This window comes from Oryctolagus cuniculus, chromosome 7 (assembly GCF_051225735.1).
Source record: "Oryctolagus cuniculus isolate XC-2025 breed Fujian yellow rabbit chromosome 7, ASM5122573v1, whole genome shotgun sequence".
Lineage (NCBI taxonomy): Eukaryota > Metazoa > Chordata > Mammalia > Lagomorpha > Leporidae > Oryctolagus > Oryctolagus cuniculus.
The window spans coordinates 105,292,976-105,579,166 of NC_142873.1; the positions used below are offsets into that span (position 1 = coordinate 105,292,976).

Genomic DNA, 286,191 nt, shown 5'->3' on the forward strand with positions numbered 1-286,191 from the left:
TTGGACCATCTTCTACTGCTTTCCCAGATGCATTATCAGGGTGCTGGATCAGAAGTGGAGCAGCCAGTACGATTGCTTATGTGGGATGCCAGTGTCACTGTACCATGATGCCAACCCATTAACAGAATATTTAAGGAGACTAACGAGTATCCCAAAAAGTACTTGTAGGGAAATGAGACCTTGTTCTTCTGTGCCAAGATGTATTTCATGATGGCAAGGCTTTGCTCATCTTATTTATTATTGAATCATAAATGCTTTGAACAGACCTGCTGTGGAGAAGGCACTCAATAAAAGAGGGCCCTGGATGAATCTGGTTATGTCTTCTATGTGATGCCTCCAAGTCTGACTTTCATGAGGAATTACAACAGCTATGCTCTCCAAAGAGAAATTCAGACTGATGTGTTACACTGTGCTTAGTAAACTTTGAGAAAACTGTCCATCTTCCGTGGAGGCCCTGAGCCATATGCTAAAGGGAAAACTTGACCATGTCACGCTTTTTTTTTCTATTTACTTTTTTTTTTTGTTTGAAAACCAGAGTTACATTAGCAGGTAGCTGGATTGGAAGTGAAACAGCCAGGTCTTGAACTGGCACCCATGTGGAATGCAGGTGCTGTAGTCATCAGCTTAACCCACTACAGCACAACACCAGCCCTGACCATGTCACTCTTACACCTAACACCTCCTAATGCCTCCTTTGGGCCTATACAGTCCAAACTGCAGAGAGTGACTACAGTGGGTTTCAAAATCTGGCCCTCACCCCTCCAACATCACTGGCCTCACCCCAACACCCACTTATGCTCCAGAAAAATGACTGACAAAATTCTAATTAGAAAAGGGCAATTTACTCCTCTGGAACTTTGCAAATGCTGTTCTTGTGCCTGGAATGCCATTTGCCCTTCCCTTTAGCCATTTGAGAAACTTATCTTTCATAATTCAGCTTAGGAGTCGGCATTGTGGAGCAGCAGGTTAAACCATTGCCTGTGATATCAGCATTCCATACGGGCATGGGTTCAAGTCCCAGCTGCTCCACTTCTTATCCAGCTCCCCCCAGTGTGCCTAAGGGAAGCAGCAGAAGATGGCCCAAGTACCTGAGCTACTACCACTCATATAGGAGACTAGAATGGAGTTCTAGGCTCCTGTCTTTGAAGTGCCCCCAGCCTGCCCATTACAGCCACTTGAGAAGTAAACCAACTAAAGGATAGAAGACTCTCTCTCTCTCTCTCTCTCTCTCTCTGCCATTAAATAAAATAAAATACATCTTTATTAAAAATCCAGCTTAACAACTCCACTGTGAAGTTTTCCAAGATTTCACCAAACTACCAGTCCAACCCTCTAAACAATCTCTCCTCTGAACTGCACACATTTGTGATCTGTTGCATTCATCACATGATATTGTTCTAGGTGCTTGCTTGTCTTCCCTTTTAGCCTGTAAACCTTTGGACTAAAGGTCATGCTGGTTTGCATGAGTAATTACAGTACCTTGTATCTTGTATCACTTGTATCCAATCAGGAAGAGAAAAATCCCTCCAGGCTTTCTAACAAGGGGAATATAATGCCAGGACTTGGCTACACAGGTGATAGAAGAGGCTGAGAAGCCAGTCAGGGGCAGTGGATGTCTTAGTTTGAATTCCTAAGAAGCAGCCTCAGAGACCAGGATGGAATTGCAAGCAATTAATTGGGGAAAGCAAGGGGTGAATCTCTGCCCCACTCCAGTCAAGACACAAATCTGAGGGAGAAAGTATCTGATCAGCCCAGATTGGACCTCATATTTATACCATGGCTGGGGTAGGGCAAGATACCATGATTGACAGCCCAAGCAAGAGGATTAGTCCCCAGAACAAAATTAAAGTGGTGTTCCCAGATCCGAATAGATGGAGGGAAGATAAGTAGGGGTATGTTATCAAGTGAGATTAAAAACTAGGCAGTTGGGGGGCCAGCGCTGTGGTGCAGTGGGTTAAAGCCCTGGCCTGAAGCGCCAGCATCCCATATGGGCTCCAGTTCTAGTCCCAGCTGCTCCTCTTCGATCCAGCTCTCTGCCGTGGCCTGGGAAAGCAGTAGAAGATGGTCCAAGTCCTTGGGCCCCTGCACCGGTGTGGGAAACCTGGAGGAAGCTCCTGGCTCCTGGCTTCAGATCGGTGCAGCTCTGGCCATTGCGGCCAATTGGGAAGTGAACCAACGGAAGGAGGGAAGACCTTTCTCTCTCTGTGTCTTTACCTCTCTCTGTAACTCTTTCAAATAAATAAAATAAATCTTAAAAAAAAAAAAAACTAGGCAGTTAGAACTTAATCCTGCATGGATACCCTGGAAAATAGTGCCAAGTACACATTTCAAAATTGTCCTGATCAAGGAGTGATGGAGGTGGAGAATTTGTACATTAATTTAAGGCTATCCCCAAAGAGAATAATAATTCTTAGGCACCCTCAGCTGGCTGTACACAAAAAGTGGGTTCGAGGATCAAGGGGTAACCCTCTAATAAAGATACAAGACTTTATAAAGTTCATAGGAATTGGAATTAAAAGATAGGTTTATTTTGGCATAAAAAATTGAAATCCATACAACCTTGCTACGTATTTATTTGCAATAGCTGTCTCTCCCACTAGACTCCAAGTTCCTTGAAACAAAGGTTGTTGTTGTTGTTGTTGTTTTGTTGTTTTATAATTAAGCTTTGCATGCCCAACATAAAACATGACCAGTTAGAGAATCTAAAGCTGCCCCTTAGCCAGTGACACCTCTGAAGGGGGCATGGCTCTTCCAGGCACAAGGCAGCTCAGAATGTTGCTGAAGGATTTTTTTTTTTTAATTTCCAAAACTCTTCCAGGCTTTCCACTAAATTGGCTTTCATAATTTTTTTCTCTTGCTTTTGAGCACTTGTGTGGCTAAGTTGTTCGATGATGTATTACATGTCACACATTTTGTTTATTTCAGAATAATTGAGCAGTTTTATCAAAGCAATTGCATTACTCAATTTTATTAAGAAAAATCCCCCATTTTTTAAGACAGTGATATATTCAAATTTAAAAAATATTCCAAGGCATGAATCAAAACAAACACTCAAAAGTGCAACTCTATAATAAGAAAAAGATTAACTGTGTTCTAAAATGAGATGAACAAAAATGATTTATCAATTATACTGCTTCAAGGAGGTGGACTAGAGAATTTTATCTAAAAACTTCACTTACCATAAGAACTCACATGGAGACATTTATTCATCAGAAAATAAAATAGCAACAGAAAACTGTGTATAAAATAGGAAGCCTAGTAGTTCCAGAGCTAGAACCATTTGGGAGACAGTTCTCAGAAATTAATTAGAGGCTACACTGAAGTCAATCCAGGACTCATCATAAAACAGCTACGTGATCTTGAGCAAATTACAAGTGGTGTGTACCTTTATCTTGTTGCTAAAATAGAAACAATAATACCTACTTCAGGCGGCTGGCTAACCAGTGCACTCTTCAACTATTAGCTGCTGTCTTACCATTTATAAAGTTTGGAGCTAAATAAAAACATCATTCCCAACACACACACATACAACAGGCTTCTGGCTGTACAGCATATCTAATGAAGTGGGCACGTGACAGTGAAGGGCGCAGATCTGAGTCCACCATGGAGGGACACCAACTAAGGGGCAGTGAGGGAAATTATTCCCAGATCAAGCAAGTCAGGGTGTCATTTGTGTGTATCAGCCTCTGGTAGGTGGTGAAAGGGTCATGGTGAAAGCCAGGGCCTTTTCAGTTACCCTGGGTCGTGCGCCGCTTCCATCACTCACCAGCTAGCTCTGTTACCCACCCTGTCTGTGCTTCAGTTTCATCACGTTTAAAAGTTGGTTAATAATGCCCAGCTCCAGGCAGGCTCTGTGGTGGAGAGGATGAAGCCGCAGCTTATAACACCAGCCTCCCATGTGGGTGTCGGTTCGAGTCCTTGCTGCTCCACTTCCAACCCAGTTCCCTGCTAATGGGCCTGAGAAAGCAGAGGAAGATGGCCTAAGTCCCTGGGCCCCTGCACTCATGTGGAGACCCAGACGAAGCTCCTGGCTCCTGGCTTTGGCCTGGCCCATCCCCAGTCATTGCAGCCATTTAGGGAGTAAACCAGCAGATGGAAGATCTCTCTCTCTCCCTCCCTCTCTCTAACTCTGCCTTTCAAATAAATAAATCTTTAAAAAAAAATGCCTAACTCACCGATTGCTGTCTGAATTAAGTGTGGTCATGTGTATGGTATATTTACCACAGTACCTGGCACATAATCAGTGCTCGGCCATTGCTAGCTGGTAGTTCTATTACTAGAAGTAACAGCAGCATTAGTCATCATAACACAATCTCTGTCATCATAATACAATCCCTGTTGCCAGACTTTGGTTCAGGAATGAAATGCCTGCCCCAACATGACTAAGGATTGAAAAGGAAAAATTAGTAACAGCTCTGGTTTAACAAGGCAGGCACTCAGCACAGTGAGAAAGAGACACACCGACAGGCAGAGGGTACCTGTGGGAGACAGAAATCGCAGCAGCCGGCATGGAATGCTGGCACCACAATTGGGGCAAAGAATCAGGTTTTTAACCAGCAGTGAGCATGACACAATGGAGTTGGGTCAAAGCTCCTGATGGAGTTCAAGAGGACTCGGCTGTTGGTGGAGAGAAGGCAGGTACCTCAGAGAGACCCACAGAATAAAGTTTAGGGACCCCTATGTACCGGACATCCTGTCCTCAGACACTTTCACAAGGACAGTGAACTAGGAAGGCTTCTTAGCAACACTTGCCAGAAAGCCCGTGAAACAGAACGCTTACCTTTTACTCACAAAAAAGGCTTCACTCCTCCATTCAGCTCCTGTTCACTCTATAACTTTAACAAATATTTGTACTTCATTTCCTAGCCCATGAGACGTTTCATGAGAAAGGGGAAATAGTCACTGGTAGGAATACTGTTTTTAAAAGGCAGATTTGTTTTATTTTATTTCTTTGAGAGAGTTACAAAGAGGTAGAGACAGAGAGAGAGGTCTTCCATCTGCTGGTTCACTCCCCAACTGGCTGCAACGGCCGGAGCTGTGCCAATCCGAAGCCAGGAGCCAGGATCTTCTGCCAGGTCTCCCACGTGGGTGCAGGAACCCAAGGACTTGAGCCATCTTCTACTGCTTTCCCAGGCCACAGCAGAGAGCTGGATCGGAAGTGGAGCAGCCAGGGCTAGAACCGGCACCTACATGGGATACTAGCACTACAGGCTTGGGCTTTAACCCACTATGCCATAGCACCGGCCCTGGCAGTATAAAATTATTAATAAAAGGTTTTTAATATGAAATTATTTTTATTTATTTGAGAGGCAGAGTGACAGAGAGAGAGAAAAAGAGATTTTCCATCTGCTGGTTCACTCTTCCAGATGACTATAACTGGTCGAAGGTGGGAGCCAGGAACTCCACCTGGAATTCCCACATCAGTGGCAGGAGCCCAAGCAGCTGGGCCATCTTTGACTGCTTGCCCAGGTGCATTAGCAGGAAGCTATGGAAGTGGAGCAGCCACAACTCAAACAGGTGCTTCAAGATATGGGATGCCAGCATCACAGGTGGTGACTTAACCTGCTGTACCACAATGCCAGTCCTGAAACAGATGTTTAAAAGCATAGCTGTTCTGTGCCATTTCATGCAAGAATAAATTGCCCTGGACACTTCATAAGCCAAAGATGCACATGAGAGTACTAGATGTGTGCAACAATCACTTTAAGTCTCCTCATCTTAACAAACAGTAGCAAACCACTGAGTGGATCAAGCCAACAAGAAAGAAGTCACTCTCTTCGCCTTCTCCCACTTATCCAGTCCATAGGCAAGCCTCAGCAGTCACAAATGCAAAAGGTATTCTGGATTTGTCCACACCCATCTCCTTACCTCCTAGTCTGAATCACCGCATCTCAGCAGTGAGATGACAGCAGTGGGCTCCTCACTGGCCTCCACAGATCCATTCACCTTACAGATGTCAAAGTGAGCACTAGGCTACATTGGGGTGTGGACGCTGAGCCTACTGTTTAAAATGCCTGTATGTGACGTCGGAGTGCCTGAGTTTACCAAGCTCCAGGCCTTGACTTCAGCTTCCTGCCGGTGTAGACCCTGGAAGGCAGCAGGTGATGGTTCAAGTTGTCGTGTCCCTGCCACCCATGTGAGAGACCTGCACTGAGTCTCCAGCTCCTGGCTTCAGCCACCACCCAGCCCCAGCGGCTGCAGGCATTTGAGGAGTGAACAAGTGAACAGGAACACTCTTTGTATCTGTCTTTGGAAAAAAAAAAAAAAAGTTTTGTCAATTGTCTCATTTAGACCTCTAGAAGTTTTCTGTCACCTTAAAAGAAAAAAAAAATCAAAACTCTGCATTCTGCTCCTGAGTTCTGTAAGCTCTGATTGCTACTTTCCTGGTCCACTAAGTCAGGCTTGAATACAGAGGCATAGATTCATAAATGGATATGACACAGTGCTCCCTTTAAATTTGATCTCCATACATGATCATCGTGAGAATCCTACCTTCTTTTTTAAAAAACATTTATTTGTATTTATTTGAAAGGCACAGTTACAGAGCAGAGAGATGACAGAGACAGAGAGCTCTTCCATCCGCTGGAGGCGCTTCTTCCAAGTCTCTTACATGGGTGCAGGGGCCCAAGCACTTGCCTCACCCTCCACTGCTTCTCTCAAGTGCTTTAGCAGAGAGCTGGATGGGAAGCCCAGCAGCTGGGACTCAAACTGGTGCCCATATTGGATGCCAGTGTCGCAGGTGGAAGCTTTACCTGCCATGCCACTAGGTTGGCCCCTCCTGCCCCTTTTTTTCAAAAGACTGGCAGGCCTTACTTGACATCAATAAACATATCAACTAAAAGCATTTAAATAATTATAGCTACATACTATGTGAACACAATTATTTTGAAAGAATCCAATTAAAAATAACAGTTGAGTCTTTTTAATCTTTTTGACACTTTGATGCTTAGACTGAATTTTTCACTATACCGAATGCACTTGGTACGATGCATCAGTTTTCTATTGCTGCAGCAACAAATTATTCCAAGCTTAGCAGCTTTAACACTGCCCATAGGTGAGAAGCTTGGCACAGGTCTCACGGGGCTAACATTGAGGTGTAGGCAAAACTACTTTTCTTCCTGGAGTTCTCAGGAAGAATTCATGCCCTGGCCTTTGCCAGGTTCTGGAGACCACTTACATCCCATGTCCCCTCCTCCATCTGCAAGGCCAGAAACTTCACACCCCTCTAACTCACCTAAGGACCCTTAGAATTAATAGATTGGGCCCACAAGCTCCCATTTCAAGGTCTCTAACTTGATCATTCCATCAAAATACCTTTTGCCACCCAAGGTAGCACATTCCTAGGTTCTGGGCATGGGAGCATGGACAAGTTTGGAAAGGCACTATTCTACCTTCCACATGTGGCATCGTATAGTTTTTGCTTTTACCCATAAGAATTTTTTTTAATTGCCTTTCCCTTGGCTGTATATGATCGATCCTCCTAGTGATTCCTTACACTCATGGGAAGAAGAAGCAAATAAAAAATCTGACATGGTCAATTTCATTCACAATATTTTTGGAAAGGTATTTTATTTCATTTTTATAGACAGCGCCTGTCCTAGGGGAACATTTAAGGATTCTTAATGATCCTTCAGAAGACGACAAGGATGATGTGTCAGGCAGTGGAATGGCAGCCTTCTTCCTGTCTTTTCCTTGATCCAGTAGAGCAATGACTCAGAGCCCCAGGCTCCGGGGCTGCACTGTGCAGGAACGGGACTCAACTCTGGCTCTGTTTCCTCCTAGCCATGTCTGCACACATTACCCGACTCCTCCGTCACTCAGCCACCTCATTCATAAAATGGGAGTTCATCCATTCAACCATATTATCATTGAGCTCTTACTATATGCGAGCTTAATGGTGGTACTGGGGATTCAGTGAGGATACACAAGGACAGCATCACTGGTCAAAGAAACTCCCCATCCTCACCCTCAACTTCACAACTTTGCCCTACAACTCTCGGCACGTCCCACAGTCTAGCAACTAAGGGATAAAGCCTGACCAGTGCAGGAACTCTCCGGAAGCTTACTATACTGCACTTATCTGCACCTGCAGCTGTTTGTGAATAGCAGGTATTCAGTGTGACCCCTGCATACAGCAGTGACAAAGAAACAGGCAAAAATCCCTTTGGATCCTGAACAAGAAACAATGAACAATAAGTGGTTTAATTAGGACTACGGTGAGAAATCAAGCTGGGAGGGGGGAAGAGAGACTGTCAAATTTAAATCCAGTAGCCAAAGAAGGCTCACTGAGGGGGAAACATTGGAGACAAGACATGAAGAAGGTGAGGGATGTGCCCTGAGAACACCTGGCGAGGCAAAGACCTTGAGGGGGAGGGGGCCTGGGCTGCCTGGGAACCCCAAGGAGCACGGTGAGCCTAGAAGCAGGGAAAGCACAGACAGGACAGACAAGGACCTGCTCCACAGGACACTGGTGAGGGTCAATGACATGTGATTAAGTGAATTGCACTGACCCAAATACTTAGCATGATGTCTGACACAAGTTTAACAAAAAAAGGGGGGGCTGGCGCTGTGGTATAGTGGGTAGAGCCGCTGCCTGTAGTGCCAGCATCCCACATAGGCACCAGTTCAAGTCCTGGCTGCTCCTCTTCCAATCCAGCTCTCTGCTGTGGCCTGGGAAAGCAGTGGAGGATGGCCCAAGTGCTTGGGCCCCTGAACCCACATGGGAGACCTGGAGGAGGCTCCTGGAACCTGGCTTCAATCAACGCTGCTCTGGCCATTGTGGTCATCTGGGGAGTGAACCACCAGGTAGAGGACCTCTCTCTCTCTCTCTCTCTCTCTCTCTCTCTCTATCTCTATCTCTATCTCTGCCTCTGCCTCTCTGTGACTCTGCCTTTGAAATAAAATAAATAAATCTTTTAAAAAATCAAAACAAAAATTCTTAATATAGGAGTATACTCCCTTGAGCAAACTTCAAATGTTTTCCTTCCAGGGTTATTTTGCTCCTTAAACACCATCTTGAAGTGACAGCACATCCTGGGTTCTACCGTGACCTGACAAGCATTCTCCCACCCTTAGACATGCATTAGACCACTTTTCTGGGGGTTTCTGGGACAACTGGGGTCCTTTGCCACCCTAGGACTCTAGAACATCAGCTGCTGCTGCCCCTCCTCCAAGGAAAAAGTTTGTATTGGACATTCAGAGCTTGAGTCAGGTTCCGTACTAGTCACTTTCTATATATATTACTTTGGAAATCGACAATCAAGTAACATCTTGTACCACTCCAACTCTTCTGCTCTTGTCTTCTCTCCTAAATACCCTGCCAGCCACCCTGTACCTGCCCAGAGGTGTTAAACCCTTTCCTAGGACTTTTTCTAGCTTGCACTCAGCATAGCTTCCTGGCAACCTCCCAATCAGCAGTGACTTTTCTATGAAAAAGAGGTGCCTTTAGCTCAATGACAAAGGGAATCCCATTCGAAGGTGATCAGTCTGTGATGCAGACATCTTGGTGCCCAAAATCCCATTTGAGCCTCTACTCATACACACATACAGTAACCAATAGGTCCTGTCCCACAAAATCAGAATACAGATATGGGTGTATCTCCTTTATTCTTGCTTGAATACTCAATATCCTCTTGCTTTGTTACCAAAAAGCATTATTTTGGATTATCGTCAACTTTAGTTAGTCCAGGATTCTCCCCAGAGCTGACAGTACAACAGTGTTTAGCCTGTTGCTCTGCACTCAGCTCAAAGCGAAGCGGTTCAGAGGATCCAGGGCTGCCATGATTTCTACCCAGTTGTCACCGTGGGGAGCTGGTTCTGCCTGGTCCTTCCCATGCTGGCCTCTGCGCTTGGAATCTCCAGCCTTCCTAGTGAGCCCCTCTATCTCAGAAAGTCTCTTCATTCTTTTCACTGTACCAGGGTAGCTGGTCCAGGAGAGCTACCGGAATGAGTGATGCACTGGGTAGGGGACAGCCCCCCTTCATAGACTTCCAGGTCTTCATGCCTGGTCATCAGCTTAAACAGCCTTGGCCATAAGGTTGCTTTTAGTGTAGGAACTTCAGGACCTATTGCTGCCCTGCGTGAAGAGGAATCCTTCTACCCTTCCCCAGCAGCCTGCCCTAGCCAGACCAGAGTTTGGAATATTGGCCCAAGAATCTTCCAAAATGCCTTGGATCCATATGCAAATCCATTGTCAACTTCCCCCAAAATCAGTTTCCTCAAGTAGCAGCCTTGCCTGATTGGCAAAATCCAGATACACCCTAAGTGCAGAATAATTCCTGTTAGCTCCACACTGAACTCCCAAAGTGCTGCTTAAGCTACGGCACAGCGGAGAGGAGAAGAATTTCTCTTAATAGCACTTAGAAGGATAGTTCAACAAGTTTGGGAAAAGATGGAATTAAAAAATGAGTTTGTTTAGTACTAGAAAATTCTGAAATCCATGCGTGGTTTTTCATAATGCACATTTTCCATGAAAACTTTCTGAACACCCCTCAGCTCTCTAGACATTTCATGTCAAAAAGCAAAGCCTGTGGACAAAAGCAGATAATGTGGTGTGAGCTATTTCTATCTGAAAACACGTTTATTTCATCTGCCTAAATTTTATTCAGTTCCTCTTTGATTTAAGTGATCCCTGGAAGACTTGATTAATTAAGATGTACAGACAGTAGTACGGATAGTGTAATTCCTCTGAAATATGTCAGTGGTTCCAAGTCATTGTCATGGTATAGTGGATAAGGCTGCTGCCTGAGATGCCAGCATCTCATATGGGCACTGGTTTGTGTCCCAGATGCTCCACTTCCCAACAAGCTCCCTGCTAGTGGCCTGGGAAAAGCAGTAGAAGATGGCCCAAGGACTATACCCACATGAGAGACCCGGAAGGAGCCCCTGGCTTCTGGCTTCAGCCTGGCCCAGCCCTGGCTGTTGCAGGCATCTGGAGAGTGAACCAGTGGGTGGAATATTCTCTCTCTCTCTATCTCTGTCTCTCTGTCTCTCTCTCTGTAACTTTGAAATAAATAATCTTTCTTTTTAAATGTTGGTTGCTAACAGAGCTCATAGGACGACACTGTGATAAAGAAATTACATTCTCTCCTCCATTAAAGATGTTTATTAAAGAGCAAACTTCTAGCAGATGGGAGCCATAAAAATCTCCAAGCAAAAGGCCAGTGTTGCTGCTGTGGATAAGCAATGCACACAGTCCAAAGAAGTGCACCTGTCTCCTCCCTTGTGTTGGAAAGCAGACACGGCAGACAGCACCATTTATTCTTAATTGTGCATTATAACATAGACACATAACGCCTTAAGACACATGGTTTAAATAAACTGGGAGAAACACATTCTGCTCACTAGAATTAAGTGGTTTATGGAACAACACTGTGGAGAGAGGCTTATCCCTGGCCAACAATATCTGTGGCCATCTCAATCTCCAGATCATTCCTTGTGGGTTCTGTTTCACCTGGACCTTATTAAAAATCTTCCATTTCCTCTCAGAGGGAAAACTGAGTAGGAGTCGGCTCGCTCGGTCTCTGTACAGTGTCTGCCTCAGCCAGGGACAGCAAACAGATTTTCATCTCAAGCCCAGCTCTGGGGCACAGGGGTTTAATACAGCAGTTAAGTTGCTGCTTGGGACACCCACCTTCCATGTTGCTGTGCCTGGTTCAAGTCTTGGCTGCTCTGCTTCTGATTCAGCTTTCTGCTAATGCACACTCTGAGAGGCAGCAGGTCACGGCTCAAGCACCTGGGTCCCTGCCACCCACCTGGGGAGACTCCAATTGAGCTCAAGGCTCCTGGCTTTGGCCTGGCCCAGCCCTGGCTATTGCAGACATTTGGGGAGGTAACCAGCAGATGGAAGATCTGTCTGTCTCTGTTGTTTTGAGTTTCAAATAAAGTAAAAATAAGTAAACAATTTTTTTTTTCATTTTAAAAAGAAGATAAAGGGTTAACCCTGACCAGTAACAGATTCTGCATCTACAGGCAGCTGGAAGCCAGGAGGAACACATGCAGGAACACCTTCCTGAGCATGCAAGGAGCGTAACAGGCAGAGGCACTGGCTTAATCACCTCCATATTCCCAGTGCTCTGACCAGTCCCAGCTCACAGAGAGCATTCGCTATAAAAGCATGTTGAAGGAGGGGAGAATGACTGAATTAATTCATCTATCACCTCCAGCTGAGATCTTTGCAACAGTGTAGGAGCATAGAAATCACACTAAAATCTACAAGAGTATAGTTCCAGGGCTACCAACTACCTGGTTTAGTCTCTTCACCAGTCTCAATGGCTCTGTCTGCAAAGTGCATATGCGGCATCCACCCTGACTGGAGCAGTTGAAATAATGCACTATATTGAAAAACAACCCAGCACTGTGTATTCGTCCATCAGTTTACCAGTTTGCCATCAGCCTCTCAGAAAAAAACGACCTGTACCTCTCTGCCTGTCTGACTTTCTGGAACTTTCTACAGACAGGCCTGATTATTTTTCCTGGATAGCCCCATGCTGGAAACCAGCCCGGAAAGGTAGGGAAAGGGGTATGATCAGAGTATCAGAAAAAGGAGCTGGCAGTGAATAGACTTCTCAGTGAGGAAACTGTTAACCGCTGAGCAAAATTTACCTTACAATAAATAATAAAAGGAGAACATGAACAATCTAGGTGCTACATGGTGACATTTAAATACAAAAGGAGAGGTTTCCAGAGGGATCTCCTTGACAACCAGAGGCAGAGTGGAGGGAGCGTAACCTTCTATAGCCTGTTTCTGTCAGAACAAACTATCACTTCATTACATCTGCTCCAAGGGGGAGGGTGCCTCTCTGTGTTACACACACACACACATACACACACACACGCTTTATTTATTAGAGTAGATTTCCTATTCAGTTTAAAGGATTGAGAAACAAAAATTCGGGGACATTCCATCGATTTCGGGCGTAATTCCAGCTCCTCAATGACCAGCCCCATCTACCTCCCTTCCCTCTTGCTCACTCAGGTCTCTCCTGAGGCTCCCCATCCACTTGGAACAGAATTCCCAAACCCTTATAGTGCTGACAAGAGCGGCACATGCTGGCCCAGCAAACCATCCTGCTACATACACACCTGCTGCTGGCCTTCCCCGCCCACCCTGCCCATCAGCCCTGTGAGCCCCTTCCTGACTTTCACAAGCTGTGCCCTTCCCGTGGAACACTTTTGCACCTAAAGATTCACAACAATTTACCTGCCATTTCTTTCCGATTCCCACTGACATATTAATCACCACAGAGGACTTTCCTGGCCATTCTCTTTGAATTGGAAGCTTCTACTCCAACACTCTCAGTTCTCTGACTCTTTGAATATTTTTCTTTTTTAAGATTTATTTATTTATTTGAAAATCAGAGTTACACAGAGAGAGAAAAAGAGGCAGAGAAAGAGAGAGAGAGAGGTCTTCCATTCGCTGGTTCACTCCCCATCTGGCCACAACGGCCGGAGCTGCGCCGATCTGAAGCCAGGAGCCAGGATCTTCTTCCAGGTCTCCCATGAGGGTGCAGGAGCCCAAGCACTTGGGCCATCTTCTGCTTTCTCAGATCATATAGGACGGCTGGATCAGAAGTGGAGCAGACAGGACTTGAACCGGCACCCACGTGGGATGCCAGCACTTTAGGCAGTGGCTTTACCCACTACGCCACAGCACCGGCCCCCTGAATATTTTTCTTCTTTGCTCTTATATCATCTGACATCTTCCTCCAGGGCTGTGTGTACCTATCTATTTAAATACTTGTTAATTCACTTGTAGCTTACCTCCCTTATTAGAATATAAGCCTCTGATGGTAGGCAGGCTGTTTTTTTTATTTCATTGCTATAGCCCAGTGGCTGGAGTGGTACCTAGCATGCTTAGCCAGTCCTCAAAAGACAGATACCGTAAGTTTTCCCTGATCCGAAGAAACTAATAGAGTACCTAAGGTGTAATGTATTGGAGTGAAATGGACATTTTGAGATTCGATGGTTGTTTATGGCCCTTGTCTCTCCTGTCGAGGAACAGTGGTTTTTTTCTCTTTCATCCTACTACCTGTTGAACTCTTTTACTTAGTGTAGAGTTAACTTTGTGACCATTAAGTAAACTGAAAGTAGATCTTGTAAAAATTAAGAGTGGGAATGGGAGAGGGAGGAGGAAAACAGGTGGGAGTGTGGGCAGGAGGCAGGGTAGGGTGGGAAGTATCACTATGTTCCTAAATATGTACACATGAAATATATGAAACCTCTATAACTTAAGTAAAATTTGTTTAAAAAGTGTGTTGAATGAACACACAGACCCTTCTGTCTTGCCCACCCTCTCCTTTCCACACACATGTCTCACATCACATCTCCATCCTCCTTGTTGTTCCTCCAGCTGGAATACGATTCCCACGGTTCCCAGTTCCCAGAGGGGTCTCTGTCTACCGAACACAGACTTCCATATTTCATTGACTCCAAGCTAATGTAAACACAGTATCACTGTCTATACCACTAAACACAGCAAATAGCTGCCAATCAACTCCAATAAAATGGTCATAAATGCATCTTCATTTCAGAGATCTGATCATTTAAAAAGGATAAGTGAGGCAGTGACGAACCATGGAAGGTGTGTGACTTACCACAGTGGCTAAGACTTTCTGAACTTCACATTTTCTGTTTCTGAAACGAAAACCATAATTTTTAGTTCATTCAGCAAATATTTACTGGTTGTGTTTCTGTTTTCAGTTGAAAGGAACTGGAACTGGCTCTGGTTCACTTAAGCAAGGGGGAGAACACTGGGGACTCAGAGAAATCAGGAGAGGTTTGCAGAAGTGGGCTTAGCAAAAGCAGAAACCAGAGGAGCACCAGAGCTGGACTCAGGAGCCATGGCCACAGCCTTTCACCGTGTCAGGACAGACCAGGGGGCACTCAAACCCCTCCTCCTGCCAGGAGCTGACTCAGAGCCTCTGATAGGTGAAGCCTGCCCCCTGGTGTAGGGCTCTGGGGCAACGTCTGCCCCCTTTTGCTTCCATAGTCAGAGGCAGATGCTGAATTTGCCTTCCCACCAAGACCACAAACAGGAGAAGGGTGATTCCCTCAAAGTGCTTCAGGAAACCATTGGAAAGGTGAAGAAGAGGAAATGCATGCCACTTGGCCAAATAAACAGTCAAAATAAGGACAGGGCACTTAGCTTAGAAGACAAGACACCCATATGCCACATCAGAGTGCCTGAGTTCGTGCCTCCAGCTTCCTGCTAACGTAGACTTTGTAAGGCAGAAGTGTTGGCTCCATTTATTGGGTTCCTGCCACCAATGAGGGACACCTGGATTGATTTTCCAGCTTCCAGTCCTGGCCATTGCAGGCCTTTGGTGAGTGAACCCACAGATGGGAGCTCTCTTTTTGTCTCTGTGTCTCTTTGTGTCTCTCTGAGAAGGTGAATCCCACAGCAGCTTCTCAATACATGCCAGGCATTATGTTTCTAAAGAGTCATGGCCCCTGCTCCCAGGGGTTACTGTCCAGAGAAGGCAGATACTACTGAGAAGAAGGAGGAGAAATATTTCAGACTGTTATGGAAAAAAATTAACTGGAAAGACTACTGCTTGACTAAATTCAATAGCTCATGTTCCGTCTCCGTTCTACATTAGGTGTGGATAGCGTTTGACACAGCTGATCACGCCCCCTCCATGAACACTTTTTTCACTTTGCTTTGAGGAAATCGCGCCCTTTTGTTTGCCTCCTCCTCCACTAGCTGTTCCTTTCCCTTTTACAGAGCCCCCCATGTGTCCAACTCTTAAACACTAGAGAACCCAGGGCTCGGCTGTCAGACCTCTTACCTGTCTACTTTCATGCCCTTGATAAATTCACCCAGTCTCAAGGTTTTCAATAATATTGACACACTCAAGACTGAAAAATTTATTTATCTAGCCAGGCCCTCCATCATAAACCCCCAGGCTCATATGTCCACCTAAAGTCTCAGCATCTTTACTGAGATGTCTGATTTGAGGTTCATGTTTAATTGTCTATATCTAATGCCTGTTTTCCATCTGCCCAGCCTGCCCTACCCACAGCCTCCTCATTCCAGGAAATGACAACTCCATCCTTCCACAAACCTTGATGTCACTTCTAGCTCCTGCCTTGTCTTCCCACCCCACAGCTAACTGACCAGCGAATCTTTGTTGGCTCCAGATCTGACTGCTTCTTTCAACTCTGCTATCACCTCCCTGGTCCTAGACAACTTCATCTTTCCTGGGCTATTGTAAGAGCCTGCAGATTGGTCTCCCTGCTTCCATCCTCCCGCCCCCATACATACACGCACATTCTAGCTTCAACACAACATTTAAATGAAGAAAATCTGGTGTATTTATCTATCTATCTACCTATATATATATATCAATCTATATAAAACAGGGTATCATCTAGCTATAAAAATGAATAAAATTATACTATTTGCAGCAAAATGGTTGGAACTGGAAAATATTATGCTGAGTGAATAACCCACACAGAAAGACAAATACCACATGTTTTCTCTTATATGTGTGAACTAGAAATTTTTTAAATGCCTATGTGTATCAGCTTTGCTGCAGATACAGTGTTTTGTCAAACTTTGCTTTGAATCTTTGTGAAATAAATGTATCAGAATCATATACTACTATAGTTTTAATGATTTATGATTTACATGAGTGGAGTTGAACATCTTTTCATTTGATTCTTGTTTACAGCCTTTGCCTATCTATCTGGACTATAGTCTCTTTACTTTTTATTTGTTGAGCTTTTTATATAATGGAGCCATTAAGCCTTTGACTATAATGTAAATTAAAAATATATTACCTTAAAGAAATGATAAAATGTTAAGTTGAGACAGAACTCTAAACTGGGTCATGCTCCCCCTTCAATGCTTGTAATGGTCCCCGAGTCCTCATACTGTCTTCCTTCTAACCTCTCCAACCTTCCCTCTTGCTCTCGCTCCCATCCATTCTGCTCAGCATGTTTCTTGCACCAAGGGTTTGAGACTGCTCTTGCCTCTTCCCACTCCAGGTATACTTGGCTCCCTCCCTCACGTTCTTCAGGGTCTTTACCAAAACGTCAGCATCTCCATTAGGTATCTCCATTGAGTATTGCACAACACCACCCCAAGCACAAATTCTCATCCAGTCCTCTTCCTGATTCCACATTTTATTTTCTCCATGCCACTATTCACTCTCTGGCTTGCTACCTATCTGATCTACGTATGTGTTCCCCGCTAGGGCACAAACTCCGTGAGGGCAGGGCTTTCCTTCCGTGCCTACCACATTTCCTGGCACATTGTATGTTCTCAGTAAATATTTGCCAAACAAACCAAGTTGCCTAATCTTTCTGAATATCTGTTGAGGAAAATGTGGGCAATAACCCTGCCTACAATGTCAGATCCACATAAAAGGCAGTGCAACCCTGTGCCATGTACACTGAGCTGCACTGCGCCCATGTGAGAAGGAATGAGAACCTGCTCTCCACGTGACCACGTTTCCACAACCTGTGGGACTGGCGATCTTTCACATGGACTTAAAACATGAACATTTGTTTTGCTACCTGCAATACAATAAAAGACCAAAAAGAAAACCCCTTCCTTCCATAACAAACGTTCATTTCCTATCTGCTTCTTATGCCCTCATTGCCTCCCTCCCCCCAACAAGCTCCCACATGAATTAAAAAAAAATGCTGCAAAGAAGTCTTACTGGATAATAGCACTGGTAACATTTCTGAGAACATAAAAAGCACTCAACTATTTCAGACTGGAATATTGAACAAAGAGGTGAGTGGCACAGTGGCTAAGATACTGCTTGAGACACCCCTATCCCATATAGGAATGCCTGGGTGTGACTTCTAGCTCTGATTCCAATTCCAGCTTCCCGGTGAGGTGCATCCTGGGAGGCAGCAGGTGATGGTTCAAGCACTTGGGTCCCCACCACCCATGTGAAAGACCCAGATTAAGTGCCTGCTTCCTGGCTTCTGCCTGGCCCAGCCCTAGCCATTGTGGGCATTTGGAGAGAGAGCTAGAAGATAAGAGATCTCTTTTCGCTTGCTCACTCTCTCTCTGCTCTCAAATAAATAAAAGAAAATTCAAGCATATTATTTTAAAAAATAACGAAAGAATTCAAATATTTTAAGCTTCTTCAAAGAAAATGAAGCATCTGGTGGCCAGAGCAAGTAGGGAAAGGAAAAGATTAATATGCTGAGGGTAGCTGGCTGACCTTGCTGTACAAATAATCCCTACAGCCGACTCACAGATACTAACATCCAGCTGACTTCCCCCAAAGACAAGTCTCGGCTGTAATTTTTCTGTGGCAAGCTCCAAACGAAATGAGCACTTGGACCTGCCGCACCTTGAGGCTAGGAATATATGATCATCAGAGATAGCATTCGAACGCCTGTTTCAGGAGATTAGCAAAGGCAACGGGACAGAGTAATGTGATTCCTCGCAGTATTTGGGAAGATGCAGAATATTCCTGCATTTGCTTTCCATTCAAGAGCTTCCTCCCTCTCCACCTTCAACGCCTGCCTCTCCAATCCGACAAGCTGGCTGCAGAAGGACTCCATCTTGTATAAATGCACTTGGGAGGCAGGACCCTCAAGGGGAGCACCTGCCAAGAGATGTGGCTTAAGAGAACCCGAAAGGGTTGGCCATCTTGCCATGATTCGTACACTTCACATATGAGATCATGTCTGGAAGGCTGCCCGTGACAGAGGCTGGCAAAGAGGCAGGTCTGGGGGCAGGGAGAGTGGTAGTTATAACATGAAAAAGAGGGCTACCTTGTATTAAATGCTTACTTTGTTTCAGGGCTGTGCTAGGCACATTACAGGCATGCACTGTCCAACATCACTCCCACACTCACCACACGAGGTTGGTACCAATATACACACAACAATCCACAGGTGAAGAACGAGGCTCTGGTTAGCTGAGGCTTCCAGGGGCTCGCAGGTGTTAACATTTAGAGCCCTGAGGAGGAAGGGGCTTTTCATGATAGGAAGCACACAGCGTCGGATCGTGCTTTCCGCGGACCCGTGGACACACACAAGTCTCCTCGTCCGAGCCCGCAGAAGGCTCACAATGCCGCCTCCAGCTGTGTACCCTGCTGGAAGAACTTGGCAGGCCGGACTGCGCTTGCAACAAATTTGGCTAGACTGGCTGGGTGCCCTTCAAGAGTCCACCTTGAAGTAGCTGAGAAGGTGTGGCTTCTAAATCAGGGCTTTTCTAAAGAAATGTTGCCATCTGGTGGACACCTGTACACACTTTTTTTGAATATCTGAGAAAAATGTTTAAAACAGGGGAGGGGTGATATATTTTGAATTTGTGGGATTCTCTTCTACCCTCAACTACTTCTGCCTCAGTTGTAGGACACTCCTTTTTGTCCTGTGCATTAAATGGAGCTTACTCTTTGTAGACACACATAGGCTTTAGAATTTACATTTTTTGTAAGATTTACTCATTTATTCAAAAGTCAGCATTACAGCGAGAGAAGGAAACAGCAAGGGAGACATCTTCCATTCAGTGGTTCACTCCCTAGATGGCTCTAACAAGCAGGGTTGGGCCAGGCCAAAGCCAGAAGCCAGGAACCAGGAACTCCATCCGGGTCTCCCACATGGGTGCAGGGGCCCAAGTACTTGGCCCATCTTCTACTGCTTTCCCAGGTGCATTAGCAGGGAGCTGGATCAGAAGTGCTGCAGCTGGGACTTGAATGGGCGGCCATATGGGATGGCCTCTTCTGGAGACTAACACAGCTGCTCTCCACTGTCTATCACTCCCTGTCTAAATCAAGTTCGCCTTTCCTTTCCTCCTCCTTGGTAAGGTCATGTCCCTGGACCAGGTTGTTCAGTCAGGAAGCCTGAAAGCAATTCTTCACATCTTTATTTTCCTCTCCCTCCTAACCCCATGGAGTCCCTCACCATGTCCTGTCAAATCTCTCTCTAAAATATAACTCAGACACACTCACTTCTAGAGCAGGTGTTGTGGTACAGCAGGTTAAACTGGCACATGGGACATCCACATCCCATAATGGAGTGCCTGGGATCAAGTTCCACCTCGGCTTCCAATCCAGTTTCCTGCTAAAGCACACCCTGGGAGGCAGCAGACGATGACTCAAGTACTTGGATCCCTGCCCCTACATGGAGGACCAAGATGGAGATCCTGACTCCTGGCTTTGGCCTGGCCCCACCCTATCTGTTGTAAGAATTTGGAGAGTGAACCAGTAAATGGAAGATCTCTCCCCACCACCACCACCCTTTCAAACAAATAAAAATAAATAAGTAAACTTAAAAAAAAAAATAGTTCCACATCTCTCCCCATTCCCTTGGCTACAAAGCTTGGTTCAAACCTCTGCTTCCTGCTTGGGTTAATATTCTCTCTGCATCTTGTTGGGGCCCTGCCCATATTGCTAAACACATCTCATGTTGCCTGTCCACTGCTGTTGTACATTGCAGCTACACGAGCTTGGGTTTATGCAGCGGCATCCTAAGCCCTTCCTGCCTCAGGCCCCTCACACAAGATGCGTTCATGGGCTGAGTTGCTCTTTGCCCAATTCTACTGAAATATTACCTTCTCATTTTTCAGGAACAATTTGAAATTGTTTGACTCTCAATGTAAATTGAATCTCCATTCTTTTTTATATCTGGAAGTTTTTTGTTTTTTAAGGAAATTTTTTAAAAGATTTGTTTATTTATTTGAAAGCAGAATTAAAGAGAGAGAGAGAGAGAAAGTCAGAGACAGAGAGAAAAGGATCTCCCAAGCACTTGTTCACTCCCCAAGTAGCTGCAACACAGCCAGGAGCCAGGAACTCCATCTGGGTCTCCTGCATGGATGGCAGGGGCCCAAGTACTCGGGCCACCTTCCACTGTCTTCCCAGGTACATGAGCAGAGGGCTGGATCAGAAGCGGTGCAGTCAGGACTTTGAACCAGGGCTCATATGGGATGCCTGTAGCAGGCAGTGACTTAACCCACTGCGCCACAGCACTAACCCAGGACATTCTTTGTGTTAAATATGTTTGAATGCTTTTCGAAATGTTTTCCATTTCATCACCCACTTCAAAATGATAAATTCCTTGAGAGAAAGAGTCATGTCTGTTTGCTTTACCCCTTGTATCTTAACATAGGATATGTATATTTTAAAAAGAAAGCTTGCTATTATAATCAATATAACTATGGCTAAACCTCTACATTTCTTTAGTACATGGTTTATTAAAAATGCTTGTTGGGGGATGGCACTAAGGCACAGCAGGTTGAAGTCCTGGCCTGAAGCGCTGGCATCCCATAAGGGCGCCAGTTCTAGTCCCAGCTGTTCCTCTTCTGCTCCAGCTCTCTGCTATGGCCTGGGAAAGCAGTAGAAGATGGCCCAAGTGCTTGGGCCCCTGCACCCACGTGGGAGACCCAAAAGAAGCTCTTGGCTCCTGACTTCGGATCGACGCAGATCCGGCCATTGTGGCCATCTAGGGAGTGAACCAGCAGATGGAAGACCTCTGTCTCTGAGTCTCTACCTCTCTCTGTAACTCTGTATTTCAAATAAATAAAATAAATCTTTTTTAAAAAGTTTGTTGTCATTTCACCAAAGAGAACATACAATTGGCAATAAACACCTGAGAAGATGTTTAACATTATTAGCCATTAGAAAATACAATAAAATACAATAAAAAATTAAAACTTAGTAAGATATTACTACACTCCAGTCAATATGGCTAAACTAAAAAATAGTGACAACATCAATTGCTGATGAGGATGCAGAATAACATCCTCACCACTGGCATTCCTGATGGGATTGTAAAACGGTATAGCTAGTCTGGAAAACATTTGCAGTTTCTTCAAAATTCAACGTGCGACGACCATAGCCAGGAATGCACTCCTGGGCATTTATTCCAGGGAAATGTAGACTTAACGTTCATACCAAAACCTGCACACCAGTGTTTACAGCAGCTTTATTGGTAACAGTCAAAAAATGGAAACAGTCCATATTTCCTTCAGCTGAATAGCTAAACAGACTGCAGAAGAGTCATACCATGGAACACTGCTCAGCAATAAAAAAAAAAAAAAGTGAACTATTGATACACATGACAACTTGGACGAATCTCCAGAGAAGTATGTTGAGTGGAAAAAAATCCAATTCCAAGAGATGACATAATTTATTACTGCATTTATATAATAACTTTTGAAATGACAAAATTGAAGAAATGGAAAACAGATTAGTGGCTGCCAGGAGTTCCGGACATTGAGTGGGTGGAAGGAGGAGGTTCTAAAAGGACAACACGACAAATCCCAGTGATGATGTTAATGTTCTGTATCTTGACTGTATCCATGCCAGTATCCCTGCCAGCATTCTACTATAGTTTTGCAGAATGTTACTATTGAGGGAAACCAGGAAAACAGTACATGATATCTTTCAGCATTATTTCTTACAATGTCATCTTACAAGAATAAAATTTTTTATCTCAATGAAGAATTCAATTTAAAAAAAACCAAGGAGGTTCCTACACATTGGGCCCTGTCTTAGTGGGATGATGTGCCAGTTGCAGCAACCTGTCTTGCAGAGGAGAGGTATTCCAGCATGCTCCAGCTTCTAGAAATTTCACTCCAATGTCAGGCTCCTGCAGTTTCACAAAGTCTATTTCCCACCTGTGGCACTCTGTCGTACCAGGGAGCCTAATTTATTTGCACTTTCTGTAGAAAGTCCATTGCTTTAATGCCAAACTCTCTTCGCTGACCCGAGTGCTTCTGTCACTGCAGTCTCCACGTGCTACAACAGCGCCTGTCTCCAACAGCAGCCACGACGCAAGCTGCACACCCCAGAGCATCCAGACATGTTTGCCTTCTGTACTGAGAACCTAGCGCAGGGGTGTGGAGAAACATCTCTGAGGCTCATGAGTAGTGTTCGGCCTGAGAGCACCTGGTGGTGAATACAGGCTACACTGCGCCAAGACCGAGCCATGGAGTCCAGTGAACGAGGCCCTGGAATGCTCTGTAAGATGTTTCCAATGGGTTTATCCATTCATTCATTCATCTGTAGGATGTTGGCCCCATTAGAGAACCATGAGAGAGACCTCCTTCCCGGTCAGTACTATCTGGCAGGAAACTGACAATTAATTTGGTGAAAGTGTAATGGTGGCTGTTTACAACTGTGTGAAGACTGTTGAGAGAAATCAGTCTGTGATAATGTGGTCCCCGGAGGCTAGCAATGCCTGGGAAGCATTACCACCCCAAGCCTGAAGAGCTGAGGGGTAGCAATAGGTTGCTGCAAGAAGACAGTGTAGCGGGGTGAGAATGACAGCAGGAGACAACAGCTGTGGCCTCAGGGGCTACTGGACACCCAGCAGGAAGGGAATTGGAGGTGAAATATTCCTATCTCATACTCTTTCTTTGGTTCCCTTCTGTTGGTCAAATGCTACAAGAAGCGAGAGCATTAGAGAGCCCACTGAGGCAACCTAGTCTTGTCAGTCTCCTAGGGCCCAGAGGAGTATCCATGGGGGAAGCAAAACATAGGGCACAAGCAACTTCTTTGAAATCTACAAAAAAAAAAAATGAGGAGACTAACAAGTCCCTAAGCCTAAGTAACTGCATGAAATCCAATCACCTCTCCAAAGTGCTGAGCATTCCTGAAGAACAGGCAGGCTTCCTGGTAAAGATATACATCTTTGGATTTTTTTTTTTTTTTTTTTTTGACAGGCAGAGTGGACAGTGAGAGAGAGAGAGAGAGAGAAAGGTCTTCCTTTTGCCATTGGGTCACCCTCCAATGGCCGCCACAGCCCGTGCGCTGCAGCTGGCGCACCGCGCTGATCCGATGCCAGGAGCCAGGTACTTATCCTGGTCTCCCATGGGGTGCAGGGCCCAAGCACCTGGGCCATCCTCCACTGCACTCCCTGGCCACAGCAGAGAGCTGGCCTGGAAGAGGGGCAACCGGGACAGAATCTGGCGCCCCGACCGGGACTATAACCCGGTGTGCCGGCGCCGCAAGGCAGAGGATTAGCCCAGTGAGCCGTGGCGCCAGCCCATCTTTGGATCTTTGGTTAGTCCCCGGCACCTGGCACCTCTCATTCAAGACAGCTGCTCCATCCTGGCCTGTGGTCTCTTCTTATCATTTCATAACTGCTTCCTCAGATCTCTGTATGGGTTTGCCTCAACCCTGGATACAACCTTGCCTTTCCTTCCCTAAGTCACTGGCCGGATGCTGAACCACAGTGATGAAACAACCTCAGTGAAGACTTAAGGAATCATGACCAGGGCGGGACGACTGCTAGTAACTTGGACCAATCCCCAGTCATGGTCAAGGCTGCCTGTTCTCTCACTGTGTAGGACTCAGGTCCTGGAAACCACTCCCACTCATATGAAAGAATTCCCTGCTGTGCCCCCTCCTCAGGGTCTCTGCCCCTGAAAGTCAGAGTTGCACAGAGAGAAAGAGAGAGAAAGAGAGAGAAAGAGAGAGAGAGAGAGAGATCTTCCTTCTGCTAGTTCACTCCCCAATTGGCAGCAACAGCCAGAGCTGCACTGATCCGAAACCAGGAGCCAGGAGCTTCTGGGTCTCCCACATGGGTGCAGGGGCCCAAGCACTTGGGCCATCTTCTACTGTTTTCCCAGGCCATAGCAGAGAGCTGGATTGGAAGTGGAGTAGCCGGGTCTTGAACCGGCACCCATATAGGTTGCCGGCACTGCAGGTGGCAGCTTTACCCACTACGCCACAGCACTGGCACCAGGCCCCCTCTCTTTACATCTTAAGTGTCACCATCACCTTCCCTGTGGTCAGGAAAACAAAAATCAATTAATTTCAGAATAATCTCTCTACCCAGGTAGAATATTTTATAATTGCATTATCCTTTGCATTTTTACTAAACTGTTTGACTTTGTCTCCGCCATTCCTGTCCAATCTAGTCCATGTTTCATAGATAACCAAGAAACCACTGAAGTGTTCCACAAACAAAAGCAGTTCCTACCTCCTAAATTGTGTCAACAAACCTCCTAGACCAATGTTTTCCAAGTTGAAGGCCTGACCCATTAGTGGGTCAAAAAACCTATCGAGTGGTTTGTAACCAGCACTGATTTAAAAGATAGAACAGGAAGAAACAATATCAGAGTACATCACAAATAGGGGAAAATTCATTATGTACATTACTGCGAATCATAGTCAAAAAGATTGTTTTGAATTCAGAATACAGAATCAGTCACAAGTAATGATTAAAATATTAGCATTTCCACCTCTACTCAACAGAAATGTTGACATGGCAACCTAATTTTTCCTCTCATGTTTCCATCCCAGGACACAAAAAAGACAGCACCTCCACCAGGAGAGAGAACATTGCCACCCACATTTCTCCAAGCCCCTTCACGGTTGCTGCAGGCAGGGAATAAGCCTGATTCCTGTCGGGCTCTCCTTACTGCTGCTTAGTCTGTTACCTGTACCCTTTTCTGTCTCATGTTCCCGTGCACTGACAGCCCATCTCTCCTTCCTGTCCACGTAATGGGGGTAAGGAACGTCCAGCCCACAGGCCACATAAGGCCCCTGAAATCATTTGGTCTGGCCCTGCCAAGGCAACTGCAGATGGGGCTCAAAATTCAAGGTATTTATAGCAGGTTCATTTTTAAGTGGATAATTTTGTATGGCCCATGAATGATATTGTAAGTATGCAAATGGCCCTTGGCAGAAAAAAGACTCCCCACCCCCGCAAGGAAATCACACCCTGGGCACACTCTGTCTCTTTGAGGGAGGCCTAGCAATGCCTGCTCTCCGTCCAGCTGCCTCTGTCCAGCTGCGGGTGAAGCCAGCCAGCCTCTCCTCACGGACTGGGCTGAGCATTGGAACCTGCTGCACAGGGCCTGCTCTCTCAATTCAGCTAGTCTCTCCTGGAGGCAATAGAAAATTCCAAATTGGCTTTCAGACCTCCCCCTCCAGCACAGCTAACCAGACAATCTCTGCAATTCTAGCAAGTTAATCTGGCTCTTTGTTTTCTAACTGCATATTGATTCTTAGACATGGCACTCACTTAGGAGGAAGCCTTGGAGGTTTAGAGCACCAAATTCTGCTCCAAACTTTAACAAGGAATGCACATGACTCTGACAATAAATAAGTGAGATTCATTTCATGGATACAGCCAGCCTGCTCTGCATCCACAGGTTCTGCATCTGTGGATGTAACCACCCGCGAAGCAAAAATATTGGGAAAAAATTCAGCTTCACTGAACATGTCCAGCTTTTTTTCTTGTCATGACTCCATAAATAACCCAAAATAATAACAATTTACTTAGCATTTACATTGTCTTAGATGTTCTAAGTAATCAAGAGATGATTTGAAGTATATAGCAGGATGTGTATAGTGTGCAACTCCTACCCCATTTTCTATAAAGGGACTTGAGCATTCTGTAAATTTTGACTTCCACAGTGGTACTGGAACCAATCCCTTGCAGATACCGAGGGACAGTTGTATTTTATAAATTCACCTATTTTCTGTAAGATTTCAGACACATTTTTACTGTTTTAGTCTTTCATTTATCCAAAAAAAAAAATCAGTAGGCTGTGACATCTTCCCATAAAATAGTTAATACCCAGTTCCTAGGCTGGCAGCCGAGAGTTTGTAGGGCAATGTGTATAAAGCTCTGAGGACAGCGCCTTACTCACACCAAGTGTTAATGAATGTCAGCAGCTAGTGTTCCTATTATTTTCTTCCAGTTCTTTAAAAACCAGTGCCTGGGGCTAGCACTGTGGCACAGTGGGTAAAAGCCCCAGCCTGCAGTGCCAGCACCCCATATGGGTGCCAGTTCGAGTCCCAGCTGCTCCTCTTCCGGTCCAGCTCTCTGCTATGGCCTGGGAAAGCAGCAGAAGGTGGCCCAAGTCCTTGGGCCCCTGCACCTGCATGGGAGATGTGGAGGAAGCTCCTGGCTCCTGGCTTTGGATCAGCTCAGGTATGGCCACTGCAGTCATTTGGGGAATGAACCAGAGGAATGGAAGACCTCTCTCTATAACCCTTTCAAAGAAATAAAAAATAATTCTTCAAAAAAAAAAAAAAAAACAACAACAGTGCATGCAAAGCATCTTCAGAAAGTTTGTGGAAATGAGTATTAAGAAAAAACTATGCATGGATTCCAAAATTTTTTTATACGAAAATAAGCTTACCTTTCCATTCCATTTTTCCATGAACTTTTTGAAGTCCCTTGGTATGTAGTGACTAGCAATTTAGTACAAGATATCACCTTCTCATGGATTTCAAAGAAGAGAAAACATGAAGATCAATACCAAAAGTAAAATAAAGAAAAAAGAGAAAGGAGACTGAGAGAGAGAAAGGAAGAAAATGGGTCATGATCAAGGGAGGCTGGGAAACGCGGAATTCCTGTACCTTCGTGTGATCTCCTGAATTCAAGCAGAGATGCTTCACCGAGATGTGACCACCCTAACACCCCACCATCCACCCAGTTGACACCATCTTCACCTGTCAGGCAAGCAACTTTGTGTACAGAGAGTTGGTGGTGTGTGATTAACTACAGATGATTGACCTCAGGATTACCTCTATGCATTCCTCAAATCACACTAAACACATTAAATGAAAAAACGAAAGTCTAAGTCTATAAGAATAAGGATACTGGAAGAAGACTAAAACAGATGGGATTATATTCAAGGTGTAAAAACTGACCTAGAACATAGAAAGCTGAAATCCAAGTGCTGATGAAGGGTCCGGAATGCTGGGGAAAGCAAGCTGGTTCATCCCACTGAAACTGAGAAAGGCTTGGAAATTAGGGACACCACGCACTTTTGAAGATAGGGAAGTGGGTGAAGCTCAAAATAGGAGGCTTGGTTGAGAGTCTTTATAAGGTGCCCTTTGACCTACAGCTCCTTGCCATTTCTGTTTGCATTCAGCCAACACACACACACACACACACACACACACACACCACTGGCAGAATGCTGGAAACGTGTTTCTACTAGAACATAAGTGCAGGAGTGTTGGACTTCTTATCTGTTTTTATTGCTGGAGGTGCCCAAGCACCTAGAACTGTGCCTGGGAGAAAATGCTAAGGGGGTATTTGATACATATTTGTTGGATGAATGAATGAATGAATGAATGATTAAGCATTCCGAGAGGTTGAGAATAGACTAGTACAGTGAAAACAAGGAGATTAAGTGAAATTCTAGATTAAAAACAAAATACAAGACCCCGTGATGAGGGGGAAGGTGTTTGGCATAGCGGCAAAGACACCATTTGGGGACCCACATCCCACACCAGAATGCCTGGGCTTTGAGTCCCATCTCCCCTTTCAGTCCAGCTTCCTGATAGTGCGCTATGCAAATGTGAGGGCCAGCGGTTGTGGACTGAATATCTCATCTACTTAGAAAAGCTCCCTTCTTTTCTACTTCAGCTTGCTGTAAAGGTTGTTTTCTTATCATGAAACCTCAGAAGGTTTTGAGGTTTTGTTTGCTTTGGAAAAGAGGTACAGTTAGAGGTATCTTAAAGGAAGAATAAACTGGCCTCATAGAAAGATTTTTGTTTTTAGTTTTAAAGATTTATTTATTTATTTGAAAGTCAAAGTTACAGAGAGAGAGGTCTTCCATCCTCTGGTTCACTCCCCAGATGGCCACAATGACCAGTGCTGGGCCAAACCTGAGCCAGGTGCCAGGAGCTTCTTCTGGGTCTCCCACATGGGTACAAGGGCCCAAGCACTTGGGCTGTCTTCCACTGTTTTCCCAGGCACATTAGCAAGGAGCTGGATGGAAAGTGGAGCAGCTAGGTCTCAAACAAGTGCCCATATGGGATGCTGGCAAGGCAGGTGGTGGCATAACCCATTATGTCATAGCACTGGCCCCCACAGAGAGTTTTTTTTTTTTAAGGTTTATTTATCTATCTGAAAGGCAGAGCTACAAGGAAGCAGAGGGAGAGAGAAAGAAAGAGAGAAAGAGGTCTTCCATCTGCTGGTTCACTCCACAGATGGCCGCAACAACCGGAGCTGCATGATCTGATGTCAAGAGCTAGGAGCCTCTTCCAGGTCTCCCACACAGGACCCAAGGACTTGGGCCATCCTCCACTGTCTTCCCAGGCTATAGCAGAGAGCTGGATGGGAAATGGAGCAGCAGAGACTCGAACCAGAGCCCACATGGGATGCCAACACTACAGGCAGCAGCCTAACCTGCTATGCCACAGCATCGGCCCCCCACAGAGAGATTTCTGAGTGAGTTGTTCAAGGGCCAAGTATTGTAGCACAGCAGGTGAAGCCATTGTCTGTATTGCCAGCATCTAATCCGAGCACCACTTTCAGTCCTTCTGTTCCACTGCTGATCCAGCTCCCAGCTAATGTCCTGGGAAAGCAGCAGAAGATGGCCCAGGTACTTGGGCCTCCACCACCAATGTAGGAGACCACAGTGGAGTTCCAGGCTTCTGGCTTTAGCCTGGGCCAGCCTTGGCTGTTCCAGCCATTTGGGGAGTGAACCAGCAGATGGGAAATCTCTCTCTCTCTCTCTTCCACTTTGTGTCTCTCCCTCTCTCTGCCACTCTACCTTTCAAATAAATAAAATAAATCTAAAAAAGAAACTTGTTCAATTGTCAAGTCCACCTAAGGACAGTGACTAAATAACTTAAGGATGTTGGTAGAGACCATTCCCACCTTTCTCTTAGGAAGGAGAAGCAGGCATGCTGTGTACACAGCGGGAATGCTAACGACTGCTTCCAGTGTTACCAATCCAAGAGGTCTGAGAGGCAACTCCACTGGGAGATGTAATTAATATTGCAAAGAGCTTAGAGCCAATCAGATTAAGAGGCAGGGTCAAAAGCAAGATTCATTATTGCTGCCAGGTTCCTTAATTCCGAACAGATTCCAAAAATGTGACCTCATCTGCCTAAAACTCTGGCAGATTTACAGATACACAGAGGAGCTTGAGTAAAGTCACCAGGGTGGCACCCCCTAAGGCCTTCACACCCCACATGAACGGAAATTGACCTACATCCCTCTGGTTTCAGAGTAGGAGCCTCTGCTCTCAGCCAAGTCTGCTCAGTTTCCTTGCTTAGCAGTCAAGGCCTGCCATGATCTGGTCCTACTCTAGCTTTCACTCATTCATTCAATATTTAGTGAGCACTACTATGTGTGTAAGGAAGTACACTGTGTCAGGAAGCGGTATATGTGCTGAGGAGACGACAAAACACAGCAGCCACCCTACCTGTCCTCATGGAACTTACAGTCCAATGGGGGAGGCAGGCAATATTATCAGATATTGCATAAGGATATGTGGAAAGGAAGAATAATGTGTGTGGTTCATAGTGATGGGGGTGGGAGTTTCTGCTTTGAGTCTAAGCAGAACAAAGAAACTGGTTTAGGCCTCCTATCTCAAATAACCAGAAAATAGGCAAAACATATGAAAATAATAGTTGTTTGCAAAATACTGTACATCACGGCCAGCGCCGAGGCTCCCTAGGCTAATCCTCCACCTGCGGTGCCGGCACACCGGGTTCTAGTCCCGGTGGGGGCGCTGGATTCTGTCCTGGTTGCTCCTCTTCCAGTCCAGCTCTCTGCTGTGGCCAGGGAGTGCAGTGGAGGATGGCCCAGGTCCTTGGGCCCTGCACCCGCAGGGAGACCAGGAGGAAGCACCTGGCTCCTGGCTTCAGATCAGTGCAGCGCACCAGCCGCAACGCGCCAGCCCTAGCAGCCACTTGAGGGGGTGAACCAACAGTAAAAGGAAGACCTTTGTCTCTGTCTCTCTCTCTCACTGTCTAACTCTGCCTGTCAAAAAAAAAAAAAATACTGTACATCAGGTGACAAAAGGATAGTGATCCCTGAGAGACTGACAACACATGAGGTAAGTCATACAATTCCCCCAGGGTAGTCCCTAGAGGGCATTTCCAGGCCACAGCATGGCTGGGGAATTCAGAAGGAGCAGGGTGGAGTCTTTAAATAGAGGAGATGCAGATGAGAGTGGAGATGAAGGCAACCAGACAGAAAACCAGACAGAAAGAGCTGTGGAGAAAGAGAACCCAGAGAGCAGCCAAAGGTCTGATGATGAGTGATGATGAAGGAAATAGAGACCAGGGACAGAATTATGCACAAGGACTAGAGGGGACAGTGCCTAGTACTCACCAGGGCCAGGTTTAGTGCCTCTTCTCGCCAGCCAGTCTGGAAAATATCACAATTCACGGAACATGGCTAGACACACAGGTCTTGCTTCAGGAGAAGGAAAGTTAGCACTAGAGTGATAACAGCCCCAATCCTGAATAAATCTTAAGCAAGAACTGAAAGGATAAATCTGTTTCCAATGACTTAACTGTGTTCCAGAACGAAGCCCAAGGCTACTTATAGGAACACCAAAATATCCATGGCAATGCAGCAGAGACTTCTGGAAGTAGATCCATGCCCAAATTGGTACTGGGGCCACAGATGACTAATAAATACAAGAAAAGATGTTCCACTTCTCTTGTAATCCAGGAAATAAGAAATAAAACAACAAAGAAACACTTGGAGTTTATGCAGGAGAGGATTGTGGTCAGAATACTCTTTAAACTAATGTACTTTGATTACTTTCAAAAGCTTAATGTGGTACAGTATAGAATTATCAGGGTAGTCTCAAACAGAAAAATGGTCAAAATTTCTCTTTAAAAAAAATACTGATGTAACTGAATAATATCAACAATGCCAGGATTTCAGTACTCTAAAATATCATGTACTACTAGAATATGAAAAGAAAATAGTGCTTTGGTCACGTGTTCTGAGATTCCCCCATACTTTGAAAAATCTGTTTTAGAATTTTGGGAACCGTATAAATTGGAGCCACAGAGGTTACAGACTGGGTACTTTCCATTCTCACCAGCGTCCAAAGCTAAATGAAATTAACAGATCTGTTATCAGAGTGCCAGAGAAAATATTTTCCATCCCCATCTCCATGTAGCTCAAGATCCACGCAGTAGACTGTGCATGAGTCCAAAGCCCACAGCATAGGCAATGGCTGGACTGATTAGCTAATCACCCCACAGGCAGCTTCCACTTCTGACACTGCAGGAGCCTCTGTTTCCTTCAGGTGAGGTCTGTGGGGAGTGGTTGACAAAGAGAATGATTCTGTTGAATCATTAAACTACTTAGCATCTGAGGAGCTTCCATATCAGGGCCAATATCCAGCTCTCCTGTCTGAGCTCTGGAAATGAGCAGGGCCTGGCATCGCTCAGACTGGCATTAGTTACCCTTTGCTCTCGTGCTTTCTGCAAGAGAGGACTTTGATGCTGGGTGTCTGTACTGCAAAGGAGACAAGCTGTAAAACTCTTTGCTTGTCCGGAGACTAAGTGGGCGGCATGGGAAGGGTGTGATGGAGGCATGGGAGAAGAGCGATATGCTCCAGCCTTTCCTCTGGGGCCTGGCTCTCGCCCCCCCCCCCCCCAACTCCCCTCCCTCAGCTTCCTGGTCTTTTTCCTTTCCAGATCTGGGCTGTTCTTTAGCACCTCACCCTTCTTTCGCAGGATACTTACTGTTGCCCGGGTATCTTCAATCATTCTATCTTGAAGACACCCAAAGCAGCAGCAGAAGGAAACTCAGCTGTGCCCGGGGACCTTTGTGAAGCAGAGCAGCATCTGAGGGCCACTGGTAGCACAAGGTGGTGAGCTCATCCCATCAGAAGAACGAGAGGACGAGGAGAAGGAGGGGGAGGAGAAGGAGAGGGAGGAAGGGGAGGGAGGAAGGAGAGAGGAAGGAAAATATAAACATCTTCACTACCCAAACGCTGGTGTCAGCCTTCTGTTATTATAATCACTACTTAGGAGGTACTTGAAAATACACAGGCCATATTCTTTAAAAATACAAATTCAGACACAGAAGAATTGGTAAAACTTAGTTGCAACTAGTCAACTGAGAAAGTTTTCCAGGCCGTTTGTTGACACCAGATTGCCACACTTTTCCCCTAAAGGGGCAGATAAACATTTTAGGCTGTGTAAGCCACAAGCTCTCTGTCACAACCATTCAGTTCTACCATTGTAAAACAAATGTGGCCATAAACAAGAGGTAAATGGATGGGTGTGGTTGTGTTCCAATAAAACTTTATTTACAAAAACGGTGGTCTTCTGGCCCTCTTGCTCATAGTTCCCCAACTCCTGCTCTTTAAATGATTCTTTTCTTCATTGTGTAACATGAAAAAGACACGTAACTCATATAAAAACTACTTGCTCATTGTAAAAAAATTAATATAGTATTTTCTGAGATGTATTTATTTGAGTGGTAGAGTTACAGAGAGAGGGAGAGACAGAGAAAAAGGTCTTCCATTTGCTGGTTTACTCCCCAAATGGCTGGAACTGGGCCCATCTGAAGCCAGGAGCCAGGAGCTTGCTCCAGGTGTCCTGCCCAGATACAGGGGCCCAAGCACTTGGGCCATCTTCTACTGCTTTCCCATGTCATAGCAGAGTTGGATTGGAAAAGGAGCAGCCAGAACACAAATTAGTGCCCATATGGGATGCCAGTGGCTGCAGGTAGAGGCTTAGCCTACTATGCCATAGTGCCGGCCCCTAATACAGTAATTCCAAAATCAGGTTACCTGAAATCTCAGTAGCCTAAGAAGGTCACTGCTAACAGTTTGCCAAGCATCACCGTAGTTCTACTCACACAGATTCATGTGTGGCATGTGTGTGTGTGCTTTTTAAAATACAAGCAAGAAGTCCTATACCTGCTGTTCTACAACCTGCTTTCTGTGCTCAAAGATACATGCAGGGCATCCTTTCATGAGACTATATTTAGATCTCTATTTTTTCCCCTCGGGGTATTTTGGATGGAGGTGCCATATCTCCCCTGATGCACATCTGGGTTCCTCCCCTGAAACCCTCTACAACTCCATTTCCTTGTTGATCACTGGTTGAACTCCTTGATGATGGGAGAGTCACTAACTTTTGAGCTAATTATCTTCAATCACGTTGAGGGAGCTCCACTGTGCAGAGCTAGGAGACCCAGTTGGGTAATAAGGCAGAAAGCTCAAATTGAGATCATAATCAAATAGAGCCAATGCTTCCATTTGGGCCCTCCCACTCGGGCCTCTGAAGGCTTCCTTCCACTTGAGGATGGCACTGTATTAGATTGCCTTCTGCTCTGTAGCCAGTTTTGGCTATAGTACCTGCCTGTGGCAATACATGTTTCCACAGTTTACTTGGGGATTTCTAACACTGTGAGTGCTTCTCCCTGACCAATTACATAGCAATATGGCACCTCTGACGGAGCAGAAGAACCAGTTTGTGAGACACTTCCCCAGATAACCTCAAAAGGCTATAGCTCCCCATAACTTCTGGGCAGGTTCAGACAGAATGTGGCCTTGCACAGCAGGACAAATAAAATCCATAGGGAGCAAAGCTGATATCCACAAAAATTGTTCTGAAACCTATGGACACCTGGTCACCCAGAGACCAACTGATGTGCCTCATTATTTTTTTTTTTTAATATTTATTTGAAAGTCAGAGTTACACAGAGAAGGAGAGGCAGAGAAAGAGAGAGAGAGAATCTTCCATCTGCTGGTTCACCCCCTCAATTGGCCGTACGACCAGAGCTGTGCCGATCCAAAGCCAGGAGCCAGAAGCTTCTTCTGGGTTACCCACACATGTGCAGGGGCTCAAGGTCTTGGGCCATCTACTACTGCTTTCCCAGGCCATAGCAGAGACCTGGATCGGAAGTGGAGAAGCCGGGTCTCAAACCTTATGGGATGCCGGCACTGCAGGCAGCAGCTTTACCCGCTACGCCACTGCACCAGCTCCATTCCTCATTATTTTCACATTCTTCCCCATCTCTTTCTGATTCATCAACCACTTTTTAGTTAGGGTGTTGTTATATTGTACATTGAACGGAAGTTCTCAGTAGATTCATATATAAATTAATTTTAAAGCTTAGCTATTATAAAACCATTTCTCTTGCCTACTTCATGAGGGGTTATAGAGGTTTATAAAATTTAATTTCCAGGGGCAGCACCATGGTGTAGTAGGTCAGGCCTCCACCGGTGGCACTGGCATCCCATATGGGCACTGGTTTGTGTCTCAGCTACAGTGGAAGATGGCCCAAGCTCTTGGGTCTGTGCACATGGGAGACCTGGAAGAAGCTCCTGGCTCCTGGCTTAGGATTGGCCCAGTTCTGGCCATTGCAGCCATCTGGGAAGTGAACCAGTGGATGGAAGACCTCTCTCTGTGTGTCTTCCTCTCTCTGTCTGTGACTCTGCCTCTAGAATAAATAAATGAATCTTTAAAAAAATTTAATTTCCATAGACTTGACACTTCATAAACGGTTCCCTTACAATCCCTCTGTGTTAAAGATAAACAGAAACTTAACAAAGTTAATGATTGTCTCAAATTCACACAGCTTGTGAGTGGCAAAGCCAGGATTTAACCCAAAGACCTCATCTCATGCATAAATGTCTGTCCACTGCCACTGTTCCGTAGGCAACCTCTTGGTTTGTTTGTTTTGAATGCCTTTATGTCAAAAGAGATTTTTTAAGGTCTGGAGTGATCCAGTGCTTCACACCCTCTTTCCACTTTGGGCCCTGACTCCTGCAAGGAAGGGTAGAGAGTAGGGCCGTTCTGCCATCAATGAATCAGGGAGCCAACACTGCACAGGCAACATTCAAGCATTAAAACCAGGCCCAACACAGCTGTCTGGGCCAAAGGAATAATGAATGCCCCATATCACACCCATGTGAGATTGAAGGGAACATGTAATGAGGAAGAAGATTCACTAAACAGGCACCAGACTTTGATTACCTTTGCAATTTCATCACTTTAAAAAATTCTACAGTCAACATGGATAAATGCTAACTGCTGATTGTCAAATAGATATAAAATTGGCAAAAAAAAAAAAAGTCTAGAGAAAGAAAATTATAGGAAATTAGAGTAGGAGCTGTGGCCCAGAGGGTTAAAAGCTGTGCTTGGGATGTCCACATCCCATGCAGGGGTGCCTTTTCTAGTGCCAGCTACCCTGGCCCCCATCCAGCTTCATGTTCATGTGCCTGGGAAGGTGGCAGTTCATGGCCCAAATATTTGGGCTTCTGGCACCCATGTGGGAAACCTGCATGGAGTTCTGGGCTCTTGGCTTCAGCCTGGCCCAGCCCTGGCTGTTGTGAGCATTTGGGCAGTAAACCAGCAGACAGAAGATCTCTCTCTCTCTCTCTCTGCCTCTCAAATAAATAAATAAATATTTTTAAAAATAGGAAGTTAGATAGGCACATGGTATCAGGAGGCAAAGTACAGCCCATAATTGCCCCAGTGCCACATGGAAGCCCAAGGTTATGTCCTCCTGGGTTGGGCTGTGCATGCCTCTTAGGACTGACTGTAAGGGAAGGGAGATCTCAAAGATAATCTGTCTTTAATGAATGTTGTGTAGCTTCTTCCAAATGCTCCACGCAGGGCTGACACACCTATTCCTTAGCTGCTGGGAATAATGGTTCCCAAACACTCACAGCTGTGTCCATCTGGGCACTGCCCCAGGGAATGGCTTTGCAGAGTTGTACCTTTTCCCAGTCAGGTAGGATACAGAGATATAAAGCCCAACAGCCTGAACTCCAGGCCCATCCAAGTCCTTGCTGAACCCCCATTGAGAGGCAGCTTCTGCCTCTGCCTAATTCTGCCACCCTCAGTTCATTATAGGTCTAACTTTAACTGCTCACCAATCAACCTTCTTCATGAATGATATGCTTCCAGGGGACTCAATCTAAGATAACATCCAAATTTGTGCATATCACTCAGAGCCAGAATCAGAACTTAAAAGCTAGGTTTCCTCACTCATCATCTCAACCTAAACCATTCTCAACTAATATAGCTCCCTCCCTGGCCACAACTGTTTACATACAACTCAGTGGAGCAGCTACAAGGTGGGCCTCCCAAGCTGTGGAATGCTGACCAGCAGTGTGTCACACCGTTGGTTTCCATAGTACCTGGATAAGTTTTTGCTTTAACAATTATTTCACCTTGGGATTCTTCAAAGGAATCCAGTGAACAAGATTTCCAGTGAACAAGATTTATTAGACTCCAGCTTCATCAATAGGTGATCTATACAGAAACACACCTGGCACCTATAACCTATGCTGGCTTTAATACTCTGCTATTGCCATTTTGAAATTCTTAATCACTTCCGAAGATTTTTTCATTCTGTTTTGGGCTCTGCAGATCCTGTTGTGGGTCTTAATTCCCAGGAGGGGGAGGGGAACCTAGTAGTAGGTGCTGACAGGTGGGAATAAAAGCACACTGGAATCAGAGGGCCCATGGCCAAGCACTGACAAAAACTGCTGGAGTCAGGCACATACCTTCACGTGAATTAAGGTAAGAGACTGAAGCTTGCTTATGAAATCCATGACTTCATGAATGGACTCACTAACTACAAGCAAAATGTATATAAGAAGTGAGTCAATCAAGACTATAATAAAAATAGGAGGTTGAGTGATATGAAGATGGAATGTGAGTCACTGAAGATTGGGAATTATCATCAGAGTGGAAAGAACACTGGTTTCAAGGTCACGGGTAGACCCCCTGGGTTTGCAGCCCAGCTCAGCCTTTTCCAGATTAACAACCTTCTATGCCTGGTAGGAGGATTAGAAGAGTGAACTATGTAAAGCACTTAAAGCAACATATGCCATGTAGGAAGTGTTGGTTCAGGGTTGGCTCTGGTTATTCCTGCCTTGCTACTAACTTGATCAGTGCTTCTCAAACTATGTATGGTATTTTATTTTCAACCCTTGCAAGCTGATGCCTTGTAAAACCTGATAAAGTCGATAACAAGGAAAACAAAATAAAAAACACATATACAAAATGCAAGGCACATTTCTAATCACTGGATTCGACAGGCATAAAATGACTCTGTCAGAGTGCAATAAAAGTCTCTACATCATCATTTGCCATTTTTTCCGCTCATCTGGCCGCAAGTGGGAAGAGAACACACCTTGAACAGCACTGAACCTGAAAGCCTGTAACAGCTACTTTACGTTTTGAGTGCCTCGGTTCCCAGGTTTCTGCAAGAGATGAATGAGAAGAAAAGAGTGAGTACATCAAAGCATCTAATAAACTATAAAGTGCCCCAGAAAGGGAAATCAGTGGTAGGGTTGTAGGAGTCAAACTTATAAGGTCTGGGGCCAAAAGGTGCAAACCCTGTGCAACAAGTCCTTGTTGGTTTCAGGCTATAATGGTTATGATGTATCCTTTGAATCTTGTCTGAATCAGTCGGATGTTTCCTAATGCTATACAGAGCAGGAAGTCAAGGGCTTCTCTGGCAGGCTGTGGCTTGCGCGCCAGCAACCACTGCCATCCACAGGTTGCTAAGACCACACCACCAAGGGCAAGGCACCCAAACACACACTCCCTGCATCTGGGACACCCCCTTGTGCACCCTGCCCAAACGATTTCACTAAGACTGATACTGAGTAATGGGCAGGATTGGAAGGATGTCTGTGACCCACTTCTGAGCAGCTGGTAAAACTCAACACACAAGACTCCACCTCAAGCATGGCCTCTGCCCCCAGTGGTTCCAAGTACCCAACTTGGGCCTCATCTTCTCTTTCATCTCCACCCAGTCAAGCAAGAATGCAGATACCTGGGGATACTCTGTAAGTCTGTTAGCCAGCAAGACCTTCTGTAGCTTTTCTGGCTTCGACACTTTTTGAGGGCAAGCCCCCTGATTTGTGTCCCCATCTTTCGCTTTAGCACCTCGCTTGGCATATAGCCTGTGCTCAGTGTTTGCTGGGTGGCTGGATGAAGTCCAGGTTAGCAAAAGCGGCTCTTCAACTACCTGACCCCGAATCTATCCAGAAAAGCTCAACCAAACCCAATTAATTCATTGCTCAGGGCTTTGCCAAGTTCTGGACATCAGGAAACACACATTTCATGGGGGTGGGGAGTGGACAGGAGGCAAGCTCAGGATGGGTGGACGCGCCATCAAGTGCAAAGATTCGCTTTTACCTCCATTCTCTGGGGAGCAAAAATCTCTCCGTGGCCCCAAGGCGCTTTAAATGGTACTGAGCCTGTTTCCCTCAGAAATTTCTGGAGCCCAGCCTAACTTTTGTGCAGGGGTTTGGCAGCGCTCATCTTCGGGGGCCCAGGGGACCGATGGCACCAGGCTGCCAAGGCGCTCGCACGCGAAGGGAACTCGCGCGGCCCTGGCGCGGCCCGGCTGAGAGGCGGGTGGGGTTGGGCCGGGGGGGGGCCCTCGAGTCCCTGGAACTCCAGCACGCCATGAGAATTCGGGGAACGGACGACGGCCCAGGGCGGCCAGACCCTTCGCTGAGCCCCGCCGGCTCCCGACCCGGGCCCCGCGGCCGCCGGGTACAGCGGCTGGGGCGTCTGGGCCGGAGGTGGGGGGGCCCACGGCGGAGGAAGGAGACCGGGCGGCCGCCGCCCCGCCCGTCGGGCCGCCCGCCCCGCCCACCCGAGCGAGGCGGAGCCGGCGCCCGAGGAGCGGGAGGAGGTGGAGGAGGAGGAGGAGAGGTCGGAGCCGTCTCCAGGAGCCCTTGGAGACCGAGTCCCCGGTGGCGGCAGCGGCGGTGGGGGCAGCGCAGCGGCAAGCGAGTGAGCTCCGGGCGGCGGGCGCGCGCGCTCGGGGAGCCGGGGCCCCGCGGGCCCAGGGGCGCAGCGCGGGGCGGCGGCCGCCTCCGAGCCCCGGGTGCTGGGAAGCGAGATGGAGGGAGGGAAGAGAGGAAGGAAGGAGGGAGGAGGGAGGAAGAGTGTCCCGGAGGGCGGGGACTGTCGGGGCACTGGGCGCCGCAGAAGGGGGTGGAGGACGGAGGTCGAGGGACGCCGAGACCTGGAGACCGAGACGGCGCGCGCGCGCCCTGGACGGGCGGCGACCGGAGGGCGCGGGAAGCCGGGGCCGAGGGCTGGGGCGAGGGACGCGGCCCCCGGTGGAGAGTAGAGGCTGGAGGCGAGGCTTCCCCGCGCGCCTGCTCCCTCGCCGGCCCTCGGCCGCGAGCCCCGCGCCCGGGTGGGAGGTCCCCAGTGTTCCCAACCCTTCTTGGCTGAGGTGCCCGGCTTTGGAGGAGGGCCGGCGGGCGGCCGGGGGCGCCACGCCCCTCTTCCCTACTTTTCTGCGCTCTCTGGGGACCAGAGCCTCGCGGCGCCGGGAGCCTAGCGGGGAAGTAGCGGGTCGCGCGGGGGAGAGCCGCGGGGACACCCCGGGCGCAGCCCCGGAGCCTGCCCCTCCGCAGCCTGTGCTTGCAGGTGGTAAGGAGGAGGTCAGGGCTCCGCTGGGGTCTGGCGTGATTTTTTTTTTTAAGGTGTTACCCGGACACTAGTACCGCGGATCGGGTTGACTTTTTTTGGTTTTAATCGGGGCCTGTCGATTAAAGATCATTTGAAAACGCTGCCACCAAGTGTCTCCTAAGACTCGCCGCTCGGCTTCTCGGAATCTTAACGAACTTGACTTCAACCATTCATAACTTGGGAAAGGGAAGCCGTGGTTCTCGTTCACCTTCCCGCGTGTTGTGGGGAGAAACTTTGGACGGCTAGAAATCTGGGGAAGGGGCCCGGCGAGGCCTGGCACGTCGCGGTCACCCTCAAACCCGTGGCTAGACCAGGGCAGAGCCGACCCAAGCCCGGGGGCGGACGAAGGTCCCCTGCGCCCACGCGCCGGGGCGCGCTGGCCGGCTGCTCCGAGTGGGAAGCCGCCGGGGGCTTACTGGACCCTGTGGAGTTGGACCGACTTCACAGGATTAGCTTCCTCCCCGTCGGTTATTTCCTCTCCCCCTGCTGCCTCCGCGGACACTGTTTATATTTCCTGGGGCGGTTGTAGCCTCGCCTGAATAGATTGTCTATAATGAATCTTGGGACGTCTGTGTCTCTGTGTTGTCGGTTTTAAACGAGGAGTTTGGCTTTGCTATTAAAGTGGTAGTCCCCAAACGCTGCACTGCCGAGCAGCAGGAGGGGGCCCTCACCCAGGAGAACCGTGCAGGTAGCGCCCCCATGACGGATCGCGTTTGACTATTGCCAAAATAATCCATTCAAGTAAGCTAGGTTTTTTGTTTTTTGGTTTTTTTTTCTAAACCAGATGGTATGTATTAGCAGCCCCCCTTTCCAATAAACAAAACGTGTGATCCACACACATAATTTTTTAAAGTAATCAAACATTTTCCGGAGACTTAAGTGATAAAAGGACTTTCTGGATCAAATGTTAAATTCCTTTACCATCTCTAACAGTTAACCAGCGCCATAAAACCCTGGGTTGAGTCCAGAAACTGCTGACCAGTCTTTTGGGTGTTTAGACTTTATCCTTTATGCTGTTGTTACTTAGCCCGGGTCATTTAGTAGCCAGCCCTAGGGCATAAAATGCTTTAGATTTGGGTAGAAATAAGTAAAAATGGGAGGTGTTAAACAAGAGATTGAAAAATGGGAGTACAAACGTTTCCTATGAAGAAGCTCCTATCTTGTCTGAAAGACTAGCTCTCTAACAATTGCGTTTGTGTTGTAGGGTTTGTGTTGTTACTTGTTAGACAACAGGGGTGGTTCCTCAGTGTGCCAGAGCACAGGGCTTCAGAGTCAGGAGGCTTGAGGAAATAGTTAGCTAATACCAAATTAGTTTTTTTTTTTTTAATTTTTGTATTTGAATGTTGATTCCCGCTCTCTCTAGCAAGAAAAGGACTTCTAATTTAGAATTACGTCATTCACTGTTGGGTTTTTATTAGGTGACTTTCTTGTTGTTGGTTTTGGCTTGGCTTTTTTTTTTTTTTTTTAAAGTTTTATGTCAGCTTAAACTTAACCTAGGAAGGTTAGCCTAGTTGTGGAAGTCAGGCATGTTTTTCTGATCCCTAACTTGGAAAAGCAGCAGTTTAACAGCCGTTTCAGTGTGGGTTCGGTGTTTGTCAGACCTGGGTGAGAATTCTAGTCATTTAACCTTTTTTCAGTTTGGTTTATAACATTGGATTTTTAGTGGTCTCTGTCTCTTGAGTGTTTATGAAAGTGTATGAAACAATCCTTGGAAGACACTTGGACTGAACCTCACCCACAGTGAAGGCTCAGAATTATTATATGTTTTACTTACCTTGCTTGTTCAAGCAGCAGGCTTTGGATAAACTTTTAAGATCTTGAACTTTCTGGAAATGCGTAGAGCAGTTTTAAATGGCAAGGAGAGTACCAAGTTTGTCTGTGAGTGATGTCCCCACTGCAGCAGTAAGGATGAGCGTGATTAAAGGACTGAGGAGTAACGTGCCTTTCGCGCTGAAGTTATGGTTGCGTGGTGTTTTTAAAGCCAGGCAGTCGGAAACGTTGCATTAATTATCTTTTAAATTTGAAGAGAACTTATATTCCATGTCATTGGGTTTGTAGTTCTTGGATAGGAAATTAAGCTGGGAACAGAGTATTTGTCTTTAACCAACTATGATTTTTAATTAAAGCATGAAAAAGTGTAACCCAAGGGTATCTGGTTACTTACTTTTACATGTATTGATGTCGAAGGCCAACTTAGAAACCATAAGATGTGTTAGGACCGATTGTAATTTTTTTTTTAATTTTTGTAGGAATGAGTGTTGAGTTAATTTGAGGAATTTACTCCTCATACCATTGAAGCATTTACTAAAATTTGAAAAATGTTTAAAAATGCTTCCATCTTTGAAACAAACCCTTTAAAATTTCTGTTGAATTTTTCTTTCCTTAATGTACATCAGGTGCACAGAATTGGACAGAGCCAGAATCTTAGCTCATGCTGCAGATGACTTATAATTTTACTAATTGTCCCACAGGGACACAGAGAGGATGGTTTGTAATAATTTTCTGTGAGTATAAAGGGTGCAGTTTTATTAGGAATTGTTTCTTGCCTATGACATTATGCTCTGAAGCAGTGGAGGAGTTGGCTGAATAAATTATTGATTCCTTTTACTCCTGGAACACCACAGCATAATGATGGATTCTTGGCTCCTACTTGAAGGTGTGTAGACTATGGGTGAGTTACTTCATCTCTCTCTCTCTCTCTCTGCTTCAGTGCGGTGTTGTGAGGAATAAATGAGTTAATCTATATAGAGCATTTAGAATAGGGCCTGGCACATAGTCCATACACAATAAATATCAACATTGAATTATTACTGACATTTTCTCTTTCTAAATGTTATATATGAATGTGTATTATTTTTGTAACAGAACAGCCATATGAAATTTTAATGTTTCCCTCAAATCTAAAAATGTTCAGTAATATACAAAGTCCTGCCAAATAGTACCTACCAAGTAAGAGAATATAATTAGGCAATCATCATTGCAGTTTTGAGTGTGAAATGGATTGCGATATTAATTTGTTCAGCAAATTAATTTTCCTAGAACTCAATTCCATTTTCTTTCGTATTAGAAGTTTTAAGTAAATCAGTAACACATGAAGTCTCCTACAGGTGCAGTAGGAGAAAGGCAGTATACACAGATGCAGTGCACTGTTACGATTACAATTAGCTGTAAAATTTTCTTACATGATGAAGATTTGAGGAAATAGATGTGTTTCCCCTGATCTAAACATTATAGAGTATATATGTGTATTGCATCATTACATGGTACCCCATAAATATGTAGAATTTTTATATATCAGTTAAAGGTTTTTTAAATTTTAAAATATTGAATGTACAGAAACGTTTTAAACTCTACCTAAAGCACAGCTAGAATACAGGAAAATGGGTGATGGGATTCTGATGCTCATTCCATCCCTCCTGTGTTCTCCAGTGAACATGTATATATGATAAAAACCAAGTTATTTATATAGTAGTTACTCAGAAACAGGTCTGGTTTTTAAACCACAACTAGCAGAATTTTGTTGTTGTGTCAGGAAAAAAAAAAAAACTTTGGTGGCAGTTGAAAGTCCTTAAGTTACATATCAAGACCTTTGCGGCGTGAAATGTTTGCCTGTAGTTAGGAGGTTGTTTTAGGAGTTTGTGGTTTGTCTTCCTAAGAGATGTTTGAGAAGTCCGCCAGCGGCTCCTACGGCTCTCTCTGTAGAGCAAGTCCACTGACCGCGACAGGATGGAAGCTGACACTTGCAGATCCAGGCCTGCGCTGACCGACTGCGTCGGCACAGCACCTGCAATACGCACGTGGTTTAACCAGAAGGTCTGACAGAGAACGGATACATTCACACAGTGCTGTGATCCTATCTACTGAGCTGTTCCATGTCTGGGGCCCTTTCTACGCCCTCTGCAAATGCCATCTTGATCATTTCTCACCACAGCCCAGAAGTAGCTGAGGTCTCTAAGGGGAATGTGGCCCAGAGGGGTGCTGACCCCCGTCTCATGCCTGAGTGAGCTCAGAGCTGTGGTGGCCGTGCACCCAGCTGCAGGTAGGAGGTAGGAGGGCTCTGTGGGGCCTGGTCATTGAAGGTCTGAAAGTCTGTTTCACATCAAGGGAAACGGGAGGGCAGGGTTCCCTTGGGCATTGAGACATGCATCTGTGATTTCTCGGGCCTCTAACGGGCTCCTGGTCTTGAGCTGTAGCTGTCAGAGCTTCCAAAATGATCACAAGACCCTGCAGGCCTGGCATGAGCACCAAGGACCAGCCCCTGCCATTCCTGCACTCCCAGATGGACCTTGAGAATACAGGTGAAAGCACTGGCTAAATCCTGTTCTAGAACCAGCTCGTACCGGTAGATCCTGACCTCCCACTTTCCTCTGTGGGGCAGCAAGTCAGGAATGAACAGGTAGGGTGGATCTAGGCGCAGTGCAGGTGATGTGACTGAAGGTAACTTCTAGCTGGATTATTCCATTTATTGCCCCGTCTCTCTTGAAAAAATCATGTGTGGTGTCACTTAAATGTTTACTTTACCATGTCAGGTTTTATTGGGTATTGTAAAAGTGCTTAGCTGTGAGCGTCTGGTTGCCATCCCGTGGCAAGGAGAGTTTTTGTCTTCTTTTAATGGGTCTGCATTTCAGAGATTGCTGTTTAATAAAAACCAGAGGGTTGTAGCCAGTTCAGGATGTTGATACCTTTAGCTCTGCTGGAGAATGAGTAGCTAAAATAACTGCTTTGGGATCTGTTGGAGTGAATCAGCTACTAAGAATCTTCTGTAGTTTTCACATTCATTGGTTGCAAGTGGGTGAATTTTGGGGTCAGAGGGCCAGACAACTTTACAAAGTGTGTGCTTTCTAGGCTCCCATCCGGCTTGCAGGCAAGGTCCCATCATTGACTTAGGATGCCCCCTGTTTTGAGAAGCGAGAAGCACAAACACTGGTTGAACTCGAGCTGCTGTGATCACAGGTGCTCCCTGGAGCAGGGTCGGAATCAGTTGTCCTCTTTGCACTTGCATTCTGTGTGGAGAATTGCCTTCATTCAGAGTGGCTGTGTGTGAGCTCACGGGAGCCCCAGGGGGTGGAGTCTTCGCTTCACTGCTGTAGAATAATCAGGCCTTTACTTAGCTGCAGATGCTGCCAGCCAAGATGGCCCTGACCAAGGAATGTGAAACTCTTAGCCTCCCCTGGGACCCTTAGACTCAGACCCCAAGCTTGCAGTGACCTCAGATTTTGTGAGCTTTTCAGGGACCCATTATTGCAGAAGAGAAACAGGTGACCTCTCTGAGGAAGACTCAGAGTGAAATTCATTGAATCCTAGCCTGAGCTAAATGTAAGGCTGGAAACCGGAAGCAAAACCCACAAGCTGCTTGGACTTCATTGCGGCTCACTGAAGACGTTGTTGAGGTAAAACCAACATACCAGGTTTCTTCAACTGGAATCCCAGGCAAATTAGCAAGGTGTCAAAACCTAGAGATGAGCTGCTGAGGCTGTACCTAGATTTAGGAAACCTCCTTATTTATTTTTTTAAGATTTATTTTATTTATTTTGATAGGCAGAGTTACAGAGAGAAGGGAAGAGACAGAGAAAGCTACCTCTTCCATTCACTGGTTCACTTCCCAAATGGCCACAAAGGCTGGGGCTGGGCCAGGCCAAAGCCAGGAGCAAGGAACTTCTTCTGGGCCTCTCTGTGGGTGCCAAGGCCCAAGCACTTCAGCCATCTTCCCTTGCTTTCCCAGGCCATAGCAGGGAGCTGGATTGGAAGTGGAACAGCTGGAACTGGAACCAGTGCCGATATGGACTGCCAGAGCTGCCGGTGGCAGCTTTACCTGCTGTGTCACAGCGCCGGCCCCTAAGAACCCTTCTGAATTACTAGACTGTGGCCTGCATGTTAGATCAGAGGGCTCCCATAGCCATACAAGGTCATGCTAGGCTAGTCAGACAAGTTGTCAAGGGGGTTGGGGATATATTGGACGTCTGGCCATGAAGCAGAAGGATTGGGTTGTGACTGCTTGGCAACGGTGACCAGCATCATGGTGCACCAGGTTGCCACCACTGCTGGGGACCCGACTGTCCCCTGTCAGAGTGCTGCTTTGAGTCCTGGCGGCTCTGCTTCTCTTCCAGCTGCCTGCTAGTGTGCCTGGGAAGGCAGCGGATGATAGCCCAAATACTTGGGCCCCTGCCACTGGTGTGGGAAACGTGGATGGAATTCCTACCTCCTGGCCTTAGCCTGGGCCAGCCTTGTTTGTTATGATCGTTTGGAGGAATGAAATAGCAGTTGGAAGATCTCTCTATCCCTCCCTGTTGCTGTGCCTTTAAAATAATTAATAAATCTTAAACAATACTAGCCAGTGGTTGCACAGGTTGTTCACTGCATGTGAGTGCCCAGCCAACAGAAGCAAATGGAGGGTGTAGATCTGCTCAAAATCGGTATATTGGGATGGGGGTAGGGGTAGGGGTGGTAGGTCTGCCTGTGCCAGATGAGAGGGGCATTTCTTTCTGATGCTGTCCAGCCTGCACAGCCAGTTCTGCTTGGAGGGGTTGTCTTTTCTCACTCACACAAAAGCACAAGGTGAGTGACAGCAGCTGGCTTTCAGAGCCCTTTCTGCCCCAGTAGCCTTTTAGATGCCACGAGCTGGCAGAGTGTGGCACAGAGTAGGTGCTTAACAACTATCAGTGGAAAAGGGAAATAATGCCGCGTTCTCTGCAGAGCGTTCCAGTAAGCTACATGAGCCCCTGTTCTTTTTAAATCAAAGCAAACTGGAGCAGATTTGCTAGGAAACACGTTCAGTGGAGCACCTGCCCGCTGCTGGGGTTCTTTCTCATCAGTTCATCATTTCCTGCGGGTCAGGTAAAGACAGACCAGCCCTTGGGGTATTGTTGACATTGTTTGTGTTAGTTGGACACCAGCAGCATGCTCAGTGTTGCCTAGTGCATGCCTGTGCAGTCTCCCTTCTGCCTGGATGGGAGTTGTGGAAAGGGATCCATGTTATGTGTTGACCTACACTGGGCCCTCCCCTTAGGGGTTGCAAGTGGTGCAGCAGCTTTTGGTATTTGCCTAAGAGCAGCTACTTCTTTTGGGAAAAGACTCTTCTAGTGTGGAGTCAGAAATGGGCAGCCTTGTGGCCAAAGCTACCAGGACTAAGAAAGGTGAATCTGTGTAGTTGGAGCCTCTGTCGGGCTTCCTCTTTTAGGATGCTGCCTTAGAAAGTCAGCTCTGGGAGTTAAACTCACCCCTTCCAGCTCCACTCCTGGGAGGCATTGGCACAACAGGGTCGGCCAGGTTCGTGGGCCAGTGGTTCTGAGGAGAAAGGTGCTGCTGTGTACTTCGGACCTTGGCCAGCTGAGGTTTTATGAGAGTCGGCACTATGCAGGACAGCCAGCAGGCATCGAAATGTGCAGGCCTTCCATGTGGGAGCCGGTGAAGCGCAGCCGTCTTCAGACACACTCAGATTCCAAAGCAGAAATGGCAGGAGGTGTCAATTCCTGACACGAAATCCGTGGACATCCCCGTGGATGTCGTTAGCACACGCCCCTGTTGCTTTTACAGTAGGAATAGATGCTACAACATTCCAAGAGGTTCCACTTTTTAGGAATCTCCCTCTTGCATTAGGCAGAATATTCTGGTACATGCTTTGCCCTCTTTTTAAATTTTTTTTAACCATCCATATTTGATGTACAGCAAGCTGTATGAATCAGGAGAGCAAATAACTGCTCCTGGCCGGCTGCCTGGGAAGTGATCCTAGTGTGTCTGTGTTTGCCCCTGCTCACCTGCGTTTCTCTGACCTCCCTCCTGCCATGATGAGCATCAGGGGCCTCCAGGCCACTCGCACTTGGCAGGTGATGGAAAACAGGGCAGAAATCACACTCTCTGTTCACCTCTGAACTCTGCCCTGAGGTTTCTCTAATTCACTGACTTCTACCTGGGTACGCACCTGCCTCAACCCAGGTCTTCCACACCTCTTCCCCTGGGCTTTGTTTAATTCCAAGCTGGCCTTGTCCTGTTCCACAGACTCCTGGGAAGCATGGCTTATACTTCAGTAGGTAATCTATTCATATGTTCCCTCAAGATGTGGCAACCGAATAAAACGGTAAACACTAAATCTTGCTTCCATCCCCATCCAACCTTTTCCCCTACTCTCCACAAGTAGCGACTTGTAAATATAAGCAGATAAGGATGCATATTTTTATTCTCCTTTTCGTGAAGGTGGCACATTGCACATATTTGTGTCTGACTTGCGTTTGAAAGGTAGCTCTGTGACTTGGGGCTCTGTCTTCCTGGCACGGTTGTTTGGTCGTGTGGCAGCGCTGTGGTGTATTTGATCAGTCCCTGCTGTTGGACTGTTGCATTCCGTACAGTCTTTGGCCAAGACCAGCAGTGCGCTGGTGATGAAGGTGTAACAAGTCGCCGTGCTTTTGGGCAGGTGTAGCTGCGGTTGGATTCCCAGAAGCAGCACTGCTGAATCACAGAGATCTGTCATCCCCTCCAGGAGTGGTGAATCATTTTGGGCAGTGTCCTGGCTGCCTGCTTCCCCACGGCCCCGCCGGCAGAGGAATGTCTTTCTATTTTTGCTAATCTGGTTGGTGAGAAGCGGTCATCGAAAGTGGTTTACACTTGTCTGATTTTGAGTGAAGCAGAGGTGTGGGGTCACTGGACGCCGTTTCTTACGCCTTGCCTGGGCTGGCGGATCCTTCTGCGAGCACTTCTTGACCTTTCTGCCTGCATATGTCTCTGTCAGAGTCTCTTAAATACAGACTTCGGAATGCAATGGCTCCTTTGGGCCTCAGGGTAGAGTGGGCTGCCAAATTGTCAGTGCAAAATCAAGAGAAGTGGAAAGTAGGATTTTATGCCAGTAGCTAATGTCTGAATTATAAATAGTTGTCGGCTAATGGTATTATTAAGCTGGGGCTTCTCCAAAACTGTAATGAAGATGACATTCTGGTCTAGAATTTCTCCCTCACAAACAAAAACAAGCGCAAGAGAATGAGAATACGTCCATGCTAGTGGCATTTCCGGCAAAGTCTTTGAAGAATTCTAGAGTTCTCCATGTGTATTTACCTCCTGGAAGAAGGTTATACACGTGACACTTGGGTTGTTCACCCCATGAATCGGGCTCCTGTTCCCCACTTTGATTTCAACCCGAGTGAGCCATCTAGTCTGTTTCCAAGGGGAGAGAGAAGATGAAAGTCACAGAGTAAGGTCAGAGCCTGGGAAGCTATTTTAGTGTAGCATTCATTTTCATCTGAATTTCATAGAAAGAGGGAACGGATGGTTGTGGTTTTGTTTTTAGAAATTTGAAAGAGGCAATCCTTTGTAGAGCTAGCCTATATCTCCATCAAGAAAAAAAAAATGCAAAAAGCAAGCCCAAAGACCCGTAACAGCAAAGAACATTGTCTCTTGGAGTTCCCACACTCCCAAGTGGCCCATGAAAGAGATCCGAAAGAGAGGATCTTATCTCCCAAGTCCAGTGCTCTGCTCCTTTTCAGCTGCTGAATACGCAGGATCTTTCTTGTGTGGAGGTCAGTTCAAGTTCTCTGCATGCTTTGTTTCTCTTCTAGCACTGACCTCACTCTGTCGCTGTAGTGTTGCTGTCTCCCACCATGATGGCAGCTGCTGGAGAACAGGCGCTTGGTCTGTTGTTTATCTCCATACCTAGAAGGGTCCCCAGCTCCTCAGATGCTGGACCGGCTACTTTAAAAATTTGTGGAAAAGATACGTTGATTTCGATCCAGGAAATGTTGAACTCTACGCATGGTTTTTTCCAAGTATGCATTTTCCTCAAACTTCCTGAAGTAGCCTCCTGCCTTCTGGACCCCGCTGGGTCTCTGGGGTCCACAGCATCAGGGATCCCGTGTCCAGCGCAGGCCTGGGCAGGTCGTGTTAGCTGCTGCTTTGCTTTCCAGCAGGCCACCCTCAACCCTGCAAGCATGCGTGGGATTGAGAGCCCCAGCTGGGAAGTCCAGGTTACCTGGGTGAGTCTCCTGACCTCTCAGATCCTCTGTGGCTTTGCAAAACAGAGATAATAACACGACATTTCAGCAAATCTAAGATGCCATCGATTATGAGATGAGCTGTTCTCCTGGAGGGCACTGCAAAGGGCAAAGTGGTGCTCACTAGACTATAGCACACGTCAGCCATGAGACTGTATTGCTCTCTATGGCTGTCGTCGTCACAGATGACCGTAGATCTGTCTGCTTTGCATAACGCGGATGTGTGCTCTCAGTTCTGCAGGTCAGATGCGAGGGTAGGCTCGGGTGGCCTCTCTGCGCTGGGATTTTCAAGGCCAAAACCAAGGTATTGACCAGCTGGTGAGTACTGGGAAACTCTGAGAGGAATCTGTTACCAGGCTCTTGTGGCCGGAAGAATCCTGTTCCTTCTAGTGGTGGGACTGAAGGTTTCTTTTTGTTGGGTCGTGGCTGGGGGCCACCCTCAGTTCTTAGAACTGGCTCTCCAGTCCTTATGCTTGGGCCATAACTCTCAGGGGCAGCAGTCTAGCAAATTCTTCTCCTGCTATGAGTCTCTCTGATATCCTTTCTGCTCCGTCTCTGCCTTTCACCAGGGAAAAATTGATCAAGTTAATAAAATGGGGCCCATTTTGGGCAGGTGTGATGTGGCCCAGCAGGTTAAACCAGCACCTGCAACGCCCACATCACATATTGGAGTGCCTGGTTTGAGTCCAGCCTCCGAGCTTTCAGTCCAGCTCCCGGCAAATGCACCTGGGGTAAATGCGTGATGACCCAAGTACCTGGGCTCCTGCCACCAACATGAGAGACCCAGATAGACTTCCATCTGGCCCAGCCATGGCTGTTGTGGGCATTTGGGGAGTGAACCAGCAGGTGGAGGAGCTCTGTCTCTTTGTCACTCTGCCTTTCAAATCAAAGAAATAAAAATTTTTTTAAAAAAATATTGATCCCATTTATAGGACATTAATCTATGAAGGTAGGTAACTTTAATTACTCAATATGTAGTTCCTTTTGCCATGTAACATACATCTTCGTAAGTTCCACAAATAAGGATATGGCCATGGGGTGAGTGCCTATCATGAAGTTGTCCCAACAATAGGAATGTTAGGGTGTGCTTCTTAGAAGTGATGAAAGGCTACTTTTGACTTGTAAAGGAGCTACTCGTGCATATAAAGCCTTCAGAGCAGTAATACTAAATGCTCAGATCTTTTTTTTTTTTTTTAATTTTATTTGAAAGAGTTACAGAGAGAGGTAGAGACAGAGAGTGAGCTCTTCCATCTGCTGGTTCACTCCCCAGATGGCCACAACGCCGGAGCTGCACCGATCCAAAACCAGGAGCTTCTTCCGGGTCTCCCATGCAGGCACAGGGGCCCAAGGACTTGGGCCATCTTCTGCTGCTATCCCGGCCATAGCAGAGAGCTGGGTCAGAAGAGGAGCAGCCAGGACTAAAACCCATGTCCATTGGGATGCCGGTGCTTCAGGCCAGGGCTTTAACCTGCTGTGCCACAGCGCCAGCTCTATCTCAGATCTTAAATATTGTTATAACTCGGGGCCGGCGCTGTGGCTCACTTGGCTAATCCTCCGCCTGCGGCGCCGAGATACCAAATGGGCGCTGGGTTCTAGTCCTGGTAGCTCCTCTTCCAGTTCAGCTCTCTGCTGTGGCCCGGGAGGGCAGTGGAGGATGGCCTGAGTGCTTGGGCTCCTGCACTGCATGGGAGACCAGGAAGAAGCACCTGGCTCCTGTCTTTGGATCGGTGCAGCGCCGGCCATCGCGGCCATTTAGGGAGTGAACCAATGGAAGGAAGACCTTTCTCTCTCTCTCTCTCACTGTCTATAACTCTACCTGTCAAATAAAAAAAATATTGTTACAACTGACATTATTATCACAGTGGTCACATAATACCATTGCCTTTAATCTCATTTGAAGTTATTCAATTTGAAGTTATTCAAACAATTAAATGCATGTGGCAGGTGCTAATTGAAGGAGTATAGTGCACCCATGTGACAGTAAATGCGATGACGATGATGATGGTTACTCCTTGAGTGCCAGCCGTGTGGGAGCTTGTGCTGGGAGCTTTCTGTATGCTTTGTCACTCTGGTGGTAGAATTGAGGTGAGGAATATGAGGAGGAAGGGACCAGTAGTACACAGTAGTGACATTACATTTTCAATCCAGGTTTGTCTGGCTGTGAAGTCAGTGCCCCTTTCCCAGCGCCGTGTTGCCTGCCCCACCCTCCCTGGTGGTCCTGTGTGAAAAGTACAGCAGGCAAGGTGTCCACCTGTTGGGCTGGAGGGCACGGGAGGGGACACGGGGAAGGTGAGGTTGCCCTGGATTGTCTTTCTCTTGCACTTGCGTGCTTCGTTGCTGTTGGACGTTTGGCTTCCTAGGGACAAAGCCCCTGTCTCTTCATCTGAGTCTCAGTTTTTAATAAGCCCAAATGCCTTTTTTCATGCCACAGATAGTTATCAGTGGCCTGCTGTGTGGGGATATAGCCATGAACACAGAGTTCACTGAATAAAAGCCACTTGAACAAGGTCAGTTCAGACAGGGAGAAGAATTGTCAAGACAGCAAAGCAGGGACTGGGGCAGTGAGAGACGGGTCTCAGGGGTGGTGTTTGGCTGCCAAGGTGGCAGTTGAGCTGAGACCTGCATGAGAGGGAGGCAGGCGGGGGAAATGCGCTCAGGTGTCTGGAGAAGCAGGTCGCAGCCATAAGACACGGGCCTGTGTGGGCCATTGTAGAGTCTGGATTTATTGGAAACGCAAACAAGACTGTACAGAGAAATCCACCTTGTGTTCACAGATAAGCTACAGGGGGCAGGGAGTGAGCGCCTTGAGTGTGCCCGGTGGTGTTGTGCAAGGAAGAAAGTGTAAGGCAGGGGAACGCCTGCTTTTCCCAGCGCGAAGGGGGAAGGAGCAGAGGAGGAAAGTATAATAGAGTGAGGGGGAAACAGGAGCTACCTGCATTCAACACTGGAAGAGCACAGTCCCTAGGCATCTCGCCCCACACAACGGCAGGTTGTCCATCTTGGGCTTTTCAGGCCCAGGTAGATGTTGTTTGAAACTGTTCTCTTCCTCTCCTCCCAAGCCTGTTCCTCTTCCTGCTTTCCCTACATCTCTGGTGCAAGATGTCTCCCGCCACCAGGTTGCTGGGCTCTGCACCCCAGTCACCAGGGACTCCTCCCTCCCCTGCACCTCCTCCCAGCTCAGCACCCCGCCCCTGCTTCCTGACTGCTCTTCCCTCCCCCGCACCTTTTACCTGCATTGTAGCAGGGCTTGCCTGACTCCCTCTGCCTGTCACCCTGCCATCCGGGTGATTTCTCTAAAACTGAATGGCTCCAAATGGCCACTTCCTGGCTGAAAGCCCGTCTGTTGGTTCTCCAGAGGCATCCTGTTGTAGTGAACAGTGCACACTGGTTCAAGATTCAAGGCCTGGGAATGTTTTTAACTGCTGTGTATCTCAGTTTCCCCATCTGTAAAATGGGGGTGCAAATAACACCGAGCGACTAGATGTGACGCTCTGGGAGCAGCACCTGGCGCACAGAATGCCCCACTGAGCATCACTTCAAGCAGGACCCCAGCTCCTTTTTGGTGCTCCCCGCCCTTGCCCTCCGGGGGCCTGCCAGAGGCGTCTGCACACCGAACTCTGTCTCCGAGAACAGTCTGTGGCGAGAGTGAGTGAGTGTGAACAGCCTGGCACACAGTGACTCCTCCTTCCTCTCTGCTCTCTGCCCGCCCCCTCTCTGGACATACCTGCCTTTTCTCTCGCCTGGGTTCCCTGCTCTTCACCCAGCACACAGGTGTCCAGAGCACTGCACGAGTCACTTTTTGTCGTAGCTGGACAATCACTTTATACCCGTACCTGTGGGATCTCATAAAAAGCACTTTACATTTTGTCTGATTTTTAGCTGTTCATTGTTAGCACTTTCGATAAAAAGAGTCAGCCTGCGATGAGTTGGAAACAAAAAACTGTCTTTGCCGGCTTTGAGAAGCACTTCCGTGTTCCCACACACCCTCTCTTTGTGATTCACGCTGGCCCGGTTACCTGGCACCTCAGATAAGTACAAGACTCTGGGGCCTTAGGGATGAATAAGGCACTACTTTTTCTTTTAAGAAGGTTTCCTGCAAACTACGCAGTGAATCTCTGCCTCTCTTGAAACCTAACATAATTTCATTATTTCTTCCATCCATTGGGACGGCATGTATTAAACACCAGCTGTTTACATGCACTGACTACCTTCCGTTCCTGCCCTAACAGGGACCTCTAAGCAACTGGGGGAGGCAGGCGTAAGCACCAACAAAGAGGCAGGAATGTTGAGTGGCATTGTGAACAGCAGTGTGGAAGTGCAGAGGAGGGACTTGGCCGGCCCGGCCTTGGCCTGCCCCGGGGTGGGGAGACTGGACTGGCGGTGCTGTTCAGGTAGAGTGGTGTCTGCAAAGATGAAGGTGCAGGTCTTGGGTCCCCAGCCCGGCTCTGCCACTCACTAGCCGCGTGCCTTGGAGCCTCTGGCAGCTGGAGGCTGCGGATGGCAGTCGTCCTGTCTCACTGGTGGTCTTGGGCTCACGCGAGATTGTGCAGATCAGGGGCTTAGACAGCAGACGTTAGGCAGCAGAGTTACTCCTGCTGCCTTCCTTTTGCTCTCTCCTTTGCCCCCTCTCTGGATTACTTGCATTTTCCCTTTCTGGGTTCCCAGTGGCATGCTAGGCAGCCAGGATGCTCAGGATTATGCTGGTGACATAGTTTCCCCTCCCCTACTTCTGTGTCCCTGCTAGAATGTATCATACCTCTTGGATTTGGTGGCCTTTTTTCATATTTTTATATTTTTAATATTGCCAGCAACAGGCAGTGTTCAGGGCATGGAAGACTTAAAACATGTTTAGGGAATTTGTATTGTGTTAAAATAAGTTTTAAGTACTTTGTACCTCTAAAAAAGCTTTGTGAGGGGTCCATTCTACAGGTGGAGAAACTGAGGCTTTCTAAACAGCTTCTGTTACTTGCCCAAGGTCATGGAGTCAGTAGATGGCGGAGGTAGAATCCACATGCCTCTTGATTTCCTGTTTTTGTGCTGCCTTGTCAAATCTGCCCTCTCAGCTGAGGGACTCTGGGTGTTGGCCAAACTCTGAACCTTTCATCGCCCAACCCTGCCTGTCCCAGGACAGCCGAGTGGGCAGGAGCCTGACTGACCAGGAGGGAGCCCCAGACACACCCTCTGTTCCCTCGTGCACCCCCCTCCACCGGCACCCAGGTATTTATGGGTCATGCCCTGAGTGGCCCACCGGGAAACGTGGAGCGGGGCTGGTGGGGCAGAGGCTGGAGGACCTTTGCCTAAGACTGAGTAATTTGTAACCCAGACTGGAGTGGGAGTGAGTCAGATCTGAGCAGCTGCGGAAGCCCTGGTGGGTGAGGATGTCCAGAGGGCAGTGGCTGAGCCCACACTTCTTTGGCCCCTCGGCTCCTTGCTCAGGAATGGGTTCTGTGCCCTAACCATGCCAAGTGGGCTGTCATCATTCTTGTGGGCGCACGGCCAGGGGTGAATTTACAGGAAGAATCTGGACCTTGAACTTTGCCTACTGGAGAAAAGTTTCAGATTTATGACTGTACACGTTATCTCTTTTGGCCTTTGATTAGAAGGGAAAGAGCATTCTCAAAGGGAATAGGATGTGGCAGCTCCTGTTCAAGGCTGCCTCACTCTGGAGGCAGACACGAGCGGAGCAGTGGGTGGGTCGCTGTGCTGCGGGGCCCAGAGGGCAGGGTCCCCCGGAAAGCCACCCGCCCATCCCCGGGATCCTAGTGCTCTGCCCTGCAGGGGGACCTTTTACTCAGGGGCTCTGCAGTCCTGGAAGTGGCCCCAGGGAAGTCGGGGGTTGGCTGCTGAGAAGTCTTAGGGATTCTCATCATTGTCCTCACCCTATCCAGGGGTCTGGGAATGGCCTTTAAGCCTCCCTCTCCCCCTTCTCCTGCTCCTTCCTCCTTTCCCTCTCCTACTCTCCCCATCCCCCCAATCTTTTATTTGTTTATTCTTTCATTCCTTTACTTGAAAAGGAAAGAGTGAGAGAGTTCTTTAATCTGCTGGTTCTCTCCCGAGTTGCCTACAATGGCCGGGCTGGGCTGTGCAGAAGCCAGAAGCCCAGAATTCAGTCTGGATCTCTCATGTCGGTGACAGGGACCCAAGTATTTGAGCCATAACCTATTGCCTCCCAGGGTGCACGTTAGCAGGAAGCTGGAATTAAGAGCAGTGCCAGGGCTCGAACCCAGGCACTCTGAGATAGATGCCAGAATTCCAAGCCACGCGTAACCACTGTGCCACAACAACCACACTGAAACACGCCGAGCGCAACCCTATTAGAAAATTCTAATCCATTTGTTTAACACACACACACACAGCTCTCTTCTTCCCTGCAAACAAATTATTGGTGTATCCTGTTGGGTGAAAACAAAGACTGTCCTTGAAGGGAGAACCTCACCTCTCCCCTGTGACACAGTAATCTGTGGCATAACGGCCAGCTCTCAGGCCCGCGCATAGGAGGGATCTTGGCTGAGACTCCCATCTCTGTGGCAGGTCACCAGTCTGGTAACTTGTTGCCACGTGTGTTGTATGGAATGGGGGTGCAAATGATTCTATTTAAGGAAGCATATATAAGTCCTGAATTTTAAAAAGACATGGCTTTAATGGTCAGCATTAATTTTCTGTCCAGTAGTTTATTTTCTTTTGATTGGGGATTAGTGAAGGGAAAATTGCTAGGAGGGTGACTTAGAGCATTCACATTTATAGAAGCGATTTGTTGCTTTGTTTTACTGGACATAAATGCAGATTTGGGGGACGGAGGAGGCTTCTTTTGCTTGATTTTAGAGAGGTTTTGTCCGGATTAATGCTCTGTTCTACCTTGTGACCTGGTGCATTTTCTATGATAACAGTTTCCAGAAGCACTGGGAAGTAGGTTCCCTCCTCTGGAACTTTTGTTCACAAACTGAATGAAAATGAATGGTGAAATCTCAGGAGTGCAACTTGGTTTTGAAACTTTATACAGCTTTGATTATAGGAAGGAGCGGGAAGTAATGCTTTTGTGTGCTTACTCTTTTTTTTAAGATTTATTTATTTATTAAAGATTTATTTACTTATTTGAAAGGCAAAATAAGAGAGGGAAAGACAGAGAGAGATCTTCCAACTGCTGGTTTGCTCTTGGAAGCCAAGAACCTGGAACTCCTTCCTTGGGATAGCAGGGGCCCAAACACTTTGGCCATCCTCTGCTGACTTCCCAGGTGCATTAGCAGAGAGCTGGATTGGAAGTGGAGCAGTGCAGACTATAACTCATAGGGGATGCTGGTATTGCAGGCGGTCGGTTAATCCACTGTGCCATAATGCCTCCTCTCTTCTCTTCCCAATTTTTCTTCCTTTTTTTTTTTATTTTTTTTGAAAGGCAGACAGAGATGAGATCTTTCACCCATTGGTCTACTCCCCAAAAGCCTGCAACAACTAAGGTGCTAGAGCAGGCTGAAGCCAGGAGCCAGGAACTACATTCAGGTATCCCCTGTGGGTGGCAGGGACTCAAGTACTTGGACCATCACTGTTACCTCCTGGGAGCACACATTAGCAGGAAGCTAGATTGGTAGAAGCAAGGACTAAGGACGTGGACCTCCCAAGTGGTGACTTAACACTGCTCCAAGCGCCCATCCTGTATGCCAACTCTTTTTTTTTTTTTTTTTTGGGGGGGGGGGCAGTTTGAGAGAGAGAAACAGAGAGAAAGGTCTTCCTTCCATTGGTTCACCCCCCAAATGGCCACGAAGGCTGGCGCGCTGCACCGATCCGAAGCCAGGAGCCAGGTGCTTCTTCCTGGTCTCCCTTGGGGTGCAGGGCCCAAGCACTTGGGCCATCCTCCACTGCACTCCCGGGCCACAGCAGAGAGCTGGACTGGAAGAGGAGCAACTGGGACAGAATCCGGCACCCCAGCTGGGACTAGAACCCAGGATGCCAGCGCCGCAGGCCGAGGATTAGCCTAGTGAGCCGCAGTGCTGGCCTCCGTGTGCCAACTCTTGACCAGGCATTATAACCCGATAAGGATAGTATAATTAGCTTATTGTACAGAGGAGGAGATTGTAGTTTAGAGAGGTTCAGTAACTGGCCCAAGGTTGCACAGCTTGTGGGGAGCAAAGCCAGAACTCAAACCTGTACCCAGTTGACTATACCATGTTCTAGGACTGAAACAAACCGCACAGTGCTATTTTTCTCATACCTTTACGAGGCTTATTTTGTTTTATTGTCCACAGAAGATTGTCCTGATAAAAGCATATAAAACATAAAAGCATCTAAAGCTTTGTAAAGCTCCAGGCTTAACAGCCAGCTTCAGTGTGGAGGACACAAGGTCCAGGGAAGAGAAAGTGGAACTGTTTGCTGGCAGGTACCGTGTTTATCAAGAACCCAGCAATCACTCATGCAAATTCATGTTCCTACTGACTCATAACAGCTGCAAGGACTGGAATTATCAGTTTCCCAGCTCAATTGTCATTTTACCATATGTGAGCCGCCCTAGTTAAACATGGAGTTGTGATAGATAGGAACCCTTCCTTCTGCTGATCCTTCATATGTTACGCCGAGTGCTGGCTTTTGTATTATCTCACCAGAAAACAATGCCAAGGAAGTTTAGAGTAAGTGTTGGAAAAGTGACAGAATTAAAGGGTTGGCGTTCTCCAAAGTTTCTAAACAGGAAGGGCCCAGGGCTGGCAGTGTGAAAGGGTGCTGGGGAACAAATCTGGACGCTGTTTGCTAAGCAAGCACACTTTTTTTTTTTTTTTTAACTTTGCCTGCGTGTTTCACTCATGTTTCCTAACAGTGTTTTAAATTTATACTTTATGAGAAGATGTTCATTGTCAGTGTTAAAAAGAGAGCTCATACAATGGCAGAGAGCAGGAGTTAGACTGTCAGGGTCTACATCCCTGCTCTGCCACATGCTGCCCACGCAGCCTTGGGCAGGTTACTTCCTCATCAGGGCCTCAGTGTCCCCTCCTGGAAGATGGAAACGACCAGCCTTCCTCGGGGGTCACAGAAGGTGAGGTGTGAACGCATACGTGTAAAGTGCTTACAGCTGTGCCTGACACGGAGCAGGCGGCTCAAGTGCTTGTCGTCGTTGTTGTAATTAATTGAGGCTTAATTAGTTTAATTGAAGGAGCTGATGTCAATAATGGAGGGGAGGGGATGCTAGAGTTGCCGCACACCAGCCTTCAGCTAATTCTTCCAGGATAAATAATAATTCTGTTCAGCTCAGTGATTTAGGTTCATGTTTTTTATCCTCACAGTTCAAATTCGTACTTCTACATAGTGGCATCATGGGAAGATCCCTGAACTACTGAAGTTTTGAAATTTGGTCTTTTAGCCCTGCTTGCAAGCCTTAGATGTGGGCTCTGCTGAAGAGGAGGGGAAGCTACAGCCCAGGAGGGGCAGGTGCTCTGTGCTGGAGGGTGCAGGGCCCCAGGGGTGTGGAAAAGGGCCTCCTAGGCTCAGGCCCTAACTGGTGCCTGGAAGTCCTAGTAAGCTCTGGGGTTTTCCTTGTGTGTACCAGTTCTTCAGCAGAGATGCCGGTGGGACTTTGGGCGATTCTTTGGTCTCTTCAGCAGTCCTTCCAGTTAGAGTTCTTGTGTCTATTTCTTTTTTTCTTTTTTAAGATTTCTTTATTTGAAAGGCAGAATTACAGAGACAGGGAGGGAAAGAAAGAGTTCCTCCATCCACTGGTTCACTCTCCAAATGGCCCCATGAGCAGAGGCTGGGCCAGGCTGAAGCCAGGAGCTTCATCTGGGCCACCTACATGGGTGCAGAGGCCCCAGCACTTGGGCCATCTTGAGCTGCTTTCCCAAGGAGCTGGAACAGAAGAGAAACAACAGGACTTGAACCAGCATCCATGTGGGTTGCCAGCATTGCAGGCAGCAGTTTCACCTAACCTTACGCCACAATGCCGGCCACTTGTGAACTCTTGAAATAGGGGCAGTTGACTTGATGCCAAAGCTGGGCACGTCACCGCCCGCTGAAAGGCGGCTCCTCTATAAAATGAGAGGGATGGATCGGATTTCTCCCTGGGCCGCCTCCACCTTTGAAGCTTCGTGACTGTGGCCTCAGCTCTCCAGTCTTCAGCAGGACACATAGCCTGCCCGTGCGTCAGTCTCCTCATCCTTCAGCAGAAGTTAACACCTGTGATGTGCCTCTCTCAGTCATGTGGGATAAGGCTGAAACCAGGAAATCTGGAGAGGAATACTCCCTGCATACTCTTTGGTGTCTGGAAACTTGGGTTTGTATGTGTGTGTGTGTGTTTAAGGTTTATTTTATTTATTTGAAAGGCATAGAGAACTTTTCCATCTGCTAATCCCCTCCCCCAAATGGCTACCATAAGCAGAGCTGGGCCAGTCCACAGTCAGGAGCCAGGAACTCCATTCCAGTGTCCCATGTGAATGGCAGGGACCCAGGTACTTAGGCCATCATCCACTGCCTTCCCAGGTGCATTGGTAAGAAACTGGATCAGAAGTGGGGCAGCTAGGACTTGAACTGGCACTCTGATGCAGGGATCCTGCTGTCGCAAGTTGTGGGTGGGTTTTCTTTCCTCCGAGATGCTGCGGTCAGGTGAACTTGTGTCCAGGTGAGTGGGGAATAGTAGCTCAGCCAACACGCAGCTGGCAGTGGGAGATGTGGGGCTGATCCAAGAGGACTACTCTGATCAGTGGGTTTCGTGATAATCTGGCTTACCCAGGCAGTCGCTAGCCCAGCGCTCCACGGTCAGCTCTTCCATGTGAGAAACCGAAGGGGATCCCCTCTATTGAAGGCCGTGGCTCTCCACTTTTGTTTTCTTCTTTTTGCTGCTTTACTCATTGTCAGCCTGCGTAAGCCCCATTTTGAATATGCACTAGTGTGTGTACTCGGTAAACAAGCCAGAACCCCTCTTGTAACTGTGTCTGTGGTTTCAGTCTCTGTGTCATTGGTTTCCAGACTTCTCAACTGGAGAGCGATTCTTCACTAGTTGATCCCTGGCTCTCCAGGGGGCTTCAGCGCCCTTCAGGAATGTGCCACCACATTTTGCTACCATGGAGTAGGTGGGCCTTTGGACTTGATGAGAGCGAGGTGCCACTTGTGTGGAAAGCAGGCGGCGTAACATTAAGCTGGGGCCAAAGAGCTAGAATGGCACTTCTAAGGAGTTTGCCCCAAGCCGTAGCCAGGAGGGCCAGCACTGTGACAATGCTGGAGGTGACCTCTGCCAAGTGGCTGAGCTGTGGATACCTCTGGGAGCCCCAGGAAGTATTATTTTCCTGCAGCAGAGTTTGCCCTGGAATTATGGTTGAGTGATTGAGGTTGCATTGAGTCTTTAGATTCTTTCAGTAGTGCAGCCAAGAACTGCAGTATCGTAACTGCCAAAGACAGCCCCATCCGCTGCCCCAGAGGTCCCTCAGGGTTCAACGTGGGACCCTGGAGGCGCGTGGCCAGTTCTCCTCCTCCAGTTCCATCACAGCTGTCTCAAATTTACAGATGAGCCTTCTGCACGAAGTCCCTTTTGTTTTTCTTTATTTTTCTATTTATTTGAAAGAGAAAGAGGGAGAGACAGAGAGTTTTTCCATCTGCTGATCAAATGGCCACAACAGCCAGGGCTGTGCCAAGCTGAAGCCAGGAGCCTGGAGCTTCTGCCAGGTTTCCCACATGTGTGCAGGGGCTCAAACATTTGGGCCATCCTCCTCTGCCCTCCCAGGCACCGCAGCAGGGAGCTGGATCAGAAGTGGAGGAGCCGAGACCGGTGCCTGTGTGCAGGAGGCAGCCTTACCTGCTACACTACAACACTGGCCCATGAGATCCTTTTGAAGTAAGTTTCCTCCATTTGTAAGGGGAAGAAAAAAGCTGACAAGAACTGCTGTAGAGCATGGTTCTCAAATGTTAGAGAGCATCAGAGTCACAGGAGGGCTTGTGAAGACCCAGATGGCTGGGCTCCCCAGGGGTGCCCAGTGCCTGTGTCACAGCTTGAAAGTTTGCATGTCTCGCCAGTTCCCTGCTGGGCTGGGCCTGGGCCCATCTCCTGAAAACCCAGCCACTGGTTCTAGGGAACTGCAATCACCATCTTTGCTGCCTGTTGTAAGCCAGCTGTTGGGTTAGGAAAACTCAGTCTCATTTGTAGATGAAACCTGTGAAGTATTTCTAATCTGTTGTACAAAGAGAAACTGAAGCCTTCAGAGTTGCAGTAGCTCACCTGTCTATCTTCCTGATCATCTCGGTGCTGGGATATGAACCAGGCCTTGTAAGGCCAGATTCCGTCCATATTTAGAGTGTCCCTTGTCTTTCTTGCAGACCAGTGGTTCCCAACCTGTGGCCCAAAGTGGGGAAGGTGTATGGATTTATAGCAAGAGGTTCGAGACTCAAGAAACATAGTCAAGGCATTGCCTGCAGTCTGGGTGTCTCATGGGTCATTGTCTCTTTCTCTCGTTGTTTAATTATTAAACTTTATATTCTAGAGCAGTTTTAGATTCACAGAAACATTGATCAGAAAGTACAGAATTCCTGCCTGTCCATCGTCTACACATCTTATTATTATCTCCTCCACTATCACCATCCAACACCAGAGACAATTGTCTGGTTTGAATTGATGAACTTCGGTAGACGTGTGCTTATCACCCAGAATTCATGCTTGATGTTGTGAATTCCATGGGTCTTGACAAATCTGTAAACATACTCATGGCTACAGTACCCTGGACAGTAGTTTCACTGCCCTTTAGGTCCCCTGGGCTCTGCCTGTCCATCTCCCTGAACTCCCCGCCCCTGGCAACTTCTGAGAGTTTTCCTGTTTCCATAGTTTCTGCTTTCACAGAACATTCATTAGTTGGAATCATGAAGTGTATAGGCTTTTAAAATTGGGTTCTTTACTTCCATATAAGTTTCTTTTTTTTTTTTGACAGGCAGAGTGGACAGTGAGAGAGAGAGACAGAGAGAAAGGTCTTCCTTTTCCATTGGTTCACCCCCCAATGGCCGCTGCGGCTGGTGCACCGCGCTGATGTGAAGCCAGGAGCCAGGTGCCTCTCCTGGTCTTCCATGGGATGCAGGGCCCAAGCACTTGGGCCATCCTCCACCGTACTCCTGGGCCACAGCAGAGAGCTCGACAGGAGGAGGAGAGACCGGGACAGAATCCGGTGCCCCAACCGGGACTAGAACCCGGTGTGCTGGCGCCACAGGTGGAGGATTAGCCTATTGAGCCATGGCGCCGGCCTCTTTCTTTTTTTTTTTTTTTTTTAAAGATTTATTTATTTATTTGAAAGTCAGAGAGAGAAGGAGAGGCAGAGAGAGAGAGAGAGAGAGAGAGAGAGAGAGAGAGAGGTCTTCCGTCTGCTAGTTGATTTCCCAGATGGCCACAACAGCTGCGCCAATCTCAAGCCAGGAGCCAGGAGTTTCTTCCAGGTCTCCTATGAGGGTGCAGGGGCACAAGGACTTGGGCCATGTTCTACGGCTTTCCCAGGCCATAGCAGAGAGCTGGATTGGAGGAGGAGCAGCCGGGACTTGAACCAGCGCAGTGTAGGATGCTGGCACTGCAGGTGGCGCCTTTACCTGCTACACTACAGCGCTGGACCCCCATATAAGTTTCTTGCATGTCTTTTCATGTCTTAATAGCTACTATTTAGCACTGAATAACATTCTATTGTCTGGATGTATCTTAGTTTGTCCACTTACTTTCTGAAAGGGCATTTTGGTTGCATTCAGGTTTTGCCAGTTATGAATAAATCTATGGTAAACATCTATGTGAAAGTTTTTGTGTGGACATAAGTGTACAATTCATTTAGGGAAATACAATAATTACTGGATTGTATGATAAAAGTTTAATTTCCTAAGAAACTGCAAAATTGTCTTCCAAAGTAAATGTATCCCTTTTCATTCCCATCAGCAATGAATCAGAGTTCCTGCTGCTCTGTATCCTTGCCAACACTTGGTGTTGTCAGTATTTTGGGTTTTGGCTATTTTGGTAACGTGTGTGGTGGTATTTCTTTTTTTAATCTGTAATTCTCTAATGACATATGATGTTGAACAGCTTTCAGCTGGCTATTTGCCATCTTTGGTGAGGTATCTGTTCAGATCTTTTTTCCCCTCTTTCAACGATTGTTTTCTTTTTGTTGAGTTTCACGAGTTTTTTATTTTTGATAGCAGTTCTTTATCAGAAGTGTCTTTTTCAAATATTTTCTCCCAATCTGTAGCCTGTCTTCTCATTTTCTCGAAGTTGTCTTTGGCAAAACAGAAACTTGTCAATTTGACGAAGTCCGGGTTTATCAGTTCTCTCTCTCATGGGTCCTGCCCTTGATGCTGTGTCTGACGCGTCACTGCTATGCCCATCATCTACATTTTCTCGTATGCCATCCTCTGGGGTTGCATTTTACATTTATGCCTGTCATCAATTTTGATTAAGTGCTTGTGAAGGTTTTAAGGTCTGTGTCTGCCTCCATTTTATTTTTCCATGTGGATGTCCAATTCTGGCACTATTTGTTGAAAAGACTTTTTTGTTAAAGATCAACAGACTATATTTATGCAGGTCTATTTCTGGGCTCTCTCTTCTGATCTGTTCTTTTGCCAGTATCGTACTGCTTGATTGCTACAGCTTTATATTAATTCTTGAAGTTGGATTATGTTGGTCCAGTTTGTTCTTCAATGTTGAATTGACTATTCTGGGTCTTTTGCTTCTGCATATAACATTAGAGTCAGTTTGCCAATATCCATAAAATAATTTGCTTGGATTTTTTATTATATATCATATCTATAAATCAAGTAGGAAAAACTGGACATCTTGATGATACTAAATTTCCTTGTCCACGAGCGTAGAATATCTCCATTTATTTAGTCTTTTGATGTATTTCATCAGAATTTTGTAGTTTTGGGACAGGTGTTCAGTGCAGCGGTCAAGATGCCACTTAGAATGCCTGCATCCCATGTTGGAGAGCTGGCTCAAGTCCTGGCTCCTCCACTTCCCACCCGCTTTCTGCTACTATGCAACATGGGAGGCAGCAGATGATGGCCGAAGTACTTGTGTTCCTGCCACCCACTTGGCAACCTGGAGGAGGTCTGGGCTCTTGGCTTTTACCCAGCCCAGCTCTGGCTGTTATAGGTATTTGGGGAGTGAAACAACAGATAGAAAGTCTTTGTCTCTGTCTCTCTGCCTTTCAAATGAAGTGAAAACAAAGAAAAATTTGAAAATAAGTTTGTGGTTTTTCCTCATACAGGTCTTGTACATATTATATTTTTCCCTTAGTATTAGTATTAGTGTTTTTCCTTTATTTTTCCCAAGGATTTGGGCCATCTTCTGCTGCTTTCCCAGGCCATAGCAGAGAGCTGGATCAGAAGTGGAGTAGCGGGACTTGAACCGGCACCAATATGGGATGCTGGCACTGCAAGTGGCAGCTTTACCCGCTATACCACAGCACCAGCCCTGGGATTGATCTTCCATCTGCTGGTGCACTCCCCAAACGACTGCAACAGCTGGGTCTGGGCCAGGCTGAAGCCAGGAGCCAGGAACTCCATCTGCATTTCCCACATGGGTGCAGGGGCCCAAGCACTTGGGCCATCTTCACCTCCTTTCCCAGGTGCACTAGCAGGGAGCTGAATCAGAAGCAGAGCAGCTGGGACTTGAACCTACATCCAACACAGGCTGCTGGCATTGTAGGCAGTGGGTTAACTCACTGTGCCACAACACCAGCCCTGACTTCTCTTTTTTTTTTTTTTTTTTTTTAATTTTTTTGACAGAGTGGACAGTGAGAGAGAGAGACAGAGAGAAAGGTCTTCCTTTTGCCGTTGGTTCACCCTCCAATGGCCGCCGCGGCCGGCGCGCTGCCGCCGGAGCACCGCGCTGATCCGATGGCAGGAGCCAGATACTTCTCCTGGTCTCCCATGGGGTGCAGGGCCCAAGGACTTGGGCCATCCTCCACTGTACTCCCAGGCCATAGCAGAGAGCTGGCCTGGAAGAGGGGCAACCGGGACAGAATCCAGCGCCCCGACCGGGACTAGAACCCGGTGTGCCGGCGCCGCAACAGCCCTGACTTCTTAATATTTTCCTTACTCTAATTGCTTACTAGTTCTAAGAGATCTTTTTGTCCCATTTTTACATAAACAATTATGAATCTGTGAACAAAGTCAGTTTATTTTTCCTTATCTGTGTGTCTTTTATTTCCTTACTGCATTAGCGAGGATTGCCAAGAACAAGGCTGAAAAGCAGTGGTAAGAGGGGACATCCCGACCTTGTTCCTTATATTAGCAACGTATCTTCAATTACTCACCCACGAATGCCATGTTGGCTGTGCGATTTGGGTAGACATTCTTTAACAGATTGATGAAATCTCTTCTATTTTTAGTTGAGGTCTTATTATTATTATTATTATTATTATGAATGAGTGTTGGGTTTTAACAAGTGCTTTTTCTTCATCTATTGATTTGATCATGTAATTTTACCATTAGCCTGTTGATGTGATGGATTATGTTGATTGATTTTCAAATGTTGAACCAGCCATTCTTACCTGAGATAAATCCCACTTGGTTACAATGTATAATTGTTTTTTTACATTGCTAGATTCAATTTGCTGATTTTTATGTCTGTTCATAAGAAATATTAATCTGAATTTGTTCTTTTTCTACTTTCTAAGGTGGAAGCATAAATTATTAGATTTTAGAAATTTATTGTTTTCTAACATGTGTTCACTGCCATAAATTTTGCTTTCGGGGTTGGCGTTGTGGCACAGGAGGTTAACTGCTTCCCACCATACTGGCATCCCATATGAGTTCCTGTTCAAGCCCTGGCGGCTTCAATTCCTAAACAGCTCCTGTGCTAATGGGCCTAGGAAGGCAATGGAAGGTGGCCCAAGTGCCTGGGACCCTGCCACCCACATGAGAGACATGGATTGAGTTCCCAACGCTGGCTTCAGTCTGGCCCAGCCCTGGCTTTTAGGGACATTTGGGTAGTGAACCCGCAGATGGAAGATGTCTGTCTCTCTGTCTCTTCCTCTCTCTCTCTAACTCTGCCTTGTAAATAAATAAATAAATATTGTTTAAAAATTAAAAATAGAAGCACTGCATTTGCTGCATTTCACAAATTTCAATGTTGTGTTTTCATTTTCATTTAAAGATATTTTTAAATTTCTCTTGAGATTTCTTTGACCTGTGTATTTTTTTTAAAGATTTATTTTATTTATTTGAAAGAGTTACAGAGAGAGGCAGAGACAGAGAGGTCTTCCATCTGCTGGTTCACTCCCCAGATGGCCGCAACAGCCAGAGCTGTGCTGATCCGGAGCCAGGGGCCAGGAGCTTCTTCTGGGTCTCCCACGTGGGTACAGGGGCCCAAAGCCATCTTCTACTGCTTTCCCAGGCCATAGCAGAGAGCTGGATTGGAAGAGGAGCAGCTGGGACTAGAACTGGAGCCCATATGGGATTCTGGCACTTCAGGCCGGGGCATTAACTCACTGTGACACAGCGCCAGCCCCGACCTATGTATTGTTTAAAACTATGTTTAATCTCCAAGTATTTTGAAATTTTCTAGCTATCATTGTTATGAACTTCTCATTTACTTGCATTGTGATCCTAGAGCAGACATCGTGTGATTTCTGTTCTGTTAGATTGGTTATTGTGCTTTTAATGGCCCAGTATGAGGTCTCTCACTGGGAGTGTTCCATATGCGATGGGAAAGAATGTGTGATCTGCTGTATTGCATGAAGTAGTCTGAGATGCCAGTTACCCAGTCGGTTGGTGCTTACTACTGATTTCCGTGTCCTTCCTGATTTTCTGCCTGCTGGATGTGTCCATTTCTTACAGAGGGGCCTAGGATCTCGAGCTGTAGGAATGGAGTCATTTAGTCAGATCGGTTCTGTCCGTTTTTGCCTCGGGCATCTTGTTACTCTCTTGGTAGGTACCTGCACTTTAGGATGACTCTGGCTTCTTGGAGAATGGACTGCTTTATCACTAGGTCATGCCCCTATTCGTGCCTCATAGCATTCCTTGTTCTGAAGCCTGCCCTGTCTAGTTAATACAGCTCTGCGGCTTTCTTTTGATTACCTTTAGCATGGTATATCTTTCTCCATCCCTTTACTTTTAATCTGTATGTGTGTTTATATTTAAAGTGAGTTTCTTGGCCGGCGCCGCGGCTCACTAGGCTAATCCTCTGCCTAGCGGCGCCGGCACACCGGGTTCTAGTCCCGGTCGGGGCGCCGGATTCTGTCCCGGTTGCCCCTCTTCCAGGCCAGCTCTCTGCTGTGGCCAGGGAGTGCAGTGGAGGATGGCCCAGGTGCTTGGGCCCTGCACCCCATGGGAGACCAGGAAAAGCACCTGGCTCCTGGCTCCTGCCATCGGATCAGCGCGGTGCGCCGGCCGCAGCGCGCCGGCCGCGGCGGCCATTGGAGGGTGAACCAACGGCAAAAGGAAGACCTTTCTCTCTGTCTCTCTCTCTCACTGTCCACTCTGCCTGTCAAAAATTTAAAAAAAAAAAAAAAAAGTGAGTTTCTTATAAGCTACATTTTGTTGGAGATGGTTTTGTAATCCATTCTGACAATCTCTTTCTTTCAGTTGCTATATTTAAGTTCATGGTTGTGGTACGATTGTAGTCATGCATTGCCTAACGACAGATACATGTTCTGAGAATTGTGCCATTCGGCAGTCTCTTCACTGGGCTAGCCTACTGTACACGTAGGCTGCAAACCTGCACAGCCTGTTATTGTACTGAATACTGTTGGCAATTGCAACACAGTGGGAATTATTTGTAAATCTAACTAAACATAGAAAAGGGAAGGTAAATCATTGTATAAAAAATACAAAATGGTACCTGCATGGGGCATCTACTGTGAGTGGAAGTGGCTCTGGGTGAGTCAGTGTGTGAGTTGTAAGTAATGTGAAGGCCTGGGGCTTTACCACACGCTGGGCTATACTACATTTACTTTTTAAAAAATTCCTTTAATTAACCTGAATGTACTATAACTTTTTACTTTAAGAACTTTTTTAAGAACTTTTGTGGCCAGTGCTGTTGCGCAGTGGGTTAAAGCCCTGGCCTGAAGCGCCAGCATCTCATAAGGGCGCTGGTTCTAGTCCTGGCTGCTCTTCTTCTGATCCAGCTCTCTGCTATCGCCTGGGATAGCAGTAGAAGACAGCCCAAGTCCTTGGGCCCCTGCACCCGTGTGGGAGACTTGGAAGGAGTTCTTGGCTCTTGGCTTCAGATCAGCACAGCTCTGGCCATTGCAGCCATCTGGGGAGTGAACCAGCAGATGGAAGACCTCTCTCTCTGTCTCTTCCTCTCTCTGTAACTCTCTTTCAAATAAATAAAATGAATCTTTAAAAAAAAGAGAGAACTCTTTGACTCTTCTGGTATGCTGGTTAGCTTTACAAACAAATACCGGGTACATTTGTAGAGAAATATTTTCTTTCTTTATATCTTTATATTCTGTAAGCTGTTTTCTTAAAAATTTTTTACTTTTGAAACTTCTCTTGGGGCCAGCGTTGTGGCACAATGTTAAGCTGCCACATGTTACTCCAGCATCCCTTAGGGGTTTTAGTCCTGGCTGCTCCTCTTCTGATCCAGCTCCCTGCTATGGCCTGGGAAAGCAGTAGAAGATGGCCCAAGTCTTTGGGCCCCTGCACCCATGTGGAAGACCTGGAAGAAGCTCCTGGCTTCAGCCTGGCCCAGCTCTGATCATTGTAGCCATATGGGGAATGAACCAGCAGATGGAAGATCTCTCTCTCTCTCTCCCTCCCTCCCTCCCTCCCTCCCTCCCTTCCTCTCTGTCTCTGTTATCCCTCTCTCTAATTCTTTCTAAATAAATAAATAAAATCTTAAAAAAAAAAGTGTGCTGAAAGCTAAGTCACACAGACATTGACCGAGGCCTGCCAGGGGCAGGGTCCTCACGTGTCCTGTGTTCTCCTGCACATTTTGTCCCACTGGAAGCTCTCCTGGGGCAGCAGCCCTCATGGAGCTGTCATGGCCTAGGTCAACCATGCCTTCTTCCGTAATACCTCCTGAGGAGCCTGCTCCGGCGACTTTACAGCTAACTGTGGTCCTTTTTTAAAATTTTTTTATTAATACAAAGAGAACAGATTCCATGTATTACTTACGTACAGTTCTAAGAAAACCATATTTCTCTCCCTTCCTCAATCCCCCCTTCCTTCCTTCTTTTTCTTTATTTTTCGCAAATATATTTTCGAAAAAAAATTTTATTTATTTGAAAGGCAAGAGCAAGTGATGAGAGAGAAAGAGAGATCTTCCATCTGCTCGTCTCCCACGTGGGTACAGGGGTCCAAGAACGTGAACCATCTTCCTCTGCTTTCCCAGGCACATGAGCAGGGAGCTGGATTGGAAGTGGAGCAGCCAAGACACAAACCGACGCTCATATAGGATCCTGGCACTGCAGGCAGTGGCTTAACCCACTGTGCCACAATGCCTGCAAAGACAAGATTTTAATCCACTGTGTAATCCCAGGCTTAATTCTCCACTAACCATAATATGTACCAAGTAAAAAGTAGGGAGGAAGACCACAGAGCTGTAGAGTATAGACAAGGGCTGAAGTTGACAGTCGTTTCACAAGATGCCCGTTTCATTCCGAGACGCTCTCAAATAGCAGTTAAGGTATAGGCATTTATCATCATCATCAAGTATTGTGCACTATTCTTAAGTGTTCAGTACTTTATATGACTGGCAAGGCAGCAGATGGGCTTACGCCAGCATCACCACAAACATGTGAGTGATGTGTTGCCCTGCAGTGTGACAGCTGTGATGTCACTGGGCAATAGGACTTTTTCAGCTCCCTTATAATCATAAAGGATCACTGTTGAGTGTGCGGTCCATCATGGCCTGAAGTGTTATTCTGTGGCCTGAGACTGCGGTTAGACTAGTATCTATTATATCTCTTACTATTTTGCTTTTGTTGTCCTTGTTCTTTGTTCCTATTTTTGTTTCTCATACTTTATCTATTTTCTGTGGTTATATATGAAAATTCTGTATGATTGTATTGTATTTCCTTTTTTTTTAACTTTTATTTAATGAATATAAATTTCCAAAGTACGACTTATGGATTACAATGGCTTCCCCCCATACCGTCCCTCCCACCCACAACCCTCCGCTTTCCCACTCCCTCTCCCCTTCCATTCACATCAAGATTCATTTTCGATTATCTTAATATACAGAAGATCAGCTTAGTATACATTAAGTAAGGATTTCAACAGTTTGCTCCCACACAGAAACATAAAGTGAAAAATAATAGATGATTTTTTTTTAAATGATGATGAAATCAGATCAGACCTATTGTCATGTTTAATCCCAGTGAGAGTCAAGTTGGGAATTGATAATTTCTTTTCTTTTTTTTTTTTTTTTGTATTTCCTTTCCTAGCATGTCAGTTATACTTTTTAAAAAGTGTTTCCCCTGGGATTTAAAGTATATAACACAAAATACCTCTAAGTCTTTTTTCTTCTTTTTTTTTACTTTTTAACAAAGGTTTTTTTGTTTATTTGAAAGAGTGACAGAGAGGGAGAGACAGAAATCTTCCATCTGTTGGTTCACTCCCCAAATGGCCACAATGTTTAGGGCTGAGCCAGGCCAAAACCAGGAGCCAGGAGCTTCATCTGAGTCTCCCATGTGGGTAACAGGGTCCCAAGCACTTGGGCCGTCTTCTGCTGCCTTTCCAGGCACATTAGCTGGGCGGTGGATAGGAAGTGGGATAGCCAGAACTGGAACAGGAGCTCATGTAGGTGGCAGCTCAGCCAGCTGTGCCACAGTGCCAGTCCCCTGGTCACTTGTGTAGGGATCTGCTGACATAGCTGAAGCCATCTTGGTGGTGACCTCCATCTTTCCCTTTAGGGCACCCTGACAGTCACCCCAAATCCTGTGGCCTAAACAGAGTGCTCTGATCTGCTGCCTGGAATGTTCATATTTCATGAGAAAGTTCGATGCATTCCAGTTACCCACAGGCCACCTTTGTCATGTACCCTTTTTCTCCCACCTCATCTAGTAGGGATCCATCTTTCTTTTTCTTTTTTTTTTTTTACAGTATTTTTTTAATAAAAATTATTTATTTATTTGTTTGAAGGAGTTACAGAGAGAGAAGAGAAGGAGAGACAGAGATTTTGCATCTGCTGGTTCACTCCTAAATGGCAATAACAGCCAAAGTTGGAGTAGGTTGAAGCCAAGAGCTAAGAACTCCTTCTGAGTCTCCCACACGGATTCAGGGACCCAAGCACTTGGGCCATCTTCCGCTGCTTTCCCAGGCACATTAGTAAGGAGCTGGATTGGAAATGAAGCAACCAGGACTCAAACTGGCACTCATATGGGAGGCTGGCATTGCAGGTGGCATGCATGTGGTGGCTTAACTTGCTGTTCCACAGCGCTGGTCCCCAAATGTAATTTTTTTTAAAAAAAGATTTATTTACCTACTTGAGAGGTAGAGTTAAAGGCAGAAAGAGGGAAGAGATGGAGAGAGGTCTTCCATCCACTGGTTCATTCCCCAAATGGCCACAGTGACCAGAGCTAGACCATTCTGGAGCCAGGAGCTTCTTCCAGGTCTCCCACATGGGTGCAGGGGCCAAAGCACTTGAGCCATCCTCTGCTGCTTTCCTAGGCCATCAGCAGGGAGCTGGATTGGAAGTGGAGCAGCTGAGACTGGAACCGGTGCCCATATGGGATGCCAGCACTGCAGGCGGATGTTTAATCCACTATGCCACTATGCCAGCGCTTCCAAATGTAATTTTATCTTTGATTCTCTGTAGGTAAGGTGTTTTTTCCTTTAACTTTATTCTGGAATTTGAATACAATGTGCCTGGGTAGCATTACTTTTTTTGACAGTTATCCTTAGCATTCTCTGAGCTTCCTGCACCTATGGTTTGGTGTTTGGCATTAATATGGGCTTTAAGTCCTAAAGCCTCAAAGGTATGTCTGTCCCTTTCTCTTGTTCTTCTGGTATTCCCATTATATGTATGCTGCACTTGGTGTGCTGGTCCCACAGTTCGTGAATATTCTGTTTGTGTTGTCTCTGCCCTCCAGAGTTGGAGTTTCCACTATGATGTCCTCCAGCTCAAAGAACCTTCCCTTAGCAGCATCCAGTCTACTAAGGAGTCCATCAAAGACATTCTCCATTTCTCGTTGCTTAAACACTTTGTTTAGAGTGCCCATGTTTCTGCTTGTGTCTGTTCTTGCATGCTGTCTACTTTTTTCATGAGAGGCTTTAGCCTATTAATCTCAGGTTTTTTAAATTCCTAGGCTGGTAATTCCAAAATGCCTACTGTATCTGGCTCTGGTTCTGTTGCTTGTGCAGTCTCCTCCGACTATGTTTTCTGTCTCTGAGTGTGCCTGTAATCTTTTGTTTGAGAGGCAGCCATGCTGTTCTGGGTAAAAGGAGCTGTGGTAAGTGGGCTATTCATGATGTAGTGACAAGGTGTGGGGGCAGGGGGCATGGTCTGTAGTCCCATGATTAGGTCTTAGTTTTTTGTCAGTTTTTTAATTTTAATTTATTTTCATCTTATTTGAAAGGCTGCTTTCAAAGGAAAGCAGAGGAAAAAAAAAAGAAAAAAAACAACAGAGACAGAGATCTTCCATTTCTCTCGTTCATTCCCCCAAATGCCCACAATAGCAGGAACTGGGCCAGGCTACAGCCAGGAACCCAGAACTCAATCTAAGTCTCCCACATGGGTGGCAGGGAGCCATGTGCTAGAGCCACCACCTGCTGTGCGCATTTTCAGGAAGCTGCAGTCAGGCAAGGATCTGGGAGCTGGGACTTGGACAGTTTGGGATCGGGCATCCATCCAAGCGACATCTTAACCACTGCACCGAACGCCTGCCCCATCTCCGTCTTTGTCCTGTGGTCTGGATTGCTTCTCTGGACCTTTTCCCCTGTAGGAAGGACTGGATGGCTGGGGGGTGGGGGGAGGGGCTGGAGTTGGATATGTCCTTCCCTAACTAGGTGAGGCTCTGATAAAACCCAGCAGTTAGGTCCTGGGAAAATGGTTTTTCTTTTGGAGAGTTTTTCATTAAGAAGAACAGTGCATTGGTGTATTTCACAGTGGTTCCTCTTCCCCTTCTGTTAGAAGCATAAAGGGATTTTCTTCCCTATTCACTGTGAGGATCTGGTAGAGTTCCTGGACTCCCCGGGCCCCCTGGAGATTTTAACTCAGCATTGCCCACACTGAGCCTCCAGCAGTTCGACCCTCACTGGTTCTGGTTCTCAGGGAGGTTTCTGTGTGTGGTGATTCTCCTAATCAGCCTGTCCGTCTTTCCAGTTCGGGGGCAGCATTTTGACCACACTCCCCTGATGGGTCTAAGAAAAGTTGTTGGCTTCTCAGTCTGTTCAGCTTTTTACTTACAGTCAGGGGAGTGTGATTGATGGCTTCTAAGCTCCTTGCATGCCCTGCTGGCTGATCGTCTGTTTTTCTTTTTCTTTCATTTTTATAGAAGTGCCAGTCCCACTAGAAGTTTACAGTTCTTTCCCCTCCTCCCCCTTAACATACATACATTTATTTATTTATTTATTTATTTATTTGAAATGCAGTGTTAGAGAGATCTTCCAGATGCCGGTGCACTCCCCAGATGCTCACAACGGCCAAAGCTGAGCTGATCCAAAGCCAGGAACCAGAAGCCAGGAGCTTCTTCTGGGTCTCCCACGTGGGTGCAGGGGCCCAAGCACTTGGAGCATCTTCCACTGCTTTCCCAGGCCATAGCAGAGAGCTGGGTCAGAAGTGGAGCAGCTGGGACTCAAACTGGTGCCCATATGGGATGCTGGTGCAGCAACAGCTTTACCTACTATGCCACAGCACTGGCCCTGTGTTGTCTGTTTTTCAAATGTGTTTTTATTGGTAAACACACTATGGGGGGGCGGGTGCTGTGGTGTACCAGGTAAAGCCACCCCCTGCAGTGCCAGCATCCCATATGGGCGACTGTTCAAGTACCGGCTGCTCCACTTCCAATCCAGCTCTCTGCTGTGGCCTGGGAAAGCAGTTGAAGATGGCCCAAGTGCTTGGGCCCCTGCACCCACGTGAGAGACCCAGAAGAAGCTCCTGGCTCCTGGCTTCGGATCGATGCAGATCCGGCCGTTGCGGCCATCTGGGAAGTGAACCAGTGGATGGAAGACCTCTCTCTGTCTGTCTGTCTGTCTCTCTCTCTCTGCCTCTGCCTCTCTGTAATTCTGCCTTTCGAATTAATAAATAAATCTTTAAAAAAAAAACCACTGTGGAGTCATGTTGGGTGTCTTAGGTAGACTAAGTTAACATGAGTCTCACATTTTCTCGATGGATAATAAAAATACAGCTGCCGTTACTGAGTGCCCACAAGTTGTTTTAGATTTTTGTAATTAGCCGGAAGTCATCTTTGTGCTAGAAAAGATTGGGAATTGTTTCACTGAGGCGCTTCTTTGGCTGCCTCTCTAAGTTTGAGGGCGGTGAGGAGGTGTCATTGTGATTAGCTGGTTGTTATTCGGGAAGGAGAAAACAATGCTGTCCTGTTGACTGATTCCACCAGGAGTGCCTGCTCTCTGCCTTCTGCCTTCAGCTCTGGGCCCCAGGGACAGCAGGATTTCTCCCTCTCCTCCTCTCTCCCAAGGCCCTGCCCCCTCACCTGTCGACAACCCTTAACTAGCTTCTTCCTGTCCCCCTGTTCTTCCTGTGTTGCTTGCCAAGATCAGCCCTTCGGCCTGGACTGCGTCCCATCCTGTCACCGGGATCCTTTTTTTTTTTTTTTTTTGACAGGCAGAGTGGACAGTGAGAGAGAGAGAGAGAGAGAAAGGTCTTCCTTTGCCATTGGTTCACCCTCCAATGGCCGCCGCGGCCAGCGTGCTGCATCTGGCGCATTACGCTGATCCGATGGCAGGAGCCAGGTGCTTCTCCTGGTCTCCCATGGGGTGCAGGGCCCAAGCACTTGGGCCATCCTCCACTGCACTCCCTGGCCACAGCAGAGAGCTGGCCTGGAAGAGGGGCAACCGGGACAGAATCCAGCGCCCCGACCGGGACTAGAACCCGGTGTGCTGGCGCCGCAGGCGGAGGCTTAGCCTAGTGAGCCGTGGCGCCGGCCTGACCGGGATCCTTACCCATCAGTTGGCTCCTCTCCTGCTTGCCCCCCCCCCCTTTTCTGTCTCATTGAAATAACATTTTTTGATGCACTCACCAATGACAGAAATTTCTTCTTTTCTTGCAACAGACGTGTCCAGGCTTACCAGCCCTGCTCATTGTTAACAATTAATCAGACCCCTGCCTGTATGTGATCTGTGCTTAGTACTCATCCTGCATCATTTACCACAAGCCAGGCATGATGCTTGAATGAGTCACCTGCTGTCTCCGAGCATCCGTAAAAAGGGATCATAAGGCTGCTGTGAGGATAAGAGTCAGGTACTGCCTGTAGAACGCACCATGCAGGCGTGCCACAGAGCAGGTGCTTGGTGTAGTTAGAGTGCCGGAGGCATAGCTGTGCAGGGAAGGAGGAGGAAGTCGTGTCCCCCATACTTCCTCCCCTTCTCCATCCTTCCAGGCTGCTGCTCTGTCACGCCTTTGACCAAGTCACCTTCTTCCACACCAGTGCTCTTCAGCCATTTTTCATTCTTACCACATAGGGAGAAGAACTAAAATAGATTCAGCTTAATTCAATCACTTCGAAGATTTTTCTCCTTAATGAGATAAATGTTGAAGAATAAGATATTGTCGGGTAGAGTTGACCACTGTGTCTTTTTTTAAAAAGCATTTATTTGGGAGGTAGAGTTACAGACAGTGAGAGGGAGAGGCAGAGAGAGAGAGGTCTTCCATCCGATGGTTCACTCCCCAGATGGCCGCAACCTCCAGAGCTGTGCTGATCCGAAGCCAGGAGCCAGGAGCTTCTTCCCAGTCTCCCATATGGGTGCAGGGGCCCAAGCACTTGGGCCATCTATTGCTTTCCCAGGCCATAGCAGAGAGCTGGATTGGAAGAGGAGCAGCCGGGACTAGAACTGGTGCCCATATGGGATGCCAGTGCCACAGGCAGAGGGTTAACCCACTGCGCCACGGGGCCAGCCCCAGACCATTGTATCTTAAGAATGTTTTTAGGGCTGGCATTGTAGCATAGTGGGTTAAGCTGCCTCCTGAAGCACTGACATCCCACGTGGGCACTGATCCCTGCTGCTCTGCTTCTCGTCCTGCTGCCTGCTCATGTGCCTGGGAAAGCAGCAGAAGAAAACCCAAGTGCTTGGGCCCCGCACCCGCATGGGAGACCTGGAAGAAGCTCCTGGCTCCTGGCTTCAGATCGTCCCAGGTCCAGTCATTGCAGTCATTTGGGGAGTGAGCCAGTGGATGGAAGACCTCTCTATCTCTCCCTCTCTCTTTCTCTTTTTTTCATTTGAATAAAATAAATCTTTTTTTTTAAAAAGTTTTTAGTCCCACCCCTAAGAGCCAGTTTCTGCCCCCTGGTGGCAGCAGTATCACATCTCTGATGTCTGCTGGCTGGTGGATCTCATCATCCTTGGGCTCCTAGCTCTTGGGCCAGCTGTGTGCCTGCTGCTTCCATTCTTGCTTCTCTCCATCTTTTGGCCTGGCCCACTCAACAGGGACTGAGTGTCCGCCCTGGGCAGGGGTCTCAAAAGCAGAGGCTCATATTCAGCGAGAGACGCACACCCACGCCACTACTGCAGGAAGCAGATCAGGGCGTGCTGGGCAGAGGGACAGAGTCCAGGGGAAGCCCTGGGAAAAGAGTGAGTGAGGCTGCCTAGAAGGGAGTCAGGGTCAAGGAGGGGTCATGGGTGTGCAGCAGGCAGGGCAAGGAGAGTCCCTCAGAGGTAGCCCTGGGATGCTGCTCTCTCTAGCCTTGTTTTGTGCTGCCATAGTCTCATCATGCGACCTTAAACATCAGAAGTCACACTGAGAAGCTTCAGGGGAAGAGGCAGAACAGAGTGTGCACAGGTCTGGTGCTGTGGGAGCGTCAGATCTCACATTTTGGCTGTAGGGGTGCAGCAGAAGGGGCTGTGTAGAGATAGGAGGTACAGCCCATACGTGTGTTGCTGGAAAACAATTGGAAGTCGTGAGTGGTTTGGAGCAGCTTCATCCTTCCTGCCTCTGATCCAGTTCTCCCTGCTTTACCTGTTTGCCACATGTCCCAGAGACATGGATTGATCCTCTGTGCCCCTCCCTGCCCTGACCCTTCCTTCTCTGCAGAGGACTTCCGTGTCTTTGTCAGAAGCCTGGCCTCTTGGGCAGCCACAGTGCCAGCCTGCTTGGCACCTCTGGATGTCCTGAGGGCACCTGCCTATCAGCTCATTCTTCTGGTCCCAGGACTAAAGCCTTGGAGTGATCTCATGCTGCCCGTGATCCCTAGTCAGGAAGTCACAGGCGTGGGCTCTGGGTTTGCTCTCCTCTGCAGGGCCCAGGTCCACCCAGGTGGTCCACAAAGATTCCCTCCCCTCCCTTCCCCTCCCTGTTTGCTCCCTCACCTCTATCCTTTCTTCTCCCCTGCGCTTTCTCCCTCCCTCTCACCTTTCCTTCCTTTTCTTTTCTTTTTTTTTTTTATTAGATTTATTTCTTTACTTATCTATTTGAAAGGCAGAGTTACAGAGAGAGCTCTTCCATCTGCTGATTCACTCCCTATATGGCCGCCATGGCCTGGCCTGGGCAGACCAAATCTAGGAGCCTGGAAATCCATCTGGGTCTCCCACATGGGTGGCAGTGACCCAGGCACCCGGGCCATCTTCTGTGGCCTTCCCAGGAGCATTAGCAGGGAGCTGGATGGAAAGTGGGTCACCCACATACAGGATACTGGTGTTGCAGGTGGCAGATTAATCTGCTGCACCATAATCCCAGCCCCCTTTTGTAATCTTGTAGATAATAATTTATTGAGCTAAGTTGCATGCTTTTATCTAACCCTCACAATAACTTCACAAAATTGTGTTGTTATTGTCCCATTCTGCAGACAAGGAAAGTAAAGATCAAACAGGAAGAGTATTTTGTCCAAATTCTCAGTTAAGTTGTTAGAATTAGGGGAAACCGAGTTCTGTCTTATGACCCCCTCCCCATCAAGCTTTTTACCTCAGCCACTGAAATTGGACCCAAATTGATCTCTCCTTCTCCTGTCTGTCTCTACTCCATGTCATCCCAGATCCAGCCAGGTTTAACCTTTCTATAGTGCAAATATTGTTAGGTCACTCCCTCAGTCCCTAGACTACCTGTCCTGACATCTGAGTGCCCGAAGTCTGGCCTTGGTGGACTTTGAAGATGTCAGCATGTGGGGAGCTTGAACTTTGGTGCCTGAAGACCTGGTCCAATCCTGGAGCCACTGCTTTCTGACTGTGACCTTGAGCAGATCACGAATATCTCTGAGTCTCCTTTGTGTGTTCATTCAGTGACTATGATGGTCACTCAGCATCTGTGGGGAATGGGATCCAGGGCCTCCATGGATACCAGTGTCCATGAATGGCCCGGGTCCTGTACTTGCACATATCTGGAAGTCACCTGCATGGCCTCTGGGTTTGCCACTGTGAACTACAGTGTTTCTAGCTTAATATATAAAGCTTCATACAGTATAAATAATTGTTATACTCTACTGTTTAGGGGATAATGGCAGGGAGCAAAAAGTCTACATGTTCAGTACAGATGCAAACTTTTCCCCTAGTGTTTTCTTTCTTTTTTTTTTTTTTTTTTGAAAATTTTTAATTAATTTACTTAGAGGCAGAGAGACAGAGAGAGAGAGAGAGAAAGAGAAAGAGAGAAAGAGGTCTTCCATCTGCTGGTTCACTCTCCAGATGGCTGCAATGGCCGGAACTGTGCCGATCCCAAGCCAGGAGCTTCTTCCAGGTCTCCCACGCGGGTGCAGGGGCTCAAGGACTTGGACCATCCTCTACTGCTTTCCCAGGCAGAGAGCTCGATCTGAAGTGCAGCAGCCAGGACTCCAACCAGCGCCCATATGGAATGCCAGCACTGCAGGTGGCAGCTTTACCCACTACGCCACAGCGCCAGCCCCTCCCCTAGTGTTTTCAGGCATGGTGGGTTGAATCCACAGAGGCACAACCTGTGGGTACAGAGGACTGTTTGTTGTGCTCTCTCTGCGGGTTACTAGGAGGGGTTTGAATATTCATTAGTGAGGAGAAGCGATGTGGCACCTGCCTTCCAAGAGCTCCCAGACTGATCTTCATCAGGGAGGGTGCTGACACCTGTGTCGCTGGATGGCGGTGGGGTGGGGTGTTGAGCCAGGTGCTGTGCCGAGGTTGCACCTTCCTCTGCCTCTGCTCGAGCAGTGTTCCCGTCCATTTCTGGCTCTCTGGCGTGGGCTCCTCTCGGCCTCCTCCACTTTAAACATCCTGTGTGGTCTTGATGATTCAGTTGAAAAGGTCTCGTATGCACTCAATCTTTCTGGAACCGCTCTGCTTAGTATAAAATCTCATGCATTTATTGAGGGATTCAAGAATATTTATGGAGACTTTTTAAAACAATGTTTTTTATAGACTCTGAAGGTCACGAAGATCCTTCCAGGGAGTCCACAAGGTCACATTTGCTTCTGTACTCACGTTAAGATGGTATTTAATGTTTTCGTGATGACGGTTGGCAGAGAAGGCAGTGGTGGGAAAACTGCTGGTCCCTCATCATTAATCAAGGGAATATCTGTACTTGTTGCCACCAGGCACTCAAGAACAAAACAAACGTAACTTTTACTTGAGAATGTCCTTGAGGGGCCAGTGGGCCAGTGCAGTGGGTTAAGCCGCCGCCTGCAACACTCACATTCCGTATCAGAGCACTGGTTCAAGTGCTGGCTGCTCTGCTTCTGATCCAGCTCCCTGCTGATGTACTTGGGAAAGCAGTGGAAGATGATCCAAGTACTTAGGCATCTGTCACCCCCATGAGAGACCCCGATGGAGTTCCTGGGTCTTGGCTTTGACCTGGCCCAGCCCTGGCCATTAGGGAGTGAACCAGATGAAGATACTCTCTCCCTCTCCCCACCCCCATCTCTCCGTGTCAATCTGCTTTCAAGTAAATTTTTTTAAAAATTTAAGGAAGAGATTAAACAACGTCCTTGGAACAGTAAAAATTATTTATGTCCCCTAAGTATAAGAAAACACGTCATCTTAATCTGTGTAATACAATAGAGAAAATCAAGTGGCATAGTTATCCCAAGGAAAAACACTTGTGTGATAATTTCAGTTGCAAGCTGAACTAGCCACTGTTTTCACTGAATACCATTTCTGCATGGAAGAAGGTCTAACAGACAAGCTATGATTATTCAGACTTGGATATTTGGCAGACATTGTCTCCAAAAGGAACAGAATCAATCATTTCAAGAAAAACAACTGTCAGTATTTATTGCCAGTAATAACAGTCTAGCCCTCAGGGCAAAAACAAGAATTTAGGGAAACTTGTGTCTGCTGTCAAAAGCTCAGCTACTTCCTAATATGTCAAGACTCTCCTAGTGATGGTAGCAAGTACGATTTTTTTGATGTATGTAACTCAGAGGGTCAGCATTTGGAAAGCCTATGTAACTTGGTGAACCAGTATTTTTCAGCAAGCAACGTGTGATGTTGCAGACCCTGCCCTGGGAAAGGGCTATTTCAGTGCAAGGTAGACTAATCAGAGTATAAAAAATTTACTCAGGGGGTTTCAGCTAGCCTGTGAGAAACCTCCACTGGTCAGGTTGTACCTGTAGGATCAAAGAATATCCACAGTGGCCACATCTGTGTGAAGCCAAACTCTTCATGTGCTACAGCCAAAACTGCTGCTTCAGCCTCCTACCTCCCGGATCAGAGTGCCTGGGCATCAAGTCCTGCCTCTACTTCTGACCCAGTTGCCTGCTGGTTCTCATCCTGGGGACAGCAGATGACAACTCTAGTACTTGGATCCCTGTCACCCATGTGGGAGACCCAGATGGAGTTCTGGGCTCCTGGCTTGGGCCTGACCCAGACAGGGCCAACTGTAGGCATTTGGGGGGTGAACCAGTAGATGGATGATCTGTATCTCTGTCTCTGCATTTCAAATAAATGAAGATTAAATGAGAACATGGAATTTAGAGGAAGCAATGAGAATATAGCTGTCTCCTACTAAAAAGATTTGAAAGAAACTTGATGCTAAAGAGCTTTACAAAAGAATACTACAATTTTTTTTTTTTTTTTTTGACAGGCAGAGTGGACAGTGAGAGAGAGAGACAGAGAGAAAGGTCTTCCTTTGCCATTGGTTCTCCCTTCAATGGCCGCTGCGGCTGGCGCGCTGTAGCCGGCGCACCGCACTGATCCGAAGGCAGGAGCCAGGTGCTTCTTCTGGTCTCCCATGGGGTGCAGGGCCCAAGCACTTGGGCCATCCTCCACTGCACTCCCTGGCCACAGCAGAGAGCTGGCCTGGAAGAGGGGCAACTGGGACAGAATCCGGCGCCCCGACCGGGACTAGAACCCCGGGTGCCGGTGCCACAGGCGGAGGATTAACCTATTGAGCCACGGCGCCGGCTTGCAATTCTTACTAATTCTTTTGTTTTAGAAAATAGTAAAATATTTTTGTTTAGAGCTAATGGGTTTGCCCTGATTTTTGATGCACTAATAAATATTTTTTAGATTTCTCAACATCAGTTTCTAAATAGTATAATTAAAATCAATTCATTAAACCAAAAGCCATTTGGAGCTCTCAGTTTTTAAGAGTATCACAGGATCTGGACACCAAGAATTTTGAGAATTGCTGTATTAGAACAATGTGTAAACAGCTATAGTCACTGGCATAGCTCAGTGAACCTTGCTCTTATAATGAGTTATCTATGAACACTGCTGTGGTCTAGGCCCAGTGGCACTGTCTAACTAGGTGCAGAGTCAGGCCAGAGTGGCATAGAGGATTCTAGAATAGCACACAGAGCTGTGCCGCAGAAGGGAAGGATGCATTTGTGTGTGAGTGATGTGAGGAAGGGCAATTCTCAAAAGAGACTGAGGGACACGTCTGCCCTGTGATACCGTGACATTTGTACTTGGTTGTTAGCCCGTTTCTTCTCCTACAACTCCTGGAGTCCTTCAGAGCTGCCGAGTGATGTGTCTTTTGCGTACTGGTGAGTTAGTTGACAGGTGGCTGGCAGCCCCTAGGCAGCTTCAGGCTGGGAGCAGGTGGTTCCAGGAAGGAGCAAGGCAGAGAGGGCTGGGACTCTTCAGCTCCGCCTCCAACTTCCAGGGAGGGGCGAGGGGTTAAAGGGTAAGTTGGCCAGTAATGTGATCAGTGATGCCTTTGTAATGAGGCCTCCATGGGAATCCAAAAGGACAGGGTTCGGAGAGCTTCTGGACCGCTGGACAGCACACGGAGGCTCCTGGAGGAGGGCACACCTGGGGAGAGCGTGGGGCTGCCTTATCCGCTCCCCTGTAATCCCCATATGCGTTTATCTGGAATTCATTGCTGTTCCTTGTAATATCCTTTTTAATGAACCGATAAATGCAAGTGTTTCCGTGAGGTCTGAGAGCTACTGTAGCACATTAATCAAAAACCCAAGGAGGGGGTTGGGAACCCTCACTCACAGCTGCCTGGTCAGAAGCACAGATGGGACAGTGTGGGACTTGGGTCTGCTGTGCATGGTGGGGGTGGGGAGTGTCTTGGGGACTGAGCCCTGCACCCGTGGAAACTGCTGCTGCTACCTTGGTCAGAGTTGAGCTGCACCAGAAGACACCCAGCTGTGTCTGCTGCAGAATGGCTGGCTGGCTTGGTGTGTGTCTTCTGCTTTGTTTGGTGAGTGAGAGTATAGGAAAGATGGAGTCTGGTTTTTTGCTGTATTTCAGAAGCCCCTTCTAAAAGGGCCCACTTTCTGCTGAGGGAAGTGGCCCTGGGCGATTTGGGAAATGTGGGTCGATGCACTCCCAACGAGTGGGAGCTCCTCTCCCTCAGCCACAGCTGGTTGAGTCAGGAAGAGCCTTGGACTGGAGGCAGAGGTGGCCGTAAGCTGACAGCAACCTGATCTGCCATGAAAAACTCAGCCCAGTGTACAGCACTGGTGCTGTGGACCCAATGGGATTCTTAATGGGATGAGAACCTTTTTTTTCCCCCAGGGCAATTGGCTATTTATAACATCATCCATGGGCCATACAAAATGATCAACTTAAAGATTAGCCTGCCTGTGATTGCCTTGGCAGGGCCAGACCAAAGGATTTTGTGGACCTTGCGTGGACCGGTCCGTAGGCCAGATGTTCTCCACCTCTACTTCTATATGAATGTGCATGAAAGACACTCAGGCTGGGAGACTTGGTGGGTGGCGTCTTAGGCAGTGGCTGGCGAAATAGTCATGGAGGCGCCAGGAGTCTGAGGGAGCAGTGCAGAGGGAAGGAGCCCGAGATGAGTGGCAACAGCGTAAAGAGCAGAGAGTAAAGGCTGGCAAATCGTCAGGGCTGGCAGCCGCGCACCTGCTGCTGCCCAGAGGCAGAGTCCAGTCCTGGCTCCGCTCAGTTCTCCAGCTGCCTGTGTGGTCTCAGTGAGGCTGGGCTCCATGGCTGTCATTAGCACGTGCGCCCTTGCGATGAGCCTAATGTTGGAGGTCACCCACGGAGGTCTGTCCCTTTCCAGGACAGTCCCTGACAGGACTTGAGTGCACAGAGCTGTGCGGGGGAGGGGACATCATCCAAGCAGGCAGGGAGGAGGTCGGCTGGCTCCAGAGCCCTCCTGTTGGAAACAAGCCCTGTGGGTGGCTGAACAGCGGGCTGAAGATGGAGTGCTTCGGAGCTGTTCTGGGAATGCCCTGGAGGTGACCAGCCCTCCTGGCCATACAGCTTGGCAGGCGCGGAGTGCTCAGCCACCGAGGAGGTCTTGGATATGGCGGGCTGCTTTTCTCATTCAGTGGCACCGCACGGGACGGTGCCTGGCACCACAGGCGTCGCTCTCGCTTCCGTTTCCCATCCCCGTTTTCTAGGTCAGAACCTCTTCAGGCAAAGTATGGAAAAAGTGTAGCTGGGAACCGTTTGAATATGATCATTTGGGGGAGTTCCCGAAGTCAGAGCCGCCAGAGTGCGTGCAGCCCCGTTCCCTTAGCCGCGCGGCCCCGCCCCGGCGGCTCCCGCTCTCCCGTGGGGAATGTGCACTAGTTCCCTCTCCGTGCTGTTTTCACAGTTGATTTAATTTATGGTTTTGTGCTGCCTGGCCCCATTACGCTGATGAGCTTCAGCGCTCAACAAGCAACAGGACAGCCTCCCTGTGCACGCTGCCGGCTTGTCCTTGGTGAGATAGTTTGGGAGAGCATTTCTCCTCCCAGCCAAGTATAAAGGGCTGAAGGTCTCTGCTATTTAAGGGCCCACATCTTCATGGCAGGGCCAGTGAGGTACGAGCAGGAAAATGATTTTCAAACTTACTCCGGAGAGCATGACTTGTGCTTGATCAGTTAATTTTTAGCTCATGAAGGTGTAACAGGCCAGATGAGAACAAGCCGGTGAGAGAAATGCAGTGGATTGAAATAGAAGCTTCCTAACCCATGGCCCTTGACCTTAGCCAGTAAGCAGTTGACTCTACCTCTCTGTGCCCCATCTATAAAAGTGTCTGTAATTTTTTTTTATTTTTTTATTATTATTTTTTTTTTATTTTTGATAGGCAGAGTGGACAGTGAGAGAGAGAGACAGAGAGAGAAAGGTCTTCCTTTGCCGTTGGTTCACCCTCCAATGGCCGCCGCTGCAGCCGGCGCACCGCGCTGATCCGATGGCAGGAGCCAGGATCCAGGTGCTTTTCCTGGTCTCCCATGGGGTGCAGGGCCCAAGCACCTGGGCCATCCTCCACTGCACTCCCTGGCCATAGCAGAGAGCTGGCCTGGAAGAGGGGCAACCGGGACAGAATCCGGCGCCCCGACCGGGACTAGAACCCGGTGTGCCGGCGCCGCAAGGTGGAGGATTAGCCTATTGAGCCACGGCGCCGCCTAAAAGTGTCTGTAATTTTAATCCCTCCTTCATACTGTGCACATGGCCGCTCTCTGAGCTGCACTGTAACTTGAGTGGCAAACGTGTATTTATTGTCTACTCTACTGAGTATACTGTGTTTGGGGTCACCCCAGAAAAACAGGATTGCAGTAGAGCTCACAGGAAAGTGCTTACAAAGGTGATGCGTTCAGTACGTGGACTGATGGCTGGCTATTCGGGAGAGGTACCCAAGTGTAGAAATTCTTGACCAAGTCAGAGTTACAGTTAGGGAAAGCTGCAGAGCTGTAAGCCTCCGGCAAGACATCCGGATGTGCCGGTGTCAGCCAGGAACGCTTGTCCCTGTGGAGCCAGGACCGGTTTCTCTGGGTGTGTGGTGGGGGAAGAGTTGTGTATTGGGCTACACACACACACACACACACACACACAGAGCATTCACTGGCAGGTGGCCTGTGGAACAATGTATATGTTTAGCTTGGCAAATAAATGGATGTCTTTTGTCCACAGGGCATTCATTTTCATCATAGGCATGTTTTTCAAAATTAGTCATGTTAAATTGTGCAGATGCATTTTTTAAGAATTCTGTAATATGGATCATAAGAAAGGCTCTGGTGACAAAATAGGAGAAAGAAGAGCCAGCTGTCAGCGACTGTCTCCGACTCTGAACTTTTATCATTCCCTTAAGAAAAACTCTGAGTCCAGATTCACGTTCCCCTGCTGGTTTCCCTGGGTGTGGTTCTCATTGCTGGAGGCAGTGCGTTTCTTCTCTTTGTGGGTCTGCCTTCACAGCCACCTTGGTTTGTGTCACCCCTTTCCTGTGTCCTCACACTCCACATCCTTCTCCTTGTGATGGCAATAAAATAAAGCCCTGCCCCGAGAAGCAGCCGTGGTTAAACTTCTCATCAAGATACTGGAATTCTGAGTTGTTCCCAGCCTTTCACGGCTAGGACCATGTTTGCTCTAAACATCATGTACAGAGCGCTTGCTCAGCAGCTTAGTGAACACCTTGTGGAATGAGCCTTCTTGCCAAGGTCTTTGAAGTGATGCCAACTCATTACATTAAGAGTCTTAAGAACTGGCGTTCAGGATTCCAGAGGCAGCACCTTGTTCTTCATACATTTCCTCAGCAGATACTTAGGGGAGGATCCATAGTGTGCCACGGAGTGTGCCCGGAGTGTGCCAGGGACGGCGTGCAGGCAAGGTGGAAAAGGCACCTGACTCAAGTGCATATAGCAGCCAGTATGTGTGAGATGTGCAGATGACATCCTGACGATGCAGGGTCCAGGCAGGATCCAGTGACAGGGTGTCAGTCAGACTTGCAGGTGACGAGTGTACCTTTGGTGTGGCTGTGTCAGATGTCTGAGATGTACAGTGCTTCTGTTCTGGTGGATGGAAGGACTGGGGGCAGTCAGGATGGTGGAATATTAAAAAGCCACAGTTTTTAGTTCTCAGTTTGACCAACAAAGTGCTGGCTGGTGTTTGAAGCTGTATGATGTAGTAAAAAGCATGAGGCCTATGAAGTCACTTGTTCTTGGATTTGAAGACTAACACTGCTGCTTGTGGACTTTGGGTTTTGGGGGCATCATTTAAAACCTCTGTGCCTTGGTGTCCTTATCTCTAAAATGGGTACAGGGTTTTATGTCCTTGGGCTATTTGTATCCCCAGTGCCTAAACAGTGCCTTAGCATAGGAGGCTCAGCAGTTGGTTGTGGATAGCAAAAAATAAAAATGGCTTGATGGAAGGATGATTGGGTGGGTAGCTGGCGGGATGGAAGGATGGAGTATACTCTGTGGGCTGAGAAAGACTCTGATCCTGTGTACTAAACTGCAGAAACCCATCTAGAGGAAGTCATGGTTTCCCTACAAGTTGAATGTTTGCAAAGTCCAGTGTCTCACTTCTAAGTTAGAGGAGACCGCATTAAGCATGCGCTTCTCTTTTGTCGTATCAAGACTCTTGTGAGTAACAAGAGCAAAGCTGAGCAACTGTGGCCCTAGCAAGTAGGGGTTGTGCCTCCATGTCTTGAGAAAGTTGGGAAGAGGCAGCTGGTTCTGCCGTTCCAAAGTAAAGACCTATGCTCTGCTCTCTTCATTCTGTTGATCCACCCTCTTGTCTGTGTTAAATTTTTAAAACTTAGACATGCTTTCTCCTGGTCACCAATGACTGCCATGGTCGTGTGCCTCTTGACCACTTTTTTTTTTTTTTTTTTTGACAGAGTGGACAGAGAGAGACAGAGAGAAAGGTCTTCCTTTGCTGTTGGTTCACCCTCCAATGGCTGCCGCGGCCGGCGCACTGCGGCCAGCGCACCGCGCTGATCTGATGGCAGGAGCCAGGTACTTCTCCTGGTCTCCCATGGGGTGCAGGGCCCAAGGACTTGGGCCATGCTCCACTGCACTCCCTGGCCACAGCAGAGAGCTGGCCTGGAAGAGGGGCAACTGGGACAGAATCCGGCGCCCCGACCGGGACTAGAACCCGGTGTGCCAGCGCCGCAAGGTGGAGGATTAGCCTACTGAGCCACAGTGCCGGCCTGACCACTTTCAAAGTTGAGAGCCCAGGAGGAGCCTGCTGTGTCACTTCTGTCTGATCAGCAAGCAGAACCCTTTCCCAGCATGCTTGCCACATCTACCCACATGCCCTGGGGGCTCAGGACTCCACCTTTCTGAGCTCCAGTGTTGCCCCAGTAACAGACCTGGGTCCCATTTTAATAGCAGGGAAATGTTGAATGCTGCCTGGCAGATGGACAACCATGCTGTTAGCCAGATTTTCACAGAAGAAAATGAGAAAAACAAAAACAAAAACCCAGAGGGCAAAAGTTAGAGTGTAGTGGGTATGATTTACTTGTAAGACTCTGTTACAGGGGCTGGCGCCATGGCACAGTGGGTTAAAGCCCTGGCCTGCGGCACTGGCATCCCATATAGGCGCTGGTTTTGAGTCCCAGCTGCCCCATTTCCAATCCAGCTCCCTGGGAAGGCAGCGGAGGATGGCCCAAGTCCTTGGGCCTCTGCACTCACGTGGAAGACCTGGAAGAAGCTCCTGGCTTCTGGCTTTGGCCTGGCCCAGCCCCGGTCATTGCAGCCATTTGGGGAGTGAACCAGCGGATGGAAGACCTCTCTCTCTGTCTCTACCTCTCTCTGTAACTTTACCTTTCAAATAAGTAAAATAAATCTTTTTTTTTTTTTTTAAACAAAAAGGGGGACTCTGTTATGTGTGTTAAAGGATGCAGTATTTGCAGGTGCCCAGTTGGGATTTTAAGATTCTTTTGTCTTAATCTGAGTCAGAAATTATTTTGTCCCTCTGTGTCTCTTTGTTGTACATGGACAGGTTTGTTGATTCTACCCACCTTGGTTTTTTTCCTTTTTAGGATGGCAGACAAAAAGAGTTCGATAGGGAAGTCTTTTCTCCAGTTAGTGGTAGACCTCTGAAATGCTGCAGCGCTGACTAATGCCAGATTTCTTATGCTGAAACCGGCCAAAGGACCATTAACAGAATACTTCCCAACCAAGGTGTGGGAGGAGTGGGCAGGCAGCGGAAGGGTTGGCACTGCACTTTGTAGAGTACAGGGATTTGTGGGTCCTACAGAATGTCACCAGCAGATGCTTTGTGTTGGCAGTGCCCAGGATGAAGAGTGGAATTAAGTCAGTAAGTCCAGAGTTAAGTTAGACATGTACACACACACACACACACAGATTCTAAGAATCCATATTTGTGGTTGATTATAAAAAAGTGTTTTTGTGGGAGCTTTTGACTGGTATAACAAGTGCTTCATAATCGATACCTACTGTTTTCCTCTTTCAGACAAACTGCCCAACAACGTAAATCCCTCCCATGATTAAATCGAATTTCCATGTCACATAACTTATAAGCTTTACAGAAATATTTGCACATGTGAGTCAGTTCACCAAGACTCACATATGATGTATTCCATTTTGTGTATTGATGAGGTGGAAGGGCAAGACTGCTAACTCCTCAGTGTTTTCTATTTATGTCAATGCGAGTGTTAGAATTGGGCCAGATCCTTGAACTGTGCTTTGTCTGACTCATTCCTTGAGTGATTAACAGTTGCAAATATCTTGTTTTTATGCGAGAATTCCAAAGTCTTGCATATAAAGGCTCCAGAAAGATGATGCATTGAGAAAAAAAGAGAGAGGACACAGGAGACAATGGCCAGTTGACTGAGCCCCTGCAGTGTGGGTATGCTAAGAGGCCAAGTAAAGGAAAGGTGGAATTTACAAGGAGAGGTGGTGGTCTCTGGCGTGGCATCCACTGCCCTCCTGGGAGAATGGCTGTCCCTGGCAGCTGACTCTGCTCACTTAGGGCATCCTGATAAATGGGGCTCGTTCGTGAAGGAAACCACTGCTCTTCTGAATAGCATACGTATAGACCAAGCAATCAGAAAACTCCAATGTATTGGAGACTCCAGGCCACAGGGACCCATGTGCCCTTCTGGGTCGGCTCTTAGGAGTTTTCTCAACATTCCACGGCATCCTCTGTGGCTGCTGGGCCCACACTGCATGGAACCATGCAACAAATATAGTGTAACAAAAATACTCTGCGTTCAAATCTGAGCCAGCATTTCCAGACATAACGGAAAGAAACACCGCCACTACCACAGATAAGGCAGACGGCATCTGCTAGCTGAATTCCCGGAGCTGCTGTCAGAGGTAACAAAGCTTTGAGGCTCTAGTAAGAAGTGAAAGTTGTGATGCTTGATGTAGAAATGAATTTTTACACATTTACCTCAAGCATCACACCACTGATTTTCAGGGCAATGGGGCTCCCTAGCCCACCCCACATGGGATGTTTCAGTGAGGACAGATGTCAGGATCTAAAGGGGTGAACGTATGTAGCTTAAACACCATGCACTGCCTTATGATGTACTTGGAGAGAGGGGAAGCCCTTGTCTTTCATTGCAAACATCAGAAAATCAAGTTTAAGCAGAGTGTTTCTAGCCAGCTGAGACTGCAATGCTTGAGTGACAGAGAATTTTACAGAAAGCCTTGTGTGCGTCAAGCTTGCTGCAGACTGGGTGGACAGCAGTGAACCCACAGTGTCCGCCGCTCGTGGAGTTCCCGTTCTGGGTCAGGAAAAGACAGTGCCGGGAAGCAGAGGAGCACAGCAGGGTCAGGGAAGGCGGGATAGAGCATTTCCAAGGAGACGACCCTCCACCCAGAGACCCAGAGGAAGCGAGGCGGTGGGCTCTGCAGGCTGGGAGTCAGGGAGAAGACTCCGGATGGAGGCCCTGAGGCACGGGATTGTTGGCGTGTTTGAGGAGAAGCGGAGGCAGTGTGGCTGGACAAAGTGAGTCAGGGCCGTTCGCACAGGGCCTGGTGGATCAAGTGGTGCTGGGACATTCTCCCTGCTAGCTAGAGCCCTCGTGGGGTGCAAGGGGCAAGAATCTGGGGCACAGGGGTGTCGGTGCAGTTACCCAGGTGAGAGCTGCTGCCGGCTGGGACCGGGCCAGGTGGAGGAGAGGCGGAGAGGTATTTTGCTGGTGGCAGTACTGACAGGAACTGCCCGTGCAGTGACTGGCTGTGGAGTTGGTGGGAACGGAGCCAAAGTGGAAGGAGGCTTCAGTGCCCCAGGGGGGAGCAGCTTGGAGCCGTGATTCAGAGTTGGGCTGCGGCCACTGAGTTTGAAATGCCTGATGAAGCAGCCCAGGCAGGACGCTGAGTAGCTGGGCAGATCCGTGAGCCTGGGGTTCAAGAAGGCTGGACTAGAGAGAGAGATTTGAGAGTCCTAGGTTTGGAATTCAGCAGAGGTAACTGAGACTGCCTTTCACAGTTTCCCAACATGTGGGGAAGGACACATGGCAGCCAGGTTAGGGAGGGTCAGATTTTCATGGATATTGGAAATGGACGTTGGGCCGGTGTTGCTTAGCGGGTGATGCCCCTATCCCACGTGGGTGCCAATTCAAGTCCCAGTTGCTCCGTTCTGATCCAGTCCCTGCTAATGTGCCTGGGAAAGCAGCAGAGGATGGCCTGAGCACTTGGGCCCCTGCACTCACATGGGAGACCTGGAAGAAGCTCCAGGCTCCTGGCTTTGGCCTGGCACAGCACCAGCCATTTTGGCCATCTGGGGAGTGAACCAGTGGATGGAGGATCTTTTTTTCTTGCTCTCGCCCTTGTTCTTGCTCTCTCTCTCCCTTTCAAGTAAAAATAAGTAAATAAATCTTGAAAGAAAGAAAAAAAGAAACAGCTGAAATCTTAAAAGGTTAAGAAATGTTGTCATTGATGATTAGTAGCCACAGCTATTCCCTGGAGTTCTTAGGAGAGACATGTTCACAGGAACAAAAGCTAACTTCAGTTAGATACCAAATTTTCTGAATAGTTATTCCAGTACCCACACCCAAAACCACTACAGATACAGATAATCAGGTAGCAGTGTGTACATCCAGAGCTCCCCCTCTCCTCCCTGTTTGTTGAAACCTTCGGATGTTTGAAGTAAAGAGCTGATTCTTGGGGCCAGCATTGTGGTGCAGCAGGCCAAGCCCTGCTTACAACATGGGCATTACATATCAGAGCAACGGTTAGAATGCCGGCTGCTCCACTTCTGATCCAGCTCCCTGCTAATGCACCTGGGAGGGCAGTGGAAGATGGCCCAACTGCTTTGGTTCCTGTCACCCACAAGGGAGACCCAGATGGAGTTGCTGGCTGCTAGTTTCTGCTTTGCCCAGCCCAGGCTACTGTGGCTATTTGGGGAGTGAACTGGCAGATGAAAAATACCCCCAACGCTGTCTCTGTCACTCTGCCTTTCAAATAAATAAATAAATAAAGTCTTAAAAAAAAAAAAAAAAAAACACTGTTGTGGAAAGGAAAACAAAATATGGCCCATGCAGTCCAAGGGCTGTACAGTGAGAGTGTCTATGCAGAAAATGAACATGAAAAACAGGAGATCCCAAGGAGGAAGGTTGAGCTTGGAAGTAGCAGCTCCACAGTGAAGACCAGTGGATGCCCTGAGCTATCCTTAACCCCGTCCCGTGGCCCAGTGGGTGACAGGATGTTTTCCTTGGCTCTAGGCTGTTCTCTGCTATAGTAAGTGGTCAGCAGACTGTGGAGTCTAGAATTATATAAAATGGCAAGTCTATAAGAATGAAGGGTGACGGGGGCACGGGTGTGCAAACGAATATTACAGGCACATAGCCTAAGTGACATTACCCAGGATGTGGCGAGGGGACTTAAGAACAGGTAGGCTGTGTTAGGTTTCTCAGGATTGTCTAGCTGTTTAATTGTGGCTTTGAGTCAATCATATTGAACACAGTTTTTTGTTTTAATGAGTTATTCATCTTTTTAAAATAAATTTATTTTCACTTTATTTGAAAGGCAGATGGACACAGAGAGATCACCCACTTACTTGTTCACTCCCCAAAGGCCTTCAAGAGTCCAGGAGTCCAGGACTCAACCAGGGTCTTCCACATGGGTGGCAGGGGCCCAGGTACCTGAGCCGTCACCTGCTGCCTCCTGGGATGCATGTTAGTAGAAAGCTGGACTGGAAGCAGAGGAGTTGGAACTCAAACCCCTGCACTTTGATTTGGGATGTTGGTGTCCCATGCAGCAACTTAATCACTGGGCCTCAACACTCAGCACACAGTTCTTAGGATACACAAAACAATAACAAGCCCTCGGGATCTGTTTAGTTTACCTACTCCTTTGGTTTTCTTTTCTTTATTTTTTTTAAAGATTTATTTATTTATTTGAGTTAGAGGAGAGGCAGGGAGGGAGGGAGAGGGACAGAGAGAGAGAGAGAGGGAGGGAGGGAGGTCTTCCATCTGCTTCACTCCCCAATTTGCTTCACTGGCCAAAGAAAGAGAGAGGGAGAGGGAGAGGGAGAGGGAGAGGGAGGTCTTCCATCCACTTCACTCCTCAATTTGCCTCACTGGCCAGAGCTGAAGCCAGGAGCCAGGAGCCAGGAGCTTCTGGCAGGTCTCCCACGTGGGTGCAGGGGCCCAAGGTCTTGGGTCATCTTCTGCTTTCCCAGGCCATAGCAGAGAGCTAGACTGGAAGTGGAGCAGCCAGGACTTGAACCGGCACCCATATGGGATGCCGGCACTGTAGGCGACAGCTTTACCAGTTATGCCACAGCATCGGCCCACTCCTTTGGTTTTCAACAATAAAAAGCCTCAGCCCACAGCCATGTTTTGGTGGCTGCAGTTTAAGGCTAACCTGTTCTGTGGCCAAAGCCTGCAGACAACAGTAGGGGGCCTCATGGTGCACCTGCTCCCTGTGTCTACCAGTGCATGGGGCTTGAGGGCACTGCTCACAGCCTCCTGGAAGGAGCAATTCTTGTTTCCTCTTTATTTCCAAGTCCAAGGCCTGGGAAGTCTGCTCTTCCACACTGGCAGAGAGAAAACGCAGCCTCCCGTGTCTTGTTTTTCTGACCCAGGCTCAGGGCAGTGCCCTTTGCTACATCCTGCTCTGATTGTGCCGCCTGACACGGTGCAGCGGACATAAGCTGAATATTTCTGCAATGATGCTGTTTGCCTCAGTGTGTGATGGAAAGTGTATCATCAGAATCAGTGGCAGGCTTATAGAAGGCAAAATGGTTATTTCCAAAATGGTTACCTAGAATACTCCAGGAAAACAAGTTTTTAGAGGGAAGCACAGTTACAGCATACATTACTAATGAATAATTCTGCTAATAATAATAATTCTGCAATAATAATAATTATTGCAAATAATTTGTAATTTTTTTCTTTATGAAGCTAATAGAAATACAACCCTACAGAAAAAAAATTTTTTTTTTAGATTATTTATTTGACAGGCAAGGAGAGAGACAGAGAGAGAGAGATCTTCCATCCACTATTTCATTCCCTCAAATGGCCACAACAGCCAGGTCTAGTTGAAGCCAAAGCCAAGAGTGAGCCCAGAACTCTGTCCTGGTCTCCTACATGGGAGGCAGGGATCCATACATTTAGACCATCATCTAGTGCTTTCTGTGGTACATTAGCAGGGAGCTGGATGGAAAGCAGAGCAACTGGGACTTGAACTGGTGCTCATGGGATGCCGGCATCACAGGAAGTGATTTTAACATGCTGGCCCCCAAAAGCTCTTCCTTAAATAGCTTTATTCTAGCTTGGTTAGACTTTGAAATATTTTTGTCATTGAAAACTAATCAAAAATATCTTAGGATTTGTTTTCTTTTTTTTGTATGACAAAGGCTGTAAGCTTCATCCTTTTATCAGTTCCTGTGTCAGGATCTCAGCAGATAGCCTGGTGGGGAGGGCTCCCAGTGCACTTCCAGGAGGGTGTCATTTGAATCAGGACTTCGTGGTGGGCCCTGGACACTTAACAGCTCGACCGATGCCTTCCTGCATCTTCTGCTGCCGTAAGACGCACGGCCTGTCCCACTCATTATCCTGTTGTAAGGCTAAGAGTGCTTTTCAATAGCTCTGACCTCCTTTGACCAGACAGGAACTGTGTTCTTCCGAGACCCCTAGGCCTCAGTCCATAGCACTCTAGCCTAAGTTCACGTGCAGCTTCCATCTCATCCACAGTGACCAGCGTTTTCTTTTTTATTGTTTTGCATGACCCAGTTTTTCACTGTCATCCATTCTATAAGGATTTCTCAGCCACCTCCCTATGTTTGTCAGACATTGTCCTGGAGCTACCCTGTTGTAACTGTATTGGCACCCGTGTTACTGAGGCTGTCCTGGAAACTGTCATGTGTTCCTGTAGTGCTCCAATCCTTGATTCTGCTACTCTCGCACTTCTTATGGGAGCCATTGCAATGGGTGAGGCATCAGAATCCCTAGTTAATAAAGATAGGTGAAAATCCCTTTACTACTATGTCCGTGGTAAGTAGATTTAGAAAGATCCTCAAAGTTAGAAGTTAACTCTCAGTCAACAATGACAGCAGCAGCAAAATTAGAGTCAGCCCACTCTTCTGGCCTACTGTGGTTTTCTGTAGGTATTCAGTTTGCAGTGTTTTCTCTTCAGCGTGACAGACAGTAATTACTAGGCCCTCGACCAGTCTTTTGCTTTGCGAGTATTACTCAGTATGCAGTATTGCAAATGATGGGAGCCCCAGAGATGCCCCCAAGCTAGCCTGGAGGATCCCTTAGCTCAGAGGATCTAGGTCAGCTTAGGGGAGTAGACTGCATTTAACTTTGCACCACTTTTCCTGCAAAAACCTGGAACATAAACCCTATTGCCCACTTCATGCACCTGACAAACGGAGTAGGGTCAGCAAGCATCTTGGCCTATGTGGCACCAAAGAGATTGTTGGGCCATGAGGCTTTCAGTGCTAAGTCCCAAGCAAATGAAGATGACTTGGTTTCCCTAGTCAGAGCAGGATCACTTAGTAGCAGAAAATATCAACCAACAGCCTACTTGTAAAGGAACTGATACGACCTCCTCACTACTTGGATCCGTTGGTATGAGTTCGGTATGAGTGGCTGGCCGTTGGGTTTTCCTTGCAATAGGGACCAGGATTGTCTGTGTGTTAGCCCGGTTCCTGTTACTACAGTGAAATACCCGAGGCAGGCTCACTTGATAAAGGAAAGGGTTTATTTAGCTCACAGTTCTGAAGGTCAGGGACGTGGTGCCAGCTTCAGCTCTGCTCTGGTGGAGACCTCATAGCAGGAGCGCTGGCGGGAGCCAGAGAGCAACTTGGGGCTGCGGGGAAGTGAGGGAGGCTAACCCCCCCCAGATGTATTTGTTTATTTTCCTTTTTTTTAAAGATTTATTTATTTATTTGAAAGTAAGAATTACACACAGAGGAGAGGCAGAGAGAGAGAAATCTTCCATCCACTGGTTCACTCCCCAGTTGGCCACAGCAGCCAGAGCTGCGCCAATCCGGAGCCAGGAGCTTCTTCCAGGTCTCCCACGTGGGTGCAGGGGCCCAAGGACTTGGGTTATCTTCTGCTATCCCAGGCCACAGCAGAGAGCTGGATGGGAAGAGGAGCAGCTGGGACTAGAACCGGCACCCATATGGGATGCCAGCGCTTCAGGCCAGGGCTTTAACCCGCTGTACCACAGCGCTGGTCCCTTTTTGTTTATTTTCAAGTCAGAGTTACATAGAGAGGAGAGGCAGAGAGAGAGAGAGGTCTTCCATCCACTGGTTCACTCCTCAAATGGCCGCAATGGCCAGAGCTGCGCCTATCTGAAGCCAGGAGTCAGGAGCTTCTTCCAGGTCTCCTACATGTGTGCAGGGGGCCCAAGGAATTGGGCCATCTTCTACTGCTTTCCCAGGCCATAGCAGAGAGCTGGATGGGAACAGGAGCAGCTGGGACTAGAACCGGTACCCATACGGGATGCTGGCCCTTCAGGCCAGGGCTTTAACCCGCTGTGCCACAGCGCTGGCCCTGAGGCTCACTCTTAAAACCAGTTGCTCTCTTAAGACCTAACCCTGGGTTCCAAGAGAGCCACCTCCATCTCTCCTGAGAGCATGTCCCCAGTGAGAAGGACCTCCCCCTTGGCCTCACCTCCTGAAGGCCCCACCTCCTCCCTGAGGACCCAACTTCCAGCACACAGACCCGTGAAGGACGTGCTGAGAGCATGGCCGAAGCACAGCAGTCTGGTGAGGTTGCGGTGTGGGCAGTCCTGGCCTTGCACTCCAGAGGCCTGTCAGCCACACGGGTGAGGGGTTCCTTATGTCTGGGGTTGGTCTTGCTGATGAGAGGATGCCGGGGAGACTGCAGCCTTGCCATTGGCCCCATGCTTCATTGTACTGACCCAGGTTGGGTTTCGCCTGACTTCACTAGTAAGGTGTCTCTCCAGTCTGGTCTCTGCACCAGCACGGTCAGCTCCCGGGAGGCCCTCCAGGGCCCCTCGAGGCTCCCTTCCTCTCCGGCCTTTGCACAGGCTGTTCCCTGTGCCTTGTTTAGGCCTCCTTCGGTTCCTCTTCTGGTTCACTCACACTATAGCTTCCTCCTGGAAGCCTCCGTGATCATCCCAGGCTGTCACAGGTAACCCTCCTCTGTGTCTGCAGAGTTCCTTGTACTCACTACAGTGGTACAATATGCGGCCAGACCTGTAGCTCCCTGGTGAGTTCTGAAGATTATTGTGGGCTCCCCTCCTGTAGCCCTAGCACCTACCACATTGCCAGGCATGTAGCAGGTGCCAGAGAAGCTGATGGGGAGCAGGATGGTAGAAGAACCAGCCAGCACAGACCTGTCACCGACAGCTCGCTCTGGCCTTGCTTTGTGGCTGTCAGTCACTGTGTTTCCACTTCTGCTTGGAGGCGCAGTCTCACCAGACTTTTCTGAGAAGGTCCAGTCCTCTCATCCAGGGACCATCATGCAGTTCAGAGAGGTCTCAGGTTGTCCTGTAAGGAACTGGGCACACTGAAAACACATGGAAAAGCCAGTCCCCACTGCCCTGGGCATCCTAGATGTCAGTGGGAAACAGAAGGCCTGAGTGTGTGCTTCAGGATGGGGGCCCGCAGTGTTATTTGTATACATGCAGAATACAAATCTTTCCACCCTGTCGAAGGTTGCAGTCAGATGTGAAACCTTTCCGCTCATTTCTGAGGATCTCAGGACTCACAGGCTGTACTACATTAGAGTGTAAACCTTGGATGTTTTCATTTTGTAATTTGATCCAGGTTATTTTTCTTCCTTTTTCTCCCTAGTTAACATTAATTGTTTTCCTGTGAACCTCCCTGATATTAGGAAACAGATGTTCCATATTTTTGTGAGTTTTTCCCAAATGCTGAGCAAGACTTCAGTGCATGCTTGTCTGCATAGTGCATTTTTGAGGGAAGAATTAAAAGCGTAACAGATATATCTACAAAATATACAGCCTGGTTTAAGGTTTGCGACGGTTTTGGACAGTCTGTTTAATGTAGTTTCTTACTGTTTAGCTGTGCAGACTTCTGGCCTATGGATGCATTGGAATTGTATGACAAGCACCTGCTTCCAAAACAAGGTGTGACACAGAAAAGAACGCAGAGTTATACAACCTGTACTTCAGTGTTTTTGTTTCAATCAAATTACTTCTTATTTATTATCTATTCATTTATCCTAAAGAGTTATTTCTTGGAAGGACACAGTTACAGCGGGAGAGGAGCTGGTACAGCAGGTTAAACTGCCTCTTGCAACAACCACATCCAGTATCAGAGAGCCAGTTTGAGTCATGGCTGCTCCACTTCTGATCCAGCTCCCTGCTAATGCATCTGGAAAGGCAGGGGGTGATGGCCCAAGTGATTGGACCCCCGGCACCTGTGTTGGAGACCTAGCTGGAGTTCTCAGCTCCTAGCTTTGGCCTGGGCCAGCCCCAACTGCCGTGGGCATTTGGGGAGTGAACTAACGGGTGGAAGCTCTCTCTCTGTCTGTCTCTCTCTCCCCCTCTCTGTTACTGCCTTTCAAGTAAGTGACTAAGTTCATCCTTACTGAGTGAAGATCATCCATTGTGTAAGACATAGATTTGGTGGATTCGCTAAAATACATTTCTTAAGAGCCTCTTGTGTGGCAGACAACAGTTCTCTGGTGCTTTGTGTAAATGGTTTCTAGTAGGAAATGGTACAGATTTGCTGCTTTGAATAATACTTTTTTTTTTTTTCACAAAATACATGTCTTCATTTTGTTTTACAAGCTCTTTTTATAAAGAGGGAGTCAGAGGCTGGTCTTGGCCAACTCCAGGGTTCAGTGGCCTGTCTCCTGGCCTGTCAAGACCTGCTTTCTCTGCTGTGCAGTGGGAATGTTCCTCTTCCCAGCTTCCTCACAGGGATGGGTGTAAGTGCATTTGGAAAAGCAATCAAAAGCCAAACATTTTGCCAAGAAGCAATGTCATAGCTCATGTGGTTTATATAAAATATGGCTGGTGCATGGTATTTATTAAATACTATATAAATGAAAACATGCTTATAAAATCATGAAAGTTTTATAGCAAACATCTATTTTTTATTATCATACACGGTACAGTACTCATAAGAAAAACATCAAGGTCTAGTACATAAACAAGCAAAGAATATAAACTTACTGTTTTTCAAGGTGATGAACCATTGGTTAACAAACATGAAAACAAGTTCATCCTTATGAATTATTTTAGCAATGTAAAAAGTAACAGCTTTAAGAATATCATTTATGGGGCCAGTGCAGTGGCTCATCAGGTTAAAACCCTGGCCTGCAGTACTGGCATCCCATATGGGTGCCAGTTCGAGTCTCAGCTGCTCTACTTCCAATCCAGCTCTCTGCTATGGCCTGGGAAAGCAGTAGAAGATGGTACTTGGGCCACTGCACCCACATGGGAGACCTGGAAGAAGCTTCTGGCTTCTGGTGTGAATCAGCTCAGTTTTGGCTATTGCGGCCATTTGGGGAGTGAACCAGAGGATGGAAGACCTCTCTCTCTCTCTCTGACTCTATCTCTCTCTGTAACTCTTTCAAAGAAATAAAATCTTTCTAAAAAGTATAATTTATGAGGCCAGCGCTGTGATGTACTGGGTAATTGCATCTCATATGGGCACCAGTTCAAGTCCCAGCTGCTCCACTTCTAATCCAGCTCTCTGTGGATGCACCTGGGAAAGCAGCAGCAGATGGTCCGAGTTCTTGGACTCCTGCACCCCCTGGGAGACCCTGAAGAAGCTCCTGGCTCCTGGCTCCTGGCTTCAGATCGGCCCGGCTCTAGCTGTTGTGCCCATTTGAAGAGTGAACCAGCAGATGGAAGAGTTCTCTCTCTCTACCTTTGCCTTTCCTCCCTGTATTCTGCTTTCAAAAAAGAAATGTATCATTTATATATAAAATATCTAGATCTCAGAAACTATCCACTGTTTGGTTGGTATGATACTTTTTTTTTTTTAAGATTTATTTATTTATTTGAAAGTCAGTTACACAGAGGAAAGGCAGTGAAAGAGAGAGAGGTCTTCCATCCGATGGTTCACTCCCCAATTGGCCACAAGGCTGGAGCTGTGCCAATCTGAAGCCAGGAGCCTCTTCCAGGTCTCCCATGCAGGTGCAGGGGCCCCAGGACTTGAGCCATCTTCTACTGCTTTCCCAGGCCATAGCAGAGAGCTGGCTAGGAAGTGAAGCAACTGGATCTCAAACTGGTGCTCATATGGGATGCCGGCACCTAAGGCCAGGGTGTTAACCCACTGCACCACATCACTGGCCCCTATACTTTTTGTTTTTTGAAGATTCACTAATTTATTTGAAAAGCAGAATTATGGGGGTTGGGTTTGGTGGGGAGACAGAGCTTCCATCTACTGGTTCACTCCCCAAATGGCTGCAATGACCTGAGCTAGACCAGGTCAAAGCCAAGAGCCAGGAGCTTCTCCCGGGTTTCCTACATGGGTGGCAAGGGACCAGGGAATTGGGCCATCTTCCACTGTTTTCCCAAGTTTATTAGTAGGGAGCTGGATTGGAAGTAGAACAGCTGGGACTTGAACCGTCCCCCATATGGGATGCTGGTGCCATAGGCTGTGGCTTAACTCCTGAATCACAGTGCTGGCCACAGTAAAAACTTCTTTCAGAGTGAAAAAATTGGTGCTTTTGTTAGGAGTTTAAGGAAGCTAGAGAAATAAAAGAATGAAAACACTAAAAGGTAATGATGTCTGATATAATTGTATTTTAATAGTAAAAAATGGCAGTGATTTAAATATCTAGCATTAGTAGCAGATTTAGTAAATTATAGCTTTTCAATGTGAAGGACTTAGGAATGTGTATGGAAATACAAAAATTTTTCAATTGTAAAGTGAAATTAAAGAAAAACCATCATTCATGGAGTTTTTCCTAGGCCACTAAAATTCTCTTTTTGTTATTATAACAGCTATATGAAAAGCTATTATTAGTCCCATTTTACATGAGAAAACTGGGGTTTAGGGATAAATTGTTGAAGTACTTGCAACTCATAGGTTGAGAATCCAACATTCAAACTTAGATCTGGGGCCAGTGCCTTGGCTCACTTGGTTAATCCTCCGCCTGCGGTGTTGGCATCATATGGGCACTGGGTTCCAGTCCCAGTTGCTCCTCTTCCAGTCTAGCTCTCTGCTGTGGCCCAGGAAGGCAGTGGAGGATGGCCCAAGTGCTTGGGCCCTGCACCTGCATGGGAGACCAGGAGGAAGCACCTGGCTCCTGGCTTCGGATCAGCATAGCTCTGGCCATAGTGGCCATTTATGGGGTGAACCATCAGAGGGAATACCTTTCTCTCTCTCTCTGTCTCTCTCTCTCTCTCTCACTGTCTATCTGTCAAAAACAAACAAACAAACAAAAAAAAAACAAACAAACAAACAAAAAAAAACCTTAGATCTGTCCAGAGTCCTACCTGTGGCATATACACTGCAGCCACAGTCACATAAAACCATGCATGTTTATCCAGGGTAGTAGGCAAAATAGGGAGCAATACAGCGTTGGTGGCAATATGTGTTAAGTTCCCAAAGAAGGTTGCTATCCCTTAAAAATGGCCATTGCACTTTTGGTAGGAAAATTGGGGGGGGGGGTGATATGCTGATTCTAATATTTCCATTTTTTTCACTCTGACTTTTTAATATATTCTCTCAAACAGTGAGAAAGGAATCTGTATATATTTTTAAAACATTTTACCTGTATATTCAGAATCACAAACAAGTTACCTTTACAGTTCAATATACTATATAGAAATCATTTGGGTCTTACACGTTCAGTTAAGTCTTGAACTGAGAGTATAATATTGTAAAAAAATTAGATTCATAAACTGTTTTAGCATACCAAATTGAAATACAAGGTTCAAACTTCCAGATTTGTGGCAAAGTCTTTAAAAGATAAGACATTTCTTTAAGTTACCATATCATTCACATGTGACATTGGCAACTCTGAGCTATTTCATGTAAAACAGCTCTCTGACAGATACAGCAAAACTGGTACGCCATGGTGCTCATACCTGTACAGTCAAGAACGCAAAAGCTGTGCCACCTTTTAAGAGGTTTGGCATTTCTAGAGCACAACAATGCATATGTAAAGGAAGTAGGGAACACTTCCTTCTCCTTCCGTGTGTATTTTTAAAACTTCACGCTGTGTTTGGCAATATGAGAATACTTTCCTCCTGACTTATCCAAAAATTAGTAGAGGACATAGCCCACCAGCTTCTCAGTTAAAGCAGAATGTTAGCTTGTGGATTAAGGTTGGTGACTCGGTAGAACAGTTTCTCCTGATAAACAGCCCTGACCAGCTCTTCCAGGTGGGGGCAAGTCCCAAGGCGGAGGTAGTGGGGTGGTACCATTTCTCTAAAGTAGGCCAGTTTACCCTCTTGGGGTGTGCCATCCCTGGGACAGACGCCATCGCACAGTGGGGCAGAATGTCAGTGTTTTGCTTCCTGTTGTCTTTTACTATGGGAGCTGAAGACTCTCTTGTGATTCTTTGACACACTTAGCATTACTTTCTGAAGTTGGGAGCCCTGCCAATATCTGATAATAGATTCGTTCTGTGTAAAGCACACAGTATGTTTCTTTCAGCTTCACCTCACCTCGTGAAGCACACGCCTTTTATTCCTACAGTAGGGTCCTTTAGTTGTGTCCCAAACCCTTTCACGTTCACTTTACCCTTGGAGAGAACAGCATATCAGAGATTGCAGGTGAAAGTGCAGTAGAGCACAGGAGACATGTCTCAGAGCTGGGAACATTGTCCCGCCTGCTGCTCCACATAGGCCGTTCAGGGCCACTCCCCATTTTCTAGCCGGGGGATGGAGACACACCTAATATAGTGAGTAGCTGAAAATCCCTGGTGGGGAGGGCAGAACCAGAAGCCACGCCTGATCAATCCAGTGCCAGTTTTTCCATGCTGTCTGTAGTTTTGTTGTTTTCTAGGGAATTAAAGTGAGACTAGAAACAAATATGATCAGACACAGAGCGCAGTTGCCATTCAAAACTAAGGATCTCAAGGGCCATCATTGTGTAAATTTTAGTAACGGAAGGAATCCACTGCAGGTGTTCTAGGCAAGCCCTGGGGACAGCAGCCACTCCTGTGTCTGCCTGACCACTTGAAATGCAGCTCATGTGACCAAGGAAGTGAATTTGTTGTTGGATTTAATTTGAATCCAAACATTCACATGTGCAAGTGGCTGCCGTACTGGACAGCACAGTTCTAAACTACATAATGCTTTCTTGACATCTCCCTTTGGGTGTCTGAGCGGTAGCCAGATCCAATCAGAGTTCTTGATTTTCTTCCTCTCTCTCCCTGCTTCTCCCCCTGAGTAAATAAAGTCATCATGGATCCAGTTGCCTGTGCAAAAACCCAGGTTACATCCCCACCTCTGTTGCATCATGAGTCCTTATTGTCTACCTGCAGAACCTACACAGAACCCAACCAGTTCTCTCCATCTCTGCTGGCACCAGCCGAGGCCAGGACACCATCAGAGCTCACTTGAACGATCCAACGGCTCCGAACTGGGCACCATATGACTTCTGTTGCCTCTTCAGACCATGCAGCCTGGCATTTCTTCAGTATGACTCCCTGCTTAGAGAAAACTTGCAAGGTTTATCACTGTTAGAAGTGATCTCACTCACTTTGTGTATGTGCTATTATAGTAGGAAGGCCTCAGATCAGGACCAGTGTTTCCCTTGTGTGCTGCTGTATCTCCTGCACCTACAACCATGTCCAGCATGTAATTTGCATGCAGTCAGCCCTTCAGCAGTAATCAGCATTATTACTTATTATTGTTATGGAAAGAGGTCAGGTAGCAAGGGTCAAATGCAGATTTGAAGCTGGTGATGAGATGGTGCTGACATGTATGTCCATGGGAAGTTAGTGGTTTCCTTTCCATTCTGGAGGCAGTAGGAAGGGTGGAGGTTATGGCTAACTGCATTCACGTGCAAGTGGGTGGGCAGGGCTTCAGTCCTGATGCAATCTCTGACATGAGCTGAAAAGAGCTTTATACTCCCTAAAGGTCTCTGTATGTCCCAGATCTTAAAACTTTTGTTTTTTTCCACTATTAAAGATAACAGAAGGGGGCAGCGTTGTGGTGTAGCAGATGAAGCCACTGCCTACAATACTGGCATCCCAAATGGGTGCCAGTTTGAGACCCAGCTGCTCCGCATCGATCCCACTTCCTGCTAATGCTCCTGCTCCTGGAAAAGCAGCAGAGGATGGCCCAAGTGCTTGGGCCTCTACATCCATGTGGGAGACTGGGAAGAGCTCTTGGCTTCAGCCTGGCCCAGACCCACCTGTTGCAGTCATCTGGGAGTGAACCAGCAGATTTGCTCTCTGTAACTCTGCCTTTCAAATAAATAAATCTTTTTTTATTTTTGAAGACAACAGGAAGTGTCCTCCCACAAGATCGTTTTATAACCACCCAAGGGGAGTTCAAATAGAAATATGTTACAGAGCTTCAGGGTACACAATGTCCAGTCCGTGTCTGGGCAGCCAGAGGAGATTTTTCAGCATGGGTCTGTTCTGGCATTCCTTTGCCATGACTCTTGGTGTGTTCCTTTTTAGGCAAATTATAATTTCAGTCCCCATGCAAAGTAAAAATGAAGCTGATGAACTTGTCAACGATGGATAGGGACTGCCAAGCTCTGAGTTGCTTCTGTCCCTTCTGGTGCTAGACAGACATAGAAAATGGCTGCCTCCTTAGTACTGGCTGGGCTTAAAGATGTAGGAAGGGGTGGTGTTGGGTACAGGGGTTAAGTTGCTGTTCGGGATGCCCACATCCCATATTGGAGTGCCTGGTCAAGTCCCAGCTCCATTGCTTCTGATCCAGCTTTCTGCTAATGTACACCCTGGGAGGCAGCAGATGGTGGCTCAAGTACTAGGATCTCTGTCACTCATGTGGGAAACCTTGATAGTTCCAGGAGTTCCAGGCTCCTGGCTTTGGCCTGGCCCAGCACTGGCTGTTGCAGGCATTTGTGGAGTGAACCAGCACGTGATAGGTCTCTCTCCATCTGTCTGGCTCTCTTTCTCTGCTTCCCTGCTTTTCAAATAAAATGAAAATAAACAAGTTTTATAAAAATGAAGTTAAAGCTTGTTTTGTTAAAATACAATTTGGATATTGTTTATCCTGGTGGTTTTCTTTTTTTAGATTTATTTATTTAAAGGCAGAATTATAAGGGGGAGGAGGAGAGAAATCTTCCTATCTTCCATCCACTGGTTCACTCCCCAAATGGCTGCAATGGTCAGAGCTGGGCCATATTGAAGCCAAGAGCGTGGAGCTTCCTCTGGGTCCCCCACTTGGATGCAGGGGTTTGGGCACTTGGACCCTCTTCTGCTGCTTTCCCAGATGCATCCGCAGGGAGCTGGATTGGAAGTGGAGCAGCTGGGAACTCAAATTGCTGCCTGTATGGGATGCTGGCATCGCAGGTGGTGGCTTTTCCTGCTATGCCACAGTGCCAGACCCTATCTAGGTGTGTTTTTATTAGGCTCAGACTTATAGTCCTGAATCCCATCTTCCTAAAGCTGTTGCAGTGTTACCTTGTGTGTGCCTTTATTGTGCATCTGCTGTATGCAGGACACCTTTGTGGTCCTGTAGAGACAAAGATGTGTTAGACACATCTCAACCCTCAGGGATTCTGCAGACAAGTGGGCGGAGAGATCAGTAAGAGAAAAACTGAAATGTAGGCACTACTTAGAATAATAGAAGGAAATGCAAGGGTAATAAGAGTAGCAGGTATGTTGTAGCCGTTAAAAGTGCAGGCTCTGGAACCAAGCTGACTGGGTTCACAGTCTGGCTCTGCCACTTAGGGTCTGTGTAACCTTAGGCTGCTGACTTCATCTCCCTAGGCCCCTCAGTTTGCTCACCTACTAAATGGGTTAATAAAAGAATCCACCACAGAGGATTACTAAGGGAATTAAAGGAGCATGCAAAACACCTGCGCAGTGCCTGGCACATGGCTCCCTAACAGCCTTTTTTCTTTTTAATTTTTTATTTGAGAGACAAAGTACATACATGTTCCCATCCACCGATTCCTTCCCCAAATGCCCTCAACAGCCCGGGTTAGGCCAGGATGAGATCAGGAACTGGAAACTCATTCCCAGTCTCCCACATGAGCCATTGCCGCTGCCTCTCAGGATCTGCATTTGCACAAAGCTGGAGTCAGGAGCCAGAGCTGGAATTCAAACCCTGCACTCCCATATGGGACACAGGTGCTTGGGGCCCATGGAGTAATAAAGTGACAAGCTAAACACCTGCCCTAAGACTGTTTAATATGAGTATTAGCAGCAGTAGTAGTGCAGTCAGCTCCTTATAGCCACGCATTCTGCATACACAGATTCAAGCAGCTGTGGAGCAGAAATACTTTGGGGGAAAAATTGCATCTGTATTGAACATGTACTTTTTTTTCCTCATTGTTTCCTAAATAGCATAACATTACAAATATTTGCATAGTGTTTACATTGTATAAGGTGTTATAAATAATCTAGAGATGACTTAAAGTATATGAGATGGTATTTATTGGTTATACGCAAATACTATGTGATTTTGTACAGGTTGAGCATCCCTAATATGAAAATCTGAACTCTAAAATGCCCCCAAACTCAAAACTTTTTGCCGCCAATATGATGCTACAAATGGAAAATTCCATGCCTAATTTAAGTGTCAAGTCACAGAACACAGACATACTAAAAATATTATACAAAATTACCTGCAGGCTGTGTGTCTAAGATATACGTGACATCTGAATGCATTTCCTGCTTAGACTTGAGTCTCATCCTGATATTATCTCATTATGTGCATGCAAACATTTCAAAATTTGAAAAAACGTCACAAATCTGAAACACTTCTGCTTGGAGACATTCCAATTAGGATTCCCGACACTCCTCACGGGAGTTGAGCATCGGCAGCTCCTGGGATCCATGGGGGTCCTGGATCCCGAGGGACTGCGTGCCGTAATTGTTGGCTGAAACTGGATGAACGCCAGACCGTTGTCACTGCAGACCTTGTCCCTCCGCCAAGCGGGGAGTTCACAGCAGCTTCCCAGAGAGGCGACTTTTGAACTGAGACGTGAAGACTGGCTCGTCCTGTGGGGAGAGGACACATTTGGCAGAAAGAACGGAATCTGCAGGAGCACAAAGGCGTGAGAGAGTCCGGGGGTGGAGTGGGAGCAGTTAGGGGCCTGTAAATAGGTCTCTGTGGTTGAAGGACAAGATCCTGGGAGTCAAGGGGTGTGCCCGGAGCTGGGACGGGCATGAGGTCATGGGCGCTTTTTGGACTGGGTTGAGAAGTTTGGACTTGATCCTTAACCTTGTTAGGGGAAGCCACGGGAGGCCTTGTGACATGGGGGGGTGGGGGGGGGCGACGTCACAGAGCAGCTTCAGCCCACAGCCTGCAGATTCCAGATGGTGTCGCGGACCAGCCTCCTTCCCCGTGATGTGGGCAGGGAGCTCACAGCAGAGATCTAGGTTTGCTCACTGGGTGTGATTTCTTGGGGCCCATGGAGTAGTAAAGTGACAAGGATGTGTTTTCAGTTCCTTTCTCCTGGATTCTCCCTAACTCCATACACCTGCCAACACAGACGCTGAGATGAGGGGTTTTACTGACCCCTCAGAGAATCTGATCAAAGTGGCAGCCCTCCCCTCTGAAAAGTCACAGAGGCAGGATTGTCCACAGGCCCCACGTTATCCCCCGGTCATTCAGACCGACCCACAGACCCAGGGCCGTCTGCTGACCACAGGTCTGCCTGTGGCTTTCGCGCTTCCACCCACATCATTGATAATCTGATTGGCTGGTGCTTCCAGTACCCCTCCGGTCTGCTGTCACTGCTATTATCTGACCACATTGTCAGGAGAGCAGACTTGGATCAGTTGGTGGTTGTAATTAAAACTGAAAGTGATTCTCTTATTTTCAGCTGTTCACATTGAATGGAGAGTAGAGCAGCTAAGAGCACGGGCTGTGGAAGCAGACTGCTTGGCTTAGTACGCCAGCCTTACAACCTTGGGACAGTGACGTCACCTCCCTGTGCCTCAGTTTCCTTATTACACAATGGCTATAAGAGTGTACTTACCTCATGAAGCCATTGTGAGTGTTAATTGAAGTAACATTTGAATGTGCCAAGAACAGCCGTTGGCTCACAGAAAGTGCTACGGGAAGTATTTGCCAGCTTTATAATTTCGGTCACAATGATGTCATGAAGATTGCTAGGAGAAAGAAAATAGGTGAACAAAGGCTCCATGTGCCGTGAGCTCACGTTGGAGTCTTGCACGTATCTGGAGGCCAAGAACAGATTCCCTAGGCCTTTGCTATCTAGTAGGGTGGCCACTAGCCACATGTGCCCACTGACTGCTTGAAATGTGGCTTGCTCCAGTTGAAATACACAATTACTGGATCTTGCAGATTTCGTATGGGAAAGAAGTGGAGGAGAGGAAGGATATAAAATCCAAGAGGTGTGGGAGGAGTAAGTGTAGAGATTCAATGTGCATCACACAGACCACAAAGTGTGTTGTTGGGAGTTTTTGTTAAATAAGTAGATCTTGTCTGTGCTTGGCACTGATGAAAAGTGACCATTTGAGATGATAGGTCCGTTTGCTTCACTGTTGCAACACTTTTGTTCTCTATGTATGCTCGTAACGTTGTGTCATAAACTCAAATACATACATTTATTTAAAAAGGATATAAAATATCTCATTAATAGTTTTTATATTGAGTACATATTGAAATAATATCTTGTATAAATTGGGTTCAGTTATAAGCATGTTGTTAAAATTGATTTAATTTGGGGGCTGGCGCTGTGACACAGCAGGTTAATGCCCTGGCCTGAAGCACTGGCATCCCATATGGGTGCCAGTTCGAGTCCCGACTGCTCCACTTCCAATCCAGCTCTCTGCTATGGCCTGGGAAAGCAGTAGGGGATGGCCCAAGTCCTTGGGCCCCTGCACCCATGTGGGAGACCCGGAAGAAGCTCCTGGCTTCTGGCTTTGGAGGATCGGCTCAGCTCTAGCCATTGAAGCCAATCGAGGAGTGAACCATCGAATGAAAGACATATCTCTCTCTCTCTCTCTCTCTCTCTCTCTCTGCCTCTCCTCTCTGTGTAACTTTGACTTTCAAATAAATAAATCAATCTCTTAAAAAATTGATTTAATCTGTTTCTTTTTCCTTTTCTAATGTGGCTATAAGGGCATTTCATATCAAGTATGTGGCTTGTGTAGTATTTCTACTGAGCGCCAGCATTGTGGGACAGGCTAAGCCACAGTGTGTGACACTGACATCCCATACTGGAGCACTGGTTCGAGTTCCAGCTCTGCTTCCCATCCAGCTCCCTGCTGCTAATGCACCTGGGAAGTTAGAGGATGATGGCCCAAGTGCTTGGGTTCCTGCCACCCACATGAGAGAGCCATGTGGGGTTCTGGACTCTTGGCTTCAGCCTGGCCTGGTCCCGGCTGTTGTGCTCATTTGGGGAGTAAACCAGCAGCTGGAAGATCTCTCTGTGTCTCTTTCTCTGTCATACTGGCTTTCAAATAAATAAATATGTCTTAAATATTTCTACCTTAGGAGGACCTTAGGGTCACCGTCATCAGTAAGAAGAAGATGAGTGGTTATTTTTGTGATCAGGTACCTGCCCTTAGAAAACCTGTTTGCCCCTCCCATTGTCCTCCAGGAGCTGCTGGGCCCCTTGTTTTTGTTTTTTAAGATTTATTTTATTTATTTGCAAGGGTTGGGGAAAGAGGGAGTAATAGATATTTTCCATCTGCTGGTTCATTCCCTAAATGGCCACAATGGCTAGGGCTGGGCCAGACTGAAGCCAGGAGCCAGGAGTTTCTTCCAGGTCTCCACGTGGGTACAGAGGGCCAAGCTCTTGGGCCATCCTCTGCTGCTTTCTTAGATGCGTTGGTAGGGAGCTGGGTTGGAAGTGGAGCAGCTGGGACACGAACTGGTGCCCATATGGATGCCAGTGTCACAGGTGGCTTTACCTGCTACCTCACAATGCTGGTCCCAGAACCCAGTTTTTAATTAGTTTCATAACGCAGACCACAGCTTGGACTTAGCAGAAGGCAATTAAAGGACTAAGGGAAGAGCCTCAACTGGGGTGGCTTCTGTTGACTTGAGGGGTTTGGACGAAAGCACCGCCGTTTATACTGATTTGGCCCTTGGCTTTCGGTGCTCCCTGAAGGAAACGGGAGCAGGCTCTTGATTCAGGAAGTTGAATCATGTAGGTGCAGCTTGCTCCCGGCTCCATCAGGAGCCAGAACAGGCTTTGCTCATCTTTAACTTACAGCATAAATACTCAGTATCATGGCAGTCACTGGGATGGAGAGCACACCGTTTCCAAACGTGATTCACTTATGGGATGTCTGTTTAATTCTATTTCAGGTTCATTTGACCACTTAAAGCCTGAAAACGGTGGACCCACGAAGGCTTGCTGGTGAGTTCTCTTTGATTTTTAAAACAAAGTGACTGTGTGACATTATTTTTGAAATGAATTCACACTTCTGAGTTACAGGCGTCACTGCCGGTACCGTGATTAGATGTTTATTTATTTGCACTTTTTTTCCTCTCCAAAATGATTTGTGATGTTTCCATGCCATTAAAAAGTAATAATAAAATCAGAGCAACCTATGTTCTTTTGCTAAGAAAAAGATCCATGATTACATGCTCAATACTATTAAAATAAAAACTTTCTTTGTGATGGAAGTATTCCCCGGCCCCTGTTAATGGTCCGCTTATTTCAAGCAGTATCCACAACAACAACATGCTACGTCAGCCAAGGAATTCAGACAGTCCCTTGCTGTGTAATGAAAATTGTGTTGTGATGAAAATTGGCTCACTGCTACAATGTATTAGGGCTCTATTTTTTCCTCTCTGATTTCACCTAACTGAAATTGTGATGAGCCAGCAGTTCTGTAGTAGAAATGTAGAAAACTCCTTTTAGAGGTAGGAGCTTCATGGACTTTGTAAGTGAGGAAGCTACTGGTGCTCTGTGGGGCACACTCGCTGCTGTTGTGACCGGACTGTTAGCTGCGGTATGTATCAGTAGCTTTTGCTGTGTAACAAACCATTCCAAAACTTACTGACTCAACGTAATGCTCACTTTTCTCTCCCACAATTCTGCGGGATGGTGAGCTGGCCTGGGCTTTTCTATGTGATTCCTCTGGTGTCAGCAGGGACTGTGGATGTGTTCCATCCAGGTCAACTGGGCTTTGTCTGGGGAGTCCCCTGGCTGGCCGTCGGCTGGAGTGATGACAGTGACTGAGCCTCATCATCTTGCGTGTTATCCCAAGTTTGTTCACTTGGTGGTTGCGCAGGGTACGGAGACAGGGTTATAGGGTGGAGGTGGCAGGGAAGCAGAGGATCCGGTGGCCAAGGCTCAGAACTGGCACCACACTGCTTCTGTTAGTTCTGAAGGAGAACATGGTGGCTGAAGCAAGCCATACAAGTAGCCTGCATCTAAGAGGTGTAAAATAAATCCTCCCTTGATGAGAAGAGCTGCAGGATGCCATTGCAGGGAGCATGGATACAGTTGTGAGAGGAATTGGTAGCCTTTTTGGCAGTCCCATGCCATGTTTATGGATCATGGGAAAACTGCAGCAGCGAGATGAAAAGAACATGAGTGAGAGGACTTGGATTAGATGCGTGTGTCCCGTAGCCTGGTGGGCCCCGTTCTGGTTGCCAGCATCCCACAGTCCAGTCTTCCTGTATGCCTTCTGACAATTCAGGTTCCAAGGTGTCCCTGCCAATAGTAGGTTTGCCATCCACCAACCGTATTTCAACTTCCTTAGTCTGGGTCTCCCATGTAGGAGGCCAGCACCCAGCTACTTAAGCCCACTTGCTGCCTCCCCAAGTGCACATAGCAGGAGGCTGGAACTGGAAGTGGAGCTCACACTTGAACCCAGCTACTCCCATACGGGCGCTACGTATCTTAGCTGCTACACCAGACTTTTTGAAGTACCTGCGTATACCCACCATTAGTGAATTATTCCTGTGGCTTTTTCCCTCTTCACAAGCCAGGAGCTTCTTCCAGGCTCCCCACATGGGTGGCAGAGACCTAAGTACTTGGACCACCTTCAGCTGCTTTTCCAGGCCATTAGCAGGGAGCTGGATTGGAAATGGAGTTAAAAAGTCCCTGTCTCTGGGAGAGGAACGGTGCTACGGTATTATCCACCCCTGAAAGAGTCAAGGACAAGGTCCTCTGGAGGTTTTAGGTGGTTTGACTTGGTGGGAGAGGTTGAGGAAGGGAGAGCACCCAGTAGTACTAAAGAGCACGGTGTGGATGCTCGGGAATAGACCGGAGGACACCAGCTACCTAAGGCGGTGGGGGGTGCTCGGGTGGGTAGGAAGCAGCACAGCGAGACGAGGGAGGGAGGGCTGAGATACCTGCTGACTTGGCAGTTTGGCCCGAGCTATTCTGGGCCCAAGGCTACCACCCTGTCCACAGGCACACTCGCAGCTTTCTCACAATGACTGTCCCAGAAGGCAGCGTTTGTAAAACTGGCTTCCGCTCGCCATCTTAGGAGGGTTTGGTTTCCACTGTTTTCATTGCTGCGATCCGGTCTTTGTGCCTGCCTTCTTTTTTTTTTTTTTTTTTTCTCTCTCTTTCTGTCTTTCTGTCTTTCTGTCTTTCTCAGGCAGAGTGGACAGTGAGAGAGAGAGAGAGAGACAGAGAGAAAGGTCTTCCTTTGCCGTTGGTTCACCCTCCAATGGCCGCCACGGCTGGCGCGCTGCGGCCGGCGTACTGCGCTGATCTGAAGGCAGGAGCCAGGTGCTTCTCCTGCTCTCCCATGGGGTGCAGGGCCCAAGCACTTGGGCCATCCTCCACTGCACTCCCTAGCCACAGCAGAGAGCTGGCCTGGAAGAGGGGCAACCGGGACAGAATCCAGTGCCCCGACCAGGACTAGAACCCGGTGTGCTGGTGCCGCAAGGCGGAGGATTAGCCTAGTGAGCCGCGGCGCCGGCCTGTGCCTGCCTTCTTCAGAGGCTCCTGAACTGAACATTTTCCAATGAGATTCAGAAAATGGAGGGAGGAAGGCGGTGGGGATGAACACGTAGGATGACATCAGAGGGAGGAGGAGACCCCTGTGCATGGGTGAGAGCCTGTCATTTGCTAGCAAGTCCAGCAGTCTCGCCTCATAACCCTCTCGGTCACAGCGCACGGCGGCTGAAGATAAAACACCCTGGATACTCAGAAGAAGATGGAGGGAGACGTCTTCAGGGTGCTCATGGAGAAGAGAGCAGACAGCGCAGCAGGCACCATCCCTGTAGTCAGGGAGTAGCTGGGCTCCCCCTCGATGTAGGCAAAGGGGTAACACACCTCAGTGCAGTCCAGCTGTGCATTTGTCTCTCGGCCCTGCTTCATCCGAGGGTAAAATCGAAGAGTCCCAACTGGAATAACAAATACATAATTCACATTCCCCCTTCCCTGCCCGCTTCGTGGTGGACTTGGCAGATTGTCAGGGCTGTCTTCATGCTGAACCTTGGCATCTGGCCGTGGACCGTACTTGGCACATGAGTTGAAGTCAACTCTCCACCCTTGCTCTGAAAGAATAACAAACAACTTGCTGACTGTACCCGATGAACTTCGTTTTTCTTAGTCCCTGCCATTCTGAACCACAGCAACCTGTGGAAGTGGCTTTGCACACACACACATGAACGCTGACCCTGTCTACTTTGACCTGTGAGCCCCTCCTCCTGTGCACCCTGTGTAGCCCTCCTGTGCAAGCCCAGGGCTCCAGGGCTCCTCTGACCGTGCAATGTTCAGTACCTCTCGGGGCAGTTTCAGAGGCTCATGGGACTTGCCGCACAGTATGTCTTTGATAATAACAGACTATCTTCCGCCTCCTGGTCAGCAACTTTAATATTTATTACAGGAGTTTTGGTGGCAGCCCTGACTGGCTGTCCGGTTGATGCAGAAGGTAGAAGGGGCATAATATTAAGCCCTGATTTTTTGCAGGAGTGTCATAGGAAGAAAAAAAAAACTTTTTTTTAAAGATTCATTTATCTGAAAGCTACAGAAAGAGAGAGAGAGAGAGAGATCTTCCATCCATTGGTTCACTGGCCAGTTGGCTACAATGGCCAGGATTGAGTCAAGCTGAAGTCAGGAACCTGTACTTTCTTTTGGGTCTCCCACATGGGTGCAGGGGCTCAAGCACCAGGGCCATCTTCTGCTGCTTTCCCAGGCCATTGTCATGGAGCTGGATCATAAGTGGAGCAGCTGGGACACAAAAAAAGCACCCATATAGGAGCAGGTAGCACAATGCTGGCTCCAGGAAGAAAAAATTTCTAATTGTTAGGATTATTTTCAGAAAGAAACTCCTAGAATTCCACAAGGACAACCCATGAAGAAGAATTTCCTTTGTGTGTGTGTGTGTGTGTGTGTGTGTGTGTTTTATTTGTGAGGTAGAGTTACAGACAGTGAGAGGAAGAGACATACAGAAAGATCTTCCTTCCGTTGGTTCACTCCCCAAATGGCTGCAATGGCTGGAGCTGCACTGATCTGAAACCAGGAGCCAGGAGCTTCTTCCCGATCTCCCACGTGGGTGCAGGGGCCCAAGCACTTGGGCCATTTTCCACTGCTTTCCCAGGCCACAGCAGAGAGCTGGATTGGAAGAGGAACAGCCGGGACTAGAACCGGCACCCATATGGGATGCCAGCGCTGCAGGCAGAGAATTAACCTACTGCACCATGGCTCTGGTCCCGGAGAATTTCCTTTGAATCAAGTTTATTAGCTAGAATTATCTCGGTTGCAAGCATCAGAAATCTCATATAAGCTGGATTCTTGTCTAACATGACTGGGATCCTTAAGTTGTGCAGGCTTCAGGCATAGCTGTATCCAGGGGTTCAGAAGGTGTCACCAGGCCATTCTCTTTCATGCTTGCTTGCTCTCTCTGTGTCTTGGCTCGGCTTAACTGTTGGCTTCATTCTTAGCTTTGCTCTTTCTCTCCATGGTAGCATCAGCACTGAAGGTCTCCATCATTCTCACAACTATGGATTTCAATGAACAAGGTGCCTCTAGCCATGATTTTAGTAGTAGTACTGAGAAGGGCTTTTGGTTGACCTAATTTGGATTGCCTGCCTGAATCAAGAAGGTAGCCAAAAGTAGGTAGTAGACCATAAGCCATTTCTCTTTGGCCACAGCTTGTTCGTGTGTCCCATGAGAGAAAGTCCCACCAGAATTAGATGGACTAGGATTCCTATGAGAACAGGAGGGCTTTTGTTACCAGAAGGATGGAAGGAAAGCGAATGGCAAACAGATAACATTTCTGGGTTTGGAGTCCAATGGGTTAGAAATTCTTAATTTGGAGTCCATGTAAGTGGAAAGGTTAAAAACTAGGTTCAGGGGTTGGCACTGTGGTATAGTGGGTAAAGCTGCCGTCTGCAGTACTGGCATTCCATATGGGTGCTGGATCTAGTCCCGGCTGCTCCACATCCAGTCCAGCTCTCTTCTATGGCCTGGGAAAGTAGTAGAGGATGGCCTAAGTCCTTGGGCCCTGCACCCATGTGGGAGACCCAGAAGAAGCTCCTGATTTCGGATTGGCCCAGCTCCAGCCATTGCGGCCATTTGGGGAGTGAGCCAACAGATGGAAGACTTCTCCCTTCCTCCCTCCTTCCTCCCTCCCTCCCTCCCTCCCTCTCTCTCTCTCTCCCCTTCTCCTTCTCTTCCCTCTGTCTCCCCTGTCTCCCCCATCTCCCCCTCTATCCTACTCTCTCCCCCTCTCTCCCTTCTGGCCTTTCAGCCTCTGCCTCTCTGTAACTCTGCCTTTCAAATAAATAAATACATCTTTAAAGTAAGAAAAAAAAAAAAAAAAACTAGACTCTGCTTCAGGGACCTTGATTGCCCGTCTCCAGTTTGGTGTCACAACCCAGATTATCAGCAGTCAGCGTGTGGAGAAGACAGGGAGGGGTGGCTCCACTGCGGGTGCTGCGGCAGCTCCCGGCCTGCCGGCCCCACTGATGACCTCGTGCTGAATGCTCAGGGTCTCTAGGGGAAGTTCCTGAATCTGCAGACAACCAACGGGCTTCCGTGGATCCGAGAACTTTCTAGAATTGCTCGCAAAATTGGTCGTGTGCCCCTTTTCACTGGAGAAAGGGCTCGTGCTTGCCATCCTTTTCTGAGGTCTCAGTAGCCCCTCCTGCTGATGGAGAACCAAGCTTCAGACTCACCCGAGATGCTTTAGGTCTGCCCAGCTCTTCATCTTACGTGTTTGTGTCTTGTCTTGGCTCACGCAGTGAAGTTGAGTGTCCGTGATAAACACAACTCCTATGGAACAGACGGTGACGACAGTGGCTGAGCATGTTGGCTTAAATTACATATTGAGCTTTGGAGGCTTATGGGTAGAGTGTTCACGGTTATAGTTGCCATTTCCCTAATGCCAGGCTCTGTGCTAAGTGCTTTACAGGCATTATCTGAACTATATACTTATCCACATGACTGTAATTCCCTGTACCTCAGATCTGCTGTGGTACCACCTGCTGGATCCAGCCACCAAGCTGGGAACACAGGCAACCGACTTGTGAGTGTTTCCTCTCCCCACTCCACCTTCCTACCTGCAGGTGACGGGATCCTGGAATCCCACTGGGCTCCTGCAGTGTCATGCTCTCAGCTCCCACTTGGTGGTCAAGCCCGGGGACCCCTGAGGAAGGATGGGCAGGACCCTGAGCCCTGGCCTGCTGCAGTCACAGATGTTTTCTGGAAGCCACTCATCTGGGACAGTAGGAGTCCAGGGTTAGATGACGGATTGGAGGTTTGAGTCCAGGTCCCTGCTGTTCTGCTTGTCTGCCTCTGTGGCCCTGGGCAAGCTTCCTGACATCTCTGAGCCAGTTTCCTTGTCTGTCAGAGGGGACAGTCCTTGCCCCACGACGTTGTCAGAGGAACGTGTCAGTAGCATCTGTGGAGTCCTTGGCGCGGTGCCTGGCCTGCAGTCGGCACCCAGCAAAGGTGTGCTGTAACGTGTGCGCTGCACATGGCTTGGATCCCTTCTGCCACCATGCGTTCCATGTTGGTGAGGTCTAGTTTTCCTTTCCCAAAAAAAGTTGATCAGGACCGTGACTTTTCTGGCTGCCATTAGGTGATGCAAAGCCCTAAGGCCACTTGGTAGCAGTGTCCCTCTGTCTCTCAATGCAGGTGCCCATGCGCACGCACACAGGTTCACGTTGGCTATGGGAAATGCCCTCTCTGGGGAGAGTCCCCACCTGCTCACCCCCCTCCAGCTTCTCTCCACTTCAGGTCTTTTCAGGAGGTGGAGATGGAGAGGGGCAGCAGATTCTTGCCTGACCACAGCTGGCCCACCTGGCCCTGAGCTCGCAGAGCCTGGCTGATGGAGAGAGGGGTCTTTTTTGTCACCTGACTGCTTCCAGGGTTTTCTGCAGGAATCCTACCTGCTGGGCAGCACCTCTTTCGCTGCTGCTGCTGCCACTGCTGCTGCCATCTCAGCCCCTGTGGCCTCCACTCAGACACTGTGCTGGGGCCCCTCACACTTAAGCCCAAGCCCTTCTTGGACTGCACCTGCTCTCAGGAGACCCAAGGTGGCCTTCGGGTGTCCCAGTCCACACTCCTGTGACCCTGGAGGCAAGGGCCAGCACTGCCTTCCCTGATGTAGCTTAGCCCCTCTCCCGGTTTGGCTCTTCGGGCGCATGTTGCATCCTGGTCCCGGGACTCAGGGACACGCGTGTCAGGCCCTCTGGATCCTGCCTTTGGAACCCTTTTTGTTGAGGCTTGAGCAGAGAGGAGCCTAGTCTCCACCCAGCCACCTTATGGATGACAGGGATAGGAGCAGCTGAGGAGTCCTCCTGCTGCACTGTCCGTCTCTTCCCAACGTCCTGAGCTGTTTGTATGCCCCTGTGGTCATACATCCAGCGAGGCTGAAGTCAGAAATGTCCACGGAGGGGTCTGGCCCTTGCTTTGGGATTTCCCATCTGTTACATCTGGCTGCAGCAGTGGAAACTTCCACTTCAGTGTCTGTGACATCGGCTCTGAACCCCCAGCCCGGTGCAAGGAACTGCTCTCCAACTCTGCTGAGAGTGGCCCTTCAGCCTGTGCTGGAAACCTGTCCAGCGTGGAGAGCTCCCCCGCCGCCTCTCTCCCTCCCCCCAAATCATTCCATTGAGATTTTCAGATAACTTGGAGTTGTTGGAAAGATACTGCTCCTAGCAAGCAGAGCTGAGTGCCCTGTAACCCTGAAATGTTCTCTTTACTGGGGTCAGAAGTGTGCATGTGTATGTGTATATGTGTGCACGTGTGTTTGACCATGTGTTGAAGCCTGATCTGAGAAACTGGGCCCCGGCGGCAGGGCGTCCCAGGTGAGGCTGACACTCTGTTCTCTCAGACCACAGGACAGCCTTTGACTTACGTCTCTACATGCCTAGCGAGGTACACTGGCCGTGACCCCACAGGGAGCTGGGATGCGTTTTGGAAATTGTGCTGAGTCAGCATTTTTCACGCTCATGACCCCAGCATAGTTCCTGTTGATCCGAGAGCCGATTTGCTATCTTCATGGGGGCATTTTGATCAGGGCTCCATGCAGAGTTAATGACCACCGCAGAATCACACCGGGCAGAGTGTGCCCTTCTCCCCCCGAAGCCCCTCCCTTGCACACCTGTTGTGCAGGTTTTCCTGAATGCTGATAGAGCCTGTGGAGTCAGCAGATTTTTCTGCCTGCTGCAGCCCCAGCACTGTGAAATGAGCTCCCTGCCAAGCACCCTCCTTCGTCATGGGCAAGTTGCGCCTCTGTGGTGTTGGGCCCTGAAACAATTAGGTCACTCTCTGAGTTTAGGCCCCCCTACCCTTGATGAAGCTGACGCAAATGAGCAAGTGACGCATGCTAGTAAGATGCTTGTGTGAGCTAAATTTGGAGTCCCTTTGGGGACAGCGGCCCAAGAATGTATTCAGCGCATTTCAGATAGTGCTGTCATGGACTTGTTCTCTTGGCCAGACTCAACATTGTGTATCCGGATGTGAGCCAGGTTCACGTCCTTCTGTTATTGCTGCTGGCTGGTTGCAAAGGTGGCAGGATAAGGCTCCTTTCTGAGATGGCGTGGGTGCCCTGGCCGCGGTCCCGCCCCTCCACTGGGGACGAGTGCCAAGAGCAGGTGGCAGGGCTGTCTCCTTCCCCTCTGGCGCCAGGTGCGCCTCGGAGATGGGGGTGCCTCTCCGCCCCATGTCTTGGCTTGCCCCCTGGGTCACCAGGTCTGCTCGCGCCGAGGCCGGGTGGCCCGTACCTACGCTTGCAAGACCATCACATAGTCTCATACACAGGTGATGTCGGGGTCCAAGAACAGAACTCAGACTCCTCCAGGACTGCTCACTTCTCTCCCCTTGGCTGTAAGAATCTAGTGCTTTCTGTTTGACTGTTCAAAGGTCTAGAGATAGATGAAATAGCTAATAGGCTATTAGCTAGAACAAGCTTCCTGTTTGTGGGCCTTTTCCGTGTTGGGTGGTGGCCTGGTGTAAGCAGGTGGACTTGAGTTCAGACCATTCCTTGGCTACTGAACTACAACCTTTCCTCACTTGTCTGTCACTGTGGGCTTAGTAAATGGTAACCATTACCTGCATCTGCTAGTGATGATTCTCAAACACTTTTAGAGCCTTGAAAAAGGAAGCCCAATCCTCCAACAATGTCTTCTTGAAGTCAAATAGGAATTGGAGACAAAATCAAAACATGTGTAACCACCTGCTCTTTAACAACCACTGCCTTGTACACAGGTTTGTTCTTTGGGGAATATGAAGTGGTCTTTGGTTGCAGAGTCCACAGGCACAGGGGCTAAGAAATAAGACTCGGCCTGTCCAGCCTCAAGTGCATTGCTAAATATCTTTGACCTTGGGCAAGTCACTGCCCTCTTAAAACCTCCATTCCTGCATCAGTGAAATGGGGATTATGCTGCACAGCAGTACTGAGGAGATTAAATGAAATAATCTATACAAATTCTTAGCACATGGTGTATACAGTAAGCACTCAAATAATGGTGGCCACATTTTTTTTTCCCTCATCATAGCATTGTCACCATTTTACGGATAAGAACTTGCAGAACACTTTTGTCTTTGTGATAAATGACTTCATGAGGACACTTTTATATGAGAGAACTTGTGCTTACTGTTTTGTTCAAGAGCACAAGAGTGGTTAGTAATTGATGTGCTTCTAAATACCAAACCATAGTGTGTGCATAAACAGGCTACAATCACTGAACTGTGGTGCGTTGTGTCAACCCTCACCTCATTTCATTGTTAGGATTTGGGTAAGAGATGTCGCCAGATTAGGCGAGATTTATATATTATTTCTGCAAGTACTGTGAAAATATGCAATCATGGCTGTGTTTAGCTAAATGCTTCAAATTCAGATCAGTTTGTTTTGCTCTGTTTCAGTATAGACTGGCATATGTGGCACCGTTGTACAGCCCGAGTTAGTCTGGCACGGGGATGTGACTTTGCTATGGGTGGAAAAGGAGGAGAAGGCAGCAGGGCCTGAACCAAGGGGAGACCACGGCTTAGTATGGCAGGTGTGAGAGAGCCGGCCCAGGCCAGAGCCGGGGCTGCTCAGCCAGTCGGAGGTCTGAGCAGGTGTTCCTTTAGCAGCTCCTCCCCAGGATCTGTCTCCCAGCAGTGGGCACTCCAGCAGCCCGAGTCTCCCTGCCCACGTGCTGGTGCTGGCAAGTGAGAACAGCGCCGCGGTTGATTGGGCTGATTTTTCATATCTCTGCAGCCCATGCCTGGGCGACCCCGGGGAGCAGGACGCCCACTGGCTTGTTGGGTCTGGCTTAACCTCCTCAACAGGCACCTTCCTTTGCGTGACCTTGAAACGTGGCTAGTCAGCCCGAAAGAGGGAAGCCACGCAGGCTCCAGGGGAGGCTTCAGAAAATGGTGAAGCAGTGGGGCAGCCTCAGCTGGCTGTTGCTGTGTGTTTAATGGGTGTCTGCTGGGGGGGGGGGTGCTGGAGGGAGTGGGAGCCCTCAGGCCACCCCACCCCCTTGCAGTCTCCTTCCCCCAGCTCGCTCCCTGAGGCAGGGGCTGAGCCACAGGGGAAGCCGCAGTTGCCATTTGTGGGCAGGGCTGCTAGGAGCCCCTTGCCAACACTTCCCTTGCCAGAGCCTGCCAGGGGTTAATGATGCTTGCAAAGCTTAAGGTGCAGGGGCTTTCACAGCCAGTGACGCCTGCTAATTCCCAATGTTGTGTTATTTCTTCTAAAGAGAGTGCGGAAATTGTGTAAGGCTCAGATGCAACAAGACCTGGCTCTGTCCCTGGGCGAGGGAGACTTGCCTGGCACACCCTCCAGGCCTCTCCCTTTGCCCTGTTGGGTGGGCACCAAGATGCTGAAATGCAGATTTGTTTTGTCCAGAGTAGGCATTTAGCCTAGCATTTAAGATCACCATGTCCCACACTGGAGTGCCTGGGTGCGATTCCTCGCCCTGGCTCCTGACTCCAGTTTCCCACCAGTGTAGACCCTGGGAAGCAGCCTCAGCCCTGGCTTGGATTTCTAGTTCCTGACTCCAATCCTAGCCACTGCAGGCATTTGGGGAGTGGACCAGTCGAGGAGAATGTTCTCATGCGCACACTGTCTCTCGTGCATGCAACTCGCTTGCTCGCTGTGCTTCCCAAATAAAAATTAAACTTTTTTTTTTTTTTTTTACATTTGCTTTTCCTTCAGAAGCAGACCTTGCCCCTGTATGTGTGTGTGTCCCTTCTGCAGCTGCACTTGACTTCCTGGTGGGACTCCTACCCTGTAAGTGAGGGAAGGCCAAGTGAGGAGCTTCAGTCTGGACTCCTGCCTGGCCCCCAGACACCTTCCGCCCCAGCGTTGGCACAGGGAGGCAGGGCAGGTACTCCCAGACCTCCGGGGAGGCAGGGCGCGCGGGCACCCAGTGTGAGGCATCACCGGGCTCAAACAGACACGGCGGAGAGTCCTGTGACGGCGTCAGCTTTGGCAGAACCGCAGGTTTGGGGGCCAGCCGCCGGCCAGCCTGCGGATCGTGCTGACAAAGTACCGCTGCTCACCGTCAGCTCTCAGCGCACCCTTCCCTCTTAGGACGGGGCCAGAGTACTTTGCTAACAGTCAGGGTGGAATATGTTCAGAAGAAATAAGAGGAGGGAAAGGCCTCTCTGTTTTTTGTCTGTTTGAATAAGCAGGAGTTAGCACTTATTGGTATTTACAAGGATTATGATTCAGAGAATAGGTCATAAAGGTTCAGAAGTCACAAAGGAAAAAGTGCTTGGGATTATTAAACAGTGCTGCAGGGATGCCCAGACAAGAATGGAACTAAAAGGGACAATTTTTTTTTAAAGATTTATTTATTTATTTATTGGAAAGGCAGAGTTACAGAGAGGCAGAGGCGGAGAGAGGCAGAGGCGGAGAGAGACAGAGGTCTTCCATCCACTGGTTCACTCCCTAAATGGCAGCAGCGGTCGGAGCTGGGCTGATCTCAAGGCAGGAGCCAGGAGCTTCTACTAGGACTTGGGTGCAGGGGCCTAAGGGCTTGGGCCATCTTCTACTGCTTTCCCAGGCCATAGCAGAGAGTTGGATTGGAAGTGAAACAGCTGGGACTTGAACCAGCACCCATATGGGATTCCAACACTGCAGGTGGTGGCTTTACCTGCTATGCCACAGCACCAGCCCCCAAAGGGACAATTTTTAAAATGAACCAAAATTCACATCAATCAATCAGAAGTCCCCTGTGTTAACCCTGTAAGAAAATAAACTTTTGATATGATTCTGCTCAAAAATCTTTTTGACAGACTTCAAGTGACCACTTTGTATGGAAACTCATGTAGGCTGATGATAATAATAATCCTTATGCTTACTTGACACCTTACAGAGAAAGTTCAGGTGTCTAAAGTCACTTTTCTCAAGCAGAAGGGAAAGGCCCCTTTGTACAGGAATGTCTTTCTAGCCCTGTGAGACAAGGAATGTGAAAACTTCCTCTCCCTGGCCTGCGGTAGACGTCGCCCCCTGGAGGAGAACTAAAGATTTGTTTAAAATGATCTGCCAAGGAGTCCTCTTTGTTCTGAGTGGTCATCTGGTTTGATTGACACTATGTGATGAATCGGGATGGTGAAAGGGGCTTGGTCTGTGAGGGTTTTCTTTGGAGAATGGAGAGAGAGAGAGAGAGAGAGAGAGAGAGAGAGAGAGAGAGAGAGAGAGAGAGAGAATGAATTTCCCTTGAGACAATAGCTATGAAGTTAGGGTTGAATGCTGCTATCTGTGATAAGGGTAAAATGGTTATAATGCCATCAGGTTTAAGGCTCACAACTATTAATTCTACAACTGATATTTTTGCCAAGTGTCTAGCAGCAGTGCTAGCTGTGGCAAATCATTGCTAGTCCTGACCTTTCTTTGACTCCTGGCAGTTGTAGCAGAGACGTAAAACCAAGCAGAAAATGGGAATTTTCAACCACAAACTGGGTATCTGCTGGAGATCCTGAATTACAAACTTAGACTTTGTTGCCCACCTGCAAGTCTTTGATGGAGCTCTGCAGTGTAGATTATTTGCTTCAGTTCATTGACACTTGCTGCTCATAACGGCCAGAAAGTAGTTTTCAAGCGCAAGTGGATTGACTGGGTGGCTGTTGTTCCCCCAGCACTTCCCAGGCTTTCTGTGTGTTTAGAAAGAAGATGCAAGAGGCCGGCGCCGCGGCTCACTAGGCTAATCCTCCGCCTAGCGGCACCGGCACACCAGGTTCTAGTCCCGGTTGGGGCACCGGATTCTGTCCCGGTTGCCCCTCTTCCAGGCCAGCTCTCTGCTGTGGCCAGGGAGTGCAGTGGAGGATGGCCCAAGTAATTGGGCCCTGCACCCCACGGGAGACCAGGATAAGTACCTGGCTCCTGCCATCGGATCAGCGCGGTGCGCCGGCCGCAGCGCACCGGCCGAGGCGGCCATTGGAGGGTGAACCAACGGCAAAGGAAGACCTTTCTCTCTGTCTCTCTCTCTCACTGTCCACTCTGCCTGTCAAAAAAAAAAAAAAAAGAAGATGCAAGACACACTCAGAAGGGTGCTGGTGGAGGAAGAGCAGCTTTCTCATGTTTCATTTTCTATTCAAATATGCGCAGATCCTGACAGCTTTATTAATCCTTTATTAATTATTCAAGCCCTTTTAATGACTAGAGCTGCCTAATGGCTTAGCTTCTGTTGTGTCCTGTCTAATAGAGTCTTCGTGTGGTGGTCACGTCTCTGGACAAGCATGTTTGTCATCTCCGCGGCCCAGAGCCCTCCTCCACGTAGAGCGCGCAGTCCCAGTGCTCCTGTTGGTAATCGCTTCACTGGTAGTTTCCGTTCTCTGCTCTCAGAAACACGGAGTTATGTGTTTCAGTATTTGAGGGCATGGCATTGGCAAGAGATTGTTTCACATCAGATCTATTGCTTAACTTGTGTCTGTTTTCCTTTAAAAGAGAAATGTTAAAAGGAAAAATGTGTGCATACATCTTACAGGTTATTGTGGAATTTTTTTTCAGTATTTGAAAGACTTCTAATATTTATAATTCATATTTTTTTTCTAGTTTTTTGTCTCACACATGATTTTTATGTAGGAAAACTCCTTTTTCATGTACCGTCTGTTTGCTTTTTGTCCCAAGTGTAAGGTAATCAGTTGCCCAAGATACCAAACAGGCTCTGTGTGGGGGAGGGGTTCCATTCCTCCTGGGTCGGGTCCCTGGGGGGAGTCATCTCATTTCCTGCCCATTGATTCAACCTGACAATCAGGGTTTCCTGGTAGACCAGATGAACGCAGAGGACCAGCTGGGGAGCTGCCTTTGTCAAGACAGCCTCTTTGCCTGTGGCTGCAGCTATCACCCTTTTATTGGAAGAGAATACACACACACCCATACACACACATCATCATTATCCACATAAACACATGCACACACATACATACCCAACTCACATACTCATATTCACATTGCACACAAACACATCAACACATACATGACATAATGCACATTTACACATGCAACCACACGTAAATGCATGCAGACAAACCATACACCTAAATAAACAGATATATATTTTAAAGATTTAGGTATTTATTTGAAATTCAGAGTTACACAGAGGGAAAAGGAGAGGCAAAGAGAGAGAGAGGTCTTCCATCCTCTGGTTCACTCCCCAGATGGCCTCCACAGTCGGAGCCGCAATTGTCGGAGCTGTGCCCATCTGAAGCCAGGAGCTTCTTCTGGGTCTTCCACGTGAGTGCAGGGGCCCAAGGACTTGGGCCATCTTCTTCTGCTTTCCCAGGCCATAGCAGAGAGCTGGATTGGAAGTGAAGCAGCCAGGACTCATATGGGATGCTGGCACTGCAGGCCGCGGCTTTACCTGCTACGCCACAGCGCTGGCTCCTACACATAAATATAGACATCAGCACACACAACACTTGGAAACATAGATGTAGCACACACAGCTGTTAGTACCATTCTCTCCACTCGGGCATCTCTGTCCCTTCCCACTGTGGGAAGTGACCTTACACTTATAGTTCAGGAGATAACCTGATTCGTGGGTGGTCCCCTGATGCCACATCAGAGCAAGGCCGAGCCAGTAGGAATGGGAAGTAAGCACCCTCTAATTTCAGAATGTTCTCCAGCCTGCGTTATTCACAAATAGTGAAGGGCTGCAGTTGCGACTCAGTGGAGCAGGATGGAGAGGGAGAAGGACAGACTTGGAAATGGGTGTTTGAGCTGTGTTAGAACGGGGTGTGCAGTTGCAGTCAGGGCCGTGTTTTGCAGTCATGTAGATGGGTTTCCATCGTCAGTACCACGAGCTAGAACTGACCCGAGGGGCGGCAGGGGCCCTGTTGGCTTCCCCATGCCCCCAGCTGCAGTGGTGCAGGCTCATGCGTCTTTGCCAAGTGCTGGGCTCTTCCCTGCATGCCTGGGCACTCCCTCCAGTGACACATGATCGCCCCAACCTGTGTGCTTCGCGGTCCTTACCACGATCCATGGTATCTTGCTCATTTCTCTTCTTGAGATTTGTATCTCACACCTAGATGCCTGGCCCCAAAATGAATATTTACTGAAAGAATGTGTGAACAAACGAGTGCATTCAGGGTCATCAGGGGAACAAGGTCCTTTGTAGCCATACTTGAAGGTCAAGGCTATTAAAACAACAATGCAGTACTGTGTTTGGTCTTTCTGAATTAAAACACAGCAGGTCAGGTGCAAGGCTAGTTAGCCTGCTGGCAGCGGAGCCACATTTACCCTTATTGCACTGCACATTGACAGAGCTGTTAGGAAAGGTGGTTCATGGAACACCACAGCTTTAAAATACTCATTCTTTTAAACACATAGATTATTATAGAAACTAATGAAGAAAAGCCTGTAGACAGTGGATAGGATGGAATTATTTTAGAACTAGAGCAAAATTATCCAGCAACCCAAAATTGTGCAGAGGAAACACTTGGGGCCAGCGAATCCCACTGCCATCATCATAAGTGGTGCGTGCCTCGCTCCTAATCGGGCAGGAGCGTCCAACAAACAAGAACAGAGGGCAGTACGCAAAATAAGGGGCCTTTGCTCTTTGGAGAGATCAGAGGAAGACTCAACGTGTTCCAGATTAAAGAATTAAAGAGACGGAGCTGCGGCCAGCGCTGTGGTGTAGTGGATAAAGGTGCTGTCTGTGACACCGGCATCCCATATGGGTGCCAGTTTGAGTCCTGGCTGCTCTGCTTCTGATCTAGCTCCCTGCTAACATGCCTGGGAAAGCCACGGAGGTTGGCCCGAGTGATTGGATCCCTGGGAGACCCAGAAGAAGCTCCTGGCTTTGGCATGGACCAGCCATCTATTTAGACCATTTGGGGCATGACCAGCAGATGGGAGACCTCTCTCTCTGTCTCTGTCTCTCTGACTCTCTCCTTCCCTCCCTCGTCTCTGTGTGTCTCTCTCTCCTTCCCTCCCTCCTTCTCCATAACTCTTGCATTCAAATAAATAAAAATAAATCTTAAAAAAAGATCATTGAACAAAGTGTATGATTTTGCATTCTCTTCTGCTGTAAAGGACTATTGGTAGGATCTGAATAAGGTTTTAGCTTAGATAATAGTAGTGTATCAGAGGTAGCTTCCTGATTTGACTACTAGTAGTGACGTGATTCTATAAAAAGAACGCCTTTTTTTTTTTTAATGATTTATTTTATTTGAAAAAGTTACACACAGACAGAAGGAGAAGCAGAGAGAGAAAGAGAGGTCTTCCATTTGCTGGCTTACTCCCCAATTCACCACAACGCCTGGAGCTGTGCTGATCCAAAGCCAGGAGCCAGGAGCTTCCTCTGGGTCTCCCACACAGATACAGGGGCCCAAGGACCTGGACCATCTTCCACTGCTTTCCCAGGCCATAGCAGAGAGCTAGATCAGAAGTAGAGCAGCCGGGACTTGAACCAGCACCCATATGGGATGCTGGCACTGCAGATGGCAGCTTTACCTGCTATGCCACAGCGCCAGCCCTAAGAAATCCTTATTTGTAGGAAATGCACACTGAAGTATTTGGGAGTAAAACAGACATGTCTGTCTCGTTCTCCTTCTCTTCCGTCTTCCTTTCTCTTTGTCCTTCTCGCTACTCTCTCAACTGGGGGGCAGGTGTTAAAGTGAATATAGCAAAATGTTGACACTTGAGGAATCCAAATCTGGATGAGCAATATTACATAGTTCTCTGTGTGCTATTCTTATAATTATTCTCTAAGTTTGAAATTTTGTCAAAATAAAATTTTTTAAAAATTTAACGCTTGTTAAGAGTTGCTAATCACATAGAGAAATGCTTTTGCTGAAAAGGAACAGAATATAGAATTGTAGAATGATTTCCCCAACCTTAAAACTCATAAAGAAAAAATTAGAAGGAAATAAAGCAACATGTTAATTTTATTGTCTATTAGCCACTTTACTGTAGTTTAGACATTTTTCTCAAAATGGTATGTATTGAAAAATTTTTTCAAGCTATAAAGGTGGTGTAGTCGTTGTGGCACAGCAAGTGAAGCCACTGCTTGGGATGCCCGCATCCTGTTTCAGAGAGCCTAGAGTCAAAGTCTGTCCGTGCTTCCAATTCTGCTTCTTGCTGATGCGCCTGGAAAGCAGAGGCCCAAGAACTCGCGTTCCTGCCACCAGGGAGGAGACCCAGTTAAGGTTTCCTGGCTCCTGGGTTCAGCCTGGAGGTCCCAGGGGTTGGAAGATCTCTCTCTGCCCCTACCCTCACCCCCATCACTGCCTTTCAAATAAATAAATATTTTCTGAAGATAAAGGCTAACTTCAAAGATCTTCAGGAATCCTATTCTGGTGTCTTTACCATTGCGTAGGGCGCCTAACGGAAGTGTTGCCACATACATGTATCTGTGGTTTTTTCTTAACTTTTGTTTTTCTGTAGCAGTATTTTGAGGGAAGTTATATATTGGGCAGGAGTTTAAAGATAGGACCTCTTTTTTTTAAAATTTATTTATTTATTTGAAAGCCAGAGTTACACAGAGAGAGGAAAGGCAGAGAGAGAGAGAGAGAGAGAGAGATCTTCCATCCCATGGTTCACTCCCCAATTGGCCGCAATGGCCAGAGCTGCACCCATCCGAAGCCAGGAGCCAGGAGCCAGGAGCTTCCTCCGGGTCTCCCACATGGGTACAGGGGCCCAAGCACTTGGGCCATCTTGCACTGCTCTCCCAGGCCATAGCAGAGAGCTGGATGGGAAGAGGAGCAGCTGGGACTAGAACTGGTGCCCATATGGGATGCTTGTGCTTCAGGCCAGGGCATTAACCCGCTGTGCCACAGCGCTGGCCCCAGTAGAACCTCTTAAGCCTTGGATTCTTTGCTGTGTTTTCTGTTACCTTCGGGCGTCCCATGCAGACTCTGCACGAGCGTCCGTGTGCACAAGGAGGGGTGAGCCTGGGCACCCAGTCTGTCTTCTGAAGTTGTTCACAGCCCAGGGGCAGGCACATGATCAACTGCATGAGGACGGTGCTGTGCTGGGCGCCGTGACCGTAGCAGTTCCCACCGTGGATCGACTTGAAAGGAGGTTCACTGAGCTCTAGCCTAGGCTAGATCTTACCACTTAGAGAAGGGCAGCCGGGCGTCACAGGCTGACCATTCCAGCATATCCAGTGTATGTTCTCACGTTGGCCCACCCAAGAAGCATTGTGGAGACCCTGGCCCAAAGGCGAGAGTTTCGGAGCACCCAGGTCCTGCCCTCCCAGGCAGGGAAGGGAGAGGCCGGGCTGCGGGGAGCAGGAGGCGCCCTCTGTGGTCCCACGGTTGGCATCAGGGCAGAGGGTTGCCTTACTGCCTGCACCACAGAAGGCAGATGCTGTCTGGACAGCTTCTGGGAGGACTTAGTGGCAGGCTGCACCCCATTGGAGTTTGCTGATCCTGGATGTGTTCAGGTGGACTGCGGAGTGGGCTTCATTCATTTGGAGTCATGAGCAAAACTGAGGGGCCAAGTTGCCTGCCCTTGGCTTTGCAGGCTCTGTAGATATCTTCAGAGACCCCCCCAGTTCCCCCAAAGCCGTGTTGCTGCTGGGCACCGTGTGCCCAATTTCCCTGCACGGCAACTCATCCACGAGCCTTTGTCTGGACCCAGGATCTGTTCCCATTATCAGAGCCTGAAGACACTGATGCACCAGGTTTTAAATTAATCTATCGTGTAACTAGATCAGACAGAAGCACAGCAGTCGTTAAGAATTGTACATCTGGCTTGGGTTGGAATCCTCTACATTGATCTTTTTATTTAAAAAAAAATTACAAGTTTTTATTCAGGTCTGATTTCCATTTTAAAGACATCTCATGGGCTGTTAGGAGGATAACGTTCCAGGCACACTGGTTGTTAGGAACAAATACTGAGTAACACAGTGAAGAGAGCACCCCATTTTTGATCTGGAGACCTGATTTCCAGTCCAGGGCCTACCCCAGAAATCCTAGAGTAAAGAGAAACGGAGCTGGAAAGAGGCCTTAGAAATCTCTTAGTGGGGCCGGCCCTGTGGCAAAGTGGATTAAGCTGCCGTCTGTAGTGCCCTCATCCCACGTGGGTGCTGGTTCTTGTTCCAGCCACTCCACTTCTGATCCAGCTCCCTACTAATATGCCTGGGCAAGTAGCAGAAGATTGCTCAAGTCCTTGGGCCCCTGTACCCCTCTGAGAGACCGAGAAGAGGCTCCTAGCTTCAGATCAGCCCAGCTCCAGGCCATTGCAGCCATTTAGAGAGTGAATCAATAGATGGAAGACTTCTCTCTCTGCCTTTGCCTCTCTGTAACTCTTCTTTCAAATAAACATATATATATATACATAAAGAAATCTCTTAGTGTCTGATGTCTGATCCAACAACATTTTTTTTTTTTTTTTTTTGGACAGGTAAGAGTAGACAGAGAGAAAGGTCTTCCTTTACTGTTGGTTCACTCTCCAGTGGCCGCTGTGGTCAGCACGTTGCGGCTGGCGCACTGCGCTGATCCGAAGCCAGGAGCCAGGTGCTTCTCCTGGTCTCCCATGTGGGTGCAGGACCCAAGCACTTGGGCCATCCTCCACTGCACTCCCGGGCCACAGCAGAGAGCTGGACTGGAAAGGGGCAACCGGGACAGAATCCGGCGCCCCAACCGGGACTAGAACCTGGTGTGCCGGTGCCACAGGCGGAGGATTAGCCTATTAAGCCACGGCGCCGGCCCAGCAACAACTTTATTTCCATAACCTTAGACCTAGAAAGGCATAAGAATCCTAAGTTTATTACTTGTAACTTCAACACTCTCCCCTTCATTTTTAAAGCAAGAGTAATTCGCTGTGCCCCTGCTGTGGAGTTGTTTTGAGGATTGGGGGAGTTGGTGTGTGTCCAGCTCTGGGCATGGCACCTCTCTGGCTGCATAGTAAATCTTTACTATGTGTTCCTTCTCCGTGTCCTTGATTCCCTGTTCTCTTCCTTCTTATTTGACCGTGAAGTTAGAGGCTTTTCCTCCATGCTTATTATCACATACTCATGATCTGGTGCATCACCTGACATAGTTGGTGCTCCATTAGGGTTTGTTGATTGACTGAAGGAAGTATCTTACTGAAGATAGACTTTAGGCACCTTGGAATCAGAACGTGTGCTCTGACTCACAGGAGCGTGTTGGCATTGACTTTAGATGAATTGCCTTTTTCCCGATTTCAGTTTCCTCACCTTGAACTAATTTATCAGGTCCCACCTTTTGTTGAGCATAGCGCCTGCTCTAGATAAGGGACCCACCCACCAGCCTTTTGAGGAGACCCGTGTTTGTGCTGGACTGGCCACTAGGTGTCGCGGTTGATCAAATATGAGCAAAAGCAACTAAAGCTTTGAACTGAGTGCTCTACTGAGAGTGGCAGGAGTGATCTCATAGCTGGAAACCGGTTACCTCTGGGTGTGCTACCAGGATCTCCTTGGAGAGACAGGGAGTTGCCCCAGGGTTTGCATGGGCTTTAGAGCCAAGTATGAGTCGGAGCCCACAGCTCTGCCCATCCAAGCTAGGAGCTCAGACATAGTGGAACCTCCCAGGGCTCTTGTTTGTGCAGCACAGTTCATGGAATGTGCCCAGCCTCTTTGCTGTGCTGCAGGGAGCACTTCGTGCAGAGTTAGCAGCTCTGAGGGCTGCTTCCAGGGTTTTCTTTTTAAAAGATTGATTTTATTTATTTGAAAGGCAGAGTTACAGAAAAAAGGGGAGGAGAGAGAGAGAGGTCTTCTTCGATGATCCAAAGCCAGGAGCCAGAAGCTTCTTGCAGGTCTCCCACATGGGTGCAGGGGCCCAAGGACTTGGGCCATAGCAGAGAGCAGCCGGGTCCCGAACTGGCGCCCATATGGGATGCTGGCACCACGGGCAACAGCTTTACCTGCTACGCCACAGTGCTGGCCCTGCAGTGCTAGGTTTTTAAATAATGTCACTGCAGTAGGAAGCCACAAAGAAACCAGACTAAAACTTCGTCCTTGGCCCTGTGACCTGGCCACTGCTGTGTTTTCTGGATAAGTAAATGAACTGTGCCGTCACCAGCGTTCTCAGAACTCTACAGCACTGCGCTGCTTCTCAGGGGCTGTGAGGACCAGTACATCAGGGAGAGCAATGCGAGTCCTGCTGAACTTGGCCCCTCTCCATACAGGCCTTCACCCACTGTAACCAGACCATGCTGGTCCAGGGAGACAGGGGGAGTTTCGAGCAAGGTACACCCAAGGCAGGAGGGTTGAGTGTCCGCGTAGAAAGTTTCCCATAGCATTGCCCCCCAGCCCTGCTTGCCACTGTGCAGCCATGCAGGGCTTGCTTGCCGTCCTAATGTGCAGTCAGAAGTGGGTCAGCGTTTGCCTTGTCATCAGAGAGCTGGTGCACGTGTGAGTGACAGGCCAGAGGAGATTCTGGGCTCCCATGGATTGTCTCCCATCCAGAGCAGGGTGCCTAACCTGTTTTCTCCCAATGGCTTGCTTAGAAAAGTCCTTCTGTAGTCCGGTGGCTGATGCATGTGACTGCAGGTTGTGGACTGCCCAGGCCCTACCTGGGCACCTGGGGTAGAACACACATCTGTAATCTTGGAGTGCAGCTGATCTCTGCAGTGCCTGGTTGACTGACCTGAGTGACTGTGAGGCCGGCCTCTTCATGAGACTTAGTTCCCGGGAAGACTAAGGACCGCAGAGGCATGGCCACTTGAGCTGGGACACATGGTAGCCGTGCTGGGACCAGAGCCATCCGTGTGGTCTTCTGACTGTGGGAGGGGGTGAATGAGGAGGCAGAGGCTCGCATCTCACATGTGCACGCATACCACACACATACTCATACTCACACCACCTTCAGCAAGTGCTACTCTGCTGCTTTGCAAGGATCCGGCCTCCAGTGCCAACCAGGTGTGTCAAACATAAGTTTCAAGTTACTGTCCTGCCATGTGGCCTCCAGCTCAAACCTACTCCTCCTCTTGCACCCAGAGCCCAGAGCCACTCCCCTCAGCTCCTGGGGGCCCTGTGGATGTCATCAGCCTGCTGTGAGCCTGAGAAGCTGCGGGGCTTCTGCCTCCTTGCTGGGGCAGCCGCCTCCCCGCCTCCCCGCCTCCCTACCTCCCCACCTCCCCGCTCTCCCTGCCCTCAGCCTGCTGTCTCCCCCGTGATGTAGCCAGGAGGGCTTTTTCTAAACTACACGCCGGATCATGAGTCCGTCCTTTTTAAGTCTGTCCGTGTCCCTCTTTGGTGAGCTTCCCTTTGTGTTCAGATGCAGAGTAGATACTCCTTTGGGAGGCGTGCCTGTTGCATCGAGTCTGGCCTTGGCATCCCTGCTATAGCCTGTGCCTTCCCTGCACACAGCATTGAGCATAGTGTCTCGTAGTTGTGTGTCCTTCTTCCCCTAGCCCCCAGGTTCTAAGCCCTGGCGAACAGTGGATAGCTCTTTACTTGTGGTTGTAGCCCAGGGCCCGGCATGAACGGAGGGTGTTGAGTGTGCATCCAGAGTGTACCTATGCTACTCAGACTTGGTTTGCATCTCACTGCGCAACACCAAACTCTACTTGTTCTATTTTTAAAGTTTTAGTGTCTTGGTGGTTATCAATATGAACAAACAAAAACTTACCACTAGTGATGTTCTAGGACCGGGATATATTTAGCACAATGTGTTGATAATTGCTGTTCGTTGTTATGACCCTAGGGCATTATAAAACTCTTAAGTGCTCTTGACTCATCAGAGGCAAATTAAATTATTCACTTAGCAAACATTTGGAGTATCCACTTTGCACAAAATAGGTGCCCAGCACCATGAGTTGCATAAGGGTGGAAAGGTGGCTTTTGCTTCCTAAAGTGGACAATAGAGCTTTTTTATTTTGTTCATGTTTCTTTCTATGTTGAACATCTTTTGAAAAGAAAGAAACAAATGAAACCGCTGAAGGAGTCCCATAATCAGGGCTGAGGGACCTGACAGTGTGAGGCCAGAAGGCCGTGGTAGCTCTTCCTTCACGGGGTGAGCTTTAGGGAGATAGGAGCATATATCAGTTGCAAGCCCTGTCCTCAACAAGCCCACCATCTACAAGAGGCAAGACTTGGATCTAAGCCACTCGACGACAAAATAGGCACTGCCTGAGTCTCTGCTCGTGTGAGCTCCAGGTAACAGAAAACCCAGTTCAGAACGGCCTAATCCAGAAGGGGGCTTGTCGTCTCACATGAAAGGATGTTCCCGTGCAGTCTGTCTCCAGCTTTCTAATTCAGCGGTTCAACAACAACGTCACATTCTTTCCGTGCATGATGGCAATCCCTGACTCAGCAAGATCTCCTCCTAGCTACAGAAGGGTTGCAGGCACCCACCCTCACATGCCTGTGCCAGGGCCTGTGATATCTGTCTCTCTTTAAGAAGGAAGAGACCTGGCACCGGCACTGTGGCATAGCAAGTAAAGCCACCGCATATGGGCTCCTGCTGTTCCACCAATCCAGCTTCCTGCTAATGTGCCTGGGAAAGCAGCAGAAGATGGCCCAAGTCCTTGGCCCCCACACCCATGTGGAAGACCTAAAAGCAGCTCCTGGCTCCTGGCTTTGGGTCAGCGCAGCTCCAGCCGTTGCAGCCATTGGGGGAATAAACCAGCTGGTAGAAGATCGATATCACTCTTTCTCTCTCTGAAACTGCCTTTCAAATAAATAAATAAATCTTAAAAAAAAAAAAAAAAAAAAGGAGGAGGAGGAGGAAGGGACCTTTTCAAAGACCTGCAGGCACTTCTCATTTCGCTGGAGAGAACTAGGACATTCGCCCTCCCCTAAACCCTTCTTAACAAAGGGACTGGGGCCGCACCTGTGGTCTAGACAAACCTAGCTTGACCCTTGTCCCAAGAGGAAGAGAAGAAGGGGAGGAAGCTGTAGAGTAGCAGGCCAAAGTGCCTGTCCCAGAGAATCGTGGAGAGGCTCACAGGGCTCAGAGAATAAGGTGGGTGTTCCCGAGGGCGCTGCTGCTGGAGCAGCCCAGCAGGCATGCGCGTGGCTCTAATGGGAGACGGGCAGGTGCTGTAGGAGCACATCACAAGGCTTCCTGTTGGAGTGAAGTCCCAGCTGTGGGAGAGGTTAAACAGGAGAGGCACCATCGGTTGTCCTTCCAGAAAGGTCACTGGCTGTGAAGGGTGGATTGTGGGGGAGCAGGGGGTGCAGCAGGAAGGTGGGGAGACTGGACGGGAAGCTGCTGCCGCCATCCACCAACTGGCTCAGGGCCCCCCGGCTTGACTGGAGCAATGGGATAAAACATGCTTGTACCAGGGAGGCAGAGCACATGGGACGCGAAGAAGCAGAGGCTGTGTGGGGAGGGCCAGGGCTCCAGGGTGACTCCAGGTGTCTGGCTTGGGCAGCTGTCCAGATGGCAACTGGAGACCTCGGTGGTAGCTAGGTGAGGTTTGTGGTGGAGCTGGGGAGGATGAGTTCAGGTGTGACCAGAGCTGAGCATGTGGGAGGGGGCGGGCTCAGCCAGGGGCTGGAGAGATAATCAGGAGTCAGACACACGGGACCCTGGGGCCTAGCTAAGGGCTCGGACTCAGGAGTGGGCATCGTGGCACCATGGGTGAAACCCCGGCTGGGTTGCTGCAGCCCACATCAGAGGGCCGGTCTGAGTCCTAGCTACTCTACTTTCGATCAAGCTTCCTGATAATGTGCTGGGACGCAGTGGGTGATGGGCCATGTACTTGAGTTCCCCCCACCCTTGTGGGAGACCCAGGTGGAGTTCCTAGCCCCTGGCTTCAGCCTGGCCTAGCCCTGGCTGTTGTGGTCATTTGGGGAAGTGAACCAATGAATGGAAGACCTTCCCCTACCACCTCCCTCTACTCTCCATCCTCCTCTCTCAGTCTCTCCCCTTCCCTCCCTCTTCCTCTGTCACTCTGCCTTTCAAATAAATAAATCTTAAAGAACTTAGCCTCCATCCTCAGAATTCCTGCAGTTGGTGGTGAGGAGAGGTAGAGGAAAGGAAATGCTGAGAATAAATTAGGTGTCAGTGCTCCTGCAGGGAGCATTGCATGTGAGAGTAAAATGCACAGAGGGAACTGGAGGAGAGGAAGCAGCAGGCACAAAGAGATGGGGACACACTGCACCTGCCCTGTGTGGCATCCTCGGAGAGGGGCCCACCTGCGTGCACCTTGGCAGCATGCTTGCCTGCGTTGTCACACTTAATGCTCCCCAGCTGTCCTGCAGAGCAGACTGTCCCCATCACAAACAGCAGCAGCACCAGACAGAAACTACCAGCAGGCGTGAAAGGCCAGTGCTCTGTTTACCACACACCCTGTCAGAGGATCTTTATTCCCCAGGGACCAAGCACTTTACTGAGTGCTAGGAACGGACTCGGGAGTACAGCTAAAGCCCAGTGTGGGAGGCAGAGAAAAGCGAAAAAAAAAAAAATCTCATCCGAGTGTGAAGGCAGAGAATGGCCATGATCATGGCCCAGAGGTGAAATGCATGCCTGCATGCCCAGAACAGACATGTGCAGGTCACTGGGGTTGCCCTGGCCCCTGCCTCGTATTTGGGCTGAGCTGCCTAGCACACCTTGTGTCGTGATGTAAATCACCTGCATTGGTAGCGGTTGTCACGGGTCGTCTGTTTACTGTAGAACATGAACTGAAATTCAGAGAGTGTTTGAAAACAAGAATATTTTGAAAAACAACAAAACAGTAACAACAAAAGCCACCTTCTTACAACGTATTTACCGAGCACCCACTGTGTACTCAGCAGGGTGCCCCAAGTGCTGGGCATCCATGGCTGAGTGAGACACCGGTCTTGCTTTCCTGGAGTTGAGCAGAGAAGGTGGCTGCATCAAGAAACCATTGTAGTGCAGGGCAGTGAATGTGATGGCAACGCTGAGGGAGGCAACAGGAGGCCACTGGTTTAGCCCCCGAGTCATTAGGGAGAGTTGCTTGCTAGAACCTGTAAATGCATCCGACTCCAGCTTCTCTTCCCTGCCTTGGGATTTTTCTAAAGATAGAGACTAAAGTTGGCACATAGTTTCTAACAGTGTCTAGCATTGGATGATAGCTCATATCATTTGTAGCTCAGGTTAGTGGAGGGATTAGCTAAGAAAAATATAGAGAATGTACCAAAATAATGATACTTTAGGGGCCTGCACTGTGGCACAGTTGGTTAATGCTAGCAACCCATACAGATGCTGGTTCGAGTCCTGGCTGCTCCACTTCCTATCCAGCTCCCTGCTGATGCACCTGGGAAAGCAGTGGAGGATGGCCCAAGTGCTTGGGCCCCTGCAACCTTGTGGGAAACCCAGAAGAAGTTCCTGGCTTCTGCCTGGGCCAGCTGCAGCCATTGCAGCCATTTCGGGAGTGAACCAGCAGATGGAAGACCTCTCTCTCTGTCTTTACCTCTCTAACTCTTTCAAATAAATAAAATAAATCCTTAATGATTCTTGAGACAGTTGACAGTTATATAAAGGAAAGAAAGTATCTGAAATCAATTAGAATAGAAATAGCTTTTTCAGCCTGTGTGCCTTGGACTATTGATTAGAGCCAGCTATGAAAAAAACACATTAACTCACATCTGAGGCAATGAAAAAGAAACTGTGATCCATTAGTGATGTCTGCCTTAAGTACAGGAAGGGGAAAGCCAACCTACAATACTACATGTCTGCCGTCCTTATGTCAGAATAATAACTTTGGGCCAGTGCTGTGGCATAGCAGGTAGAGCCGACACCTACAGTGCAAGCATCCCAGAGGGGCGCTGGTTCAAGTCCTGGCTGCTCCACTTCCAATCCAGCTCTCTGCTATGGCCTGGGAAAGCAGTAGGAAGGAGATGACCAAAGTCCTTGGACCCGTGCACCCATGTGGGAGACCTGGAAAAAGCTCCTGGCTCCTGGCTCCGGATTGGCGTAGCTCCAGCCATTGCGGCCAATTGGAGAGTGAACCAGCGGATGGAAGACTCTCTCTCTCTCTCTCTCTCTCTCTCTCTCTCTCTCTGCCTCTCCTTTCAGTGTATAACTCTGACTTTCAAATAAATAAATAAATCTTTTAAAAATGATAATAATAACTCACTGGGATCTAACTACTGGATCTAACCTGTTAAGCACAAGCCTCTGCACACTTGGCATTTTGCAGAGACAGAGTAACCAGTCATACTTTCAGTGTGTCTGTTGGAATCCAGGTACCTTCAGAGCGGTCTCCGACGCTAGGTGCCTCAAGCAGGCAGCTGCTCTTGAGCCGCTGGAAGCAGAACAACATCCTGAAAGAGCAACGAGGGTCATGCATTGCTGTGTTCACCCAGTTCTGGCTCTGCCGGTGGCAGGAGAGTGAAGGGGCGCAGGAGAGGTCAGCCTTTCTCTAAGAGTGGATCTGAGAACAGGGCTGCTGACTAGACTCTCCGCTCCCCCGCGACGTCTCATTAGAGGGGCAGCCCAGGCAAGAGGGAGCCGTGCTGAGTGCTGATGAAGTGCGGCCATGTGGGGAGGAGACCACAGTTCCTTCTGTCTTGATGATAACTCTTGCTGAAAGCCGGACTGATACAAATGGCCTGGTACTTGTCACGCTTCACGGTCATTAACCTGACATCTCCGTGATGCCCTATTAACCCCGATTTGGGTAAGAAAGGCAGCTGTGAACTCTGAGCAAAGGCAGAGGCACGTTTCATTTCATGCGTGTGCTTAGCATGTTCGGGTTGGGAGGGGTTCCTGTCTGCCTCTCATTTGGCCTTGGCCCCTCTGCTGTCCCCACAGTAACCCCCTTTTCTACCAGTCTTCGAGACAACAAAAGCCATCCTGCCTGTCCTGCTGCAAGATCACTGGGACTTATCTTTCCAGGTGCTGCAGCAGAGGAGTGCGAGAGCCAAGGTGTGGGTTTTCAGGTTCCCCGGGTGTGGGGCTCACAGGGGAGCAGGACAGCGCTGACGTGTGCGCGTGTGCTCTGGAGCTCAGCAACCCTGGCCTGCTTGACAGGGGACAGAGTCTTGCAGAGTTGCCACCGTGCAGGTTCGGGAGGAAGCTGGGCGTGGAGGCCCCCTGACCCTCTTCATCTCTGAGCCTCTGAAAGCTGTTCTCTGCAGATTGGATGCTATTCATTCCCAGGGGAGAAGGTCCCCGCAGGCCCTGCCTTGCACTTGAACAATGACAGCTGTTATTCACGTCATTCCTTTTCTGAGTGCACACTTTCACATGCATGTACGTAGTCTCGAAGGCTGTGACTTTTACTGGAAATAGGCAGAATATGAATGGGAGTGTGGGTGTGGGTGAGTGAATGGTTGGGAGAGCCTGGAGTGGCCCACACGGTAATTGAAATTTACAAACTTGAAAAATACTTTAATAAGCAAAAGCCAAGCCAGAAGTACACACATCTTATGAGAGAGAGGACGTTTTTAAAAGTTTCGATATAATAGCGTGGACTTGGGGCCAGGGGGTGGGGTAGAAAAACATTCATATTTTTTTAATGATGAGTACACATCACTTCTTAATGTTATTTTTCAAGTACTTAATGTGTAGATTCTTACCTAATGCTACACCTAATGTCATAAAATAGGAAAATATGACTAATAGATCTTCAAGTCAGTGTTGCTGGGTCTCTAATGATTCATTAAAGTAAATGCAAAGAATTACAGCTTAGCCTGCCCACAGCCCAGCCGATGTGAGTCTGAGACAGGCGATAGGGCTCAATAAGAGGGAGCATATGTATGTGCAGAATCTTCCAAGATAGGAGAGGGCCTGGAAACCCAAGCTGCAGGCATACCACCATTTCTGTGTGCAAATACATTCCTGTAAGTGCCTTCTTTGAAACCAACTTGGAAGCCCTGCCAATTTATAAGTTGGGGGCTAATAATATAAAATGATCGCCTACTGATCTGTAAAATGCCCGGCCCCAGTCTGTCATCTGGCATTTCTTGCGTAACCGCTGGGTGGATTACGCCCTGATAAGCGTAGCAGGCTGAAACAAAGGGCGTCCCGGCAGGGCTCTGCACTCCAGAAGCCTGCACCTCCGAGGGGAGAGAAACCTGCCTGCAAAGCAACCTGAGAACCCTGACTGCTGCAGCCTACAAAGCCAGAGGCCTGCGGGCAGCAGCGTGAAGGAGGGCTGGGAGCCGAGTGTGGTTAATCAGGAAAATGTGGGCTTCCACCGGCAGAACATGTGCCTTGTTCATCTGTAATCCCCAGAGGCGCACCCGAGCCACTTTTTCATTGTTCCTGCAGGGCCTCGCACCGGAGGGAAGCAGAGGCTGCCACGAACCTCTCCTGATCCCAGCGTGCCAAGCAATTCGAAACCACAAATGGCATGTGGCATTCCCTTATTAGGCAAGGTTCAGGCTTTTTTCTCTCTTCTTTTTTTTTTTTTTTTTTTTCTAAGAAAGACACAGGCTGTTGGCAGCAGGCTGGGCCGTGGGTGCTCCCATCCCCAGAGTTCCGGCTCCAAGTACGCCCTGGTGAACCAGCTTCCTGAGAGCGCGTGAGACGTGGAAGCTGACTTGGGTGTTTTTGTGTGATTTGCCGGGAGAGCCTGTGAAGCAGCCAGGTCCTAGCCAGTGACTCAGTACCGCAGAGACAGAATCTTTCCCTGACTTGGGAGGCTGAGCTGTTGCTTTTGATTTTGCTCTAGCCTGGAGGTCACTCAGGAGGCGGGGACAAAGTGTTGGCAAAATCCCCAGAGTCTGGGGCTGTGTGGTGCACCCCACTGGGAATGCTGACAGCCTGCGGAAAGGGGGTGCAATGGAGGCTGCTCTGCCAGGTCTGGCATCCAGATCAACCAGTCTGTCCTGACTGGGGCCACCTCCCCTCTCCCCGCAGTGATCCCTTTGCTCTGATGTGCACATTGCTTCCCAGGATACCCTAATTGCACCTGGACCCCTCCTTATGAGACCATTATTTAGCTTCTAGAAACACCAAATCCTTTTCACTCTGTGTGCACGCTTGCTGTGCCCACTCCATGTGCTTTGTCTCACTCAGTTCCCCTTAAAGCCCTGGAAGGGATTGCTCCTCACAGTATCATTCTAAAGTAACCATTGTAGCTTAATTAAGAGTTCCATTTTGCAGACGAGAAAACTGAGGTGTGGAGACATTAAAGTAACCTCTCCAAAGCCTCCCTGCCCACTTAAGGACACAGACCGAGAGCTGCTGCCTCCCAACCTCCGTTTCAGGCTGTTCTTGGACATCTTTTTATTTACAGTTTCTTACCAGTCTTACATCTGCTTTATTCTTCTGCATGATTAGAGAAAAAGTGGACTTTTTTCCCCACAGGGGAATGGGAAAAGGGAGAGGCCTCGGAAAAACAAGTCAGAGATGAATTTCTTTGTGCAGAAGAAGGGCTTGTGAGGGAAGCACTGAGTTGGCGGGCAGAAAGGGAGAGGCTATTCCGGACTTCACATGTGTTGCGGAAGACTGCGTGGAAATGAGTGGGAGACGCAGAAAGTAGACCAGGACAGCAGGGCGGGATCCAATAGAAGGAGACACGATAGCCAGCAGAGAAGGGGCAGCCTTGCCTTCAGAAATAGCCCGGGAGTGATCAGTGTGAGTGCTGCAGGGTGGGCGATGCACAGAACAACCCCAGGTCGGGAGCCCTTGCATTGCTTCCAAAACCAGAATTGTGACTTTGAAATGGGGCGGGACAAAGTCGCCCCTGGAGGGGTCCAAGCCAAGGGCAGAGCGGCTCTTCTCCCTCCACACTCTCCCTGCTGCCTCCTGGGCCCCTCTCACCATTATTGGAAACTCCACATCCATCCCTTGAGTTTCTATGAAAGGGGGAAAAAAAATAAGGCAGCAGATTTTACAAAGCAAGCAGAAGAGTCTGTACACAATGGATCGGAGTCAACTTTGCAGGTCTCTCCTTCCTTTTCCCCCTCTGAGGAAGCTGCTTTATCTTTCCCTTCTCCCTTCCCTGACTGCCCCCCGCCTCGCCCCCAGACTGACAGTCTCTTGTTCCGATAGAGCAAGTTCTGTAATTATTTGTCCTTTGCAGATTGGGGTAATGAAACATTGCAGCCTCTCTCTGCAGGCTCCCACTTTGCCCCAGTGAATAGAACTATGCAGCGCCCTCCTTCTCCTCCCAGGCTGCAGCCTCAAGTCCCACAGTATCTCTGCCTTGGCACAGGGCGCCGACATTGTTTGCATAGCGTACATTCCTGGACAGTTGAAATATCCAGTTTAACCTTCAGAGCATCCCATGGGTTTGTGGGTGTTTGTTCCGGGGAGAGGAGGAGAGATAGTGACTTTCACGATCCACATGTGATGCCCCCCCCCCCCGCCCTACCCCACCTCCCCCCACAAATCCAAATCTTTGTAGCTGGAGATTAGCTGAAAATCATGTTGCTGAAGTTCATGTGTAAAATTAGGCACAGGAAGGACCTCACTCCTTTTGTGCAGAAGCAGGTAACAGTAATACTTGGTTCTTATAGTACTATCCACCTACCCTACTCTGGTTATAGACCTTTTTTTAAAATAGCCCATAAATGTGAAATTGATCTTCATTAATTGAGATGCTGTCATGGCACACCTGTCTGGAAATACATTGTGGCTTGGAAGGGCACCGAATGAGGTAGACCTCAGCACTCTTCTTTTTTTTGAGTGCTTGGAAGATACTTTGTGGCTTCGAAAGCTGCCTGTTAGGAATTATTCTGTTTTTGTGTGTGTGAAAGTTGGATCCAGATACTACATCAGGAAAGAACGAGGGAGCTGAATTGAAACTCACCGGTTTTTCACACCCATTTTAGGTAGTGCATTTTAGCAAGAGCGACACTATTACAACCTTCCAAATAAACACCATCACACTTTCAAAATATATTATCTGCTTTGGGGAATGTCTGTCTACCTTTAGCTTTAGTGCTGAGATTTAAACCTTCTACACTGTATCAACCACTTTTCTTATCTTATTTGCTTAGATTGTGAGAGAATAGATGCTTTAGAACCTTGGAATCAAATAAAACTGCAATCTCCCTGCATTACTTGTCAGTGCTTACTGGGTTTGTAGCATAATTTTCTGCATGTAATTTAAAAATCAAAACACCAACTGGTGGATGTAAGCCAAACTCCCTATTTTTAGAACAGTATTTAAAAATTGCAGATTTTATTTTAGGCCACAGGGGGAGGTTCCTGGGCACTTGTCCATCCCTCAGTGAAGATCTGGTGTGACCACCTCCCCCCAGCAGCTGCCTCCTTCCGGATGCCTTCCCTGGCACCAGCCACTTCCAAGGAATTGGTTACTGGAAAGAAGGGAACCTTGCAGGCCTCATTTACAAAGAGTGTTTTGTAACTTTCCTTTTAGTTCTGGTGAATTTAAGTGCTCATCGAGCTTAGGGTCTGGAGAAGGAGGCCTTTTTTTTTTTTTTTTTTTTTTTTTTTTTTAATTAAGAATGCAGGAGAAAAGTTTCCTTCTGTATTCTTACAGGAATCAACTTAATTATGCCTTTGTCAGCAGGTAGTTTATAGGGGAGGCAATTTTAAAAGGGGGTAGGCTCTAGCCTTTAATTATCTCAGTAGGTATTCAGCTTTAGAAAGTCTGTGTACCTGCTGAGTATGTTAATTTGACCACTTCATAGTCTCTTAACTCTGCCATTCCTCCACCCTCAGAGAGTGGAGTGATCCCTGCATATCTTCGCTTCTATTTCTGGGTACTTGGCTTTCATTAAAATCTTCAGGTCAGTTGGTTTCTGCTTTAGGTAGCTTCAAAGTCACTTATTCATTGACTTGTATGTTCATACTTCCTGCAGTTTTTTCCATAAACATTTGGTGCTGTTTATTTATTTATTTGAAAGACAGAGTTACAGAGAGAGACAGGGAGTGACAGAGAGAAAGAGGTCTTCAATCCGCTGGTTCACTCCCGTACAGTGGCTACAAAGGTCCGGTCTGGGCCTGGGCAAAGCCAGGAGCCAGGAGCTTCTTCCGGGTCTCCCATGTGGGTGCAGGGACCCAAGCACTTGGGCCATCTTCCACTGCTTTTCCAAGCACATTAGTAGGGATCTGAAATGGAACAGCTGGGACTAAAACCTGTGCCCACATGGATTGCTGGCATTGCAGGTGGCAGCTTTACCCACTACACCACAGTGGCAACCCCTGTAATAGGTGATTTATACACATTTCTTTTTTTTTTTTTTTTTTTAAGATTTATTTATTTATTTGAAAGTCAGAGTTACACAGAGAGAGAGGAAAGGTCTTCCATCCGATGGTTCACTCCCCAATTGGCCGCAATGGCCGGAGCTGCGCCGATCAGGAGCCAGGAGCTTCTTCCAGGTTTCTCACACCAGTGCAGGGGCCCAAGGACTTGGGCCATCTTCCACTGCTTTCCCAGGCCATAGCAGAGAGCTAGATCGGAAGTGGAGCAGCCAGGTCTTGAACCAGTGCCCCTATGAAATGCTGGCACTTCAGGCCAGGGCGTTAACCCACTGTGCCACAGCGCCAGCCCCTATACACATTTCCATTGATGATACGACCTTATCCAATTTGGTAGTATTTATTCATGTATTTACTTACCTGGTGCTTAGAAAGACAGATCTGCCAGCTTACTCCCCAAATACATACAACAGTCAGAGCATTGCCAGGGCAAAGCCCAGGGAATGCAATCCAGGTCTCCTAGATGGCTGGTATAACTTACTGGCTCCCAGGCTGCTCACCAGCAGGAAGCTAGAATCAGGAGCAGAGCTGCGACAAACCAGACACTCCAGTATGGAATGTGTACATCCCATTCAGACCTACTTGCTAGGCCAAATGCCCACACCCATTATCCTACTTTATGGAATACCTGCATGTACCCATTTAAGAAAGAATTTCACATTTTTGTTCATTTCACATACTTAGGTAAATATTTGTGCCATGCACTACTCTAAACACGTTGAATATCAACACATTCATTTTTCACTAATAACAGGTAGGATTATTACTTCCATCTTTGCTACACACTGGAAAGAGGCCCAAAGAAAATGCATAGCTTGCCCTCAGTCCTATAGCAAGTAGATAGCAGAGCCAATGAAACCCAGATGTTCTGGCCCCAGTCTGTGAACTTAGCCACTACTCTTGGATGTTGGTTTAAGTGAGAACACATTCTCTGTTGGGTGATATGCCAGGAGGGACACTTGATTTGGAGCTAAAGAGGCCTAGATTCATATTTGGGATCCACCTCCTCCTGGATGTGTACTTGGGCACAGGCCGCTGAAGCTCACCCATCCCATCTGAGCCATGGGACTAATGAACACTTTATAGGGTTGTGGGGAGCGTGCAACATGATGGCAATGCCCAGCCCTTCACAGAAGCACCTGAGTCCTAGCAGCTGCTCAGTGAGTAGCAGTTACGTATCCCTGCTTGTGAATGGTTGTGTAGAGCTGGACTAAGATCTGTGGACTCTCTGGGCAGACTACACACTGACCCTGCTCAGAAACGTTCTTTGTGCATCTGAAAATCAGTTACGTGGAGAGATGCCTGAGATAGTGTGAGGCACAGTGGAGAAGAGACACCGGGGCTAATCTCTGCCTTTGGTCAGCCCTGGGAATTGGAGCCAGGGCTCTAGACTCTGGTACAGAAGTTGGCAGGACAGACCCCTGCTGCGTGCCCTCTAGCATCTTGCTTGAGGCAACCTAGGGACCAGCAGTTGAGAGCAAAGGTTAGGGGAAGGTGTTTTGAGTCCAAGCTCTGGGCTCTCAGCTTTCTGTTCTTCATTCCACCTTCCTGCTGATGCACACCCCTGGGGGCAGCAGGTGATGGTTCAAGTTGTTGGGTCTCTGTCATCTATAGGGGAAACTCCCAGTTGAGTTCCTGGCTTCTGGCTTCAGCGTGGCTTATACCCGCCTTTGCAGGCACTGGGGGAATGAGTACCCAGTGAATAGAGTATGACTATTGTTCGTTTTACTGTCATTATCATTCAAGCCACACTGAGAAGATGCATGCATCCTCTCTGCAAGGTGTCCGGTGCACAACAAATCTTCCCAGTCAGATGAATTAATTAATTCACCAGCTTTTATTGGAATTCCGCTCCCGGCGAGGTTCTCTGGTCCCAACAGAGTGGGGGCTGGGGAAGTCAAGCGTCAGAGGTTGGGAGGGCTCCTTTTATAGATACAGAGCATGGGGGTTAAAGGTTAAGGCAGGTCTGATCCTCACTGGTTGACATTTAGGCACCCGCGGGGACCTTGACAAGGACTTTTCATTCCCAGAAATGCGGGTAGGGACTCTCCACTCCCGGAAGTGTAGGCCTTCTCTCCTTGCTGATCCCAAAGCTACCACTCTCTTCTAGCTATTTTGAAATACATGGTGGCATATTGTGGACCATCATGTACCATAATATTCAGATTCCTTGAACGCTGGACCGTGCTTCATTCTTGTCCCTCTGCCTGCCCTTTCTCTTACAGGCTGTAGATCCCAGTGAGCGGCTTCAGTGATAACCCTGTGCCCCGAGATGCTCTTGATAAGGAATCCAGTGTTACTATGGATCTTGAAGGCTTTGTTCTTCCCGATTAATAATAGACAGCTTGCATCTTCACTCTTCTAGTAAGGTAGCCAGTTCTAGACACCTGCATGTTCCATAGCACCATCAGTATTCATCACACCTGCATGTCATCTAACATCAGATGTTCACTGTTTTTCTTTCAGTCCATTTTAAATTAACTCCCTTTTTCATGTAGTCTTGTCTCAAACAACATCGTCCATGTAAGCACTAGTTTTGTGTCTGATTATCTCTTTTTAAAGATTTATTTATGGGGCTGGTGTTGTAGTGTGGCAGGTAAAACTGCTGCCTATGACACTAGTGTCCCATATGGGCACTGGTTGGAATCCCAGCTGCTCTTCTTCCAGTCCAGCTCCCTGCTAGTGCACCTGGGAAAGCAGCAGAGGATGGCCAAGTGCTTGGGCCCCTGAACCCATGTGGGCAACCCAGAGGAGGCTCCTGGCCTCCGTGTAGCCCAGCCTCAGGGCCATTTGGGGGTTGAACCAACAGATGGATGGTTCTCTCTCTATCTCTCTCTCTCTCTCTCTCTTTCTCTCTCTCTATCACTCTGCCTTTCAAATAAATAAATAAATAAATAAATCTTTTCCCCAAATGGCTACAACAACTGAGGCTGAGCTGAGCTGGGATGAAGCCAGGAGCCCCAGACTCTATCCGGGTCTATCACATGGGTGGCAGGGGGTTAGATCAGAAGCACGGAGTTCCTAGGACCCAAACTACACTCCGATATGGGATGAGGCATCCCAAGTGGTGGCTTAAACTGCTGTGCCTCAACACCCATGCCTATCTTTATCTTTTTAAACAAATATTAAAATAAATATTGCTATTTCAATGAAAATAAAGAATATATATCTGTGAACTACACCAAAAAAAAAAAAATCACTGTATCTGCCTGAGAGTGGATAAATGCCACCAGATGTCATAATTCACCAGTGATCTTTCACTGAAATTTAATGACTTCATGATAAAAATGATTTCCTTTTGTTTTGGGTTATCTCTGTCACTTTGTACACACTTTTCTGAACTATTTTTCTTCAACTTCTTAGGACCCCACCTATCATTTCAGGCCCCCAGATTGATTCCTCTTTTGAGAGAATAATCCTGCCTTATCTCATAGAGTAATCATGAGAGTAAAGCTCTGATCATAGTCCTGGCACAGAGGTAGGGCTATGAGCATCTCTCTGGACTGTGTGGGTGTTTGCCTGAATTACCAAGTGCCTTGGATCAGAGACCTGCTGAATTCTTCTTGACTATATGGTGCACTGAGTCTAGGAGACAACTTGTTGAATGATGGGAGATTAGGTGACTTTTGAGTGATCAGGGGAAATAAAGAGGCTCAAATCATAATCATAAGGATAAGATACTTCTTGGATGTTGGCATACCATGTCAGAGTACTTGGGTTCAAGTCCCAACTCCACTCCAGATTCTGGCTTCCTGTCAATGAGCACCCTGGAAATCAGCAGAGGAGAGCCCAGGTGAATGAGTCCTGCCACCCACATGGAAGACCCAGATTGAGTTCCTCCCTCCTGCCCTTGACCAGCGTAGCCCTAACTGTTGTGGGTGCTTGGGGAGTGAACCAGTGGATGGGAGATCTCTGTCTTTCTCTCTCTTTGTACCTCACTGCCTCTTGAATAAATAAATAAATAGAAACTTTATTAAAACTTCTTTTTTCGGTTTATTGGTTAACACACATTGTAGTGTTTGAGTCTTGAGAATCTTGTGAACCTTTGTTCAGTCATTGCTGAAAGAGTGTTAGAGAAGCTGCCAGGAACCTCACGCGCGTGCCACCTCTAGTGAACAGGCAGAGGGAACTGAAATGCAGCCTCAGGACTCTGAGTGTTTGATTGCTCTGGAGCCACCCGTGTTCCCAAGCCTGCCTGGTTCATGACGAGCGCTGTCTGAAACGTGGTTCACCCTGTGACCACAGCCTCAGCCACCCGCAGGGCCCAGTTAGGTACAGCACTGAGTGAGGTCAGGCCTATCCCAGAGCGCCTGCTACCCCAGCCCCAGGTCAGCGGCCACGTGGGAATGAGCTCTCTGAAAAAGCCAGAAATCTGGATTTTTATGTGCAAATTCTCCATCTCTAAATGTTGGCTGTTTTTTTTTTCTTTTTAATAATTCTCTGTGGGCCAAGAAAAGCAGGTCTACAAGCCAGTGTTAGCCCTGCAGCTGCCTGTTGGTGACTTTCACTTAAGACTTGTATTTCCTTGATTCAGTTTTGGAGTTTGTCCTAAGTTAAACACTATTTTATAATAATTTATTCTAATGTCAAACAGCGAGTTTAATTGCTGGAATCCAAGAGTGATATGTAGCTTTGGTGGTGAGTTTCTGTTTGGGGATGTCCCAGCCCCTGCAGAATCTGAGAATGAACTCTTGCCCGAAGTGCATAGGCCTCAGTCCTGCCCCTCTTGGCAAACAAAGGTAACAGATGCCAGGCAGTTAATAGCACAGGTAACTTGCTGGGAACTTTGGATAGACTACGATGAACTTTCTCCCAGGGTCAACACGTTTTTGTAGTGCAATAAGGAACAGCTTGGAAGGAAAGTCCACATGGTCAGCACATGTCAATGACCTTACACAAGAAGGTGGTGGCAATGAAGTCCAGGAGTGCAGTCAGCTGGATTAGCTGGGAACTCTGGCTTGTTTAGTCTTCCCAGAGGCAAGAGAAGCTTTCGAAAGCAGACAGAAAATCCTTAACTTGTAAGAAATGCTTCTTAGTTCTTCATGTTTAATGTAAGAAGCATTTCTGACTTCTCTCCTCAATCTGTAGTATATAAAAATGAGCTGAAGTTCAAATTAGATAATATGCTGTCTGATTAATGCATAACCTTTATATCCAAGGTCGGTGGAAATAGTAGGAAGAAGTATTTGGAGGCATAATTAGTTTTATCCTTTGCTTTGGATTTTTTGATTATTTTGTTATAGGTGAAATTCAGTTTATGTTTTTTACCCTTTTTTTTTTAGATTTATTTGTTTATTTGAAAGTCAGAGTTATACAGGAGAGGCAGAGAGAGAGAGAGAGAGAGAGGTCTTCCATCCGCTGGTTCACTCCCCAATTGGCCACAATGGCCGGAGCTACGTCGATCCGAATCCAGGAGCCGGGAGCTTTTTCCAGGTCTCCCACACAGGTGCAGGGGCACAAGGACTTGGGCCATCTTCCACTGCTTTCCCAGGCCATAGCAGAGAGCTGGATTGGAAGTGGAGCAGCCGGGACTTGAACCGGCGCACGAACCGGTGCCCATATGGGATGCTGGCACTGCAGGTGGTAGGTTTACCCGCTACACCACAGTGCCGGCTCCATATATTTTACCCTTTTTTTTATTTTTTTTATTTTTTTTAAAAAGATTATTTATTGGAACTGGCATACACATTTATTGGGACTAGACAGACACATTAGTAGGAAGTGGGACTAAATCCCAGGCACTGCCATATGGGATGCAGGCATTCCTAGTAGCAACTTAAACTGCTGCACCACAATACCCACCTCTAGATTTTTTTTTAAGAACTAGTAGATGAAAGTATAAAACATAGATGATTCCCTATTTGTTTATATTCATAGTGTTCTTGGGTTAGTACATTTAGGCTGTTAAAACAGAAAAAAAAAATAAACAAACTAGCTAGCTTGTAAACAGCAAGCATTTCTCACTAGAAGTCCAAGCTAAGTTTCCAGCAGACTCGGTGTCCGGTGAGGGCCTGCTTCCCCTAATTGGGTCCTTCCCACTGTGTGCTCACATGATGGAAGGGGCCATCTAACACAGACACTAATGTCATTCATGAAGGCTCCGCTCCTTCACCACATGGAATTGGTGGGACACATGTGCTATTCAGACCATGGCAGTTATGTATGTATGATACACTTTGGAATGAAGCTTGATCTTTCTTAACTTCAGACTGGGGATCCGCCCACTTGTTCTATAAGGGGCCAGATGATAGTAAATATTTTAGGCTTCGTGGGCCGTGCAGGCTCTGGTACAGCTGTTCAACTCTGCCATTAAAGGGAAAAAGCAGCTGTGGGTAATGTCTAGGCACGTGGGCATGCCTCACGTGGGACCTGGCAGGAGTAGGTGCTAAGTAAGCTCATGTTGCCTTAACATCATACTAGTCCCTGTCTGTAGATACTAGTGTCTGTAGATGCACCTTGATGGAGAAGATGTAAGAACAGGAGGAGTCTTAGGGGCCTGTCCATTTCAGAGATGGGGAATGGCACAAGAGGTTTCTGGAGGCATAGTGGGGAGGAATCCAGGGGTTTGCCGTCCACATGTTAAGTTAGAGGTGTGTTTTAAGCCAGTAGGTAGAAATTAACAGTGGCGCTCCAGGGGGAGGTGGAAGCTACAGATACTTCGCAGAAGGTTCTGGGTCGTGATAAAGACTTGACTCAGCCCAGAACTGTGAGGACAATGGTTGTGCCTATTTTGTTTGCCCTGGTATATCAAGCACAAATGTTTGGTGTGTGTCTGATGAGTAAGCTCCTCCATGGCTGTCAGTGCACGGTGAATGTGGTTTAATGCAAACAAAATCACTACCTGGTTTCAAACAGACCCATAGAAACCTGGTGTGTAGCTCCTTAGAAATAATTGGCTTATGCTAAAATCAGCATTTGACCCCCCAAAACGTGCCTTTGAGGCCACTGAATGCAAAGGCTCAAAGTTTACAGGCAAAGAACGTCTTAAATGTAGAAGTATTACTCTTGTTGAAGTGTGGTGGTATTGTGGCAATTAAAACAGAGAATGTTTCTGTTGCTTTTTTGTTATTGCATTTCTCTAACCAGTAGGCTCTAAAAGAACAGCTGTCTTGGAGGTAAGCAAACTAGGAAGTGGTTATTCATTAAAAGGTTCTCATTGAAATGGATGGGAAACACTGAGCTGAGCCAAGCCCTTTGCTTTACCAGGGCAGAAAGGAAGGGGAGGGGGACTGAGTGACTAGCATAAATACACAGTTAAACAACTAAAACCCTTCAGCGTGGGCCTGAACAGACCTTAGATCTTTTGAAAACTTTCTACCACCCTTGTGCCTAGATCAATCAATGAGGTATCATCTTAGAGCAGAAATCACTTATGAGTTAGTCATGGAATTATTTTAGTGATTTGTTTTGCCACTGATTTTATGTAAGAATCATAGTTAGACCTTGCTTTAGCGAATTTGAAAATCCACATGCAGTTCTCTAAGCTCATTCCATTTGGCAATGTACGTACCATTTAGCAATGCAAAAGAATAAGGAGCCCAAGAAGGGTAGATGAAAACAAAGATTTTTGTTTTTTTTTTTAAAGATTCATTTTATTTATTTAAAAGAGTTAGAGATGGAGAGCCAGGGAGAGAGAGATCTTCCATCTGCTGGTTCACTCCCCAAATGGCTGCAAACGGCCAGAGCTGAGCTGATCCAAAGCCAGGAGCCAGGAGCTTCTTCTAGGTCTCCCATGCGGGTGCAGGGGCCCAAGGACTGGGCCATCTTCTGCTTCTTTCCCAGGCCGTAGCAGAGAGCTGGATCGTAAGTGGAGCAGCCAGGACGTGAATCGGCACCCATATGTGATGCTGGCACTGCAGGCTGGGGCTTTTAACCCGCTGTGCCATAGCGTCAGCCCTGAAAGCAAGGTTTTTAATTTTCAGTAGATAGTCTACCAAGTGAGGAAGGCTCGCGTCCAAAGTGAAGATGGGATTTTAGTTGCAGATACCATTTTCAGGAAGCTTAGAAACCTATGTGGAGTCTCAGGACGGGACACCTCTGAATACCCACGGTTCTTGCTGCCGGCTCCACAATTGTAGTTCTTATGCAAGATGCTGGCTATACTTACTCCTCCAAGCCTCAGGAAGCACATCTGCAAAATGAGGGGTGAGACACTTCCCTTCCAGCGTCATTGTGAACACAGGAAAGCACACATGTTTTGTACCTACACACAGGAAGCCCTGAGGAGGTAAACTCCCTTCATCTTAGACATGTGGAAACTGAGGCTGATAGAAGTGACCCAAGGCAGTCCGGTCCCCTAGGATTTAATCATCTGCCCTACCCTGAGGTTCCCAGCCACTGTCTTCCTCAAACTGTGCCTGCCGGAAAATTGTCTCTCCCTCCCATGTGGACAGTGCCGCAGACAGAGGCGGTGCCCCATGAGGGACCACTCTTCCTGGGCTTGGCATCTGCGGTGTGTCTGTCTGGGTTGCATGAGCACATCTGCTCGCGGCTCCCTTACGCACAAGTCCAGGTCCCGTACCACACAGCACAGCTGGGCGCTGCTCCCTCTCCCCCACCCCGCCCTGCCCCGCTCCCGCACCGGGTCCATTTACATAGTGGCACAACAGGAAGCAGGGCCAGCGCGTGGAGCCGCTCTGCTCCAGGGCACTGCGAGCAGATTGCTCCAGGTGCCCTGGGTCCTAGAGGGCCAGGCTGTGCCCCTGGGGAGTCCTCCCTGCCTGCTGCTTGGTAGGACTTTGGGGTTTTTGTTTTGCTCTGTTGTCGGTGCTCGCTCACGTGTCTGGCAGGCCTGGCAGGAGCGTGCTGTCAGGCAGGAGGGGTTGCCTTTTGTGGAGTCAGAGTTCCCAGTGAACAAAGCCCTCCAGTTCGTCTCGCAAAACAGCAGATGCATGAGTCACCTCGGAGACGGGAACAGGAAGTCGTCCTGTGGGTGCTGAGCCAGTTTCACTTCAGTGATGAGAACTTACCCCCCAAATCCTGGTCGTGTGTATTGTCCCCTTCCCCAGGCACAGCGAGTCCCGCTCCCGGCCCCGGCTCTTTCCCTTGGGAAGGACACCTCGGCCTGCGTAGCACTCAGGAACTTGGCCTGTGGCCTTGGTCTGAGTCTGTGACCGTATCCCAGGATCCTCTTTGCCAAAGAAACTTTCTGACTGAGCTTTTTTCTGAAGAATATTTTCCCTGTTTCTCCTCTCCTGGGAATAGAAACACACTCCGTGGTGGCCAGGGACTTTCTCGCATGTATGACTGTGTGATTTTCTGACAGGAACTTGTCACTTGTGGTGTTTGCAGGGAGTCTCTGCTCCTTTGTTTGACTTCTTGTAAATCCTTTGTTCTTCTTAAACCTTTTGGTCTTCTCTGTCGTGATAAGAGCCAGGCACCCTGGGAGGAGCTTTCCAGACACCTTTGTCCTCGAGGCCTGGGGACCATTGGGACTCTCCTCCTGCAGGGGAGGAGACAGGCTGAAGGTAAGCAGCCTGGAAGTTACTTGGGTAAATAAACGGCCGGAGCCGGACAGTCAGCCCAGTCCCTAACGACTCCCATTGCCAGCGTGTTTACTCAGAGTGTGGTCAGCAGAACATTGATCAAGTTCCTAGGAAAACATTTCTGCCTTCAAATAATTTGGGGAAATGCTGCAAGCCATATGCCTTTTGCAGGTCTTAAGTACATCTTAGTGTTAGGTCCTGAGAAGTAGTGCTTGCAAGAAGCTTAATTATCTTTGTTTAAACTTTAGCTGTCCAAAATATATATGACGTAGAACTCTCTTTCCAAATATACCTATTAAATTGTGTTGTATTCTGGGAAACCCTTAGAAGGCCGGATAGTGTGATGGTTGGATGCATGCATGGGCTCTGGAGCCAGAATCCCTGGGTTCAAATCCCAGGTTTGCTGCTCCCAAGGTTGATTCTTTTCCTTTTTTATGTTTTATTCAATTTATTTGAAAGGGAGAATTAGAGAAAGACAAGGAGAAACAACTTCACCTGTTGGTAAGCCAGGATCCAGGAGCGTCATCCAGGTCTCCTGTGTGGGTGTGTGAGCCCAAGCACTCAGACCATCTTCTGCTTTCCCAGGTGTATTAGCAGGCAGCTGGATCAGACATGGAGCAGCCAAGATTCGAACTGGTGCCCATTTGGAATGCCAGTGCTGCAGGTGGCAGCTTAACACTCACTATACCACAGCGCAGGCCCCTGCAGTCAGTGCTTAAGCTTTCTGGGGTTCAGTTTGCCCATCTATTTAGTGGGAAATGTTATAGCACTGTCTCAGAGGGCCACTGTGAGGACCAAGTCAGTACCTCTAAAGGTCCTAGAACACTGTTGTGTAAGCACATTGAAAAGTAGTTGGGGTTCTCAGTGTAGCAGGAGGAATCAAACATTTGCTACCTGTGGGGTCTGGCCACAGCCAAGATGCTGTCTCATGGGCCTTGAGAAAACATATCAAGAGAGGAAGAACACCCTATCCCTTTCCCCCTGCTGGTCTCCCTGGCTGCCCAAGCCTTTCTCTGCCCTGCCACAGCTGGTCATTCCAGATAGTAGCCCCAACCTGAGCTCAGGCGGAAGCAGCAGGTCTCTGCCCTTGAGTGAGGATTAGCACACGTGCCTCCTGGGACCAGGGACTGGCTATCAGGGTTAGCCAGACACTGTGGGTGGTCCCAGCAGAATCTGCAGAAAGAGCATGCTGGTGAGAAAGAACTCAGACTCCCTGTGTTTGAGCAAGACAGCAGCCCTTGCAAAGCCATTATCCCTTGCATTTCCAGAAGGGGAAAGAAGCACAAAGTGTTGCACTTTCCCTGCACTTGCCACTGCCCTGTGAGTATACACCTGTGAGTATCCCCAGCAGCTTCTCCACGGAGAATGGGCACTAGATGAGGAGCTTGCAGTTCTGCAGCCTGCGTGAGCCACTTGTTGGAAAGTCCTGCATCAGAGAGATACCATGTGGTTAGACTTTGCTGGTCACCTCCCCTGCATGTTCTGAGGCTGGTCGTGCCTTGACTCCCAGGGTGATTTGGGGGAAGTCCACTGGGGAGAAGGAAAGCAATTGCAGGAATTTAACTCATTTTCAAAATTGACCCTACATATTTATTACGTTACCCTGTTTGCTCTAGAAATTTTAAATCTCTCAAGATGAGAAGTTGCAATTAGAAAAATACACCAGCACTCTGTATGGGCAGGGCCGATAGCACATGGTACATTGATTGTGGAGTGAAAAATGCAGTTTGCAGAACCATAGGAAAGTATGATCCTGTTTGTTTAAAAAACCATATCCACGTGTATCGTGTGTGTGATTGTAAAGGCTGGAAAAGGGGTGTGGAGAGAAGGAGACTTTTTACAGGAGTTACCCCTTTAGATAGAAGTTAGAAGGAAAGAATCTTACTTTTTTAACTCAATGCATATGCATGTGATTTGAACTTTTCAGCATATCTCTTTTGTTATTTAGAAAAAGAAGAAGAAAAAGGCAGCACACCCGGCTCCAAAATTAGGGCTAGACTAGCGAGGGCAGAGTTGCCTGACTGGCTGGAAGGCTTTGCACAAGGAAGGAAACTCAGACCAGCAAATGGGCCGATTCCAGGCCCAGTCAGCTCTGCACGGTGCACACTCAGCTGGGCCACGCACTGTGGCTTTGGAGACCAGGCAGTTGCAAGTGCTGCTAAGTTTTACTTTTCCTTTCCCACGCCCTCACTCATGACAGCCACACCAGCTGCTCACATCCGCTGGGGTGCAGCTTCCCATGTGTTGCTCCTGGCCATGATAAAGTGCCTGATCACCCCAGCCCGACCACATGGAGGGACCCACCCCAAGCTCAAGTACAAATGGGCCCAGCTGGCAGGAGGGCAGTGGCCACTGCCAGGTCACATCCGCAGAGTCCTCGCTGCTCCGTGCCGGAGACTGTGCTGACTGAGAGCCTCATCTTAGTGAGGAGCCTGGTCTCCCCTGGTTCTCAGGGACCCTGGGCAAGTCATCATATCTCCGTGTGACTGCATTTTCTCAGCTTACTAGCTGCACCAAGTGATTTAATTACAAGGTGGTTGTGAGGTGTGATAATAGAAGTGAAAGAGCTTTGAAAATAAAAGGTGGCGAAGACTGAAGGAAAACATTATTATCAGCAAGTCCTGGTGGGGCCGCCACCCAGGACTGAGTGATTTCTCTCCCAGTGGGGGGTTGGGTTCTGTCTTGACCTGGAGGCAGAGCCCCTTCTTTGCCTCATTCTAATGGCTTAATTCCTTCTTTTCAGATAAGAACCCCAGGGGCCTGAGAGGCTGAACAGTTTGTCTTTGTCTCTTCCCCACCTTCCCAGATCCCACTGGAAATCAGGGACAGAGCTGAGGGTGAGGCCAGTCAGTGATCCCTGCTGTAGGAGCTTGCGTTGTATCAGCTGTCTTGATACACTGGTCCCTTTATTCTGCAGGTACCCCTGACTGATGGCGCTGTAGCGCTTGTGCCCTAGGGTAGGGCACCACTCCTCACATACTGTTGGGGTAGGGTCTTAGTAGGACACTTCCGAAGTTCTCCTTTGCCATTGCACTTTTTCCTTCTAAATGTCAGTCATTGGGAATAGTGAGCATCCGGGCATAGCCAAGATCTTAAGGTTGAACCAATTGCCTGGGTTCAGCTCCTCATTTTTCTCCCTGTGTGTTTTTTCTTTTGCATCTTTCCACCCCCTTTTCTCATTCATTCAAAAAGAATTGTGCATAGATGTTGCATGTTGATTTGTTAAGTAAATACGTTTAAGGTTGTGCTAAACTGGAAGCTTTTTTTTTTTTTTTTTTTTTTTTGGTCTTCCATCAGCTTCAGTCAAGTCAAGGTGGAGAATAGAGGAAAAAGTGAGGACATGGACTACATTAGAAAGTAGACCACATAAAGCAAAGTGCTGTAGACCCTCAAAGGAGGAAGAGATCAGCTAAGATAGAAGGCACATCTCTGATCACATTCTCTGCTTACAGTGTTTCAGTGGCTGCCAGTTCCTTACAGCATAGAATTCCAACTCCTGAGTCTGGCAGCCACCCTCTGACTCCATCCCAACTGTGCTGCTAGCTCCTCTTCATGATAGCTTTTCTCTGGTAAACCAAACTTCCTTCCATTCCTTACACAGCCTCAGGACTTCCGCAGCACTAGCCTTGGCCCCTCTACTTAAAATGCCCTGCCCCCGGGGGCCAACGTTGTGGTACAGCAGCCTGAGTTACTGCTTGCAATGCCAGCATCACATATCTGAGTGCCAGTTTGAATCCAGCTTCCTGCTAATGCACCTGGGAGGTAGCAGATGATGGCCCGGGTGCATGGGCCCCTGCCACTCATGTGGGAGACCAGGATGCAGCTCCTGGATTATCCCTGGCTCCACTGTGGCCATTTGGAGAGTGATCCAGCGGATGGAAGAAGTGTCTCTCTCTCTCTTTCCCCCCCTCCCCTCTCTGCCTTTCAAATAAATAAATTCTTGGGAAAAAAAAAAAAAAGCCCTTTCCTCCTGGCTCCAAATACATCAAGGTAGTACCACTTCCACCACGAAGCTTGCTGAAATTTCCCCCAGCCAAAAGGAGTCACTCCTTCCTCTGAATTCCCTTTGAATCCATCTCTCTCTTCCTCTTCCCTGTACCCTGTGTCTGTTTAAAGTGGTTCGTGGATGCATCTGTCTGCTCGACCTGGAGAGAAAACCCCTTGAGGACAGGCAATTAGAGGTGGTGTATTTGTGGCCCACGGGGGCCACAGCAGACCCCCCCTGATAAAGAGATACTGAGACATGGTGGAAGAGGCAGCCTGGAGTGACCTAGAAGCTGAGGTAGAATCCCAGCAGGGGGTGGGGACGGGGCTTCCTGGAAGAAAACACAGAGGGAATAAGAGAGGTGAATTTCATTTGCAGGACCATTTGAGTAGCAGCAATTGTTCTTGTTCCTGTGTGGCAAGGCCCCTGTGAGCTTGGGATGGATGCTGTGGAATGCTGTGGACGCCCCCTCCATAAAATGTGCAAACCCACAGGGTTTCAGAGGACACCTGCACCTTTTAGGGGCAAAGAATCTCCAGAGCATCCAGGGAGAAGACTGGAGTGGGAGGGGACAGCAGTTTTATTTTTTTTTTTAATATTTATTTTATTTATTTGAAAGAGAGTTACAGAGGGAGGCGGAGCCAGATAGAGAGGTCTTCCATCCACTGGTTCACTCCCCAAATGGCCACAATGGTTGGAGCTGAGCTGATCCGAAACCAGGAGCCAGGAGCTTCTTCCGGGTCTCCCACGTGGGTGCAGAGGCCCAAGGACTTGGGTCATCTTCTACTGCTTTCCCAGGCCATAGCAGAGAGCTGGATTGGAAGTGGAGCAGCCGGGACTTGAACCAGCGCCCTTATGGGATGCCAGCGCTGCAGGCCAGGGCTTCAACCCACTGCGCCAAAGCGCTGGCCCCGGTGACAACAGTTTTAAAAGAGTTTCTAGGCCCCAGTGAAAGTTCCACAGTTCATTGGGAGCATTTGATGCTGGGCTTGTGTGTTGTATAAGCTTTCTATGGATGTATGCTAACATACAGAAAAGTTCGCAAGTCTTAAGAAAGATTGAGTCCTAAGCTAAACACACAAAAGTAGCCAGCAACTGGGGGAAGGGGGGATTTCCTCACCTCCTTCCCCTTCTAAGAAATGGCCATCCGTTCCCCTGACCTCACAGCATAGGTTGGTTTTGTGTGTGTTGGTGCGTGATGTGGACAGAATCACCGCGTGCACTCCATTTTTACTCCCGTGCCGCTGCACCTCCACCGTGACTTCCACAGGGCTGCATGCTTTTGAGACTCGTTGCTGCCTTTGACTGTGTGGTATTCTGTCAGCTGCTTCCTTCGGCTCCTGTTTTGATCATGTTGGCATTCCTGCTTGGGGCGTGTTCTGAGCAGTGCTGCCGCCTGCCCGTGTCCTCACATCTGTCTTCTGGGGAACAGAGGCTCACATTTCTTCTGGGATGACACCTGGGATCAGAATGGCCATATCTGAATGTTCTGCCTAAATCGGTGCTGCCATCAAGTCACACCCCACCCTCACCCCCACCCCTGAAGATGCCGAGGGGCATAATAGCATTAAGAGGGGAGCTTTAGGAAGTCCTGTCTGGCTGTGTTACCTATTTGGTCCACAGCAGTGGATTCAGCCTGTGCTGTGGGAATGGGCAGAGTCCCCTCCAGGGCTGCCACAGGGGACAGAGCAGGGGGAGCTGTGTCACATCCCCACCACCCTCAACATCTGTTGAGGTTAGCTTGCTCCATCTGTTGGGTTAGCTTTGCCATTATCTAGGATTGCTGGGCCATGGCCAGCTGTCTGACAGGTGCAAAGCCTTGAGGAGAGCATCAGGGAGTCCAGACAAACCAAGGTGGGCACCGTCCTCTCACAGCACTTGTCAAATGAGAGCATGAACATGAGCTTGATGGCGGGGGTACCAGAGAGGGAGCTGCTGATATGAAAATGAGATCCCCAGTGCTACTCAGCTTTTTGGAAGCGGAGGGGCAAGGTGGTGGCTTCAGAAACAGCTGGAACAGTAGTTAAGCTGCATGTCAGAGCTGCAGCTCTGCTCCTCATTCTAGCTCCTGCTGATATGCACCCCAGGAGGCAGCAGGTGATAGCTCAGGACCTATGTGGGAAACCTGGATTGAGCTCCTGGCTTTGGTCTAGCCCAGCCAGAGTTGTTGGAGAAATCTGGGGAGTAAACCAGTGGATGGGAGTACTCTATTTTTCTTTATTTTTTTCTTTGCTTTTCAATAAATAAATAAAAAAAAGCAAAGGCAGAGCAGAAGTGTTGACTCTAGGTAACTAATAGGAGTTGCTTGGTTAGCAGAAAAGAGACAGAAGGTGCCCCCAGAAGGACCTTCCGTTAGAGGAACAAGTACTGGCAAGCTGTCCAGGTGAGCGTGGGCCACACGCAGGTGCAGGGCCAGGAGCAGACACAAGTGGCCTGTGCAGCCCTGGGGCGTGGAGGAGAGGAAGCCTGGGCACTCGGGCAAAGTCTCCAAGGCCAGCTGAGTTTAAAGGCCTCAAGCAGCAAAGACGCCATCTGGGGGGCAGGGCAGGGCTGAGAGAACTAGAGAGATACACGCCCAGGGGAGGCCTGGGCCTGAGAGAGGTCAGGCCGGGTTAGCAGTGGCCGTGCCAAGAAGTGGATTTGTGCGGAGAGTTCTTTGGCTTTCTCTGGAATTGTGAAATTCTGCAGAAGAGCCGCCTTCTCTGTCACTCGTTTGGTGCTATTATCTGCAAAGGCACATGGCAAATCAGCCAGAGACTTCAGTTTGCTGCGCTGGCCTTTTACAAAACACAGTAGCTGAAAGCTCACTGTCTTTGTGGGCATGCTTGCTTTTTCAAAATCATCCGTGAACACCGTTTTCTCTCCTAGTGCTGGCTGTCTTAGGACGCCTTTGGTGTAGAAAGCTACCCCTTCGCCTTCCCCAGCTGCACTGTTTTCCGTGGCCCCAGAAGCAGGCACGTTGAGCCCCTTTCCTCACCCCTGTGTACACAGTTCTGTCAGGCGCTGAGTGCACCTGTTTGTGTCACTGGAATGATTCACTTTGGTGACATTCACAGCCCACGCCTTCATTGTATGCAAATGTATCATATTCTGTAATATGTAAACATGAAAGCTTGAGCCAGTGCTCTGAGTGGTTCTGAAGGCTGGGAAGGGAGAGCTGCTCTGAGAGAAGTGAAGATGGGGTGCAGAGCTCCTGAATTGCCCTCCTGGGTTAGGGATGAGGACACCGAGGCCCAGAAGGGGGAAGTGACTTGCACAAGGCCACCAGGCAGAGCAGTCAGGGAGACCTTGGCCTTGAGACCAAACAGGCCTGATGTGTTCCAGTCCCACAGCTCAAACCAGGAGTACACATCAGAATCACCCAGGGCTATTCCGGAACTTCGGCCCGTGCCTTGGCCAGGTCCTGCTGCCGGTGTTGTGGTTTGGAGGCATGGGGTGAGGTGTGGGCAGTGGAACTATTGCCCAGGTGATTTTGAAAGGCAGCCCTGTTAGGAATCAACCTCTCATCTCTTTGGTTGTGATTTCTTTCACTCTGCACTATGTCTTAGGCACAGGTGTAATCTGCCCCTAAGAAAATATCATTAAATGAGTTCTAAGCAAGGAGAAAACAGAACTTCCCTCTGCTTAAGATTCTTGTGAAAATGCACTAAATATTAAGAGGAGAAGCACCTGTTGGGCTACTAAGGAATAGGTGCCTCATGAGGCAAAAAGATTGGTTTTTTTCTAATTATCTGCAAAAATAACTTATTATTCACGTAAATTTGAATGCAAAACTCTTGCAAGTCCACAGGTAGGAATGAAAAGAAAACTAAGCAGCTGATGGTATCCTAGGTAGTAGATGAGAAAGCACTTTGTTAATGGAAGTCTTTTGATAGCATTATTATTGTGTCAGGCTTACCACATTAGCAGGAGAATACCAGGTCCCTGTGTTGATTCAGGCAGAAGTGGCAGACAAATGTGCACCAATATCTACATGTGATGCTTAGGTAGGGTTCCTCAGAAGTCAGCTGGGATTGGGTTTCACTTATAAATCCCTGCAATCCAAAAGGCAGTAGCATCTGGCAATCATCATCAAATGCCATATCTATCTGTTTGTCATCGTTGGCACTGACAGGTTGCATGCATGCATTTTTTCACTCTACTAAAATTGACCTTATAATTTCTACTTGCAATATAAGCACGTCGCTAATTTTAACTTACGTTGTACATAAAAGCCATCCAAAGAATCTTGTGTGCTTCTAAACATATAGTCTGCTTCAACCTTCTGAAACTCCTGTTTGATCACAACTAAATGTTGGTCTCCATGATCTCTCAGGAGCTTAAAAGTTTAATTGAATGTACAATTACATATGTAAGTTATAAAAGATGTTGGTGCTATTGCATTTAGCCATTCGATTTTACTTGAAAGTACGTGTTAAGCCCAATGCTGCTTGCAAGATGAAATACCATGGGATGCAGCCACCCCCTTCTACTTGCAGTCCCTACCTTGCGCAGGCAGATTTAAGCAAAGAAGGCATCTGGGGCTCCTCTTTGTTTCCAGAGCTGGCAGCCGCAGACTTGTATGTTCCTAGTCTGCCCTTAACACAAGAGGTAAAGTGCCACAAACCAATGTTAGTATCAGCCAGCCATTCCCAAGTGCAGGGATTATGGGAATTATATGATGTGCCCTAGTATTGTACTTTGGAAATGTAAGCAGAACTACGCTCAATAAGTTGTGCAGAAATTTAGGAAAGTTTATTATGGTTCCTAATTGAGGCTTAATTAGAATCAGAGCTGAACAATTCATTTCTCAGATCGAACCTCTTCAGTATGTAATGGATTTCAGGAAGTATTTTCTGAAGGAGTCATTTATTGGCATGATGTCATCCCGATTGTTTCACAAATTCTGATTTTTGGGACCGGCACTGTGGTGTAGTGGGTTGAAGTTGCCGCCTGCAGTGCCGGCATCCCATGTGGGTGCTGGTTCAAGTCCCGGCTGCTCCACTTCCAAGCCAGCTCTCTGCTGTGACCTGGGAAAGCAGTAGAGGATGACCCAAGTTCTTGGGCTCCTGTACTCATGTGGGAGACCAGGAGGAAACTCCTGGCTCCTGGCTTCCAATTGGCCCAGCTCCAACCATCATGGCCATTTGGAAAGTGGACCAGCAGATGAAGATATCTCTCTCTCTCTCTCTCTCTCTCTCTGCCTCTGCCTCACTCAAGCTGCCTTTCAAATAAATAAATAAATCCCCCCCCCAAAAAAAAGAAAGAAATTCTGATTTTCACAGTTGAACTCAGGCCCTTGTTACCACTCACCTACAGTACTGCTAGATTCTTGTGTCATCACTTAATTGGAAGTGTTTATTGAGTTCTCATTTCATGCCCTGCCCCAGGAATATGTTTGCCCTCTGTTTCCTGAACTATGAAGAAGAATTACCAAGCTATGACTTCCTGCCAAGTCTATCCATGTGTCTTATAATAAATCAGTTGCTTCCAGTCTAGCTTCCTGTTAATGCATCCTGGGAGTCAGCAGATCATGGCCCAGTGCTTGAACTCCTGCCACGCATGTGAGAGACCCTATGAAGTTCAGGCCTCAGCCTTGAGCCTAGCCCAGCCCTGGCTGTTGCAGTCATTTGGGAAGTGAAACAGCAGACAGACAATCTTTCTTTCCCTGTCAATTTGCCCCTTCAAGTAAATGAAAATAAATAAGCATTTTTTAAAATAGATATTTATTCATTATATGTGCATTGCATATGTAAGATAAGGACTTTTTTAAGGATTTATTTTATTTATTTGAAAAGCAGAGTTACAGAGACAGAGAGGGAAAGACAAAGAGAGTCATCCTCTCTCTGCTGGTTCACCCCCCGGATGACCAGGATTTGGTAGGGTTTGGTCAGGCAGAAGACAGGAGCTTCATCTAGGTCTCCTACACCAGTTGCAGGGGCCCAAGCACTTGGGGCCATCCTCTGCTGCTTTTCCAGGCACATCATTGGGGTGCCAGGTTGGAAGTAGAGCAGCCAGGCGTCGAACCAGCTCCCATATAGGATCCCGGTGCTACAGGCAGTGACTTAACCCATTATGCCACAACACTGGCCCCATGATAAGGATTTTATAATCTAGGTGCTTGGCCTCAAGGAGCTTACCATTAGAAAGATGGAAGAGTTGTGCAGAGACTTAAGGACTGATGGGTGAACTAGATGTCAGTGTTTGTGAGAAGAATGATAACCATGTTTTTAAAGCCTACTGTTGGGACTTGTGGTAGTATGTTAGTATGCCAGGAAAATCCCAGTATTTCAAATGGGTCTGACCCAGAAAATGTGAGGCTGAAAGTAGCCCTAAAAGATACTTTGCAGGGCTGGCAGTAAACTTGCCATCTGCAATGCCGGCATCCCATTTGGGCACCAGTTCATGTCCTGGCTGCTCCACTTCTGATCCAGCTCCCTGCTAATGGCTTGGGAAAAAGCAGAGGATAACCCAAGTACTTGGACCCTTGCTACCCACATGAGAGACCTGGATAAAGCTCCTGGCTTCAGCCTAACTGTTGCAGCCATCTGGGGAGTGAATGAGCAGATGGAAAATCTCTTTCTCTATAACTCTGACTTACAAATAGATAAACAAAATCTTTTTTTTTTTTTAAAAGTCTTTGCAAGAATCCTCTCACACCATTCCATTCCATTTGATGGTCCTGTTTTGTGAAATTGTTGAATTATGTAAACAAGCATAGTGTAGCATCGTGCTATGTATTTAAAATCCAGTTGTTCTAAATGGAATTCTCTAATTATTTATTTGACTTTACTCTCCGTCTTAAAATTTCTTTGAGTATTTTTCAAAAAGTTTATGGAAAATGTGTATTATGAAAAAACTATCTATGGATGACAAAAATATTTTAACCAAAATATCTGAGCCTGGCATGGGTGTTTGGCACAGCAGGTAAGACATGTATCTCTTATCAGTGTGCCTAGTTTAAGTCCATACTCCGCTTCTGATTTCAGCTTCCAGGTAATGGACACTCTGGGAGGCAGGATGTAATAACCCAAGTAGTTGGGTTCCTGCAACCCATGTGGAAAACCTAGATTGAGTTCTGGGCTCTTGGCTTTGGCTTGGCCTAACCTTGGCTATTGTGAACATTTGGGAAATGAACAACTAATACAGAGGACCTCTCTCTGTCTCTCTCTCTGCCTTTCAAATAAAGTAAAAATAAATGTTAAAAATTTTTAAATATTAATTTGTCTTTTAATTCCATTTTCATGAATGTTTTGAAGCCCATTTGTACCTCATATAAAGAAAAATATTTATGTAGTTTAATTAATTTGAATTTGTGAGCAATTTTATAGTTCTCATTAAAATGAAATTTTGAAATTTTATAAAACTCAGCAAACTAAGGTAGAAATATTCTTTTTGAATACCACATACTTAAATTGCATTGATATTGCTAATGAGGTTTGGACCTTTTTGTTTGTTTGTTTGTTTTAAAGATTTATTTATTTATTTGAAAATCAGAGTTAGAGGGAGAGACAGAGAGTGAGATCTTCCATCTGCTAATTCACTCTCCCAGATGGCCACAATACCAGAACTGGGCCAGGCAGAAGCCAGGAGCTTCTTTCGGGTCTCATACATGGGTAGCAGAGGCCCAAGCACTTGGACTATCTTCCTCTGCCTTTCCCAGGCACGTTAGCGGGGAGCTGGATGGGAAGTGGAGCAACCAGAACATGAACCAGTGCACATATAGGATGCTGTTGCAGACAGGGCTTTACCCACCATGCCACAACACCAGCCCTTGAGGTTTGAACCTTTTTTTTTTTTTTTTTTTTTTTTTAAGATTTGTTTGAGAGACAGAGAGAGGGAGAGACAGAGAGAGAGAGGTCTTCCATCCACTGGTTCACTCCCCAAATGGCCACAATGGCCAGAGTTGGGCTGATCTGAAGCCAGGAGCCAGGAGCTTCTTCCGGGTCTCCCACGTGGGAACAGGGGCCCAAGGACTTGGGCCATCCTTCACGGCTTTCCCAGGTGCATTAGCAGAGAGCTGGATTGGAAGAGGATAAGCCAGGATGTGAACCAGCACCCATTTGGGATGCGGGCACCACAGGTGGAGGATTAACCTACGACACAGCACCGACCCTGAGGTTTGGCTCTTAAATGACTGGGCTTCATTTCCTGGTCCATAGTTTCCCTCCAGTAACATTTTCAAAAAGATGTCCTTAATTAACAAGTTTACTTTCAGATGGGGCCAACATTTGGTGCATATATTAAGATGCGTAGGGGCCGACACTGTGGCATAGTGGATAAAGCCGCCACCTGCAGTGCCGACATCCATATGGGCGCCAGTTCGAGTCCTGGCTGCTCCACTTCCAATGCAGCTCTCTGCTATGGCCTGGGAAGGCAGTAGAGTTTGGGCCCTTGCACCCGCATGGGAGACCAGGAAGAAAGTCCCAACTCCTGGCTCTTGGCTTTGGATCAGCCCAGCTCCAGCCATTGTGGCCATCTGGGGAGTGAACCAACAGATGGAAGACTCTCTCTCTCTCTCTCTCTCTGTTCCTCTGCCTCTCTGTAACTGCCTTTCAAATAAATAAATAAACCTTTAAAAAAAGAAAGGAAGGAAGGAAGAAAAGAAAGATGCCTGCACCCCATATCTTTTTAATGGACACCCTGGGGTGGCAAAGGTGATGGCTGAAAAACTTGGGTCCCTGCCACCCACATGGGAGACCTGGATTGAGTTCTAGGCTCTTGGCTTCAGCCTGGCCCAGCCCTGACTGTTTCAGTCATTTGAGGAGTGAACCAGACTGGAGGTGTTCCCTCCCTTCCTCTCTGTGTCTCTGTCTCACTCTCCCTCCCTCCCCGTTTCAAATAAATAAATAAATAAATAAAATTGTAAAAATAAATAGAAAATGAGCTAGAACTACAAGAAGTAAACATGGAAGCATCTTGTGTCTTCAGTCCTTTTCCCTTTGAAATGTGTAAACATTTATTACCATGAGACTCAAAACAAGTAGTTTAACATGAGGGCCAGATGTTCATCTTGTTGGTCACTCCAAGAGCTTCAGGATGTGCTCTTCCTCCAGTCCAGATGTGTAGGGCATGCTTTCTTGCTGTAGTTTCATGGCAGAAGGTGAGAAGGCAGAAGGAAAACCAAACATTTTTTGGCATGCATGTGTTATTGGTATCCAGACCACCATGTTGAGCATTTCATTTTTGTGGGCGCCTCCTGGGAGTGATGCTTCCTGGCAAGTTGAACTTGGACGTCAGTGACCCAGAGTCTGAGTGCTGTGTGAAATGGGCAGAGGGCCCAGATCATGGCTGTTTTAATCCCATCTGTGCCTCCTCCAAAGACGAGTGCTTCCTTTGCACAGTGGATACTGGCCACACTTGCCAGATCAGGATCTGGAGGAGGAAGTGTCGAGTCTGATGTACGTACGTTCCGTTCATTAATGACAAATAGCAAGTGATAATGTAAATAATTATCATGTGCTGTGTAATGAAGTGTGGTAGGACCATAGAATCTGGCTTTTAACTTGTTATTCTTAAACTTTCCAAAGATGCAAAAATAGAATGAACCCCGTGCAATTTAATTGTTGAAGTCACCTGGCTTCAACAGGGAGCAGCTGACTCCTGGCAGCCTGGCTTCCTCTAAGCCCCACCCACTTTCTCCACTTGTAGTCTGTCTCACCTAGACTTCATCGTGCCTGCTCTTGACGACTTACGTAAAGGGAATCAGATGATGCGTGCTCTCTGTGACTGCTTTTGCTCAGTGCAGGGGCTGAGGGAGTCACCTGCGTTGTGGGTATCAGTAGCTTCCTTCTTTCTGTCTTTCTCAGCCTGAGCTGCTTGGCTCTCTGCTCCCCTGCTTTTTCCCATCTGCATCTTCCAGGTCTCTCTTCCCAGCCTCTCCCCTTCCTAATTTCCAAGCCCAGTCCTGAGCTCTCTGCCTCCAGCTTGCTCAGTTAACCTGTGCTCCCAGCAACTTCACTCTCTCGCTGTGTCTCGGCACTCCTCCTCTCTGCTTTCAGAAATGCTCTGATGTCTGCCCTCACTGAAAACAGCCCTCCCACTCCTGAAAGCCTCTGTCCAGTTCCTCGTCGTCACGGTGCTGCCAAATTCCTCTCCACAGTCCCCTCCACTCTCCACCTGTGGGTCTGAATCAACAGTTCTCTCTTCAGCCCTATCATTTGGCCTCTGTCCCTTCACACTGTGGAAGCTACTCACTCAGAGGTCCCCAGTAACCCAGTCACCAAATCTAATAAGCTGTTCTTACCCTCTACTTCCTTTTCCTCTATCAAGTGCCCAGTAAGTGTCCCTCCTTCTGGGTTTGTAACGATTACTGTGTGTGAGAGAGAATGAGAACGAGAACGAATATGAATCATAAAAGTATCACACGTGGGGGAGAGCACAGCTCTGGAGCCAGCTGTACCTTCTCTGTGACCTTGATTGTGTTCTGAGTTGCTGCCTCCCTCCATTGCCTTAATTCTAAACTGGGAAGAACAAGGGGAACAAGCTCATTGCATTGTTTTTAGGATTAAGTACATTAATATCTGTAAAACCCTTGGACCAATGCTTGGCAGGTATAAGGACTATGTAAGTATTAGCTATTAGTGCCATAAGCTAGCAAGCTACAGGCGTACATGAAAAACAATACTGAAAGTCCCCTAAAATTCTTACCACCTAGCTGTAGCTGCATTTTGGAGTATACTCTTCCAGTGTGTTTTTTGGGTGTATGCACAACTCAGTTCAGACAGCATAAACGTGCCCTTCCTCCCTCACACTGCCTCTCCTTCCCTGGCTTCTGTGATGGGATTGCTGCATCCGGGGGGGCTTCCCTTGCCCCCATCTCTGTTCCTCTGAAGCTGCTCTACCTGTGCCAGTCCCTGTGCACCAGCCCCAAGGGCACACTCTACTCTCTTCTTCAGCCCTCCCTCAGAAGTCAACAGCCACAGCTGGGCTGTCACTCCCTGGCCAGCCCAGCGAAGGAAGCTTGTTCGTGCTTACCTTTGCATATCTCTTACATCCAGTTGCCTTTCTCTGTTTGAAATCTCCTGCTCTGCCTCCTTATGAGAGTGATGATGATAGAGAACACTGGGTGATTTCTGCTACCAGGCCCTCTCCTGCAGTGTCTAATCATTGCAGTCCTGCGAGGTAGGCACCTTTTTTTCCATTCTACACAGAGGGAATCTAGGGGTCTAGGGAGAGTGACGTCTTCAACATCGTACAACATGAAGTGATGGAGTCCAGATTTGAACCCATTTCTATCTGACCCCAAAGCCTGACCATATAGCCTACCCTAGACTTTCTGTGAAACTAGTTTTCTCTGTCATCTATATCTGTTTCCACCTACATGAAGGTGCTTGATTTTTTTTTTAAAAGATTTGTTTCTTTAAAAGCAGAGGGATCTTCCATCTGCTGGTTTACTCCCCAAATGGGAGCACCAGCTGGGTGTGGGGCAGGCTGAATCCAGGAGCCCCAAACTCCATCCTGGTCTCCCACGTGAGTGTCAGGTGCCCATGTCCTTGGGCCATCTTCTACTGCTTTCCTAGTAGGGAGCTGGATTGAAGCAGAGCAGCTGGGACTAGAACCGGTCCTTCCCATACGGGCCGCCAGTATTGCTAGTGGAAGCTTAACCCTCTGTGCCACAGCCCTGGCCCACGTGATCATTTTTTGAACAATACTCTCTTGTGCTTGCCACTTCTGCTCAGAGACCTTCGCTGGCTCCCATTTCATATGAGAAAGCTTTAATCCGGCCTTTCCCGCTCCCCTCCATAACCATGTCGAAATTCTTCCTTCACCCTTGCTGCTGTGACCTGTCAGTCTCCACCCTTCAAGGACTGGCCCATGTAAGATCTGTGTCCCTCTCACTCTCCTCTGCCTGCACAAGCCCTCGCTCATCACCCATTCTCTGAGCTTCCAACGCCTGCCATTGGTGTGATTTCTTAGCCTGCTTAATGTTGATCACGGATGCTCAGGCTGACTTAGCTCACTTGCTGGAACAGTGAGCCCTTTAACCCCAGTGCTGTGGTCTGTACTCATCATTCTGTTGGTGACACCCAGCCCCAGCTGGCGACTATGCGTGTCTGTGAGCTGCACACCCTCTGTGCAGACCTTTCTCAGCCTTTTCCTCTTCCAAATCCATTCCTCCTGCCCCTTCAAGAAGATGACATCACTGAAAACAAGGGAATGGCTACCTCTTGGCTCTTTTTTTATAAAGATTTATTTATTTGAAAGCTAGAGTTGGGGGGGAGGCAGACACAGAGAGAGAGAGAGAGAGAGAGAGAGATCTTCCATCATCTAGTTCATTCCCCAGATGGACACAACGGCTGGATCTGGGCCAATCCGAAGTGGGTGCAGGGTCCCAGTGCTTGGGCCGTCCTCCGCTGCCTTCCCAGGCGCATCAGCAGGGAGCTGGATCGGAAGTGGGGCAGCTGCGACTCATGGGATTCTGGCCCTGCAGGCAGCAGCTTTACCTGCTAGGCCACAGCTCCGGCCCCCACCTCTTGCCTCTTAATCTAAATGCCGGGTGCAGCCGCATTTGCCTGCTGCTTCGTTTTCATCTGGGTTTCAGCTGTTCCTTTTTTCAGATGTGTCCTAGGGACGTGAGTAAGCAGTGAGCACCTATCTGCTTAGCAGGAATAAAAAGCATGGCCTACGTTTAGTGTGGACTATGTGCAAGACCTTCACGGCCATAATCCTAAACATCTCTGTGCTGGGTTGTCAGCTCCCCAGACACACGACGTGCAGGGCAAGGAGGTCTCATTGCCAACAGGACCCGGTGGTACAGGAAGGGTGCCGTTGGTCACATTTCCTTTCTGGTGTAGGTCTCAGAACCACGGAACACATGTAACACAGGTAAGAGGTAAAACCCTCAACCTGGACGTTTGAAGTGTTCTACTTCCTTCCTTAGATGGATTGGACTTATATCCCATGCCAGGAGTAACCTCAAGGTATGGGATCTCTGTATTGCTCACTTAGGATAGTGCCAGGAACATAGATCAAGCTTGGATTAAATAGACTATTAATTTGTTTGACAACTGGACCCTCCTGCCATTCAAAACCCAAACTTTAAAGCCACCCTCTCTATGGGTTGGTTCCTAAGCCTTAGAGAACTGAAGAAGTCCCTGGAGGGCTTGTTAAAGCACAGGACACCCTGCAGAGCCTCTGATTAGGTGGGTCTGGATTTCTAAGAAGATCCCTGTGATGCATCATGCTGCCATTGCTCCCCAGGGTGCTGTGGAGACCACAGGGCTGGGGTGCTAGAGGACTTCCTTGGTGGGGTCCCTCCTCTCTGAGGTTCCTGCCTTGCCCAAATGCTTTGCACTTCAGGATGCGGTGAAGCCATGTCCTGGAAACACTCTTAGATTACTTGGAAATCTCCCACTTCACTGAGTATTATCTCCCCCGCAAAGCGATGAGTCTTGGTAGAGCAGGAATTCTGTCTTCTCCTTTCCTGACTGTTCTTCGCCCTCTCTCCAGCCTCAGAAAGCTTCTGCAGGACATTGGAGAGAGGCAGGGTGCAGCAAGGGGTAGGAGCCCAGACTTTTTTCAGCCCTGGCACTTACTGAGTGGGTATCCCTGAAACTGTCAGTGTCCCGGCTTGGAAAATGTGTTCACGATACCAAGTTCACCATGATTGCCAGTGTAGAATGTTGGTTACAGAAAAAAACAGGCTGAGGCCGGTGTTCTGGCATAGCGGGTTAAGCTGCTGCCTGCCATGCCAACATGCCATGTAGACACTGCTACTCCACTCCCAATCCAGCTTTCTGCTAATGCTCCTGGGAAGGCAACGAAAAATGACCCGAGTGTTTGGGCCCCTCCACCCATGTGGGAGACCCCGATGGAGTTCCTGCTCCTGGATTAGGCCTGCCCCAGCACTAGCCATCATGGCCATTTGGGGAGTGAACCAGCAGATAGAAGACCTCTCACTCTCTCTGTGTCTCTCTCTGTAACTCCAACTTTCAAATAAATAAAATCTTTTTTAAAAAGAGAAAAGGCAAGATCCAGAACAGTGCATATAACAAGCTCCTATTTGCATTTTTTAGACAGATAGTTGTGGGGCCAATGCTGTGGCATAGTAGGTTAAGCCTCTGCCTGCGGTGCCTCCGTCCCAGTGGGCACGAGTTTGAGTCCCAGCTGCTTCACTTCTGATTCAGCTCTCTGCTAATGGCCTGGGAAAGAGGTGGAAGATGGCCCAAGTCCTCATGTCCCTGTACCCACATGGGAGACCCAGGAGAATCTCCTGCCTCTTAGCTTCAGATTGGCCCAGCTCTGGCCATTGCAGCCATTTGGGGAGTGAACCAGCAGATGGAAGATCTCTTGCTCTCTGTCTCTCTCTCTGTCTGTAGCTCTGCCTCTCAAATAAATAAATAAAAGGAGAGCTAGTTTTGTTGTATTTACTTTTGGACATTAAAATTTTTTTTCCTGTATGCTTATATTCTTTTAAAATATGAAAACTAGCTAATGAAATAATAGTCATCTCTATTTCAGGGATGTTGTGAAGAGCAAATAAAGTAACTTCACCTAGAGTCCTTAACGCAGCACCTGGCATGGAAAAAGCACCCTGTAAATGTTAGCCTTTGTTTTCAAGATTAATAGTTGTTGAATTCATCTATTCATTTGTGGGTAAACACACAAGCTATGTGACTATCCCAAGCCAACCGTGTGGATAGAAGCACGTTTTTATCTTGGCCAGTTTTGCTGCACTAGAGTAAAACTTGTTGGTAGACTTCCTTCTCAGTGTTGAGTGTAAATACATGTGTCTGCCTGGCTGGATCCTGGCCCAGCACAGCACAGAAGGGACCCGTCTTGTACCTCTGTAAGTCACCATAAGAGGGGGCCTCCCCTTGAGCCCACCGTCACCAGCTGAAAACCTGTTCGAGGCACAGCATGAGGGTGGCTGGTGACAAGATCCTCGGAATCTGGACACAACCCAAGTGGACACTCCATCCTGAGGGTCAGCAACTGGGCCTACTCGAGTGCATGGAACCCCAGGAACTCCCTCCAGCTCCTCAGAGCCATTCTGGGAAGCCAGCAGGTGGTTATCCATTGGCTGAGAACAGTCAGTATTGTGCGGGATACCTGCAGGAAGGAACAGCAAGGTGTGTCCTGTTTCTAAGAAGACACTGGACACAGGCATCCCAGGGTGATAGGTACAGTTCAGGCAATGTGTTAGTTGCTGCATCATGTCTTTGTCTAACCCAGGTATTTACTGAGGTCTTGTTCTCTGCTGAAGAGGGAGAAAAAAATAACTCACCTGTGCAGTTAGGACATGGCTCAACATTTGGAGAGATCTGAGTTGAAATCCGTTTTCTGCCATTCTGTGGCTGCATCACCTCCAGCAAATTGTGTCCTTCCCTGACCTCTGGCTTCAGTAGATGTGAAAAGCCCACTGCTTCTGGGGACAGAGCAGACTGCATGAACTAGTAGCTGGGTACGGTACTTGACCCAGGTGCTGGTGCATAATGTGTAATGATTAAGTGCCCGTGCTGTTGCCAGTGAGCCAGCACTGGTCGGAAGATAGCATTCACACGCACCAAGTCACTTGCACGCTAGGCAATAAATAACATAGAATTAAGCTCTGGAATAAATGGTGTTTCAGACTTTTTGAGAGTTTAATGGCAACTCTAAGCCCTTTCCTGGGAAGCGTGGGGCAAACACGGGCACACACACCTAACTTTGCATACAGTTGCAGGGTGTCTGTGCACAACTTCCCTCTTGCTGCCCCTCAGGAATTCATAAAGGGGTTTTATCTTATAAGCAAAAGTGCTGGGGAGACTTCCATTGGAAGCATTAGAAGTATGAACTAGGATAGGATCTGAAGCAAGAATTTAAGCAAAGAGAAACAGGCAGAGAACTGGAATGGAGCCCACGAGGCGAGGGAATGGAGTGACACCCCCAGCCCTGCAGCAGCACAGTAACGGAGGCTCTGAGCCGAGCCTCTGCCGTCAGCCTATCTGGGCTCAAATCCCAGCCAAGCAGCTCACTGGCCGCTTGACCCGGGCACACGTTTAAGTCCCTTACGTTCTGCATTTGTCAAATGAGGATGAAGACAGCAGCGACGTCACTGGCTCATAGTGAGGATTCTGCAGGATAATGTATTGATGGCGACCTGCTTGTTCCTGTGGCTGGCCCATGGCCAAGCTCAGTGCATGGTGCAAACACGCTGCCTGCACGGTGAGGATTCTTCTTAGGGTGGTAGAACTATCAGAGGGGAGCTTTCGTTCGAGTCCCTTGGCACTTTTCCTGAGGGGTCCTGGGAAAGCCCTGGGACTTTTGAGGGCCAGAGAGGAATGAGCTAACGGTGGTACTGAGCCCAAGCCCGGTGGTCAGGACAGATTTGATTGGAGAAGGTTTAGGGGCAGGAGTGTTGGTACCAGGCTGATACAGGAGCTCTGAGTTATGCTAGGAACCAACACCCGGGTGAAACAGAAGCCAGGAAAGTAGGAAGATAAAAATGTGGGGTTCATCAAGGTAAGATTCTAGAGAACCTAGAAAGTGCCAGGGTCCAAGGTCACACTGTACGGTGAAGCAGCGGCTCACTGTCTATCCACTTAGAGGCTGTGACATTTGAGCCCTTGACTGTGGCCTGTCAAACTGAGATGCACTCTACATGTAAAATCCAAATCAGATCTCTCTCAAAGATGCAGGACCAAAAATGGAAACTAGCTCAGTTTTTCCAGTGATTAGATGACATTTTTTTCACATTGAGCTAAATAAAATATTTTAAACATTTTCATTTTCATTTAAACTGATTTTCATTTTCATGTGGCTAGTAAAAGAAATCATGTATGGGGCTCACGTTTCTATTGGATGATACTTGGTCTAAGGAATTAGAAGAAGGAGGGTTGGGGAATGACATTCATTGTGGCGCTGTGAGTTAAGCCTCGGCCTGTGATGCCAGCATCCCATAGGAGCACCAGTTCAAGTCCCAGCTGCTTTGCTTCTGATCCAGTTCCCTGCTGATGTGCCTGGGAAAGCTGTAGAAGATGGCCCAAGAGTTTGGACCCCTGTACCCATGTGGGAGACCCAGATGGGGTTCCAGGCTCCTGGCTGCAGCCTGGCCCAGCCCCTGTGGTGTGGCCATTTGGGGGAGTGGAAGATTTCCTTCCTCTCTTTCCATCTCTGAGTTGCTCTTTCAAATAATTAAAAATAAATCTTAGAAAAAAAAAAAAAGGATGGAGGCAAAGGGTGCCTCAGTGACCAGGACAAGGGCGATGTCACTTGTTGATATGGGACATCAGAAAGCTTGGAGTCAAACAATGGTGTTTCACTGGGTCTGCCTGTGTTGTGTTTGGAGCAGCTGTGGGCCAGTCAAGTGTAAATTTAAGTAGGCTGTCATTTAGACGCTGGCATTCAGGTGAAGGGTCAGGGCTGTATGTGAGGTAGATTGGTTATAGCTCAAGTCACCAGGGTGGGGAGAGCGTCCTCGGCCTCCTCAGGCCCCTTGTGTGTCAGGCAGGTGCGGAGCCATTTACCTGCATTCTCTGTCCTGGTAGTAGCCCTTTGAAGTTGGAACTATTTTTATCCCTTCCCATTTTACAGATGAGGGAGCTGAGGTTCAGAGATGTAAAGCAAATTAGCGTGGTAAGAAGAGCCAGCTCTTTTATTTGAGAGGTAGAGTCACAGAGAAAGAAAGACAGAGAGAAAGGTCTTCCATCCACTGGTTCACTGTTCACTCCCCAGATGGCCACAATGGCTGGAGCTGGGCCCATCTGAAACCAGGAGCCAGGAACTTCTTCCGGGTCCCCCTTGTGGGTGCAGGGGTCCAAGCACTTGGGCCATCTTCTATTGCTTTTCCAGGCCATAGAAGAGAGCTGGATCAGAAGAGGAGTGGCCAGTACTCGAACTGGCGCACATATGGGATGCCAGCACCAGCCCTTTTACCTGACTGTAAAAGCCTTTGTTGGCTGTGCTACCCCAGAGTTCCAGGAAGGAGCAAGAGCTGTAACTAAGGGAGGTCACTGGACAGGGGCAAGAGCAAGAGAGTGTGGCTTCCCAGAAGCCTGGAAAGAGCCACTTTCCCAAAGGAAGCAGCTGTTTAGAGGACAACCTCAGCCTTTTGTGTCAGAGAAGTCTGTTAAATGGTGAAGGGCAGTTCTGAGCTGAAGGAGGCGTCATCCTGTAGGTCAGGAGTAGAGAAACTTCTTTCTGCCAAGGGCCAATGGGATGTTTGTGATGTCAGTCACCTGCCATACAGAATAAGTGATTTTAAAATTAGCCTGCTGTAGATTTATTGATTTTCGAGTCCCACCTACAGCTGCCTTGGCAGGGCCAGATCAAATGATTTTACAGGCTTTGTATAGTACCATGGGCTGGACATTCCCCACCTCTGCTGTAGGTCAAGGTCATTAAAAGGAGTGCAAATTCAGGACTTGTTCAGAGCTTCAAAAAGCTAAACACAGATAGGAAGTGACATTCTTCTAAAGTGACATATTTTAATTCCCAGGCAGATAAAAACCAGGGCAGGATCAAGAGCCAGAGACTCTGATCATTATTATCCATCTTTCTCAAGACAGCCTGTTTCAGAGTCTCCCAGGGGCTGCCACTGTGGCTTAGTAGGTTAAACCTCCACCTGCGGCACCAGCACTCCATATGCGTGTGAGTTCAAGTCCCAGCTGCTCCACTTCCAATCCAGCTCTCTGCTAATGGCCTGGAAAAGCAGTGGAAGATGTCTCAGGTGCTTGGGCTCCTGTACCCACGTGGGAGACCTGGATGAAGTGCCTGACTCCTGGCTTCAAATTGGCCCAGCTCCAACTATTGGGGTCATTTGGGGAATGAACCAGCATATGGAAGACCTGTCTTTGTCTGTCTGTCTCTTCCCCTCTCCCTCTCTGTGTCTGTAACTGTGCCTCTCAAATAAATAAATCTTTTTGAAAAAAAAAAAAAATCTCCCAGAAAGCATTTATCTGCAGATTCTCAGACCCTGTGCAAGACCTACTGAATCAGGTTTTCTTAACAAGTGTCCCAGGTGTTGTAGACACACGGCGGAGTTAGCTAGGAACTGGACAGCCAGGCTCTGCAGCTCGCTCTGCTCTGGGTTTATTACCAAGGTTGGCTCATTCTCATGGCTCCCTGCCAGCTTCTGTGGGACACAGACGATGATGGGTCATCTGTGTCTCCAGTAGTCGCCTTACCTGGAATCTGAGGCAGTCTGTCTTGTAAAGAAGCCTACCAGTTCTCCTTGTCTTCAGCCTTCTCACAAGGCCATGGAACTGCACAGTCCTTATGACGCCGCTGTCCATAGGGAAGGCTCAGCTGCCTCGGAGTTGGGCTTAGTGTTGTCTTTGGTTCAGCACTACTGACTGACACCTGCCCCTCCTTTCTCCAGATTCTCTCTGGGTTCTTCATGCTGTTCAGCGGCTACAGCACAGGATGATCAGACCTTGGTCTTTGCAGTCAGACAGCCCTGAACCCCAGCTCTGCATGTAAACCAGTGTGATTGATCTTAGACAAGAATTTTTTTTTTCTTTTTTATTTATTTGAAAGACAGAATTACAGAGAAAGAAATCCTCCATCTGCTGTTTCACTCTCCAAATGGCCACAACAACCAGAACAGGGCCAGGCCGAAGCCACGAGCCAGGAGTCTCATCCGGGTCTCCCACATAGGTACAAGGGCCCAAGGACTTGGGACATCCTCCGCTGCCTTCCCAGGTATACTAGCAGGGAGCTGGATCTGAAGTAGAGCAGCTGGGACTCGAACTGGTGCCCATATAGGATGCCAGTGCTGCAGGCCATGGCTTTAACCCACTGGGCCACAGTGCTGGCCCCCAGGCAAGAGTTTTTTAACCTCTCTGTGCTCCATCTGTAAAACAGAAATGATAAAAGGATTCATCTCTTAAAGTTGTTGAGAAGATTATAAATGGTTTGATGCATGCAAGTTTACTTAGACAAGCAGTACTCAGTAAATGGTGGCCGTTATCAAATTAATCATTGTAACAGATTTATTATTATTATTCAGGGACACATACTATGGCTGCAAGGTAAAATCAACTAATGAGGTGGGCATTTGGCATCAGTTATTGCTTGGGACACCCACATCCCATACCAGCATGCCTGGTTCAAGTCCCTGCTTACCCCACTTCCTACAGCTTCCTGCTAATGCCCATCCTGGGAGGTGACAGGTGATGGCTCAAGTCCTTGGGTGCCTGCCACCCACATGGGAGACCCGGATGGAGCTCTCAGCCCCTGGCTTCAGCCTGGCATAGCCCTATTGTGGGCCTTTAGGAAGTGAACCAGTGAATGAACGTTATCTCTCTGCCTCTCTCTTTTTCCTCTTCTCTCTGCATTTCAAGTAAAAAATGAAAATAAATTTTTTAAAGATTTATTTTATTATTTGAAAGGGAGAGTTAGAGAAAGATCTTCCATCCACTGGTTCATTCCCCAGATGGCCACAATGGCCAGAGCAAAACTAAATCTTAAAATCTTAAAAAACAAACCAGATAAGGACCTCACAATGGTTTATAAGACTAAAAGCATTCTATTTCTACAGGATGAGCTCTGTTGAGGACTTGAGAGGAAACTCCTAATTCTTTTCCATTCTGGTGATTCTGAGCTATAGAAACTTCTCTCAGAAGACTCTAGACTGGGCCTGGTGTTGTGGCACAGCAGGTCAAGTCATTGCCTGCAATGCCAGCATCCCTTTTGAGTGTTTCTTTCATTCCTGGCTATTCCACTTCTGACCCAGCTGCCTGCTAACGCCCCTGGAAAAGTAGCAGAAGATGGCCCAAGTGCTTGGGCCCCTGCCACCCACACAGGAGACCTAGATGGAGTTCTAGGCTCCTGGCCTTTGCAGCATTAGGGGATTGAACCAGCAGATGGAAGATCTCTTTCTCTGTAACTCTGCATTTCAAATAAAACAAATAAATCTTCTGTCTGTCAGTCATCCCAAGCCATAGTTTGCATCTCTCTTTGCAGCCCTGTCTCATCTCTCCCTCTGTAGCCTCCGTGAGTGGGCAGCATGTTCTGTGTGCCCTTTGCTCTCAACACTATGCAGGAGTAGGGCAGGACAGCGGTTAGCCACAGGCTCAACTGCCCTTGACCTCTTGGCCTGCAGCTTTGGAGAGAAGGACAAAGAATGTTTTATGTCCTAACTGCTTTCTGTTTTCCAGACTTAGAATTCGGAGTGTTTAGCAGTGATGACCCAGTAAGAATTGAAATCATAGCTAATATTTGAAAGTTATTTATAGTATACAAAACAACAGATTAATCCAGCGTCAGTTGGAGTTCCGTTACAGCAAACAGAAAGAGCTCTTGGCCATTTCAGCAGAGTGTGCTTTGGTACAGGGAATTTGGTGCTTGCTTAGTCATTGGAAGGGTTGGACTGTGGATGCTGTAAGGACTGTTCAGAAGATTCCCTAGAAATGACTCCCTGGCACCCCTGTAGAGTGGGCCCCCAGTGGCTGGCGGGAGTGAGGACCCAGGGGCCTGTCAGTTCTGTGTTCTAAAGAGTGGATGACCCACCTCCACAGAGGGAGTTGGCCTGCCATCCAGCTCAGCCGCAGCAGTAAGCCATGCAGCAAGAGCCTGGCCTTGCCCTAAGTGCATCCACCCGGTGGAGCTCGCGTCAGCAAGGGGAGCCGGCTGTGTGTTTGCTCAGATGGCCAGAATAAGTCACCGCAGACCAGGGGGCTTGAACAAGAGAGATTGGGTTTTTCACAGTTCTGGAGGCCAGCAGGTGCCCACAGGGCAGTTTTTTCAGTGGCCACCCTTTCTCTGCTGATAAGGACACCAGTGAGACTGGATTAGAGGCGACCCTAATGGCCTCATTTCTCATTGAGTTGGTTCTTTAAAGACGCCAGCTCCAGATACAGCCACAGTCTGTGTTCCCAGGGGTTAGGACGTCAACACATGAATTTGGTGGAATGGGGGAACCCAGTTTGACCCGTAACAGTGGGAGATGTGGTTTCACTTTTCAGCAGGGCAGGGAGACAGACTGGAGGCAGGGAGGGGCGGCCCCACTGCCAGCATGAATCCATTAGGCACTGCAGCCTGCTGAGTGCATGTCACGTGATAGGCATCTCAGAGGCTGCAGGTACTCAGCGCTCAGAACCACTGCTCTTTATATTTATTACACTCACGTGCTTATTCTATCTGATGCTCTTCGCAGCCCTTTGAAACAGGAAAGTATTATTATCCCCATTTTTCCCATGAGAAAGTCGAGGCTTAAATAAATGGGTTATACAAGTCGTGCCCAGAGCCTCAGAGCTAGGAAGTGGCAGGGGCAGAAGTGAGCTGAAATCCCCTGGCTAATCCTTGAATGTGTGCTGGCACAGGTACCAGCATAGTGTAAAGTTCAGATTGAGGCCCAGCAGGTGCACAGGTGCACTAGCCAGTGTTAAAGGGGCAGCTGCTTCTCAGCTCTCGCCCACTTCTGTAGGGTTCCCTGATTTTTCCAGAAGCATTCCTTCTAAAGGAAAGGAAATCTCTCCCATTTTTCAAACATTGAGAATCAATTTAAACTTAAAACACACACAGCCATACTATGGCAGTAATGCTGGGGGGCCCAGCCACGTGTGCAGCGTGGACTCGGCCTGCAGGCTGTGATAGGCAGAAGTGTTCTGCAGAACTGACTGTGCGCTCTGTGTCAGAAAGCTCTTGCTGCCTGGTCACAGGGCCCTGAAATGTCATCTATGGCAGTCAGCCTCTCTCTCTTGTTTAATACCAAATACACGCTTTGGCCTTGCTCTGGAGGCCAGGGGCCCCGCGTTTAGTAAACATCTGCAGTAGTGCAGGGGGTATTCCTGGGAGGTGCTGCTGTGTGTCCTCTAAACAGCCCAGGAAGGAGGTGGGGGGCACACAGAGAGCCAAAGAGAGATGGTGGGAGCTGAAGGCGAGATCAGAAGGGAAGTGGAGCCTGTAGCTTTCTTTTTCTTTTTTTTACCTGCGCTTTTATTAAGGCCACAAGGGGTATATTTGCTCAGGAACGTTGGCTTTGCTCCAGTGATTCAATTACTGGCCAGGCCAGGAGCGCTGGCGCTTGCTGGTGCCTTCCTCCCAGAGCTGCTCTGGGAGACTCCCCACCCCCTTTCCCTCGCTGCTGTCTGGCCTTCAGGCCCCCATTTCCCTAAAGGGACATCTTGTTCCTGGGAATTTCTAGGAACTTGAAAATGCAGATGAACCACAGGAATAAGACCAATGCAAATTATTCGAGTAACTAAGTGGGAATATTATGTATATGTATATTCAGACCTGTTACCGATATGTAAAAATGCAAACTAGGGTGGAAATCAATCACTTGTTTTATCAAGCAGCTGGCTGCACAGGTACACACAGGCCTTGGCCCTTCTGGGCGGGCCACAGCGCTGGGGGCTTGCAGCTGCTGACTTTAGTCCTGGTCTGGGAGCTGCAAGGAGAACATTCTCTGCTTAGCTACAATCTGTGAGAGGGGAGGCCTGCCCTCCAGGCTCTAGACAAACAATTAAGATGCCTTCTGTCCTGGGAGTGTTGCATAAACACAGGCAATCAGCAAGCCCCCAGCTCCAAGTTTGTGGTGTAGCAAAGTCACTCCTGATTAAGAGGCACAGTGTAGAATGTTCAGCGATACCCTGAGTGTGGCTCAAATGAGTTGGAGTCCCGTCCTCCCTTGGTGCCAGGGCAAAGGGTGGCTTTCAGAGCAGAAAGGCTTCGAAGCTGGGTGCCTTTGAAGCAAGCTATTCTAGCTTCAGCTGCCTCATGTATAAAATGAGGATGCCTGGCAGTGCCCATCAGGATCACAGGGCGGCTTCATGGGATAATGCATATGAAAGCGAGGTGTGCGTGCTCTGGGGTTCCACTCAGATATCAGGTGGTGTTCGCACTGCTGGGTATAAGAATCAAGCTTTTTATCTTCCTTCCAGCACCAGCAAACAGCCAGACATTCCTGCTGTTGAGGGAAGACCAGAGCAAGCCCTCTGAAGGGACAGTGGTGTTGGGAGTCTGGCTTCCCGAGCCCTTGTGCCCCAGCGGGTGCAGAGCAGCTGTGGCCAGCAAGAGCGCTGTTACCTAGCTAGACCCCTCAGCTCCTGGAAGCGGCTCCTGCTCCTCGGGGCAGCAGGCCTCATCCAGCAGGCAGAGACAGCTCCGCAGGCCTGCTGCCTGCAAGGGGCGCCTTGCCTTGAGATGCTGCCGCTTGAATCTGGCTGCCCCACAGGAAGAGTGTCAGGATCAGAGCTCCGGATCTTTTCCAGCGGCCCAGGGTACGATTTTTTTCTAGGAATGACGACCATGAAATGGACTTCCCTCAGCTAGTGCTGTGCAGTGCTCAGGAACAGAGGAGCTGGTGCTTCAGGTGTGTGCAGCTGTAAAAATCACCCATCTCCTATCGCTTAATGACTGTTCCGATTGAGGCGTGCTAGTACCGGCAGAAGCGAAGGGACCTGTGGGAGAGCGCTGGTGTTAGAGCTGGGAGCCGAGAGGGGCGGCAGAGCGGGAGGGGCCGTGCTCCCCTGAAGCCCAAGAGGGAAGCATCTAATTACAGTTTGATGTTGGCTCTGAGAAGGCAGGGGCTGCCTCTGTCCTGCCTGTTATTCTCAGCATAGGGTACCTCGTCCTGGTAGCACTCAGTTATAAAAGCGCTGTGCGCCCTTGGAAAGGCCTGGGGCCGGTAAGATTCCCCTGTGAAAGGAAGCTGGCCCTTATGAATTTTAAATAGCTTGTGTTTTTAATCCTGACTGTTTATGAAAGTCTCTCCTCCACCCCCACCCCTACCCTTTCGTCTGCTAGATGTGGAGCTTCTTGCCAATTTGAGAGGGATCTGCCCCAGCATTTTATAAGCAGAGCCCGACTTTGCACTGTTTCCTTGTGAGCCACGCAGGTGGGAGCAATGACTGACCCAGTCCTCATACCTGTAACCTGTCCTGCACTTACAGGAAAACTTGGAAACTTTCTGCCCTGGGGAGGTTGAGATGCATAGAATACTGGCATTATTCTCCTGCGGAGGGAACTTTTCTAGAAGTCCTGAGGGTGTAGTCTGGAAGCCTTGGCCCCCCCCCCCCCCCCCCCCCCCCCCGGCATGGAGGGTCATGTTTGCATTCTGGGAGCTGCAGGCCTGGGAAACAGCGCCAGCTGGGAGGGGAGCCCGGTTTAATGTGCTGTAGGGGGCAGAATCTGCAGCCAGGCTCCGTGCGTCAGGTCACTGCACACTGTGCCCAAGCTGAGGCTGCCCACTGCCACGTTCACAACCCAGACGGGGAGGTAGGAGCAGAGAGGAGCTGGGCTGGGCCAGGTGCGAGCCTGGTCCCCAGGGCGGGGGACCCTGGGCCTCTCCTTTGGGTGGGGCAGGATGACTAAGGAATCTGAGAGGGAGGCAGCCAGTCTGGAAACATGCTGAAACGAGGTCACGCAAAGCGTCCGACAAGGCCGGGCCACCCTGCCCTGTCGCATGCTTCCTCCTCCCGCTTCCCTGGACTGCCAGGGCTTCCTGTTCCTACGGGAATCCTCTGGCCCTTCCCTTCTACCCTCACACTACAATACAGCAGGATTGCCTGCGGTCATGCTAAGAAGGACTGATGCCCTTTTGGGAGTCCCTGTGTACCTGTCCATCCCACCTAGACCCTGCCAATCAAAACTCTGGAGTTCACTGGGGCCAGCAGGACAGACAGGTACCTGCGAATGTGCCAGTTCCTTGTGCTGGGTGTGAGCCCTGAAGATAAAAGTAATAGCAGCTGCACTCTCTTGTTGGGCCTGTGCTAAACCCTAGCTATGCATTAGTGAATTGAATTGCTCCCTGAAAAATCCTTGGAGGTGGGCCATGGTATCCTTATATTGCAGATAAAAAACCTGGGATCCGTAGAGGTGATGTTACCCAACGGTAAGTGGTAGGGGCAAGTCCAAACCCAGGAGCGTGAAGCCTGCAGATGTGGCTGATTTCAAAGCTCTACACAAAGTCAAAAGCACAGGTTCTTTTTTTTTTTTTTTAATCTTTTTTGTGCATTTCACTCAAAGCTTCCTCTGACCTTGGAGAACACAAGTCACCTCCTCCATCCCCCAAATCCTTGAGCTCAGCCCTCTGGGGACATCCTGTCTCCTGAAACTCTGTATGGAACACCATGGTGCCTGCACGGTGGACACCGTGGAGCCTGTGGATTGCTGGTGCTTTTTGCAGCCAGCCTGGTCTGGTCTGGCACAATCACTTTGTGCAGCCGCAGCCTCCCCCCTTCCCCCCCCCCCCCGAAAGTTGAATCAGCCTGGGTTTGCCGCCGGCGCCACAGTGCCCTGCGACTTTGCTGAGCCCTTGCATAGCACCGGGAAGGCACACCTACTCTCCACCTGCTCTCATGAGTCAGAAAGCTGCCACACTGCTGCTGGGCCTGCCAGCTCCGCGTTTCCCTCCAGCCGGCACCAGGCAGGGAGTGAACTTCGCCATATATGGCAGGGGCATCAGACAGCATTTGTTGCCCGGCCTGCCTTCCTCTTAAAATGTGAACAACCAGACAAGTCCAACCTCAAAGCCAGGATGTTTCTGTTGCTTTACACCAGGTGGCTGAGGTGGGGGAGAGGATGACAGGGCAGCCTGGAAGCCGAGGGCTCGGGCCACAGAGGAGACTCAACCCATTTGGAGCAAAGAGGTGGTAACAGGATTAGCAAATGCCCTGGATGCCAGGATAAGGGCGGGGAGAGGTCAAAGGAGAGAATGATAGTTTAAGTACTTCAGGCTTTAGGCTGCTCCTGCACCCCGTCTGACATTGCCTTGTACATCTGGATCTTGGCGAAAGTCTTCCAGCTGAAAGGTGCCCACTTTTTCGTGAATAAAGACTTCTTTACGTGGCACACTAGCATTCTCAAAGCAGTTGCACATCTCCGTAGCACCTAGCAATGCACATCTGATGCACAGGTCTCTAAAGGCAAACTCTCTCCCCACTCCGCGTTGCCAGGACTTGCAACAGTTGGGTAATAGATCTCAAAAGAAATAAAAGCAAACCTTCTATTAAAGCAAGTTGCAATCACAGTAAGCTGACATGGAATGTGGCTTGTAGTGACCAAGGTGCACTTTGGCTGGAGGCACCCTAACTACTGGGTGTGTTTGTGTGTATTTTTCTCCTGTTAGAAACTCCTAGAAAAAGCTACTTTAAAGCTGTATGTCGAGGAGCATTGATTAAACTGCTGGTCAGTGTTGGGTTTCTGTGAACTAAAGATTTACAAAGATGCTTAACTGGATGACAAGCCTGAGAACTTGTTGCTACCTCTCAGGAGCTCCTGGTAGCTACCTGCAAGAGGTTATGGCGACTGTGAAAAGCACACCCAGTTGCCTTAACAGAACGCAAATTGGAATGAATGTTTAACTTGAAGATGGCTGTTATTCACCTTTAAAAAAAAAAATGCTGTTCAGATTTCAGGTGAAAACAATTGAAGATGTCCAGCAAAACAGCAAGCACCAACAACATAGCCCAGGCAAGGAGGACTGTGCAGCAGCTACGATTAGAAGCCTCCATTGAAAGAATAAAGGTAAGAGAGGCCTCCCGCGCACTCCGTGTTTGTGCTTCAGTCCCCTGCCCTTCCACGGCCGGGCCGCAGGTCTGGGGAGATAATGCCATTTCGTCCAGCTTGCTTCCAGGATTTCTTCTGGAAGCAAGCTGAGAAGCTCAGGATTTTAGCTTTCATCTCCTACCTAGCACAGGCCTCCTTTCAACAGAGCTGGGAAACCCAAGTGTCTGGGTTCGCCCCTCTGTGAAGACCCTGGGCAGGATTTCCTGAGGCTCCCAGCTCCCTGCGTGGTCAAGTCCGGTGATCACCGTGTTCTCAATCAGGACACGTGTTCCAGGTGGACTTTATAAACACTTGCGTCATCCCTCTGGAATTTATGAAGTGTTCTAGAGTTGTCAGAGCCGCTGAGGTGGCCTTGCATAACAAGTCAACAGTCAGGGGTCTCCCTTTTTGGGAAAAGGCAGCTTTTTCAGACATGTGCGGCCCTCCCGAGCCAGCGTAAGCACCGCTAGCTTTAGCTGAGGTCCCTTAGAGAAGCCAGAAGGCTCTTCCTAGGTTTCCTCCCGAATCCCGAGAGGAGACTAGGCAGTGAGAACCCGGGCATGTTGTGAGTCAGGCTGATAAATTCCTGTGGCCCTAGAGCTAGTCACCTGTCTCGGAAGCAGGAGACTGCCTGTGCTGTGCTTGACACAGCTCAGCTGCCCCGTGCTGCTTGGCTGGGACACTGGTCTGCTGGTGCTTTGGCGTCTCCCAGCCAGACTTCTGAAACCCGTGCCAGCGCAGGCCTCTGTATCTCCCCAAGCTGGTGTTTGTCCCTCGTTTCTTGCTTCCCCAAGCCTCGAGTCCAGCAGTACATTTTGAAGCTCCACAACTTGGCTGCAGAGTTTGGGCTCCCAGCCCATCACGGCATTCAAATTCTAGTCTATTTTTTTCTTGGATAGGAACTAAGATGCCACCTTCCTTTGACTCACATATGCTTTTCCTTCCCTGTCCCTAACCTTTTTATTCTGGGAAACTTCAAACCCTACAGAAAGTTGTAACAGTAAACCTTCCTATGGTCTTTACCAAGATTCGCCAGCTGTTCACATTTGGCTGTTTGCTTTCTTCCCTCTCTCCTTCTGCAAGCTCTGTCCCCACACACATCACATCCAAGTGTTCCTTTAAGCCACTTGAAAGTGATCTTCAGCTCAGAATGACCTGCTCACACTGTGTAATGCACGCTCTGTTTCTCAACACGGGGCCTTCATTGTGCGCGATCACCCCCACTCTGGGTGTGACTCCTTTCTGATAAGATTCCGTTTAAATGCTAGCTGGCTGGTGGTGTGTCCCCAGTGAAGGGACACCTGATGCCAGTTTGTCTGGACATTTAGTCTGGTCACTTGGTTGCAGAGGGCCTTCCCTGTCAGATAGCTCCGTTTGCCTTTTGATTTGGCACAGAACCTGGGAGTGGGGCTGTGAGACTGATCACCATGCGCACACACGTCGGTCTTCCACCCGACAGCTTAGTGCGCGGATACGCCCTTCAGGTCTGTAAGTGAAGGATTTTCTTTCTGGTTTGCTTTGCTCTGTCTCCATGCTAGGTTTCAAAGGCATCAGCAGACCTCATGTCCTACTGTGAGGAGCACGCCAGGAGTGACCCTTTGCTGATAGGAATCCCAACCTCAGAAAACCCTTTCAAGGATAAAAAAACGTGCATCATCTTATAGTGGAATCGTGAAACCGGTCCTCACCTCTTGTCTCAACAAAGCAGATTATGAGCAGCTCCTGGAAGAGATCCACCTGCAGCTTATTTGGTAACCACTGCTAATAACTAAAATGCTCTGAACTTGGAATGATGGACTCTGAAGTCTTTATTTTCCCAGTTGCCCTTTCTCTAAGATACCCTTTACTGATCTAATACAGAGTAACAATCTTGTTTTCCATTTGGTGACTGTGGTGTTATATTGGGTCACTGTGTAGGGAACACTAATGTAGGCCTTTTGAAAAAACACAATTGCATACTTTACATGTACAGTTGATTGATTCAGATATGTTAAGACCTAAATTGCCTAAAAGCACCTGTCAAATTAAACTGCCAAGCATAACTTGAATCCTAAAACCTTTATATCTTATTATATTCTCAATAAGGTTTGTGCCACCCTGTGTAGGATATAAGGAGAGTGGTGTGTTTTGTGTGTATTTATGTGTGTGTCTGTGTATATACACATATCACAACTTACTTCTTTATTAAAACATCCCTCTCTCCATATCAGTTCCTCAAGTCCAGAAGTCATACTTTGGTCTTGAGCCGTCTGTAGGTAGAATAAGACTTTCTTTTCTTCTAGTTACTATACGAAGACTAATGAACATCCTAGATTGTGTTCATGGTCATTAAGTAACACACTTGTCTCTCCTCTCTTAAGTCAGTCTGGGCCTCCTTAGGCTACAGTGGACTGCGCTGTTGAACACTGAAGGCTCTTTGATGATCAGAGCTGATCCCTCACGAGGAGCCTTTTGGGCTTCAGTGCTCCTGAGTCTAGAAAAGGGGAGGAGAACCTTGGGAGGACCGTGGGCAGCAAACGTGCTCCTGGGGCTGGTGTTCTCTCCTGGATCAGGGGTAGAAATCTCTGGAAATTCCATCCTAATGACTGGAAGAGGACACACTGGGCCTGGTGACGGGAAGAGCTGCTCTGGGTCCAGCTTTCGACTCAGCCCTCCCCTTCCTCCCAAGACCTTTCTTCTCCCACTGGAGCATCTATTTGCAGAGGTAACAGTCCCTTCCCCAGCCCTGAGGGGAGGGCAGAATATGGTGGGCAAGAAACATACCCCAGATGTAAATAGATCAAGACCCTAAGCTGTCTTCACTTACCTTCAGTGTCATCCCTACCTTGTCCACAAACCATCAGAGAGGCGTGTAGCCACCCAAGAGGGGCTTGGATTTAGTGGGATGCCAGCAACTGCATGTTGGGTTTCTTGATTTTACCCTGGGCATGAATACAGCTGTTACATCCTCTGAATTGCCAGTGAGGATCCCAAAACAAGGAGTCTCCTGTGGCCAGGAGAATATCTTGACTTTATCAAGGAGGAGGAGAGGGTCCTTTCTAAAAATGCTCACATGGAAGCCCAAATCGTACAGTTATGCCTTTGATATTTTAGTTCATCTTTAGTTCATGAAAAGTAACTACCAATGAAGGATTAAAAACTTATTCTCAAAAAGGATTCAATCTCAACAAGGAATTATTCACAACATATTTTCCTAATCCCAAAGCAACTGCCCTGCAAAGCAAGCCTCTTTTAAAATCTGATGTCTGGGCTTTATAGATTGTGTTCTTTGAACACATGCAGGCCTATTCTAAACAGTTGAAACCCATGCAAACTTTCTCCAGGTCACACACCTACGTGGCTTTGGGAACCACCACCCTCACTTTTCCAAGACCACGTGAAAGTTATGCACTGCCCCTTAATCTTTTATCATCCACTGTCATATGCCCAGTTCCCCAGTAAATCATAGGCACCTGTTTAGGAAAGAGGACGTTTGTACCTTTTCAAAAGGTGAAATTTGAAATGACATTAGCGAGACATCTTTACATTTAATGCTTCACTTAATGAGACATTCTTTTTTTAATAAGCATATTTTTCTACTGATGGTTTCAGAACACTAATCTTATTTTCACTCTGATTTTTAACATGTTTCTTTAAATATTTATAATTCAGCTTATTACAAAATATTTTCATTAAATTACTTTTATTATATCACTGTGCACATATTATCAGTAGCCAGCATAGCTTATTCTCTAGTACTGCAACATGATCTTTTATCTATTAGTAAACAGTGTTTTGCTATATATTTGTTAATATTCATATAGTGGTAAGAAGTAGACTTAAGGTTCCAGGAGTTTTCATTTTATTTTCATCAGTCAGATATAATTAAGACTCTGAATACAAATGTCAAGTAACTTCCTAAGCAGGTGTAGCACATGTTTATGAAAAAGTGGAAGCAAATTATTTGATGCTGGACCCAAGAGGGCACATATTGTAGCCAAATGTTAATTTACTTATAGCTAGACGTCTATGTGAGAAAATATAATATATGTATACATATATATGATATGAAAAGTCACTTTTATTTATCAGGCTCTGTTCTACTTAGGAAGCCACCGTTTAGCTATCTGCAGCAGCTGACTTATGATCATGATGGACAAAGGCCCAGTGTGTGTTATTTTTTCTAACTACCACTCTAATGACACACTCCGATACATACAGGCAACTTCTTGGCTTCATTTCCATGAAGCTAGTTAAGTGTGCTCAATAAACTTTGTCATTAAAGCTGCTTCTGTTGACAGTGATCTCTTTTCATTCTTATATCTTATGAGTTCATCATAAATCTGTCTAGTTGAGGCCTCAAGACCATGGTAAGATGTGCTAGAAGAATTTCCCACCTCCAAAGTATTTTACAGACTTTTTTTTGCTAGGGGAAGCATTTTATATGCAAGGTGGTTCACAAGCTATGGGATTTAGCTAAGAACTTGTTTTTCTCTTCTTCAAATAAAACATCAAGCTTTTTTTTTTAATTCCATGAAAAGTGCCATACTTAGTTTTTAAGGGAAAAAGCTGATTTTCTTTCTTTTCTGTTCGGACTGTTTTTGTACCTTATTAATCTTTGTAACAAAAAAACCTTTATACCAATGGTTTAGTAACTTTGAGGCATACATTAGTTTATAGAGTTGCAGATGTGCCAAATTTTCTCTTCAAATGCCACTGTCTCCACCAGTTTATACCTAAGATTGTGTCATTGATTGACTGCTCTGAATTTTGATGTGAGAGATATAAAGGCCCAAGAAGTGAATTCCCTTACATGTCAGCCACTTCTCCATGAAATCAATTTTTTAAATTCTGTTGGTTTCATTTATGGTAGACCTGTTAATAGGAAAAACTATATTGAATCAAATACAATTATGTATGTGTGTTAAAAATCGAGCACTTGCCTGAAGTTGGTGGCCTGGATCGTTTTCTAGTCAATTCTGTGTCGTGTGACTTTGTAACAGGCCTTTTACCTCTCTGGGCCTCCATTTCTCCATTTGTAAAACAAGGGGCTGGAGATAGACAGTGGTTGAGATCCCTTCCCGACCCCAGATGCCTTGGTCCTGTGACCCCACCCCTCTGCTGGTTCTGCCAACGTGTTGGTGCTATAAGCTGCTTCAGATACAAAATTTGTCTATAATATATGCTCATTTAATTGCTTACAAAAGACCCTTTTGTTACATAGTGCTTCTTTTCTAGTTTAAGGACTTGCTTCCTGTAATGATGTCTTTTTAGTTATATAATTACAAACACGTATTCTCCTGATGTCTGAGTAAATTTACATTTGATATATCCTTGATGAGATTTTGTTATAACGTTCTTTGGCTACTCATCTGTCCAGCATCTTATTAACCTTGACACTGTGATCATTGTTGGGAAATGTGTCCTTTGGAATGAAATTGAAGTGTTGACTTCACAGCTAGCGTGTACACAGATTTGAAAGTTTCATTAAAAGCACTGTTGCTTTCTTTACCGGGTCAAGTGTCTCATTGTATCATCCTAACCATGTTTTGATCAGTAAATTAATAAAAGACTATTTCTCTTCCATTTCCTTTCATTCATTCACTTAACATTTTCTGAGCACCTGCAGGGAACAGGTGCTGAAAGTCAGGCTGTGTTGACCTCAGATATGAATAAGACTCACTGCCGCCCAAGGGACTGTACAGCCTAGAGGAAGGTCAGGCGCCAGGGACAGGTACATAACTTATCATTCTAGCGCCGTGTGAGAAGCACCATAAGCCAGGTGGGCAGAGTGCTGTGAGAGCCCAGGAAGGAGGAGCAGGCTCCCTTTGGGAAGGCTTCCGAGGGAGGCAGTGTTTGAGCCGAGTCTTGAGAAAGCATGAAGAGACATGGATACATCAGAAGGAAGTCTTGGAGGAGCTGCTCGGAGGAGAAAAGTGGACTCCACGCTGGTGAGCAGGTTTCCTGTACTACGGGCCTATCGTGTCAGCAACAAGGAAACTCAAAGGTTGTTAAGGAGTGACATAATGATTCCCAATGTGTAGAGGGCTGTTTCCGAGCCTGAAACCCGGCTGTGACCATGGAAACAGATAACAAATGGAAAGGTCATTAAACTACTGGTGACTCACATTCACCGCCTGTGCTGAAGGTACCCGGCCTCCTCCTCTGGCCCTTCCCTCAGGCCTGGGATTCCCAAGGAGACGAGAGGGGATCAGCAGCATCCAAACAGAAAAGACGGGGAAGCAGCTGACAAGTGCCAGGTTATGAGCTGAGCAAGCTGCAGGCATGGTCCTGCTTCTGAGAACCAGTAAGGGGGGATCAAGAGACCACCACTCAACCCTTTCCAGGAAACAACAGAAGAATTGAGATACTTACAAGCACTTTGACCAGTTCTGAACAAATTACTCAAAGATCTTGTGACTCTAAGTGGAGGTCAGTTAATTCTGTTGGTGGATGGGATTGTGTAGGGGGAGGGTGATGTGGCTGCAAAAGCTAGAATACATAAGTAAATGTGGCAGGTGGGATGTACTATCTTCGTGTTGCAAACAAGAAACTCAAAATCTGCTGGCACTGTTGGGAGCTCCCTGTGCAGATACATGGCACATGTCCTTTCAACTCTTCTGGACATGGGGCCTCACCGGTTTGGCTTTGGCAAGACAGTTGGTTACACATCAGCATATGATACTCACTATAAGTCTTCTAACTGGGGCTAGGCAGAAAGTCTTTTGATTATTTGTCCCTTCCTGCTTATGCCCAAGGGTTCCAGTCTTGCCTTACAGCTCCATCCAACCATCTTTGTATAACCAGGTCCCACCAATGACTCTAGCTGTGGCATTGGCTGGTGCCTTTAGTTTGCTTTCAGGTCATGGCTTTTCTTGCTACCCTACCCCTTTACCACTGTGAGTGGCAGATAACCTTTGCCTTCAGATGAGCCCATGCTACAATTACTGTCTCCTTAACTGAGTCATCAAATCTACTAAGGCCGTCTTACTGTAGGCCAGCCCTGGGCAAACAAGTGCAGTTAGTCGAAATAACCCTCCCCTCAAGTATCAGTGTTTTCAGAAACCAGCATTTTCTCTGCTCTGGTGGAGAAAATGGCAGTTCAAATAAGTTTGTGCTAAAGTGTTAATGACTTACCATGTCTCTGTAGAAGAACATTGCACTGTAAAAGAGAACTATGGAGAAAGCCGTGTGTAGCACAAGGAATGGAAGCTGATAGTAAAGTTCTGGGCTTCATTGAGAATTTTATGTGTGAAGCATCCTTAAAACCCGTGAATCCTCCTGGATGAGCTCCTCGATTATGAAAGTGAGTAGAAGGTGGCGTTGCGGCACAGTGGGTAAAGCTGCTGCTTGTGGCACTGGCATCCATCCCGTTTGGGTGCTGGTTCCAGCCCTGACTTCTCCACTGCCAATCCAGCTCCCATCTAATGGCCTGGGAAAACAGCAGAGGACAACCTAAGCGCTTGGGTCCCTGCAACCTCATGGGAGACCAGGAAGAAGCTCCTGGCTCCTGGTTTTGGCCTGGCCCAGCCCTGACTGTTGTGGCCATTTGGGGAGTGAACCAGTGGATGGAAGACCTCTTTCTCCATCTCTTTCTCTGTAACTCTGTGTTTAAAGTAAATTAAAAAAAAAAAATGAGTAACTGAAATGATTAAAATACATGATGGTAAAATGCCAAGTTTGAAAGTTCACAAATTTATAGCTGGGGGCTAGTATTGTGGCACCAGCATCCCATATGGGCACTGATTTGAGTTCTAGCTGCTCCACTTCTGGTCCAGCTCCCTACTAATGCACCTGGGGAAGCAGCAGAAAATGGCCCATGTGCTTGGGTCCTGTCACGCATATGGGAGACCTAGAGCAAACTCCTGGCTCCTGGCTGCCACCTGGCCTAACTCCAGCCCTTGAAATCATTTGGGGAGTGAACAACGGATGGAAGGTCTCTCTCTCTTTCTCTGTAACTTTGCCTTTCAAATAAATAAAGATACATCTTTTCCACGTGCAAGTCATCCCAAATACTCCCCCCCCCCCCACAACACCTGCTTAATGATAGAAAGGAGGGCTTCATCCACCCAAAGGCTTTAAACCTTGTCCTAACAGAAGACATTAGCCGGGGCTGATGCTGTGGTGTAGAGGGTGAAGCCACCACCTGTGGTGCCAGCATCCCATGTGGGTGCCGGTTCAAGTCCTAGCTACTCCATTTCTGATCCAGCTCTCTGCTATGGCCTGGGAAAGCAGTAGAAGATGGCCCTAATCCTTGGACCCCTGCACCTGCATGGGAGACCCAGAAGAAGCACCTGGCTCCTGGCTTCAAATTGGCCCAACTCCAGCTGTTGCGGCCATCTGGGGAGTGAACCAGTGGATGGAAGTCTGTCTCTCTCTGCCTCTGCCTCTCTGTAACTTTGCCTTTCAAATAAATAAATAAATAAATAAATCTTTAAAAAAAAAAGACATTAGCCATGTGACATCATGAGGGCATGCGTGCACGAGTGAGCTCATGTAATGTGCTGACGCAATCACTTCTTGAACAATCGAGCATCGGTAGGCCACTGACTGGGACATGGCCCCTGGAGTCAGTGGGAGGACAGTCTTTTTTTTTTTTTTTTTTTTTTTTTTTTTTGACAGAGTGGACAGTGAGAGAGAAAGGTCTTCCTTTTGCCATTGGTTCACCCTCCAATGGCCGCCGTGGCCGGCGCACTGCAGCCGGCACACCGCACTGATCCGATGGCAGGAGCCAGGTACTTATCCTGGGCTCCCATGGGGTGCAGGGCCCAAGTACTTGGGCCATCCTCCACTGCACTCCCGGGCCACAGCAGAGAGCTGGCCTGGAAAAGGGGCAACCGGGACAGAATCCGGCGCCCTGACCGGAACTAGAACCCGGTGTGCCGGCGCCGCAAGGCGGAGGATTAGCCTAGTGAGCCACAGCGCTGGCTAAGGGAGGACAGCCTTAAGATGGGCATGTGAGATCTTTAGATAGTGAACAAATTTATAATTTTACTGTTTCAGTAGTTACGCATTACTAGCCCAAAAGTGATATAAAGGCTGTCTACACCCCTTTAAATAAAAAGTAAGCCGTTGCCATTTTTTTGGTAATAGCACAACCTGTAGCTGGATACAGCCAAAATTGCAAAGGAAGCCTACAGTATATTCGAAGACAGCAGCTCTTTAGAGAATTGCACTCCAATAACCATGTACAGCAGAGAGTTTCCATTTCTGCTTTTAACCTGGAAACATTTTCCCAAGGCCAATCATTGTAAGTGCTTTTTTCTAAATAAACCTTTCAGATCCGACTTTGATGACGCACATTTCAATATGGACCATACGACATCTGTCAATATTTGCTGCCATTTGTACAATGCACTGGGGGAGGGAAGGGCCTAACACTGAACTCCAGATTGTATGTATTCTCCCATTAGACCTCACAACTCTTTAAAGGAAAGTAGATGTGATTTTACTGTATCTTACAGGTGATCAAACTGAGGCTGAGAGATTTTGCAGATCCTATAATTAAAAAGTACAGATTGTAAGTTTACACACCATGGTCCATGGGGTATCTTCTGAAGTGTAGCATGGTTTAAATAGGGAACTTAAAGATGACAATAGCTGGGAACTTTAAAATCAAGTAAGGTACAGTGACAAAACAAGTTCTTTGGTAATCAAGAACTTATCTTGGAACTTAAGAATAATTGGTAGTAGGGCCAGCACTGTGGCACAGCGGGTTAAGCTGCGGCCTGCAGCACGCATCACCTATGAGAGTGCCAGTTTGAGTCCCAACTGCTGTGCTCCTGATCCGGCTTCCTGCTAACGCACCTAGGAAAGCAGCAGATGATGGTCCAAGTACTGAGGTCTCTGCTACCCACTTGGGAGACTCAGATGGTGTTCCAGATTTCTGGCTGTGGCCTGGCCCAGCCCTGGCTGTTGCAGACACTTGGCAAGTGAACCAGTGGATGGAAGATTTCTTTTCCTCTCTCTCTCTCTCTCTCTCTCTCTGTCACTCTGCCTTTCAAATAAGTAAATCTTAAAAAAAAAAAAAAAAATAGAATAAGCAGTAGGATATTCTAGACATTTACTATGACCAGGTACAGTTCTTAGCATTTTTTATCTATTTATTCATTTCATTCTCGCAGTAAATCCAGGAGGGAGCCACCATTATTAACCCTGCTTCACACAGGACTAAATGGAACTGTGAAGGAATCTGAAAGTCTATCTGATATGCTTTTTCAAAAACATAGACTGCATCGTTCATGGTAGTATGATGTAAGACAAAGAATACACTTGTGCAGTATGTTCTAAGACCCCCAGTGAATGCCTGAAACAGCAGCTGATACCAAACCATATGTGTGCTGTTGTTTCCTATGTATACATAGCTATGAGAAAGTTTATTAATTGGGCACAGTAAGATGTTAATAACTAAAAATATAGCAACAATATACTGAAATAAAAGATACTTGACATATATGACTGGTTTATTTCTAGAATTTTCCATTGAATGTTTTCTGACCACAGTGGCCTCATGTAGCCGAAATCTTTGGGTAAAGGGTTGCTACTACTGTATTTTGGAATCGGGAAGTGTGTGTTCAGGACTTACTGCCACTGTTTTGCTGTGTTACCTCAGAGTACTAATGGCCTCTGGTTCTGTTACCTCATGTATTAGGAAAAAAAGAACTTAGGCTAAGTAATTTCTAACATTTCCACTAGCTTTAAATCTTAGGTAAGCCTGAGAGGAGAGCAAGTCACTTTCAGGATTTGTGATTTTGGGGGGGTTTGTTTGGCTTTGTTTTTGCCATCTCGGCTCCAAATAATTTTAATTTTTCTCCTGACACTAAAAATCAGGAGAAGAACTAAAGCGCAGACTATGGCTTCAGAGAAGCCATGTGGGTTTGCTGAGTGTAATTACAGATACTTAAGATATTTAAAGAGTCACTTCCTGGTACTTCAGCTACCGACTCCTCGGCCGGCCGGACTGAGAAGAATTTTTAAGGAAAAATAAATGGCAAAAAGGTACTTTGAGTCAACACTGACTGCTTACAACTAATAGAATTAAGTGAGCTAAGTTCTTCAACAAAGTATTAACAATGTCTTGGGAGTTCCTAAAACATACCTACAAGAATAGCCCACTCAACATTAAATATGAATGACAGGGCAAATGCCCTATTTTTAGAAATAAGAATTCATTCACTTTTGAATCCCTACAAGGAGTCTGTAGTAGCTCCCACTAGCACTGCGGCATGAATGTCCTTGAATAAACCCAGGAAAGACAGGAGCTCCCAGGTAGTGGGGGCGGAGACAAGGGGTGGGGCCGCAGAAGGTAAACAGACTGCCTTGCAGTGTGGTACAGGCTATTACAAGGAGGTGCTCTACCTGAATGGATCAGAACTAAGTTTCCACAAAAGACGTTAATACATCAGTAGGACTTTGAAGGATGAGTAGGAGTTTGTTGGGAAAGAATAGGAAAAGGATATTCTCAGCAGTTAAAATGGTGTGTGCACAGCCCTAGATTGCAGAGACGTCATTGGTACAGAATAAGGAGAATGGGGTTGGGTCAAATCACCAAAGGCTCACTTTGTATTGACTTTTTTTGGAGGGTATTTGATAGAGATTTTTTTTTATTTGACAGGTAGAGTCATAGACAGTGAGAGAGAGAGACAGAAAGGTCTTCCCTCCGTTGGTTCACTCCTCAAATGGCTGCCACGGCTGGCGCTGTGCCGATCCGAAGCCAGGAGCCAGGTGCCTCCTCCTGATCTCCCATGAGGGTGCAGGGTCCAAGCACTTGGGCCATCCTCCACTGCACTCCTGGCCCACAGCAGAGAACTGGACCGGAAGAGGAGCAACCGGGACCAGAACCCGACGCCCATATGGAATGCCAGCGCCACAGGCAGAGGACTAACCAAGTGAGCCACAGCGCCGGTCCCTTGATAGAGATTTTTAAGCAGGGACTTGACCCAGTAACCTTTGATATGAAGATAACTAGAGTAGTAAAGAAAACCTGGTGGTGGGGCCGGCGCTGTGCTGCAGCAGGTTAACACCCTGGCCTGAAGCGCCAGCATCCCATATGGGCGCCGGTTCTAGTCCGGGCTGCTCCACTTCCGATCCAGCTCTCTGCTATGGCCTGGGAAAGCAGTAGAAGATAGCCCATGTCCTTGGGCCCCTACACTCATGTGGGAGACCCGGAAGAAGCTCCTGGCTCCTGGCTTCGGGTCGGTGCAGTTCCGGTCGTTGGGGCCAATTGGGAAGTGAACCAGCGGATGGAAGACCTCTCTCTCTCTCTTTCTCTCTCTCTCTCTCTCTGCCTCTCCTCTCTCTGTAACTCTGACTCTCAAGTAAAAATAAATAAATCTTAAAAAAAAAAAAACTGGTGGTAATATTTTTATATTAGTCCCCAAATAAATAACATTTTTATATAAGCCCTCAAAGCCCCCAGTGATATTTCCCAATGCTTTTACTAGGCCTTACCTCCATCTCCATTCCAGACCCTGCTCACCACCTCCTCCCACATTTATCTCCTTTCCACTGTGCAAATAATCCCGCCTTGTCCATCAAAAAACTGTTGGTGCCATCTGGCCTGAATTCTTGAACTTTCAGAGCAGAGGTTCCCAGCCCAGCCCTCCAGATAACATCCATCAGAGTCACGGGTCCAGAAGCAGCGTCCTTTCAAGGACAAGCCCTCCAGCTTTTCCCTTCCCTTCCTTTCCTCCTCTCTCCTTCATCAGAATTTTCCCATGAGTGGTCACCTCCCATCTTCTCCACGCACTGCCGCCTTGGCTTTTACTCTCCTTGCAATGAAACTGATCTCATAACAAAATGACAGGGAACTCCTAGTTTCCAGTTCAATGCAGCCTTTGAGTCCCTGCCTGCTGGACCTCCCTAACAGTGTGAGTCAGTCTCTTCTCTAAATCCATCATTCTGTAGCACTGGCTTCTGTGACTTCACACTCTTTTTTCCCTCTCTGTCTCCTCTTTCGATTTTTGCCCCTAAGTTGCCCAGCCTCTGCCCCAAACTTCCATCCATGGCCCACTTTCCCTATTATTTTTGGAGATCTCGTGCACTCTCATGATTGTTACATGCTGAGGTTTCCTGAACATCCATCCTTTACCTCTTGTTCAAGCATTAGGTTTATCTATCCCACTGTCCAATGGACATTTTTAACAGAGGGTCCCATAAGGACCTGAAACACACTGAGTGCTGGACTAAACCCATCTCCTCTCCCTAAAATTTAATTGATCACACTCTTATCACTTAATTACCCAAGCTGGAAGCCCAAGAAGCTTTCAAGAATTACCCCCTCAGCAGGATAAGTCACCACTTGGGACATCTATATCCCACATCAGAGTCAAGTTCCAGCTACTCAATTTTTTTTTTTAAGATTTTATTTGTTTATTTGAGAGGTAGAGTTACAGGCATAGAGAGAGACAGAGACAGCGAGGTCTTCCATTTGTTAGTTCATTCTCCAAATGGCTACAATGACTGGAGCTGAGCCAATTCGAAGCCAAGAACCAGAAACAACTTCTAGGTCTCCCACGTGGGTCATCTTCCACTGCTTTCCCAGGCCACAGCAGAGAGCTGGATCAGAAGAGGAGCAGCCAGGACACAAACCAGCACCCTGTGGGATGCTGGCACTGCAGGCTCGCCCCCTACTCAATGCTTCTGATTCAGCTGCCTGCTAACATGCCTGGGAGGCAGAAGATGACAGTCCAAGAATTTGGGTCCCTGCCATCCATGTGGGAGAACTGGATGGAGCTCCTGGCTGCCACCTGGCCCAGCCCTGGCTGTTGTGGCCATCTGGGGAGTTAACAAGCAATGGAAGATCACTCTGTCTCTCCCTCTTTCCCTGTCCACTCTGAATTTCAAAGGAGGGACAGAGAGCAATCTTATATCTGCTGGTTCACTCCTCAAGTGGCTACAACAGCCAGGATGGGTCAGGCCAAAGCCAGGAGCCTGGAGCCAGAAGCTTCTTCTAGGTCTCCCACAAGAGTGTCAGGGGCCCTAGTACTTAGGCTGTCTTCTACTACTTTCCCAGGTGCATTAGCAGGGAGCTGGACTGGAAGTGCAGTAGCTGGGACATGAACTGGCACCCATATGGGATGCAAGCGGTGGCTTAACCAGCTATGCCACAAGGCCAGCCCCTCAAATAAATGAATAACTTAAAGAATTACCCTCTTGATCTACACTGATCACGAATGATCAAATACTTCTCAAATCTGTCTCCTACTTATCAACTGCAACAAGCAGAGGCCCAAGTCCATTCGTTTTCTTTCTTTCTTTCTTTCTTTCTTTCTTTCTTTCTTTCTTTCTTTCTTTCTTTCTTTCTTTCTTTCTAGATTTATTTATTTATTTGAAAGGCAGATTTACAGGGAGAGAGAAGGAAAGACAGAGAGAGACTTCTTGGATTTTCTGGTTCATTCCTCAAATGCTCACAACAGCCAGGGCTGCAACAGCTGGGGTAGGGTGAGGCTGAAGCCAGGAGCTGGGAACTCCATCTGGGTCTTCCATGTGGGTGGCAGGACCAAAGTACTTGGATCATCACCCACTGCTTTTCCAGGTGTATTATCCAGGAACTAGATCAGCCGAGACTCAAACTGGCACCCATAAGGGATCCCTGTGTGGCAGGTGTTGGCTTAACCCTCTGTACCACAATGCCATCTCCTAAGGGGCATGTCAGGGACATGTCATTTCTTCCTCTCCTCTCCTCTCCTCTCCTCTCCTCTCCTCTCTTCTCTTCTCTTTTCCTTCCTTCCTTCCTTCCTTCTTCCTTTTTCTTTTCTTTTCTCCTTCCTTCCTTCCTTCCTTCCTTCCTTCCTTCCTTCCTTCCTTCCTTCCTTCCTTCCTTCCTTCCTTCCTTCCTTTCTTTCTTTCTTCCTTCCTTCCTTCCTTCCTTCCTTTCTTTCTTTCTTTCTTTCTTTCTTTCTTTCTTTCTTTCTTTCTTTCTTTCTTTCTTTCTTTCTTTCTTTCTTTCTTTCTTTCTTTCTTTCTTTCTTATTTAAAGGGCAGAGTGACCGAGGCAGAGACACAGAGAGAGTGGTCTTCCATCCACTGGTTCACTCCCCAAATGGCTACAACAGCCAAAGCTGAGCTGATCCAAAGCCAGGAGCTAGGAGCTTCTTCTGGGTGTCCGACGTGGGTGCAAGGGCCCCAGCACTGAGATCCAGATCAAAAGTGGGGCAGCCAGGACTCAAACCAAAACCCATGGGATACTGGTGCTGCAAGCCAGGGCTTTAACCCGCAGAGTCAGTCCCGGCCATGTCATTTCTTGACTGACTGCAAAAGCCTCCCATCTAGCCTGCAGATGCCACATTTGCCCTTGGCATTAGGGTGACCAATTCTCTTGGTTGCTTGAGACTGTCCTGGTTTTAATGCTGGCAAGTCTTGCAGTCCACAAATCCCTCAGTCCCTGTTGCTCAGCCTACTTTTAGGTGCAAATGAAGCTAGTTTCACCACACAGCTAAAACCTTCAGGTACAGCTGGATTCAGGAGCTGTGTGTTCAGCTTTCTTCTCTGCCCTCCTGTCTTGAGTAAACTCAGTCTCTGCAGCAGGCAAGGTGGCTGCCAGCAGTCAGAGTGACATCCGTCATCCAGGTGATAGCTGCAGAGTTTCTCTGGAGGAAGTCCCTCTGATTGGCCAGTTGCAGTTACATATCTGTCTCTAAACCAACTACCACGGCCAAGGGCATGGGCCAGGCCTGTGTGACAAATCCACCCTTGAGATTGGGGTGAGGTGTGCTGAGAAGGACAGCAGGAGGAAGAGGGAGTGGGGAGGACAGACAGGATCAATAAACAGCTGTCGCTTTACATTACAGTCCCCTCAGATCCCTTCCAGCCCACTGCGGCCTGGGCAATTGAAGCCATCTGAGAACAGCGAACCATAGAACACTCCAGTTTAAACAGTTTTTGTCTACAAAAAACCCCTCAGCTCCCCCTCCAAACCCACACTCTTGAGAAGGGCATACAAGGCGCTCTGTGATCCTGTCTCTATCTACGTTTTCACCTTGCTATTCTGCACTCCCTTCCTTAACACTTAATCCTCTAGCAAACAGCACAGACTGGAAGAGCCCCGGGTGCACCACAGCCATCTCCCTGACTGAGCTCCTCATCATGCGTCAAGACTCAGGTCAAGCATCACGCCTTCCTGGAAGGCTTCCTGACCAGCACGCTATACACACACACGCACACACACACACGCACATGTACAGAGGACAGGCCCAGACTCGCCACCTGATACCACCTTGACTTGAAAATTCTGGGTCTGGCAGCTTCCTGTCCATTCTGGGCTAGACCACAGGTAGAAGTTATACTTGAAGCAACTCCGTGTAGCAAACTCCAACACAAGTCTTGGCACGCAACACCAGCTCACGCAACACCGGCTCAGCCTTCGTGTGGAATGGAGACTAGTCTGATCAACTAAAGGAGAGATCTCAAGAGCTAAATGAATGGGCCTGGAAAAGAGAAACTAAATCAGTGAAAAGTCACCTAATTCAATGGGAGAATGTCTTACTGTGCTCAGTTTGGTTGGCCGAGTTTTCTTTTTTTTTCTTTTTTACTTATGTAACCTCTGGTTTGCAAACACAGAATCTATCAAAACCCATATACTCACACAGGTAGAAAATGACCGACTATTGGGAGATCGGATTGCTAGGAGGTTGCCTCTATCGGAGGGCGTGCAGGCACTGAGCCAGCTGCTTTAAATGCACTGTTTCTTTCATCTTCCCAGTAACCCAGGGGTAGAAGCCCTGTCTGTTTTCTACACATCATGGGAGAAACAACTGAGGCTTGGAGACGTTACGCTGACTTTCCCAAGGTCTAGCTGAAATCCCGAACCCCAGCCCTGGCCTTTCTGGCTCTGGAAACTGTGTTCACAGCCATATTCCTCCTCTTTATCTGTTGCCAGCCCTGTCCTTCATGGTTACACAAAGAAGCAAAATGAAGTCAGAAGATTCCTACCCAGGTGAGGCATTTCTTGCTGAGTGATTAATGTGCTGATGGTAAAATGATTACAATATGGTGGTATCGTGCATGCAGTAGCAATACTAAGAAAATCTGCCTCTCTGCATAAATTCTTTCTTAGACACCTAAATTCTAGAAAAAAAAAAAAAAAAGTTGGCATGCAAGCACACAGGGACACAAGATCACTTTCCCAGCGATGCGGTTTCAAGATGAAAGGGAACAATTCTTAGAATTCTCTCCTCCTGCATTTTGTCTCTTTAGTTTTCCCGAGGCTCTGTCCCACTCACTGGATAAGGAAAAGATTAGATTCAATTAGTTTCATCTTGCCCCAGGCTAGCCTCTGCTGTCTGGTTGGCCTCTTTGAGAGACAGCTCTGGCACACTGACAGCTGAGCCGCCAGTGAGATGTAGATGCTGCCTCTTGCCTCCTTGCCATACACCTTGGAGAAGACTCTTGATCTCTCTGAGCCTCTGTGGCTTTGCAGGGAATCAAATGAATTAGTAAACAGGAGGGTGCATCATCAGCCAGCAATTGCTAGTCACTGTAAGAAAACTAGGAACCCCACTCACTTCTCAGCACCACCCAGGTGCCAGGCACAGAGCAGTAAAGATAAGAGGTTTGACGACTGGCTGCTCAGCTCGGCTTTGTCGTCAAGTGCTCAGTGCTGTGTCGGACACATGACATGTCTGCTGATGGGTCAGTTCAGGGCAGAGGTGAAGGCTGTTCTGTCTGTGCACTCTCCCACCTTTTGTGACTCCCCCAACTTGTGCAGTGATGCCCCAGGTGATAAGTGAACTCTCAGTCCTCGGGTGCCAGGGGAGTCTGCAACCCCTCTTTCCTAGGAATGTGCCACCTTTGCAGAGAAATGTGTATTTCACAGCTCCTGGTGGGAAGCTGGAAACTGACCCTGTTAGAAATTTCTTCCTCTCTTGGGGCCAGCGCTGTGACACAGTGGGTTAACACCCTGGCCTGAAGCGCCGGCATCCCTTATGGGCACCGGTTCTAGTCCAGGCAGCTCCACTTCCAATCCAGCTCTCTGCTATGGCCTGGGAAAGCAGTAGAAGATGGCCCAAGTCCTTGGGCTCCTGCACCCCCGTGGGAGACCCAGAAGAAGTTCCTGGCTCCTAGCTCCTGGCTTCGGATCAGCGCAGCTCCAACCGTTGCGGCCATCTGGGGAGTGAACCATTGGACGGAAGACCTCTCTCTCTCTGCCTCTCCTCTCTCTGTGTAACTCTGACTTTCAAATAAATAAATAAATCTTAAAAAAAAAAAAAAGAAGAAGAAAGAAAGAAATTTCTTCCTCTCCCCAGAGAGATGTGGGAAAATTGTCTCTGCTGAATCTGTAGTGGCAAGAACTCCTGGAGAAAGAGTAGTGTTTCTCAAACTTCCCTGACACTAAGAATGATCTGGAGTACCTGTGAAAACATCAGGTTTGAGGGGCCGGTGCTGTGGTGCGGTGGGTAAAGCCGCCGTCTGCAATGCGGGCATCCCGTCTGAGTGCCGATTTTGAGTACCAGTTACTCCACTTCCCATCCAGCTTCCTGCTAATGCACCTGCAAGAGCAGTGGAAGAAGGCCCAAACATTTGGGACCCTGCACCCACGTGGGGGACCCAGATGGAGTTCCTGGCTCCTGGCTTTGGCCTGGTCCAGCCCTGGCCATTGAAGCCATTTGGGGAGTGAACCAGCAGATGGAAGATTGTTCTCTCTCACTCTCTCTTTCAAATAAGTAAACGAATCTTTTTATAAAAATCAGTTTTGGGGCTTAGCTTAATCCGAAGCCTCTGGGAAGGAGTCTTGAAAGCTGTATTTTTAACAGGCACTCAGGACATTTTATCCCAGAACACCTTGAAAAGTTCTGATAGTGCAAACAGTTCAGTTCACACAGAAAGATTCTAAGCCCCGGGCTGAAATGTTAGTTGTGGGGGTGGGGGTGAAGAGTGGACTACACACACTTGCTGAAAAGGACAGAAGGACACCAACCTGATTCAACAAGCTAAAGTTTACATTAGGGAGTGGTGAGGTCTGTGGCAAACCTCTCTTCTTCTGTCTGTAACTCTGCCTTTCAAATAAATCAATAAATCCTTTTAAAAAATAAAGTACAGGGGCCGGCACTGTGGTATAGCGGGTAAAGCTGCTGCCTGCAGTGCCGGCATCCCATATTGTCTCCAGTTCGAGTCCCTGATGCTCCACTTCCCATCCAGCTTTCTGCTATGGCCTGGGAAAGCAGTGGAAGATGGCCTAAGTGCTTGGGCCCCTGCACCATCATGCGAGACCTGGAAGGAGCTCCTGGCTCCTGGCTCCTGGCTTCGGATTGGCGCAGCTCCCACTGTCGTGGCCAATTGGGGAGTGAACCAGTGGGTGGAAGACATCTCTCTCTCTCTCTGTGTGCCTTTTCTTCTCTCTCTGTGTAACTCTGACTTTCAAATAAATAAATAAATATTTTAAAAAAATAAAGTGCAAATTAATTCATTCATTGATGAATTAAAATAAAATGGCTTTCTGTCACCTAGTGGAAAAATAGCTTGGCTTGCAGAAAGTCATGGTCTGGTTCCGACCAGCTTTCTCACTTCGTCACCAGTCTCCCATCTTTGCTTTGCTACTTACTAACCATATGAATGGGCTAATTAATCTTGTGTGCACCAGTCTTTTCACCTTTAAAATGGGGAGAATGATTTACATACTTCCACAGAGTGTTCATGAGTGCTCACGAGCCCTATAAAGTGCTTGGTATGAAGTTAACCCTACCTAAGTCCCCAGAAGCTAGCCCCAAACATGCCTTGAATCTATTCTCTCCTGAGCTGTGTGCAGCTCCTCCTCCAGGAATAGGTGTCCTCCATACTCCCCTGACAGATCTTCCCATCTTCCAAGTCTCACTAGACCCTGGGATACTGAGGCCTGGAATGCACCCTGGTATCATTTATCATCCCAGACTGCATGGAGCAGGGGTGGGATCTCCACTAAACTGTGTACCTCCTTAAGGGCAGATGCATGTCACGTTGATAGCTGTGGACCTACCACAGTGCCGGGTACATGACAGACATTCACTAAAGAGCACTAAAGGAATGAGTGTGTTTATCTTGATTTCCTTATAGATTCTGAAATACTTAAGGACACGTGTTCCCTTAGGCTACATCTTCCCATTCTCTGCAGCATCTCACAGAATTCTATTCAATATCCCATCAGTCAATCAAGTATTTTTGTGCTGTTTGAAAAAACAATGCTAGCTTCTGATCAAAGAGCTTACAACCTTTTTCTCTCTTCCATCCTTATGTGCTCTTCAAACACTTCTATCCTTTGAACTCCCGTAGCAGTTGTCTGTGTCTTTCTTACGTTGCTGGGCATTTTCTGCTTTGAACTCTGTGTTGAAGTATCTATCGCTGCTTCACCAGATCGGCTGAGCTCCCTGAGGCCAGGGTGTGCGTGTTTGATTTTTTGTAGACTGCGCTATGATCACTATGGTTCCTGCTCCTTGGAAAGCACTAAGTGCTTGGTGGTTTTCATGAATACAGGCTTTTCAAAGAGGTTCTTTTGTTTATTTAAGGGTTGTTCAGAAAGATAGAAGAAAAGATTCAACTCAGTTTGAAGGACACTGGCTTGGTGTCAAATCATGGCCCTGAGTTTTGTACATGTGAAGGCCACACACCTCACGGCTGGTGGCCTTTTACCAGGAATAAGAGTCAGTTTAACCCCCTGATGGAAAATCAAGCAAGCATTTATTTCACACGCATGAGGCATCTCAAAACACACGCTGGAAATGCTGCTAGTTTACAGTATGCAAACAGCTGCTTCCTAGAAGTGACCCATTTACTTTATTTGGAAGACAATGTACCTATGAGGGGACTTCAAAAAATTTGTGGAAAATGGAATTAAAAGCGGTTTGGTGCCCAAAGCTTTTGAAATCTAGCATAGCTTCTTCCTCATACACATTTTTCCATGAACGTTCTTGAAGACCCTTCGTATCACGGATCAGCTGCTTTTATGGATTCTTTTATTACAAAAGTTTAACTCACTGTGAGCCTTGGTTAATTGTAGAAGGAAGGAGTTAACACTTTTTATGACACTGAAGTGGAGTTGCCAGTGAAAAAATAGGTGTTTTCCACTTTTCAACACACCCTCAGTGAAGAGGGGATTTTTCTTCTTGATGTAACATTTCCACCTAGCTATCAATCAGTAGGTTTTTTTTTTTTTTAAATTATTGTATTTATTTGAAAGGCAGAATTACAAAGAGAAAGAGCGAGTGACAGATAGAGATCTTCCATCTGCTTGTTCACTCCCCAAATGGCCACTCTGGCCAGGGCTGGGCTAGACTGGAGCTTCTTCCAGGTCTCCCACATAGATGCAGGGGCCCAAGGACTTAGGCCGTCTTTCATTAGTTGCCTAGGTGCATTAACAGGGAGCTGGATCGGAAGCCAGGACTTGAATGGGTGCCCACATGGGATGCAGGTGTCGCAGGCAGTGGTTTTACCTGCTACACCATAGCGCCAGCCCCCAGGTTTAATGTTTTTTAAAGCAATAAGTGAGGAATTTTAGCATTAGAGCTAGAAGCTGTGTAGGTAATTGTGTACTTGTTAGAATAAACTGTTCTATGATTGGATTTTTCAATGCCAAGTTAACTTTGTGTTATATCAATTGGGAAAGAATAACAACAAGCAAAATTAGTACAAAAACAGCAATGTGTTAATGGCTGAGATTTGCTCAAACAAAATAATCTGAACAATACTTCGTATCTCTGAGCATTATCAATTAAGTATATGTGTTAAAAACAAGAGATCTCTAGGAGGCCTTGAAAGTTTTTCGATTGCTATCACCTGCATTTTAGTAACACACACTCTACTGAGCAACTGTCATGTGCCAGGTAGTTGGCATTCATTCCTTCTAATCCTTCACTTATTCAACAAATATTAATTCGGCACCTACTGCTTGTTGGCACATGTGCGAACTACTGGGCTACAACCCTGAACCAGATAGCAGCTCCTCCCTTCCAAGTTGCTCTGGATCTGCAGGACAGCCAAGGGTGCTGTAAGATGGCTAATTTTATCATGGTTTTACAAAGGAAGAAAACCACTGGGAGGCCTGACCAAGACAGGGGCCACTACCCAAGCTTCTACCATGTAAAACTGCCCTCCCCTGCCCTGCCAAGTGCATGCCTGTTTTAATTCTTTACCATGTAAAACTGCTTCCCGCCCCCACCTCCACCCCACCCCCGCCATGCATGCCTGTTTTAATTCCTTTATCTTTGCAGAAGGGTTTTTACCAAGTACTTTTGAAAATCCTTCCTTCAGCTGGGAGGTAGATTCTGTTGTTTAAAACTTCACTATTCACAATCTTCTGGTAATATTTAAAAACACACACACAAGTATTAAGTACTCGTATGTTTTGGATTGGGCATGGGCTTAAATAAAAGATGCAAGTCTAAACAAGGCCTAAAACTCCACATTTCTAGCAGAGGTGGCAAAACAGAAACTTAATTGCAAGGTGAAGGACTCATAGGCCTGTTATTTACAAGATAGGCAGCAACTTGGAGCTCTGGTTTGCTCTGGGTTTGTTTCTACTTTTTCCTGACCTTACATTGTCATGACAGGGGTGGCAGACAGATGCAAGAGCCATTGGAGGCATTATTTGAGAAGCAGGCAAAGAAAAATCCTGTGGACTGAAGCTCTGCTAAGCCTCGCCTCTGTAAGCATTTTTGCTTTCTTTGGCTATGCCTCTAAGACATTGTTGCAGTTAATTATCAAGTGACTGTTCCAACTCAAGAGTGATCGGCTGAAGCCTTTCATTTCTTCTGCTGCTTTCTTCTCTGCCATTTCTCCCATCTGATCTAATTTAACCAGACCCCTCCAAGCCATAGCAGCCAGCTGGAAGGCACAACGCTCCAGACTAAGGGCACCACAATGCTTGGCCAGGCCCCTTCCCGGTTGGTTCCCCAAATGTGGTTTCTGCAAAATGCTCAGCCTTGCATTCACTCACTTCCCATCAGCCTTTTTACCTACAGCCCCTCTTTCCCTACCATCGGCCTTCAACACTCTTCCGTCACTTCCTTGGCGAAGGCCTCTGCCAATGGCTCAAGCTTGCAGAAGGAAGCCCTAATGCGTAAGGGCGACCCGGAAGGCCCTTTAGTCTGGGCTTCACGCCCACCTACCTTTCCAGCCATCTCTCTTATCTTGCTATACCAGAGGCATGCACAGGATCACTCTATGTTCCCTGCATGGTTGTGATCTTTCAGGTCTCTCTCCTCTCCACGACCTTTGCACAAACTAGTGCAGCTGCTAGCAATATGCCTTCCCTCTCTCTAGCTAGGGAAATGAAACTCCTTTTTGAAACCCAGATAAAGACTTCTCAGTAAAAACTTGTTTTGCAGGTGACTGGTCATTCTCTCCTGTCTGCTTCCTCCATATGTTGCATTAGGTCTTTTTATAGCACTGACATCACAGAACTATTATTATTTATTCAGTTTTTACAAGTTGAATCTCTAGCTGCTCCTTTTCCCTAAATTCAGCTAACTCCTCTTAACCTGTTTTTCTGACTCTTCTGCCCTAGTGTGGAGCAGGGCGCCAGTAAAATACCCCTTAATAAAGTCAAAATGAACAAGAAACAAAAGCACACCTTAAGAAATATGCAATTATTCCATACCAGTTTATTGTAGGTATTGTTTTTCAAAAATTATAACATAAATAACCTTTCGTGTCATAAAATAACTTAGTACAATTTATAATAAAACTTTTGAGAATTTAACATCTCATCAAAATACAATAAAATATGGTTTTAAAATATGATTAACCCTTTTGGCTTTTCTTTTACTTGAGGGCATATAAACCAAAAATATCCAACCTACGGCTGCACATTTAAACTTTTAACAAAGCATGTCTGGTTTATTTTCATGGTAACTCAACCATCCTAAATTAATACATAGTTTTCCTTCCTGCGTGGTTCTTGGTAATTGTGTTCCTTTTGATTTGTATTTCTGTTTCCACACAGCTTCCTTCTTCATTTTCACCTCTTGCCAGCTGCAAAGTCACCTCTCTCCGGGCCCCCAGAACATGTAGTTGAACTCAGCCTCTTGACATCAGTTTCTGTAATCCTTGCATCAGTGTAGGGAGTAACTGCTTGAGTAACTACAAAGGTATTTCAAAACTTCAGTGCAATTTGGTTCAGTTATTTTCATTCAGATGCCATCACCGTTCAGGAAGATTAATCACTGGGACCCACTGATCCATGTAGCGACTTTCCCGGCAGAAACAAATAAGTTGGCTTAAGGCAGGATCCTTCCATTGCGATGAATGTGGATTCTGGGGGGAGAGGGGGGAGATAAGAGACATAAATTTATTGCTAAAAAATAAAAACAAAACAGCATTTGCTTACAAGTACTCTACTTTTGATGGGAAGACATTTGAACATTCTATATTGTGGCTGCAAGGCACAGAGACAAGTTACATGCACAATAAATAAAGTTTCTTCTAGGTAACTGGGATACGATCTCAGCGACGTCTAAAATGTGCAGCCAGCACTGAGCCACACCTGTTTGCACGGTACTGGCTCAGTTTTGCATGACAGTTATCACTCACAGGTTTGCTCTACCAAAGCTGTACCCTGGCAGAGCCCTGGGAGAAGCAAGACTGAGAAGCAGTTCCAGGCTGTGCACACAATGGGAGCTACCCAGCAGCTGGCAGAATTTGCCACCTGTTATCTTCCCAAAAGACAGAACGGTACTTGTCAGGAGCAGCAAAATCATTAAGCTTCACTACACCAGTCAAAAAAAGACAGATTTCAAATGCCTGCACATTTGCCTCGGAACACATAAGGTACCTAGTCCCAAAGGTTTGCATCACAGCAAGGAAAAGGTCCATTTAAAAAAATGCAAGATTGTATATTAAAAAAAAAATTTCACTCTATCCTCTTAATGTATTTCTAGGGAATTAATAAGTTCTGTCTCCTACACCACTTCTATTTTTAGCTTTAACTGGCAGAGAATAAGCTGACTCCTTAATGAGGGGTGAGCCAGGAATTTATTTGGCTTTATCTAATCTGCCCAGCTAAAGGAATTAGTCACGGGAGGTAGTGCAGATGTAGGTAGGGAGTAGCTGGGCTGACTGCTGACTCACAGGGATCTCTTCCGCTGCTGGCTGCCTCCAACGTGCTCAGACATGTTCTTTAGCAGAGAAAATCGTGATGATGAAACTAGTCCATCCCGGCTGAAAGTCCGCCTCACTCCTCAGTGGGCCAAAGGCGGCCAGGCTCCTGACCCCCGCCCCCGCCCGGGCTGCAGGCAGCCGACTCTGGACTCCCTCCCTTCCAGGGCTGCGGCCCGGCCCGGCCCGGCCCGGCCCGCAGTCCCCCAGGCCCTTACCGTCACCAGCACGCAGTGCAGGTCCGGCGGTTGCGCGGCGCCCTCGCTGGCCGCCGGGCTGGCGTCGGTCTCCAGGAGCAGGAGCTTCGCCAGCCGGCCCGGGTTGCTGACGCGCAGGATGTTAATGTCGTTCTCGCAACAGAACGCCTGGATCAGGGTGAAGTGGATCTGCAGCGCCACATCCCTGTCGTCGTCCTCGTCCGCCGCCAGCAGGCACAGCACCACGTTATCCGGGTCCCTGCGGGCAGCGCGCGGGGCCGGTGAGCACACGGGCGCCACCGGCCCGCGTGGGCGCCTGACACTCCCGCTCGGGTCCCCGGGGTCTGCCCCCCACCCCTCACCCCCGCCGCTCGTCGCAAGGCGGCCTCGGGGACAGATGGAAGGCGGCCGGAAGCGGCGCCGCAGGGCGAGGGGAGCACCCGGGAGCGCGACCCCGGCGGGCTGGGGCGGCCAGGGGCACCAGGGGACAGCGGGGGCCCCACTTACACGTTGAGCAGCTTGGCCGCCTCGTACACACCGACGGTGATGGTGCGCTGACTCAGGGCTTTGCTCAGCACCTCCTCCAGGGCATCCCCCACCTTGTCCATCCTACACGCGGGCAAAGGCGAGGGGGCACGTCAGTCCGTGACCTCGGAGCCGCCGCGGGCCCCTCGCCCCGCACCGCGAGCCTCGACGAGTGCAAGTGCCGCCAAGCACCCCGGCTTTCTGCAAACCCAGGGTCCCCCGCCCCGACACCCCCACCCCCTTCCTTGACCCTCGGCACGCCCAGAAGCTGGGGTGTCCGGTGAGGAGCCCCGACAGTGCTTCCCGCCACCCTCCCCGGAGGACACTGCCCCCAGACAGCTGCCCTCTGCCAAAGTCTCTGGGAGCTCGGCCGGGCTGGGGGCACGCGCCTTGAGGGTCCCTGAGGGAGCGAGGGCTGGAGGTGCCCTGTGCAAACTTTGCCGCCCGCTCGCCCCTCCACTCTCCGCAATCCGGGTGCAGGGAGCTGCGCGGGCAGGGCGCGAGGAGTTCAGGTCGCAGACGCCAGCAGCCGACTTACCTTTCGGTCTTCTGCTCTCCAGCCGAGAATTCCTCCAAAGTCATATTGCAACTGCAGGTCCCTCACAGAGAGAGCGCGCGGCGTGCGGGCGGCTCCTGCCACCGTGGGCGCGCGGGCGCCTGCTCCCCGTACTCGCTCCCAGGCTCTGGTGCAGTCCGGCCGCCCCTCTTCCGTCCGGGCTCCACCTCCAGCGCCTGCAGCCACCGCGCCGTCCTCTGCTCCCGCCCGCCGGCTCTCGGCCCCTGGTTTCGCCGAGGACCGCGACACCACGACCGCAAGCTGCCACACAGCCACTGCAGGACAAAGGGCCCCGGGGTTATCCGACCAGCCCCCAGCCAACCACTTCGTGCCTTATTTGCATACGGCACGACCATTGGGCTATGCAATCAGCCTGGTTTGGGCAATCCGAACCCGGCTCCTGGAACCAGGCTATTAGGAGCGGAAGGGGGCGGAGTCACGCGGGAGGCGAGCGTAGGGGACTGGGGCGGTCGGGGCGCAGGTGGGCGGGGCCGCGAGCTGGCTGTTCCGCGGTTGGTGGGACGGGGGCGGGCTGAGGGCTTTGTCGCGGCGGGAGGCTGAGGCCGGTTTGCTGAGTGTTTTTCTAGTTGGTGCACATATTTAAATTATCGTTTCATGTCTTTTGTTTTCAGGGTTAATGCACCCAAGTGCGGTAATTATTACTAAGCTGGTTACATTTAAAAAAAGAAAATAGTGTGTCCAAACCTGTAGGGCAAAGTTTACCTCAGCAGTGTTGTTTATCAAAGGCTAGCTAGGCGAAGCTGCTTATTAGTCCTAGTAGTATTTCGGTGCCCTGTTGGCTGGTTTGATTTATTTTTAGAAGGTTACAAGGGTTGGAAGCTCAATAAAGAAAAACCAACACATTTGTGTTCAGGGATGGCAGAGAACCAAGCTGGCGTCTTTTCCCGCAGAAAGCAGAGAGGCTACCGAACCCGCCCAGTGGGACTGTGGAACTCCAGGGCTGGTCGGGATCTGTGGGGAGCTGGTGACCACATGTGTGAGTCGCTGCCTGACAGCCCACGGTCACCTTTCTCAAAGAGCCCCTCGCAGAGAAGGCGCCTTCTGCACTGACACCCGGCGCGGGAGACACGCATCCCACGCCCACGCGAGCTGCCAGTCTAAATTCAAAATTCTGTCTCCGTGTGCCCTCGGCTTCCCTTCATAAAGCAAGTGAGTGTGTCCCTACCTTCCCCAGGCAGCCTATGATCTCACCGTGAATTATTGATGTTAGATGCTGAATCATGAAGCTGTAGCTATAGGTCATTTTAGTCATATGCTACAATCTCACCTTTGGGATAATGGCAACTTGGAGGTGGAAAGCAGACTTTTCTAACTGCACACTTCTGGAAAACAAACTTTAATGTGTAGACTTTCACTGAACAGTTCAAAAATCCCTTTCTTTGTTTTTTGAGTTTGTGCAATAAATGCAAAAACAGTTCTTAAATTTACTGAAGTCACCCAACCTGGTGGAAATGCCTTCCAAATGCTTGCGTTCAAAAGAGTGCTTACATTATTAAGGTCACTCTATAGTCGAAGGTCACAGAAGTAAATTTTTGCAAGGGTCCCTGGGAGTTCTGTACCCTTTTATTTGTATCATTCTGCACAAATTATTCTCCAGCTCTCTTAATTTAATAGAAAAAGTGATAGGTGGGATTTTGGTTCCTTAATTGGCACTGCCATTTTGCATTGGATCCCTGATGGTGTTGTCAGTAAGGGACAATGAAAGGAATGCAAAGGAGTAAAGGAATGGTGGTGGTCAGTGCAAGGGGGCTTATGTTTATCAATTCCATGTGCAGTCTTTCTAAAGAATTCCTCAGCATTGAAATGTAGGTGGGCATTGAAATATTTTCAGTTTTTTTGTTTTAAAAGGATTTATTTATTATTTATTTGAAAGGCAGAGTTACAGAGAGACAGGGAGAGAGAGAGGGAGAGAGATCTTCCGTCTGCTGGTTTACTCCCCAAATGGCTGCAATGGCCAGGGCTGGCTGAAGACAGGAGTCTGGAACTCCTTCCAGGTCTCCCACATGGGTGGCAGGGGCCCAAGTACTTGGCCCATCTTCCACTGCTTTCCTAGGTGCATTAACAGAGAGCTGGATTGAGTGGAGCAACTGGGACTCAAACCATTGCGCATATAGGAAGCTGGCATTGCAAGTGGTGGATTAGGGGCCGGCTGCAGCTCCCTGACAGAGAACAGAGGAATAGAGAGTTTCTGCACAACAGGGACTGTGATTTCATCAGGGTGGTTCCCTCAGCACCTAGCACAGTTCCTGTATTTAGTAGAAGCACAGTCGATGTTTACTGAGTTGAATAGGATCTGAGAGTTCAACAGCATATCAGAATCCTGCAGTCTGGTGCATTGTATGAATTCTAAGAGTCCACATTTAACTTTAGTTTAAAAAAGCTTTTTTTATATCCTGCTATACAACAAGACCTGTATAATTCCTGGTCCTTTGCCTTTAAATGCTTGCAGTCTAATCGGTATGTCCATGCCTGAACTGGATTTTGGGACAAAATAGTATGCACTGTCATCAGCTAGCTATGCTGAAAGTCTCATGACTTTAGTCATCTGAATGGAAGCTGTGGGACAGTAGAACCCATGTATTGTTTACAACAATTCAAATGAACCCTAGTCCTCCTAGTACCCCGCCCAAGTCAACTATGTACAGTGAAAATGTAGTGTAAAACGGTTATTTCCTAGTAGAGACCTAGTTCCTCACTCAAAAACTAAACTGCATGCTGTGTTTGGCTTCATGGGAAAGTTATTTGCTCTGGTATTGTGGGGGTTTTCTCTATGAGATAAGCTCAGCCTTCCAGTATTCCAAACTGTTCATTTGTCATACTTCCTGACTCAGATATGTTACATCACTTTGCCTCATTGCTGAGTCTACCTGGAATGTTTCACCAGTGATTATCTTCCACGTTGAGCCTCATGGCTGGAAGTAGAAGCTGCATCTGGCTACACTTGGATTGCAGCTGTACATTAGAATGGTCACAGATGATTTACTACATAAATGCTTAATAGTCTTGCAGAGAGCTGGTCACCAATGGTGAAATCAGAGAAATTTCTCTATCATTATGATAGATAGATAGATAGATAGACAGACAGATAGACAGACAGATAGATTTTTGCAGTCAGCCTGTTAAGTACAATATGTGAAGTCACTTTAAAAACTACTCCAGGTACCCCCGGGTACTATAGTGCACAGCACTAGAATGACCTTATGGTCATATTTGTAAGGATGCCAAATGGTTATATTTGGAAATCATGGAAATGTGTACTCAAGAGTTGATAAGTTATTTTGGCACTGCTACCTACTTTGCAGATTAAAGATCTTTTTGATCTTTAGATTCATTTTTATTACACATAGATTCCTACTGCTGGTTCTATAATTGGTTCTAGAATTATAATGTTTCTTTCTGACCAAAACTAGTCAGTGCTTTAACATCTGAAAGAAACGTGATGCTTCAGCCATGTGGTTCAGCGGCTCAGACCACCCCTGTGGTGCAGGGTTCTAATCCTGGGAGTAGACCCTCTCCAGGAGCCAGGCCCAGCTTCAGCTGCTGACTGTGTGGGGCTTCCCTCTGGACCAGCACCTGGCCAGGCCTGCTTGACCCAGGTGTTGTGTGCAGCTTGCACTGTGGCCCTGGGCTACAGAAAAGGATGGGGGAGGGGGGTCCAGCTGATGAGGGACGCCCAGAGTCAGGCCCAGCAGTTTATATGGGTCCCAAGTTTGACATCAATGTGCTGGTTTCACTTCTGAGGCAAGAAAATGCAAGATACACTGATGTCATCAAGTTTGCTCCAGAAATAAAATACACAGATTATCTTGTGATTAGTGTTGGAACTTCCACCCTGCACTTAGATCCCATGACCTACTACACTGTGAAAATGTACAAAAACCTGAAATGTGAAAGCAAGCCTCCTGTTAAACACTAATGACTGACTCTCTGTGGATTTTGGCAGCATGGGGATTCATTTGATGTTTCCAGAAACCAGAGAAACCTATGAATTAGAGGAACTATGGACCCTATGTTCTTATGATGACCAGTTAGCTCAGGTAGCACCTGAGACATTACCTGAAGACTTTATTCTTGGAATAGAAGACAACACTGCATCCCTTACTCCAGCAGAGTTCAAAAAGCTACATGAACTGCTTTAGTCACTTCAGAAAGATAAAAGAAATATGATGCTTGTTATTTTAGTATCAGACAGCTCATCGTTCACATTAAGAGATTAGGGGCCTCCACCTATGGTGCTGCACGGACATCCCATATGGGTGCCCATTCATATCCCAGCTGCTCCACTTCTGATCCAGCTCTCTGCTATGGCCTGGGAAAGCAGCAGAAGATGGCCCAAGTCCTTGGGCCCCTGCACCCAAGTGGGAGACCCGGAGGAAGCTCCTGGCTCCTGGCTTCCGATGGGCGCAGCTCTAGCTGTTGTGGCCAACTGGGGAGGGAACCAGCGGATGGAAGACCTTTTTCTCTGTCTCTCCCTCTCTCTCTCTGCTGTAACTCTATCTCTCAAATGAATGAATACATTAAAAAAAAAAAAAAGAAGAAGAAGGTTAATTAAAAAAAAAAAAGAAAAAAAGATAAGATTAGCCTGTGACAAGATGTGTTTAACCACTGCTATGGTTTGAATATGATATGGCTCCTGAATGCCTGTTGGACTTTGATGTCCAAAGGCATATAAGTTAATGGTACAAAGGGGGTGAAAACTAAAACTAATTTTTGTCTCTAGGAAGTGGGCTTATATGTAGTATCCTCATGGCCCTGAGGGCATGCCCTTGGAAGTAGTTCTAGAGAAAGTTGTTTGTAAACGCTGGGCTCAGTCACCGAGGTTCTGGCTTGCCCATGCTCCACCACTGGCATCCACTGCCCTCATTTCCAAATGCATGGGGCCACCTGACCTTTTACTGGAACCTTCAAAACTGAGCTAAGAACCCCTTTGGCATGATGGTTTCTTCTGGTATTTCATTATAATGACAAAAAGCTGACCAATAGAACCAGCCACCCAGAACTGTAGTATATTTTATTGTTGAAGACCATAAGGTTTCTAATTTAATTTTTTAAAAAATCTGGTGATTTTCTCAGAGCAGATCTATGAATTTTCCTCATTTTCTTCTCAAAGAAGATCAATCAGACAAGATTTACTGTCACCTAAAAATGTTTCTTGACTTAGATCAACATTTCCATTAGAAGTCACATGAAAGTCTTGTTTGTGTCTCATGGACCATCACTGTAGTGGGCAACATTCTGTGATGGTGTCCATGATCTCTAATGCCTGCTTGTCACACTCTGTATAAACCCCTCCCCTGGGGTGCTGGCAAGACCCACAGATTGTTTCTAAGCAATGGTGTTAGGCTGTCACACCCGTAACTATGTTTTGTTCTGTGGCAAAGGTGAAAGGATTTTGTAGGCACAATGAAGGCCCCTAACCAGCTGACTCTGAGTTAAGGAAAGGGAGATTATCCTTGGTAGGCCTTCCCTAATCAGGCAACACCTGTAGCAGCGGGCCCAAGGCTTTCTCTGAAGAGAGGCTGCCAACATTAGACGCTGTTTCTCCATTGCTGGCATGGAGGAAGCAAACCACAGCTGCAAGGAAGTGAGTTTTTCCAACAAGCTGAGGGACCTTAGAAACAGATCCTTCCCTCGTCAGGCCTCCAGATGGGAATGCAGCCTGGCCAAAAGTGACTTTACTTCTCAGATCCTGAGACAAGAAGCCACCTAAGCCATGCCCAGATTTCTGATGGACAGAAACTTGAGCTAATCAGGGGGTGTTGTTTTAAGGCACTAAGTTTGTGGTAATAGGTTACCAATCTTCAAAACCTAATGCTCATAAAATACCTTCCGTGCCATTATTTTGTGTGTGTTCAGGAAATCCTTGCCCTCTGGAAATTCTCCTCCACTATTAAGAATCATGTAGCAAAGCAATGATGTTGTTTTGAGCTTGGGGCTTACCACCTGGGCACCACTGGCTGTTCACATCTCCCCAGATGAGTAGGGCCCAGCAGGTGGAGTAGCAGATGAAGAGACTCCTTAGGGCGCTCTTCACCAGCCCCCCGCCCTCACTCCAGGTCCCTACCTCCCTGCTGATGAGTGTGCACCAAAGGCCTTCTATCACCAAGGAATGTTCTGAGAGGCTCTGCTTGGTGAGCTAATCAGTGGTGAGGAAGTAGATAGTCTGAGTTGGTAACTGGCTGTTGGTGGTTCGTTCTTGCATCCTGAACAGGTTTTTTTTTTTCTTCAAGATTTATTTATTTATTTGAAAGTTAGAGTTACACAGAGAGAAGGAGAGGCAGAGAGAGAGAAAAGTCTTCCATCTGCTGTTCACTCCCTAACTGGCCACAATGGTCAGAGCTGTGCCAATCAGGAGCCAGGAGCCAGAGCCTCTTCTATGTCTCCACGTGGGTGCCAGGGCCCAAGGCTTTGGGCCATCTTCTACTGCTTTCCCAGGCCATAGCAGAGAGCTGGATCAGAAGTGGAGCAGCCGGGACTCAAACCAGCGCCCATATGGGATGGCGGCACTGCAGGCGGTGCCTTTACTTGCTATGCCACAGTGCCAGGCCCTGAACAGGTTTCTATTACTCAAGTAAAAGAATTCTATTCACCCATCAACTACTTGGTGAAGTTTTTTTTCTTCCTAACTTTGTAACAGCTCAGCCCTTGTACCTCGTCTCTTGTCCACGTGTACTCTCTTGGTGACCTCATCTGGTCTCCTGGCTTTAAATATTTATGTGCTGATGACTCCCAAATGTATTTCCAACCTGGTCAGTCATCTCTTCTGAGCCCCAGAGCTTATTCACCATCTCTGTGCCAGTACACAAGAAGCATCTCAAGCTGAAAATAAAAATTTGCCCTCCTGATTGTCCTCTTAAATCTGTTCCTAGAGTAGCAGCTCCATTCTTCCCATTTCAGCCCCAGACCTTGTTTTTGTCCTTGGCTCGTTTCTCTCACAACCCACATCCAGTTGATGAGGAAATCCTATTGGCGATACTTCAAAATGGAAAATTATTCCACTGTTTCTCACCACCACCTCCACCACCATCATGCCCCACCCAGATAAACGTCACAGCTAGTCGCTCTCTGCTTCTGCTCTTCCTCCCTTTCCTTCCAGCAGCCAAAGTGATCCTGTAAACAGAGAGGCAATGCATGGTCAACTCTGACCCAAACTTACCAAAAGCTCCTCTTTTCCACCAGTAAAAGCCAAAATTCTTGTTAGAACTTGAAACACCCACTGCGATCTGTTTCCCATGATGATAATGTTGAATTGTTTTAGTAGTGATGACCGCACAATTGCTAATATAAAATTCTTTGAGTAGTGCCTATAGGGTGAATTGTATGGAATGTGAAGTATATATCAATTAAGCTGTTATTTTAAAAAATCTGATCTCTATTTCAACCTCTTCTTCTACTCTCCCCATGCTCCTTCCTCTCTAGCCACATTGACCTTCGTGTTGCCCCAGGGCCTTCGTACTGACTACATGTTTGGATATTTCTCTTTCCGCTGCCCACTGCAAGTCCTCCTCTTAATGAGGCCTCCCCTGCCCACTCTGTGTAAGCTGAAATTCTTCTGCTTCTTGGTGCTGCTGATTTCCTAAAGTCCCATCCTCTCTCTTTTTAAAACCACACCACTGAAAACATTCTAATATAGATAATGGTACTTCCAAACAAAAATTCATAGAAAGTGGAATTAAAACATAAGTGTACTTTGGTGCAAAACATTTTGTAATCCATGCACATGCAGAGTTTCCAAAACACTTATGGAAAATGTGTGTTATGAAAAAACCTATGCATGGATTTCCAAGCTTTTTTTGTACCAAAATAAGCTTATCTTTTAATTCCATTTTTCCATGAATGTTTTTAAGCACCCTTGTATATTTTACTTACATGTGCCCTTTGTTATCTTACTCTCCTCTCCTTTCCACCCTAGTCCCCAAGTATCAATTCAAAAGAGTAGGATTTTATTATGTTCACTGACTGATCCCTAAGTGACTAAAACAGAGTAAACCCCTAAAAATGTCTGTTAAACCAAATATTTTTGCATAAAAAGGATATACAGATTTTAAACCAGGACAGAGGACTATAAACCTCTGGTCTCTCATCTTAGTAGAAAGGAAGTCTGGATTGAATCCTATTTGGCTACTTGTGTCTTTTCTTACAGGGGACTGTGCACCTTATCAGCATTTTGTGTTCTTCTTCATACTCCCTTTACCCACTCATTGTTTTTCTTGTATATTTTTTCAGAAGCCATAAACTGATGCATTTTGTAAACTAAGGATTTCTGACCTCTACCAGTCTATATCGTATATACACATAAAAGCCAGTAGATTAAAAGGTTCTTAATTGCCAAGCTTCAAGGCTCATTCTTTCAATGTGGTATAAAGAGATTATGATGATGAGGAAAACAAACTTGAAAGGTTTTATGAAGGTGAGTTTTGAAGTGGACTGTTTAAAAGAACAAGATGGTATGTTTCGTCATAGAAGTAACATGCAGGAAACACAGAGCTGAAATGAAAGAAATAGAGTAATATCTAGGAGACTGAAAACAAAAGAAATAGGAGTAAAGGAAAACCAGAATATTCTCTGTTACTGTTTGAACTTTTACCTCTCTCTCTGGCTTTAGTGCTTGTAAGCAGTTAATCTTTATTAAGTGGAAATTTCAGTAAAGTTTATACTTGGAAATGGCTTATATTTTCTCTTGTTCTGTGAATAATATGCATTCTTATAATTCTCTTTGGTCCTCCTTTGGCAGTGAAGTGTCAGACTCAAGGTCGTGAGGATATTAAATATTAAAACAGGATAATTTAAGATTGAGTCTTGTGATACAGTGATCAGAGGGCTGAGGATAAGGTGTTTTGGAGCACTTGCTCTGGGAAGGCTGGTCCAGGAGCTTGGTCATGGCCATATTTGTCTGACAGTACTCCTTCTGGCTACCATATGACTTTCTATTGTAAAGATCCAAAGTATCCCCATTTTTAGTAACCAAAGAATGCAGCGAGCAGACTGTTATCTGACTGTCCATTATGAACACTTTACTCTGCGTCATGGGTCCTATCAGTTTGTAGCAAAGTGATGGATTGCATTTAGCATTCTGTTGTTGACCTATCCAGATTTTTGCCATATGTTCCTGCTCATCTCCTTAAGATACAGAAGGGGAAGGCTTATAATGATGACCAGCTACTAAGCAGAAATGTGGCAGGGATTCTGCGTCCTCAGCTGGAGCCTCACCCCCAGCAAGCCATCCTCCCTATTTTAGGAAAGCATCACCATGCAATACAAGGAGGCTTGTCTGTGGACTGATTTGGTTGTTTATAGTTTGTATCTGGTCTGTATTTGAAGAAATTTTGAAAAGATGCTGTAAAATTAAGAGGTATGGGGCTGGCATTGTGGCACAGTGGGTAAAGCCACTGCCATCCCACATGAGCACTGGTTCGTGTCCAGGCTGCTCTTCAGCCCCAGCTCCCTGCTGATATCCTAGGAAAAGCATCAGAGGATGCCCCAGGTATTTGGCCCCTGTCACCCATGTGGGAGACCAGGATGAAGCTCCTGGCTCCTGGCTTCAGCCTGGCCCAGCACTGGCCGTGATTGCAGCCATCTGGGGAGTGAACCAATGGCTAGATCTCTCTCTCTCTCTCTCTCTCTAACTATGACTTTCAAACAAATAAATAAATCTTCTAAAAAAATTAAGACGCATGTGGGTGAGTTGCATGCACAGTCAACGATGCGCAATCTAATGTGATTGAATGATGTATGATTGTAGCAAGGTTGATTACCTGCTCTGTTCCTCAGTTTCCTTATTTGTTAAATACTTGTGAAGTTCCATTTCTTAGGAGAACTCCCTTTCCCCCACCAAATACATAGTAGGCATGCAACCCCTCACATGCAAAAATAAGAGAAAAGCTGTGTTCTGTCTGACATAGCCAGATGGGAATGGGGGTGAGGGGCAGAAGTCTGCAGGTTCAGGCTTCCTCTCACTCCTCCTGCCCCCTTAACTCACACATAACCCTCGAGACACATGTTGGTCACATTGGAAATGGAAAAGTTTGTTCTGTAAGATGCTTCCAGAGCCGGCGCCGTGGCTCAATAGGCTAATCCTCCACCTTGCGGCGCCGGCACACCGGGTTCTAGTCCCGGTTGGGGCGCCGGATTCTGTCCCGGTTGCCCCTCTTCCAGGCCAGCTCTCTGCTATGGCCAGGGAGTGCAGTGGAGGATGGCCCAGGTGCTTGGGCCCTGCACCCCATGGGAGACCAGGAAAAGCACCTGGCTCCTGGCTCCTGCCAGGATCAGCGCGGTGCGCCGGCTGCAGCGGCGGCCATTGGAGGGTGAACCAGCGGCAAAAGGAAGACCTTTCTCTCTCTGTCTCTCTCTCTCACTGTCCACTCTGCCTGTCAAAAAAAAAAAAAAAAAAGATGCTTCCAGCTCCAGCATTTACTATTACTTTTTTACTTAGTAACTTTGTTATTCTGTAATTATGCTGCAGTTTTCTGCAGTCACTAAAAAACCTCTCATACCTTCCCTTCCAAAAAAAAAAAAAAAAGGTTAGTTTTCTGAGCCTTAAAAATCCAATCACCAGGGAAAGTGTCTCGATAATTTTAAAAAATGCATCCATTTTCCTCTGTCTTGAATCAGTTTTCAAAAATTTCAATCCATCTCTATAAGCTAGTTGGGGTTACACTGTAATTTGCCTTGTTAACCTTAATAGATTGCCTGGTTACCAAATGCTATGGAGTGTGATTTGGCACTGTGTCTTAATAAACAGGTCGCACCTGGGAGCCAGTGGGAACTCTCCCATCTGAGAAAACAGCTACAACAGATGGTAAAACGACTGAAAACCAGGTGGGGGTCATTGTTCAATGACCATCTGAATGAAGTTGGGTTAATTTGGAGTGGCTCTAATTATCCCTAGCAACTGGACCCTCTATCCATGTTAGAAGTTTGGGTTTATATCTTTTATGTAAACTATCAAAACAAGCCCATCTGTGAGCCTGAAGCTATCCTTGCCTTCAATTCAACCACAATGGACAGCGTGATTTCTTTGGTTTCTAGCTATGAACAGCCTTAAAATACTGGGTTTCCCAACTCTCTGCAGTTTACTTTTTCTTGGGTTACTTTTTGTCATCCCTGGCATGAGTCTTTTCCTTCCTCCTCTTCTAAGTTTTTATTAAGAAAAAGCACTTGTTTTTAACCTGAGACACTTATGAGCATTGTGTTAAAAAATCGGTGATGTCAAAACTTCAACCCCTGTACACCCCTTTAGAAGAGCTTTTCTTTTTCTAAAAAAAAAAAAATATTTTAGTTATGTATTTGAAGATCAGAGAGAGACACATAGAGATAAGAGAGAGACAGAGAGAGATTGAGAGAGATCTTCCATTCACTGGTTCACTTCCCCAATGGCTGCAGTAGCCAGGGCTGGGCTAGGCAGAAGCCAGGAGCCCAGAACTCCATCCGTTCTCCCACAGGGGTGGCAGCAGCCCAAGCATTTGGGCCATCTTCTGCTGCTTTTAGGTGCATTCCCAAGAAGCTGGATCGGAAGCAGAGCAACTAGGAATCGAACTGGCACTCTGATATGGGATGCCAGCATTGCAGGTGGTTTAACCCACAACACCGGCTGCCAGATTTTCTTACAAAGTGTATGAGCCACAGTGGGTTCAGAAGTTGTGTCCTGACCAACCCAACAATAGCTTCAAAACCTATCAGCTTCTTTAAAGATACATATTTTTCTGACTACACTTGTTATTTTTGTATAAAAACAGTTGATTTATTAAATGCCTATCATATGCTTGACACTATGACAAAATGTTTATTATATGACATCATTCCCTTATGATAATTCATGCTGTGGGTACTATTCATTTTATTACTGAGTAAGTTGTAGCTTCTTAAGCTGGTTAATAGTTCAATGGAACCAAACTAGGTTGCAAACACACACCTGTACGCCTCCAAATCTCACTTTAAGCCATATCCTCCTCCTCTGGAACACGTGCAGTGCTATGGCCTCAGTGTCGTGTTCTGGATGTGGACCCTGGGAATCAAGCTTGAGCAAGTCACCTCAACCCTTTTGTTTCTTTCCTGCCAAAGGCTACCTCCTAAGTTCATTATTAAGATTAATTGAGATAATGCATGTTAAGTACAGTGCTTCATACACAGCACATAGTAGGACACCACAAGTAGTCAATATATGGCATTTATTTTCTGATTTTCCTTTCTAATTTGATTTACTCTTTTGTCTAAGTAAAACATTGTCTTTATTTCCTCTTTTGCAAACAGTTGGGCAGCATTGTTGATGACAAAGGTGGGCTTTCCAGGCCTCACCTGAGATAGGTACATGCGCCTTTTCACCGACGAACAGAGCCTTCTCCATTTGTGTTCTGTAGATCTTTAGGCCGTTTTGAAAATGTGAGTGATGACTTTCTGCATGCTGAGGAACTGGCCTTCATGTTATTCAGACCCTTCCTGTGTGTGTGTGTGTGTGTGTGTGTGTGCACGCGCGCACTAAATCCGGAACAATGAGTTTCTCAAATTCACTGCGGAATAACCTTGTCTTTCCTTTTATCCTCAGAGAGCTTCCTGCATTTGTGAGCTCCTTTCAGAATCTGTGACTGCAGCCTCCACATCTGGGTCCTCCTGCTGTAAATTAACTGGTGACTCCCGTAAATGGCAGGGGTGGGGGCTCAGGGCAGGCTCAGAGGCAGGCCAGGGTGCCGACGCAGCGCCCCGGAGCTGGTTTGCCTTGACGTCAGATAACGCTGATGTGCACCAGATTGGCTCGTAGTACCAGTAAAGCTGACCCCTCCCACTTCCCCTAGTGCCCCCGAGCTTGCCAGAATGCTGGAGACCATTATGAACTCACAGTTGTCATTTGATCTCCATCTGGCTGCTGTCACTGAGGCTGCCTTTCATCGCTTGCCAAAAGTGTAAAGCCAGCGATGTTTCTCTTGCTCACAGACCTTGGCTTCTCATCCTTGCTTTTCTCATTTTTCTGGGTAGATCCAAATACTTCTTCAGTCTGGGTCTCTGTACCACCACCATCAGGAAACTCACAAGTTCCCGCTAGACTATTTACCCGTGTGCAGCCTTCGAGGTGGACTGGATTCAGCGGTAGATGTTTTGGACATGATGGAAGCGGACTGTGTTTTTGTTAGCTTCAAATCCTATGCCTTAAGTTTGATGTAGTTTGAATTCCTGGTATAAATGTGAGATTTGTGTGTATAGCTCACACTGTGGTGGATTTTATGAGGATGTCACAATTACGTGGGTCCCTGTATTGAATTAGGATCTACACAAATTCAGCAATAAATTGAATAGTAACACGTTATAAATTGGATCTTATAACAGCTTAATAATCTGAAGGGGACAGAAGAATGAATTCCAAGATGATGCTCAGTGTGCTTTGTCAGTGGAGTGTTCTTCTGAACAGAAGGTGATTGTAAATCTGGTGTCTGCTTGAAGATTTACTGTTCCTGACCATAGTTAAGATTTAGCGATCTTAGCGCCGTAGCCTGAAGATCATGCTTGGTCAAGGAAGCTCTTGCCGGCTGACAGCTAACATCCAGTTGTCAGTGGTGGCGATGACGGATATCATCGGCTCTAGATGTTTTAGAAACAAATTTAGGATCCTGGTTTTTATGTAGGTTGACAAGTTAATTCTCTAAGAAGTGATTATAGCAAACCTTTTCTGTAAGTCCTTGGTATAGTTTACTTGAAAGAATTTGAGGGTACTATGTGCTGTATGACTACAAACTGTGTGCATAAAAAATTAATTTGGAAGGACAAATTTGGGAGTTCCTCTTTGAATGATAGGATTACAGATAATTTTGATGTTCTTATTTTTGCTTATCTTTAATTTGGCAATGTTTTATTTAATAAACATGAATTACTTTAAAATATTTTTAAGTGATTTAAAATTTATATTCAGTGAAATGCACAAGTCAAAAGTGTATAACTTTTGACAAATGTATTTGCACATACAACCCAGTCAAGATAGAAAGCCGAGGGCCAGTGTTGCGGTGCAGCAGGTTAAGCCACCTCTCAGGATGCTGGCATCCCACATTGGAGTGCACGTGTGAATCCCAGCTGCCCTACCTCTGCACCAGCCTCCTGCTTATGTGCTGGGAAGACAAGAGAAGGTGGACCAATTATGTGGACCCCTGCCTCTCATGTGAATGGAGTTCCTTCCTCTTCCTCCTGGTTTCAGCCTGTCCCAGTGCCAGCTATTACAGGGAGTGGATGGAAGATTTCTTTCTCCTCTCTCTCCCTCTCTCTCTCTCTCTCTGTGTGTGTGTGTGTGTGTGTACCTTTCAAATAAATAAGTAAATAGATCTTTTTGGAAAGAAAGATTTAACCCCCATGAAGATATATCAACAATTAAGCTATAACATTTCCATTACCCATTAAGCTCTCTCCTGCCCCATCTAGTCAATCCCTGCATCCCATAGGTAACCACTGTTTTTTTTTTTTTTTGTAAAGATTTTATTTATTTATTTATTTGAGAAGTGAAGTTACAGACAATGAGAGGGAGAGACAGAGAGAAAGGTCTTCTGTCCACTGGTTCAGTCCCCAGATGGCTGCAATGACTGGAGCTGTGCCGATCCGAAACCAGGAGCTTCTTCCAGGTCTCCCACGTGGGTGCAGGGGCCCAATGACTTGGGCCATCTTCTACTGCTATCCCAGGTCATAGCAGAGAGCTGGACCGGAAGAGGAGCAGCTGGGACTAGAACCGGTGCCCATATGGGATGCTGGAGCTTCAGGCCAGGGCTCTAACCTGCTGCACCACAGCAGCGGCCCCAGTAACCACTGTTTTGATTCTTGTCATATATCACTTATTTTTAAATTTAAATATTTTTATTTACTCAAAAGGTACTTATCCGGATGTTTTACTCCTTTAATGCCCATAATGGCTAGAGTTGGGTCAGGCCAAAGCAGGATCTGGCAATGTAATCCAGGCCTCCCATGGCAGGTACCAATAACTTGAGCCTCCAGGGTCTGCATAGGGATGAAGCTGGAATCAGCAGCTAGAGCCAGGAATTGAAATCTGGCACTGTGATATGGAATACAGGCATCTTAACCACTAGACTGAACACTGTGCCATGTAGCAGTGTTTTATTTGTTTGAAAGGGAGGAAGGAGAGAGAGAGAGAGAGAGAGAAATATAGAGAGAGAAATAGAGATCTTCTATCCCCTATTTTACTCCTCAAATGCCAGCAACAGCTGGGGCTGGACCAGACCAAAGCCATGAGCCAGGAATTCCATCTGGGTCTTCCACATGGATGGCAAGATCCCCAGTACTTGAGCCACCACCTGCTGTCTCCCAGGGTGCACATTAGCAGGAAGCTGGATCAGAAACTGAATAATTGGGACTCAACCCAGGCACTCTGACGGGACTCAGATATCCCAAGCTGCCACGCCACAATGCCCCACCCCCAATCACTTTCTGATTGAAAAACTCAGCAGATTTTAAAAAGAAGCTTCTATATAAACTTAGGTAGGATACACACCCACAAGTTGAAATAATTCCCTGCCCTCAAGTATCTTACCTTGTCAGTGTGAGATGAGAAAAACAATGGACAGATTAGGAGACAACACTTAAGAGTTAAATCATGTAGCCCAAACGAACTGAGAAAAGCAACATAATCATGTCAGAGTTCATGAGATCTTAGATCCATTACTTCATTCCAGTAGCAAAAGGGGAAAAGTTTATTAGATTATAAACTTCAAGAGGCCAAGCACTATGTTTATCTTATTCATTGTATGTTCAGTGCCTCACACGTTCCCTAGCAGAGGACTGACTCAGTAAATATTTATGGTCCGAGTAAGTTGACACTATTTATTCAGTTAGTCAACAAGCATTTATTTACTCTTCCAGCAAGCATTTACTGAGTCCTTACTGCATGCCAGGGATCTTGCTAAAGCCTGAGGTATAATGGTAGAATGATAGCAGGGTCTTTAACTTCAAGGAACTAACAATGGTATCCTGCGGGAAGACTGATGTTAACAGTATTCCAGAGGCAGATAGAATAAGTCTGTGAGGGCTTAAAGAGCAAGGAGAGTGCTGAGCCTGAAGCCATATCAGAGGTAGCATTGATTTGGGTTAGCATTGTGGCAGAGTGGGTAAAGCTGCTGCCTGCAACATCAGGCCAGCATCCCATGTCCCGGCTGCTCCACTTCTGATCCAGCTCCCTCCTAATGGCCTGGGAAAAGCAGCAGAAGATGGTCCAAGTGTTTGGGCCCCTGCTAGCCATGTAGGAGACCCAGAAGAAACTTCTGACTCCTGGCTTTGGTCTGGCCCAGGTCTGGCTGTTGAGACCATCTGGTGAGTGAACCAGCAGATGAAAGATTCTCTTTCTTTCTCTCTTCCTCTCTCTCTCTGTGTCTCACCCTCTCTTTAACTCTGACTTCCAAAATAAATAAGTCTTAAAAAAAAAGAAAAAGAGATAGCACCGAGTCTTGACAAATGACCAGCCATGAAGAACAAATGTACAGAGGTGTCCAATGTGACCCTAGGTCCTGGCATGAACTCCTCGGATGATGATAGAATCACTTAATTTTTTTCTCTCAGATCATTATGCAAAAGAGACCATGCTCATCGATTGATCCAAACAAACGTCGGTTGGCCACAGTTCAAGCTATGGATCTATAAAGTGTCCATCACATACCTGAGGGCAAAGGAAGTGATTTGGCTGGTGCGGGGCAGAAGGGTAACTCAGAATGATTGTCTGGTGCTCACAACCTGTTCTTGTGGGTATTTCTTCTTCCTCTTACCCATGTTCCTCCCTTTCTGCTACCAACCCTTATATCCTTTCCAAGTATCATCTTTTCTGTCGCTCCCCCTCTTCGTGGAGGAACGACACTAAGCCCTGCCTAGGCTTCATATCCGAGTCACGGCACCATTATGTCGCTCCCCCTCTTCGTGGAGGAACGACACTAAACCCTGCGCTGTTCTTTCGTCTGCTCGGCCCTCCCCGAGTTTGCTGTTGGTTCTTCCCGGGTTGGCTACTGACCCTTCCACCTCCGTGGAAGGGCAGTTCCCCCTGGCCGCATTCCCCACTTCCGCAGGGGAGCGGCACACCACCGGCCGGCATTCCCGGGGGCTGCACGGGTTCCCTTAGATGTTCCCCATAGATGTTCCTGGTGAATGCCGTCTCTCTCCTCCTTTATAGTCCTCCTCCGCCAATCCCAACTCGGCTGCCCACACGCCGAGTACGCTGCTCTCCTCCAATCAGTAGCAAGTCCTACAGTTTATTGGTTGAACTGGAGGCAGCTGTGTGGAAGCTGTTTACTTCTCTCCCAGCGCCATATTGTGGGAGAGCAGATGCATAGAATAAGTCTTAATTCCAGTAACTCAGTCTAGTCCGGTTTGCTCCCCACATTTTCTAAGATAGTTATAGATAATTGTGGCTGTAAGGTAGGAAGACTTTTCTTCCCACCTCCCAAATCCTCACATACCTGGAGTCTGCCTTTTTGGAGGAAGGGGATGTATGTTAGGGGATTGAATGGGCCACAGAGCCACTTGTTGAATTGTTATTTCTTGGAGTAGGGAGGCTGCCCTTGGGCCTTGAGGCATAGACTCATCATATTGTTCTCTGTTTCCCCCACATTTTCTTTCTTTGGTATGTTTTGGTGGATTTCGTGTTTGTGTGTTCGTTTGTTTATTTATTTTGGTGCTCTCTGCTTATAGTTTTTTTTTTTTTTTTTAAGGGAAAAGGTTTATTGTCCGGTGTGGGAAACCCAACAGGCTGCCTCCCTGTGTAGCAGCCTATGCTAGGAGAACAGGTCCTATCTAGCTTTGCAGAGATAAGGAAGCGGGAGCAGCAAATCCTGTTAGGCTGTGGGTGGAGCTGACACTTGTGATTGGGCCATTTGGTCACTTGACTTCTAGTAAGCCAGGCTGTGCTTAGGAAGATGGTACCATTTTACTAACATTCCCCCCTTTTGTTTTTTTTTTTTATAAAATAAGTGTTATATGGGATTACATTGGCAACAAAAAGTCCAGGAGGGGTGGAGGGACAATGATCTATCTTCTAGAGCTGCTTCCTGCTGACATGGGGTGACGAGTTACTCTCGGCTGCCATGGGGCGATGTCTAAAGACATGATGTCCTGGATGGGGAGCCGAGTATATCCTGGTGATAGCATTTGGTTGAGCACCTGGTTGGTGAATGGTTTGGTTCATTCCATTATCACTTCCCGTAAACATTCAGGAATTTTGGAGGGCCGGTGTGTGCATGGAGATCGCAGAGCATTTGGTAGTGAAGAAGGAGGTCTGGGGGTGAGTTCTGTGGTTGGCAGAAGTCCAGGGTCCCAAAGCAGCTCACATCCCTGAGGGGAGAGCAAGGTCGACAGGAGAGCCTGGTACCAGGTTTCGGCACCAATGAAAGGAAAGGCCACCACCAAACACACCAAACACCAGAGTAAGGGAGAAGGTTTATTGCTGGGTGGGGAAACCTGACAAGCTGCCTCCCCGCGCAAGAGAGAATAGTCTTACAGTAGTTTCTGTTTGGGGCACTAACTCTGTGGTCTTTGAAAGTTACTTATCTGAACCTCAGTCTCTTCACCTTAATTGGAGGATCAGTGTCAGCAGATTCGATGTCTTCCACGTGGTAGTTTCTCAATATCAGTTGCTTTCCCCACTCACTGGTTCCACTGGTGGGAATCCTGGACTCAGGGAGTCCCTCTCAAGCACTCAGTTCTACAGCTTGGCTTAGTGGTAATGCCACATCGGATGGGGGAAGTATTTCTCTCATTTCTATTCCTTTTCTTACTTGCTCAATCTGTGTGGACATGACATTTTTGAGGGATGTTCTCACCAAGTTGTAAATGTATATGCAATAATAACATGGACACAGCAGTTATTAAGGGAAAGAGTGTGATTAGATCTGCACAAATTCATCCCCACCATGATAAAGCAATTCAGTGAGTGTACTGTACTGACTCCCAATCACAAATCGCCTTCTGTGTGACTATAGTGTCCCTCAATTTGAAGTGTACACATATGAACAAAGCCAAATAACCCACATTATTCATATTTATGAATGATATGTGTATTTACCTAAATCAGTTACCAAGAGCTCAACATCTTTTCATTCATTTAGTCATGCATAGTTGTTAAGCACCTACTATGTGCTTATGTATCAGGTAATACACCATGTGCTGGCTCTGCGGTGATGAATAAAACAGAATTCCAATGCAGTTAACACTGAAGACACACATACTTGAAATAACTAAGCACAAAATTAACTGCTCAGTTATGACTATGGTAAGTTCTACAAAGAAACAATTACAGGCTATTGTGAGGGTTTATAGCAGGGGGATCTGGTAGGGAGCACTAGGGAAGACTTCTATAGAAATTACTGAACCACCGAATGGGAAGGCAAATGCAACCCATGGGAAGAAGGCAAGGGAAGAGTTTCCCATGGCTTAAAGAATGAAGATCTTGAGTTTCCCAATGTTGGTGTTGACCTCTCAGGATCTGACCTGGGAGAGCTGATTCCAGGTCTCAGGGACTCTGTGTCTGATGCTGGAGTCACTAGAAGCTTCCCACTTAGTTGTACCCAAAGGGAAGAAACTTTCCTTGGAAACTAATCAATCAGTTACATTTGGAAGAGAATTATACAGGCTTCAGATATCCTTTAATGTCTGTTACTCAAGACATACACAGGCTACCCAAGAAGCTGACTTTACTGAGGATTTGTTTTCTACCTCCATGAGATCTTTCAGTCCTCCATTAGCCTGACTGCAGTTATAAAGCCTGTTTTATATCCAGAGTAACTGAAGGTGAGAGCTGTTAAATGACTTGTCCAGCATCACACCTGTACCACCTCTCAGCCATCTGATAGGAAAGTGTTTCTCTTTAGAAACACTTAGAATAGTAAATGAAAGTTCAAAAAGTGAATTATCACTGGAACCAGAAAATGAACTGTAGTACAATCTGCCACGTTCCCATCTTAAAAAACTGTTATTTGACAAAGATAATTATGAGTCATGAGCAAGTCCATATTTCAACTATTTAAATTTCTGTATGACGATATTCTAGTTTGCCAAATTTTCTCAACAAAGAGATGAAAAGGAAGTTAGCACAATTAGGAGAGTATCCACAAATAGATGGAAAAACTGGATAGAAGAACACACCTTTACAGGGTTAAGAAGAAGTAATTTAGTTGTGTGAACCAACGTCAGTTTCCCAGGATCTAAGTGTTTACTGTCTTCATATCAATGAAACTGATATTGCTGTATTTACCTAAAACTTCCAGAGCACTAATGTGTTGTTTAGTTTTATCTTTATTATATTCAAGAGCACGTTCAAATAGTGCCAGCACACCAAAGAGAACTCAGGAAGCTTCCTGGGAACATTTTGGAACTTGAGAAATCTTGTCTGAAGGGTATAAGGATCATTTCTTTCTATTTCATGGGAAAAGCTCAAATGACCCAAAAAGCCATGGTCCTTTGGAAGGAGATCAAGAGACAAACAAATAGACTCTTCTTGTGCTTCTTTGCTTGTGGGAGGTACAGAAGTGGAAATTTGCACAACAGCTTCCTTTTTGTAGTTTTGCATTAGGCTTCTCCAGGATGGGGATGTTCTGATATAAATGATGCTGAGTAATTGTATTAAGAATCTCTTTTAATTGTACTGGCAGCCTGAAGCAAACTGCTGGTTTTCTCTTGAACCCCATGCTGTTGGTTGAACCTTCGGTCCAAGTCGCTTTCCTTTTGGGCTCTTTGGGTATCTTACCTTAGGAATTAATTCCTGCAAAACTTACCTCCTGTTCATTTCTTAGGTCTGTCTTTCTTGTATGTCCCCACAGAAAAGGCCAAGTTCAAGGCTTCAACCTCTCTGGCTGGTACAATTACCACTGCTGATGTGCTTGCTGTTCCTGTTTTCCTCTCTTGTCCTCCTGTCTACTCCCAGTAGAACTACCAGGAGTATCTTTTTACAAATGAATCCAATCAGATTGCATCCTATCGAGAACACTTTTATAGTTTTTAGTTAACTATGGGACAAAGTCCAGGCTACTTAGCACGATCTGGCCTCTCCTGACCTCACTAGTGTCATTTCCTGCCTTATCAAGTACTTCTTCCCCAGGTACTTCTTGTTCCTGTATCACGAAAGCCTTGATAGTGCCCAGCAGGTCTGGCTTCATGGGAGTGACAGGGCCCTGAGCCTCGAAGGAGTCCTCATTCGGTTTAACGCTGTGCTAAAACTGTTATGAGGTTCTTAATAATTTATGCACAAGGGTTCCCACATCTTCATTTTGCACTGCAAATTGTGTAGCCAGCTCTGGTGCACAGACACCATGCTGCTTCACTTCTTTGTGTGTCGCTTGCACTTAGCTTTCCCTTCTCTGTGTTTTGCATGCCCTTCCTTGTCTTTCAGACCTCATTTGAATACCATTTCTTTAGTGAAGCAGCCTGGAAATCATGTCCCTCCACTGCCCCACCCGTGTTCATCACTCCATCCTCTGGGCTCCCCTTTTATTTTGCATATATGCCTACTGTAGTCTTTCTGCATTATATGTGATTAACCACGTACTAGTCTGCTTTCTCTATCCACTTTTTTTTCTCTTTTTAAATATTTTATTTATTTATTTGAGAGAGTTATAGACAGAGAGAGGTAGAGATAGACGCGAAAAGTCTTCCATCTGCTGGTTCACTCCCCAAATACCCACAACAGCCAGAGCTGCGCCGATCTGAATCCAGGAGCCAGGAGCTTCTTCTGGGTATCCCATGTGGGTGCAGGGGCCCAAGCACCTGGGCCATCTTCTGCTGCTCTCTTGGGCCATAGCAGGGAGCAGGTTCAGAAGAGGAGCAGGGGCTGATGCTGTGGTGTAGCAGTAAAACCGCCATCCACAGTGCCAGCATCCTATATGGGTGCCAGTTCGAGTCCCAGATGTTCCACTTCCGATCCAGCTCGCTGCTATGTCCTAGGGAAGCAGTGGAAAATGGCCCAAGCCCTTGAGCTCCTGCACCTGCATGGGAGACCTGGAAGAAGCTCCTGGCTCCTGGTTCCTGGCTTCGGTTTGACCCAGCTCTAGCTGTTGCAGCCATTTGGGGAGTGAACCAGTGGTTGGAAGACACCTCTCTCTCTCTCTGTCTCTCTGCATCTGCCTCTCTATAACTCTGCCTTTCAAATAAATAAATAAATCTTTAAAAATAAATGAAGAGGAGCAGTTGGGACATGAACTAGCTCCCATATGGGATGCCAGTGCCACATGCAGAAGGTTAACCTACTATGCTACAGTGCTGGCCCCATCTTCTATCAGTCTTTGAACTCCTTGAGGATAGGGTCTATGCAGGTTCTAAGTAGTGGAATAGAATGGGTAGAAACTTAAGAACAAGACTACCTGGGAGTGAGTGTTTGGTTCGGAGGTTAAGCCACTGCTTGGAACACCTACATCCTGTATTAGAGTGCCTGGGTTCAAGTCTCAGTTCTGCTTCCCGTCCAGCTTACTGCTAATATGCACACTAGGACACTGTAGGTGATGGTTCAAGTACATGAGTCCCTGCCAGCCACGAGGGAACCCTAGATTGAGTTTCCATCTTCTGGTTTTGCCTTAACTCAGCTCTGGTTGTTGTGCACATTTGGAAGATGGAAGCTATATCTTTCATTTCTCTCTCTGCCTTTCAAGTGAAATTAAAGTTAAGAAAAAATTTTTAAATATTTAAAATAAAAAAAGACTACCTGTTTAAGTGTGACCCTGGAGAAGTCACTTGGCCTCTGTGTGTCTTCATTTTCTTACTTAATATAGTAAAATAATCATACAATCTACCTTGAAGGCTTGGTGCTGAGAGATTTAAATGAATTAATCCACTTACATACATGGTTGGAGCAGAGTACACAGTAATTGCTGAATAAATATTTCCTGTTCTTATGCATTATTCTCTTTGTGTTCCTTGAACCTAGTACAGTACCCAGTACAGGTATTCTTGGAAATTTATTAACTACTAATTGTGCACCAGACTCTTTGCTAGCTGCCTGAGACACAAAACAAGACAAAACTTTTGATCTTAAGGAATTTAAAGGCAATAAGGGAGAGGGATTGCAATTAACACTTATGGTCTAGGGTGATAAAATGCTCAGTTCAAGGTGCCTACAGAGCACAGAAGAAAGGTGTCTGGATCAGCCCATGGGGATGAAATTGATCTGAGTATACAGGATGAGTAAGAGTTTGCTAAGTATAGAAAAGGTGGAAGATCATTCTAGGAAGATGGAGCATAAAGGTGGGGAAAAGTCTTGCATATTTAGGGACCTGTATGTCATTCTACATGACCGGAGCAAATGGTTTGGTGATGTTCTTGGAGGCAGCAAAGTCGGGTACGAATAGCAGATAGATTTTCACTATGATCTACTGGTGGTGGCTGCCTGCACAGTGTGTTGTGAAGGATCTGAAGCCATGTCCAATCTCTGTGGGGAAGAAATGTGTACATTACTTTCATTTGTTGTGGAAGAAGGCAGGGCGTGAGGTTGCACATCACACATCTGCCATTATTGATGGATTACGTAAGGTCTCATATCTGAATTAAGAAGCTTACATTTTATCCTAAAAGCCATAGGGAATAATTGAAAGATTTTAAGCCTGGGAGTAGCAGATCATATTACATAGTAGGTGCTCCATAAATGCTTGTTGGGTTGAACTAAGAACCCCACTTTACCTATTAATGATTTAGGATATCAAATGGCACCCAAGCGATCTGGACCCAGCAAATAAAACATGTATAACCGAGCCTGTTGTGCTCAGAGGCGCTGTGCTAAGTGCCCAGAGAACTAGAACAACATCCAGAGGTGCTTAACGTGCTCCCATGGTGTGGCTTACATAGTAAAACAGTCTGCTTCACACTACAGTTTCAGGCCCAGAATTAAAGTGGTGTTAATAATTTATGTAGCTATATTGTTTCATGCTGTGAGCTGGATGGATCCCTACAGAAAGACTTTCAGGGGGCTTTTTGAACCTTTCACCATTCTGCTTGTCATATATCAAGCAGCATGAAAATTATTGGAAGAAACAAATTGGAATATTTTTAGATCTAAATATATTGACACATATTTTTATAGATATTTCAAATAGGTCTCTTGTCTGTAACTAGGTGGAAGGGGCTCTGAAACTTGGGTTATTATTAAAAATAAAGGGGCTGGTGACGTGGTGCAATAGGTTGGCTGCTGCCTGTGATGCTGCCATCTCACATGAGCACCAGTTTGAGTCCCAGCCGCTCCACTTCCAATCCAGCTCCTTGCTAATGCGCCTGGGAGAGCAGCAGAGATTGGCTCAAGTACTTGGGCCCCTGCCACCCATATGGGAGACTTGAATGGAATTCTAGCCCCAGCCCCAGCCATTACGGCTGTTTGAGACGTGAACCAGTGGATAGAAGATCTCTCTCTCTCTCCCTACCTCTCTCTCTCTACCTCTACCTTTAAAATAAATAAAATAGTTTTTTTTTTAAAAAAAGTAATTACCCAGACTTACTAATCATATAAATAAAATCCATTAAAACATATATAAATGACACTTGTAATTCAATCATTATCCTTTTAATCTCATGGATTATAGAATCTTGTGAGAATCTGTGTTTCATAAAGAACAAATGAAACGAGGTTGTTCCCTCAATACATTTAGTGTAATAGTAGAGGCATTTACATTTCTTTGATTCTAAAGATACTTCAGATAGTATACAAGATATTAAGGGAAAATTTATTTAAAATAACTACCAAGGATGGGACAAAGGAAATTTGAATGGAAAAAATCCAATGGGGTCCATGCATGAGATCAGTGTACAACATGTAAGAGAGTTTAGGTATCTCAAGACACTCAAGCCAAGCCGTATTCAGGTTCTTATTATATACCAAAAAGAAAACTGAAGTAGCTGGCAATTGTTGTTTCATTATTGAGTGAAAAGACCAAAAACAGATTTCTCAGACAGTGCCTAGAAAGATTAAAAGAATCAGTGAAGATACTGAGACGAGAAGTAAAATTTGTGTTGCATTGCTGAACCATTTCCCTCTTCCTTATGGGTTTGTCTGTTTTGTCTTTGTGGCTTTCTGACATTCTCCCCACCCTTTGACTTCCTGTCATTATAAAGACTGACAATGGTCCTAGATCAGTATGAAAGAGTTTTGTTTGTGTTAATATTCTTCTCACAGTCACATTGGTGAGCTCAGGGGTAAGGGGAAAGGATTCAGAATAAAAACAACTTGAACTGATAATGTTATGACTATATTATTAATATTTAGCACAGTTCCTAATAAATAGCTGATCCTTAATCATTGGGAATTGAAAGAAGAAAGGAAGCTTCACAAGACCTATTGATCCTTATCAAAATGCGTGGCCACTAAGGATTTATGCCAATGTGATACTTTTGTCATAGCTTCTAATGCTTAATTTTTTATTTGTATGATTATGTTACTTGGGCATTTTGTTTCAAAAGCAACAATGAAACTACAATGCAGCCCTAAGAAAAAGAGACATTAGGAACATGAGAATAGAAATCAAAGAAAAATCAGAGAGGATACTCAATAATTCTTCTTCCTTTGCTGCTCCATTATTTATTGTTTCCTTAATTCATTCCTTTGTAAACACAGGAAGACCTCTGGGCCTCAAGACTCTCCCACTCCCACCCAGCTGCCCCTTATTCGCAGAAAGGACCTTTAATTTTTTTCTAAGGGTTTATTTATTGAGAGGCAATTTTCTCTCTCCCTCCCCCCCCCCCTCTCTCTCACACACACACACGCAGAGAGAGAAAGAGAAGCACACTCTGTCTGCTGGTTCACTCCTTAAATATCTGCAAAGAGGTGTTGGGGACGTGGAAGAGTTGAGAGCCATGAACTCAGTCTAGGTCTCCCACGTGGATGGCAGGACCAGATTCCCTGAATCATCACTTGCTACCTCCCAGGTTCTGTATCAGCAGGGAGCTGGAGTCAGTAGACAGAACTGGAAACTGAACTCAAGTACTCCAATATGGGATGCAGTTGTCTTACCTGGTAGGTTGAACACCTACCCTGGAACACCTGCCCTTGTATTTAGTCATGATCTTATAGGGCCCTCTATAATAACAACTGACATTTTGTTGCTATCTCTTACAGTTTAGTTTTGCTTTCATGTCACTACCATTATTGCATTCATTGGAATTCTTTTTGGGATGTGTGGGTATGTAGTATGTGGTTGTATTTGTTTCTACTATATGAAAGAATTCTATCAACAATTCCATGGCTTTAATAATCTTCTGGACCAGCATATGCTGGTTTGATATGTAATTTAACTTTCTTATAACTTATAGTACATATTTTCTGAAACAGTCTTTGGAATATGCTATTAAATCATTTTACTTCATCCATATATAAGTATACAAGTATGCACATATGTGCATCTACATATATCCATGTATAGTATGTGAAAAGTTTGTGCATATAATCTCAGTGGTATTATTTTACCTTCAAGGTGAAATAATGTCTCCTCTCATGACCCAGCTACTACCATTTTTCATTCATCTAATAGGATTTGAGTTTTCACTGTCAGATACTCTGCTAGACATCGAGTACACCAAGATTTAAGGACATAGTTCATAGTAACAACTCAGTCTAGTTTATGTTAAAGCATAAGTAAGGCTAATCTTGAGTCTGGAATAGTCTGAGTTTAGTTGGTGAAATATATCTAAGTATTCCTCCACCCTGCATAGAAACCCTTGTGTGATAGGGCAACAATCTATAAAGTATATATAGTTAGTAAGCTAGATAAGAGATGGCCAATAGCTTACCCTCATATGTAAAATGGAGATAATAATACCTTTTATTACCTTGCTTAGTTATTCATTCATCCATAAAACATGATTTTTATAAAGATTTATTTATTTGAAAGGCAGAGTTAAAGAGAGAGAGAGAGAGGCAGAGACAGAGAAATCTTCCACCAGCTGTTTCACTCCCCAAATGGCTGCAACAGCCAGAGGTGAGCTGATCTGAAGCCTGGAGCCAAGAACTTCTTCTGGGTCTCCCATGTGAGTATGGAGAACCCAAGCTCTTGAGCCATCCTCCACTGATTTCCCAGGCAGATCTAAAGTGGAGCAGCTGGGACTCGAACCAGAACCCATATGAGATGATGGTGCCATAGGCATCGGCTTTACCTGCTATGCACAGTGCTGGCCCCTATAAAACATGTTTTTAAATACTTACAGCATCTGAGGCATTGAGATAGATATTAAATAAATAATGTTCAACAGGACAGACAACTGTTTCTACCCCCATGAACCTTACAGCTTGGTGAGCGAGAGACAATAAATGAACTCAGTGCTATGTTGAAGAATAGATGACAACCTGACTTCAAGTGGGTAGTCAGAGAAGGTCTCCCCCTGGAAGGGATATCAGGGTAACATCTAAAAAGTATAATGGGCAAGCTTTGACCAGTGGCCAGTGGGAAAGTGTTCCAAGTAAGTGAAATGATTTGTGTAAAGACTCTGAGTTGCTGATGAAGGAATTGAGGAACTGAAATTAGCCTTAAAAGTTTTCTATTAAAAATAAAAATAAAAATAAACAGGAGTCACTGAGCACTTACTCCTCATGTGGGATCTGTCCTTAATGTGTTGTACAATGTGAATTAACGCTATAACTAGTACTCAAACAGTATTTTACACTTTGTGTTCTGTGTGGATGCAAACTGTTGAAATCTTTACTTAATATATACTAAATTGATCTTCTGTATATAAAGATAATTGAAAATGAATCTTGATGTGAATGGAATGGGAGAGGGAGCTGGAGATGGGAGGGTTGCAGGTGGGAGGGAAGTTATGGAGGGAAAAAGCCATTGTAATCCATAAACTGTACTTTGGAAATTTATATTTATTAAATAAAAGTTAAAAATCAATAAATCAATCAATCAATAAATAAATAAAAATAAAAAGGATGCTAAAAAGTAGATATTATCTTCCCCAAAGCCCAGTGATTTCACTACTATATAGAATATATATCCCTATACAAAACTTCTTATATATGTCTACTAGGAAACATGTTTAAGAATACTTCTGGGGGCACTAAACTTTGTTCTTCATAGCACTGAACTAAGCAATTCAGACACTGACAAAGGAAAAGATAAGTGAATCTTGGTATACTTACATAACAAAGCTGGTGAAAATGAACGAATGATAGTTACCCAGATTAACAAAAATAAATCTTATAAATACTTCTCTGAATGAAGAAAAAAATAAATTACTAAAATAACTTATTGTTTACCATGCATTTAAAATAATATAAAATATTTTTGTGGATCTATGTAAGTATTGTATTATAAAAATACTTTTTTTGACAGGCAGAGTTAGAGAGAGAGAGAGAGAGAGAAAGGTCTTCCTTTTTCCATTGGTTCACCCCCCAAATGGCTGCCACGGCCTGTGCCCTGCGCCAATCTGAAGCCAGGAACCAGGTGCTTCCTCCTGGTCTCCCATGCGGGTGCAGGGCTCAAGCACCTGGGCCATCCTCCACTGCACTCCTGGGCCACAGCAGAGAGATGGACTGGAAGAGGAGCAACTGGGACAGAATCTGGGGCCCCGACCGGGACTAGAACCTGGTGTGCTGGTGCCGCAGGCGGAGGATTAGCCAAGTGAGCCGCAGCACCGGCATAAAAGTATTTTTAAAAAGAAAGAGAAGTCAACTAAAGCTTCTGCCCAAGATGTTGGAAAGGATAGTAAATTTATCCCTTTGTCTTAAACAATTAGGAAACTGGAAAAATCTGTGAACAGTGATTTTCAGAATTTGAACAACAGGCAGAGCAGGACTGTGGGGCCTGAACGAAGGAACACTAACAGGGTGCAAGAAGTCTTCAGGGGAAACAGAAAGGGGGACCCCAAACAGTGTAGCGGTCTCGTTGCTTGGAAGAAATACATGGAGCTGGGGGAGGGCAAGGCAGCCATAGTATATAGGGAAGAGTGCAGTTAGCCCTCTACATCCTCAGGGTACTGGTTCCAAGAGCCCCCATATACACCAGAATCCCTGGATGTCCAACCTCCTCTTATAAAATAGTATATTTGCATGTAACCTAGCCACGTCCTAGCATAGATTTTAAATCATCTCTAGATTACTTAACTACTTCATAAATGTGAATGCTATGTAAATAGTTGTTACACTGTATTGTTTCAGAATTACTGACAGGAAAAGTTTGTACATGCTCAGTTCAGATGCATTTTTTTTTTTTTTTTTTACTATATTGCTCTATCTTTGGCTGAATGCACTGACACAGAACTCTGGTATTCAGAGAACCTGGCACTGTGTATGGAGGAAGAGCTCCAGGGATCTGCAGAGGGACCGCCTTGGTGTCTATGGCGGGAGTATTTATCTATGCTTCAGTGAGGGGGAGTTACTTGAGGTCATGAAAGACCTACTTGAAAAAGCATAGGCAGAGCAATTCCTGGACCTCACATAGGATTGGGCAGTGTCTTTGTTCTGAGAGGTCAGAGTGCAAAGTTCTTAAAAAGTATGGAGAAACAGGTAGGAACCTTAGAAGTAACACACCTGAGTATTGGACCTGGAACTTTACTTATGGCTGCAGTGGCCCCAAAATGACACAGCTTGAAAGAAAGCTTGGAAGGATTTAGTGATTCAAATCACTTAACTACCTACCAGAAAGAAAACTAGCAACCAGCAGCATAAATCCATAGTGCCCAGTATTTTATTTAAAAATAAATAGTTATGAGGCAAGCAAAGAACCAGAAAAATAATGACCCAGAGTATACACATGACCCAGTCATCAGAAACAGACACAGAAATTATATCATTGATGAAAACTTGTGGATAAGAACTTAAAAACAGTTATTACAGGGCATTTGGCCTGGTGGTTGACACACCCATTAGGATGCCACTATTCCCTATTGGAGAGCTTGGGTTCAATTGCAAGCTCTGCTCCAAATCCCAGCTTCTTGCTCATGTTGACTCTGGGAGGGAGCAGTTGAAGCCTCAAATTGTTGGGTCCCTGCCATTCACAAGAGAGCCCTGCACTGTGTTCCTGGTTCCTGGCTCTAGCCTTGCCCAGAGCCAGCTGTTGTGGGCATCTGTGGAGTGTACCAGTGGATGGGAGCTTTCTCTGTCCGTCCCTGCCTCTCAAAATTAATTAATTAATTAATTATAAAAAGTCACTGTAGAGACCAGTATTGTGGTATAGTGGGTTAATGCAATACCTACATCCTATATGTGTGCTAGGTTCAGTGCTGACTGCTCCACTTCCAATCCAGCTTCCTGCTAACATGCCTGGGAAAGCAACAGAAGATGACCCAAGTATTTGGGTCCCTGCACCCATGTGGGAGACTTGGATGAAGTTCCTAGTTCCTGACTTCAGCCTGATCCAACCCTGGCTGTTGCAGCCATTTGGGGAGTGAACCTGTTGATGGAAGATCTCTGTGTCTTTCCCTCTTTGCCTGTAATGCTGCCTTTCAAATAAATAAATAGATAAATAAATATTTTTTAAAAAGTCATTGTAAATATGCTCTATACATTCAAAAAGTAGAAGAAAATACAGTCACAATGAGGAGAGAATTTAAAAATGTAAAAAAAAAATCCAAATGGAACTTTTACAAATTAAATACCTAAAAACCAAAATGAAAAATGCAGTAGATATGATTTGTGCTTTTGAATTTAAAGTATGTTTCTGATGGAAACCATACATTGAATATTGCTTTTGTATGCAGTCTGACAATCTCTGACTTTTGATTAGGGCATTTTGTCCATTCATACAAAGCCTATTGATATGCTTTTTTCTGTTATTGACTGCTTTTTTCTGTTAATCTCACTTAGGAATATCTCATTTGTTCCTTCATGTACTAAAAGCATTAGTTTTTGTATTCCATTTTAATTCCTCTTTAGGCTTGATGTCTGAATTTCTTTGCCTTATTTTTCAGTAGTTTCTCTAAAGCTATAATATATGGTCCTTTAATTTATCCCAGCCTAACTCAAATAAGCACTAATGTATTTATAATAAGATATAGGAACTTAACCCGTGTATAATAGCATTTTGCTCTCTTTTTTTTAAAAAACATTTATTTCTGTATTTTAAAGGCAGAGTTACAGAGAAAGAGGGAGAGATGGAGAGAAAGAGATCTCCTGTGCACTGGTTCTCTCCCTAAGTGTTGCAACATCCAGGGGTGGGCCAGCTGAAGCCAGGAGCCAGGAGCTTCTTCCAGGTCTCCCACGTGGGTGCAGGGGCTCAAGTATGTGGACCATCTTCCACTGCTTTCCCATGAACATTAGCAGGGAGCGGGATAGGAAGTGGAGCAGCAGGGAGTTGAACCAGTGCCCATATGGACTGCCAGCGTCAGGTGGCGGCTTTCCCAGCTAGGGTACGGGGCCAGGCCCTGCCTCTGTCCATCAGTAACTGTTTCATTTTCAGCGTCTACACATTCAAATATATTTTTTGCTCCTTTTGCTTTATTCTCCTGTGAGACTCCAGTTACGTGGAGGATATGTTGTTTCATGTGATCCCATGTAGGTCTCTGAGATTTTGTTCACTTTCCTTAAATCTCCTATCTCTTTATTTTTCAGGTTTGTAGTTTTGGTTGATCTTGAAACTCACGGATGTTGTTCTAATAGGTCGAATCTTTTGTTGAGCTCATCTGATAAATCTTTTATTTTAGTACAGTACTTTTCAGCTCTAGAATTTCCATTTGGCTCTTTTTGATAAGATCTGTTTCTCTGGCAAGGTTCCCTATTTGTTCACTCATTGTTAGTGCATTTCCCTTAATTATTATTTTTAACTTTCTTTTGCATTTATAATAACTTCTTTGAAATATTTGTTCACTAAATCCAATATCTGCAGCCATTTTGAATCATTTTATTGACTTAATCAGAGTATGGGTCATGCTTTTCTGTTTCTTTACATATTCTATACAATTTTTTCTGTTAAAAATGATCTTTGTAAAATATAATGTTTAGTAATTTGGGTTTCTGTTTTATTGTCCTTTTTTTTTTTTTTGACAGGAAGAGTGGACAGTGAGAGAGAGAGAGAGAAAGGTCTTCCTTTTCCGTTGGTTCACCCCTCAGTGGCCACTGCAGCCGGCGCGCTGCGGCCGGCGCACCACACTGATCCAAAGCCAGGAGCCAGGTGCTTCTCCTGGTCTCCCATGCGGGTGCAGGGCCCAAGCACTTGGGCCATCCTCCACTGCACTCCTGGACCACAGCAGAGAGCTGGACTGGAAGAGGAGCAACCAGGACAGTATCTGGCGCCCCGACCGGGACTAGAACCCAGGGTACTGGTGCCGCAGGTGGAGGATTAGCCTAGTAAGCCGCGGCACCAGCCTTGTTTTATTGTTCTTATGACAATCATTGCTTTTTTCCCCGCAGAAGCTAACTTGTCTACATTCAAAACCAAAAATATCTGCCTCTCCCAGAGTACACAAGCATTGATGTCTCTGCTTTACTTGTTTTTTAGCTGGAGGAGGAGCGCTAGGCTTCTCGGGGTCTCTTCTGCACTTAAATAGCTTATTGGTAAGTCAGTGATTTGAGCAAAGGTTATGCTCAGATACCTCAAGCCAGTAAGACTTTCAGTGCATCTGAGTAGTGTGTGGTTTGAGGAGCATATTTAAAGGTACAGCAGACTCACACATCTCTGCAGACTCTACTTTCACTGGGCTCTTTGGGATGCATGGAGAGACCAGAGTTATGCAGAAGTTTTATATATCAGTCCTGGTATGCTCCTCTCACTTCTAAAATTTCCTCATAGTAGCTCTTCTACTGTCCTCTACAAACCAAGACAATGACGTCCTGATAAAACTTCTCAACAGGCAACTTAGCATGGTTTATTGATGATGCTGCAAACTCACTCTTCTTATTTGGTGTGATAGAGTTTTCAGAAATACCATTTCTTAAGTTGTTCAAGCTTGATCATTTTCCAGTGTTCCACAATGGTCATTGTTAATAGTTTTGTCCAGTTTTATACTTGCTTGTGGGGAAAGAATGTCTCTACCTCTTCTTCATGCCACAATTAAAGAAAGTTGGGTCTCCAAGCAGAGGATTTTTTTGAGTGGGAGAGTTGAAATTGATAAGTTGATTCTAGGGATCATATGGAAATATAAAGAATTTAAAATACTCAAATAATTTGGAAAGTGTAAAACAAATTTAATTGGCTACAAGACTTGATATTGACATGAGGAGAGACATAAAGAGCAACTGAAGCCGGCGCTGCAGCTCAATAGGCTAATCCTCCGCCTTGCGGCACTGGCACACCGGGTTCTAGTCCCGGTCGGGGCCCCAGATTCTGTCCTGGTTGCCCCTCTTCCAGGCCAGCTCTCTGCTGTGGCCTGGGAGTGCAGTGGAGGATGGCCCAAGTGCTTGGGCCCTGCACCCCATGGGAGACCAGGAGAAGCACCTGGCTCCTGCCTTTGGATCAGCGCGGTGCGCCGGCCGCAGCACGCCAGCCGTGGTGGCCATTGGAGGGTAAACCAACGGCAAAAGAAGACCTTTCTCTTTGTCTGTCTCTCTCACTGTCCACTCTGCCTGTCAAAAAAACAAAACAAAAAAAAAGCAACTGAAAAGTTAGAGTCCAGAATGCACCCATTCCTATATGGTCAGTTGATTTTTGACAAAGCTTCCAAGGTATTTCAATTGGAAAAGAATATTTTCTTTAACAGATGTTGCTACAATGGATCCTTGCTTTATACTACAAGCAAAAATTAACTTCAAGTGCATCACAGATATAAATTTAGAACTCTGACTATTAAACTTACAGAAAAAACCACTTAGAAGAAGATCTTTGTATTTGAAGTAGGCAATGATTTTTAAATAGAACACAAAAAGTACAAAGCATAGAAGAAAAATTGATATCCTGATTTCATCAAAACTGAAAACATTTGTTGTTGTGTTTGAAAGACATGGTTTAGAAGATGGGATGGCCAGACACAGAATGGGAGAGAACTTTGCAAAACAAATAGCTAATAAAAATTTGTATAAGAAATAATAACAACTTAATAACAAGAAAACGACCAATTTTTAAAATGAGCAAAAGATCCACATGGAAAGACACTGCATCAAAGAAAAGATGTGGATGCAAACACATAAAAAGATGTTCAACATTGTTCATCAGTACAGTGATGCAAATTAAAACTGCATCACTACATATCAAAGTGGAAGAGCTAAAAGGAAAGACTGACCGTAGCAAGTGTTGATAAAGACATGGAGCAACTGGGAATCTAAAACATTGCTGATTGGCATGAAAAAATGGTGAAACCACTTTGGAAGAAGTCTGGAAGTTTCTTATGAAATTAAACATGCATTTTTCTGTATGACACAACACTCTCACCCCCAGGTGAGATTTTCTCTCTCTCTCTCTCTCTCTCTCTCTGTGTGTGTGTGTCTGTGTCAAATAAATATTTCAAATAAAATAGAATAAGAAAAAATATATATATACATACATAAACCTTAAACAGTAGTGACGTTTTGTATAGTTTTTCAATATACACATTAAAATTAGAAATAACAAAGGGAACTAGGTGAAGAGGGGATAAAAAATACGGATATATGCAGGCAATCTCAGAAAATTATGGTAGCACTGAAGAAGAATATGATGTCAAGGTGTTCGTTTTTAAGTACAGGAAATGCTAGAACATGCTACTATGCCAAAAAGAATGACTTGCTAGAGAGAGAAAATAATGATGGAAGAAGGAAACAATGAAAGAGCAAAATCCCTCAGAGAACAGGATGGGGTGGCTTATAGAGCCAAGTGGGGAGATGGGCCTTGGATGGTGGGAAGCTCCCTTCCTCCATGGTAACAAAAGAGCATAAGAAAATGGGCACAGATTGGCTTAGTTAGGAACTTCGTGGTAGGAAGATGAAGCAACTTCCTTCTGAACATTTCTGTTTTTTTTTTTTTTTTTTTTTTTTTTTTTCTTAATGAAGCATGGTTAAGGCCATCAGTGGAAATGGGGAGGGGGAGGAGAGCATTTGAAATGACCATCTGGAGAGTATAGGGAGGAACCATCAAGGGTATATGCTTTAAGCCTAATGTTTAACATCCTTTCCTTCTGCCTAGTGCACCCACTTCAGCTGAACTAGCGCTTCCTTTGGTTAAGAGCTATTTACTCCTGTGGCTGTGGTCTGGAGGGCAGAAGCGTTCCATCAGTAGGCAATGAGTAAGAGTCAGCAGAAGACACAGCTGTCTTCCTGGCAGTTGCCTTGTCCTGGATCTGCCCTCGAAAACATTGCTAGAGATCTGTTTACAGCATTTTGCAATGCATGAAGGGTGTGCAAAGCCTCTTCTGCAAGTTTTGCTTGTTAATCTAATGTTTCTAGCTGGGCCCTTGCTAAACAGAGTGTTTTCGTGGGTAGTTTTTGTTTTAGACACTGGTACGTGGTGCTATTTGGTGTGTACCTCCACGATCATTTGATTGCTTCTTGTGTTGTGCTCCCATGCTCTGAGCTATCCTATCGTATGTATTATACCATGTGTGTGGTTTGTGTACGTTATATAATTTACTATAATAGAATTTCATACTTAATGATATAACTATGCTTTGCCTTTATGACACTGTAGGTGCTCAACATGTGGTATAGATTAATCAAACAAAATGTATTTATTGAATATTTACGGTAGTGCTTCAGAGTTGGGCTTTAGCAAGAAGTAGACACAGACCTTTAGGTTACCTAAAATGTGGTTGGTAAGACATACAAGTATTGAGGGTTGGTGCTGGTGTAATATCAATGTACAGAATTTGGGGCTGAATTCGAAATCCATAGAAATGAACTAAATTTGTGACGTTGGGCAAGTTGCTTTACTTTCTTGGGCCTCAGTTTCTTGATTTAAAAAAAAATGGGGGTTTGAATTGTTGTGATAAGTAAATAAGCCAAGTAATTACCATAGTACCTGGGCATAGTCAGAGACCAATAAAATTACTCTTGCCACATGAAGGTGTCGTATTAAGTAAGTGGTACATTTGAAGTACAGACAGTCTTGTTCTCATCTGCCCGATGTAGACCATGAAAACATAGACTGTCTTAGGATCATTATGGATGTTGTACTATAACAATTCAAAGTAGATTGCTTGTATTATTTCATTTGGTCTTCCTAATAACCCAATGAGGGAGAGGATTCTTATGCCTATGTTACAGATAAGGAAATTAAAATATAGAGAGAGTCGGTCATTTTTTTAAGGTCACACAACTAGTGAATGATAGAATCAAGACATACAAACCCAAGGTGGTCTTTTAACTGGATGTTAGTAACAGTAGTGGTACTAGTAGTAGAGGTAAGAGTAAAGAGATTGTTCTGATGAGGGTGGATCTGAGTTTGGCTTTTAGGAATGGCGAAATTTCAGCAGGCAGAGAAGGATGAGGCTTTCCTGAAGCTGAGGGTGATTGTGAGCAGAGGCTCAGCGTCTGTTGACAGATAGCATTAGGCCTTTTAGACTGCTGCAGAGGGTCTGCTTCCAGGGAAATAGTGTAAGATTAGGCCCCACAAGATTGGCTAGGGGGCCATTGCTGTGGCGCACTAGCTTAATCCTCTGCCTGTGGCACCGGCATCCCATATGGGCGCCGGGTACTAATCCCGGTTGCTCCTCTTTCAGTCCAGCTCTCTGCTGTGGCCCCGGGAGGGCAGAGGAGGATGGCCCAAGTGCTTGGGCCCTGCACCTGCATGGGAGACCAGGAGGAAGTACCTGGCCCCTGGCTTCGGATTGGCGCAGCCCAGCCGTAGCAGCCAACTGGGGAGTGAACCAGAGGATGGAAGACCTTTTTCTCTCTCTCTCTCTCTCTCTCTCTCTCTCTCTCTCTCTCACTGTCTGTAACTCTACCTGTCAAATAAATACAATCAATGCAATACAATACAATAAAAAAGATTGGCTAGGACATGATATGGCGGAACTACTGCAATAAGACTTTTGCTTTGAGTTTGTGGTGAGTAAGGGTAGTTGTTTTTTTTTTTTTTTTGAAGATTTATTTATTTATTTGAAAGTCAGAGTTACACACAGAGAGAAGGAGAACCAGAGAGAAAAAGAGGTCTTCCATCCACTGGTTTACTCCCCAGATGGCCACAACAGCCAGAGCTGCATCCATCTGAAGTCAGGAGTCAGGAGCCGGGAGCATCTTCCAGGTCTCCCATGTGGGTGGGACTTGGGCCATCTTCCACTGCTTTCCCAGGCCACAGTAGGGAGCTGGATCGGATGTGGAGCATCCAGCGCTGGAACTGGTGCCCATATTGGATGCTGGCACTGCAGGCGGCGGCATTACCCACTACTCCACAGTGCCAGCCCCAAGGGTAGTTTTAATTTAGTGTACCAGCCTGGAACTCAGGACATAGGTTAGAATAGAATGAAGATTAGGGATTTTTGTGCACTGAGGTGGTAAAAATATGATGTCTTATATTCTTATGAAGCTTTAGTTTTCCTAGTGTTTCTACATCCAAAACTCGTGCTTATCTTTTTTCATTATTATTTTTTTGACAGGCAGGATTAGAGAGAGAGAGAGAGAGAGAGAGAGAGAAAGGTCTTCCTTCCATTGGTTCACCCCCCAAATGGCTGCTGCAGCCGGCGCTGTGCCAATCCAAAGCTAGGAGCCAGGTGCTTCTTCCTGGTCTCCCATGCGGGTGCAGGGCCCAAGCACTTGGGCCATCCTCCACTGCCTTCCCGGACCATAGCAGAGAGCTGGTCTGGAAGAGGAGCAACTGGGACAGAATCTAGCGCCCCAACTGGGAGTAGAACCCGGGGTGCCAGCGCCACAGGCGGAGGATTAGCCTAGTGAGCTGCGGTGCCGGCCGCTTATCTTTATAATAACTCTTCATTGAGGTGAGTAACTCCTATTGAGTTACCATGTGTGAGATGCCTACTTCAGAGTGGGTACTTTAAAAAAAAAAAGGTTTATTTATTTACTTATTTGAAAGGCAGAGCAACAGAGAAGCAGAGGCAGAGAGAAAGGGAGAGAGGTCTTCTATCCACTGGTTCACTCTTCAGATGGCCGCAATGACTGGAGCTGTGCTGATCCAAAGCCAGGAGCTAGGAGCTTCCTCTGAGATTCCCATGCAGGTACAAGGGCCCAACCACTTGGGCCATCTTCAGCTGCTTTCCCAGGCCATTGCAGAGAGCTGGGTTGGAAGTGGAGCAGCTGGGACTCAAACCAGCACCCATATGGGATGCCGGCACTGCAGGCAGCAGCTTTACCCCCTATGCCACAGCACTGGCCCCCAAGTGAGTACTTAATTAAGGTCACTTCCTTTTTCATAGATTAGGCAATGAGGCTTAAAAATGTTTAATAACGTGTCCAAGTTCACAGAACTAGTAAGTGCATTGGAGTTAGAATGCAAATTCTTTGTTCCCATCTTATTCAGTTTCCATACTGTATTAATGAGCCTTTCATTGCTTAAAAAAAAAAAAAAAAAGAATGCCTGAGGCAACTGAATTTATGAAGAGAAAAAGGTTATTTATAAAGGTTATTTATCTCACAATTTGAGAAATTTGAGGCAGCTCCACTGATTTGGACTCCATCATGAGGGTGTTGGATGGCAATGCTGGAGTTCACGCTGAGGAAGGATCATATGGTGAGCCGGGAAGCAGAGAAAGTGGCTGGGCCTAACTCGGGCTTTTACACTCAGTCATCATGAGAACTACCTTCCAAGGGAATACCCCAGTAACCTAAGGACCTCTCACAAAATCTACCTCCTAAACACCACAATTAGATTAAGTTCCCACTTTCCAGTACCATTAATTTATTAATTAATTAATTTATTTTTTTGACAGGCAGAGTAGACAGTGAGAGAGAGAGACAGAGAGAAAGATCTTCCTTTTCCATTGGTTCACCCTCCAAATGGCTGCCATGGCCAGCGCGCTGAGCCAATCTGAAGCCAGGAACCAGGTGCTTCCTCCTGGTCTCCCATGTGGGTACAGGGCCCAAGTACTTGGACCATCCTCCACTGCCTTCCCGGACCATAGCAGAGAGCTGGCCTGGAAGAGGAGCAACCGGGACAGAATCTGGCACCCCAACCGGGACTAGAACCCAGGGTACCGGCGCTGCAGGCTGAGGATTAGCCTAATGAGCCGCGGTGCCGGCCCAGCACGATTAACTTATAACATTGAGGTATAAACATCTGCTTGAGTTCAGGAGCCAACTCATATTCAAACCATAGCACATGCTTTACATTGTCTGCCCAATAGTCATTTCTGTATAATTCATTCAACAAGCAACTGAGCAAGTATTGCATATCACAGTAGTATTAAACTATCTGGATGCAAAGATAAATATTTGCAATGCTTGCAAACCACGAGGGAAAGGAAGCTTTTACAGTTTGTAAAATGCAGAATGTGGCAAGTGCAGAGATGGTACTGGGTATTATGGAATGGGGTCAGGTAAGGGTCTCGAGGAAGGTTTCACAGAGAAGGCCAAGTTTGAACTAGCCGAGTGTACAAAGTGTGTTCTTACAGAAGGTCTGAATCGCATGCCTGACTCTCCCAGGATATCAAGTGTTAGTGGACACGCTGGAACTAATGAGCCCCTAAGAGGAGAAACAGTGCAACAGAGACGGAGTGAGGACACAGATGTGGCAGCCATGGGAGTGAACTCTCAGCTCCTTTAAAAGGACTGCATGGGGGGAGTGTAATCGCTGAGAGGCTCCAGCTGCCGCCCTCCTGGCTCCAGCACCGCCTCGGTACTGAGGTGACACTCCCGGGGCTGCTGGCAGAGCACGGCAAAGGTGCCAAGCCAGGTCCTTCCTCCCAGCACGGGAGTCCTCTGGCAAGCACTGGCCCTCACCTTCTGCCAGGTGCAGGGCAGCCTGGGGGCTCCTCCTGTCAGATCCTCCTTCCTTCCCTCCCTTCTCCTTTCCCAGATGTCAGGTCGGCATGGCTGAGAGGGGCTCGCCCCACTACTCCTGCTTCCTCTTCTTTAATTGACCCAAGGGACTTAGAGAGGCTAAAATTCTTGGGAAATGCCTTTGCTGTTTTGTGAGGAAAAGAGGAGAATGGAGAAAGCCAGGGAAGCAGCAAGGGTGGGTGGGGTGAGGGGGTGGGGTTGGGAGGGGGCTGGAGAGGTAGGGGAACCCACAGCAAGTCCCACCTGCGACCAAGTCTTAGAGCAGACTTTAGGAAGGGCAAGCCCTGGAAGATTGTGAAGAGAAAATAGGATAATGAGGACAGTCACAACTACACGTCTGGCACACAAACTGCCAAACCAAACCCTCAGAAACTTTGATTGAATCAATGAAGAGCAGTAAAAGGATTTTTGTCTTTTTTAAAGATTTCTATTTAATTATTTGAAAGGCAGAGCAGCTTGGTCTCACACAGGGGTGACAGGGGCCCTTGACCATCTTGCACTGCTTTCCCAGGTGCATTAGCATGGAGCTGGACCAGAAGGGGATCGGAGGCGGGACTTGAACCTGGCGCTCCTATATAGGATGCCAACATTGTCCGCAGCAACCTGCTGCACCACAATACCAGTCCCCAGAGAGGGTCTCTTAAGCCAGCAGTTATAACAGAAAACTCTCAAACTATTTTTCACTTCGAGCAAGACAAGTGTTCATCAGGAGACCCTTGTATACCTTGAGGCTTGTCCATGGAAAGCAGGAGTTGCCCCTGATGCCACGGAAGGCGAGGAGAGACTGGGAGGATGGAGGAGCAGGGATTTTAAGGGTCTGGCCTGGTTGCATCTATTCTCTTCACCTTTCATTTGTAGGACCTGGGCATGTGGCCCCCATCTGAAGGGAGGGAGGAGAAACGATCTTTTCCTGAGTGCCCAGGCAGAGAAAAGTGGAGTGAGGCAAGACTGGATAAACCTGTAGCATTACCTCTGCCACTGGAACAGACTACGGGGTTTGGCAATTAGGAACTCACCATAAACTCTGAGAGATGACTGTAGACATGGGGGTGGGCAAAGGCATGTAAATTTGTCAGATATGCTAGGAGAGTGAACCGTTGGGCAAAATGTCAGAAGTGAGGGAAAGCAGGAGTGAACCCAGCACAATGCGCCTCGGGATCCTCGCCTGCTGTCGGCCCCAGCCCTGGACCCCAGAGCTGAGCACTCTGGTCTCATCCCCACACACCTCTGGTGCACACCCATCTTGCCAACTGTGGGAAACACACTTGCTCTCTTCTTCATGAGGCTGTGAAGAAGGGCGATGCTGTGTGCTTCCTGTCTGTTCCCCAGCTCCCAGCGCAGTGCCTGGCAGGCAGTCTCTGCTGGGTGAACAGCAGCAACAATAAATTCACGACTCTGCCTATTATGATTTAGGGCATCTGGAGTGGGAAAAGGGCACACACGCTTTAAAAAATTATTTATTTAAAATTATATTAAAATATTCATGACACAAAATTTACCGCTTTAATCACTTTTAAGTGTGTAGCTCAGTGGCATTCAGTACATTAGCCATTTATATGCAGAACATTTTTCACTTTGCAGAATTCCAAGTTTGTACTCATTAAACATAAACTCCTCACTCCCCCTCCACCAATCCCTGAAAGCTGCCTTTCTACTTTCTGTCTATGAGTTTGACTACTCTAGGTACCTCAAAGTAGTACTCTAGCGATTGGCTTATTTCATTTAGCATAATGTCAAGTCTTCCAGCCCTGTGGTGGCATGTGTCAGCGTTTGTTTCCATTGTATGGAGATACCATGCTGTGTTTATCCATTCATCTCTCAGTGGACACTTGGGCTGCTTCCACCTTTTGTAAACAGTGCTGCTGTGAACACAGATGAATAAATATCTCTTGGAGAGCCTGCTTTTAATCCTTTAGGGTATATTCGTACTTATAAAAGGCCTTTTCAGTGATCTGAAACACAGCCACCGCTCCCAACCTGTCTACCATGCTAAGGAAAGAAGAGAACAACGGGTGGTGGTGGGAGGAATGCCACGTGCAAGGCTCAGGAGGAGCCGGGCATGTGGAAACCACGCGGGGGGGGGGGGGAGGGTTAGGAAAAGAGAAGGATGGAAGTCAGCTGGCCTGATTCCTGCAGCAGAGGCCGTGTCGTCTGCTGAGCCGAACGGAGCAAGGAAGGGAGGGAGGCTGGAGCCCGAGGAAGGAGAATGGTTGTAGCAGAGGAAAGCAGACAGGGTCAGATGAGCAAATAGGCGGGCCGAGTGAAGACAAGCGAAGGTCCTGATGGCGTGGGTTTTGGAAGAGGGGGTGAAAACTGAAGGAAGCACTTCCTTTTTATTAAACTCGAGCTCGCTGGAGGCGCTTGTAGCAAGTGTGCTCGGAGATGGACAGGAAGTCCCCAGCTGATGAGAGACTGTCTGCCCAAGCCCTAGCAGAATGGACATGTGGCAGGGCGGGTCACGTGGTGGGCTCGGCTGCAAAGACGAGGTGGCAACAAGTGGATCATGGCAGCGTTCCATGTTTGGAAATGGGCCAGAGGATGTGGCAGAAGGTCAAGGGAGGAGACGGGTGTGAAGTGCCAGAGAAGTGCTGAGCACGGCATAGCTGAACAGTCCAGGCCCTGCTGAGGATCCCCAGAGCACGCAGACCCCACTCTGCGCCTCCAAGTCGATCACCACGCCGCCTCTGAGCGTGTGCTCACCTGCCCCGCCCACTCTGACTGTCTTTCTAGCTGCCGGAAATTTTTCTTACACATCATGGCTTTTCTTGATGGCTTCGGAATTCTCTCTCTGTGTCTGCCTCATTGCCCCACCGCTGCAGTCAGCAGCCCGACCCAGAGCCACGAGTAGCAGGTATGGCAGACTTCAGGGAGTCCCCTGGATGAGTCAGCGGCATGACTTTGCACTTCAGAAGTCCTTGCCGTTCCTACTTTACAAGAGCAGCTGTGGGCTGCAGCAGCAGTTTCCAGGGATCTCATTTTGTGCTCATCTTTTTAAAACAAAATCAGAAATTTTAAAAGCCATTGTCTTGAAACATCTGTTTCTACCCTCCTCCTTGATGACCCAGCATGTATGATTAATTTTGGAACTTTTTTTTAATGATTTATCTATTTGTTTGAAAGACAGAGTTAGAGAGAGAGAGAGCGAGAGAGAGAGAGAAAACCCTCTTCCATCCTCTAGATCCTCTAATTCACTCCCCAAATGGAAACATCTGTTGCAGCTGGGCTGGACAGGCAGAAGCCAGGAGCCTGGAACTCCACCTGTGTCTCCTATGTGGGTAGGCGGCAGGGGCCCACCACTTAGGACAACCTCTGTTGCCTTCCCAGGAATATTAACAGGGAGTTGGATCAAAAGTGGAGACTGGGGCCGGCGCCGCAGCTAATCCTCCGCCTTGCGGCGCCGGCACACTGGGTTCTAGTCCCGGTCGGGGCGCCAGATTCTGTCCCGGTTGCCTCTCTTCCAGGCCAGCTCTCTGCTGTGGCCCGGGAAGGCAGTGGAGGATGGCCCAGGTCCTTGGGTCCTGCACCAACATGGGAGACCAGGAGGAAGCACCTGGTTCCTGGCTTCAGATCGGCGCAGCGCACCAGCAGCAACACGCTGGCTGTAGTGGCCACTTGGGGGTGAACCAACGGAAAAAGGAAGACCTTTCTGTCTCTCTCTCTCACTGTCTAACTCTGCCTGTCAAAAAAAAAAAAAAAAAAAAAAAAAAAAAGTGGAGACCTAGGACTTGCACTGATGCTTGGATCTGGGATGCTGGTGTTGCAGGCGGTAGCTCAGCTACTGAAACACACTGTTGGCCCCTGGAACTGTTTTTATCTGAGGTCTTATGGCAAGTCCCAAGTATTGTTCCTTTTCCCCTATGATGGTCCTTTTACACTGACGCCTTGCTGTCTTCGTTCCACCTCTTTTCGTTGCTTGGTGGGACTCAGCCTTCTCCCTATGCAATTGCTCAAAGGGCTCCCTGCCTCCTTGGAGAAATCTCTCCGTTGCTGCCTGCTGCTTGCTGTCTGTTATCTTTCACTTGCTTCACTGGACTTCTGGCTGCCTTGTGGATATTGTCGCTGTTCTAGGGCTAGATACACATCTGTTTGTTTTTCTAAGCAACCTCTTACACCAGCATTATGCAGCCCGCGTTTTACTGCCTTTCTCGCTCGCTCTTTTCCCCCTCCTTGCAGGCAGGCTGCCAGGGGAAACCACCATCCTGAAATCCTCCGAGTGTCCAGACTGCCAGTGGCCCTCAGCTGCAAAGTGCCGGCAGCCAGGCAAGTGGCCGGCTGACTCAGGGGGCCGCCCAGTCCTCAGAGGAGATGCAGAGAATTAGCCGAGTTTAATAAATAGAGCATCCAGAAAAAGCTGGTTGTAAAGGGTGTGGGGCTAGGAAGAGAAGTGTGCAAGGAAGCCGGCTCCATTGTCCTGGTGTGTGCGGTGTGGCTGCTGACTGATATGGGGAAGCGAGGCCCCCGAAGGCTCTTCTTGGAAGTGCCCAGGACCCTCCTTGCCCCGTTTCTCCTCTGCTTCCACTTCCTTCTGGTTTTGCAGAGTTGCTGAACTTCATCGTTTCTGTTTATCTCTAGAAACTGGTGTAGTCCCATGGCTTCCTGTGTTTGTGCCCCCGGCACTCCCAGGGGACTTAGACTGTTTCAGTTCTCGGCAGTCCCAGGCAGAACACCCCTTGCTAGCTTTGGTCCTGGTTTCCCACTCTGTCCAGGCCTTCAGGGATGGTCGTGTTTGGGAGGGGGACACCACAGTGGAACAGAGTTCCCAAGGAATATTTGATGCTGGTTAAAATGTTCATGTCTTGAACAGCTGTTTGTGCAAGGGTTATGACACTGCTTGAATGCCCACATCCTGTATCACAGACTTCCTGGGTTTGCTACTGATTCCAGCTGCCTGCTGATGTGCACCTGGGAGAGAGTTGGTTTCAACCTGGCCCAGCCCTGGCTGTTGCAGGCATTTTGGAGAGTGAACCAGAGGATGAAATATTTCCCTCTCCCTCTCTCTCTCTCTCTCTCTCTGTCTCTCTTTCTCTCTCTTCCTTTTGAATAAAATGAAAATAAATTTTCTAAAAAAGTAAGATGTTCACACCCCATATCAAAACACTTGGGTTTGATACCCTGCCCTGGCTAGTCCTGCTAATGCAGTCTGTAGTAGGCAGTGGTGATGACGTAAGTGACTGAGTTCCTACCATCCATGTGAGAGCTCTGGATTGAGTTCCTGGCTCCTGGCTCCTGGCTCCTGGCTGCAGCCTGGCCTAGTACTGACCATGGCAAACATTTGGGGAGTGAACAAGCAAATAGGAGCATGCTTGCTCTTTCTTTTTTTTCAAGTGTATAGTTTTTTTAAAAAAGTAATACCACGAATTCACAATTACTAAAGGTATTAAGGAATAAGGGTAAGCACTAAATCAAATATTGGAGTAAAACCCAAGAATCAAGGTGATGTAATAATAGAAATAGAGACCATTGATTCACAGCTGGCTTAAATGCTATTTAAGGAAAATACCATTCTGTGATTAAGTGAGGGTGTCTGGCCTTATACTTTCATTTTTCACTGACCTATTTTGCAGGTACTTATGAACACTAGGCCAGTGCCTGCATGGTGCTTGATGCCATGGGATATACAGAGAAGTATAACACATAGGACCTGCTCTCAAGAGAGCCAGATACAAGAAAAGTTAAATTAGGACAAAGAAACAAAAGTAAGAGAGAGTATTATTAGCTATCAATTATGAAAGTGCTCGGTGTCCCCATGAGGGAGTCTCCCTGTAGGCTGGAGGGATCACAGAGGACTCACGGAGAAGAAGGGCCTCAAAGGGACCTTGATCAGTAGGTAAGATCGGAAAGGAAAAAGTGGATTCTCATGCTTGGTGATTTACTGGGGTTTCATTCTAGAAACCAAACTCAATAAATAGTAATCTCAAGTTCGAATCAATTATGGCAAATACCAAGTGTTGTTCCTTTTCCCCTCTGATAGTCCATTTACACTGAAACCTTTATTTATTTGAGAGGCAGAGTTACAGAGAGAGAGGGAGAGACAGAGAGAAAGGTCTTCCATTCTCTGGTTCACTCCCCAAATGGCTGCAACGGCTGGAGCTGCACCAATCCAGAGCCAGGAGCCAGGAGCTTCTTCTGGGTCTCCCACGTGGGTGCAGGGGCTTAAGCACTTCAGCCATCTTCTACTGCTTTCCTAGGCCATTAGCAGAAAGCTGGATAGGAAGAGGAGGAGCTGGGACACACATCAGTGCCTATATGGGTTGCTGGCACCACAGGCCAAGGCTTAGCCTACTACACCACAGTGCCGGCCCCAATCCTTTCCATCTTCCAAAACTTTCAGTGAGAGGAAGATGAGAAGACTCCATGATGAACATCTGGGTTCAGGTCCTGGGGCTGATTATTCAGGTGTGGTGTGTTTCAGGTGCTCTCCTTGTCATGGTTCAGATCTAGAAGGTGGGTCCTGCGTCCTAGAGAACAAGGGTATAGGTTTGGGGTGCATTCAGCTTCCAGTAATGGATTGCTTGATTAACAGTGGCTTTGTCCACACTTAATTATCTCACACAATGTATAGTTGCTATAGCTACCCATGTGTATCTTCAGGGCCCATGCGATTTCTTTCACCCTGCACCCTCCAGTGGGATTTCTTCACATGCCCATAGCTGGTTTACACGTGGGTCACAAGATGGTGGCTGCAGCTCTTCAAACAACTGTAGTCCAAGCAGGAAGAAAGGGAGAGGAGTGAAGGACATGCTTCTTGTGAGCTCTGTGTTTCCACCTAGGAAGAAAGTCTTTGCCAGAAGCACCTTACACATCTCCCCTGAAATCTCACTGGGTGGAATGGAGTCATATGCCTAATACTGGCCAATTACTGGCAAAAGCTTAAGCCAATCATGATTTTTCCTTGACCTGGTTAGACCTTGGCCAGCTTCCATGGCATGAAAGGATCTCCACTTAGTATTGGAATAAAACTAGAGTTCTCTTTGACAGATAAGGGAGTAGGGATAGTGAACGAATAGGCAGTGAACAATGTCTGCTCATCTGGGTCTCCCGCTGGCTGCCGGCAGTTCCTGAGCTTGGCCTCCACTATTTCTCCTAATTTCTCCCCATTTCTTGAAAATTACTGTTCCTGTGTAGTAGACCTGACTTACAAAAGGAAGGCTACTCAAAATTCCAGTCAGTAAACATTTATTCAGGGAAAATCCCTTGGTTATGCCCATATATTGGTGAATGAAAGTACTTTTACATGGTTTATATTTTTAAAATGTTTAAGTTAGATACCAGTTTTATGGTTCCTTTCCTGAACTAATCTGGTTAAAAATTAACCTACAAACTTTTAGTTTGCTTCAGCTAAGGAGTCTTCTTATACTATTTTTAATGTAACATTTTATTTTATTTCGAGATACCGTATTTTTAATTTACATTATAATCAAAGGCTTAGTGGCTCCAGCTTCCTAAATTACTGCTGCTATTTTTCATTTTTTGCCTGAATTCCTTTAGGATTGAAATCTAGAGGGCAGGGTTCAATGTCGTAAACAAGTTTTTGTGTGGAGCTCCAGAACTGGGCAGTCCAATACAGTAACCAGTGGTCACATGTGGCTCTTGAATTTTTGAAATGTGGTTAATGAGACAGAGAAACTGAATTTTAATTTTATTAAATTGTAATTAAACTTAAAATTTGATTCGGTTATTGGAAAACTCAAAGTACTTTTGAGATATGTTATTAATATTAAATATATCCAGGATTCTGGAAACTTAGCATGGAAAAAAAGAATGTAAAAAAAATCTCTTAAGTAATTTCTTATATTGATTATATGAGGAAATGTAATGAGGCAATGTATTTTAAACATCCTGATTTAAATAGAATATAATATTACAATTACAGAGAGAGAGGGAGAGAGTGAGAGATCTTTCATCCACTGGTTCACTCTCCAAATGGCCGCAACTGTTGGAGCTGGGCCAATCAGAAGCCAGGAGCCAGGAGCTTCTTCCGGGTCTCCCACGTGGGTGCAGGGGCCCAAGTAGCTGGGCCATCCTCCGCTGCTTTCCCAGGCCTTTAGCAGGGAGCTGGATCAGAAGTGGAGCAGCGGTACTTGAACTGCTGCTTATATAGGATGCTGGCATCACAGGCAGAGGCTTAACCTACTACCTACAACACTGGCACTGGCCCCATCTTTTAGGTTTTTTTAAGGTAGCTACTTGAGAATTATAAAGTATATGTGCGTTTTGCATTATATTTCCTGTTGGACTGCACTGCTCTAGTACGTAATGGTACTCACATGTTTGTTAACGACGACCAAGATCATTCAGAAAGACTCTGCGTCTCAGAAAGACTGGGTCTCAGATTCCCTTGATTTCCATATCTTCTCTCTTTTCACCATTCCTTATAGCTCCTCTATTCCCTGCTGTGTTTCCTGGCTGTACTCTCATATTCACCTGTCGGACAGAAACTTTCCTCACGGGTATGACCTTTACACACTCTAAGGAGAGGGAGGAACATCTGCATTGAGAGCCTAGAAAGGCAGCTGCCTATGGAACGTGGAGCCCCTCTGATGGGGAGAGGTGAGTGATGTAGGGTACCAAATCTGAGGACTCTTTTGTTTCATATTTTGGCTTTTCTGGTTGTGCTTTCTGAGCTCTCCAGTCAGCTCATTGAATGTGCTTGTTTGGAAAATTTTCCTTTCATGAAAAGGGCAGTTTTACACTTCTGGGCAAATTTCTTGCTATCCCTAGGGCTCCAGTGACACAAAGCAGACAAGAGCAACGTAGGCAGTATGAGCACAACTGGAAGAAGGCCCAGAAATGATGACCACCCACGCTGCTTGCCAGAGAAGCTCTGCATTCCCTGGCTCTGTGCGGCTGCTTTGTTAGACTCCGCACTGAAGGATTTGCTCTAGCCCTGCTGAGACCACTCCCCAGACTGCAAGAATTACAGAGCAGTGCTTCTCGCCGCTTTCCATGAAGCATGCAGAGGCCGTCCAGGCCTGTGAATCATGCGCTGCAGAGAAGGCAATGTAATTTCACATTCCCAATTTTAGATTCCCATGTTCAAGCTGAAAGTGCCTTATTTTTGAAGAAGTTCATTCAGTAGACATCCATTCACCAAATATTTATTGAATACCTACTCTAAGCCAGACAGTATAACGTGCCAGGATAAAACAATACATGCTGATTTATTGGTCAGAACAATACATAAATTACTTACTTACATGAACAATTAATAAGTAGCATGGTTATTTATCTCAACTATCAAAGGCAAAAGGAGACACAGGCAACTTTTTCTCATTGAAACATAGATTTTATTTGGTAAAAACTAAACATTATAACACTGATTATAAAGAATAATTATTTTGCAATGACATTTCTTTGTAAGTCTTAAAAACAAATGAAAACAACAAAATAACTAGGTCTTACATTGTCGTGTAATAGGCTAAGCCTCTGCTTGCCACAGTACACTGGCATCCCATGTTGGAGTGCAGGTTCAAGTCCTGGCTGCTCCTCTTCTGGGCTAGCTGCTTGTTAACGCACCTGAGAGGGCAGCAGAAGATGACAGTAGACTGGGGTTTCTGGCTCCCGACTTCCTCCTGGTTTAACCCTGGGTGTTGTGGCTATCTGGGGAGTGAATCCACAGCTGGAAGATCTCTTTCACTCTCTCTGTCTCCCCCTCTCCCTCCCTTTGTCACTCTGCCTTTAAAATAAATTAAATAAATATTTTAAAATGTCAAAATTTGGGGGGCTGGCACTGTGGCACAGTGAATTAAAGCCCTGGCCTGCAGTGCCCGCATCCCATATGGGCTCAGGTTCAAGTCTCAGCTGCTCCACTTCCAATCCAACTCTCTGTTATGGCCTGGGAAAACAGTGGAGGATGCCCCAAGTCCTTGGGCCCCTGCACCCATGTGAGAGACCCAGAAGAAGTTCCTGGCTCCTGGCTTTGGATCAGCACAGCTCCAGCAGTTGTGGCCATCTGGGGAGTGAAACAATGGATGAAAGAATCAGAGCTGGCACTGTAACCTAGGCACTCCAATATGAAATGTGAGTGTCTGGGGGCGGGGGGGTGCCTTAATTGCTGTGTCAAATGCCTTCCAGGGGGTGTGGCACAGTGGGTTAAATCGCTGCTTGCAATCTGGCAGCCCATATCTAAGTGCTGGTTTGAGTCCTGTTTGCTCTGCTTCGGAGCCAGCTCTCTGCTAATGTGCCTGGGAAAGCAGCAGAAGAGGGCCCACAAGCTTGGGCCCCAGCCATCCACATGGGAGATCTGGATGGAGTTCCAGGCTCTTGGCTTCAGCCTGTCCTAACCTGAGCTGTTGTGGCTACTGGGGAGTGAACCAGTGGATGGAAGATCTTGCTCTGTCTCACCATCTCTCTCTGTCACTCTGCTTTTCAAATAAATAAATAAATGTTAAAACTTCCATGAATATAAATAAAAAAAACAATAGCAAATGCCTGCCCTGTATTCACCTTTGAATCCCTCAGAACTGCTAGAAAATTGTTTTAAGCATTGCAGATGCTCAATAAATTTGTGAATGAAATTATTTTTCTCAGGCTCCTGGAAGCTCACCTGCACCCTTGCTATATTCCTTCCTTTCTTCTTCAGCCCTCATATTTCCTGAGTTAGAAGACTTTGCTTGCAATTTCTGCATCTTTACTGATTTATGGTCTTATGGTCAGGTGTCTGTTCAGCAATGGAGTCAGAAAGACATGGCCCCACAGCTTGGCTCCGCTTGAAACAATGCTTGAAACAGTGGTTTATGTGACATTCACTAGCATTTTGTGGGCCTATGGGGTCAATTTTTTTTAAAGAGATTTATTTATTTATTTGAAAGGCAATTTACAGAAAGAGACCTTCTATCTGCTGGTTGACTCCCCCCAGTTGGCTACAATAATCAGAGCTGAGCCAAACTGAAGCCAGGAGCCTGGAGTTCCATCCAGATTTCCCACATGGATGGCAGGGCCTTAGTACTTGGGCCATCTTCCACGGCTTTCACAGGAGCATTAGCAGGTGTCTGGGTAGGAAGTAGAATAGCCGGGACTTGAATCGTTGCTCATATGGGATGCTGGTGTCGCAGGCAGCAGCTTAACCTGCTGTGCTGCAATGCCAGCCCCTTGAATCAATTTTTGTATTCCGCAAGGTGTTGGCTGGGGTCCCTCACACGGCTGCACACTAGGCTAGGGTTTGAGTGACCAAGGAGATTTCACTCATATGCCTCAATTAGGATAGCTGGCTGGCTGGACATTCTCTCCTAGTGTCTGAATAAAGGGAGTCCCTTTCTTTGTGTGTCCTTTCTCTCTCTCAACAGACTTATTCAGACTTCTTAACATGGCAACCAGCTTTCAAGAGAGCAAAAATTGAAATGGCCAGTGTTCTTAAAATGTAAGTCAGAAAAGGGCACAGTACCACTTCCAGACCATCCTTCTGTTAGATGTAGCCATGGACCAGCCAAGACTCACCGGAAGGGAGATGGATTCTTGGTGGGAGGAGGAGCTCACACATCCTGAGCTGGGATGAGGTGGTGGTCACATTTGCAGACAACCCTTCCCTGAGCCTCCCAGTACCCATCTATAAAACCAAAAGTAATAGCAGTAGCTATCTTTAAAAGATCACAGTGAAGATGAAATGTGGTCATGTGTGTGAGATGTGTTCTAACCATAATCCCAGTTATTATGTTGTTGCTGTTTTATTCCAATCAGGGTAGAAGTTGTTTAGGTTCGTTTTGAAATTCTCTTCCCTTCCTTTATTCAGTAAGATCAACACCACAGAGAGTCCAGGAATCAGCACAAAAATCTCACCCCTCCCTGGCCCAAGCCAGGGCTGCCCTCCAGAGAATACTGAGGGCTTTGGGGTCTTGGCACTTGTGCCCCACTGCCTTCTGGAGGTGTAGCTCTTGGGGTGAAATGTTTTCCCATCTTTGGGGTCCACTTCTGAAATCTGAGAGTTTTCTTCAATTTGCTTTTGTGCAACCAGCGTTTTACTTCTTGGGAAATCTTATTGCCTTCTCTCTTTGGACTTGGAGATTTCATCGTGTACTTTCATGTTAACAAAATAAAAAATAAAACGCAGAATGTAGAAAGATCACAAAATGCACTCACCTCCTAACTTAGATATTCAAACAAAAAGGTAGATTCCGTGTTAATCTGGCCTTCTTCAGCAAATTGCATCCATTGGTGAGTGGGAGGAAAGATCTGCTCAAGAGTCAATCTGATTTAAAGAACAGTCTAATTTGATGGTTTAAACAGCTCCTTTTAGGGTTGGGCACTTGGCCATGTCCCAGATCAGAGGGCCTGAGTTAGATTCCTGACTCATGCTCCTGATTCCCACTTCTTGCTAATGCACATGCTGGGAGATAGTGGTGATGACTAAAGTAAATGGGTTCCTGTCACCATGTGGGAGACCTGCATTGAGTTCCTAGCTCCCAGCATCCTCCTGGCCCAGCCCCAGCTGTTATGGGCATTTGGGAAGTGAACTAGCATATGGGAGTGCTCTCTCTCTCTCTCTTGCTGTCTCTAAAATAAATAAGTAAACAATTCCTTGTGGATGTTATGCCATGTGTCTTTGATAATGCTCAGATAGCCTTTGCCGCTTCCTGGTTTCCTTCATAAGGTGGCATGTAGGTGTAAGGGGCATGCTATGGCTCTGTTGCTTCCTACATAAATGGCAGAGTCAGAGTCTTTGGCTGCGTGTCTTCTCCTTACTTTGGTCTCCTTGCTGGTGTCCACCTGCTTGCTGCTTGTCCTACAGGCATTGGTGGCTGAAGTTCCAGGCTGGCAACCACTCATTTCATCTCTCTGGGATTGAGCAACATTTTTAACGGTATTCTTGCCTGATTCAACTTCAACTTGTTTCCTGTGACGGCTGTAGCCACTCTGTGGCCTGGACAAGGTTCCCCAGCTAGACTAACCCAGACAGTCAACCCTGGTCCTCTCATGGGAACAATCTCACCCCAACACAGCAATCCTTCTGACGTTCTCCATGGCCCACTTCTTAGCCCCTGTGGGTTCAGCCTCCCTCTGGCATCCCCTCATCATTGCAAAGTTTATGCTTTGACAAATGTCTTAGTGAGCATATTGTATCCATCTGGTGTTTTCCAGCTATAGAGGAATGGCATTGTGGGATTTTTGGATTTACATGTTTTATATTTTATGATAGTCTTTTTTTTTTAAAGATTATTTATTTATTTGAGAGGCAGAGTTACAGAAACAGAGAAGGAAAAGACACGCAGAGAGAGACAGAGGTCTACACCTGCTGATTCATTCCCCAAATGGCTGCAACAGGTGCTGGAGCTATGGCCAATCCGAAACCAGGAGCCAGGAGCTTCTTCCATGCCTCCCATGTGGGTACAGGAGCCCTAGCACTTGCCTTCCTCTGTTTTCCCAGGCCATTAGCAGAGAGCTGGATCAGAAAAGGAGCAGCCAGGACACAAACCAGCATCCATATGGGATGGCTGTGTAGCAGGCAGAGGCTTAACCTACTATGCCACAGTGCCGGCCCCAAGATAGTCTTTTATTTACCTTCAACGTCACTGTTAAAAATTCATGCTCTATTTCCTCTCACTCTTGCTAATTCTGGGGATTATGAAACTTTATCATTTACTGGTCTGATGGTAGTTTAAAGTGCATTTGGTATCATTAAGCATTTTTTCCTATATTTATTGACTACTCTGTGAACAACCTGCTCATATATGATTCCTGTTCTAAAATATTTTGTTTGGGCCCTTTTTTGCCTTATAAATTTATATATTTTAGCATCTTAGCTGGCCCAGACTGCCATAACAAAATACCATAGACCGAGTGGTTTCAACAATGGCTTAAGCTGTTCTTAGGGGCTAGGAGACCAAGGTCAAGGTGCCTGTAGGATCAGTGATCGGTGTAGGTTCTCTCCTTGGGTTCTAGACGATGCCTTCTTGCTGTGTCCACATGTGGCCTTTTCTCAGTGTGTGAAAGGAGAGAGACACAGGGAGACTGAGGGGAAAGGAGGTGGAGAAATTGATTCCTGTTTTATAAGGCCACAAATCCTATGGGATTAGGATCCACCTTTGTTATCCTAAATATAATCACGTGGAGGGTTTGGCCTTTAACTTGTGAGTCTGTGGGAGGACACAACTCACTCCATAGCACTGGGGTTCTCTTCTTTTACCTGTTACATGTGTTTGTGTATGTATGTGTTTGTATGTATACATACACACTTACCTATATATACATGCAAGTAAACAATTAAAGCATAACTTTTAATTTGGTTAACAATATCTTTTGTCATAGATAAATTTTTAGTTTCCATGGGACAAATTTGTTCATTTTTTTCTTTATGGCTTTTTGTTTTTTAAGACTTGTTTAAGGCCTTCTGTATAATTAAGGCCATAAACCTATTATTCTTCTATTATTTATTTTTTTTTTTTTGACAGGCAGAGTGGACAGTGAGAGAGAGAGACAGAGAGAAAGGTCTTCTTTTGCTGTTGGTTCACCCTCCAATGGCTGCTGCGGCCAGTGCACCGCGCTGATCTGAAGGCAGGAGCCAGGTGCTTCTCCTGGTCTCCCATGAGGTGCAGGGCCCAAGCACTTGGGCCATCTTCCACTGCACTCCCAGGCCACAGCAGAGAGCTGGCCTGGAAGAGGGGCAACCGGGACAGAATCCAGCGCCCTGACTGGGACTAGAACCTGGTGTGCCGGCGCCGCAAAGCGGAGGATTAGTCTTTTGACTAATCCAGCCTATTCTATTATTATTCTTATGCCATTAAGCCTTCGAACCTGATGTCTTTAGCATAGGCTGCAGTTATTTGTAACTAATAGTTAAATCTTTATTTTAACTGACAGTTCAATTTTTATTTTTTAACTATAATTTCAAAGTTTAAAAAATGGTTTCTAGTTTATTAACATTCTCTGCTTCTTGGACAAATTGTGGTTATTTATATTTTCTTGGCAAATCATCCTTTTCATCTGGATTTCAAATTCCTTGACATAAACTTGTGCATAAGGTTCCTTTTACAAGTTATCCTTTACAGCGTCCGCTTAATTTTTCCTGCCTGATGTTGTCTAGTAAGCATTTTCTTTCTTATTAATAATCCTAGCCAAATAATTTACCTTAAAAAAGCAAGCCTGTGCTTCCATTGATCAATTTTGCTGAGTTTTCTCCCTGCCTGTTTTCTTAATTTCTGCTTCTATAGTCATTAATTCATCCTTACTATTTCCTGGCTTTATTTGTTGTTCTTTTCAACCTTTTTATATTTTGGTGAATAAACACAAGGCTAGAGTTTTCTTCTGAAACGTGTTTTGACAGCATCCCATTGGTTTTCATGTGTGTTGTTTTCATTGTGGTCCATTTCCAAGCAGTTTACTTCCTTTTCAAACCAAGAGATCTATTTTTGTATTTCAGGACTATAGATTCTGTTTGGCTCTCCATTTATTAATTTATAAATGTATTGTGTTCTGGTCAATGAATGTGGCCTGTGCAATAACAATTTTTAAAAATGCATTGTTATTTCCTTTGGGCATAGAACGGAAGCAAATCCAGTGAAATTTCCATGTGTGTTTTTTAACTTTAGATATATTTTCCCTTCCAATGTTGTCATAATTTCTGTGATAGGTGGTAATTTAGCTGTATTTGATGTAGCTCTATCATACGTTCATTTATTCTGCAGATAATTTTTGAGTGCCTAGATGCTCTGGGTTCTGTAGGCCTTGAGGGGACACAAAGGTGCAATGGGGGGATGTTTTTGGCCTGGTGGGGAAGATGCCTCATGCCAGATTAGAATGCCTGGGTTCAATGCCCCGCTCTGGTTCCTGACTCCAGCTTCCTGCTGATGTGGACTTTGGGATGCAGTGGTGATGGCTCAAGTAATTGGGTTCCTGTCACCCATGTGGGAGACCTGGATTGAATTCCTGGTTCCTACTTCAGCCTAGTCCAGTCCTGGACATTACAGGCGTTTTGGGTATCAGTTGGTGGATGGGAAGGCTCTCTTTCTCTCTCTCTCTCTCTCTGCCTCTCAAATAAATAAATTACTTAAAAAAGCAGTGATTAATAGTAGATAGGGTCTTGCCCTTATGAGTACACAGACTTGGGGAAGAAACAGATAAAAATCACATCATCCCATTAGTGAAACCATGGCTGAATAAAATACAATTGACTTTGTGAGTGCATATCACAAAGGAGGTGGACAATAACTCAGAAAAGGGCTAGAGAAGGGAGAGGAAGCACGTGGTGGGCAGAGCAGCACATGGTGGGACCCCTGTAGAATGTAAACAAGGTGCTCTGGGTCTTGGAAGCAGGCCGGTGTGCAGCTTGGCTGCAACACCCAGAGCACAGTGTTCATGGTGCTGAGTAAAGCTGGGAAGGGTGTGTGTGTGTGTGTGTGTGTGTGTGTCTGAGAGAGAGAGAGAGAGATGCAGACCATATCAGGACACAGGAAGAATTTTTGTCTTCAAGAAAAGTGGGAAATCATTAAAAGGGCTCAGAGGTATTTTCAGGATCCTATTTATGATTTTAAAACATAACTTTAAGAGGAATTCTTAATGTTTGTTCAATGGAGGTTTTTTAATTCCTTGATGTTGTGCAAACAGAGGTCCTACTTCCTGTCTTGCTCCCTCCCTTTAATAAAGTTGAACTAAATGTACGAGACAATAATGACCCAGGGCACCTTCTGCCAATTACTCTGTGCCTTTGGAACCTAGTTTGCACTGGTGGTGAGTTATAGCAGCTACTTGCTTTTTTTTTTTTTTTTTTTTTTTTTTTGAGTGCTTAGAAGGCATCCTGGCTCTGTGCTAGGTCCTAGACAAGTACTACAAGTATCTTTACAATAACCTCATGAGACAATCATATATGGCAATCCCCATGCCTGGCATCTCTTCTAAGGAGAACACTCCTGTCTAACACTCAGCTGAATGCAAGTTGCCCCCAAGTAGCTGTGATTTGCCTGATGTGATTATCTACACACACACCCCTTAGCAGGGAGTCCTGGACACCCCCCCCCCCCGCCCCAGCCCCCTGCTCCAACAGCAGCCAATCCATTGGCCAGCCAACAGTTTATAGGATATCTAAGACAGTTTATAAGCTATCTAAGCTTTGTCCAGATAGAGTCTTGCTTCTAGAAATGTCAAATTGGGATATGTTCATGCAGAAACTGAAAGTGGAAGATGAGAAGCCAGAGAAGCCATGATGGATGCAACGATTTAGGCAGGGGTAAGAGGAAGGCAGGAGGCAGCAGAAGCTGTGAGGTAGGTCAGCACCAGGAGAGGAACAACTTCACAGAGGAAAGAGATGCAGACACAGGGACTGCTGGGGACTGGAGAAAAGACCCACACATTCCTGTCCCGGAACCCAGTTCTAGTCTCAGAAGTGCCCCCTCCAAATGCTTCCTACTCTCAGCTTTGCAGGGTGCCTGCTTCCCTGGCCAGGGCCTCTCAGAGACTCCGCCCTGCCGCGTGCAGGCCAAGAAACAGACTCGAGGAGGCGAAGGGCGCCTACACTGCCACAGCCAATTGTCAGAGTAGACATTCAAACTCAATTCCACATGGCTCTAAAGCCATGTGTGCTACAGCAGTGGGCGTGGCCTGTGCAGAAGTCCTTGCTCAGGGGCGGTCCTGGTGATTAGGATTCTGCTGTGGGACTCTGCATAGCTGGGTGCCTGGGTTTGCTCTCAACTGCAGCTCCTGCTGAAGTGCACCCTGGGAGGCAGCAGAGGATGACTCAAGTCGTTGAGTCCCTGCTACCCATGTGGGAGACCGGGATGGAGTTCCTGGCTCCTGACTTCAGCCTTCTGGCCATTGTGGGCATTCGGGGATCCAATCAGCAGATGGGAGTGCTGTCTTTCTCTGTCTCTCAAATAGAGTATTTTTAAAAAGAACTATCACACCCCCCACACACCCACACCCATACCACACCCACACCCACACCCACACCACACCCACAGCACTTGCTCAGAATTATAGGTTTTCCTTACCTTGAGCACAAACACCATGGGCACCCAACTTTCAAATCAACAGACAAGGCTGCTTGGCCTTCTTGGCCTGTTGCTGAAGTTTATGGTTCAGTGGTCTCTCACATGCGAGGAGAATTGCTTTAGACTGGACAGCACAAAACCAGTTTTTCCACCTGGTCAGCTCTCTGAGGGGGAGCGGCGGGGGGGCAGCCTGGCCACTACAGGAGTCAGGGCCGTAATTTCTCTTCCCAGAACTGGCTAGAGCCTTGCAGGTCTGAGACCTGATTGTTCATTCACTCAGGGAACGACCACGCAAGGGCTGAGTCATGCACAGGGAACTTGCTGCAGTCATGGGCAAGGCCATTGCTGTGGGTCGAGTTTCGGAGAGTGGAGGCTGGGCTCCCTCCTCGTGGTCTCTTTCTAGAGGTTCTTCCCCACAGAACAGTGGCCAGGGGTGGGTTCAGAACTAATGGAGCTGGTTCCTAGTAAAGTCTGAGGCCTCGTGCCCACAGAAAGAGCAAAGGTTTGGGGTCACAGTGTGCAGAGCTCAAGTAGGTCGCCTCCGCTATGACACAGCAGAAAGGCACTGAGGCTGAACACACATACTGACTCGTGCCGTGTGCGCGGGACCCCGACTGCCTCCCCTGACTTACCCAGGCCCTGTGTGAGGACAGAGGGGCTCCTTGTTCCTTCCCAGCGAGCTCACGTGTGTCCCATGCTAATTGCAGCTGAAGATAATTCCTTTCCTGACCTTTGCTCAATCACCTTTTACCTAATTCCCCGTGTTTATTCTATCAAGATGAGGTACAGCCATGACCCAGAAACTGTTCAGACCCACACGGGCGTGGCAGAGTAGGAAAGGCCCAGTGGGACACCATGATGTCCCCAACCGCCCGTCCAGTGGGGGTCAGCCGCCTGACAGCCTCAGAGTCCAAGGACCAAAGCCAGCCTTGAGGGGGCCCCTGGGTGTCACAGTAGCTCCTCACTCTTCTTTCCTTATCATGTGCCTGCCACGCTATTACTTGCTAAAACGTTTTTCTTGGAATAATCCACTTTTTCACTTAAATAACATTTTGTAGTAAGTGCAAAATGAGAAACTTGGGGCCAGCACTGCAGTGAAGTAGATTAAGCATTTGCTTCTTTCGCCTGTTCCCCATAACAATTTGCTGGTTGGGGTCCCAGCTGCTCCACTGTTAATCCAGCTCCCTGCTAATGCATCCCGGGAAGCAGCGGAAGATGGCTCAAGTACTTGAGTGTCTGCCACCCTTGTGGGGCCCCCAGGTGAAGTTCCAAGCTTCTGGCTTCAGCCTGGCCCAGACCTGGCTGTGGTGGACATTTGGGGAGTGAACCAGCAGATGGAAGATCTCTCTCTCACTGTCTTTCAAGTAAATGGGAATAAATAAACATTTAGGGAAAAAAGAAAAATATCAAAATAAAAAAAGAAGTTTTAAAATTACAAGATCTTTTAAAGGTTAATGGAAAATATGTATTATGAAACAATTGCATAGTTTCAATTTTTTTAAAAACAAAATAAACTTATGTTTTAATTCCATTATCCATGAACTTTTTGGAGCCTTCTTGTTGATTTGACTATTTAGGTAGAAATTGTTTGTCCAAGTTTCATCTCACATGGCAGCTCACTGCCGCCAAAGCCTGCCTGCCTGCCCTGGGTCTGGCTTGGGGTTGGAGCGCTTGGGCCTGACCTAGAGGCAGCCCTTGTGTGTGGGTCCTGACTCGGTCATCTGGGGTTGGGAAGCTGCAGAGAGGTGACCCGCACCAGCTGGGCCTTGTTCCCTTCCCTGTCACCTGGGCATCACAGTAGCGTCTGCCCTGCAGGTATGTTGCAAAGGTTGGATGAAAAACTGCAAAGGAGAGTGCTTAGCTCAGGGCCTGGTACACAGTCTAACCCCACAGGTGCTGTTTGCTTCCTCCAGAGTTCGCCCTAGAAGTGCGTGTGTGGTTTCCAGACCATCCATCACAGCCTTTACTTGGGAAATGTGGTTTTTATTGGTAAGGCCAAAGTTCAGTTTGAAATAGAAGGCATCTAAGAAACACAGTGAAATGATATAATTATAGAAACTGTGCAAATTACATTGCTATTATTGCTAAGGACCAGAAACAGTCAACTAGAACAACAGTTCAAGGGGTTCAGTGAGCCAAGAGGAAATGTGCCTTCGTGAAGCACGTTCGGGCTGCCTCCTTAGCACAACCCCTGGCCCCAGCCTCTCTCCGGAGAAATCCGCCTCTGGAGTCTTGGCAGCACAGGCTGGAAGCAAATCAGTGCATGGCAGCCCGGAGTCCAGAGTCCTCAGCCCCGCCTGGCACAGCCTCAGCTACAGGTCGGGCTCTGGTCACGCCCAGTTCCTGTCAGAGGCGTGGCTCTCTGCAGAGTCCGAGGCTTCACAGCCCGGCTGGTTGGTGGGTTGCTGTGGGCGTGCACTCCGTGGCCCATCTCCAGGCTGGCACCGCAGCTTCCACACATTCTGCCACAGGATTTTCCCAGGTGAAACTGCCTCCTTCCCGTGCAGCCTAGCACCAGAGACCTTTGCTCCTCTCATTGTAACCACTTCCCCTCTTTCCCAATGCCCAGCTTCCCTCTTCATGCTCGGAGCTCCTTCTGTGTTGCTAGGCCTGTCTTCCAGGGGCCTAATCTGCATTCACCCTCCTCCTCCCCCACTGCCCGAGCTCTCCTCTCTCCCCTCTCTCCTTTCCTCTATTCTCCTGCCTATCTCATTGTCTCTATCTTTTCTGTCTCTTCTGTCCTACCCTCTCCCTTTATCTCTTCTTTCCTTCACCAATGTTTGCTGAGCCCTTACACATGGCTAGATATTGTGCCAGGGGTTATAGTGGTAACAGGGATCCTTACCCTTATCGAACTGCTGGTCTAAAAAAGGAAGACTGACACTCACAAATAATTGCCAAATAATTATTTAATTGTGCCAACCGTAGTGTTATAAATAAGAGATCCAAGAGGTCCTGGTTCTACAGAACTCATTTGAAATTTGCACATCTGAGTGTCATATCAAATGCACTAGATTTTTTTTTAAAGATTTATTTTATTTATTTGAAAGACAGAGTTACAGAGAGAAGTAGAGATAGAGAGAGGTCTTCCATCCGCTGGTTCACTCCCCCAGATGGCCGCAAAGGCTGGAGCTGCGCCAATCAGAAGCCAGGAGCCAGGAGCTTCTTCCAGTCTCCCACGTGGATGTCTGGGACCCAGGCATGTTAGCATGAAGCTGGACTGGAAGCAGAGCATCTGGGACTGAAATCAGTGCTGTGATAGGGGACACCAACATCACAAGTAGGGGACAGAGCCTACTATGCTACAACACCAGTTCCACAATTTGGGACTTTTTATTCTATTTTGATTATATGTGAAACAGTGCATTATTGAAACTCATAAATATGATCAGTTATGAAAAGAAACTAGTCAAAAATGAGTGTAACTCTCTTTAGGAACAGAAAGGAGAAAACATCCAGAATGTATTTACCCTATCACGTTTTCAGATCAAGCTGAAAAATCATAAAGTATTGAAGTACAGGAGGAAAGAAATTGACAAATGGAACAAAACCCTCTGATTGGCTTAGTTTAGAGGTGGCAATAGGAGGTCAGAGTGGCAGCGTGTGTCTTCCAGGCCCTCAGGAAGGTGTGTGGAAGCCACCATGGGCGAGGAGGCTGTGCCAGCTGATCAGACTTCATGCAGGGAGACAATGGCCTTGGGCTTGACCTGGATTTGACCTGGCTCTGTTAAGAATCTGCCCAACTTATTTGAAGAGCACGATTCATGCCAAAAAACTTGATCTCTTTTTTGGACAGAATTACCCTCATTGTTACTGTGTGCTGCACAAAAAGAAAAAAAAAAATGTGCCAGAGATGCAGCCGCTCTGACTTTCTGGCTCAGGACACAAGCAGCCCTTTTCTGCCTTCCTTCCCACAGGGGAAGTGGACTGATGTGAGGGCTGGTGAGGTCGCCGTCAACACACTGAGTGCACCCCAATGAGCACGTCAGAGGGCAACAGAGACGGACGGACGCTCAACCCACTTTGGGACAAGTGATGATGGCTCAGTGTCCTAGCTCATAAACTCAGAATTTTATAGCTATAAAAAGCCAAGCTATAAAGTCCCAAAGTCTTGAACTTGTTCAACTCCATTGCTCCCAGAGTGAGAATGAGGTCGTGACACGGAAAATGACTTATTTAGGGAACGTAGCAGGCCAGGACTGCCTTACAAGGTGCCCTCTGCTACTTCCACTATCTCACGTGCTAAGCGCACAATCAATGGCAGCCGTTGTCACTACGACTTCTATATGCACTTCACACACCGTGTGCCAATTAAAATGGCCTTTTTCTACCAAGGAATTTAACTAACACTAACAAGTGTCAGTGCTGGCCCAGAGCCCAGGTGTTCTGACTCCCTCCAGTGCTAGTTCCCAGTCCTCATGCTGTCTGCCCTATGATCTCTGTATCATGAAGCTCTGAGCCTGGAGAGACCCTGCGATTGTGACGCGGGCGAATAGCTCTGCTGACTTTGTCTATGTAGCAGTGGTGTGCTGGGGGATGCTCCCCCGGGGACAGAACAAAAGATCTCTTCCAGATAAGCACTTTAATTTCTCTCTGGTGAGTACCTGACTGGTACTCAGAGGCCAGAGCCATCCTGCAGGAGATAATATTCCATTCAAGCCCCACCAACAGTGGGAAGACTTACCATGCCATCCAAAGATACCTGTCTACAAAATCTGGGGTGTATGGTAGCCCCTTAAAGTTACTGGCACGTGAGATCTTTGCAAAGAGAAGTACTGCTGGTGTGCCGTGTGACTTGGTAACAGGTGAAGAGTGCGTGACAGTTGGACTCGGTGGGAAACAGGCTGCCCGTGGTGCTTGAGCTGTTGAGATGTGCAGTGTTACAACTCCTCATGAAGTGGCAGGAATCGATGAAATTCAAACAATTAGAGATACAGCCAGAGATGGGGCTGGGCCGGAGCACGCTAGGGCTCTGTGCTGAGGAGGTCCATTTGTGTGGAGAGACTGCTGCTGTTGACCAGGTCACTGAGCTATGAACTCAACTGGAGAGGAAGTGCAGGTTTGAAACTATAGAGACTGATCCCCATTTCTGTGCTGGATAACCTTCGGCCCAGCGACTACATTCTCTGTTTTAGCAAGACTGATATTTATTCTGGGAGCTGGCAGATTGAAATTCGGAGATTGGAATTAGCTGTTATATATGACAGTCTCTCACCTGGGACTAAACTTGTTCAAGCAAAAAAACTGCTGATCCAAATGGCCCATGCAAAATTCTGGTTGCTACAGCTGCAGCTGGCCTGGGGCTCAACTTGAGCATAAGAATTATGTTTTACTCCCTCCTAAAAAACTGAAAAAGGAATAGATCCAATCACCCCCTCCCTCGCTGGCCCTGCAGATCGCCAGGGGAGCTGGTAGATTCAGCTCTCATGTTAAAGAAGGAAAGGTTACAACAATGAACCGGGGAGACTTCATTCATTAAAGGACATTTTGGAGAGGCCCGTGGAGCCTGTCAAGGCAGCCAGTCTCCACCCAACCGCAGGGCAGACTGAGACATTCACCTGCTGTCTCCCTGACACGGCGCTTTCTAATCTCATTGATGCTTTTGTTGACTTTCACGAGTTGCTGGGCAGTGTTTTGTCTGCAGTACGGATGGTTTTAAGTTTTCTGCAGAGTTGCTCCAGCGTATTCCAGTAAGTGTATGAGCGAGGTATGTTTTCTGCACAGCCCCTATCAACAAGAAGCAGCCTCCGGTCTGCTCGTCTCTGTTACGACTTGCCAGGTAGCGCAGCAGGAATGAGCCTCTGACCCTCGCTTGGTTACGCTGAGCCAGCAAATGGCCTTCATGTCTACATAAGAAAATTAAAGGACTCGTGGATCTTGAAGCTATCCATGATGTCTTGGCTCTTTACCTGTGGCTGAGCTACTGATTCATGGACATGTTTCCAGATGGCGGCCTGGTCTGCAACCTCCAGCAAGGACTAGATGGCATTACCCAACAAGGGGAAAACAACATCACCAAGCTGATTACAATTTCTGAGATGCAAGAACTGTTGAATTTTCTTTTATTTTTTTTTAAGATTCATTTGTTTATTTGAAAGGTGGAGTTACACATGCAGAGGCATATATGGAGAGAGGTCTTCCATCAACTGGTTCACTCCCCAAATGGCCGCAACAGTAAGAGCTAGGCTGATCCGAAGCCAGGAACCAGGAGCTTCTTCCAGGTCTCCCACATGAGTGCAGAGGCCTAGGGTCTTGGGCCATCTTCTACTGCTGAAGATGTATTAGAGCTGTATTAGAAGTAGAGCAGCCGGGACTCGAACCAGTGCCCATATGGGATGCTGGCACTGCAGGTTGGGGCTTTACCCATTACACCACAATGTCAGCCCCAAAGCTGTTGAAGTTGGAGACCTTGTCTCCAAGAAGCCAGTCATGTTTTTCAGGAACCTTGAAGGACTCGTGGCACCAAAGCTGTGGGAAGTAAAGCTGCTGAGCCCTCCAGCCCTAGTGCAGTAGGGGGGTGCCCTTGACCTCCAGACTGGTGCAGCAAGGGCTCCTCATTCCAGACATGCCGAGGCAGCTGGAGAAGGCAAGGTTGACACAACGAACTGAGGCTGGCAGAGAGAAAGTCGAGTGTGAGACTTAACACAAAAGGGACATGATGAAAGAAGGAACCTGATTCTGAGTGGTTTTGTGTTTTTTTTTTTCTAATTTGCAAATAAAGTCTGTATTAAATCTTAAACAAAAAAGAGAGAGATTTGGGGAAGGAGCCAGGATGGACAGAGCGAGTCCTTCTTACTTGTTGTCTCATCTTCATCCAACTCCTCTGCCTTTGGTGCAGGATTTGGAAGTTCCATGTTCCAGCAGAACTGTTTAGGTTGAGGGCTGTCAAGGAGATAAAATGAGCAAAAAGCCAGCAGGCTACAGAGAGGCCAGGGTGAGAAGCATGGACTTTGGTGTCAGAAAAACTGGTTTCAATCCTAGTTCTGTCCCATGTTTGTTATTGGCTTCTGGGAAGGTCACTTTAACCTCAGTGATATTTAGTTTCTTTGTTTGGAAGGTGAGGATAATCAGCCTGTATCTTGGGATCGCTGTATTAGGAGTGATATATATAAAATGCCTCACCCAAAATAGGACGATGTGACAGAGCCTGTAGATTGGTCCACTCGGAACCTATTCTCAAATACCTCCTTTTCTTTCCTCACCTGGAAGGGGTGAAACAGGAGGTACTCAAACTTGCAGCTCCCCTCAGCTAGTGCTGGCCACCAAACCCAGTTATGGCCAACAAGATATGCTTAGAAACCAACTGTGAAGCTAGGGGTGGGGTAGCCATCTTGTAGTCAGGAAGCAACAAGCATAAGGCTCGCAGGATAAGCAGAAACAGGATAGAAAGTGCTGGGTCCTTGCTGACGTCATTGAACCACTCTCAGTCTCAGGTTACCTGCCCAGTAATCCCTTGTGTGAGACAAGAACCTCCTGACTGGTGTTCGCCAGTGTTGATGGGTGTCTCTGCTACATGAGACAAGCACAATCAATAACAATAGCTACCATCATCACCACCATCCTCCTCCTTCTCCACCTCCTCCTCATCATCATGTCTGTTCTACAATTGCAATATCCTCTAGCTCAGTTTTAGATTGTATTACCTAATTGGGGAGCCAATTAAGATTTATTAGATGAACCTCTATGGTACATTTCCCAGGGAGTATTCCAAGAACACTGATGCTTCCAGATATTAATAGGTGTTCTGAGAAAAGAAAGTGCTTTATTGCCAAGTGAACAAATGATGGTACCTTCAAGTTGCTACTCTATTTGAGAGATGTTCCAAGTACACACCTGGGAGGAGAATTCGGAAGACTCCATTTCAGATCCTCAAGTACAACCAGTATCTTTCCAAAAATCAACGTGGCTGAGGACTCCTCATCATAGTCCTCCCTCTCCTGTCCTCTCACTGTGCCCACTCTCCCACCTTACAAAGGAAAGTGCAGCTCTCTCTGACCACACTCACCCTGCTGTACCACTCCCAGGGAGCAGTCCAGATATCTGTTTTCACTGGATTCTAATAACTGGGGAAGAAATCTCTGGCAAGTCATGCGGTTTCTAATTTTTGGCTTTCAACAGAATTGAACAACGTCCTAATTGAATTGTCAGTTGGTAGATCATTAAAAATATTAACAACTGTGTGAATTTTTCTTATCTCTCTGAAATGCTTTAGACTTGAATAACAATGCTATTAAATCTACTGCTTCCTGCTTATTTATGGGAACACATTTTCTCAAGGTCTGTGTCTGTAAAAAATAAGAAAGAGGAATAGGATGGTTGCTGTGCTGTCTCGTTCTATCAATAAACAATTCATTCATTCATGGATACAAGCAATCATCGAGAAAAAAAGTTATTCCTCTGTTAATAAGATTTCACCTAAACTGAGTGAATAATAATATAGTTCACAATCAAATAGCTTTAAAGAGAAATACATTTAGAGAACAAACTATTTTTAAAAATGGGATATGATGCTTAACAAAAAGCAAATAATACATGTTGTCAAAAGGCAGAGTAAGAAAAATAGGTAGTGCTAAGAAACACTGACGAAACTGTCCCAGCTGTCTTTTGTAGAACTGTATGCTTTCCCGGCCGGCGCCGAGGCTCACTAGGCTAATCCTCCACCTTGCGGCGCCGGCACACCGGCTTCTAGTCCCGGTCGGGGCGCCGGATTCTGTCCGGGTTGCCCCTCTTCCAGGCCAGCTCTCTGCTGTGGCCAGGGAGTGCAGTGGAGGATGGCCCACGTGCTTGGGCCCTGCACCCCATGGGAGACCAGGAGAAGCACCTGGCTCCTGCCATCGGATCAGCGCAGTGCGCCGGCCGCGGCGGCCATTGGAGGGTGAACCAACGGCAAAGGAAGCCCTTTCTCTCTGTCTCTCTCTCTCTCACTGTCCACTCTGCCTGTCAAGAAAAAAAAAAAAAAAAAAAGAAGAAGAAGAACTGTATGCTTTGCTTTTATAAGATACATATGGTGGGGCCCAGCAGTTCTAGAAAGAGATGAAAAAAGGCAAAGAAGAACAATCAAAAATAATGAAGAGTTGATTTTATTGAAAATTCTGGATACATTTTAAGGCGGTCCATTTATTTAAAGATTTATGTTTCTGTCTAAGTGTAATAGGAAGTCGAATGGTGACCCAAGCGAGGCTTCCAAGAGAGCCCAACTTATGTAGGGAATATTCATGGGGGAATTAAAACTTTTTGGAAGGGATTATTTGTTTTAGTAAAGACTCTTTGGTGAACAAAATTACTGCTTAGATTTCTTCCACTATATAAAAGGCATAATGTGATAAAGTAAAATAAAATTTCAGGTTAAAATGGCATCACCACTCTTATGGGATGATCAAATCCCGTAGTTTGAAATAATTTTGTAGTTTGAAATAATTCTGATGATTGAAATCAATTCTTAGTTATTAATTTGATAGTGATAATTGACATTATTAACAAAATGTCAACGACCTCATTATTGACTAGTCATTAATTTCAAAATTAATAACTGAATAGATAGTCAAGTGTGAAACCTAGTTCTCAACTTTAAGCTGGAAAGTCTAAAATCTCTCCTAGTAGGGGTGTCAAGATGATCTAAAGACAGAAGAGATGTGGGAAAGACAGGAATGATTCACAGTAGGGATTTTTGACATCTGAAAATAAAGGAGTTAAGTGAATATAGCAGGAAAGTGGGTCTCCTGCCTCACTCAAGAACAAAAGACCCACTCTTAAGAAAAACAACACAAGGAACAAATTCGCTCAATTCCAGTTCATTCCAAAGCAACATATAAAGTGTTGGTTGCTGTGCTACCAAAAGCAAGATTCTTCCCTGTTGAACTTACCCCTCCTTCTTCCCTGCCTGGCTTGGTGTGAGTCCACAACCTGCACCCCTGTACAAGGCAACCCTAGTCCAGAATCCTGGGACTCATGCTTGATTTCCTCTATATTTTCCTACTGTACTTCTCCCCTAAACACTGCTACTCCACAGTCCCCAAGCAGTTCCTGGGAGTACCTGTCTCCTAGCAAAGAGCTCCGTAAACATGGGTAGAGTAAATAACCTCATTCAATATGATTGACCTCTTCCCTCAAGGAGTGCTCTGCCAAGAATGAGATGAACACAGCTTCTTTTCCTGTAGGCTGTTCTGGTGCTACTTCCTCCAGGAAGCCTTCCAGACACTCTCCTGCCAATCAGACTGAGGGATATGATCCTCCGCTAATCTCCCACAGCACCTTGTGCTTACCTTTTCCTAAAACCTTACAGTTTGGCCTGGTTACACTTGATCTACTTGCCTGAGTTCCCCGCTAGATAGGGACTGTCACACCTGTCTCACCAGTGCCTCGCACAGTATCTGGTGCAAAGTGCAAAGACAATGAATGCTGGGGAATGACTTCTACGTAACGTGATCCTATGGGGGAGACAGACGCAGGAGCAGTTGCTTGCGCTATTGGGGTGAATAGCAGTGAGAAACAGCTCTCTGAACTGACCTTGGGAGACCTGGAGTTTTTCTTAAGGAAGAGCGTGGACCAAAGCACGCAGGCAAGAAAGCACATAAAGTCTTTAAGACAATGGGAGCCCGACAAGACTCAAGAAAAGCACCGAGTGGGGGGAAACGGGGCAGATGTGGCAAGAAAGGTTATTTTAAACAAGTTGTGAAAGACCTGGACGCGAGACCAAGGGATTTGGAGATTGTAAAGTAGAAAGTCACTGACGTGAGAACATGGCCAGATCGCTCAAAGATAAAAAAAATGTTGTTTTCTTTTCAGTAACTAAAAGCCATAGATCTAACTTCCTCCATTTTTATATTTCTTGAGACTTCATGAAAATACAAAACAAAGACCAGCCAAAGTAATTCTTTCCTCGCCTGGTCTGAACCCGGCGTGGTGGTTTTTTTTTTTTTTTTTTTAATTTATTTTTTCTTTTCCTTGTTTTCTGGCAGCTCTCTTGGTGAAGCGAGTGCATCACACAGCTGGGAAAACACGAGCTTCTCAGTTTGTTTGGCTTCTGAGCTATGTGGGTGAGCGCGAGTCTGGGCAGTGTGTCAGCTCCTTCCTGAAAGTCTGGGTCACGGAAGTCCACAGCACAACCTTGTTTACGCGATTTTGCTTCCAGCGTCGAGAACACTGGTTGTGATTACTGCAAAGGTGTATGTGGTCACCGTTGGCTCTCAACCCTGCAATTCCTTTGAAAAGATGATCTGACTGGGACAACGGTGACCTTATGGTAACACCTCTGTTTCTTTAGAAAGCCCCGGATGAAAAGCCAGGCGTTGTTTTCCCCGCTGCCTTTGTGCCTGGCTAACCACGACAGCTTGTGGGCTCCCTGGGAGTCGTCCTGGGGGACGGAGTTTGCTGGGCTGGCAGATTCGGCTGGGAGACGATGAGTGAGTGACCAGTCTGAAGCAACTCTTCCAGCCCAGACACGTGAAGTTACAGTTCATCAACACATGTTTACATGACTGTCTGCTGTGTGCCGGTCACTGGGAAGCCGGATGAATAAGACAGTTTCTATCCCAGTCTGCTAAGTAGCTTGAAAACTCCTCCAAGGTAAAAGTCCATTCTGAATTCTCTTTATGCACCCCAGATTGCCTAGCACAGAGCCTAACTCGGGGTGGGGCCTCAATAAATATCAGCTGTCTAAGTGTGTGGGTGAAGTTCTGTTTTGCACAACAAATGTTTACTAAGCACCTACTGTGGGCTGACCCTGTGTTGGGTGATCCAGAAAGGAAGCTGAGGAAAATGGGGTTCCTACCATCAGCTGCTCATGGTCTGCTGGGGAAGACAGACATTGAATCAGAGTCTCCAAGGAGCCCCTGAGCCCCTAAGGAACCCCTTGCCACCCAGCCCTTCCTCTGGAACCCCTTCCCGCCCATCTCTCTACTCAAGGGATAACAGCTGGTCTAGAAGACAGACCAGCGCCATACCCACAGTGCTGGCTGACAGTATGTTAGTAACATGGCTCAGCTAACAGTAGAGGCACAAGTCACGCATACACGGGGTATGGAGGAGGGAATAACCTCGTGGTGTGTGTGGGGGGACTGTGCAGCTTCCAGCAAAGTCCAACCTAAAAAGGGAAGTTCTGCCTCTAGGCGTTTACTCAAAACCCCTTACTGACAAGTGTGAGCGCAGGGTGGACCCCAGATTCTAGGAACTGTGTAATCCACAGAAAAGGGAGCACCTGACCAGCCCCTTGTGTTGCTGATTAGGGGTGGCAGATAAAGGGAATCAGTTTTTAAATGATATGGTCATTTTAAAAATTAATTTACAACATTTTTTATTTCTTCCTGTTCTGGACCAAACTTATCCACAAGTGTAGCTTGATAGTCATCTTGGCTCCAATAATCGTGGCATTTTGCTGAGTCACAGGACTCACTCCTGAGCAGGAATGACCCAGAGAGCCTTCCGAGAATCGGCTTAAAAATCGTTAGCATGAATCCTCCTCACCAGGGAGAGGCGTGCTTTTGACTCCATTTCTTGCAAAGCTGATGCTTAGCGCCTAGCAGTATTATGGAGCGACAGCATTAGGAAGGAGAGAGAGAGAAGAGAGAAGGGAAGGCAAGCAGGAAGAAGGGAAGGCAGGAAGGGAGGGAGAAAGAGAGGAAGGGAGGGACAAAAAGAAGATGAGAACAATTAGCTAAATAAAAAAAAACTTAATTCTCCCCAAACCTCTCAGAATTTTAAAATAAAGATTGGAAAAACATCTTACTGCTGGCAGGGCCAGTTTCCCACTTGTAAATGCACCAACCATCGCCTGAGGAATTGAGGAATGTCTCAGTGGGGCCACAGCTCTTTCATGGAAACCTGTCACCCCTTCCCTGCTCGCATTTTATGAGCAATAGCAACAAAACAAATTACACTCGTCATGTTCTACAGGTAATTGAATTTGGCTTCTTGAAATCAAGGCTTTGGACTGCGGAGACCATGCCTGTTCCTTTACTAACTTCTGTTGTCACCTGCCTCCGGTCAAAGCAGGAGTTCATGATATTGATCATTTGAAGCGAGTTACTGGCCCAAGACTACTTGGCTAGTCTCATTTTTCCCCACTTCTTGCTTTGCGCACAAACTGAGCATGCTCGGTCCCGGAGCAGGTGTGGCTGCAGCTTGAGGGTTGTGACTCAAGCTGTCTCCAAAGGCTTCATCCAGGTGTTCATCAGGCTGCTGGCATCTCCAGGAATCACCGCAGGAGGAGCTGCTTCCAAGTTCACTCCTGTGGCTGGGGGCAGGCTTTATTTAGGTCCTGTGGGTTGTTAACTGGAGACATTTTTTTTGCCACCCGAGGTTCTCCATAGCATTACTCAAAACCTGGCTGTTGGATTTCCCCTGTATTAAGGGGAGAGACAGCATCAGCGAGCAAGATGGCAACCACAATCTACCTGCAGCTTAATCTCAGAGTTAACATGCCATCGCTTTTGTCATAATCTAGTTTTAGAAATGGAGCCAGCACGTGTTCAAAGGGAAGAAACCGGACAAGGCTGTGAACACCAGGAAGTGGGGTCCCTGGGGCCATTTTAGTCTGCCCACCACAGTGCTCAATAAGCATGCTGGGCAAGCAGCTGAGTCTCTCTAGTCAGAATGAGTATATGTGGGGCGAGGGCTTTTGCACAGTGGTTTAAGCTGCCACTTGGGACACCCATATCCCCTACTGGAGTGTCAGTTCAAGTCTCAGCTGTTCCACTACTGATCTAGCTCCCAGCGAATGCTCCTGGGATACAGCAGACAATGGGCTCAAGTAATTGGGTTCCTGTCACTCACATGGGAAGCCCTGATGGAGTTCCTGGCTACTGGCTTCAGCTTGGCCCAGCCCCAGCTGTTGCAGACATTTGGGAAGTGAACCAGAGAATTGAAGCTTTCTCTCTCTCTCTTACTCTGCCTTTCAAATAAATACATCTTCAAACACACACACGCACACACATACACGCACGCACACACACACACACACAAAGATCGATAGCATTTAACTCCTACTGGAGAAACAGTGCAACGTGACTTTAGTCGAGTGTACATTCATACACATTGATGGATCAAAAGCAACTGAGTGAAAACAGTGCCAAGTGTATGGCACTCAGTAAATTGTTGGGGGGTGAATAAGTGAAAGGCTGGTAGAGACTAGTATGTGTCCATTAATATCTGTCCTTCAATGAAAGAATTTTCTTAGTTTTCACTGGGCACGGATGTAGTCCACTGGACACTACATTTTCCAGCATCCCTTGCAAGCAGAGGAGCCTGTGCTATCAATTTTTGTCTAAGGGGATCTGAGCACTTGTATTTCACTCCTCCCCTGACTGGTATGTAGAGGTTTTGGGGGGGGTGCTGAGAAGGAAGGGACACCATGATGATGGCAGGACCATGTGTCGGATCACCTGCCTCTGGGCTCGCTCCTGAGACAGCACTCAGCTGCTCTCCTATGAGGCCACTGTGCTTTGTTGGCACAAGGTAGTGTCATCTGCCTGATAGAGAATTTTAAAAAGCAAACAAGAAAGCAGCATCCTGCCCCCTCTCCCCAGCCTCAGGGCTGATGTACCCTTGGAGCCCGTTGCAGAAGCTCCAGAGACAGTAGTGGAGGCTCTGTGGTGCCTGTGGCTCCACCGCGCGGTGCAGACGGCCCCTGATTCCCAGGGCACCACTTGCATCTTTGTGACTGTACAAGGATGCGCAAGCAGCACACACTCAAGAAACCGATCTTCAGAATGGTGAATGCTGGTCTTTCTCCCGGGCTAGCGCAACACAGAACGGTCCTCTCTCATGATGCCAAGCACGAGAGGAAACAACCCACTCTTCATGGGGTGCCGTGCGGCTAAGCCACGCTGTGTGTATTCAATGCTGTTCCCACTTAATGATATCTCCACTGACGATGGGTTCATCGGGTTGCGACCCCATCATGCATTATGAGCATGTGTACTGAAGTCACTTTCCCCCCTGGGCGGGCAAATGCGGGCTTCTTAACTCAACTCTTGTAAAATTCAGAGGCTCTGAGAAGCAGCCCACAGCAGCCGAAAGCTGCAGGTTCTTCTCCAGGAAAACCCGGCCAGGTTGAAGTTTTCTCACCGGAGTTTGATTTGCTTTCCCCTAAAGGAGAAGAGTTCTGGGCATGGCCCCTGCAGCATGCAGAGCCAGCAGGGGCTGCCAAGGGCTAACGTCCCACTGGGCAGCCGCTGCCACTGTTGTCCCCGTGGGGCAGCATTCCGGTCCTGGAGGAGCTGGAGAGGATCCACGGCCCAAGGCGGGATGTTCTGTTCTGTTTGTGTTCTTTTCCAGCATCCAGATACAAGGCTCCATCCAACACAGTTCTCAAATGCCAGAATAAAACGCTCACTTGGCCAAGCCTGCTCTGCCGAGGCTACGCAAGGAGATGACCAGACCTTGTGAAAACACGGGAGGGTGCAGGAAGGAAGTGGGATATGATTTTCCGGCCCGGATTGAAAAATCTGTTCCTAGCACAGATGTCTGCCAAGTATAGAGTGCTTTGAAGATACTTCGTGTTCATGGGAAGCTGAGTTTGAAAAAGCAGAACAAGAAAGAAGAGGTGAGGGACTCCAGGCTGCAGATGAGAGATCCAGTGGTCTTGTGAGGTCGGAAAGTTGCAAAGCACCTTCAGGAAGCGTTTAAGTAACCCAGGCAGCTGTGTACACGGCCAACAACGATGCAGAGTGAGAAAATCTTTGCTTTAATGTACTGACTTGAAGGATGAGGGATGGCCACAGGCAGACAGTGGACAGCATGGCGGCAGGGAGGGGCATGAGGTCTGAGGGGGCACAATTTATTCCTGGAAGTCCGTGACTCAGGGAGGCAGGATCACCGGGTACCTGAGTCAGGTCTTTGGCAAGGAAAAAGAGAAATGACTTTGATAAAAAAAAGGGGGGGGGTACAGTGCTGTGGCATAGTGGGCTGGGCCTCTGCCTGCAGCCCCAGCATCCCATATAGGCACTGGTTCTAGTCCCGGCTGCTCCTCTTCTAATCCAGCTCTCTGCTGTGGCCTGGGAAAAGCAGTAGAAGATGGCCCAAGTGCTTGGGCCCCTGCACCCGTGTGGGAGACCTGGACAAATCTCCTGGCTTTGGATAACTCAGCTCCAGTCATGGTGGCCCGTTAGGGAGTGACTCAGTAGTTGAAAGATCTTTCTTTCTGTCTCTGCCTCTCTCTGTAACTCTGCCTCTCAAATAAATAAATGTTTAAAAATGGAGAAAATACTGCAGAGGAGAGGGGAGAAAATAAAGGAGGGTTAAAAGAGCAGAAAGAAAAGTGAGACAGATTCTATTCAATCCAGATGCACCAGCATAGGGTTAGCAAAACGGCAGAGTAGCTTGGTGGTTTAATCACACACTCTTGAGCCAGCCACCGTCATAGAGCCCTGTGCTGCCGTAACAACGTACCGCAAACAGGGTGGCTTGGGCATGAGACGTGTATTGTCTCCGAGTTCCGGAGGCTGGAAGTTCAGGATCAAAGCTCTGGCAGGGCTGCTGCCCTCAAAGGGCTGTCCGGGAGCTTCTGACCCTTGCTGCTGTCTCAGCGGCTGGGGTTGTGCTGGCAATCTTTGGGGGCTCCCCGGCCTCTGGAGTCATCACCCTAATCTCGGCCTTGATCTTCACATGGCGTTCTCTCCATGTGCCTGTCTACGGCCAAGTTTCCCCTTTTTATAAAGACAGTTATATTGCTTCAGGCTCATCCTGAGAACCTGGTCTTAACTTTATCATCTGCAAAGGCCATTTTCCCAAATAAGGTGATTATATTCACAATGCCAGGGTTGGGACTTCGCTGTCTTTTGGGGGGACTCAGTTCAGCCTGTAGCAGCCATGTAAGTTGAAATCCCAGCTCTGCC

The 286,191-nt window shown here is 47.1% G+C and overlaps 2 protein-coding genes, 3 long non-coding RNA genes and 1 pseudogene across 16 annotated transcripts; 3 read left to right on the plus strand and 3 right to left on the minus strand.

Moving 5' to 3' along the window:
• Nucleotides 1–14,560: 14,560 nt before the first annotated feature.
• On the minus strand, nt 14,561–32,583 carry LOC149125669 (uncharacterized). Of its 2 annotated transcripts, none has more exons than XR_016236744.1 (3): nt 32,388–32,583; nt 31,012–31,047; nt 14,561–14,634 (listed from the first exon to the last, which is right to left on the minus strand). It is a non-coding gene; the product is annotated as an uncharacterized LOC149125669 (long non-coding RNA). The 2 variants fall into 2 exon arrangements; XR_016236743.1 differs by lacking the exon at nt 14,561–14,634 and adding an exon at nt 21,903–23,030.
• Nucleotides 32,584–39,169: 6,586 nt separating this feature from the next.
• On the plus strand, nt 39,170–190,952 carry GNG12 (G protein subunit gamma 12). Of its 7 annotated transcripts, none has more exons than XR_016237288.1 (5): nt 44,497–44,511; nt 50,323–50,393; nt 110,974–111,025; nt 185,253–185,368; nt 186,928–190,952. XR_016237288.1 is itself a non-coding variant. In XM_017346182.4 (5 exons), the coding sequence occupies exons 4-5, from the start codon at nt 185,276–185,278 to the stop codon at nt 187,051–187,053; spliced, it is 219 nt and encodes a 72-aa protein (XP_017201671.1). In that variant the 5' UTR covers nt 45,206–45,505; nt 50,323–50,407; nt 110,974–111,025; nt 185,253–185,275; the 3' UTR covers nt 187,054–190,952. The 7 variants fall into 7 exon arrangements, 6 of the variants coding, with proteins under 6 accessions (XP_051712330.1, XP_089193362.1, XP_089193364.1 ...); XM_017346182.4 differs by lacking the exon at nt 44,497–44,511 and adding an exon at nt 45,206–45,505 and having other exon boundaries at nt 50,323–50,407; XM_089337237.1 differs by lacking the exon at nt 44,497–44,511 and adding an exon at nt 45,206–45,505.
• Nucleotides 152,088–153,938, minus strand: LOC138850632 (uncharacterized). 3 transcript variants are annotated; one of them, XR_016237291.1, is made up of 3 exons: nt 153,493–153,929; nt 152,511–152,654; nt 152,088–152,419 (listed from the first exon to the last, which is right to left on the minus strand). It is a non-coding gene; the product is annotated as an uncharacterized LOC138850632 (long non-coding RNA). The 3 variants fall into 3 exon arrangements; XR_016237289.1 differs by lacking the exon at nt 152,511–152,654 and having other exon boundaries at nt 153,493–153,938; XR_016237290.1 differs by having other exon boundaries at nt 152,088–152,654; nt 153,493–153,938.
• A 17,966-nt stretch (nt 190,953–208,918) lies between the features above and the next one.
• On the minus strand, nt 208,919–211,982 carry GADD45A (growth arrest and DNA damage inducible alpha). 3 transcript variants are annotated; one of them, XR_016237287.1, is made up of 4 exons: nt 211,691–211,982; nt 211,135–211,236; nt 210,404–210,886; nt 208,919–209,590 (listed from the first exon to the last, which is right to left on the minus strand). XR_016237287.1 is itself a non-coding variant. In XM_002715933.6 (4 exons), exons 1-4 carry the CDS (start codon nt 211,732–211,734, stop codon nt 209,477–209,479), a joined length of 498 nt encoding a protein of 165 aa, XP_002715979.1. In that variant the 5' UTR covers nt 211,735–211,982; the 3' UTR covers nt 208,919–209,476. The 3 variants fall into 3 exon arrangements, 2 of the variants coding, with proteins under 2 accessions (XP_002715979.1, XP_089193360.1); XM_002715933.6 differs by having other exon boundaries at nt 210,649–210,886; XM_089337234.1 differs by lacking the exon at nt 208,919–209,590 and having other exon boundaries at nt 210,400–210,461; nt 210,597–210,886.
• A 12,034-nt stretch (nt 211,983–224,016) lies between these two features.
• LOC149125670 (uncharacterized) lies at nt 224,017–225,441 on the plus strand. Its single transcript, XR_016236745.1, has 3 exons — nt 224,017–224,107; nt 224,271–224,340; nt 224,699–225,441. It is a non-coding gene; the product is annotated as an uncharacterized LOC149125670 (long non-coding RNA).
• Nucleotides 225,442–270,137: 44,696 nt separating this feature from the next.
• Nucleotides 270,138–275,454, plus strand: LOC100349673 (ATP-dependent RNA helicase SUPV3L1, mitochondrial pseudogene; annotated as a pseudogene).
• The last annotated feature ends 10,737 nt before the right edge of the window (nt 275,455–286,191 follow it).

Excerpts from the sequence above, each read along its gene's own strand:
- GNG12 (XM_051856370.3), top strand. The coding sequence starts at position 185,276 with ATGTCCAGCAAAACAGCAAGCACCAACAACATAGCCCAGGCAAGGAGG. Across the intron at positions 185,369-186,927 it reads CCTCCATTGAAAGAATAAAG|GTTTCAAAGGCATCAGCAGA; the intron begins GTAAGAGAGGCC and ends TCTCCATGCTAG.
- GADD45A (XM_002715933.6), bottom strand. The coding sequence starts at position 211,734 with ATGACTTTGGAGGAATTCTCGGCTGGAGAGCAGAAGACCGAAAG. Across the intron at positions 210,887-211,134 it reads GCGGCCAAGCTGCTCAACGT|GGACCCGGATAACGTGGTGC; the intron begins GTAAGTGGGGCC and ends CGCTGCCCGCAG. Across the intron at positions 209,591-210,648 it reads TGCACTGCGTGCTGGTGACG|AATCCACATTCATCGCAATG; the intron begins GTAAGGGCCTGG and ends CTCTCCCCCCAG.